Source organism: Pongo pygmaeus, chromosome 1 (assembly GCF_028885625.2).
Source record: "Pongo pygmaeus isolate AG05252 chromosome 1, NHGRI_mPonPyg2-v2.0_pri, whole genome shotgun sequence".
In the NCBI taxonomy this organism is placed as follows: Eukaryota; Metazoa; Chordata; class Mammalia; order Primates; family Hominidae; genus Pongo; species Pongo pygmaeus.
The window spans coordinates 119,460,803-119,743,930 of record NC_072373.2 but is presented as its reverse complement, the minus strand read 5'-3'; the positions used below and the strand labels follow the sequence as shown (position 1 = coordinate 119,743,930).

Sequence of the window (283,128 nt, the reverse complement as noted above, 5' to 3'; positions counted from 1 at the left end):
TTCAGAAATGTGTTCTTAAATTGTTTGCTGTGTGATGTAATCTCTCCCCTGTGACCCACAAACCTTTATTAAAAGTTTTACTACATGTTACAGCCTTATTTTGTAGTTGTTTAGCATGGGGTGGGGGTTGAAAGGAGAAGTGGCTGAATTGACCCCAGGAGCTACAGAAACAGTCACAAGACCAGAATAGTGAATAAAATGCCAGACAAGGCAAAAAAACTAGAGCCAGAGGTGACCATGAAAATCCAAGTCCTCCCAGTAATGGACTTTCCACAGGACATGGTAATTGGAGCCAATGTCATTTGAATCTCAAAGGACAAGCTACCTCAGCTGACATTAGGATACAGACAGGCTTTGCCTCTCCAGCTGAACTAAGCCTTGCAAAACATAAAATGCGTCACATGTCCTTTTGCCAGCAGGGCCTTAGCACAGACACTGCACATAGTAGGCCCAGTAAAAGGGTGTGAACAGTCCATAAATGTCCTGGATGCCCACTGAGAGCTGGAAGGGTCTAATGCTTTGGTGGAGCAAGTACTGGAAGGCCATTCTGGCTGGGGACTTCTCCATCAGCTCTCCTGGTATCCACCCTCATACCCATCAGCCCTATCCCAATGAGGGTTTTGTAAACAGGCAAGGCCCAGTCGGAGATGGTGGTGGAGGAAGTCACAAAGCGTTGTGCAGAAACCAGACTGCTCTGAGTCAGTTCTGCCCCCTATGAAGTCAAAGAGACAGGCACTGCCCCTTGGGAAGGAGCTTTAATCCAAAGGGCCTGGGGCTGGGCCAGTGAGTGAGTGGGCTGTCTCGAGCCCCGGACTTTTCCTAGGAATGGCTGTAGGATGTGTCGTGTGGGGCTCTGGGCTTTGCTCCCAAACACCCCTTTCATGCTCCTCTGAGGCCTTGCCAGGAACCCCGCAGCCCAAAGACCTTCCGTTCCGCAGCATCATTGCATGAACCTCGCGCTGCTCCTAGGGCTGATGGTGCCACCTGGTGGCACAAAGGGTCCTGCTCACCCTGGGAACTTCGCTCTCGAGCGGGAGAGGAGCGGCTTCTGTGGCCCAGCCCAGCGTGATGACGTCACGACAGAGCGCCGTTTCTCCCCGCCTCTTCCCCCTCCCGGGAGCTGCCAGTACTTGACGTGGCGTCACCGCCCTCTACCCTCGCTTTGCGTGCGTGTTTGCGTACAGCGGAGGTGGCGGCGCGGGCAGGTCGGAGCTCGGAGCTGCTGCTTCTGGTTCTCTTCTGGCCGCCGTCGCTGTCCGGCTGCCTTGGGCTGCCGAACAGCCAAGGCGTGGGCCCCAGCACCTCAGAAGCCGACGCAGCTCGACGCAGGGCCCGGCAGGAGGGTGGGCGATCGCGTGTCGGAGGGCGCCGCGCGGGCAGGCAGGCGGGCGCCAGAGGGGGAAAGAGGCGGGGGCGGCGGGTCAGCCGCTGGCCGGGCCGGCCGGGGGATGTCGATGCCTGACGCGATGCCGCTGCCCGGGGTCGGGGAGGAGCTGAAGCAGGCCAAGGAGATCGAGGACGCCGAGAAGTACTCCTTCATGGCCACCGTCACCAAGGCGCCCAAGAAGGTGCGGGGGCTCTGGGTGGCGGGGGCGGGGCTCGGGCTCCGGCCTCGCGGAAGGGACGCGAGCAAGCCCGGGCTCTGGCTAGTTTGGGACTTCTGGGGGTGAGTGGGGACGGCGGAGGTGATGTAGGGGGTGGCGGCTGTGCGGCCCCAGGCCTATCCCGGGCTGAAAGGCCGCCTCTGACCTCGCTTTCCTTTGTCCCTCGGCCCAAGTCCTCCGGGATCGTTTTGAAACCCGACAGGGCCAGGCCTTAAATTTGCGACTGACTTTTCCTGGATGAAGGGCCTCGAAGACGAGAGTGGGAGGGGGTGAACCAACTCAGCTGACCCTTGTGACCAGTCCGGGGGCATGGGGTGTACAGAAAATCTCCCTTCAGGTGAGTGGGTAAATCTGGCAGAACTTCCGTCAAATCTTTGGGAGCAGTGGCCCGTTTATCCAACAACTGCGTGATAGCTGGGAGGCAAGAGAAAAGAATGCGTGAAGCTAGCTCTGATACACAGGTGAAAGCAACGAGGGTAACATGAAATTGAAAATCTATGATTTTCACTTTCTACAGCCTTCCAATTACTTCGAAATATGTAAGAAATTGACATTTGGAGGTTGGTGACAGCAGACACTGTCATGGATACAGGTGGATCCTAGAGTCATGTGAATAGATCACTTAGGCATCCCTGGAGAAAGGAGCTTGGGTGGGTTGGAGTAGTGGGTGGTAAGGAAAGATTGCTCACTCTTGACTGTACTTTTGAGGCAGAACAAGTTTGATCTATTGTGCTGTAGGTTGAGCTCAAAGGACACCCTTCGAATTCTCTCATAAATGGCAACCTTTGGAGATTTTAGTCTGACTAGCTCTCTGAGTGGTGGAATTGGGATCCTTGTTGGTTTCTGATCATTTACTGCCAGCCACATCTTGATTTTCCATACACCTGGCACCCAGTTAGCAGTAGACCAGAGAACCTTTACAAAGAGGTGACCTTCCTGAAGCCAGTGAGAACCCAGATAAATGTCTCCCTTCTTTATAAAGACGGAGTCTTACAAAGCTGTCTCTGCCTGCATCCAGTGTTTAATCGGATGCAGGGCTGAACAAAGCAAGGGCTGCAGGAATAGTTAAGTCCTTGAGGCTTCAACTAGTTAAGCTGTCTTAAGTGGAAGAGATGGCTTTTTTTTTAAGTGAATTAACCTGCCACTCCAGAAATCAAATGCAAGATTAAAAAAGACAAGTCGCCATTGTGTGCTTTCGCTCTGTTTTCTCACAAAATTAAGAATTTAATTCCTTTAAAAGATTGTGGAAGATTCCTTGACTCTGAGGCATCTGATTAACTTTAGTGCTGTCAGTTCAGTTGACTGCTTTGTTGGGACAGTGACCCTTTGCAATCTGCACTATTCTTTGGAGAAACAGTCACAGTCCTTATAAGCAGAATGATTGAGAGTGGGACCTTAGATGAGTTAGAGGAAAGAATGGGAAAGCCCTAATACCTGAATTTCCCAGACTCTGGCATCTTTGCTGTTACTTGCCTTTATGTTAGTAAATCTGTATTCTTGAAAGTACAACTGTTGATAAGACAAAGTCTATATTGTAGATTGTAAAAACTCATTAAGGCAGGGATTCTTGTTCACCTTTGTATCCAGTGTGCCTAGCTTTGTACCCAGCATATAGTAGGTACTCAAATATTAATTGCCCACCTGGCTAACTAGTAACTGAGATGTCCATGTGGCTACCTACCATGAATAACTATCCCATTTCCTCTTTTCTTCCCAGGAGGAATATTACTAATGTGTATTATTGTCAGGCCAAGTGCTGATGATTTTAGACTTATATTGCATTAGCTAAAAGAAGCAGGCTCTGCCAGGAATGTGGGAAGACCCTGTTTTAAGTTTCCATTTGCCAGTAAATGTGCCCCACCGTGTTTCTTATTAATCTTTCTCTTCTAAGTTTTATTGTTTAGCATTTACGTAGTACTTTGTAATAAAGTGTTTTATGATGACTAATTACCCTTTCCCTAGTGATGATAAAAGACATTTATTTAGTTAATGGATCAGTTGAGGACTAGTCAAGGTCACATAGCAAGTCCTAGGCAATCTGTTTTTCAGAACTGCTGAATTGAACAGTATGACTTAAGTCACTTTTGTACCTCTGCCATGTGTTGATAATGTGAAAGCATGGGAAAAGTAAGAGGGGAAGAAGTAACTTGGCATGGTACTTAATGGTGTGAGAAAAAGCCCTCTTCAGATGGTGCAGTCCTTCACCTGTGAGAATTCTACCCTGGCTCTAGACCAGGGATCCTTGGATTATTCTGAAGCCCTGAGGCCCCTCAGGAATTGAGGATGTTCTTGATGCCAGAGGATGTAGGTTACTTCGGGGTGACCTTGATGGTCCTCATTTAGATCAGATCCCAGTGTCACTTTCTGGTCCGGTTTTATTCATTTTGTTTGTTTTGTTTGAGACAGAGTCAGCTTTTATTCATTTTGTTTGCTTCATTTGAGAGAGTGGATGTCCATCAGTTAAAAGCATAAATATCTAGATTCTTCAACTATAATCATGACGTACTCAGTTTTGTATGCCAAGGTCTATCACACTGCTATGAACAAAATAGGACTTGTTGGTTTGATTGAAGATTTGAGATGTCTGGGTGTCGAGAAGTCAACTAAAGCGGTATGACCTTGAGCAAATTAATTAGCTTTTGTACCTGCATCTCCTCATCTGCCAAATAAGTGCCTATTTTTTTGGAACAGGTGGAGATAGGGGCATGTTGGGGAGTTAAGATAGCAAGTGTAATTTTTTAAGTCTATTCGTATATTTATATTCTTTCTTCAATGGGCATTTGAAGTGGCTTATAACACAGAACATATATGTGATATAAAAGGAAGTAAAAACTATAGAAAGAATGAAAAAAATATTGTTAACCTCGAGGGCTAAGATAGTTGATGAGGTTGATCACATGCAACTTTAAACTTTTAGCAGCCAGAGAATAAAAAGAATCATAATTACATTCTCCTTAGCAGGCCTGGGAAATTATACATGTCAGTTCCTCAAGAGGACAACTTTTCCTGACACAGAGTTCTAAAATAATTTTTCATGGGACTGTCTTAATAGCTGTAGTATAATTCACATTGTAAGGCTTGTTCACGACTGTCACTGGTGATTTCAGATGGTATGGCTAGGAAAATTTGAGGTAAGAAAAGGAATCCTTGAGTTTTAAGAGTTAAGTGTACCACAACTGAAGAAGATCCTTGTTTAATGTTGGCAGTTATCCCTCAAACCAAGTAAGTAATCTAGTTCCCCATAACCACTGGTTATTTATCCCTCTTTTGCTGCTACTTTGTGTAACAGGAGTGGTAACTGTCCTTGGACCTTTGGAAATTGACACTGTGTCAAGTTGATTCTTTTTTCATAGTGTTAACCCAAATCTCCAGCTTGTTGGAGAGCTCTTAGAATAAGCATGTTTCTCTGGAAGGCCTTTCAGAACATTTGCTGTTCTCTGAACTTCTGAACATTAAAGGCACTCTCCAGAGTGATCCATTAAACATTTTGACCTAGGATCTGTGCAGTCAGACCTACCAGCAAAATGTGGGGAAGGAGAAGAGCACAGAAGAAACTACTTTTGTTTATAGGATATTCTTTATTTGAATGAAGCTGTGCACCACTAATTCATCAAAAGGGTCAGCTGAGACTTAGCAAGCACACCAAGTAGAGCCCCAATGGGTACAGCTTGGGTGTTAACCTGATAGGTAAAATCCAGGTTTCTCCTTTTGTCATCAGAGTTATCTTATGGATAATTTTTGGTGCAGTTGTATAGAACTTACACCAGGACTTGTCAGAATCACTGAAAGGATATTTCATAGGTTGGCATTTCCTATCTTCACATCATTAGTATCTCTTGATTCTCCTTAGAGTGGCTGCTGTTTTAGTAGCAGTCTTTAAAAGAGGAGTTGGGGTGTAAGAAGATCCTCTTTTTAAGATTTCTCCACAGGTATTGATTACATCTCTTTTTCTTGTTTGGTTTAGTTAGTTACACTCTAGTTTCCAAATTACTTTGTTCCAAGTTCCTTTAGACATTTAGCTTGTAACAGAAAGAAATCTGTTAGAAGATTTCTAGATCAGTAGTTGTCTAGATCTTTTGCTGCCAAGGTTACAAATGTATACCTTTTCTTTTATCAGGAGTGTGTCATTTGGATCCAGAGTGTTTTACCCAATATAATATTCTTTTTTAAAATTTATTTTTATTTTTTATAGAGATGGGGAAATCCCTGTGTTGCCCAGGCTTGTCTTGAACTCCTGGGCTCAAGCGATCTTCCCACCTCAGCCTCCTGAGGTGCTGGGATTACAGGCAAGAGCCACCACGCCCACCCCAATATAATATTCTTGGAAAGTTGTCTATAAAGGATATTTTGATACATGGAATCATGCAGGTCTTTAGTTGCCTGTGACTCCTAGCAAGTGTACTCTGCCACTCCAAGTAGTTAATGATCTGTAAATAAGCACTTTAATGCCCTCTTGGGGTTGTTTTAAAGGAACTGGTGAATAAAGGAGAATCATTTATACCTGCCTGTTTCTCATTTGGGAATGTGAGTATTGCATTTTTATAAAGAATGTCAACCCTGATTATACTGGACACATTTTACTATAATTTAGAACTGAATAGTAATTCAGAACACATGCTAATGAGGTGCGTCAGAATGTCATGTGTGAAGGACAACCTATGTGCACAGACCAGAGTTTTTTCTAGCCTGAAATCTGAGAATCCCCAGTTGAAGACAAATTCTTACCACAAATTTTCCTTTTGATTATTGTCAATACTATCAGTGCCTATTGTGTAGTAAGCAGTTAATAAAAATTCACATAGAATTGCAGTTGCCTTTCCTTTTCTGATTCCATATTTTCCTTTGACTCACTCAAGTAGTTCTTTTGTCCCACTGTTGCTTGGCTGTTACATAAGATGCCTTTAACTTCCCGTTTCTGTTCCTAAAACTGTGAGTAGTAGTACAACATAAGGTAAGCACTGATTTTTGGAGTCAGTTTTACCTTTAGTCTCTACCATCTAATAGTTGTGGGACATTCAACAAGTGACGTCCTTTTCTCATCTATAAAATGGGGAACAATGATAGTGCTACCTATATAGATGATTGAGAGGGTTAGCATTTAGTAAATAGTAATTAGTGGGGTTTTTTTTGTACCTAGAGTGACCATATATCCTGGTTTGCCCAGCGCAATTCTGGTTTATACCTGTTATCCTAGCATGCAGTCCAATGACTGTCTCCGTAGCTCTGAAAGTTACCCTGGTTTATGTGGCCACCCTATTTATAACTCTGTGGATGATGCAACATGATAGTGCAAATGAGAGCCTAATTTTGAAATGTTAAAGAGCCAAAACAAAGAAGTTTCTATTGGAATGTCTTTTCAATAAGAAACTTTTTTTCTGACAAAAATGTTATTTTATATAGAGCTTACAGCTACTGAACCTCAAAACATTTTGTTAACTACAGGGGTGGGGTGCGTAGACAGAGATCTTAGAGCTTTTGATGGAGTTGAGATATCCTCTACCTTACCATTCCCCATTCATCCCCTGTAATACATAATGCACTCATAGAATGTGGGTATTTGTCAGACACTGGGCCAGTCTCAGTCCAGGAGTTTATTTCCTTAAACTGCAGGTGTTTGGGGTTTTCCCAAACTAGAATCCTTGAATTACATGAAATAATTCCAAAGACTTCTGAACTGTGACTTTATCATTTTAGGTATGTACTCCAGCACCCCCGCCCCCATCCCTGCAGGTACTGTTTTCTCATTGCTCTTAACAGCCTGCTTCTAATTATGTATAACTGATTTTCTCCTGTAGAAATGTGTGGCCTTTGCTGTATGCCACTCATAGAACTAGAGTGGAGCACCCATGCCTTTGTTGAGAGACTCAGACTGCTTTCATTTTTGTTTCTATCTCTGTTTAATTTTTCTAAAGGATTTAGCCTGGTGCCTTAATCTCAGAACGTAGATAATGATTGATACTGCTTATCAGTATACATTGGGGGGCTTAATCATTCACTACCCAAATGGGACACAAAGTAAAAGTTTAATGAACCATTGGTAAAAGGTAGTATTTGGAAATCTGGGGTAGAGATTGGAAAAGTACTTTTGAGAACCACAGGTGCAAGACTCTCCAAGGATGCTCCTGCTGCTTATCATAAAAGCCCCAACGCCTCCGCTAATGTGCCTGTGTACTTAACCTGTGGGGCTTAATGGGCTTAACATGTTCTTCTCTACCAGCCCAAGCCAGTTCACTTGTTTTAAAGTGGACAGCCTGTACTCAGTTGTGTGATGGAAATGGGGCATATTAAACAGGAGGGGTCTGGGACTGCTCTCTGTTCCATGCTGTTCATCTTGGACCTGCCTCAGGCTTACTTCTTCACAATTTGAGGAACTGCTCAGCAAGAGCACACCCTATTGTTGACATGTTTTTCTTTTCTCTCTGGAACCTGCGAGTGTACGATGGCATTAGTGGAATCCCTCTGAGCCTGTGTGCCAAGGAAAATGCTAATGTGCTGATCCACAATGATGCGTGGCTCAGTGTGAACTACATGGTAAATTTGTGAGTGGCAGAGTAAAGGGGCAAGAGGCTGGAGGAGATGAGTATAACCCATCTTTCATTCACTTAGACTTCCTGAATGAAGCCGTTCATACTGAGTTTTGAGCAATGAGAGGATTTTGGAAGTTCTGTTTTTAATAAATGGCTCCAACTCTTCTAGTACTTACTAATTGTATTAAGGTGAACCTTTGGGACATAGGTTTCCATGTGCATAATGGGAAGTACTTTGTCCCTTTTCCCTCAGGACTGGCTTGACCTCACGTCAAGACCTCACGTCAAAGCTTTTGGGCCATGACCTGTTGCCTTTGTGGTTCCAGAAATCTTGGGGGGGAAAAAAAGAGAGAGAGAGACCTATCATAAAAGTTAATAGGACAGGCCGGGCACAGTGGCTCACGCCTGTAATCCCAGCACTTTGGGAGGCCGAGGCAGGCGGATCACAAGGTCAGGAGATTGAGACCATCATGGCCAACATGGTGAAACCCCATCTCTACTAAAAACACAAAAAAAATTAGCTGGGTGTGGCAGCACACACCTGTAGTCGCAGCTACCTGGGAGGCTGAGGCAGGAGAATCGCTTGAACCCAGGAGGTGGAGGTTGCAGTAAGCCAAGATCGCACCACTGTACTCCAGCCTGGCGACAGAGCGAGACTCCGTCTCAAAAAAAAAAAAAGTTAATAGGACAGAGATTCTGATCTGCCCTCTTTGACCAGACCCACCCCTTCTCCTTTCTCAAAGACTTTAAGGAAAAGACTTCAGGTTCTCATGACGTTAGCTTTATTTTGGGGATGTAGAGAATAGAGATTTACTTTGAATTTTCAAAATGCACATCCCCATCTTTGTTTCTAATTTTAGAAGAGAGGTCAGTAAGTAGACAGATTTGTGTAGAAGACAGAGAATTGGAATATGCTTCTCTTTTGCCTATTTGAGGGAATGCTCTTGAGAATCACTGGATTAGAGACTGTAGAACAATGGCTCTTACTCTTTGAGTCAGAGGTCCTTTTAAGAGTTTAATGAAAATCCTGGTTCTTTCCTCAGGAAAATTCAGGAGCACAAAAATTTGCATATTCTGTTAGAGGATTTATGGGACTTCTGAAACTCATGGATCCTGGGTTTTAAAGCCCTGATGTAGAAGGCCAGGCCTCCAAGCCACAGCATCTCTTTTCATTACAAGTCCACAAACTGCTAAGAGATTAAGTTTCCAGCCTGCAGTTTGTCCTTATGGCTTGGAACAAAGCTGAGGTTGTTGGCATTGTCAGCTGCCTCTTTGAGATGCTCCTCAGCTTCCCAAAAGACTCATTATAAGTGCCTTGAGAGTTCAGCTCAGGAACTTAACACACATTTGAACCGGCATTTCGGCCACTTTGGGGATTTTTTGGTATTATCTCAACTCTACTGCTCTTCATATGAAATGCGGAAGCCCGTGAAGCTCCAGAGCCGATTCCATAGGAGTGTTTGAAATAGTAGCTCACATAGTAGATTATCAAAACTAAATAAAATAATTTGCTTCTGTATATCTCTCAAAAATAGGTTTGATTTCAATGTAGTACTTCTTGAACTATTATATTTTAAGGACTGACCTGATATTTGAATTTTACTCATTTGACTTTTCTAGATGGAACATGTTGAGGGCAAAGACTGTATCTCACGCATGTTTATATAGTACCTGGCACATAATACTGTCAATAAATGTTTATTGAATAAAATAATGTGAGATAATCATTCCTAGGAGAAAGTAAGTTGGACTTCTGTGGTGGCTTTGACTCACTTTCCCTTTCAGTTGGCTGGGGTGATTTTTCTAACTTAGAGCCCTCTCACATAGGTATAAGGAAGTACCGAGAACTGCAGGTGAGAAATTGATGAGAATTTCCAACTTAATAGATCCCTTTATAATGCCAGAAATAGGAGGTCAGGGAGAAGACATCTGAATATATGCCTCCAGCTTCTTAGCCCAGTGGCAGTGGGCATAGGGATATCCTTAGAAAATAATGGGGAAGGTAACTTGAATTTCTCACCATTGAAACAACTTTTAAACCCTTAGCATTAGGGACACTCTGCCCAAAGTTGAAACTGGTATCCTGGTTTATACATGCTCTTGATTTAAAGAACAGGGAGGCTTTCACATAGGGTGTTTGAGGTTTGGGGATTAGTGATGAGTTGAATAGTTTGATTTTGGAAAGTACATTGGAACTCTGAAAGTAATAAACAACAGCTCCGCCCGGCAGTGATGAGCAAACTTCTGGTTCCTACTCTGCAACCCTGGCTGCCCCTTCTGAGCCAAAGGCTGAGTTTGATGCTCAAAAGCTATACATGCCCTTCTCTCTTTGAAACACACCTTCTTTAGAATTACAGTCTTCTGGGAACTGGGCCAATGCTTATCCTAGCCAGAAGCTCAGGCTCTAGTTGGCACTACATTTTGTGTGTTCTGTTTCACTTCAAGTGTATAACTTAGGCAAGATTCAGGGGAAAGGGAGACCTTCAGAATTTTGCTATTTTGTGTCGTTTATTTGTTTGAGATGGATTTTTGCTCTTGTCGCCCAGGCTGGAGTGTGATGGCACGATCTCGGCTCACTGCAATCTCCACCTCCTGGGTTCAAGCGATTCTCCTGCCCCAGCTTCCCAAGTAGCTGGGATTACAGGCATGTGCCACCACACCTGGCAAATTTTTTTGGTGTTTTTTTTTTTTTTTTTAGAGAGATGGGATTTCATCATGTTGGTTAGGGTGGTCTCGAACTCCTGACCTCAGGTGATCCACCCGCCTTGGCCTCCCAAAGTGTTGAGATTACAGGCGTGAGCCACTGCACCCGGCGAATTTTGCTATTTTGGAAGTTGAAATAGGTGCTTCCTAGAGATCGCAGATGTATCCAGTTGCTTTGGTAACTAATTCAGTTTCCTATGGGTGGCCAGGTGGTATCCCACTTATTATTCAATACTTGAGGGTTCAGTGCCCAGCTTCTGAGCACCAGCTTTCTTAGCAAGCAAGACATGAAGATTCCCAGTGTTCATTTATGAGAAGTAGCCCAGCTGGCTTGTCATGCTGGACTAGATGAATTGTGAATGTTAATTATATTGATAATACAGTGGCCTTGGTAACAGACTTGTAGCTGCTGTAGAATCTGTTTACTTCAGGTTTGTAACAGAAAAGAGACCAAGCTAGTTGGGAACATGGTGTTCTCAGTGTAATAAGATGTATTGTAAGACCAAGGAAAATGCATCTTGGTGGGGCTGACCTTATTGCACCCCTTCCCCAAGATTTTCCGGAGAGAAACGTTATTCTGGGGATAGTTTCTGTTCTTGTTTGCCAATCAATAATGAATTGAGGTTGGCAAAGGCTGGGTTTTTAGTGGAAGTGGGATAAAGCATGTTTAGAAATCATAAAGTTTAGAAGGAGAACACCTGTGTTAAGCACCTTATTTCTCTACCTAGTTTATAATTAGGAGGGGATGGTTGATGAGATTAGTTTCGGCCCTTGCATTCAGGAGGTGGAGCCCCTCCTATTTGGGGAACAGGGGGTTCATAATTCTGTACATTCTTTTCTTACTCTGCAGTGAGGGGATTAGCTGAGCACTGGGCATGTCTGGAATGAGAGCACTTTGCCAATTTTTACTGAATTTGGACTAAACTAATAAAAATACAGTCTTGGTCTTCCTCAGACAGTCTCTTTGTCGTGTTTTCCTAACCCCTAGGATCCATCTGATGGATTATCTGTTCCTAACAGATGGAGTTGGTATTAAAGGTAGATTCTCTACTTCCTTTGCCTTATTGTTTTATTTCTGAACAAGGCATATCTAATGCATTTGTTCCCTGTATTGGAAGTTGCTTCAAGAGCCTGGTAAACTCAGTGTACTTGTGTTTCCTTTTCAGATCCTGCTTAGATTATTTCTTAGATCAGCACTTCTTATTCTGTGGAAGGAGAAGAAGGTATCAGTCACATAGAGAGCTTTTTCGCAATAACTCATTACCTGGCTCTAAACTAGAGCTGTGTAATCAGAATGGGGGAGGAGCTGAGAGTAAGAGAACAGATGGAGAATGGGTTGGCATTTTGAAACAGCTTCACCAAATAAACTTGAAAGCTCCCAGATTTAGAACCATTATTTTAGATTATCTAGCAAGACTGGCCAACATTGTTAGGAAATCTGATATTGAGATGGTAATGGTCCAGGCACGGTGGCTCACGCCTGTAATCCCAACACTTTGGGAGGCCAAGGCAGGCAGATCACCTCAGGTCAGGAGTTTGAGACCAGCCTGGCCAACATCTCTACTAAAAATACAAAAATTAGCCAGGTGTGGTAGCAGGGGCCTGTAGTCCCAGCTACGCAGGAGGCTGAGGCAGGAAAATCGCTTGAACCCATGGGGCAGAGCAGGTTGCAGTGAGCCGAGATGGCATGACTACACTCCAGCCTGGGCAACAGAGCAAGACTATGTCTCAAAAAAGAAAAAAAGATGGTAATGCAGCTACCAACTCTCCTGGATGATTTTGATCATGAGGAGAAATCTTGGTCCTCCCTCATGTGAAAGGTCCTGAAAATAATCTACCGTTGCTCTTTTGCTCCATGTATTCAGAGTAAACCATGACCAGAAATCATGTAGCCCCGTCTGCTCAGGATGCAGTGTCCCAGGACCTGTGCTAGGCACTTAGGGTGCATCAGTGAACAAAACAAAGATTCATACTCTATAGAGTTGACATTCTTGTGAGGTTATTATTTGGATCATTTAAGTCCAGTGAAGTGGTTCTTAACCATTTGGGGTTTGGAAACCTCTGAGAGATGTGTACATATTCCAGCAAAATGCACACAGTCATGTGTCACTTAGCAAGGGGGATACATTCTGTAAACTGTGCCCTTAGGCGATTTTGTTGTGCAAACATCAGAGAGACTTTAAATGACTGGCAACGCAGTAGGTTTGTTATACCAGCATCACCACAAACGTGAGTAATGCACTGCACTACGGTGTCACCAGGCGATAGGAATTTTTCAGCTCTATCATATTCTTATGGAACCACCACTGTATATGTGGTCCATCGTTGACCAACCTTCATTACACAGCACAGGACCTTATAAGGGGGAATTGGCAGCCTGAAACCCATCCATGGACCCAGGGCTAGGAACCTAGAAGACTTGTCTAGATTTGAGGATGTGGTGATTGGGATAAAGCCAGGCCCTGAATTGGGTGTTTGGAACCATTTATCTCCTCGCCAGACTGAGTTGTAGTTTCTTGATCTGTACAGCCAAACCAGTATGTAAACAACTCAAGGGTATCACTAGAAAAAGAGGGAATGGCTAAGCCTTCTCTAAGCTAAAGAGTCTATGTTTTATGTGAAATGCTAAGAATGATTCTGATTCTGTTCTCACTCTTACCCTAGTTTCTAGTTGGCTGGGCTTCTGGTGCTCAATAGATTAAAAGTCAGGTCAGAATAAGAATTTCCCTAAGGTGCTAATTTATGTTATGAATTCCTAGACTGAGAATGATAGTAAAGTTATAAAGATCATGAGGACATTTTAGTGAAATTCTGGCTTCAAAAACACAGAAAGTGACAGGAGTTGAGGGGCTGATGAAATAGCCAGAGTAAAGATTAGAGAAAGATGACAGGAAGAAAAGGAGGGCAGAACTGAGACAGTCGACTAAGCTGGTGAGCCAGTAGCCAGGAGAGCAGCTTTCTCCTTAAGCCAAAGTGAGCAGATCTGAGACTCATGCAGAAAAATACTCCTTTTTGGTCTTGAAGGGGTCTGTCACTGTTGCTTTGTTACCAAATAGTACCCGGGATAAAAAGCGGGAGGGCAGATAAGGGTTTGCCTTAACATTTATACCAATGTTAATGTATCTCTGTTGCTGGAAAAGTTGGTGTTAAACTTGAAAGAATGGCCAAACCCTGCCTGAGGGTTAGTGCAGTGTATAACGTGTACTGCAGAAAGATGAATGAAATGGGACACTGGGAGAGAGAATTATGTAGAAAGACACAGCCGGATTTAGAGGTTGGAGCACACAGAGTCCTGTGCCAGTTCCACCTTTACCTCCCTGAAATCTGATCTTTAGTATAACCACAGGCCAAGACCTCTTTACTTTAGGTTGATCTTTACAGGGATATCTAAGGGAGACTTTCCGTATGCACACTGGAAGATAGCTGAATAAGGGCTGTGTTCAGGCTAAACTTGTATAAACTCATCTCATTAGAGAACAGAGCCCATAGTCCTCCCCAGAGGAGTGAGGAGGCTCTAGATGGTTCCAGTTATAACTGCTCTCCAGCATATGGTAAAACTGTTCTGCTATGAAACCTTCCAACCAGCTACTTACATAAAGACATCTCATTGTTTGCTCAGTGATGCATTAAAGCTGAGGCTGCCTAAGCTAGAGAATATAATCACATACCAATTATCTTTATTTTTTATTTTTAAAGAAGCCCTTTAAAATAACCAAAAGAATTTCACACCTCACTTCCTGGGACTGGGACTGTTTTGCAGTTGTATTCAGCTTGTGAAGTTATGTAGTTAAAACTTGCTACTAAGTTTTTGGAAAAATTATTCTTAAAAAGTATAATTAAAAATTCTTATTCTTGGGCCTGGTATGGTAGCTTATGCCTGTAATGCTAGCACTTTGGGAGGCCAAAGCAGGAGGATCCCCTGAGCCCAGGAGTTTGAGGTCAGTCTGGGCAACACAAGGAGACCCTGTCTCTAAAAAATAAAAATAAAATAAAAATTATTATTTTTTTGAGACGGAGTTTCACTCATTCGCCCAGGCTGGAGTGCAGTGGTGTGATCTCACCTCACTGCAACCTCCGTCCCCTGGGTTCAAGCAATCCTCTTGCCTCAGCCTCCTGAGTAGCTGGGATTATAGGTGCCCACCACCACACCTGGCTAATTTTTGTATTTTTAGTACAGATGAGGTTTTGCCATGTTGGCCAGGCTGGTCTCGAACTTCTGACCTCAGGTGATCCACCCACCTTGGCCTCCCAAAGTGCTAGGATTACAGGTGTGGGCCACTGAGCCTGGCCATAAAAATTCTTAAGTGGAAAATTTTCTCCGTTCGTTAATTGAGTATTTGATATTTTTTTCAGCTTTATTAAGGTATAACTGACAAGTGAAAACTGTATGTATTTGGACCTGGAGTGGTGGCTCATGCCTTTGGGAGGCTGAGGTGGGAAGATTGCTCAAGGCGAGGAGTTCAAGATCAGCCAGGGCAACATAGTGAAATCCCCATCTTTTACAAAAAAGAAAAAAAAGATTAGCTGGGCACGGTGGCACATGACTGTTATCCTAGTCACTCAGGATGCTGAGGCTGGAGGATTGCTTGAGCCCAGAAGTTGGGGTTGCAGTGAGCTGTGATCCTGCCACTTTACTTTAGTCTAGGTGACAGTGAGACTCTGTCTCTTTAAAAAAAAAAAAAAAAAGTATTCAAGGTGTACAGTGTGATATTTTGATGTATACATTGTGAAATTATTACCACAGTCAAGCTAGTTAATATATCCATCACCTCATAGTTACTTTGTGTGTATGTGTGTGTATTGTATGTGATGAGAATACTTAGGATCTACTCTTAGCAAATTTCTAGTATACAATATGTTATTGTTAACTGTAGTCACTGTGCTATTCATTAACTCTCCAGAACTTATTTATCTTATAACTCCAAACTGTACCCTTTAATCAACATTTCCTCATTTCTTCCACCTTCCTGACTCCTGGTAAGAACCTTCTGCTTTTTGCTTCCATGAGTTTGGCTTTTTTAGATTGCACATAAAAGTGAGATTATTTAATTGATTACTTTAAATAAATATCTACCATAACTATGAAACCAAGATTCAGTAATCACATATCATGTTACTTAAATCCAAAATACTTCAATAAAAATAATAGCCTTATAAGAACTTTTGTTAGTCGTAGTAGTCAGGTGGTACCAGAAAGTAGAAGTATATCAATGGTAAAATTTTTTTTTTTTTTTTTTGTAGACAGGTTCTTGCTCTGTTGCCCTGGAGTACACTGGCACAGTCACAGCTCACTGCAGCCTCGACCTCCCAGGCTCAAGTGATCCTTCCACCTCAGCCTCCCGAGTAACTGGGACTACAAGTGTGCACCACCATTCCCCACTAATTTTTTTTTTTTATTTTTTGTAGAGACAAGGGCTCACAATGTTGCCAGGGCTGGTCTCAAATTTCTGGGCTCAAGGGATCCTCCCTCCTTGACCTCCCAAAGTGCTTGGTTTATAAATGTGAGCCACTGCACCTGGCCAAATATAACTCTTTTTCTGTTGGTAGAATTCAGCTGTGCTAGATCTTTTAGACATAAGACTTGGAAAGGGTGCTTTTTGAGTGGCACACCACAGATGAGAAAGGAACCTAATGGAATGTTTTTAGTTTAAAAGAAATTCTCTGATTGTGCTAAGTGTTCATGTGTGAAATATTCCTCCAGCACCATTCAGCACAGGATAAACCTCTTCAAAAAGCACATTTAAAGTATATTCTCAGTTGCATGTTTTAGAATATGGTAACTTCTCATGAAATAACGAGTGAATTTCCCCAGTGACCAAAAGAGGAAAAAGAAAAAAATCAATGGTTAATTTGACCATACTAAACTAAAAATTTTGCTTAAACACAGGTGGAAATGATACAAATAGGGAATTCTGAATTAATTTCTTTTGTCCTAGTAAAGTAGTCTAGATTAGATTGCCCATGCATTCTCCTCCTTACTCCATCCCCAAAAGACAATGGAAGTGTATTCTAGAATGGAACATTTTGTTACCACAGTGTTTGGGGTCTGCTATTACTGGGCTCTCCTCACCCTTTCCAGATCTACGGAGCAGTACTTCTCAATGGCAATTCGTTGGCAACTTAAAAACATTACATTTCTTTGCATCATTTTACTTTTCTGAAAATTAATAAAGATTTTTGGAACTGAAAGAATTATTTTCCTTTACCAGTGCTTACAAATCTTTATCTGGTATTATAAGCTCAGAAAGCTTATAGTGCAACAGTAGACCACTCCAAGGTAAACTGACCCCTTGGAAATAAAGGGGAAAGCTGCTGTTTTCCCAGCCTATTCCAAAAGAAGGAAAATAGAACTGGGCTTGTGGGTGTTTTTTGTTTTTGTTTTTGTTTTTTTGCTTTTTGCTTTTTAAATCTCAGTGTTGGTAGCAAATTGCCTTAAGCAAGTCACTTAGCCCCAACCCCTGTTCTGTTTTCTCATTTGTGAAGCATAGATGCAACATTGAAAGGATTCTAGAATGTTTTGAAAATACAAACCCTCTGTAAACTGTAAGCCACAGGTGTTGAGGCAAAGCACTTAAAGTCATATAAATCTAGGCATTCAGGATCTTGGTGTCCACCCTACTAGTAAGTGTGGATTTCAAACTTCCTGTACAATCAACTTGAAGTAAAAGTCTCCATCTAGCGCTATCAGGTGGTGTTACCAGTGATGCTTGTTCTTTGTATGCCAAGAGTTCAACAAAAATGGTTTGTAAAATATTTAGATCAGTGATATTCTAGCAGTGATATATATTGACAAAATTTGCCAATATTTTCCTATACAAAATTTAATTTTTTTGTTTTTGTTTTTTGAGACGGAGTCTCGCTCTGTCGCCCAGGCTGGAGTGCAGTGGCATGATCTCAGCTCACTGCAACCTCCGCCTCCCAGGTTCAAGCGATTCTCCTGCCTCAGCCTCCTGAGTAGCTGGGACTACAGGCACACGCCACCACGCCTGGCTAATTTTTGTAATTTTAGTAGAGACGGGTTTCACCATATTGGTCAGGCTGGTCTCAAACTCCTGACCTTAGGTGATCCACCCTGCTCGACCTCCCAAAGTGCTGGGATTACAGGCGTGAGCCACCATGCCCTGCCTTGACAGCTTTTTATTTCCCTGAGCCTATACTAGTTGGTTCTTATACCCTATGAACCAATACAAAATGATTCCCAAGTGAAAAAAACAAGGTGCAGACTATATTATCATGCTACCTTTTGAGTAAGGGAGGGAAAATAATATGTATTTGCTTCCCACACTCCTAAAAAGAAACATAAAAAGGATAAACCCGAAACCAATGAAAATGGGGAGGGACACGTAGAGTATCAGGGCTAGGAATAGCAGTGAAACTTCTCTGAGTATACCTTTTAAAGTTTTGAGACATGTAAATGTTTTATATGTCAAAATCAGAGAAAAAAGGAAAGCTTTAAGTTTTTACAAACACAAAGGAATGAACCCAACCAAAATATAAAATCTTAACCTAATATATCAAATTGATTACTCAGTCACGCAGAAAATAGTACGTTGATTATATATCTTTATGAAATATATTCTGAGGACGAGAAGAACTTCAATGAAACCTTGACACGTCACTCAGTAAATTTTGGTGCATAATAACATTAGTCTTGTCATTTTGAAACTTTTATATGCATTATAGAATAAATAAACATTAGAGACAAGACATACAATAGGAAAATTAAACTTTTTAAAAAAAAAGGTAATACTAAATCTGAAGTAGAAATATCAATATGAACTCATAAGTAAAAGGATTGATTTCTCTCTCTACCAAAAGAACCTAGGAGTAGTGGCATCTCTAATAGCAATTATCACACCTCTTACACCAGATATTAGCTTCTAAGTACTACTCCCTCCTAAAAGAAAGGCTCCTGAGAGAAATGGTTGATTCCAGGTTTGGAGAAGAGGAAGAACAAGGTGAGCCTGGTATATCTTCTTTCGTCAAAAAGAGTGGAAGGACTGTAATGGAATCATGTCAAAGGACAGCAGAGCCAGCTTGAAGGAGGCTCCCACTGGCCCAGTTTGAGACAATATGAGTATTCAGTGCAATTAGTGTATAATTAAGTGTAATCTGTTAAATACATAAAAATCTGAATGACAAAGGGAGAAGATTTTTCTTTACAAAAGAATGCCAGCTAATGTGGAAGGATTGATAGAAAAATAGAAGTTGCGATTCTATAACCTTCCCAATATAATTGGTTCAGGCAAGGATTATTAACAGATGGTAAAGTCATTAGGGAATAGGATATTAACATGATGAAAAAAGTATCGCCCTACAAATTAACTTTTACTTGCAGAAGAGAAAATGTACCTTTCAAAGAAGAGATCTGATGTTCTCACTTTAACCAGGACTCAATCTTAGCATTGCTGATAGTGGAACAACCCGACATGTGCCTCCTGATAATAATGCAAGGTGAAATATACTACATAATCCAGGAAATATTCTTGCCAGAATTTTAACGTTTTTCAAGTAAAACCTCAGAACTGAATTTTAACGTTTTTCAAATAAAACCTCAGAACAGAACCTCAGTTTATAGGAAGGAAACCCTCTGAAAAATTCAAAACATGAGTGATTTTATGAGACAATTAGTCTGGATTCCTCAAAGAAAAGTCAGTATCACAAGGGGGTGAGAGACATTGGAGAGACTGTTCTAGATTAGCAGAGGCTAAAGGAACCTAACAACCAACTGCATTTAATGAACCTTGAATCCATGCTGGGTTGGTAGGGTTGAGGAGACTGTTGGGATATAAATAAATATTCTTGAGAAAATTGGGGAAATTTGAATATAATCTGGACAGTCTGGATATATGAATATATAGAATAATTGTTAATATTAAGTGTGATATGTCATCATGGTTCTGTAGGAGAATATTCTTATTCTTAGAAGATAAATTCTGAACAATTATTGGTAATGTTCATGTTTGCAACCTTTATTTTTACAGGACCATGTGAAAGTATGCATGTGTATGTGTATATATATAGAGAGAGAGAAAACTATTATGGAAAATGGAAAGATTCATTCTAGGTGGAGAGTACAGGTGTTTATTATACTATGCTTTTAAATTTTTTATATGCTGAAAATGATTATAATAAAGTTGGAAAAGTAAAGTACAACAATGGTGCTAGCGAGTGGTGATGGAGGGTAGGGGGTGGGAGAGGAGACTTTAGTGTTGTCACTAAAGTAGTGGGTATGTTCCAGGAACCAGGATTTCTTCAGTCACCTGTACTGATTCTTTTTTTAAAACCTAGAATTGATGATAAATCAATATCGGGAGAAACAGATGACTGGCATGTGTTTATATAATATTGGTGGTGGGACTGAGAAAAGAGAAGTATGGACAGGTCAGGCAACTAGGTAGGTAGTAGATAGCTAAATAGGCATTGAAACAATCTGGGTGTGTGTTACATTCTGTTGCAAATTGTGGTGTTCAAAAGATTGAGAAGCCCTTTTCTGTCCTACTTATTGCCTTTTTTCTAACCTCTTATTTTCACTTCTAGTTGGCAGTTGCAGGCCTCGATTACTCATTGACTGGAGCACTTTAGGAGATAATAGTGAAGTGAAGTCAGTGAAGTGTTTAGTCTTACAGGAAGAGAGGGGAGTAACTCACAAGGATCAAACTACTCTTTGGCAGAGTTTTTCAAGCTGTGTGTTCCTTACCTTTGAAGTGACTCAGCAGTTTGGGGCCTGGTATTGCCTCACCTCTTCTCGCCGCGAGCATTGACAGAAGATCTAGTTGAGTCCTACTTTGAAAGGAGTATTGCTTCTGACTGTGGAATTGGATTCTAGCTGTGTGTGTGTTATATCCTGTTACTGTTGAGACACAGAGGCGGGGAGTCAGGGGGAAGATATGTGCTGAGATTAGTCAGCCTGCCCTCCCTCTCCCCCCATAAATTCAGGCCCCATCTGGGGAGACTGAGAACTTAAGAAACTTGAGACAGGGAAGGAGAACAGGGAGCAGCCAAAACTTGCTGAGTCTCAGAAGACTGGTTTCTGCACAAGGGAATGGAAGAAGTGACTGGAGGTGGCTGTGGATTCAACTCTGGCCTGAGATTGATTCCCTTGAGATAAGTTGTTTTCCGGTGGGTGTGTCTGGGAGCATTGTGTTGGGAAGGGAATTCCTTTCTTTGGGAAACACTTTTTTTTTTTACTTGAAGTGAAAGGTATTCAGACTTGTGTATTTCTTGTACCAAGGAGTGGGTGTTTATTGATAACTGTTTCTTTGGGTTCATCTGAAGTGGGAATCAGACTGGTAAATATCAAGAAAAACTGGGCATAGTGGTGTGGGCCTATAGTCCTAGCTACTCAGGAGGTGGGAAGATTGTTTGAGCCCAGCAGTTTGCAGCCAGCCTGGCAAACATAGTGAGAACCTGTCTCTTTAAAAAGAGAGAGAATGTAAGGAAGTAAAGGTGTTACACCTGTTTTGGCTGTCTGCCATATTCTCTTCCTTTCCTCTGAAAAAGGAGTGGGTGAGGGTAGAATCTGTAGAAGAAAAAATAATTTAACCAGAAAATATGTGTGAAAGAGGGATTAGAAAAGATGTAGGAATCTTGAAAAGTGTTCTGACACACTATGCTTAGTAATGATGATCTTGTTAAAATATCTAGTTTTTTATTGTTACTTTTTTTTTGCTCAGTTGCTAAGAAATATGCTGACCATAATTTCTAAACAGAAAAATCTCTACACACAATATGCTAGGACAGACAATGGGACAGAATATATAAATTTAGGAATGTCCCAGAGAATCAGTAGTGTACCAAAAGAGGGATCCTAGCCCTTCAAGTAATTCTCTGCAGTAAGAAAGACTGCTCTGCTCACTTCTACATTACACTTTCTTAATGATTTGTTTTCCTAGTAATTTGCTGTTTATCTTTGAATCTAGTTCTTGACACTTAGGAAGAAACCTTTTTGAGGAAATTAAAAGCTGTTAGATTGGTATTTGAAATAACGAATTTGACAAGATGTCTAAGTTAAACCTAAGTTAAACAATATCCAGATAAGGCTATGAAGACTATAATACCTGGCATTTTCCTCATGGAACAGTGAAATTCCATGCCAAAGCCACTTACATTACTATACTGTGGGTCAAAACATGTCTACAGATTTTAAGGGACCGTGTTTCCTTGCATAGAACTTTCCTGGAGTAGCACTGGATACTTAGTTGGTGCCTAGCAAATGTGATGACTAAAGAATATAATGCATCACAGATATTATCCTGATCACCATTTCTTGGCTAAAATGTTGTTGTGGAATTCTGGTAGCTGTTAATTCTTTCTCATTCAGGAGATAGCAGGCAAAATTGGGTGGGCCCTGGGAAGGAGTGTAGCTGGGCTATTTAACATCTGAGAATATAGGATGTGTGTTTATGAAAGTAAACTCAGCTTCTAATGGTAAAAAAAAAAAATCAATTAGGATCAACTAAATGAATAGCATACAATTTTTCTTCTCTTGAGGTGTGTAACTTTTTTGGATTGTCTCTGATCCACTTCTCTTGGTAAGGTCTGCACAATTCTTTTAGCTCACTTTGTCAGCAGACTTCCCACTAGGTAGTGGATATACCCCAAATTATTCGTTTGGTAGAGCTTTTCTTTACCATTCTCAGTATCACATGGAAGAAAGTCACCCATTGTACCTGCTAAGCTATTTGAAGAGGTGCTTTAAATAGCATATTAAACTGGCCTGATATTTAATTGGGTTTTTAAGACACAGCAAGTAGACGTCTGTATTTGGGTGTGCTATTTGAAGAATGGGTCAATCTGACCTTCTAGCCTTTCATAAATATGCTCTTAGTGTAAGAATGGAACACTGGAGGCCAGGCGCAGTGGCTCACGCTTGTAATCCCAGCACTTTGGGAGGCTGAGGCGGGTGGATCACGAGGTCAGGAGATTGAGACCATCCTAACACGGTGAAACCCCGTCTCTACTAAAAATACAAAAAAATAGCCGGGCGTCGTGGCGGGCGCCTGTAGTCCCAGCTACTCAGGAGGCTGAGGCAGGAGAATGGCGTGAACCTGGGAGGCGGAGCTTGCAGTGAGCCGAGATCGCATCACTGCACTCCAGCTTGGGCAACAGAGCGAGATCCGTCTCAAAAAAAAAAAAAAAAGAAAGAATGGAACACTGGTATGCTTGTTCAGTTGTGGGTAAGGCTGTTTATGGGGTGGTGAGTACTCAAGCATAACATCGTTCTTTAACGTAAGACTTTTTACTTAAAGATACTTTCTGCATTTCAGCCACTTTATTTCCTTTCCATTCCTTCTCTTCCCAATCCTACTTTTTATTTAGGTGTAGTATTCCTTGTAGATGTAGATTTGAAGAAAGATGAAAGCACAGTAATTAAGACTTAATGTTTGGAAGAAATTATGATAGGAATTAATAGAAACAGAACAACTTTGTAGTCTTCATTTTCGTCTTACCCAGATTATCATATTTGCCTTAAATGAGTGAGTCCAACCCAATCAGAAGGCTGTTGTTGAGATCTGGAGAGAAAACTTGTGATATCCAAAAGTTGCTTTTGGCAGCAGTGTTTATATTTACAATGTGAGGGTGAACAATGCTCCAGGAGATACTTCACCAAGAGAAAACAGAGCTACTAGCTGTGAAGATAACCAGTGGAGCTAGCAGGTCTGGAGGAAACTGGCAGAGCAGATGTATTCCACAGCATCAGTTGTAACACAGATTCTCTTCAGCCTGTAATTTGGGGTGGAAGAAAAGACCAGGTTTTCATGCATCTTTGTATTGCTGGGACACCTTATAAGTGGTGAGAATGTTAAACAGCTGCAAGAATACACAGTCCATTCATCCTTGCCATGGCTTGGGTTAACTGCATTCTACCCACTTCAAATATGGACCATATTCATTATTTGAGAGATGGGGAGGTAGGGGCACTGCACTGGTTAGTAAGCTGCTAAGCTGCTTGCAACACAGTCCAGTATTTTTAGATGGGAAAGATTTTGCTTAGCTTTAGGCTACTGATGAGCTTTATTAATATAAGGGGAAATTATGACTATTCAGTTTTTAAGTTGCTGAAGAAACACATTTCTCTCTTGCCACAGCCACCTTTCCATATAAAAAACTGCAAGTGTTATTGCAGTTCCCTCCCCCACCCTCACCCTCCATGTACCTGGTATCTGGGAACATGCCCAGAATCCTTTGAAAAAAGGCAAACGGGAAGGAATCATAGCAGAGGGGAGAGTAGCTTCCAAATAGAATAGGCTGCATATGCCGGCAGCAGGGAGGCCGGTGGAGGAAGGGCTGCCTCTGGAGAGTGTTAAGAGGGGTTGATGGTCTCTTGACTGTGTATTTTTTTCCATCATCAAAATAACAGCATATTGAGTTGGAAGTCATTACCTTGGTCCTGGATTAATTTCTTCAGTGAAACTAGCTTTACTGACTGTAGAAATCAGTTTCCAATTTGTTTATATTAGCTGCTTATGCCTAGGCTGCCCGCTTAAACCTGATTCCTACACTGCAATCTGGCGCTCCCCTAGCTGAAGGGTACATGTGAAAGTGGAGGGGAAGCTTTTGCAGCTGTAACTAATGGGTAGTTTACTGTTCCTGGCTTTAAAGTGGCTGTAACCATGTTGCCAGTATTATACAGAGAAGATTTTAATCTGTAGTCATTTACATTTCCAGAGTATTTGCTAAAGACTTAGCTTAATGGATTCTCTATGGGAACCTTTTCAGATTTAGTCGGATTGTGAACAGAATCTCAGTTCACATACTCAAACCATCCTGCTTATTTCAGGGTGGTGAAGTTTATTTTATTTTTAAGAAAGGGTTTATCAGAGTTTAAACAGGAGTTCGGGAGGAAGGTTTAAACCATGTAATAAAAGTGTTACACACTTTATAAATCTATAAATAATATCAATTGCAAGCTATTTGCTATTGATTAGAGCCAGTTTTATTCTTCAAAGAATTATCTAGTTCTGGCTTATTTCATTTAAGGAAGTTTGTTTTTTGGGGGGTTTTTTTGTTTTTTGTTTTTTTTTTGAGACAGAGTCTCACTCAGTCACCCAGGCTGGAGTGCAGTGGCACGATCTCGGCTCACTGCAACCACCACCTCCCGGGTTCAAGCAGTTCCCTGCCTCAGACTCCCAAGTAGCTGGGACTACAGGCACCCGCCACCAAGCCCAGCTAATTTTTGTATTTTTAGTAGAGACGGGGCTTCACCGTCTTGGCCAGGCTGGTCTCCATCTCCTGACCTCGTGATCTACCCACCTTGGCCTCCCAAAGTGTTGGGATTACAGGCGTGAGCCACCATACCTGGCCCATTTAAGGAAGTTTTTAATACAAAGTTTACCAAGTCATTATTTTCTCCTTCCTTCAAATTAGTCCTAATGAGTTAGAATTTACTATAGTGTATGTGGGTTTTTAAATTTCTTTTTATCATTATATTCTGGTATTTTAAATTTGTACTAGGGTAGGAGGTTCTGGAGATACTACATTGGCTTTGTGAAGTATAGACATATGGTTGGGCTCTGAGTATTGGCACCCTAATGCCCATCACCATTTCTAGGCATCTCTTCATAATTCTTTCAGAAAGCAAGACCATTGCCAACTTCAGGAGTGCGCTACAAGGGAATATTCTGAAACAAAAACCAAAAACCCCAGTAGCACTATGAGATTCTGTTTTCTGAAAGATTTGGGAAGAAGCATAAAGAGTTTAATCTGTCAGGGTTATAAGAGGGGAAAAAAACTTGGTGGAATGTGAGAAAGATTTGTAAAATTCAACATATACTAAAAGAAATTGATTCTTAACCTTAGCCCCTCCTCCCAAATCCTGCAGAAACAATTGGGAGGAGACAGTGATTGACGTGTTGGGAGAAGTCAGAGGTAGCCTCGGCCTTCCCCCATTTCTGGTGGGAAAGTTGCTGGCTTAGTAGGAGCCATGTGATTACATGGCTTTTAGGGAAAGACAATGTATAACCTTAAAAAAAATAAAACATTTCATGGATTTTCCTTATAAGTTTTCAACTTTTTGTCTTCCTTTTGTATAGCAAATCCAGTTTGCTGATGACATGCAGGAGTTCACCAAATTCCCCACCAAAACTGGCCGAAGATCTTTGTCTCGCTCGATCTCACAATCCTCCACTGACAGCTACAGTTCAGGTAGGTGTGAATGAACTCCATGTCCTCTCTAATCTCTCTTCCCTGTTTGCTACCAGTGCTCTTCACTTAGCAATCTGAAAATACCTCATGTTATGACTGCCCACCTTTGTGCTGAAAACTGTTAGTGGCTGGGCAGTGGGAATGTTCTGCAGCCAAGCTAGTAGCTGGGGAAGCTTTTGTCGACTTGAGACTTTCTTCCCCCTGTCTGTCTATGTGTGTGGTCTGTGGCCAGTGCCCAGTTGGTAGGACTGGGCTAGTTCCCATTCCCACATTGATCCACCCATTTCAAAAGGAAGAAATCAGTGCTATTTTGGCTGAGAGAATTGGCCTTAAAAAAGAAGTGCATTTTGAAGCACGATTTCTTTGTATAAAATATACCCTGCCACCTATCTCTTTCTTTCTTGTCTCCAAGACTGCTTAGATTGTAACAATAAAATTAGTATTTTGGCTTCTCTTATTTATTAGGTTATTCTTTCTGTTGGAATATCCTCCCCTGTTAGCCTCTGGAGTAGGAAAGATTCAGACTACTGTAATGTGACTCCAGCTCCGTTTTTTTTTAGTTCTCTCCTCCTGTCTTAACTCTCTGTAAATAAAGTCTTTTTCTCTTTTGTATTGTGTTTTTCCCAACTATAGAGCATGTATTAGAAAATTAGCATGGAAAAGAATGTAGAATCTTGGCAGATGAATACAGGAGAAAACATTAGGGACATCTAATGGGGCATCCAATACAACCTTGTCATTGTTTAACTGAAGACTCATTGTTAAAAGATTAAGAGGTTACAGATTGCTATCAATGTCAGCAGAGATATTTGTACCAAAAGCCATTCATTGTCCTTTGCCAGAATACCTTTTGCATTGTATTATCAACATTAAGGATTAACATAAATGAAAAGCCATTACATATGATCCTGGAGTGACAGATAAAAAGTGGTGTGTGACAAGCAGGCTAATCGTAGCCAAGAAAGAAGAAAAATTAATTGTGAAAAATTGAGTTATGAGAGGAAGAACGATAAAACGACTGAAGAAGGCTTTTAAAAAGTCTTCAAAGATCTTGACGGCCATGTTACAGAAATGTATTAGAGCCTTTTAAAAAGCTTAGTGATATGGTTAAAATGTCATAGTGGGGATGATAATCTTTGGTAGTATTTGTGTTAGCTGGACAGGAGGAGGACCTGTACATAGAAGTCAGTCAGTGAGAGAGTCCAGGTATACTAGCAGAAACTGTGATGAGGAAAGTACTCAATTCAGAGAGGAAAGAAGTGATTTGAGAGGTAAGGAATGATTGTTGTATATCCTCTTGCATATCTGTCAGATAAGTGGTATTTTTCGCTTTTATGTGAAGCCACTTTTTAAAGTTGATCATTTTGACATACTTTCCCAGGGCTATCAATAGACCCAGAGCTATTTGCCTTTTGTGCCATTTCTTTCTCTATTCCTTGAGCACAACTTAGTGTAAAATCCCTTGTAAGACTATCTTATCACTTTTGTCTATATCCATGGTTCTCAAAGTGTGGTCCTCTGACTAGCAGCATCAGCAACACCTGGTAACTTGTTGGAAATACTAATTCTTAGGTGCCACTCCATACCTGCCAAATGGCCATGGGGTTTAGCAATATATGTTTTAACAAACCTTCCATGTGATCCTGATAGATGCTTGAATTTGAGAACCAGTGATCTATAGAAATAGCATTCCTTATCTGCCCTAAATTATTATTCTTTTTTTTTGCCAGGTCTGGTTCCAATCCAGATGGGACCAAGTACCTCTGTTATCTGGGATTACTATAGCTGGTACAGGTTTAGAATCAGTGGTCCCTTGTCACAGGCACTAATGGCACAGTATTGTTAGGGTGGGTGAAAGAGCTGCAACATGGAAGCATCCACAACAGTTTCATTCATACCACCTATTAGAACCTAGAGGAGCAGAACTGAGAGCGTTGTAAAATGTAGCTCCAATTAAGGGTGTTCCCTTAACTTAAATGAAAGTCCCTTGGGAACTACACTCTGTAGAGTTGGGGACCACTGAGGTTTTTCTATCCTTATTTTTTTTCTTTCCTGGCTCTAGCTGCATCCTACACAGATAGCTCTGATGATGAAGTTTCTCCCCGAGAGAAGCAGCAAACCAACTCCAAGGGCAGCAGCAATTTCTGTGTGAAGAACATCAAGCAGGCAGAATTTGGACGCCGGGAGATTGAGATTGCAGAGCAAGGTAAAGAAAGGGAGTGGGTTAGGGGACCAGAAACAACCCTCTTGTTGGCCATCAGAATCCACAAACAACTTAAGACTTGAAAGTATACTGGGAAGAAAGACAGTATTATGGACTTTCGGATAAACACTTCTCTCTCTATGGAACTTAAGTCTCAGGATTTTGTTCTCTCTTCCTTCTGTTCTCAGCATGTGGTAATTACACACAGAGTAGTTTCTGTTTTCCTCCTTGCCTCACCCCACCACTGTATTCAAAGATTTACATGGCAGAATTGGCGAGTCCTAGATCACTATGTGGTAGTTGGTTATATGGGATCTTACTATAGCTGCCAATGGCAGAGACCCAGATTGCCCAGAAGCAGCTGATGAGGAAGGGTTTTAAGGTAAAGATGTGGTGACCTAGAGTCTTGTTTGGTCCTGAGCACCCTCTGCTGGAGCAGAGTAAAAGTGACTGACAGTTAAATCTTGGTTTCTCTACCCCAGCCACTCCCAGTAAGCTCCTCTTTACTCTTGTGTTGTTTATACATTGAAGGCATGTTCTATACTGAGAGAGAGTAAGAGAAACCAAACAGACTGACAGGACATGGTAAGACAGCATAGAAAAACAGAAGTTAGTGGTTTCGGCTGAGGGTACAGTCTTTCTGGTCTGATGATTATATATAGGAATCTATTAGCCAATGCCTTGACTATTTTCCTGTCTTTCCAAATGAATGATGAGACTCACCCTTCATTTTGATCAGTTTTAAGGATTTACTTCATTCTCTGTTCAGTCCTCTGTGTATAAAGCTGAAGCAGTAGAGGAAGAGAGAAACTCCAAGTGGTTGCATGACTGCTCTCTACTATTACTGTGCTGTTGAAGCTGCCAGTCGTCATGGAAATAGGCTTAAAAGTTTTTCTGCCTCATCTCACCATATCTCAACAGATCCAGACCAGCCCTGGGGCAGGAACTGATGATACTGCTAGTGCAGACCTAGCTCAAATCCTCTGTTCTTTCACAGACATGTCTGCTCTGATTTCACTCAGGAAACGTGCTCAGGGGGAGAAGCCCTTGGCTGGTGCTAAAATAGTGGGCTGTACACACATCACAGCCCAGACAGCGGTGAGTTTGTTGGAAGAAAAGAGGGACTTCTGATACGGGGAAGAAAGAAATCAATTTTTTGTTTGTTTCACTTTTCCTTTCCTAACTCGCCAACCTCCAAATGCTAACTATTAGTAGGATCTCCCTGTTACACAATAATGGGGTTTTCTGGGTTTTTTTTTAATATGTAAACCCACTTTCAGCAAACTTGACCTAGGAAAATCTAGATTTGCAAACATATGATTGTTATAAAATGTTATAAAGACTTTTAGAAACCTATGTTTTATGCAAAGTTAAATACCAGTGCACCACCTCGCTGGAGTACACCCCTTTGTAACTTTCCAGTGTAGTGCCTGTTGGTGCAGAGTTGATAGGTATTGTTATCTATCAGGTAATCTATCTATGAGGCTTGCTCTCCATTCCTGGGTGGCTCTTCTCTTCCTCACCCTGTCTTCCTACACCTCTACACAGGTGTTGATTGAGACACTCTGTGCCCTGGGGGCTCAGTGCCGCTGGTCTGCTTGTAACATCTACTCAACTCAGAATGAAGTAGCTGCAGCACTGGCTGAGGCTGGTAAGTTCGGTTTTTTCCCACCAACTTTGCCCCAGAATAGTTATCCAAACATATAACTTTTATGTATCAAAATTGTCGTTACAATATCGTATATGTCTAGAGGCTGTAAAATTGCGGATGATAAAAACCTCAACAGGAAGAAAGTGGATAATAAAATTAAGATGAATATCCATGATGGAATATTATGTAGTCATTAAAAATGGCCTTTGAAAATAATCTAATGGCATGGGGACATGCCCAGTTCTAGTGTTAGTTGAACAAGGAAGAATGTTAAACTATATAAGTGCCATCAATTTTGTGAGAGAGCACAAGTAAGAAGTACCTTTTATATTGATAGTGCATTAAATAATTTGGTATTCAGTATGGCATTGAAAATATATGAGCTATTTGTGAGTTTAATTAAACGTAAAATAATTTTTTATTATTCAGGCCAGGCCTGGTGGCCCACGCCTATAATCCCAGCACTTTGGGAGGCCGAGGCGGGCAGATCACTTGAGGCCAAGAGTTCAAGACCAGTCTGGCCAACATGGTGAAACCCCACCTCTACTAAAAATACAAAAGTTAGCCGGGAGTGGTGGTGTGCGCCTGTAATCTCAGCTACTCAGGAGGCTGAGGTAGGAGAATCACTTGAACCTGGGAGGCAGAGGCTGCAGTGATCCGAGATCATGCCACTGCACTGCAGCCTGGGTGACAGAGTGAAACTCCATCTCAAAAATTAAAAACAATAATAATAATTTTTATTATTCAAATATTCAGAAGAAAATCACCGTGAAGTTTCTTTGAGGACCTGTCATCTTTCTTTTTTTTTTTTCTTAAGATGCAGTCTTACTCTGTTGCCCAGGCTGGAGTGCAATGGTGCAGTCTTGGCTCACTGCAACCCCTGCCTCCTGGGTTCAAGTGATTCTCGTGCCTCAGCCTCATGAGTAGCTGGGATTGCAGTTGCATGCCACCACAACCAGCTAATTTTTGTATTTTTAGTAGAGATGCGGTTTCACCATGTTGGCCAGGCTGGTCTCGAACTCCTGACCTCAAGTGACCTCAAGCACCTTGGCCTCCCAAAGTGCTGGGATTACAGGCGTGAGACACCGCACCCAGCCGGACCTCTCATCTTTCTAAGATACTCAGAAAGCAACTTTATAATACTTTTGGGTTTTTTTGTTTATTCTTTTCTGATAAGTGTTTACTGCAAAAAATTTAGGAAGTTCCCCAAAACTCTACAATCCCACTACATAGAGTATTTGATTAATGTTTTTCCTTTTCCTTTTTTCTACTTTACATGGATGAAATAAATTCTGATATATATACAGTTTTATAACCTAAATACATATTTTCAGACGTAGTTTTCCATGTCACTGAAAACTTTGACAGCATCATTTGTAATACTCATTCATATGGCTATGTGATTTTACCTCACTGTTTTCCTAATGGAGAACATTTAAGGTTGTTTCAAGATGTTTACTAATATCAATAATGCTCCAGTTAACAACTTTTATTAATTCCCACTTCATTTTATCTCCTTCTAAGTATAAAATTAGCCCAAAGAAAGGAACACTTTAAGGTTCCAAACTACTTTTAAAGCAAAAATTCCTTAATTTCTTAACCTAATTAATTTCTGAACCAAAAGTGATTCTTTGACTTTTGGCTCTAAATTTTTTCCTTTCTGAAATTGTTTCTTTTGCCTTTTTCTCTTCACATGGATCTCAGAAAGTGATTTGGTACAGGACACTCCTCAAAGGAGGAATCAGCTGATTCATTTCTGTCTCTACAGGAGTTGCAGTGTTCGCTTGGAAGGGCGAGTCAGAAGATGACTTCTGGTGGTGTATTGACCGCTGTGTGAACATGGATGGGTGGCAGGCCAACATGGTAATAATGCGTATACATTCTACACTTTGACAATAGATTTATTTCCTTTTTTTCCCTCAAAGCATGGTTCCCTAAATATATTTTGGATGTTTGGTCTTATGCACTGACTTTGTTGCTAAAGTGTTTAGCTTGATACCTATTCAGAATGGGTCTGAGTACTGAATGGAAAGGTGGGGGAAGGGTAAGACTAGCTGAACACATGGCTCAAACACACCAGAACAAAATAGTGGTGCTTCTTTGGAGTAGGATTCTGCTTTCTTTCCTTCCTGCCCCAGTTCTCCTTTTGCATTCAAAGGGGCTATATATTTCAAGACTCTAGACTAAAAATGAGTCTGTGATTAGCTTAATACTCATCACTGTAGCCTAAAACAAACCTAGGAATCCTTTTAACCATTTTACACCTACAAATTTGACTATATTTCCACTCTCTAAGCCTGCTCTAAGGAGCTCTGAGGACTACTCTTCCAAAACATACAGGGCTCTCTTACTAGTACAGAAAGTGGGTTCAAAGATCCCCCCAGCCCTAGCAGCCTGAATGCCCATAGAAGTCTTCTGGCTGTTCTATAGATCCTGGATGATGGGGGAGACTTAACCCACTGGGTTTATAAGAAGTATCCAAACGTGTTTAAGAAGATCCGAGGCATTGTGGAAGAGAGCGTGACTGGTGTTCACAGGTAACAGATTCTGGAGTAGCTGCCCCTTGTGTCCTTGCCTCAGCAAACTCTTCTGGTCTCTGTTAGGCTTTAGGACTGTGTTTCAGACTTATAACTAAATGGGAATATCTTCATTAGATAAAACTTGAGTTTTTACTTTTGAAAAATCAAGTTGATCCTAGAAGGAAGTTATTTCAGGTTCTAGTTCATACATTTTTCTCTCCCATTTACTCCATTGAGCGATTCTCAACTAGTGTTGAGGGGCGGTTAGGGAATAAGTGTATCTTGAAAAACTGTATTCAATATTGTATTATCATTTTATATTTGAAATATGAAAAACAATCCTATTGTAAAACTACATGTTATACACACTACAAAAAGTAAAATTGGGCAAAATATTCTTGGCTTGTTGGAATACTGAAAAGATATCTGAAAGAGTGTTTCTTGGGGGCACATTGCGCATGCTTACTCTCACACACATGGAACCATATCAGAATCATTGATAGTCTTTGTTTATCAGAAGTAGGCATGGGTTTCTATTGAAAAATGCTGATCAAAGGAAATAACACTCCCTATAAAGGGAAGAGAAGTACATTTCTTCAATTGAAAGGCTTTTTTTTTTTTCTTCCAAAAAAGGGGTAAAGGGAGAAGAAAATGAAAAGAAGTGTGGAGGGATGACAAGGAAATAATCATGTTTTCTAATATCCTTGGGCAATAAATGAGACAGGGAAGGGCAGCATGGAACTTGAAGAGAATTAGGCAGATTTTGCCGCAAATTATGTTGTGCCAGCTAACTTGGTTTTTGTTTGTTTTTGTGACCTCTTCTCCCTTTAGGCTATATCAGCTCTCCAAAGCTGGGAAGCTCTGTGTTCCGGCCATGAACGTCAATGATTCTGTTACCAAACAGAAGTTTGATAACTTGTACTGCTGCCGAGAATCCATTTTGGATGGGTAGGTTGAATGTATATATATTCAAACTTCTAGGGGCTCTGGTCTTCCTTTGGCTTTAAAAGTTTATTAGAGGGACCATTTCATACTGAGCTCAACCAGCTTCCAATTGATATTCTCATGGGCATTGGCCCACACTTTTAACTTTGTGAAGAGGGACTGAGTTTGAGCTATTAACGTTTGAGTTGAGCCCTTGTCTGTTTCCACAGCCTGAAGAGGACCACAGATGTGATGTTTGGTGGGAAACAAGTGGTGGTGTGTGGCTATGGTGAGGTAAATAGCTGGGTCTCAGTGTCTCTTTCTTTTTGTGTACTTATTAGAAATATTGGGTAAAGGAGGCTTGTGCTGTCAATCTAGAGTCACTGGTACAAGGTTTAAATTTTTTTAGATAATGTATCTCAAACAATAGCAAAAGTCTTTTATTCAGATTTATGAATAGAAACTTACAGAATGAATTGAGTTTTCAGATTTTACCGTTTTGCCTTGTGGAATAGATATCAGTATCATTTTCCCCAATTATAACCATAACCTTTAATGAGACTTAATTCAAGTGAATATATAGCATTTTAGCCCCACAAGTAACTTGCAGTAGAATTAAGGGTGGAATCTGAAATGGCATATAGTTGAATATCTCCAAACTGGAATAGGTCACAGATTTTGTTGTCTTCAGCAATGACCCAAAGAAGTTCCTGAGCTACGAGGGTATCCTTGAGTAGATTCTTCTCAAGTAAGAGAATAAGAAATTAGAGGTTGCTTAGAGTAAGTTGCTTTTGCTTAGACTTGTTTCCCTGATGAAAACTGCTATGCAAAGCCCCAGTCCTTCCTATGACATGTCTGCTAAATTACCTCTCTAACTGAGGTTCACAACGTAATCTGGGTCTGTTTCTGTTCTGCTTGGGATTGGAGCATCTGTGCAGCTGCTCACCAGATGACAGGCTATTTCATGAAGGTTAATTCCTGTCTCACAAATAACCTACCTACCCTAAATATCCATGACTTAACCTAACGACTTGACCTTTCTTTTGTTCTGCAGGTAGGCAAGGGCTGCTGTGCTGCTCTCAAAGCTCTTGGAGCAATTGTCTACATTACCGAAATCGACCCCATCTGTGCTCTGCAGGCCTGGTAAGAACAGAGTGATAATACTATTAGATTCACTCTAGGTACTTTATGTTACTGAGAGTTCATAATTGAGTATATTAATCATTTTTGCAGAAATCACCTAGGGGAAGAGAAGGCTAGGACTGCTCTGTTCTTCTCACTCTAACCCTAGGGCTCTCTTAGAGCCTCTTGGCATTTTTCCTTCCTGGAGGGAGTCTTGGGGACTCTGAAGAGGCCCGTGTATATAGTTTAGCACAGCTTATCACTCACCATTCCTGTGAGGTGGCACTGGATCCAACTTTAGAAGGGGATCTCGTCTCATTTCATGACCATCTTCCCTCCCACTGCCTTCTTGCTTTACTCATAGTGTTCCTTTCTTTTCTTCCAGCATGGATGGGTTCAGGGTGGTAAAGCTAAATGAAGTCATCCGGCAAGTCGATGTCGTAATAACTTGCACAGGTAAATAACTTGCATAGAGAAGTATTTATTCAGAGGCTAAATCTTGAAAGTAGTCTGAGTGACTTTCATACAAAGGAGGTGAGACCTCTGTTCAGTATAAAGATCTCAGAACTAGAATAAGCTATCAGAACCTTAACATGTTTTCCAGAGTAAAAAACTTTTTTCCCTGGTGACTTTTTATACTGCTTGATCTGAAGACCAGGTAGCCTAAGGAGCGGTTATACATGTCTTCTCTCAGAATGTCTACATGTTCTTTAATGCCAGCAAGCCTCTTGTCTCCTATGTTCTACCTGAAAGCCAGCCAGTACCTTTGTTGCCCGGCATCTCTTTCCTTAGCCACCCATCTTTTCTTTTAGGAAATAAGAATGTAGTGACACGGGAGCACTTGGATCGCATGAAAAACAGTTGTATCATATGCAATATGGGCCACTCCAACACAGAAATCGATGTGGTAAGGCTTCTGTCATTTGTTGCTAGGCATTTCTCTACTACCTTTCATTAATAACCATAGTCAACTGTGCTTTCTTCCTTTCAGACCAGCCTCCGCACTCCGGAGCTGACGTGGGAGCGAGTACGTTCTCAGGTGGACCATGTCATCTGGCCAGATGGCAAACGAGTTGTCCTCCTGGCAGAGGTACACACAGAGAAGGATTCTGGCAGAGCAGCACAAGCAGAGTAGTTAGATCCATGAGGGGAGAGGGGAGGGAAACAAATATTGGGCCTATGTTTCCCTGAATTTTATCTTTGGAGAGAGAGATATTTCACAAATTGGTCCCCAAAATAAAACCACTTAAAAAAAAAAATCTACATTTTAGTAAGTAACACTATTTCCTAACCACAGCTGATTCTTTAACCTTTCAGACTCAGATGGATTTGCAGAAAATAGGAAAAAGCCTAGAGTCCTGATCTGGAACTGTAATTCTTCCTCTTCCAACTGAGTCTAGAGGGGTGTAAAGTCCTCTCCCGCTTTGGCTTGACTTGTATGCCATTGGAATCTGAGACAGAGCTCATCCCAGGGCTCTCTCTTACCTTTCCAGGGTCGTCTACTCAATTTGAGCTGCTCCACAGTTCCCACCTTTGTTCTGTCCATCACAGCCACAACACAGGTATGTGGCAAAATGCCTGCTTACACTGCACTGCAATTTGTGGAACTGGGCGTAGATCAGTTCCAGTGAGGGTGTACTGTACTATGTTCTCATCATCCTATTCTTTTTTTCTGTAATAAATTGTGGAGACAGGTATTCTTAAGTATACAAAAGAGTCACTAAGTCAGTGTTTGTTGAATTGGCTGTTTTAGTTGAGAATATAATGTTCAGCTTAGTTTTATTTGATTTGTTCTTTTGTCAGGAACTAAACAAAAACAACAAATCCTCTTAGGATGTGTGCTGCCCTTTAGTATAGGCAAAGTCCTAGGTGCTGTGACTGTAGTAGATCACTGTAGTACTTACCCAAATGCTGTTAAACCTGGTTTTATTTTTATGTGCCTGTCTAAGAAATATTTTTGTGCTTTCTGGCCTTCTTTTCCCACCTTAGGCTTTGGCACTGATAGAACTCTATAATGCACCCGAGGGACGATACAAGCAGGATGTGTACTTGCTTCCTAAGAAAATGGGTGAGTGAAAAACAGTGGAAACCTATGCAGACAGCTGCATAATTTGGTGAAATGACTGCCATGAAAGGCATTGGATTTACAGTCAGAGTTCCAATTCCTGTTCCTGTGCTTACTGGTTGTTTGACCTCAGGATAAGTTCTAATCTCCATGATCCTCAGTTTCTTGATTGGTAAAATGAGAATAATACTACATACCTTGTAGAATTGTGTGAGAATCACAGCTAATGAGTAACAGTGCTTAACACAATGGTTTAGGGAGATGTTCTTACTCTAAGTAGCCTTATGAAGTTCAGTAAACTTCCCAGTGCAGCTGAGTACATACAGCCTTGGAACAAAATGAGAGAAACAAACACAGGTTTTATTGTCCATTTTCTGTGAGGATATGCAAACCATCCAATCTCTTGTAAGCAACCCATGCTGTGTTCATGTGACATAATACATCATCTCTAGTCCTTTACCTTTCTGCACGGTGTACCCATCTCCCATATCTCCTTGGCTAGCCCAAATCCCTGACTTCTTAATGCTAAAATACTTCTTGCTCTCCTCTCTTCCAATAGCTTACTTCAGACTCTTTTTTTTCAGTGTATAATTATAAAAGGGAAGCTTATCTATGGAAAAGTAAAAATTCTGTGCCGACTACCTTAGAAATTCATGATCCTAAGATCCATGGATCTTATCCTAAATGAGTGTTATTGACACAGGGTCTTTCTAGCTTACTGGTGTCCACTTTGATTGCTAATTTGACTATAATTTAATCTAGTTAAGGAGGTTGCTGCAGGAAGGTAGGAGTAGCATGTGACATGTTGGGCCACCGCAGGGAAGCCCCCTGCTTTGCCAGAGAAGGATAGAGAGGTAAAAGCCCACCCCCTTTTGTTACCCTGGTAAGTGGCTTTTCTGAACGCACTGGAGATGTGCTGAGAGAAGCACCCTGCCCAGAAAGGCAGCTTTGTGGGTTTTTTTTTTATTAAGCAAATATTTCAAGTTGTGGATTCTTTCAGAGTTATTCCATCCCTTGTCTGCTTTCTTAAAAAAGCTTCAAATGAAAATGGGAAGTTATAACTTGAGAGACATTTTGAAAAGGAGTCTGCTCTCCTGCCACTTTGCTCTTCCTAGATGAATACGTTGCCAGCTTGCACCTGCCATCATTTGATGCCCACCTTACAGAGCTGACAGATGACCAAGCAAAATATCTGGGACTCAACAAAAATGGGCCATTCAAACCTAATTATTACAGGTAACCTGGGGAGAGGCAAGTGAAAAGCTCTTTTTCCCAGTATTAAACCAAGCAAGCTAGGCTGTTTCTGACATAAAGATCAAATGTTGTACCTGATTTTGAAGAGTACAAGAAATCTGTTCCAGGCCAGGCACGGTGGCTCACGCCTGTAATCCCAGCACTTTGAGAGGCCTAGGCGGATGGATCACTTGAGGTCAGGAGTTCAAGACCAGCCTGGCCAACATGGCGAAACCCTATCTCTTAGCCGGGTGTGGTGGCGGGCATCTGTAATCCCAGTTATTCAGGTGGCTGAGGCACGAGAATCACTTGAACCTGGGAGGTGGAGGTTGCAGTGAGCCGGGATCACGCCACTGCACTCCAGCCTGGGTGATGGAATGAGACTCTGTCTTAAAAACAAACAAACAAACAAACTGTTCCAGTTAACAAGGTAGATAGAGAAATTGTGGGAGATGTCAGGGAGTTAGAGTTTTTTTTGAAATTTTGGAGCCTGGGCCTCACCCCAAGAGATTCTGATATATTTGGTCTGCGATGGGACCAAATTTACAAAACATTATTTTGTAAAACCTCCCCAGATTATTGTAATGTTTAGTCAGGGTTGAAAAACACTGACTCATTCCTGGGAACAGGCAGTAACACCAGAAATGGCATTGTCAGAGACCCTGTGGAAGAACAAGGGAGACTGGTGCCCTGGGGAATGACTGCAGGGATCCCACCCAGGCTGGGGAGGGGCCCTGGAGAAGGTGCTCTGTTTCCGATTGTTTTTTGGAACTCTCATATGGAAGACATAAGTGTTAACCAATCACTCTCTCTCTTTACAGATACTAATGGACCATACTACCAAGGACCAGTCCACCTGAACCACACACTCTAAAGAAATATTTTTTAAGATAACTTTTATTTTCTTCTTATTCCTTTCCTCTTGATTTTTTTCCTATAATTTCATTCTTGTTTTTTCATCTCATTATCCAAGTTCTGCAGACCACACAGGAACTTGCTTCATGGCTCTTTAGATGAAATAGAAGTTCAGGGTTCCTCACCCTAGTCACTAAAGAAGGATTTTACTCTCCCAGCCCAGAAAGGTGATTCTTTCTTTACCATTTCTGGGGACTTTAGTCTTAATTAGGTACCTTATTAACAGGAAATGCTAAGGTACCTTCTCTGTGGAACAATCTGCAATGTCTAAATCGCCTTAAAAGAGCCCGTTTCTTAGCTGCTGAAATCAGTGCTCTTTCACTTCTTCAGAGAAGCAGGAATGGTACCTACCCGGCAGGTAGGTTAGATGTAGGTGGTGCATGTTAATTTCCCTTAGAAGTTCCAAGCCCTGTTTCCTGTGTAAAGGTGGTATGTCCAGTTAAGAGATGTGTATCATGAGCATTGCTTGTTAAGATCAGGAGGCCCACTTGGATTTATAGTATAGCCCTTCCTCCACTCCCACCAGACTTGCTTATTTTTCTAGTTTTTAACTAGACTATACTCTATTGAGTTTAATTTTGTCCTCTAGGATTTATTTCTGTTGTCCAAAAAAAAAAAAAAAAGAAAAGGAGAATTTTTAGTGTTAATGCTGAGGAATTGCTTGAGTGGTTAGTTGTTACCAATTTCTCTTTTGAACCTTTGGAGCTAAGGGTGCTGAGTCTAGAGAAATGCTAGTCTCAAGCCTTGTTAAGTCCTTCTGTTTCTAGCCCGTAGTTCATAGCATCAGTGAACTGGAGCCATAACAGCAAATTCTATCAGCTCTGTCCCATACAGCTTGTGCTGAAGGTGAATTTTTTGAGCCATTACTCAGTATAAAGCACTGAGTTCTATCTTTAGGATTTATCTTTAAGAGCAAATTTCTGGTCAGCTGTGCTTCTGCAACCTAAAATATTTAAAGGGAGGTAGGTGTGGGCAGGAGGAGGAATGATAAATTGGGTCAGGGCAAGAAAAATCTAGCTTCATATAATTTGTCTGGGACTATACACCCTATATAATGTTAGTTTTACAGAAGTAATACGACTTTTGATTGCTACATACCACAAAGAGTTTATGAACTGAGATCATAAAGGGCAATTGATGTGTAAAGAAAGTAGTCAGTACATCCTGGCTCATGCTCTGAAAGAATATCCAGAGAGGCTCTCTCAAAGATCAGGGAGATGTATTCCCATGCCATGCACCCTGCTTCCCAGCATTTCTGCATGGTCAAGTGAGCTTTATGCTCATGAGCTTTAAGTATATAATTATCCAGGATTTTAAATCCTCAACTTGTTCTAGCTTGTGATCCTTCAAAGTTGGGTCATACGTTAGTGCTAGATACTAGAAATTTTCACTTTTCCACTGATCAGAGAGACAGACATTAAAAACAAAAATAGAAGAAAGGAAAGCTTTCACCCTGCAGCTTCTTAGCAGGGGACAATTGTCTTGCCAAAACTTTTTTCCCTTTTCTCTCCCATTTTCTTTCACCCAATCCCTTCTTACTCCTTGCCAGTGTGACCATGCTTTCTTCTCTGTAGATGTTAACAGTTAAGGCCTATTTTCCTCAGGCACTTAACCAGCCAATCAGAACACCACATCTGTTAGGGGAGGTAACCTGGCCAACAGTGTATCCATCACGTTAGCCTGCTGGAGGGAAGGGACCCACATTCACCTGCCCTCTGGCCTGCCCCTTGATCCCATATCTATTACCATGTCCATAGGAATAATAGGTAAGGGCTCTGTCTCTGTCAAGCCATGTAACAAAGGACACTGTAAAAAAAAAAAAAAAAAGTCTGGCATCAGAGGGAGCATGTGGAGAGCAACTTGGGAAGAACAAGTTCATTTTGTATTGAATGATTTTTAATGAATGCAATATTAATCCTTGCAGATGAGCAATAATCATTAAAATCGATTAAAATGATAAGACCTTATTGGCAGTCTGTATGTGTCATTGTTGAACAGCAAAACTTCATTAGAACCTGTTTTCTAGGGTGAGACAAGTTATAGGTCAGTAGCATTTAATAGAGATTTGTTGAGGGCCTAATATGCAGAGGCTGGATACAGGATTCTTCAGTAATACCTGAAGTTTTGTATGCCTGCTCTGTGCCAAGCACCGGGCCTGGGTACTTTCACTCCTAACTTCCTTCAGGAAGCAGACTTGCTGCTTAAGCCTCAGGGTTCCTCATTTGCATAGTCCTTCTAAGACCTAATTTCCAAAGAATGCCCCCAAAGTTATGTAAGCTTCAGCCTCCTCCCACACCTGTATCCATTTCTGAAGTGGTCTCAGTGTCTTTTTTTTTTTCTTTATTTTTTTGAGACAAGGTCTCACTCTGTCACCCAGGTTGGTGTGCAGTGGCTTGATCTCAGCTCACTGCAACTTCTGCCTCCCGGGCTCAAGTGATCCTCCCACCTCAACCTCCCAAGTAGCTGGGACCACAGTGTCAGCTAATTGTTTGTATTTTTGGTAGAGATGGGGTTTCGCCATGAAATCTAGGCTGATTTCAAACTCCTGGGCTTAAGTGATCCTCCTGCCTCTGCCTCCCAAAGCGCTGGGATTATTGGCCAGTGTCTTCTGATGTAAGAAAGTATTTATCTTGGTCAGTTTCTGCTGCTCCAGCAAAATCCTGAGACTGAGTAATTTATAAAGAACAGAAATTGATATTCTCACAGTTGGAGGCTGGGAAGTCCAAGGTCAAGTCGTTGGCAGATTTGGTGTCTGAAGAGGGCTGCTCCCTGCTTCCAAAATGGTGCCTCTTATGCATCCTCATATAGCAGAAGGTAGAAGGGCAAAAAGGACCTAACTATTACTTCATATATGCCAAAGTCTGTTTTAGATACTGGGGATACATCAGTTTAAATCAGATGATCTCTTCCTTTGTGGTGTTCACGTAAAATTCCAGCAAGATCCAAATTCCTTCCCTTTTTCCTTTACCCACAATTTGGCCATTAGGTAAGACAGAGCAAGCTAGGGATTCATGTGGATTTGCAGCCTGTGAGTGTGGGTGGTATCCTTGTGGGAACTGGGGATGTAGCTTGGTACAAGGAGTCAGATCCCAAGTGGCGTTGGGAATGCATCCATGCAGGGGATGAATGGCAATGGCAGATTAGTTAGGGATAAGCGATTTGATCACTGTAAGTGAAAATATTAAGGGTAGTGGAAGCCAGCTGTCTCATTTTGGAGGAAGGTGTTACACACTGGAAAGGGAAAACACTAGAATGAACTCTGCTGTTGGGTTTGAATAGTGATGATGGTGTGAAGTCATAAATATCAACCTAGATAAAGAAATACAGATGTCAGTGTAAGTGTGTGTGTGTACAAACACTCCCTAGCTCTCTCTGCTAAGCAAGCCTTGGGGCAGCGGTTCCCCTGTTCCCCCAGTGCACACACCTGACCTCCAGGTCTAGGCACTACATTCTCCACTGAAAGAAGCCAGGACTCTGGAGAAATGACTGATTCCATGGCAGAGCAAAAAAAAGTACAAGATAAGCCAGAAAGCAAGGAAGGGCTTAAAAAAGTATACACAAGCCAGCTTTAAGGGGTTTACATGGGGTAAATCTGAGACAACCTGAGCATCAGCATAGTAATGATTTGTAACCCATTGAACAAAATAGAAAACTATGACTCTGCTAATAGAAATGAATGAGTAAGTAAACAGAAGTTTAATGAGGAATTGTATATGTATATATTTTTTTCTATTTTATTTATTTATTTATTTATTTTTGAGATGGAGCTTCACTCTGTCACCCAGGCTGGAATGCAATGGCATGATCTTGGCTCACTGCAACCTCTGCCTCCCAGGCTCAAGCGATTCTTGTGCGTCAGCCTCCCCAGTAGCTGGGATTACAGGTTCCCGCCACCACACCTGGCTAATTTTTGTATTTTTAGTAGAGATGGGCCTTCACCATGTTGGCCAGGCTGGTCTTGAGCTCCTGACCTCGGGTGATCCACCCGCCTCAGCCTCCCAAAGTGGTGGGATTACAGGCGTGAGCCACTGCCTGGCCTATGTATACTTTCAAAGTAGCCTTCCATAAAGTATTTCTTAAATACAATAATGGGGAAAAGAGTAGCTTCACAGTAGTGAAGTCTGGCTGGCAGACCACCTTAATCAATGGAAAGAAACGAACTTCAGTAATGGGACAAATCTAGATCTTCACAAGATCTAGACAAATCTAGATAAGTTCCATTGAGAAGAACACAGCATCCCTTCTATGACAAATCCACTTTGAAGGACATTTTACAAAAGGACTGGCCTATAATATTCTAAAGTATCAAAGTCAAAGAATGACTAAAGAACTGCAGGAGACTAATACAACAACTAAATGCTATCCTGAACTTGTTCATTTTGCTATATAAAGATACAAAAGACCTTATTGGGACAACTGGTAAAACTTGAAAGGGCATAGAGGATTAGACGATAGTAATATCTGTTAATTTCCAAATGTTAATGGCTGAACTGTGGTTATAGAGAATGCTTGTTTGTAGGAAATCAACAATAAAGTATTAGAAGTGATGGGTTATCAAGTCAACAATTCACTTTCAGATGGGTCCGGAAAAAAAATTATTTGTAATATACTTGCTACTTTTTTGTTAGTTTGATTATTTCAAAGTTAAAATTTTGTTCAATGAGAATTTGAAGATAAAAAAGTCAGACCATCTTGATTGAGAAAATTTTAAAAATCAATTGTGCTCTATTTAGGGACATCTTAGACCAAAAATAAAGGTGAAGGCTTTTGGATTAGTAAAGGAAAATAAAACAAAATCAACAGAAAAACAGTATTTCACATGTCTATACAAAAAAAGTATTTCATTGACAATACATCACAACTAAAGTAATACACAGACCAGGGGGTTCGACAAGAAAGTGGAGGCCGGTACAGTGGCTTTCTCCTGTAATCCCAGCATGTTGCGAGGCCAGGGTGGGAGGACTGCTTGAGCTCAGGAGTTTGAGACCAGCCTACGCAACATTAGTGAGACTCATTTAAAAAATTAGCTGGGTGTGGTGCTGCACGCCTGTAGTCCCAAGTACTTTGAGGGCTGATGTGGGAAGACTGCTTGAGCCCAGGAAGTCAAGGCTGCAGTGTAACCCTGATCATGCCACTGCATTCCAGCCTGGGTGGAAGAGTGAGACCCTGTCTCAAAAAAAAAAAAAAAAAAAAGTGACAAGTGGGGTTGCAAGAAACTACTCCAGAGTGTTCCTTGGTTATGGATACTGAACAAAGTCTTCCCCACCAAATAACTTCTGAATTCAGGACATTTCTAGAGAAATTTGTAAATTTTGAAAGAACGTAAAAGAAGAATTAAGGTCGGTACTTCTCTGCTAACTGGGTATGAAACACTGGGTTAGAGCAATAGTTGGCAAAATTATAGCTCTCCCACCAGCCAGACCAGCCTACTGCTTGTGTTTGTGTAGTTCACAAGCTAAGAATGGTTTTTACATTTTTAAACAGTTGGAAAAAAATCACTAATATTGTGTGACGTGAAAATTATATAAAATTCAAATTTTAGTGTCCATAAATGGAACTTTTATACATAGCCCCACTCATTGATTTATGAAATGTCTATGGCTACTTTCATGCCACAGTGGTAGAGTTGAATAGGTGCAAACAAATGGCCTAAAAAACCTAAAATGCTTACTATTTGGCCCTTTACAGAAAGTTTGCTGATCCCAGGTATAAAGGTTGTGTCAGGTATAAAGGGAAAGATGTATCAGAATGCGTCTGATGTGCAATCTGTTAGGTAAGAAGAGGGATCTCTGTGTGAGAGCAGAAACAGAGAATGAACATATTAGAAAGAAAAGGATATCAAAGAGTTTTCCAGTCTAGGTTGCAGATGCTAAATTCACCTGCATCCTGGCCAGGATTCACTTTAGGATTAGGAAATCTCAGCAAACTGATAAAGCAACTCAGACAGTGCTTGGGAAGGTAATTGTTATTGCAATTTAGAATATGCACTTGAGTAATCAATTTAAACTTGCAATTTTAAGTTGCAACCAATTTTACATACAGTATTGTAAATTTATATTATGTATTGGAAACATATAAGTACACAGTATCAGAACTTTTAAGAATAGTATTTTGGCCAGGCATGGTTGCTCATGCCTGCAACCCCAGCACTTTAGGAGACCGAGGCGGGCGGATCACCTGAGGTCAGGAGTTCGAGACCAGTCTGGCTAACATGGTGAAACCCCAGTTCTACTAAAAATACAAAAAATTAGTCGAGTGTGGCGGCATGTGCCTGTAATCCCAGCTGCTTGGGAGGCTGAGTCAGGAAAATCGCTTGAACCCGGGAGGTGGAGGTTGCAGTGAGCCGAGATTGCACCATTGCACTCCAGCTTGGGCAACAAGAGCAAAATTCTGTTTCAAATAGAAAAAAAAGAAAAAGAAAAAAGAACAGTATTTTGTTTGCTTTTATTTTGTTTGTATTTTGTGCCAGACAATTGAAGTAATCCCAAAAGGTAACTTAATATATTAAATGTATAAACATATTTGAAAAGGTTTAAAGGAGTTTAAGTTTTTAAGTGGGATATTCAAAACCCCCTAGAAGTCATTAATATTTGCTAGGTTTTTACAATAAGATTTATAAGCTGAACTTTTTTTTTTTTTTCTATTGAGACGGAGTCTCTCTCTGTCATCCAGGCTGGAGTGCAGTGGCGTGATCTCGGCTCACTGCAACCTCTGCCTCCCGGGTTCAAGTGATGCTCCCATCTCAGCCTCCTGAGTAGTTGGAACTACAGGCATGCACCACCACTCCTGGCTAAGATTTTGTATGTTTAGTAGAGATGGGGTTTCAACATCTTGGCTAGGCTGGTCTTGAACTCCTGACCTCAAGTGATCTACCCGCCTTGGCTTCCCAAAGTGCTGGGATTACAGGTGCAAGCCACCGTGCCTGGCCTATAAGCTGAACTTTGAAAAGCTTAGGTAATGTTTTTGTTACTTTAATATATTGAATATTAATTTATTAAGCTGAAGTAGCATCTCATCTGTCCACACAGGCAGCCCTTGAAGACATTTTATTTTATGATTATTATTATTTTTTTGAGAAGTCTCACTCTGTTGCCCAAGCTGGAGTGCAGTGGTACAATCTCAGCTCACTGCAACCTCCACCTCCCAGGTTTAAGCGATTCTCCTGCCTCAGCCTCCCAAGTAGCTGGGACCACAGGCGCATGCCACCATGCCTGGCTATTTTTTTTTTTTTTTTGGTATTTTTAGTAGAGACGGGGTTTCACTGCGTTAGCCAGGATGGTCTCGATCTCCTGACCTCGTGATCGGCCCGCCTCGGCCTCCCAAAGTGCTGGGATTACAGGTGTTAGTCACCCCGCCCGGCCCTTGAAGACATTTTAAAATGTCCTCCAGAAGGAATTGTCCTGGGTTGTGGCCCTGATGGTACTTTTCTTTGATCCAGGCCTTTCTTCCTCATCTGGCTGTCTTGTGGCGTGGCTCTCCACTACAACCACCAGATGGCGCGTTTTCTCATGTGATCTGGTTGTCAGGGTCTCTTGCCAACAAAGGATAATAAAATACAGGTCTGGAATTATTTCCCTGAATCTCCTATGTTTTGAAATTGAGAATTTCCCAGGTGTTTAGGAAATAGTTAAAGACACAGTATATTACATAATACTTTGACTTAATCTTTAAAAAAAATTTTCTGTTTAGAGACAGGGTCTTGCTCTTTCTCCCAGGCTGGAGTGCAACGGCAGGATCATAGCTCACTGCAGCCCAGAACTCCTGGGCTCAAGCGATTCTCTCACCTCAGACTCCTGAGTAGTTGGGATGACAAGCGTGCCACAATGCCTAATTTTATAATTTTTTTCTAGAGATCAGGTCTCACTATGTTGCCCAGGCTGGTCTTAAACTCCTGATCTCAAGTGATCCCTCCACTTTGGCCTACCAAAGCGCTATGATTACAAGAATGAGCTACCATGACCAGCTTTGACTTAGTCTTTTGACTAATTCCTGTTGTATATAAGAAAGCTGAGATTTTATAAATTAATCTTACCTGAGACAGAGTGAAGCTGGCTGGTCCCTTTGGAAGACAGCATTAACTATTAGTTATCTGCCCTATTAGTTAATTAACCAAAACATTATTAATATTATCCTCTTCTCATAGCCATTAATGGAGAGAACTCCATGTGACACAGTAACTAGAGGGTAAGACTGGACCCATAGATGTTTTATATGCTATATAGATTAATACTGAGCATTTCAGTGACCAGCAATGTATTTACAGTCCAGGGCTACGATGGAAATTGCTAGAAACAGGCTCACTCTGCATCCCAGCATATACTTAGGTATCAATGAATGTGAAACATCTTACCCAGTACCTGACACCCTGTAGGCACAGAATACATGCCAGTTTCCTTCTACAGAGCCCAACTGGAGCAGCCACTATGTTCTTGCAGCTCCTGCAATACCAGAATGGCTCAAATATGAAATTTCTTCCTCCAGTCTCTTGAACAATGACTGCTCGTGGTGAAGGAAGTGCTTCTCACCTTGGGTATCACCTCTTGGTAATAATTCTCCTTTTTTTAAAACAAACAAACAAAACAAACAATGCTTTATAGTTTTCTCTTTTCTCTTTCTTTCTTTTTTTTTTTTTTGGAGACAGAGTCTTCCTCTGTCACCCAGGTTGGAGTGCAATGGTGCAGTCTTGGCTCACTGCAGCCTCTGCCTCCCAGGTTCAAGCAATTTTCCTGCCTCAGCCTCCTGAGTAGCTGGGATTACAGGCATGTCCCACCGCGGCTCAAAATGTTACAGGAAAGGGTCTCAATCCAGACCCCAAGAGAGGGCTCTTAGATCTCTCACAAGAAAGAATTCAGAGCAAGTCCATAGGGTAAAGTGAAAGTAAGTTTATTATGAAAGTGAAGGTATAAAAGAATGGCTGTTCCCCAGGCAGAGCAGCTCCGAGGGCTGCTGGTTGCCCATTTTTATGCTTATTTCTTGATTATATGCTAAATGAGGGGTGGATTATTCATGCCTCCCCCTTTTAGACCATCTGGGATAACATTCTGGTGTTGCCATGGCATTTGTAAACTGTCCTGGTGCTGGTGGGAGTGTAAAAGTGAGGAGCACCAGAGGTCACTCTCATCACCATATTGATTTTGGTGGGTTTGGGCTGGCTTCTTTACTACAAACTGTTTTATCAGCAGGTTCTTTATGACCTGTATCTTGTGCTGACCTCGTATCTCATCCTGTGACTAAGAATGCCCTAATATCCTGGGAATGCAGCCCAGTAGGTCTCAGCCTCATTTTACCCAGCCCCTGTTCAAGATGGAGTTGCTGTGGTTTACACACCTCTGACAAAAAGACAGGCGGGATTATTCTCATTTTACAGATGGGGAAGGAAAAAAAAAAGAGAAGTGCATGAAGACACCTACAGCTTCTACTCACTACTGGATTGTGCTTTTCTCACAGTTTCCTAGCAAGTTAGAGTAGTGAGCTCTCCAGCTGTGCTTCTGCTCCTTCACATTTGGGATTCTTTTTCCTTCTAGATCTGTATATTCTGTCTTATGCATGCCCCATTCCATTAGTTAGCCATTTTTCTTTTTCAAAAATTTTTTTAATTTTTTTTTTTTTTTTTTTTTTTTTTAGAGATAGGGTCTCGCTCTGTTGCCCAGGCTGGTCTCAAATTCCTGGGCTCAAATGATCCTCCCACCTCAACTTCCCAAAGTGCTGAGATTACAGGCATGAGCCATGGTGCCTGGCCCCTCAAAGTTAGCCATTATCTTATTGGCTATTTTTCAAATTAGGTTGATCCCAACTTTACACTATTGAAAACACCATTGCCTGGAATATTATTGTACACCTATCTTTATCTAAATCTGATTATTTCCTTAGAATCTATTACTAGAAGTGGAATTATGGAACCAAAACCTTCCCTGTTCTAAATTTAGCTGAAAAATGTTTTTCCCAGGTGATAGAGCTTATGATAGGCACAGGAAGATAGGTAGGAGGAAATAGCAGTGTGGTGGTTTTGGATTAATTTATTAATTTACAACAAAGACTTTTTAAGCACCTACTAGGTTGGACCTCAGGGGAAATCACTGGAGAGTTGTATCACAGGGACTTTCTGGACTTGAGCCTGGGGTGTAAAGCAGGCAATGTGTAAAGCTGGAGAGACAAAGATGGATAAAATGCCTTTAAGGATTTCACAGTATAACAACAGATAATAGTAAGAGTTATTATTACACAACACTTCTAAGATGTCTGATGAGTATCTCGAACTTGATGTGTCCAAAACTGAAGTCTTGATCTTTCCTCTAAACCTGTTTTTCTTACTCTCAGGCTTACTTATTTATTAAAGTGATACAGCCATCCACTCAGTTGCCCAAACCTAGATCAAGGGGGTTATTATTTATTCCCCCTACCCAGCTGATAAGATTCCAGCAAATCCTGTCCCCCTACCTACACAATATAGAAATATCAACCCAATGCTCCACTCTGGTACAGGCACCATCATCTCCATCTACATGGCCCCCTAACATGTCTTGCCTTATCCACTCTTGCAACTCTCCAATCCCTTCTCCAAAAGCAGCCAGATTGAACTTGTAAACATCACACCATAACATCTCCCTGGTTAACACCCTCGAATGGTTTTCCATTTCACTTAGAATAAAACTCAAACTCCTTCCCACTACCTTCAAGGCCCTGCATTCTTCTGGTCCCTGCATTATCATTATATGGCTCTATCAATTCCTATCCCTCCCTTGGCTCACTCAATTCCAGACACTCTAACATCAGGGCTTTTGCATTTAGCTGTTTCCTCTGTCTGTGTGCCCTTCCTGGAACTTTGCAGGGCTTCTCCTCTCTTCTTTCAGAACTCATCTAAAATCACACCCTCAGGCCTGCCTTCCCTGGGCAGCATGCTTGTATTATAGCCACATTCTCTGCCTCCACCAACCCCCGCCCCCCGCCCCACTGCCACCTTTTAACCTCTTAATTTTTGTTACTTCTGGCAAAGATTCACTTCTTTGGCCAAAACTCTAATCAGGCTCCTGTGAGTCCTCTGCCTACTAGGACTAACCCTTTGGGCTTCCCTTTCTGTCCTTGTTGAATCCAGTTTGTGCAAGAACTCTCCACTCTTGGCATCTTAATCCATTTTTTGTTGCTATAACAGAATACCAAACACTGGGTAATTTATAAAGGAAAGAAAGTTATTTTTTGCAGTTCTGGAGTCTGGGAAGCCCAAAGTCGAGGGGTTGCATCTGGTGAGGGCTTTCTTAAACTGCATGGTAGAGAGCCTCTCACGATGAGAAAGCAAGAGCATGTGTGCCAGCTCAGATCACTCTTCCTTTTCTTATAAAGCCACCAGTCCCATCACAGGGTCCCTACCCTGACGATTTTATCTAATCCTAATCGCCCCCTCAAGGCTCCACCTCCAAATACCATCAACATATGAACTTCAGGATTGAGTTGCCAACGTATGGAACTTCGGGGACACAGTCAAACCATAGCACTCGGTATCTGACCACCCTCAACATCTTAGCACCCTGTCCTGCTTTCAGCAATAATCCTGTTAGGTCAGTTTAGCAAGAAACTTCTTATCCTTGATGTTTCTCTTAGTAGTTTTCCGTCCACTGACCCTCATCCTGCTCTTTGGTTATAAATTCCCACTGTTTCTTGTTGGAGTCAGAGTTGAGTCTAATTCCTCTTCTTCACTGCAAGATCTGGTTGTAGTGGTCCCTGTAACTATCACCATGGGCTCTCTTACATAAAGTCTGCCTTACCATCTTTAATTACTACCATGAACAAATTTTCCTTTAACACTTTTCAGCATTTATTTCTCTATATTTGTCTATTGTTTGTCTGACCCACCAAGCACTGTTATGTACCATGACTGCAGACACTTGTTTCTCATTTTATCCCACTGCTTGGTGCACAGGAGACATTTATTAAATGTTTGTTGAATGAATGAATGACAAGCACTTGTCACAACGGTAACTCTCTGAAGACTAGGATCCTATCCATTTTGTTCATTATAAAATTCCGCCTAAGCCTTGAACAAGGCTATGAGTTATAAGTGCAAAGCGATTTAGAGGAAGGAGGGGTAACTAAACTGACTGAAGAAGCTAAGGGAAGCCTCACAGATAAAATTACATCTAAACTGAAACTGAAAGGAAGGAAGAAAATTAAAAAGATCAACAAGGGAAGGACTACAGACAGAACATCGCGAGGTATTGGTCAGCTAAGATGGCTTCTAACACTGGCTGCCACACTTAATATGGCGGCCAGGGAAATTTCCTGGAGAAAATCACGCGAGAGTTGCATCACGGCGGCTGTCCGCGAGTTAAGCTGGGGGTGTGGAGCAGCCAAGATGGAGCCGGCAGCCGGCGGTCCGGGCCCACTGATCGTGAACAACAAACAGCCCCAGCCTCCGCCACCTCCGCCGCCCGCAACCGCACAGCCACCACCCGGGGCACCGCGGGCCGCCGCGGGCCTCCTGCCTGGGGGCAAAGCCCGCGAGTTCAACCGCAACCAGCGCAAAGACTCAGAGGTCAGGAGCTTCGGGGGGCGAGGCTCGCACTGGGTCGGGCGGCGCCGGGGGTCCCGGGCCCGGGGCCACTCTAGGGGCCAGGTTGGGCTTCCCGGAGGGCTCGGTAGAGCCCGTCCGACAACTGTCACTATACAGCGAAAGGAGCAGGAAGCGACGCTGGCAGCTCCTGGGGTCGGGGGCATGAAGCTGGAGTCCTTGCTTTAGGTCCGCCGCTCGGGAGAGCTTCCCGGAGCCGGCGACTGCTGGTTTGCTCCCCTGGGCCCCGGCTGTGGGCGTGGCCTCGAGGCCCTAGCCCCTGGGGAAGCCGCCCTCGCCCCAGCTCGGGGGTGAGGAGTCGGGGGTCTTGGTGCACTCCAGGGCGCTGGGCGGCCGCGTCCCCAACCTAATCATCTCGGGCGTCTGTCCCTGGCACGCGGGCGCCAGCTCCTGGGTCCTGCCGCTCGCAGAGGAAGGCGCGTGTGGGCAGGGAAGGCGCCGGCGAGGATGTGGAAGGCACTTAGAGCCGGACCGAGCTAATTATCACTGAGACTAGAGTAGGAGGGGGAAACATGCCCTGTTCTTCTGACCTGAGCCAGATCAGGCCATGGGTTGACAGTACCTGTGGTGGGTATTGTGCCCAGTGCGCCTGATACTGAACTGTTAAAGATGAGGAATAGACATTTTAAGCATGCGTTAGGACCCAGCATTCCTTCCTCTCTCGCTGGTGAGCCGTTCCTGCCGTTCTGGAGATGGATGGCATAGTCTGGAGCTGACTAGTAACCTCACCCCAGATTGAAGAATTCCTCCCACTGCCTCCTTTTGCAGAATTCATGAATGAAGATACTCATGTCGCAGCGTTTTAGGGCTTCTTAATCAGCAGGTTCCCAGAGCACTTACTATGCCATCTCCTAGACTGATCAGCAGCCAAACTGATCAGCCAAGTTAATGAGAGGGAATTCCTAGTTGTCCAAGCATAATGTACCAATTCATACCAAAGAGCAATGATACTACCTTTAGACCTGTGGAATCAGTTCCTCAGAAGCTTTTATTTTTTGTTAGCAAGCCTAAACCCCTGAGAAAACATGTCAATAATTGGCAAGCCCGAAGTGGATGTAATTTGAGCTTGGAGTGAATTATTTGAAAAAACAAAAACACTGACCTTTTAGGAGCCCTGGCATGGTGGGATGATGGACATCAGTGTCAACTACTCAGTTTTTCAAGTGTGGAAGATTACGAAAGTGGAGGGGGGTGAACCTACCTTCATCATGAGAGGAGTTATCATTTTGAAAAATGGTTTAAAATTTTCCAGAGTAGCTATGAATGGTCAAATAAATACCCTTTGACGAATTTTAATTTCTCTTTGTACCCTTTAATTTCCACATAGAGGCCGGGTGCAGTGGCTCACGCCTGTAATCCCAGCACTTGGGGAGACCGAGGCGGGTGGATCACCTGAGGTCAGGAGTTCCAGTCCAGCCTGGCCAATGTGGTGAAACCCTGTCTCTACTAAAAATACAAAAATAAGCCGGGCATGGTGGCTGGTGCCTGTAATCCCAGCTACTCAGGAGCCTGAGACAGGAGAATTGCTTGAACCTGGGAGGTGGAGATTTGCAGTGAGCCGAGATTGCACCATTGCACTCCAGCCTGGGTGACAAGAGCGAAACTCTCCCCATCTCAAAAAAAAAAATTTCCACATAGACTCATTACATGAAAGACCAGTCAAATGGACACATTTAAGCAGAGACCTGTCTAAATCCATTTCTTTATAGAGAGGCTGATGCCATGATCTTTCTTTAGTCATAGCTGAAATTGGTAGTTTGGGAGCCTGATCAGTGAATGCCTGGAGGACAGGGAGGCTGACATTTGATGAGAGCCCACTATGTACTACATAATTTTGATTAGTCCTTAAAAATCTTCAAAGTAGATTTTCATCATTGCCATTCAATGAATGAAGAAACCGAAGCTCAGTAACTTGTGGAAGTGTACACTGTGTTATCTCTGAACACAACGTGGAGCTCTTGTTTGTGGGTATGTTTTTTGTTTTGTTTTGTTTTTTGTTCTGAGACAGAGTCTCCGTCTGTCTCCCAAGCTGGAGTGTAGTGGTGCGATCTTGGCTCACTGCAACCTCCACCTCCGGGGCTCAAGTGATTCTCCTGCCTTAGCCTCGTGAGTAGCTGGGACTACAGGCACGCCCCACCATGTAAAAATATATTTTAAAAAATTTTATATTTTTATTAGAGACGGGGTTTTACCATGTTGTCCAGGCTGGTTTCGAACTCCTGACCTCAAATGACCCGCCCACCTCGGCCTCCCAAAGTGCTGGGATTATAGGCATGAGCCACCTCGCCTGGCCATTGTGGGTATGTTATGTCATTTTGTGGCTGGTCTTTGTCTTCCCAGGTAGATTGTAATTAAACCTAAGGACTTTACCTATTTGTTTCTCACTTCTCTCTTCTCAGTACAAGGCTTCCAAGATGGTGTGTTCTCAGTAATCACCTATTTCCAGCAGGAAAAAGATTGTCTTTGTCACATTTTCTCTTATGTGTGGGAGGGAAGTTGATCTGTTTGGCGGCTGCCTTTGTCAGTTCTCACTGAAATTTGAGACAAAGGTGGGAAAGCTGAGAGTTTCAATACTCATTTTTGTCCTGAGGTGTTGACAGCCCACTAGCCAGAAAGAAGTTAAGACTTCTGGAATCTTAGCATCTTATGGAATGGTCATTTACTGCACAAAATACATAGAAACCTTGTATTTATTCATTTAACAAATATGTGAGTATAAACCATTCATTCATTCACTTATTCATGCCAAGTACCATGCTGGACCTTGTGAAATCATTGGTAAGTTAAATGGATGATGTTCTTGTTCTCAGGGAACTTGCAGTCTTGTGGAAAGGCAGACACTAAACACATCCTATAATGATAAGTTATGATAAGTGCTCTGAAGGAAAAGTATAGGATTCTCTGAGAGGTTTTAGGGAACAAAATGTGAAAAAACATAAAAAAAATGGAGGCAGTGGTGTCCTGTAACACAACAGCATCTCGAAGCATGTGTTTCTTTGATAAATAGAATGATCCTTTTTCCTAAAGCTCTCTCCTCTTGTCAGCAGGGCTATTCGGAGTCACCAGACCTGGAGTTTGAGTATGCTGACACGGACAAGTGGGCTGCAGAGCTCTCGGGTAACACACAGACCTTTGTGTTATTTGGGGGAGGTTTTTTCCTTATTGGTCTTTAATAAAATTAAGAATGAATATCATTTATTCATTCTTCATTGCTTTCCCTAGTTAGTTCTATCAAATATATATATATATGTATGTATGTATGTATGTATGTATAAAACATGTTATTTGATTCAAGCCTTGTGTATCTTATAACTTTGTGTTGTCCTTTACTTTTATGAAGCTGGCTAGAGCCCAGTCCCCTTGTGAGACAGTGATGTTCCTTGGCTATCCACTGTGACCCTGACAGTGGTCTCTCCTCCAGCAGTGGGTCGTGAGGGATGCCTGCATCTGTGCCCATCTGCTGCTGCCACTGCCACTCTCATGTAATGCGAGGTCGGTGTGAGCTGCTTCTCCAGCCTCTATAATACACATCCTGCTCAAGAGGTAGCAGCCATTTGAGAGACACATCCCAGGTGGCCGTCAGCCCTGGCATGGCATGGTGGGATGGATGCACATCGGACTGGAAGTGTCCAGATGGCATTCTGGCACTCTGGTTCTCTCTATTGTGCACATCAGAGCACTAAGATCCCCTTCATAATTAGAGAGCTTATTCCAGGAGTCACTATGACTCAGGGGCAGAGTTGAGAGTGGAAGCAAATGCCTTGCCTTCTCTGCACTTGTGAGACCTGGTGTGCAATGCAGACATGGAACCCATGGTGATGAGACTTTGTTCTGACAGAGCTTTACAGCTACACGGAAGGGCCAGAATTCCTGATGAATCGAAAATGCTTTGAGGAGGACTTCCGGATCCATGGTGAGATGATTTCCTGCACTTCTTGCTTCCTTTGCCCTGCATAATGAGAGCTGCAGGTTTCTTTTAGGCATCTGAATGACCTGAGTCATCCTGGAACGGCCTGAGAAGCCTGCTGAACCCTGATGGTTCAAAGCCAGATACATGTAGAGTGGGCTTGTGGCACATCGGTGGGGGCTTTTCAGAATGTGCATATTGGGGGAGAAAAAAAAATCGTGATTAAAATTGCACCCAAAATACCAGCGTTTCAGTTTGGAAATCAAATTCATAGAGCAGCAGTATGATCTTACCACTTACATAGGGCGTAACTTGTCTTTCTGGTCCTATGGCAGTCCTGAATTTGGTGAGTTAACATGGGTCCATGCCATTGTGAGGATTTTTCTAGGCTCAGGTGTAACTGGTTTCTTGCCCTGCAGTGACAGACAAGAAGTGGACTGAGCTGGATACCAACCAGCACCGGACCCATGCCATGAGGCTCCTGGATGGCTTGGAAGTCACTGCCAGGGAGAAGAGACTCAAGGTGGCTCGAGCAATTCTCTATGTTGCTCAAGGTATTGAGTGGACCTCCCCAGGGTTCCCTGGCACCTCTGCCCACTCAGATGCAGGGAGGGGCTCAGTGAGTTGAACCCTGTATTGCAGGCACGTTTGGGGAGTGCAGCTCGGAGGCAGAGGTGCAGTCCTGGATGCGCTACAACATCTTTCTCCTCCTGGAGGTGGGCACGTTCAATGCTTTGGTGGAGCTTCTGAACATGGAAATAGAGTGAGCATTTTTGAGAGGCTGAGTAGGGAAGGGGAGGCTGGGGTGGGAAGGGGGACAGAGCTTGCAGAACTAACTGGCTTTGAGAGGGTTAAATGGGGCAGAAGGTCTGGTCCCAGGCTGTGTTCTGACCACCAGGGTTGAATAACAGAGTTGGTCATTTACATCTTGAAGACTAATGGAGACTAATGACAGGTCCCTGCAGCTCCCTGATGCCAGAGTTTTTACACCAGATAGTGCAGGCCCTGCCCAGGCCTGGGGTGCTCCTCAGAAGGAGACTCTTCACTTTGAGCTCTCTTTTGAACCTGCAGACACTGCTGTGTTCACCCTGCAGTTTCCACCTTGGCAGGAGGCCAGGCAGAAAACTGACATATGGGCTCAACCAGTGCCTGGCCTTGCCTGTGTCACCTTTGTCCAGTGGACAGGTCAGCTGCTGCTCATCTAAGGATAACACCATCAATGATAATAGCTAAGACTGCTCATTGAGTGCCTGTGTGTCCCGGGCATTGTTCTAGAATATTACATGTGCTAATTCATGTTAAGGATGTAGGTACTACTATCATCCCCATTTTACAGATGAGGCAACAAAGGCGCAGTTAGAGCCAGGATTCAAACCGTGGCAGTCTAATGCATGGCTGGGTTTGTTGTTTTTGTTTTTGTGTTTTTTTTTTTTTTTTTTTTGAGAGAGTCTTGTTCTGTTGCCCAGGCTGGAGTGATATGGCACGAACTTGGCTCATTGCAACCTCTACCTCACGGCTTCAAGCGATTCTCCTGCCTCAGCCTTCTGAGTAGCTGGGTTTACAGGTGCCTGCCACCACACCCGGCTAATTTTTGTATTTTTAGTAGAGATGAGGTTTCGCCATGTTGGCCAGGCTGGTCTCAAACTCTTGACCTCAGGTGATCCACCCGCCTCAGCCTCCCAAAGTGCTGGGATTACAGGCATGAGCCACCATGCCCAGCTGTGGCCTGGTTTCTTAACCACCGTGTCCTGTGACCTCTTGTGCAGTCCAAGCACGTATCACAGCATTTTGTTTCCCCACTGGTCAGTACTTGTCAGGGACATCACTTATCTTCCTTCTTGGAGGAAGATGCTGACTCTCAAAATCTCTTGCAGCAACAGTGCCGCCTGCAGCAGTGCTGTGAGGAAGCCTGCCATCTCCCTGGCTGACAGCACAGACCTCAGGTGAGGCGAGCAGCAAGCCTGGGCTCCCGAGCATTAGTCAGAGATGAGATCAGAGCAGGGTGTGGGAGGCTGTCTATGGGTGTCATTGCTGTGTGTGCTTCTGTACACGTCATCTGCACGTGTGATGGGCTCAGTGTGAATGATTAGTAGGAACTGCTGAGGGCTCGTCCTAGGTGGGACTCTGGGTTGAGACTCCCAAAGGCAATCCAGGGTCAAGTGACTTATTAGAGCCACAGCTAAGTGTGGGCCTCCTACTCACACTGTTCCTCAGGACCTGGTCGTGGGGTGTTTTGTATTTGGATGAAACACTTGATGATGTTCCCTGGACTCCCGCCTTCTTGTGTACACAGCTTGATGCTCATCTTTATTGGGTTAGACCTGACAGCTTCCTAATGTTTCATGGCTGCCCAGGAGCTCACAGCAACTGCTGACCACCAAGATCACCCCTCCGTTTTTGAGGGTTGAAATCTGGCTCTTTTTATGAATTTGGAAGTTTTTAGACTAGGTGATTGTAGCGTTCCCTCCTAGGTGTTAGGATCCCTGGGTGTCACCTCTCAGCTCCTGCTTTCCATTTCCTCATCATAAACCCTGTTTTTGTTGTCACTGTGACCCTGTTCTGCTTTGGCCCTACAGCTCACTACCGCCTCTGTGGTTTTTTTCTTTTCAGGAAGCTTAGGGTGGTAAATCCTTTTGGCCATTCTTGTTCATACTCATTTATTCAGCTACCATTTATTAATAGTAAGCCCCTGCTTTGTGTAAGCACTTTGTTAGACACTAGGGTGCTCCTTTGACACCCCCATCCCACTCCATTGTGAGCTGGCTCTTGTCCTCAGGGTCCTGCTCAACATCATGTACCTGATAGTGGAGACCGTTCATCAGGAGTGTGAGGGTGACAAGGCTGAGTGGAGTACCATGCGGCAGACCTTCAGAGCCGAGCTGGGTAGGACCCTGGGGATCCTCTCTAGAGGCCCTGCCTGGAAGCTGAGGCGGAAGGCTTTGGGAGGGTCCTGATACCTTTGTGTCACCTCCAGGCTCCCCGCTGTACAACAATGAGCCATTTGCCATCATGCTGTTTGGGATGGTGACCAAATTTTGCAGTGGTCATGCCCCTCACTTTCCCATGAAGAAAGTTCTCTTGCTGCTCTGGAAGACAGTATTGGTGAGCACCTCCTTGGAGGAGAACTCAGGTGCTAGGGGATGGGCAGTAGGGAGACTGTTCCTTGAATATCCTTTTGAATATTGAATTATGTGACTGTAAAACTGCTTTGGTAAAAAAGTTATTTAAAAAGCTGCCAAAAGGAGATGACAAAAGAAGTGCCACTATTGTTCCATTGTAGCCAACGAGGATGTAGGCCTTGAGTCAGAGTAGGCTATTGGCTCTCTGACCCCTGGAAGCTGTTTTCTGTCATAGAACAGCTCTCCCCCAGACAAGTTGCCTCTCAGCAAGCAGCTCTGGACCTGGAGTTTGTAAAGGGATTTGAGGCAAAGTTACAGCTGGTGTAATTGGGGCGCTGGTGGGATATGACTTGAAGGGGCAAAAGTGAGCCCTGAGCCAGCCTCCATTTTCTTCAGGGTATGGTGTCAACCCGACTCTGTGTCTGGGTAGGGAGGGACTGGGTGCCAGTGCGGGCCGTCCAGCACACTGGGCTTGGAGTGTTGTTAGCAGCCAGGCCATGCCAGGAAGCCTTCCCAGGAGGAGTGGCATGGGGAGGCGGTGGAGGTGAGTTGGGCCTCTGCTACACTGGGGCTCATCCTTCTTTTCAGAATGGGTCAACTCTGGAGCCAGGGCTCAGTAAGTTTAGGATTTCTTAAGAGTCATTGACACATTTTATCTTGGCCACACATCCTGTTCTTCATAAAGCCTTGCTAAGGCCAGAGAGGAAAGCCGAATTGCTCAGAAACAGTAAAACTAAGCAGTCTAAAGCTGGATGTTGCTGGGGTTTCTGCTTCTTGGGAGATGTTTAGATGAAGCTTTTTTTTCTTTTAAATTTGAGCAACCAATGGTATTTCTAATTTGACTTTGAAAGACTTGCATGTACAACTTGTGAAACATGAGTCTCACCAACTTTTCTAGGAACTTGCAGTGTTAGGCTCTTTGCTTCTTTTTAAATTGAAGAGTATGTCATAGGTGCAGAGTTAGTGTTATCTGTACTCAGGTCAGTCAGCCTGCGTCTCTACTCTTTCCTTGTTCCTTTTTCTCCTTTCCCTCGCGGATGTCGCGGAATTCTCCTTGGGAGTGGCTTCAGTCCGTTGTTCAGGGGTTGCCTGGGTCTCTATAAAGACATGGGTCATGATGTCATGGGTGCTTCTGAGCCTGACACAATGGTCAGGGACCAGCCTGTGGACACATTGACCCTGGCTCTGCTTCCCTGTCTGTGATGCAGTGCACACTAGGCGGCTTTGAGGAGCTGCAGAGCATGAAGGCTGAGAAGCGCAGCATCCTGGGCCTCCCCCCGCTTCCTGAGGACAGCATCAAAGTGATTCGCAACATGAGGGCAGCCTCTCCACCAGCCTCTGCTTCAGACTTGATTGAGCAGCAGCAGAAACGGGGCCGCCGAGAGCACAAGGTGAGGACGACAGAGGTCCCTGTGACTCCTGAGGGCCCTCAAGGTGCATGCTTGCAGCAGCACAGTCCTTGGAGGAGCAGGGCTGCTGGAAATGATCTCTGATCAGCCAGTCAGAATCATGCCTCCACGGCAAGGACACTTTGTCCCCAGCTCTGGTCCAGTTTATGGTGAGTGCTCAGCACGTGGTGCTTTTGAGGGACTGGAGCAAGAAGTAGTTGATGGTTTGGCCCCCGTCTTGACTCCCTCTCTGGTTTTTCCACTGTTCTTGCCTCTACCGGACACCCCTATGTGCTGTGTCTCCTCTGGCCGCACTTCCCTGGTCTGCGTCCTCAGTTAGCTCCTGTCTCATCTCCCTTCCCTGGTTTCAGGCTCTGATAAAGCAGGACAACCTAGATGCCTTCAACGAGCGGGATCCCTACAAGGCTGATGACTCTCGAGAAGAGGAAGAGGAGAATGATGATGACAACAGTCTGGAGGGGGAGACGTTTCCCCTGGAACGGGATGAAGTGATGCCTCCCCCGCTACAGCACCCACAGACTGACAGGCTGACTTGCCCCAAAGGGCTCCCGTGGGCTCCCAAGGTCAGGTGAGTCTCAGACCTCCAGAGCACTCATAGCTGTCACACCCGCAGGCCTGCCACCTGGCGTGTGCCACCATGTGTGGTCCTCTGCAGGACAGGCTGACCGTGGCTCTGGGATGAGGCTCTCTTAAAGCACCCTGTGCTGTCCTGAGCGTCTCAGGGAGGCTGGCCTTGCTGGTCTCACACAACATGGCCCTCATGTGGCTACTGAGTCAGTAATTGGAGTTAGCTCTTGGTTAGATGTGCTAGTGAAGGGGGGTAGGAAACAAATAAAAACAAAAGCATTTAAGCAAACATGTCTCCACCCATCCTGGGGTTGTATATGATTTTTAACAGAAAAATGATAGATTAAGGAAGAGTTTCTTTAGAGCCATAATGAAAATGTTTGAGATATATGTGGGTAAATTGATGGATGGGACGGTACCTGGAGATATATAAATGGTGTCTGTTTGATAGGCAGCAACTTAAGAAATAGATGAACATGTGAGAGGATATAGAAGTCACTTTCTTGATCCAGGTAAAGCCTCAGTTTTCAGTGATCTGTGAAGGGAATGCAAAACAGATCATCAGAAAATGCAAGGTATGCTGATTGTTCGGGATAGGAAAAGTGACCTATATGAAACATCAGTAGCCTATAGCTTTAATTGTTTAAAAGTTTTAATATTTAACAAAGTCTGTTGACAAACTTGTTCATACTATCTGAATAAAGTATGTTTTTAAGTTTGATGTATCCCTTTAATTTTATGAATAAACTAGTTAACATGTATTTCCAGGTTACTGATCCAGCAAAATTATAAGAAACATTAAAATACTCTGAAAATTTCAGTTTTTTCTCTTTTTTCAAAGAGAAAAACAATTGTGGGAGACTTCTCCTGGCTTCACAGTTTCTGGATGCTGTGTTTTTGTTAACTGTAACACTTTGAAATAGCATTTGCTAAAAACCTTTTTTCTTTCTCTCTTTTTGGTGATGTGGCAGAGAGAAAGACATTGAGATGTTCCTTGAGTCCAGCCGCAGCAAATTTATAGGTTACACTCTAGGCAGGTGAGTAAAAGCCAAGTTCATTTTGCTGTTAGCTCTCCCGGCCTTTGGTGTTTGGGATCCCAGGTGATTTGATGTCGAGGCTCAACACAGGGCCTTCTTTATTCTCCAGTGACACGAACACAGTGGTGGGGCTGCCCAGGCCAATCCACGAAAGCATCAAGACTCTGAAACAGGTGAGTGGCTTTGGGTGAGCTTTTGGCTTGTTTGGTCCTAAGTGAGTAGAGTGAAACCAGCCTGTAGAGAGAAGCCTTTTAAGACTGTTGTCTGCCTGGAAGAACCTGGGGTGGAGGCCGGGGTAGACTTTGCAATAACCTTGCAAACAGTCTTTCGTAAGTTTTGCTTGTTTTATTGTAAGTTTTACTTGTTTTAGCTGAGCTTTTGTTTGGGACTGACTGGAAAGTCTTTAAAGATTATATTACCTGACCACCAGGCACCAAGGCATGCGCCTGTAGTTCCAGCTACTCAAGAGGCTGATGCAGGAGGATTGTAGCTTGATCACAGCAGATCAAGGCTACAGTGAGCTATGATCATGGCCCTGCACTCTAGCCTGGGCCACAGAGTAAGACCCGGATTCTTTAAAAAAAAAAAAAAAAAAAAAAAAAAAGGATTATATTACTTGACAGTTGTTGAAATTCGAAAGAGCTCAATAAATAGCCTTCCTTTTCCTTGCCCACGTTCTCAGGCGGTTGAAATAGAGGAGTAGGCAGATAGAGATTGTAATGCCAACTTTATAGCTCGTAGAGCCATGGAGAATGAGGCTTAAGAACACAGCAGTAGTGTCCTAATACATTGTTCCAGAATTAGGCAGAGTTACCTACCAGTTCCAGGCAGTGTGGGGAGGCTCTGCTAAGCTTGGTGGCGGGGAGGAGAAGAGAGCACAGACTCTCAGCAGGCAGACAGGTTCTAAAGGGAAAAGAGAAAGGTGAGGACAAGGCTGCCCTGTGTCCCCTCCCATACTCTCCGATCAGAGAAGGGAGGAGTGAGTGTGTGGACGGGGCAGAGAGAGATGAGGGGTGTTTGGCAAAACCCTGTCCCTCCACATGGGAGAGAACATTAAGAGTGGGGAAGAGGCAGCTCCCCTAACAGCTGTCTGGAGTGAAACTATTTATATGTTTTTGAAATATATTTTTGGAATTTGTAGTACTAAGTGGTCTCTCTGCAGCTAGGCTTTTTGAGTACTTGATTTTGCTTTCAGTTTTTCTCCTGTCACTGTAGCTACCTGAAAGGCCGTTTCCCTCCTTTAATTTACTTTTTTCTTATCTACCGTGGGCTTCTTACCCTAGTTGCAAGAGGAAGGGGCCCTTTTAGAAAAATATTTTGGGGCCAGGCATGGTGGCTCACGCCTGTAATCCCAGCACTTTGAGAGGCCGAGGTGGGTGGATCACCTAAGGTCAGGAGTTCAAGACCAGCCTCACCAACATGGCAGAATCCCATCTCTACTAAAAATACAAAAATTAGCCAGGCGTGGTGGTGCACACCTGTAGTCCCAGCTACTTGGGAGGCTGGAGCAGGAGAATTGCTTGAACCTGGGAGGCGGAGGTTGCAGTGAGCCAAGATCATGCCACTGCAGTCCAGTCTGGGCAACAGATGAAGACTCCATCTCAAAAAAAAAAAAGAAAAATATCTGGGTTTGGGATTTTAGTGAGGGATTTTTGTGGTGACTTAATCCTCTTTCAGAAGACTGTTTGAAGACAAATGTGTGGGGTTTTTGCTAGAGTGCAGGGAGTTTGGCCAGAGAATGTTTTCCCCAGCCCTTCTTTTCCCATCTCTCCCTCCAGCACAAGTACACGTCGATTGCAGAGGTCCAGGCGCAGATGGAGGAGGAATACCTCCGCTCCCCTCTCTCAGGGGTAAGTTGGAGGTCCTCAGGCTGGGCGTGGTGGCTCACGCCTGTAATCCCAGCACTTTAGGGGACCGGGGATGGTGGATCATGAGGTCAGGAGATTGAGACCATCCTGGCTAACACGGTGAAACCCCGTCTCTACTAAAAAAAAAAAAAGTTAGCCAGCCGTGGTGGTGGGTGCCTGTAGTCCCAGCTACTCAGGAGGCTGAGGCAGGAGAATGGCGTGAACCCGGGAGGCAGAGCTTGCAGTGAGCCGAGATGGCGCCACTGCACTCCAGCCTGGGCGACAGAGCGAGACTTCATCTCAAAAAAAAAAAAGTTGGAGGTCCTCTTCAACCTCCGGGATCCCCAGCTCTTCCCAGGCATTGTGCTGGGATTAGACCACAAGGTTGCCCCAGGCCCTGCCCTCAAAGAGCTCCCAGTCCACCTCCCAGTGCACAGGCTGAGACACGTCTAGTGCAGGGTTAAGAATACAGACTGAGTCAGGAACCTGCCTCTGATGCTTGGGTCCACCACTTTATGGATGGCAACTTAGGCAAGTTACTGGGTCTCTCTATGCTTTATTTCCTTGTCTGTGAAATAGGAATAATAATACCTTTATAGGGTTATAATAAGGATGAACTGAGTTATTACAAGTAAAATGCTTGGCACGTTGTTTGTGTTCAGGGTTTGCTATTATCATCATTCACATCATTATGTACATCACTGTTCACAGGTTTTCCTCCAGCCAGCTAGCAAGCTGGCTCAGGAGATTGTATTCTGGGCTGGGGTTTTATGCTTGTACCCATTATGTTAAAAGGGAGAAGAAGAAGTTGAGCAAGTCCCTGCAGAAACCCTCTACCAAGGCTTGCTCCCCAGCCTGCCTCAGTATATGGTGAGTGGCACCTGCAGTGGGACCCTCCCACTACACTGGCCTTAGAGCAGGCCCTGCCATCCTCCTGCCACCTGTGGACCAACAGGAGGACTGCTCAGAGCTTAATTTTGACCCTGGGCTCTCAGAGCTGTGTCTGAATGGTCTGCTCTTCCCAGATTGCCCTCCTGAAGATCCTGTTGGCTGCAGCACCCACCTCAAAAGCCAAAACAGACTCAATCAATATCCTAGCGGACGTCTTGCCTGAGGAGATGCCGTGAGTATCGTTCTGTGAATGAAGAAGGTGGGGCAGAAGATAGATGGAGAAGGGCAAACGTTTTCCTCTTGTCAGGTTGGTTGTTGTTGGCCCAGCTTCTCTACAGGTTAAATGTAGGTATTTTTGACCCCCAAAAAAAGGAAACTACGAGATTAAAGAGTTTCACTGGTTGGGGAGATGGCTAGGTCCTGTTGGCCTGGATTCTAGTGTAGACTTTACCACTGAGCGAACTCCTGAGTGAATTGGGGAAAGTCATTTCCTCCTCTGTAAAATGAATGGGGCCACCCTGGATATTTCTCCAAAGCCCCCCTCTCCAGCTGTGATCGGGACACCCAGGATGAGGAGGGTTAGTTTGTAGACAGCTTGCCAGCAACAGCTGAACCTGTCTGTGCCAGGTATAGAGACGTCCCTTTTCGCCAGTGATTGGGCACGCAGAATGCTGGCAAATGTCTCAGGGCGATAGAGTGAGATTCTTCAGAGCTCTTCTGCCGTGTGCCCTGTACTTGTCTTTCATGTGAGAGTCCCGTTTGAGATCATGTTCTACTTTGAGAAGGACCTGGACCTTGACTTGATTTTCTGCCTGCCTGGGCCACCAGCCCTGAGCCCAGCTCCTGGGTGGCTGTGGCCCTGGAGTATGGCAGTGATGGCCAGGTGAGGGAGGAGGCAGGGGTTGGCTAATACCAGAGAGAGGATCACAGAACACTAGGCCATCATGTGATGGTCCTTGGAAAAAAGGTTCTAGAGTCAAATACTATATATTTGATTCGTGGATTTCTCTTATAAGGAGGAATTCCTCTTACAAAGATGTACAATGAGAAGTCCTGAATTAAGAAACCAATATAACTCAGTGCTTCCTAAATTTATCTTACTCCAAAACCCTTTTTTTCCATGACATGAAACTTGCCAATATCCTGGTATTCCACGGAACACATTTTGGAGAACTCAGGTTAATATGGCAGCAGAAGCTTAGGGGAGATCTTGGAAAGGAGAAGAAGTTCATTTTTGGAGGAAAGGCAGAGAAACAGACTGAGAATGTATTTGAGGGCATCATGGGGAAGAAATAAATTGTGCCAGGCTACGTTGCTTAGGAGGTGGATGGGGGAGCCCTCGGCTGACTTCTGAGGTGTCCTTGGGGTGAGTAGGGAGGTGGGAGTATTTGCCCAGGGAGGCTCAGGAGTCCATCTTTTCTGTGGGCACCTAGAAAGGAGGTACTGCACATGCTGGTGGCTTACCCAGGCAATTATGTTTCCAGCACTACAGTGTTGCAGAGCATGAAGCTGGGGGTGGACGTAAACCGCCACAAAGAGGTCATTGTTAAGGCCATTTCTGCTGTCCTGCTGCTGCTGCTCAAGCACTTTAAGTTGAACCATGTCTACCAGGTACCCGCAGGGCTTTCCCTCCTGTTCTGTGGGCTGGGGCCTCGGGCACTGCTGCTCCTCCAGCCCACAAGAACGGGGGCCTTGGCCATTGACCCGCTTGAACTCTGCATGAATGTTCTAAGACATGGCCCTCCAGCCAAGGCCTTTCATCCCTGGAGGAAAGAGGGCAAGGTCCCAAGGGCCACGCCTTTTTTTTTTTTTTTTCCTGTTGGCTTCAGTTTGAATACATGGCCCAGCACCTGGTGTTTGCCAACTGCATTCCTTTGATCCTAAAGTTCTTCAATCAAAACATCATGTCCTACATCACTGCCAAGAACAGGTGATGAGGGCCAGGGACCACGAAGGGGTGGGTATGGTCAGACGGCAGACTTCCCAGCTGGTATTTCCCACTGTGTCCATTTTTCCAGCACCTACGGGCCAGCACTGCTAGGCATCAGGACACGAAGATAAATGAGACATGGCCCCTGCCTTTGGAGAGCCCAGTGTGTCAAATCTGAGTCTAGCTAGTCCTGCCCCAGGTGACTTGGTCTGTGCCTGGGCAGGAGGGTTTTCATCCCAGGATCAGTACTTTCCTCCCTGTCCCTTCTGTACAGTTTTTTTTTTGTTTTGTTTTTTGTTTTTGTTTTTTTTTTGAGGAGACCATGGGCTGCTTGCTATCTCTAAGGGGCTCAGCCATGTGCCTTGTAATGCCCTATCTGCTGACTCTTAGCCTCTGCTGTTGGCCTGGTGCCAGCTGTACTTGACATTACTTGCGCGTCAGTGTGATATACCACAGGGCGCCGGCCAGACTCTGTCTCCAGAAAGGTTTGGCATAAATTAGTTGCCCTGAGCGATCTCCTCCCCCGCCCCGCATTGATTGCTGTGGGGGAAGCTGTGAGGGTCTCTGCCCCTTACAAGATCAACAAGCTGGCCTCTGGCTACAGGGGTGCCTTACAAGTTCTCTTGTAACAGATATTTTCTCATCTTATAGCTGGGGAAACTGGGGTGGGACAGACCAGGTAGATTCCTACTTCTGCTCCAACAAGTGAGGGAGGAAAGCTGGGAACTGGCTCAGGCACGGCTGCTTCACCAGGCCCTGAGCCTTTGCTCATGGTGGGCACCTGGGTCCTCTCCCCTCTGCAGCATTTCTGTTCTGGATTACCCTCACTGCGTGGTGCATGAGCTGCCAGAGCTGACTGCGGAGAGTCTGGTGAGTGGCTGGGATCTCCTCAGCTGTCCCTTTGGCACCAGGGTCAGTGGGAGAGAGCCTGCCTACCCCAACACTGCAGGAATAGAGGTGTCTCCCACAGGTGAAATCACTGTGGAGTGCCCGGCTTTTAAAGCACTGTAAGTATACAAAAGGGCCAGGAGGAGGGCTCTTGCAGAGCAGAGAGATTTGGATTTAGGGATTAGTCAGGGAGTGTGGTCTTCAGGGGCTGCTGATCCAGAGCTCACCTAGTAGAGGGCTTCTCTCCCTCAACACTGGACTCGGCAGTAGGAGCTCTGGGGCAGCCCAAGGCCACAGCTCCCAGTATCATGGTTCACGTTTCCTGCAGGAAAAGTCTAGGGAGCCTCCCTCTTCCCCTAGTCCCCTGCCAGCTTCTGGGATGGAGTCCTGGGGCTGCTCTGAGAACAGGGGGTTCCTGGTAGAGGCCTGGAGACCCGGCTGTCCTGAGATCATGTGTGAGGGACTTTTGGAAACTGCTGCACACACTGCAGCCATGAGGGCTGATTGTTCCTGGGTTTACCCTGCAGGAAGCAGGTGACAGTAACCAGTTTTGCTGGAGGAACCTCTTTTCTTGTATCAATCTGCTTCGGATCTTGAACAAGCTGACGAAGTGGAAGCATTCAAGGACAATGGTAAGTGAGTCAGTGCAGTCAGCAGGCTTGGAACTTGGAGCTCAAAGAAGAGTGCTGGGAGCAAGGAGTCCCCAGGGTGAGGCTCACTGTGCCTTCTCACTTAACTTTGCTGTAGCCGTATCCTTGCATTTTAAGGGCCAATTCCCAGTTCCTTGATGAATTGAACTGGAAGCTGGAAGAGGCCCAGTCATGCACTGAAACAAATCTACATCTATAGAAGAGCTTTTTCCATGTCGTCTTAATCTTGATTGGTAACATAACCAGGGTTCTGAGAATCTTCCTTAACTCTGGGTCTGTGGATGCCTTTGGGGTGGGGAGGTCCTTGAATCCTCTGATAACTGTGTGTACATGTACACAGGAATGTTTCTGGAAAGAATCCATAGCTTTCTTCACATTCCAAAGTGACACATAGTTAGGGTGACCAACCATCCTGGTTTGCCTGGAACTCTACTGGTTTTAGCATTTAAAGTCCTATGTATCAGGAAACGCTTCAGTCCAAGGGAAACTGGGATGGTTTGTCACCCTGACCGTAACTTCCAAAGGGTTAAGCAGCAGTGTGACCCGGGGTGTATGCATTTATTTCTGTCTTCAACTTGGGCTGCTTGCTTGTTTCCCTTCCCAGATGCTGGTGGTGTTCAAGTCAGCCCCCATCTTGAAGCGGGCCCTAAAGGTGAAACAAGCCATGATGCAGCTCTATGTGCTGAAGTTGCTCAAGGTACAGACCAAATACTTGGGGCGGCAGTGGCGAAAGAGCAACATGAAGACCATGTCTGCCATCTACCAGAAGGTGCGGCATCGGCTGAACGACGACTGGGCATATGGCAATGGTGAGGCTCTGCACTTAGCCAGATTTGGGTGGGAGTGTGTCGGGAAAGGTGACATCTTTCACTCCTTGCCCATGGTACTCAGGTGCTTCTCTGGCCTGAGCTTCCCCCCAAGGAACAGGAAGGGGCCCAGCTCCTGCTTTTGTAGCATCAGGATGGGCACTCTAGGAAGGACTTTGAGAAACTACCCAGGCTTGGCATCTGCGATCATCCCCATCTCTCCTTGTACCTCCAAGTCATTCCTTTTCTAGAAATTGTCATAAGACTGTGTCCCCTCTTTTCATCCCCATTTTGGCCACCTAAACTCTTACAGCTCTTGACTGGCTTCCCTGCCTCTAATTCCTTCCCCTCCATTAGTGTCTCAGATTTCCCTAGTGATCCTTTTTTACTTTAATGTTTTTTAAAGATAGGGTCTCGCTCTGTTGCCCAGGCTAGAGTGCGATCTCAGCTCACCACAACATCTGCCTCCTGGGCTCAAACTGTCCTCGGAGTGCCTTAGCCTCCTGAGTAGCTGGAACCACAGGCATATGCCACTGTGCCCATCTAATTGTATCTTTTTTGTAGAGACAGGGTTTCACCATGTTTCCCAGGGTGGTCTTTTTTTTTTTGAGACAGAGATTCTGTCGCCCAGGCTGGATTGCAGTGGCACGGTCTCAGCTCACTGCAACCTCTGCCCTCCAGGTTTAAGCGATTCTACCCCCTCAGCCTCCCAAGTAGCTGGGACTACAGCTGCACGCCACCACGTCCAGCTAATTTTTGTATTTTTTGTAGAGACGGGGTTTCACTATGTTAGCCAGGCTGGTCTCGAGTTCCTGGCCTCAAGTGATCCACCCGCCTCGGCCTCCCAAAGTGTTGGGATTACAGGCATGAGCCACTGTGCCCAGCCTTCTCAGGGGGTTCTTGAACTCCTGGGTTCAAGCGATCCACCAGCCTCAGCCTCCCAGAGTGTTGGGATTATAAGCGTGAGCCACTGTGCCCAGCCCCCTAGTGAATCTTTTCAACATGCAGATCCTGTGCTGTTACCTCCCTGAGTAAAATCCTTCATTAGCTTCCTATTTCCCTTAGAATTAGATTCAGACTCTTAGGCAGGGCATGTGAGGCTCGCTCGTCCTTTTTCGTTCTGCTCCTCTGTAATCTGACCCAGCTTCCTTTTCAACCTTGTTACGGGCTGTCAGTCCAGCCTCCATCATACCCAGAGCTCCAGGCACAGGGAGTGCTTAGTCCCTGAACATAGCCGTGTGGTTCCCACTGCTAGGCCTCTGCAGACACTCTTCCTTCGCCCGCAGTGTGTCTCCCCTGCCCACCTGGGCTGCTCTGTGTGTGCATGTTGCTGCGTTGTTGCGTTTCTGGAATATACCACCATGGCTGAATGACTGTGTCTGTACTCTCAATGCCCTGTGAATGTGTGCAGGCCCACAGTGGCACACGGTACCTGGTTGGGGAGTTGAGAGAGAATGAGCAAATGAGAGGATCTCCAGGTTCCTCCCTCTGACCCCAGAGAGCCAGGGAGAATGCCACTTTGAGAGAAATGTATTGTACACATGGTTCTCCCTCTCTGGGTCCACATAATCCCTACAGTATAAGCCTCTTTCTCAGTACCTCTGGCTTTTCTGCTTGTACTTGACTCTCCTTTGGATCTAGGAAGGAATTCCTGGCATCTTTCTGAGGATGAGCTCGGAGGTATCCTGCTCTTAGTTGACACTCAATATTCCTGGCCAGGTACCTGAGCTGCAGTGAATCCATGGGGAGCTGCCTACAGGGCGTGGCTCCTAACTGTGTTTCTTCCTGCTTTGTCTCAGATCTTGATGCCCGGCCTTGGGACTTCCAGGCAGAGGAGTGTGCCCTTCGTGCCAACATTGAACGCTTCAACGCCCGGCGCTATGACCGGGCCCACAGCAACCCTGACTTCCTGCCAGTGGACAACTGCCTGCAGAGTGTCCTGGGCCAACGGGTGGACCTCCCTGAGGACTTTCAGATGAACTATGACCTCTGGTTAGAAAGGGAGGTCTTCTCCAAGCCCATTTCCTGGGAAGAGCTGCTGCAGTGAGGCTGTTGGTTAGGGGACTGAAATGGAGAGAAAAGATGATCTCAACGTACCTGCAGGACTGTCCTAGTTCATTGCTGCAGTGCTCCCATTCCCCACCAGGTGGCAGCACAGCCCCACTGTGTCTTCTGCAGTCTGTCCTGGGCTTGGGTGAGCCCAGCTTGACCTCCCATTGGTTCCCAGGGTCCTGCTCCGAAGCAGTCATCTCTGCCTGAGATCCATTTTTCCTTTACTTCCCCCACCCTCCTCTCTTGGATATGGTTGGTTTTGGCTCATTTCACAATCAGCCCAAGGCTGGGAAAGCTGGAATGGGATGGGAACCCCTCCGCCATGCATCTGAATTTCAGGGGTCATGCTGACGCCTCCCGAGACACACAAATCCTTGCTTTGTCAGCATGCGAAGGAGGAGAGTTTAGGATTAGGGCCAGGGCCAGAAAGTCGGTATCTTGGTTGTGCTCTGGGGTGGGGGTGGGGTGTTTCTGATGTCATTCCAGCCTCTTGCTACGTTATATCCAGAAGTAATTGCGGAGGCTCCTTCAGCTGCCTCAGCACTTTGATTTTGGACAGGGACAAGGTGGGAAGAGAAGCTTCCCTTAACCAGAGGGGCCATTTTTCCTTTTGGCTTTCGAGGGCCTGTAAATATCTATATATAATTCTGTGTGTATTCTGTGTCATGTTGGGGTTTTTAATGTGTTTGTGTATTCTGTTTACATTAAAAAGAAGCAAAAATAATTCCCGTTGGCTTGTCTACAGGAAATATGGCCTCTACATATCTCCTCCAGGTCTAGAAAGTGTTTTTTTCCACTAGCATTGCTGGTCAGCACTTGTCCTTGCCAAGCTGCCTGCCTTTCCCATCCTGGGGGAAGAGGAGAGGGAGTTGGCATTTATCCAGTGTAAGTTAACCCCACAGTAATCTGGGATTGCTCTTGCCCAACTCCAGGGCACTAGGTTACTTTACTGACACCTTGTCCTGCACCCCTGGGTTTGCTGTAATTTCAATAGGAGCCCCAGGTTTCTCTGGATCACATCACTGAGCTGGCCTCAACCAAACCAGTGTCAGTGCTAGGGAGGGAGGGGCTAGGTCAAAGCAAGGGGGTCGGCTGCTCTAGGTCCTCCCTGGGGCAGGTGGTTGGGACTGAGCGGAAACTTCAGTACTCGGAGCCTAGGAAGCAGACCATCAGGAGTCAGGTTCGTGGTGGGAAACAGTGTTGGAGGGCCCAGGAGCCCCCTGTGGCTGAGAGAAAAGCAAGGAAAATCTTTGTAGTAGGTGTCAGTGGACACCTGGTGCCTACACTTTGGCCTCCAGATCCCTGGTTTCATCTGCCTGAGAAGACATTACTGTTTTGATGCTGGTGAAAGGAGTGTTCCCTTTTTAGAATTCCTGGAAGCTCTTATTTTACCTGTAGGCAGTTTTGTAGGTTGTTAAATCTCCAAGGGGTCTTGACTTGTAAAGGAAACATGTTCTGGGGAGCATCTCCCCTTCGTTGGGTCTTGTGTTCATGCCTGCCTGGCCTGGGACCTGCTGAGCCTCAGGACAGGCCTTTTGATGTGCCAGCATGGTTAGAGACAGCAGGGGTGGAAGGCAGCAGTGTACTCCTGGTGGTCACACAGTCTATGTGAGATGGGAAGTCCCATCTGTGACTGATAGGCCCTTTGCCCCAAAGTAACTTGTACAGGACAAGGGAATTGACACAGTTTATGTGTGGATGATGGGTTTTCTGCTATTTCTTTCCAGGACTGACAGGAAATATGTATCTTGAGATTTCAATTAGGGAGAGATGGATTTTTCACATTCTTACTCTCCTATGAAGTCTGAGTCACTGAACCTGCGTGGTCAAGGCCTGTCTCTCCTCTGACCTGCAAAAGAAAATGCAGGACTATCAAAGCTGCAAGGGCCATAAAGCTTGGGCAGGCAAATCCCTTCACCTGTAGGCCCAGGAGCCAGCCTGGGGAGAGGAAGGGGCTTCTCACAGCCACAGAGTGTGTTAGTGGCAGGTTGGCCATTTGAACTCAGGTCTTTGTACAGAAATGTCTTCTGGAGCCACCAAGTTTTTCTGGCTTTTTAAATCTCATATGGGTCATGAAACGGGCAGAGTACATGAAAACCCTTTGTAAGTGATTGAGTTACATAAGATGTTGTTTATTACTAAGCAGGCTCAGGGTCCACTGCTCCTTCAATCCACCGAGGGACAGATTACCCTGAGGCAGTATCACTCTAAGGATGGGAGCTGTCCCTTGTTAATCGTAAGAGTTACCACTTACGGGTTGCCAAGTAGGTACCAGGCACAATATTAGATGCCTCTCAAAGCCTTATTTTCAACAAAGCCAGCAAATGCTGAGTACTTACTATGTGCCAGCCAGCGTTCTAACCACTTGATGTATAACATCTTACATATTCCTTGTAATATCCTGAAAGATACATGCCATTTTAATCCCTGTTTTGCACAGGAGTAAACTGTGGCACAGAAAGGATAAAGAACTTGCCCAAGGTCATATAAAGGCAAGAGCCAGGATTCAAATCCAGGCCTCTGTCTCAGCGCACGCATTTTTTTCACTCCCTCACACCCTTTGCTATTAGTCATTGTCATACTCCAGCACTTACCACCAGTGCCTTCATTTGCTCATTTATTCACCACAGCCAATACTTAACATTTGCTCTAGCATCGTCCCCGGCATGAAAGATTCATGGTAAATGTCCATTGCTTTAGGTCCTAACTGGACCACCTAAGCTTAGCCTTGGCCTATCCTCTGGTGTTCCCTGAATGTGCCCTCCTCAGGGTAACTTGGCTGTTGCTGCCGTCTTTTTTTCTTTTCAGCCTGAGCCTAAATTTCTTTCTCTTCTGGGTCCCAGAGGACTCTTGTGTTGGCTGCCCCTTCTGTACCTGTTAGGCTCATTTCCCAGGAGGCTGGCTTCCGTCTGTCCTCAAAAGAGCTGACTTCTGAGAGGAGAATAGTTGTTACATTCATTTGGCACTTGGCACAGTCAGCCTCAGGCTGCTGGCTATAAAACAAGGGAGGAGCACCCTTTGGGAGTGAGACAGCCCTGACTTTCAATTTGGGCTCTGACATTTACTCACTGAGGGACCTTGAGCTAGTCAATTTCCAAGCCTCAGTTGGCTCATCTGTAAAAATTGGTTTAATAACAGCCGTATTGCGTGGGCTGAGTAAGATTGTGGAAATGAACCTACATGTCTGGCTGACAAGGGATGACAATAAATGGTAGCAGTTCTTAGTCTTGGCAATGGCCCCTCAAACTCTAATGTTCTATGAATCTGCACCCATTTCCTGTGTCCCCTAGAAGACAGAAATCCCCTTCAAGGACCAGAACCATGTCTTAGGCCTCCTTAAAACCCCTGGACCTAGCTGGCTGCTGTGAATCCAGAGGCATCTCAGAAGAGTCAGCTACTCGTCCAGCAACCTGCCATCACACTTTGAAGGCCTGTTGGGGCCAGACCCTGTGGTAGATGCCCTGGATATCCAGGTTACTAGGATACCACACTCTCTCACTTCTCTCAAGCTCACAGTTGATGGAGACACAACCATAAGAGCAAGTAAAAGCAATAGCATGATAGGTAACAGACGTCTGAAGGGCTTACCAGAGGTCCAACTGGTCCCAGCCTCTTACTATTGGAGGAGAGATTGCTGGGGGAGCCAGCAGTCGCTGAGTGGGAAGGAAGGGGGCTCTAGCATCAGAATCAAAGGCTCTGACAGCTGACACTTGATGCTCACCACCTTCCAGGTGAAATGGCTGGGATGAGCCTGTGGAGGAGGCTGGGTCAGGGGCAGTCTTTCCTCTGCTGGATAAAGGAAATGTTAGGGTCTTCCCAGTTCCTGGCCATGCTAGACTCTTTCTGTCTGGAGCTGCAGAGGGTCTGCACTTTGGGGTTGTAATTCAGGTTGAAGTGTAAATGGGAGAGGTGGGGAAGGAGGATTGAATGCCTTGCATGAGAAGCATTTCCAGCTGCTGACTGAGGTGGGCAGACTGGACTGATGGGCCCCCTAGCTGTGGCCCTCCAGTCCTGACCTGGTGTCCGTGTTTCTGCCAGGACCAAGATTTAGGGCTCTGGCATCTTCTCTGGGGGAGACAGGAGCCTCAGCAAAAGGAGCTGGGATTTCAGAAGGGGCCACTTCCCCTTTCCCTTCCCAGGAGTGGCCAGAGCACAGGCCTGGCCTTGAGGAACCACTGGCCTGGGCGGAGGTCTGAGGTTACCTCTGGAGTGAGGCTGGGGGCAGGGGTATCTGGAGACGGGGCTGTGTCTTAGGGGTGTGTGGGAGGAGGAGGGACACAGCTAATGAGAAGCAGGTGGAAGGGCTGCTCATGCCCCAGCCAGGGGACAGGCTGGCTGGGATGGCCCAGTGAGTAGGAGGACCTGTCACCTCACAGACAATCCCACAGAACAGGCTCCAGGATGCCCATTCATATTCATTATATGTGAAGTGGGCGGTTGTAAAGTTAGCTTTCTCTTCATTTAGCTGTCACTGGACAGAAAAATATGAGCTGTGGGCAGATGCCCCTGGATGAGAGCCAGTAGCCAGTCTCTGGCCTCCCTGTGCCCTCCCCTAGGAGCCCCCCACCCCGCCATGGGTCCCCTCCTGGCCTCTGCCAGCCTCTGCCAGCCTCTCCCACTCTTGCTTCATTGACCTCTGGCTCACCTTTATTTTTTCTCCTGTCTCTTCCCACTTCTGGTTTCTTTGTTTGGGTTTATCACAGATCCTTTCCTCTTCCCTCCTTTCATCTTTCTAAGCCCTCTCAAGAGAGAAGAATCATATTTTTCCTCAACCATCGCTCTATCTCTGGCACCCAGCACATTGCCAGGCTGAGTTGGCACTCAAAAATGTTTGTAGGACAAACTACTCTCTCTCTACATCTTTCTGACTTGGTGGGGAAGAAGGTCCAAAACTTTGCTGATCACTCCTTGGATGAAGAAACTTCTCATACAGTGGTGTGAGTCCTGGAACCAGAATGGTTGGCTTGAGCCCCAATTTCATTACTGCCTGGCCAGGTGAAGGAGATTCTCTTCAACAGTGGCAGCCAAGGATGTCTCTCCTTCATACCCTGACTCTCCTCTGCTGGGTCCCCTCCCGGATACAGGGCTCACACCTGTGGACCTCAGAGCCAGCGTCAAGACCGAGAGGAAAGAAATCACCAAAAGCCAGACCCTTGTGTAGAGGGAAGGGGAAGGAAGGGAGGGAAGACAGACTCCTCTGGGGATACATGCGACTATCTTGGCTGGGAAATCTGATCTGGTGGGGGACTCACCCCCTCCTCTGGAATCAGCTCAGCCCTGATGTGTCTTTGTGGGCTTGGGTTTCTCTGTGCCTGAAAGATGAGGCGTGGGGTGGGGGTGGCTGGGCTGTTGGTTGAGGCTGAATTCTTCTGAGCAATGTGGTTGTGTTTACTGGGAGGGTGGGAGGGCCAGACCTTTTTCCTGCCTTCCAGGCTTCGGAGATAAGGCAGAAAGTGAGGATGAAGGATAGAATGGGTAATATTCTGAAACCACAAGAAAGAGTTCTGGCTTTTATCTCTGCCCCACAGCTCAGAGATGTTCCTGGGGCATCTGGAAGGAAGCCACCCCACTCCCACCACCCTGGGGTCCCAGCCCATGGGGAGCGCAGAACCTCAGTAGGTACCCCTTTCTTCCATTCTACCTCCCGTCCATTGTCAGTTTAGCCACAAAGTTATTTTAGCTTTTTTACTGCTCTTCCCACCCTCAGTTTTCCCTGCCACATGAGCCCAGCCCTAGAGCTGAGCTTTTCTCCCTGCCTCCCAGCACAGCCAAAGCCACAGAGACCCTAGGCAGGTGACAGAGCCCAGCCTGGCATGCATCGGCCTTGAGGGCTCTGCTGCAAGACCACCTTCCCCTTCCTCGCTGGCCCCTCAGGGGTCGTGGCCAGCCTGCATCCTGGACACAGACCAGCCCCAAAGCAACCAGTGCCAAGCCCTGGGGATAGACAGTCACCTGGTATAAAAAACACCACCACCTGGGCAGCTTTTTTTTTTTTTTCTCTCCCTCCATTTTTTTTTTTTTTTTTTTTAAAACAAAAGTGTCTGTACAAAAATGGGGATCAGGATCTCAGTCTGTGGAAATCTGTTTTATTCTGACCAACATCCAATATCATTTCCATGGCATAGCTCTGGGCTGGTCCCATGGAAGAGATTCCAAATATGTAGTGATTTTTGGTGGAATTTCTGCCCCCTTGGAGGGGAAGATGACTGCATGGCATGCTGGGAGTGCAGGCACAGGGCAGGATTGAGGGTGGCTGGAGCTGAGGAGCCAGTGTGTGCCTTCGTCTATGCTGACCTTGGCCTTTACACCCTCCTTAGTGTCAGACACCAGCGCGCCCCCTGCTGGTGGGGAGGGGAAGCAGGGCTGACTCCACCCCATCATGGGAGACTCCCTTTTGGCTTCTGTCTCATCATGGAGAGCTTCAGTCCACTCGGCGTTCTCCTCCTCCCATTTTCCTGGGTTCCCTGAACGATGAGCCAAGTAAGCTGTCTTAGCTGGAGAGATGACAATGGACTTGGACAAAGTCTGGAGGAAGCAGGGCAGTGTCTCCCTGCCTTCAGCCCAGAGTTTAGGTGAGGGGACTCAGTTTGTGGTAGGAAGAGTCCTGGCTGCTTTGAAGCCCATTCTCCTAGGCAGCCCCACCTTATTCTAAGAGAAAATACCCTGTAAAGTGTTCCCTGCTGGGGAATGACAGTGCCAGCTGCTCTTCCAGGCCTCCAGAACCATCTGGGGCTTGGAGGCAGAGGTGCTTCCTCCCTGGTGTCCAGGCAGGGATGGGCTAGGAGCGGCTGGGAATGGAAAAGGAGGTGGGCCGCTCATTTTGCAGGTCCATATGACTGATCACGTGGTCCAGTTCAGAAGGCCGGGTGGCTCCTTGGGCTTTACCCTGAGCGAGACGAGGCTTGGAGACTTATAGTCACCATCTGAGGAGGGCTCAAAGCTGTGGCCCCCCAGGGTGGGGGGAAAGCCATGGATGGAGTAGATGCCAGGGTGAGCCACAGAGGGGGCTGGCACCCCCATGAAGCCAGCCACACTCCCATGGGAGTGGGAATATGGAGACATGCATGGGGAGGGGATGCCCTCTGGAGACACAAGGCAGGGGCCCCCAGGGCTCCCGGATCCTGGACTGGCCCACAGGGAGTTCTGCAGCTGAAAAGAGAGAGGAAAGAAGGTCCATGAGCCGGTAGCTTCAGGAGCTGACTTCCCTACCCAGGGGCTTTCTCTTTGTCCTTGGGGCCCCAGAAACTTTCCAGGAAACCTCCACTTGGCTCAGATCTACCCCCTCCCACCCCCAACACTGGCAGTGGCATCTCAGGAGGCTCCTGCCACTGTTCTCAAAACGAAATTTTCTTCTGTGATTCCTTTGTGTTCCGCATGCGTCATTCATGAGACAGGCAAGAGCCCCAGTTTGCAGAGGAAGAAGTGAAGTGGTGTACCCACTATCACACAGAACGCTGACGCTCTCCAGGTCTCTTCAGACCAGACCTCATATTCTTTTTGGTGACCCTGCCACGTCCTGGCTCAGGTAGGGCTGGGGTCTTACCTGAGGGTGGCTGTCAGTGCGGGGCAGCACAGAGATGTCATAGGCAGCCGTGAAGGGATTCCGCCCCTCCTGGATCTTCCCATAACGCTCACGCTTCCGCCACTTGGCTCTGCGGTTCTGGAACCAGACCTAGGGGCAGGTTGTGGGGGTTTGAGGGGGTGATAGGGCAGCCCTGAGGAGATAGGGCAGCCTGCTAGGGAGAGTTGATGGTTGTGTCCTCTCGTGGGAGGGGGAGCAGGCTCCAGGACGGAGGATTTCAACTGTTAATCCACACTGTTCTCCAGGCCAGGGAAGCCTGGGAGGAAGCCTGGGAGAGGCCCAAGCCCAAAGTGGGTTAATTGGCCCCATGGGCCTCCAGCTGTCACTCCCCAGGTTGAATCACTGTGGTCCTCCAGCTTGGCTGTGTCTACTAAGGGTGTTGTGGGGGCATCTGTGGGCCTCAGGGGCCCTAGGTACTTCCTAGGTATACTGTGCACATGTGTTGGGTTTCTAGTCTCCCCGCCTCATCTCCTTTTCCAAGCTACCCACCTCATAGCATCCGAGGAATCTTAGACATTTCTGTTCAGGTCATGGTCCTGTTTAAACCCTCAGTGACTCCCTGGAGACCTTGGTCCAGAGCATAGCTTCTTAACAAGGCCCCTGCCTCTCTGCACAGCCTCATATCCTGCCAGGCAAACACATTTGATTCTTCCTGGTTGCCTCCCAAGCTCCCACCCAGCTCTTCTGAAATACTGCTATCTTGCTCCTTCCATCTTTTGCTTAGGTTTTCTCTTCCTGGGCTCCTCATCCCCTCAACACATACATCCATGATGGGCATCCTCCACAGGACTTCCAAAATACCCTGGACCTCTCTTTGTACTCACCCCATTCCATTACCATGATCTGTTTTTGGAATCTGTTTCTCCCATTCATTTGTGAGCCCTTGGCAGATAGGGGTGGCACATCTGTGCGTTGTGCACATCTGTGTACATATCTGTGATGAATTTGTTGTTTGGTATATGTGCTGTGACTGTTACATTTAACTGTATTGGTATATATGTTTTGTATTTCTATCATTTAGTCAACATTTATGTGTCAGCCTCTAAGCTAAATTTAACAATGTCAAAATAAAACCAACCAAACAAAACAACCCCTGCTTTCCAGGGATATCTAGCTGGGAGTAACAACAGAAGAACGCTGTGTGTGTGTGTGTGTGTGTGTGTGTGTAACAACAGAAGAATGCTGTGTGTGTGTGTGTGTGTGTGTGTGTGTGTGTGTGTGTGTGTGTAATCCGTCTACCCCAGCTGGGATGAGAAATCCCACTCCAGCCCCTCAGGCTTCCTGCCCCCATGGTCATTCCTACACATGCAGGCAGGTAAGGCACCAACAGTGAAGGGGCTGTGCATACCCCATCCCCCTAGCTCCCAGGTTGCCAAGATAAGAAAGCAGGCCTGCAGCAAGGTCAGCAAAAGGCCACCCCCACCTGCCCAGCTGCCTGGATTTCCTTTCTCTGCTTTCCCTCCCCTGACAGAGGATGAGGGAGCTTAGAGCCAGTGAATCTGGCTATTGGAACTCACTTTTCTGTCACCATCCATTCTCCCTTGGGGATCCCACTGTAGGCCTACCCTGGGCTCTGGACCTGCCCTCTGCATTATCTGGTGTGTAGCCTCATTCTTCCTCTCCATAGGGCAGGGTGTATGGGTGGGTTTCATGCTCCTGCCAGAGAAAACATTCCTACTCCAGGGTCTCTGTCCTTCAGGAAGCTTCTAGACTAGGGCTGAGGGCCTCATGGCTACTCCTGCACCCTCTCAGGTTGAAAAGGCCTAGGAGAGGAGCAGAGGAAGTGCTCTCCACCTCCCACAAACACTTGGTTCGGGAAGAGCTGGTTAGACCACACCCTGGAGGCCTGCTGAGGTGACTCCATGGTCCTGATTCCCATGGCTTATATCATCTGGGGTTGCCTTGAATGCTGGGCCTCTTGCCCTGATGACCTCAGCCCCCGGAGGCCTTGGGGGACAGTCTTGGAAGTCTGTTTTGGCTGCCACCTGGGAGGAGCAGGGAGGCAGGAGAACTCAGCAGAGAAGGGGAAACAGCCCAAGCCTCTCTCATCCTGTTGGATGCAGCCGTAGGGCCTTCTCTGTTAGATGACAGCTGGCCTCTTTATAGACTGGCCTGTCAGTCCCCATATCCTGCCAGGACTGTCTCCTGCCCTAGTGCCTTCACAAAGGGTCTCTGGAAGGGCCCCATGCAGGGTGGGATAGCAAGAGCTTTGTTCCTGCTAAGTCTCCTCCATGGTGGGAGAGAGACTCCTCTGCCTAAGAGGTCACCTCCTCACCTTTCCCCAGAACTCCAACTCACCCCTCCTGCTTGGTATCGGAAAGCCTGCTTTGATCGAGCCGGTTCAGTGCAAGCCAGTGAATGGCCATCTTCCTCTTGGGCCAGACTCTTACTGAAACTCCTTCCCCATCCCCAGCCTGCTTGCCACCTTCATGTGCTTGACACTTCCAACATGCTTGGACATGGGCTTCCCTTGCCTTCCTCCCTTCTCAGCATTTATCTACCTACAGGCTGGACTCCACCCACGTAAAACTGGCCACGGCCCCTCTGGGAAGCCCTGGGACCTGATCTCCATGGGGGAGTTTGTTAGGATGGGGAAGGGCTCCCAGCCAGCCTTTCCCAGCCGGGGTCTGAGCGCTGGCAAGGACCCAAGGTCGGTGGCTCCTCACGACTTTGAGAATCACTGACCCTGAGACCTCCTGGCAGGGACCTTCCCATTCTAGGCAGCCACCTCAGGAGCAGCCCTGATGTGTGTTCAGCACCTCACCGCTTCCAAAATGCGGCCATCCCTGTGATCCTCAAGATAGTCCCTACGCAGCCAGTCCCATCATTCCCTTTTCCTGAACTGGGAAACTGAGACTGAGAGATTCATTAACATACCCCAAATCACCTCCAGTAAGTGGCGGAGTTAGGACTCCCACACAGGTGATGGCTTCCAGAGGCCACCGCCCTTACACCCAGGCATACGCTTCAATTTGGGCCAGAAGAGCCTGTGGCTGCAGCAGAGCTGGGCATGAGGGTGAGCCCAGGAGGGGAAGGCTGGGGCAGACCCCTGGGAAAGGTGGTTCTGGGAGGCACCAGTGCCCACCTCTCCCAGCCCTTCCAGATCACTTTCTGGTCACTGTGTGGTAGAGGCAGCCAGAGAGCCCCATCCCTGCAGTGCCCTCACCTGTACCCGGGCCTCGGTCAGGTCTGTGCGCAGGGCCAGCTGCTCCCGGGCGTACACATCAGGATAGTGGGTTTTCTGGAAGACCTTCTCCAGCTCCTCCAGCTGGAATGTGCTGAAGGTCGTGCGGTTACGACGCTTCTTGCTCTTGTTCTTGGCCAACTCCATGGAGTCAGGGAGTCCCGGGGAAAGAGGAAGATGTAGGCTGGCCAGGCAGGGGCCTGGGGAGCCTTGCAAGTTAGAGGGCCCGTCTCTGGGGCCCCCTCGGCAGTCCAAGGGCAGCTGGGGGAAGCTGGCAGCTTTGGAGGTCTTCTCCTCAGCTGCAATGGAGAACACAAAAAGGAGGATGGCAAATGAACCAGGGGCTTTTGTGGGTTGGAATGGAGGGAGGGGGAAGAACATTGACGCCTCAGTCTCCGCCTCCCCCTTCTTTTCCCTTCCCTTCCTCCATGGGAGTCTGGCATTTAGAGGCCTGCCTGCTGAGCCTCCAGCTGGGGAGGGGGCCCTGGGGAACTATGTGCTCTGTGGTCTGGGCGGATCTGCTGGGGCCAGAGTGGGGTTCATTTCGGGGAAGTGCTCTGTGGTGGTGCGTTCCACAGGGACGTGAGAGGACTGGCGCCACAGCAGGACCACCACCCTGGCAAGGCCAAGAATGGGGGCAGAGGGCGGGGTGAGGATGGGGTGGTTGACATCTCCTGCTCCTGCCAGAAAGTGCTTCCTTGTTCCTAACTCTGCAGGCCTTGGTTCCCAGGCCCTTATGCCCACGCCTCTGCTCCCAGGGCCAGGCAGGCAGTGGACGTGGGTGCTCAGACCACCTTTGGCTGGTCTGGCTGAGCTTCATTCTCTGAACCCCAGGTCTCAGGTCAATATCAAATTCCCCAGCTCTGGTGTAAGAAGGGCAAGATGGGACAAAGAAGCTTCCAGAGGGATTGCCTCTCTCCATTCCTCCTAAAATTGTGGTGTCTGGGCAAGGACTTAAGCTCCAGCAATAGAGAAGCAGAGCTGAGATAGGCTGTGCTCAAAGAAGGAGAGTTGGGGACCAGTGTCATAACAGGGCATAGCCCCTGTCCCCATCATTCCCATCATTGACCACCCCCTCCTTCCTCAGGAGTTTCTGACTGCTCCCCCATTGCCTATGTTTAACAGGCAGGGAAGGACTTGATTGCAGACTGGAACAGTTTCCAGCAGCCCCACTCGGACATGCTAACCCCTACTCCAGAAGCTTGGCGGAGCCTCACCATGGCGGATCGACCGACAGAGCATGGTGAAAAAAATAGGTCACCCTGATTGCCCACGCCCTCTCCCTCTGGCAAGGACCCCCAGCAGTGTCCCCATGAAATCCCTCCTCAACAGTCCACTGGGATGGCAGCTGAGACGCCACAAAGACGCCCCACTGACTCACACAGCCTCTTGCCTGGCTCTGGGCCCATCTCCGGTGGAGGCCCGGCCCTGAGGAGGCCCAGCTAGCTGGCACAAGAGGCAGTTTCTTCCCAGGACTTGGTGTCGGGATCACAGCTGTGGTTGGGGGAGAATGGGACTGGAGAAGTGGGCCTCTCAGGATCTGGGTCTGATGAGTCCCTGTCTGCACTGTGAAGGACAAATCGGGCAGGGTCCTCCTCAGCTGGAAGGTAGTCAGTTACTTTCCAGGACTACCCAGGCCATGAAATAAGCTCCTGGTGTGTGTCCTGGAGGACTGGGAGAGTCGGGCAGGGCTACCTAGCCTTGGACCATGCCCAGCCTGTACACAGGCCTGTACACAGGTAGCCCACAGCTACCGCCCAGGGACCAGGGCTCCTTCACAACTCAGGTGGAGCACAGGGAAGAAAGTGTTCCAGTCCCTGACTTCCATTCTTGGGCCAGCACATTTCAGGTTTAGGGGCAGTTCCATTTGATAGAAGCTTAGGAAGGAAGACTCACAGATGTTGAACCAAGTAATTGAAAATGATCAGGAAGACTAGGGACACTGGAATGGGACATCCCCCCCACCCCACCCCCACCACATGCATACACACAGCAGGCCATGGAAATGTTCAGCCTGAGAAGGAAGAGTCTTGGTGTCTTGGGTTTGTAGGGAGGCTGTGCTGGACTCCAGGCAGAAAAGGGGTGAGGGTAGCTCAGGCCTGAGGGTCAGGGCTGGGGTTCAAGAGTACTGACATCCCGGCAGAGGCCCTCCAAAGCTCTGGGGCTTGCTCATCTGCCTCTTGGGTCTCAATAGGACCTGCCCAGAGGAAGTGACCAGATCTGGGGCCCTGAGACTTGCGTTCCTGACCTGGAGCCACCAAGCTGCCAGGGACAAGGTATGAAAGTGCAGTACGACTTCTAAGAACAGCTTCCCCAAAGAAGAGGCCAGGCCTGCTGACCTCTGCCCAACTCCCATGCCTGCCCAGTCTACAGCCCTCTCAAGGGACCACAGAACTGCTCTCCTCCTCATTGTCATTGCCCTGAAACCTCCTTGATCTACCTGGAGGACACCAGAGAGAGGGTGGCATCCCCCCACTTTGGGAGAGAGGGGCACTCCTCAGAGAACACAGAGCAGCCTCCTGAGGAGCAAGGCCCAGAAGAGGAAAGGGATAGAACTGGGATAAATGGAAGGCAGAAGCCGGGAAACACAGGCCAGGAATAGCAGCCAGCAGCTTGAACCTAAGCTTGTAAAAGAGAGAGGGCTGCTCTGCTGAGCACGGGGCACATCTGAGGTGTGTATGGATTGTGCAGAGGAGTCACTGCACCTGATCCAGACACTAGGTGGTTAAGGCGGGGTACTCATGTTGGAGACAGCCTGAGACAGCGCTGGGGTGTCTTCTGCTTGCATAACCGAAGGGCCACAGCAGCAGCTGTTGGGCGTGAAAGCCAGGAGCCTTTTAAAATAGTAAAGGAGCTCTCTGTCCCTGACCCAGCTCTCAGGCCTGCGGTACCCTGAGCACCCCTCACCCGGAGGAGTGCCAGAGCCCCTACCAGCGGCTGCTTCTAAGCCACTGTGCAGCCAGGAGGCAGCGCCGCAGCAGGCCCGAGTGCTCCACTGTCCCCACAGAAGGCATCCATTGAGACCGCGGGACCAGCCTCGGCTTTCACATTTCGCTGCAGCCTTGTCCGGCGCCGCACTGTTTCTTCCGGCCACTGTGGGGTCGCTAAGCGACCTGCAGAACTCGCTGAGGCCCAGGCTCCTGCAGCTCCCGCCGAAGACTCAAAGCCAGAGTGGACATAAACGCCGTGGGCAGGACCCCGGTGAGGCCTCGGTGCCCTTCTTGGGGGTTCTCAGCCTTGGCCCAGAAGCCTCAGCCCGGGTCTAAGAACTTGGGACTCTCCTCGACGTCGGCGGTCGGCCGGGTCATCCGGCTCAGGGCCTCAGCGGCAGCGGGCAAAACTCTAGTAGCAGTCTCTTGCCGAGGGCGTGTTTCGACGTCAGAGCCAAACTCGGGGACAGACTAGCCAAGCGCGGAGGGCGCGAGAGCCGCTGGCAGCGCCAGCACGCAGCCTGGGTTCAGAGCAGGGCTGGGCGCTCTCAGCAAAGGGCGGCCTGGGGCTGCGCGGGCGGCGGACGGCAGGCGGGAGACTAGCGAGGTGCGCCAGGCTCTGGGGCTCGCAACTGCCCAGCCTCGTGAAAGATCGCGCCGCAGATGGGGCGCAGCTGCGCGCTCACTCGTGTGGACTGGAAACGCTCCAAGCCGGTTATTTTAAAAACCGGGAAATAAGGCGGGTTCCCTCTTCGCCCGCCACTTCCCACCAAGTAGGCTGTGCGGCCCTGGGGACTGATTGTCCTCAAGCAGCCAGGCTCCACGGCGCGCCGCGCTGCGCCGAGGTCCGCTCGGCGGCAGGGACGCTGGCCGCCCGTTGAACACCGGCCAGAGCGCCAGAGGCTAGCGGCCGCCAGGATCTCTACCAGACTCTGCTCGCACCCGCCTGCCTCCCTTTCGTTTGGCCTGTCCTCCGTTCAACTGAAATCGTTAATTTTCTTATCCCCCTTGTTCTCATTTTGATATATTCCACGCTTTAAACATGCTCCGTTTTCTTTTGTTTAGTCTGCTCCCTCCCTCTTTGTCCTTTCCCCCTTCTCTAGTTATCCATTTCGTTCGATCTTGCTCCTGCTTTTTTTATTCGTTCGTTCCTCATTTATTCATTTTAGTTCATCCCAGCTCACCGACTGCCATTTACCCTTTCGTTCTCACCGCGCTCTCCGTTGTTTTGTTCAATTTCCCTTCCCCTTTTCTTGGTTGTCGTTCGCTTTCTTTGGTTTTCTTTCTCGGTATTTCGTTGTCAAGGACACCCTTGCCGTCGGATCCCGGGGTGCTGGGTTCCTCCCGGCCGCTCGTTCCGCACCAGCGCTCTCTGCAGTTCGCGCGGCACCGGTGTGGTCCGGGCGCCCGAGCTGTCGGTGCCGGATGCGGCGCGCCTAGCAGAGACGCGGGCCCGGGGGGGTTGGCTCCTGCCCGACGCGGAGCGCTGAGCCAGGCCAGGTACCTGTCTCTGGCGGTACTCACCGCGCTGCGCGGCCTCTGCCGTCTGGCTGGGATCAGAGGAGCCAGGCCAACTGCTTCTCATTAAGTCCCAACTGTGGTTTTTATCAGGAAAGCCTCTTTCAAAGGGCACAGACACGAAGCTCCGCGGACTGGTTCATTTCCTCCGTTGACCCACACACACCTCCCCGCCCTCCCCTACACATTCCCACCGCCCCGGCTGGGCGAAAGCCGGAGATGCCCGGCCACTCCGTGGAGGCCCGCAAGGCGCCAGCCGGGCGGCGGCAGGGGGTTGAGGCGGATCTTGGAGGATCCAGTTCTGGGCCTAGGCTGCGGGATATGGCAGCGCAGATAAGGTGGGTGCGGTGCGGAAGCCGAGACGCCTTACAGGTCATAGGGTGCGGCGGACGGCGGCAGAGCTGCCGATCAGCCTGCCAGGCCCCTGCCTTCAGGCGCATTCTCGGATGCCGGCGCGGTCCAGCCGGCCTTAGCACAGGGCACCGGCCCGGGAGCCCGCGGCGCCTGGGGGTTAGGCTGCCCAGGGCTGCTTCTGACTGCCCAGCGGTGATGATTCAGTGCGGGGAAGCCAAGACTGCCAGAAGGGCGGCTATCATAGTGCATAACGGCAGGCAGGCCAGCTTAGTATGAGAAATAAGAATACAGTTATTCCGTCTTGAGGACAGCCCTGGCATTGCACGACCAGTCGCGGCCAGACTGTGCCAGTCTGCCGCACAGGCAGCACCCTTCCTGTGAAGGCTAGGCCCTGGGAGGAGAGGCGGGCCAAGGCCAGGCCGCAGTCCCCAGCCGACCCCAATTTGACCACTCTAGGTCGAGGCCCAGCCTCAGGGCCCTCAAAGGGCGCCAGACACAAAAGCCGCGCTTCTTCGTCAGGGCTCAGTGTGGATCCACAGCCCTCGGCCGGGTCTGGGCTTCAGGGTAGGTGGCAGTTCCAGTCCAACTTCGGCAGAGCATGCTCTCTCCTTCCCAGGTCCAACTGCTTTCGGGGCCCGACTGGACTCCGGGCCGTCGCCACTGCACCTTCCCTCGACCTCCCGCCTCCCATTCCCGCCGCCGAGGAACGGTGGTTCACCCTCCCGCCCCGCACTGGCCTTTGCCTGGCCCGGGCCAGCGCCAACCCGGCTTCCGTGGAAGCCGTGGCGAAAGGCGAGGGGGGCAAAAAGTTGAGAAATAGGCGAGCGGGAGAGATAAGCAGGAAGGCCCGGGTGGGCCCGGGTAAGGAAGAAGGAGAGAGGGTCGGGCTGCGCGCTACGCCCCGCGCCGCGCGTTACCTTCCGCGGGGCCCTCGTAGAAGTGGCAGCCGTTGAGGGCCGGGCCGGGCCCGAGGTCCCGCAGGTACTTGGCGGGCGGCTTGGCCGGCTCTGGGAGGTAGGGCTCCAGGGGCCCGCAGGCCGGAAAGCGGGTCAGCCGTGGGCCGCGGGGCGGCGCGGGGTGCAGTTGAGGCGCAGCGGCGGGGGTTCCCTGCGGGCCCGGAGGCTCGTCCCCCGAGGCCACATAGGGGCCGGGTGCAGGCCCCACGCGGAAAGGCGCGCAGTGCTCGGGGTCCATGCTGGCTCAGGGCGCACAGGCCTCGGGGCTCCGGGGCTCGCGCTGCCCGCGCCGCCTGTTAGCGCCCGCCAAGGGGGAGGGACCTGGGCGCGGGGGCGCGGAGCCCCCGGGAGCGGCGCGCGCCACGGGGGGCGGGGGGCGGGGGGCAGGGGAGGGGGCCGCGCCTCTGACTTAATGCTGGAACCATCCACGTCACGTGTGGCCCCGTGCGGGTTAACCCCTCGGAGCCCGGGAACCCCCTCCCCCCATTCACGCAGAGCCCAGTCCCAGGCAGCTCAGGAGAGGATGAAGCAGCTTCCTCTCTAGGGCAGGATCCCTTTGTCTACCCATCCAGGTAAGTCTCTTGCTCAGAGCAGCACCCGTGGTCCTGATATCCAGCCTAGAAGCACTTGCCCCTAGAGGGGTGAGGCCGTGTGGGCATCCCCCCCAAACACTTCTAGGCCTGGACTCTGGACATCAGCCTGGGATGAGGGCCTGGGCGGGCAGGCAGGCAGGCCTTAGGCTGCAGTTTTACTTAGGTCTCCGCTAGGAGCTGGACAAAATGTTGCCTCAGCAAAAAACACCTCCCTTAGAGATCTCTTGTTTCTCACAGTGAAAGGAGCTATTGGGAGTGTTGTGTGGAAGCAGATCTAAGCTGGGAATGGGGTGCTGGGGAGCTTGGGCCTGGACACTATCATTAATTAGCTATGGGTCCTTGCACCAATCATTAGTGTCCTCATCTGACTGTGGAGGTCGGGCCAAGCCAACCCTGGGTCTTTCTATGTATTTGAGGTGTGTTTCAGAAGTAGAGACAGGGCCAGAGCAGACAGGGAGACTCCCATGGGCAGCTCAGGACTAAACAGTGTCCTGCAGGGGCAGCCTTTGGAACAGGTGGAGGATGAGCAGAAGGGCTGGTGTTTCCTTTGGCAGCAGCTTGGAGTGAATGCGTTTCAGTGGGCAGATGACCCAAGTGTCTGGGGACCCACTGGAGAGACTGTCTGCAGCTCGGATCTCAGGGCTGTGCTCCCCCAGGCCTGACGATTCAGAAGGGATGAGGGTAGAACTGCATATTCTAAGAGTTGAGTCTCCCCAACCAAAAGGAGACAGGATTAGAGCAGTAGCTTAGAATTTCGGAAAAGAGAAATAACCACCACCCTACCTAAGATCTGGGGAGAAATACCCAAGGACCCGAGGAGGCTGCTCACTTCCCATGGATTGAGGAGCTCGTGGGGCTGGGTTAAACTGTTTTTATTTTCAATGCCCCCGGAGACTAGGAAGAGAGGTGGGGAGTCAAACATCATTTGTATTTCATCTGAATTCTCAATTTTTAAAGGAATCCAAGAGGCCTGGTGTGAACACCTCCCTCTTCCGCTGGGGGCTTAGAAGGGGTTTCTTGGCTCCTCAGCCAGAGTTGGGCTGTAAATCAAGACCAAACAGGAACCAGAAGCCTTGCATCTCACAAGGAGTCATTAAGCCGTTATTAAACATACCATAACTTCTCTGAAGCCTTATTGGTTTCAACACCACATTGGAGGCATTATGGCCATTAGGGCCCCTAATCACGGAATGCAGACTGGCCAGAGAGATGGGAGCACCTGGGGCTGGTATTTCTAGTCAAGAGGGAGGCTCGGCTTGAAATTAAGCTCCCCTTCTGGCCTCACCAGAGGTATCCTTTCTCCAGAATCTAGTGGATCCAGCTCTGGGCAACCAATTTGAACCGATCACCTTTGCCCACTAATAAGGTTTTTCAATAGTTGTTGATTGGATGTTGTTTTCTTTTCTCTCTTCCCCATACCTGTGAAATTGGATATTGTTGACTTTCTAGGAGGACATCAATTTAGGATACCTGTTCTATTCAACAGAGTTATCAAGAAGTTTACTGAGGAGGATGCAAATATCACCCATGAAAATGTCACCAACAATTTAAACAAGGCAGCCTGGATCAAAGGCTGAGTCTTCTGCCTCCCATGACAACCTTGCTGAGCCTCAGTTTCCTCATCAGAAAGGTGGGCCACACACGGAAGTAGGGTATTTGCAAAGCATTCGTGTTTTGATGCACCGTGTTAATTTAACAGATGGCGATGATGATGATGATGATTACCATCTCCAGTGGGTTCCATCACTGAATAGGTGAAAGGCTCCTCTGACTTCAGACTGAATGGGCCTAAGGCTGGAGCTGAGCAGAGAGACACAGGGACCTGCATCCACTTTCAAGCCCAGAAATTTCTCTTGACATTCTCCCACTCTCTGAACAGAGCCAATTTCCATGCTGGGATGGTGTTACCAATTAAACTGAGGAGAGAGAAGACCCTAGATTACATGAGAGTTTTGTGGGTAAGTGGAGTTGCCCCTCCTGGGAGAGTTTTCTTCCAGAACCACACAAATCAGCACACGGAGAGGAGACTTTTCCACTCGTCTTTTAAGCCATTTGTGTAAACTTTTATCTCTCTGTATGTGGTCTGGAAAGAGTTTGATGGAGCAGGTGCGTAGAAACCTCAAAAACAGCAATCTCAGAGTTAATAAATTTTCCTTCTTAGGGGGCTGGGAGATCATGGAGTGTCACAAAGGCCCTCATATTATAGGTAAAAAAAAAAAAACAGCTTACAATTACATATACCTACGGTGTGCTGGGTGCTAGCTCATGTATTCTACATACATTGATTTATTAATTTTTATTTTATTTTAGATGGCGTCTCACTCAGTTGCCTAGGCTGGAGCACAGTGGCCATGATCTCAGCTCACTGCAACCTCCGCCTCCCAGGTTCAAGTGATTTTCCTGCCTCAGCCTACCGAATAGCTGGGATTACAGGCATGTGCCACCATGCCTGTCTAAGATTGGTTTATTTAATCTTCACAGCTCCATTAAATAGGTACCCTGTTTTCTAGAGAAAAAGCCTGAGGCCAGGAGGGAGCCATTTGTTCAGGTAGACACAGCCAGTTAGTGCCAGAACCAGAATTTACACTCAGATCCGTGGTCCCCCACTCCACATGACTCCTCAGTCCTTCTTCAGTTAACAAAGCTGAAATCATTCACTGTGCACCCTCATTTTCCCAATGGGAAGGCTGGGACTCCTTCCGGAAAGGAAGGCTGAGGCCAGAGTGGCCTGGGGACACTGCACTGCTGCCTTCATGATCAGCAAATGGCATCTATTGAGACTCGCATGCCTAGCTGCGGCCGCTGATACAGTAGGTAGAGGGTGGTTTCTGCTAAGCTGAGACCAAATGAAACAGAGTGCTTAACACTTGAGAGGTTTATGACCAACACAGCCAGATGTGGGGCAGAATTTTAAGAGAATTTGTGAATTCACCATTTGTGCTGTTTAATAACCAATTGAATTATAACAGCATTTGTCACTGAAAAATTATCTGTGGAGTAAGAGATGAGTGGATGGCAAGATCCAGATAATTCCAGGCCCTGTAATGAAAAAACTAAACAAAATCCCTCTCCATCTGCTAAGAAGGGCTACCTTTTAAATGGAAATGATACTTACTAGCTGTTTTACACTGGCTGAATGTTTAATTCATTCATTTAATAGGAGAGCCTACCATGTGATCCCCATTTGCTGGTACCAGCAGATGGCACACACAACATGTGATCCCTGCCTTCACAGTGCTTACACTTTGCTGGAATGGAAGTGTCTCATCCACGTTGAAGAAAATCATCCTCATTTGGATGTGAATTAGAACAGAATCTGGTCTTGTGAGAAGAGTTCCTGGCTCTGGGCCTCAACTGTAAGGTCAGTTCTTCATTTAGGGAAACATCAGCCCCAGCACCACTTTCCTTTCATTCTCTACTTCCCTCAGCCTGCACCACAGGAAGGACATGTGCTCCTTTTTCCCCCAGTGGATTTCCAGAAGGGATAGGGACGATGAGAAAGAGGTAACCTCAGATCTGAGATTTGCTTGACATACACAAAATTTCCTTCCAACAGGGAAAACTCAGTTGCTTTTTTTTCCTTCAAAGGAAAAACAGTTGGTATTATCTTTGTCCTGTTTAGATACTGAAATCTGAAATTGATTCATATAAAAATTCTGGGTTTGGGAACCCAAAAAGATTGTTTCTCATTAGTGACATTCTTCCTGGAAGGTCAGGCTGAGGAATGGTAAATAAACCTGTAGATCTGGTGCTTCCTCCTCACTCATGATCTGAGAGAGAGAGAAAGACAGAGAGAGAGAGAGAGAGAGAGAGAGAGAGGAAGCAAAATGAAAGAAAAAGAAAAGAAAAAAACTTTGTGTTGTGGACACCCAGAATCCTTGGCTGTGATTCTAATAACCCAGGCTGAAGTCTGCTTTGGAGTAAGATTTGTGGGAAGTTTTTTCTCCTTCATTGATTTGATCTGTTTCATTGGGAAAGACACTTAACCTCTCTGTGCCACAGGTTCTTATGCAAAAATGGGAAGAAATGAGTCTGTACTCCAGCTTTATGGGAATGAATGTGATAGTAATTATACACATGTTTCTTGAGCCTGAATCCACCACTGAACCTATGGTTTTCTGCTCATTCTCTCTGTCCAGCTTACTGAGATTGGGTTGTAATGGAGGGAGGGGGCCAGAGAGGCGGAGCTGTGTCTCTTCTCTGGTAGGCCTCAGTTTGACCTATTGCCTTTGTGTGAAGGTAAATAGATTCTGTGGCAAGTGCTGGCATGAACCATAGATAAGTCATTTTGTAGAAGAGTTTTTTTTTTTTTTTTTTTGAGACGGAGTCTCACTCTGTCACCCAGGCTAGAGTGCAGTGGTGTGACCTTGGGTCACTGTAACCTCTGCCTCGTGGGTTTAAGCAATTCTTCTGCCTCAGCCTCCCGAGTAGCTGGGATTACAGGCATGCACTACCACACCCTGATAATTTTTTATTTTTAGTAAAGACAGGGTTTCACCGTGTTGGCCAGGCTGGTCACGAACTCCTGAACTCAGGTGATCCACCTGCCTCGGCCTTCCAAAGTGCTGGGATTACAGGTATGAGCCACCATGCCCAGTCTTGTAGAGGAGTTTTTGATGAACTAATTCTTGATATAAAACAGACCTTTCTGTTTTAGGTTAGACTTTTTGGCAATTTTAACAGTTTGATTAATTTTATGCATTCCTTTATTCACCAAGCATTTATTGACTGCCTGCCATGTGCCAGATAGTGGAGTCACACAGTGAGAATAGATCCTGAGAGAGTACCACTTACTCCCAGGGCTTTTCCAGATTAGCAGAAGAAAGACAGAGCAACAGGCATTTATGCCATGGAGTGTGACTGTGCTGAGGCTGGGAGAGCACAGGGGGCCTGGGAGCTAGGAGAAGGGCAGCTGTCCCAGCTTTGGGCTGGGGGAAGCTGGTAACGGAGTGCTTTAAGTTTGAATCTGGGAATCTGGAAAGTTGAGTAGGGGGTGCCTGGGTGAAGGAGTACTAAGGGGCAGAGAGAGAGGGCATTCCAAAGAGAATGGCCCAAGAGTGAAAGCGAGGAAGCCAAGCTCAGGGAACTCAATTTGTTGAATTTTCCTGGAGCCTGGAGAAGGAAGAGAGTTTGGGTTGGGGTGGGAAAAGAGAGACAAAGTCCACAGGAGTCTAGAGACTCTAAACTCTGGGGTAGGGAGAATGGCGCTATAGGCACTGGGTCTGCAGTGTCTGCCAAGCACAGCTTGAAGCACCAAGTCACTAGTGGGAGATACGGAAGAAGCCCCAGGCCCTGGGAGGCACCCCTACTCTAAAGGGGGGACCCAGGACCCACACCAGCAGGAGACATTAAGAAAACACAAAAACAAGAACACCTCCAGGAAGACGAACAGAAAGCACATTTGTTTGCTGGGGGTCATGAGGTGGAGAGTTGAGTGGATGGGGCAGAGACAAGTGACATGGGCTGGGCAGTGCAGTCTGTGAAGCCTTTTGTAGCCATATTTTGACTCTTACAGGGAATGCTGGCCAGGGCACCCCTTGAACTCATTTCACCAGGAAATCCATTGGTTCCAGAGTGCAGATTCCAGATTTGTTATTTTACAGGGCTAATAAGTATGTAATTATCACATTTGGAGCCTTTCAAAGGAAGTGCAAACACACACCACTGAACACCCTGAAAAATGTGAGTGAAACCCACTCCAGAGTTCTGGAAGGAGCTCCTCACCATGTCACACAGAAGCATCTACCCCAGCCCAGGGTCTGCTCCTGCACTGGAGGAAGAGAGAGGAGGGAGATTGGGCCTGAACTTTACAAGGAACTGGAATACAGACAAGAAAAGAGGGTGGAAGGGCCTCTGCCCAGCTTCCAGACTCCTCTGGAGTCTCCAGGGAAGGAGAGGTAGAGGGTAGGTAATAATAATAAAATCCACTATTTACAAAACACTTACCATGTGCCGGGAAAACACCATCTCATCTAATCTTTACAGTGTTATAAAGTTGGTGTTCATATTCCCATTTTACAGATGAAGAAACTGAGATTAGTCTGCATGTTAGTTGTCTACTTATGTCTATGCTGCATAAAACATCACCCCAAAACACAGTGACTAAAACAACAATAGGCAGTTACTGTGGGTCAGGGATTCAGGAGCAGCTTGGCTGAGTGGTTCTGGCTTGAGGTCTCTTAGGACAGCAAGTTAAATATTGGCTGGGCTACAGGATTCTGCAGGCTTGACTGGGCTTGGGGGCCCTCTTTCCAAGGTGGCTTGCTCACATGTTTGGCAAGTTGGTGTAGGCTGTTGACTGGAGGCCTCCATCCTTCTCCACGTGGGTCTCTCCCCAGGGCTGACTGAGTGTCCCCACCACCTGGTAGCTGGCTTCCCCGCAGCAAATGGCCCAAGAGAGCAAAGTGGAAGCTGCAGTGCTGTTTATGGCCTGGCCTTGACTTACTCACCAGTACTGCTGCGATAGTCTGCTGGTCACACCGGCCAGCCCTACTTTAGCACGAGAGAGAGGATTATATAAGGTGAGGCCCCTTGAAGGTCATCCTGGAGGCTGGCTACCGTGGACTCGTTCAGAAAACCCCCCATATCCCACCACAGCTAAGTGCTGCTGGGATTCAAAACCAAGTGGCCTGACTTCAAAGGCAAGTTTCTAATGCTAATTATTGGGTCAGGAGTGGCTATCTTGATGGGTTAAGAGGAGTCAAAGGTTAGCAACTGTCACAAATAATTACTGGGCAATGAGAGTCATGTTGCCTACCCTGAGAAAGACTGGGGAGACCCTGGAAAGGGACCAAGGTGTGCCCTGGCTTTCTCTATGCCCTGGCTGTTCGGCTGTCAGAGCAGGCAAACTCCTGGAGGGCTCCCTCAGTACTGAGAGCTGACCTCAGGGATCCTCCAGGTCTTTCGGTTCATCTGGGTGGAGGAAGGAAAACCTACTTACCTTTTCTCTGTTCTTTTCAGAGGAGAGGTATGAGAAGTGCATTAGGATTCTGTATTTGCTCTGCTGTTAGCTCACCCAAGGGAACCCTGGCCTTAGACCTTGAACTGAATGACAGGGAAGGGAGATGTTGAGAGTGCACCATTAAGTTAGGTCTGAACTGGTCACTCTATGTTTTAAAATTGCAATACTTATGTTAGGAGGTAGCTATTATTATTTCAACTTTACAGATGAGGGTACAGAACTCAGGAAATTAAGCAAACTGTCCAAGGTGTCATACTCTTTCTAAATGACTGAACCAGGAAGGACCTCAGGCAGGTGGCCTAGTAGACTTGCACCTTTGTCAGAGTCCCAGCTGCCTTGAGCCATCTCAGATGGACAAGGACTGTGCCTTCCTTTCCTCCTGCCATTCAGGAGATCTGAGCATTCAGTTGGGCAGAGACTGTGCTCAGCAGAATGAAGGGGCTAAAAAGGTGCCTCCCTTCCACAGCCTAGGTGGATCCTTCTTACCACATTTTTTTTCACCTGGGGAAGCAAGATTTGGACCTATGAACAATTACCCAAAAATACAAGACAAATTTAATAAGCATGAGACGGCCTGCCCTTGCTGAGGAGCAAATGTGAGCAGGAAGGGGCTGGAGTACTCCCAGGTCACTTCCAGGTGGAGAAGGAAACCATTGTGTGGTCATGAGCATGTTAGTACCGATCGCTGGAGTCCCAGCTGTATGACCTTTGGGACCAAGGGAAAGGGCCATACCCACCTCAGCGAATCCTAAGAGGTCTGTGAGCTGCAGCCTGAGAAAACATGAAGGGCCAGGACAATGCGGGCAGATGGAGAGGCAGGCAGGTGCTGACTCTGGGAAGTGGCCTGGGGCGTTGGCACAGGGAGCTTGGTGCCTTCAGCAGGGGGTTCTGTGAAGGAGTAGCAGAGATGACAGCAGCAGAGACAGACAGACAGGGTGGGATGAAAATGTGGCAGGTGCAGAAAATGCAGCCGACTTTCTTTTGGGCAATGAGGAGCCATTGAAGAGTGTTGAAAAGCACATGGGGCAGGGCCTGGCCCGTAGTAAGTGTTCGGTAAGTGTGGGTGTTATTACTGCTGCTGTTGTTATGTAGCAGGAGAATGAGAGCTATGCTTTGGGAAGATAATTTTGGTAGCTTAACCAGAATAATGAGAGTAAATGATAATACCTTATATTTATTGAACACTTACCATGGGCCAGGCTCTTTAAGTACATTATTTTATTTAATTTTAACCTCCTTAGGAGAGAGGTACCACTATCTCCATTTTACAGATGAGAAAACTGAGGCACAGAGAGGGTAAGTAACTTGCCCAAGGTGTCCAGGGGGCATAGGAGAAGAGGAAACACTCAGCAGGTAAGAGATTGGTCCATATGTGCGGTGACAAAGGCCTGCACTGGGATGTGGTCGAGAGAATGGAGAGGGATGCCTGGAGGGAAGAGGTATTAGAGGGAAGTAATGACCAGACTTATTGCCAGATCAGGGTGGGGTGGGGGTGTGTGTGTGGGTGACCAGCAGCCCAGAGAACAGGGGCCACAGAGGCCCCACATTGGCATCAGTGGGAGGGATAGCATGTCTCCAGTGGACATCAGGAACCTCTCAGCCAGATTTCTATGCAGGAAGGAGTTCTTCATCCAGTATTGTGAACTGCAAACTCAGGGCATCTGCAAAGCCCCAGGCTACTCTCTGGACTTTGGGGATCTCTTTAAGGGAGCAGAGGGTAGAGGGCTCAGAGTAGACTTTCCAGGCTCAGGAATCCTGTGATTGGGACAGCACTGGGCATACTAAGTACTGAGTGAGAGTAGGCCAGGCTGCTGGCTCTCCTGTCCCTCAGAGAGTGTGAGCCACCCCCAGCCTAGGCTGAGAGGCCCCAAATGGGGTTAGAGAGAGAGAGCCCAGCCCCTGGGATTGGGACGATTGCTGGGAAGCAAGCAGGATGTTGGGGGGGAGGGAAAGGGAGACGAGGAGTGAGGGAAAGACCAGGCCTGTGGCTGCTTGAGTCTTCCTGTGGAGGTTATGAAACACCTGGACCCTTCAACAGGGTGGAGTGGTGGCTCTCTCCACATAGGTCCCAAACTTTAGGATTGAGGCAGTGATGACTAGTAGTCTAGTCTAGTCTAGTCTAGTTGTCTAGTCTAGTCTAGTCTAGTTGTCTAGTCTAGTCTAGTCTAGTCTAGTCTAGTCCATTCTATTTCAAAACAGAGTCTTGCTCTGTTGCCCAGGCCGGAGTGCAGTGGTGCAATCTCTGCTCACTGCAACCTCCGCCTCTCAGGTTCAAGCAATTCTCAAGCCTCAGCCTTCCGAGTAGCTGTGATTACAGATGTGTGCCACCACACCTGGCTAATTTTTGTATTTTTAGTAGAGACGGGGTTTCACCATGTTGCCCAAACTGGTCTTGAACTCCTGACCTCCAGTGATCCACCACCCTCGGCCTCCCAAAGTGTTGGGATTACAGGTGTGAGCCACTGGCCCTGCCCAGTGATGATTTTAGAAGTGGCTCGTGTCTTTGGGACAGCCCTATGCCAGGCCAGTTGCTTGGAGGTGTAGAGGGAGGCGAGCCTGCTGTAGGAGAGGGGGGCTCTGTTAGTGGGGTGCAAACAGAGCATGTACATGCATGGAGTATCTGTGTCTGTGTCTCCCTATTTGGGAGATGCCTTGTAGCCCTACATCTGCTTTGGGGGCCCCTTGCAGCAAGAAGCAGGCAAGCTCTGGATCGTGCAGGGTCCTCACAGGGGAGGTTATTTATAACCACACATAGCCCCTGGGATATCTGGGGAAAAGCAGCTCTGTAGGCACATTCACACCAGATTTGTTGGACAAAGATGCCGGATATTTTGCTGTTTGATAAACTTCATAAAACAGTGGAGCTGAGTGGTTTTGCTGTTGTCTGAATGGAAGTATCCTAAGAAACCATGCCAAGAAGATAAATAAAACTGTGGCTGCAGGAGAGGAGCTGAAACAAAATGTTCAGCGAGAGGTACATCAAAGTAAAACTAGTTTTCTTGATGACTGAGGCTCTGTGTGGGGAAGTGTGTGTGCATGTGTGTGCATGTGAACATGTGTGTGTGTACACATGTGTTTATGTGTGTTGGGGCAAGTGTTTGGCAGATATTAGGCCACATCGTGGGGCCCGGAGATGTACCCTGGGCTGTTGCCAACCCTGCTGAAGGCAGCCCTCTACACACCAGGCCTGCCTGGGATTTAGCTAGGATTAGGCCCAGCTACGCTTAGCATAAAAGAAAACCAGCATTAGCCACTGTTGGAGGATTTGGGTGCTGTAGTCAGCCAGCTGAAGGAGGAGTTCAAATTGGAATATCAGCCCTGAGAGGTCAGGAATCCCTCAGTAGGCAGGGTGGCCAGTCTCTGTGGGCCAGCTGAAAGATTTATTCTGCATTGATGACAGGGGGTACAAGCTTGGGTGTAAAAACGTCGGCCTCTCATATTTGGCTGTAAACACTCTAGGGTGTGCAGGGGAGATATAGGAGCATGGGATAGAACAGAATGCTGGTTCTGGATGGGAGCTTAAACATCATCGAGTCCAAAGGTTCTTAAAGTATAGGCCTCAGGCCAGCAGCAGAAGCAACAGCTAGGAACTTGTTAGGAAGGCAAATTGTGGCTGGGTGGGGTGGCTCACACGTGTAATCTCAGCACTTTGGGGGGCCGAGGTGGGTGGATCACTTGAGGTCAGGAGTTCATAGACCAGCCTGGGCAACATGACAAAACCCCGTCTCTACTAAAAGTACAAAAATGAGCCAGGCACAGTGGCAGGCACCTGTAATCCCAACTACTCAGGAAGCTGAGGCAGGAGAATCGCTTGAACCTAGGAGGTGGAGGTTGCAGTGAGCAGAGATCTCGTCACTGCACTCCAGCCTGGGTGACAGAGCAAGGCTCCATCTCAAAAAAAAAAAAAGACAAATTGTTGGGCCCTACCCCAGAGCTACTAAATCAGGAACTCTTGGGGTGGGGCCCAACAATCCTTGTTTTCACAAGTTGCTTCTAGGGGATCTTAATGTACTCTAAAGTTTGAGAACCCCTGATCTAGTTTGCCATCTTCACTTAGAAATGAGGGAACAGAGGCCTAGAGAGGGAACTTTTGCTAAGAGCACACAGCTAGTTAGGATACAGCCACTCTCCCCCTCACCCATATGGTCTCAGCTGTTTATTTTGCAAATAACTTGGGGGGATTTTAATACATTTTTTCTTAGAGGCAATTGTTGTGTGGTTTATATATTTTCCATTTGTTAATAAGCTACTTAGATCAGTAATGTTGCTGGGACCCAAACTATGGAATTATTTTCCATTAAAGTTCAGGTTCTTGGAAGTGGACTTGGTAGCTACATGGTCCCTTTCCAGTCTGGCCCCAAGCTCAGGTGGACAAGTCATGCTCCCCTGGCTGCTCCCGAAGACACTGGCACCATCTTCCCCTGTCTGTCCCCAGATGCTCTCCCTGTAATGACACCATCAGCACCATAGTCTTGCTCTGTGCTGATGTTTTGGTCAATAATCCCTCCCTTAATTTACCAGGCCAAGTGAGGGTGGATGTGGCAAGAATAGTTTCTCCCACTGGCCTTTGCTGCCTTCCTGGGAAGATCTGCCTCTTCTTCCGGCTCTCACAGTGGGCCCAGCATGTTTCCAATATTGCATCAGTCTTTTCCCCAACAGAGTAACGCTTTAATGGGGCAGATTTGTTCTCTGCACGGGAAACATGTGGGCCCTTGTCAGGTGCTGCATCAGAGTGAGTTGCCCTCTACCAGCTTCCTAGATCTGGCCGTGTGAGGAGGCAGGAGGAGCCCTCTGAGACTTTGGGGTGAGTAACTCTTCTAAAAGAGCAGAACCATAATAGACTGTGTTTACCTCAGCTCTGATTCCTGGGAAATTCACACAAAAGTTGTGTTGTGGTCTGAATTTTCTAGCAAACAGGGAAGGAAGCAGTTTGCTTTGTCCAGTGTCACTAGACCTTACTGAAGGATTTTACATGCAGTGGGAAGGAAGAAACCCGCTCCCTTCGTCCTCCAAAAACCGGGATGGAGATGGTTAGCAAGGGGGTGTGGGAGGAAGCCCAGGGTAGGACAGAGTCTCCAGTCCCTCTTGTCAGTGAGAGCCTTCCTTGACCCCAAACCTTAATAAATCAAATCCCCACTCTCCTGGGAACTTGGTTTTCTTTTCCGGAGCCCAGATTCATTCCTGAGCCCCAAAATGCTCAAGCCAGCATTCCTCACCTCCAGGGAGCTGTGACATCCTGGGATTGTTTGTTTGATTCACCAACATCCTCTCTGCTTCCCCTGACCAATCAGGGGTCTATAACTTGCAGTTAAATAATTAAAGTCAATAAAAGTTTATTTAATTTTGAGCATTTCCCAAAGCCCTAGAGTAAACTGGAGTCTCCCTGGAGTATTGCAAAGCCGGATTTGGAAATCTCAGATGAAGAGAATGTTGGGCAATGGATGATGGAGAAAAAGGAGAAACAAAGAGAAAGAGGTGAGGGAAAGACAGAGCTTTCAGTTTCACTGGGTCTCCGCTTGGGGAGGATCTGGCTGGTTTAATGGTGATTCGATGCAAAAACGGTTGATTCCATTCTGATGTACTCAAGAACAGAGATGGCTGGAGACAGAGACAAGGAGAGTCAGAAAGCGACAGAAAGTAAGTCTCTCTGGGCCTCTCCACCCAGCCAATGACAGTATCACTTCAGGAAGAGACACTCCCTGTTCCCCACCTTCGGTTCCCCCTCCGCCAAAACCGTATGATATTTTGGGGAAGCCCCTCTTTATTCATTAGAAATCGGCTGCTTTGAGTTTGGCCCCTAAAAACTTGCCTCCTGCCCCGGAAGATTTGTTTTATTAAGTGGTCCACACCTGAAAGTAATTGAGTCTCGCCGTGGGTGCGGGGACTGCGGAGGGAGGGCCCAGGCGCGGCAGCGGCAGTGGCGGCGGCTCTCAGCTCCTCTCCAGCTTCGCGCCCTGTGCCTCCGGGCGCCCTAGTCTCCCTGCCACGCCGCGACCTTGCACCGGCCTCCCGCGCCCGCTTTGCGGAGAGGTCCGGGGCGCGTGTAGGGGAAGGAGAGGTATGTGGGGCGAGCGGGAGTTGAGTGTGGGTGTGGGGAAGGGGGCGTTCTGTGTCGCCCCCGCACCCTCGCGTGGCCGGGCGCAGATCCCCGTGCCTGGGTCCCTCCGCACACCCTTGTCAGCCCGCAGGGATTGTTCGCCGCGTAGGTGACTCCTTCCCAAAATGGGAATAAAAGATCGAAATAGCTAGTAAGCATGCAAAGTTTAATGTCAACCTCAAGTCTATAAAACCAGATCAAAGGGAACAGACGTTTGGTTTCTTCCCAGATCGCTGGGGGGCCTCGGGGCTCGGGGAGCCCTAGGAGTCCAGCCCGCGGCCGCTCACTGCTCTCTTCTCTCCAGCCGGGTCCAAGGGCTCGAGCACCGCAACCTGCGGCCTGAGTTGGCCCCGGGTGCACGCGAGGGAAATGGATGCAGTGCCCGTGAACTTGGGGCCTGGATAATTGATAGCAACCCGCTGGGTGCCCGTCGCGCGGCCAGGCCTGCGGTGAGCCGAGCCGGAGGGAGCAAGCAAAGGAAACGCACGAGCCGGGAGCGCGGGCGCGCGGGGCCTCAAAAGACGGATCGACTGTCCGACGGGCGGCGGGACAAGAGGACGGATGCCGTGGGGGCCCCCCGGAACCCGCCGCCACAACTCGCGGCCCACGCTGGTCGCAGCCGCCAGCCGTAGGGAGCCGCCGAGCAGCGACGTTCCGCATTCCATCCTGTTCCCGCGCCCTCCTGGGGCTTGTGCGGCGCAGGGCCTGCGTGTGCTTTCATTTTCTCAAGTCCATTCTGATAAAACATACGTGGTGGTTCCCTTTCTTTTCTCAAAATGATTCTTCAAGGCGAATGACTCGAAATGGAGATTTCTTCTAACCCCGCGTGATCACCGACAACTTTTGCAGGACGGAATGAAACTCCTCTGGGTTTCCAGTGAGATGTGCGAGTGGGCTCTCTTTAAATTATAAACCTGCAGTCTAACAGAGCCTTCAAGGTTATGGCCATGAGAAATGTGAGTGGAGATAAAACCTCACATCTTGAGGATTAACATGGATAATTTTTTAGTAGCAAAATTATATTCTCTTTCATCCCACATAAAAAAGAATTGTAAGTTGTGGACGTTTTCTGCATGTTATCAGTTTTACGTCCTGTAGAATTCCACCCCTCCTGACAAATTTCCATGCCTGCAAAGCCTGCTCATAGGTAAGATCACACGTCTATTTTCTGTGCCTGCATGTGCTGGCACAGTTATAACGAGGCAATGGACAGTTCTTGGTGATGGACCTTGGGAGAAGCGTCCCTAGATGGGTGGACATAGAGGGTCGTTCATGTTTGGACACTTGGGAAAAATACCCAGGACTCCTATTGGTAAATAAACCAGCTGAAGAGGACCTTCACCACTTCCACAGTCTGAAATTGCAGGAAATTCACAAGCAGAAAAAGGGCAGAAAAGTTAGAGGCCAAGGAAAAAAGATTATTGCTGAGAGAGAAAGAATACAAAATATAAAGACAGACACAATGCTGAAATACACAAAAAGGATGGAAATTCACAAAATAAAAGATTCTGAGAGGGAAACAGTACAGAGAAAAAGGATAGAAAGAGATGGAATACTGTTAGAAAAAGAAAGAAGACAGGAGAAGAGACAAATGGAAGGAGAAAGAGTAGGTACAAAAAGATGTGGGAAAAGAAATGCATCAAGAGAGATGAAGAGATAAAGAACCCCAGCCCAGACTAGGGGGAGGGAGAAAAGGATAGAAGCCTTGGAAACTGGGAGCCTCCCCAAGACCAGGCACCTCCTCAGGGCCTTGCTTCTCAGGTTTCCCCAGTGCAAGGAAAATCCAGGGAAGCCTTTGTGGGCGCCGTTTGTTTGCTCCAGACCTGGATCTGATGATGCTGTTGATTTGGTTTTTAAACAGTGGGTTTGCAGCCTTCTGGGCTGGGGCAGGGGTCTGCTAGCCATACTTAAACCTGAAGATTGGATTGAATTTCGGCCACTTTGATGGTCCTGTAATCGTCTCCCAGTTTTCTAATTTCCAGTCCCCTCCACTCGGCTGGGGGTTGGAAGGAGACTTTAAAAATGCCTTTGATAACGTCTCACAGTTACATATTTCTATAACAATTTTCTCTACCAGATCGTTATGTTTGATGCAGCCCCAGATGTTCTGGGGGAAAAAAAGGGAACCAGTTCCCTCCGTCCCAGCCTGCCAGGCACAGGAAACAGGCATGGGGAGGCAAACTCAAGTGCTGCAGGATGAGACCCTCCTCCAGTGTTTGTCTCTCCTGCCACCCCTACTGCCAGCTCTTCCTCAGCCACACTTTGACTCTTTCACAGGGCCAGAAACCCATCCTGTGCATGCAGCTGTGGTACCACTGGGGCCCTAGATGTCTCTTTTCACCAACTCTTCCTTTTCCTGGATCCCCTTCTATTCTCTCTGCTTGGTGACAGTTTGCCGTATATAAACTTCATGCTAATGTCATAGTAGGTCAAATTGGTTCCAGCTGCTCTCCTGGAGACACAGCGTCCTAAGGAGCACCAGAAGACCTTTCTTTCTTCCTCAAACATTTGTGGAACGTTACTGTGGGAAGGCACTGAGATGGACGCCAAAGTCAGTCAAACATCTCCCAACCTGGAGCCGTGCAGTGTCTACACCACGGGAGAAATGAGACATGTATGTCAGGAACTTAGGCAGAAGCCTGAGTGAGTGTGAAGGATGCAGGAGAGAGAGAGGTAAACAAGTGGCTACAACGTTCAAGGGCAATGAGATGACTTTGGCTGGAGACATCTGAGAAAGCTGTGTGGAGGAAGTAGTGTTTGCTCTGGGTCCTGAAGGACATGCAGGGTTAGGCTGCATGATGATGGGGAATGTTAGACACTGTGGTAGGCTGATGGGGAGGATATCCTGAGGCAGAGACACTTTCTAGTGCCCCCTCCCCAAACCTGACCTGAGTGGTGGTTGGAACAAGTTCGTCTCCTTCAGTACATTTCACCCAACATTTGTTGAAATGAGGAACCAAACTGGGCATGTGTTGGTCACTGGGCATAGGAATGGAGGAAACAGTTTCCTGCCCTCCTGGCCCCTGATGGTGTAGATTGCATTCCACAAATCTGCCAGGGGCTAGTCAGGGCTGCTGGGGCAGTGGACGGGGAGGCCAAGTAGGCAGCGGGCAGGCCCCACCTCCACTTCAGCCAGACCAGTTTCACTTTTTCATTTTTCATGTGCTGGGTTTCTATGAGGAGTTTCCTTTGGGAGAAAAGGGTGGTTTTGTGGCAGAGAGAGAGTGAAAGAAGGAAAAGCCCTGGTTCACAGGCGCCTGTGCAGTATGAAAACTAAGTGAATAATCCCTGGTTCACAGGCACCTGTGCAGTATGAAAACTAAGTGAATAAGCCCTGGTTCACAGGCACCTGTGCAATATGAAAACTAAGTGAATAAGCCCTGGTTCACAGGGGCCTGTGCATTATGAAAACTAAGTGAATAATCCCTGGTTCACGGGCACCTGTGCACTATGAAAACTACCTGAGTGAATAATCCCTGGTTCACGGGTGCCTGTGCATTATGAAAACTAAGTGAATAATTCCTGGTTCACAGGCGCCTGTGCACTATGAAAACTACGTAAGTGAATACTTAACGAAAGCTCGAGAGCCTGTCAGTAACCAAAGACTATGATTAAGCCATAATCCAGTTCTGGACACCTGAGTTTCCATTTACCCGCCCCCCCCACTCCCACCACGTCCCCCCTACCCTGTCCCAGGGTGTCTTCTGTGCCTTTCCCATGTGTCTGTGGCCTGTGGATAGAGAGTGTACCAGATTGCATGCTACCCTTTTCTCTGGCATGGGCTTCCCGAGTCCTGCTCTTTTCTCCCACGCCCCAGCTTGTTGGGAGTGGCTGGGTTCCAGCTATTCCCAGAACACTCAGGAATCCTATCCTAATGATATCTCAAAAGCCAGACCCCAAAGACGGGCATCCACTGGGCTGAGCTCACACTCCCTCTTCTTAATATCCCATGAGTTGCAATATGATAAAACGCCACCAGGGTGCAGGACAGAAACATGGGGCTCTGCTGTCTGAGGGCCAGGCTTATTTTCCACATAAAGGGTGGAGAGCTTACTGTAAGCACTGCCCTGTGGCCCCCACCTGCAAGAAGCTTATGGTCCCTCAGTGGCTTCAATGATACAATCCCCTACTCCTTAACTGGGGAGAGGAGTCTGTTGGAGTTGTAGCTGGAACCCCAAGTCTCTTCCAGCACTGCTCCACTTCCTTGCCCCCACAGCAAGTCTCTGTGTGTTTCACCTACTTAGCTTCTGCCCAGGGTCCCCACTGGCTTCTCCACTGGCAAGGACCGAGGCTGAAGGAGCCTAGGCTTGGCTCTGCCTCCGCAAGAAGCCCGCAGGCACACATGGGGCACATTGACTTTTGTGGCTTCTCTTCATGTGGGACCTCTGAGGGAACAGGATGCTGGAGCCCAAGGCCAAGGCCTCTCTGCTCAGGGAAGACAAACCAGCTCCTGTCCCACTCCTCCATCCTGGGGACCCCCACCCCCACGCTAGACTGGGGTCTGCCCACAGGCCTGCCTACTTTCCCCAGCTGAGGAGAGGACAGGTCAGCCCCACTGTGCTGGGGCAGGGAGAATGCTGCTTGACAATGAGGCGTGCCCCGCGCATATGGGTGGGTGCTGGCAGTGGTGGCGGGGGGCTGCGAGCATTGACAGGTGACCGAGGGACCCCCATCTCGAGCTGGCCCTCAACACCTTAGCTCCTCAACCAAAAGACATGTAGTAAGCACCTCCCTGCACAGGGTCCTATGCGAGGCACCATGGCAGGTGGGACAGTGATTTAGACACCGTCCCCACGTGTGTCTGTGGACCCCACACGGGTGCTCTCATCTGACTCTGGCAGGCAGTTTTGTGTGTGGACCACCTAAGACTGTTGAGGGAAGGCTCCCTAGAAACATGCCCCAGGGGGATGGGCTGGCGAGGCAGGCAGCAGGGGAGTAAGGGTCCCACGTGGCTTTGAAGGAAGCATAATCTCCAAGCTCTGGGATGGCAGAGAGCACGCCTGTCCTTTCACTGCTGAATTCCCAGAGCCTGGCAGCAGGCCTGACACACAGTAGGCATTTTGTTAATGTTTGCTGAATGAATAATTAAGGGGGAGAAGTAAGAAGGCATTGAGACAAGGTGGTGGGTGAGCCTGGGACTCTGGAGGGGGTGCAGGTGGCTGGGTTCTGACAGTCCCCTAGCCAGGGCTGCTTCCTGGGTGACCAACCATCCCAGTATTTAATGGAAACTTCCATGTCCTGGGAGGCTTCTCAGTCTGGGGCAAGCCTGGGTGGTTGGTCACCCTGCTGCTCCTCCCCTTGGGAATGGACCATACAGTCTGCTCCCTCCCTCCCTGGCCCTTCCTCCACGCCCCCTTTCTCTTTCTTCCCTGCCCAGCGGGGTCTCCTCTCAGGAGACCTAGCCTAGCCTTGCCCCAGCCACAACCCCCCAGCTTGACCTCCAGGGCTGCCACTTCCCTTTCACTCGGCTACTCCTGATAAGGAGACTGGAAACAGCTTTGCCCTTTCACCTCTGCATATCTCTCCTCCAGCCTGCGGGTCCTCACATCCTGGGTCATATCCTGCGGGGGCCTGTGCACCACTGCATCAACCCCTGCTCACTTGCAGGCTACCAGCCCGGGGCTTTAGGTGGGAGAGGAGTGCGGGATGAGGGGCAGCAAGGCCATAGCCCTTGGGAGATGGGCCTCTCCTGTCTTGGCTGAGGACAGTCCAAGGGCCTGCTCCCAGGGCACAAGAGCTGGCTTGATAGGAGGGCTGAGCTGACTGATCCCTCCCTGGGATTTTGACTGACATTCTTGATGGAATTGACCGGATGTTTCTCCTTCACAAGAGACACAGCCTCAGGCAGGACAGCTGTGCCTTCCTTAGCCCAGCTGCAGCTGGAGGTGCTGAGAACCCAGAACCCACACTTCCTACTTTTGGGATAACATTGCTGGGCCAAAAGGTCTCCTGAGAAGGGCTGTGGGGGCTTCCACGGGGTCCTGGAGAGGCCGCAGGAGTCGCATCTGATTATCTCCTGACCTCATTCCTCCGGAGCTTTGGGTTCTGCTTGTGTCTGTGGACCCCACACGGGTGCACTCATCTGACTCTGGCAGGCAATTCTGTGTGTGGACCACCTAAGACTCAGAGACCCCTCAGGGTCGGCCCTAGGCCAGGCACTGAAACGTGCCAAAACCCACTCATTTTTGCAGAGTGCACCATCTGGGAACACTGCTGTCCAGAACTTCTACTCCCGTCAGAAGTGTGATCAGTTGCAGCTTTAAAAGAATAATCAGTAATCTTTGCTGATTCAGAAGTCATTTCATGCATTTGCAGCATTTAGAGGGATACCATTGGTAACAACATCAATTTTGTGGCCTTGAGATAGTAAGAATTGTTTATCAGAGAACTTTTCCCTTTGGTGAAATCCCTGCACGGCAAATCCCAAAGTGGCCTGGAAGAGGGCAAGTTATCCACCTGCAGCCTGCAGGGAGCTGTGAAGGGAAGGGGGATGTTCCATCCCTGGTCTTAGGGTGGCTTGAGTGATTATGAGATTTGTATATGAATATGAGGCTCAGAGCTCATATATATATGTGTGTATATATATATGTGTGTATACATATATATACACACACACACATATATATATTCACACACACACACACACATATTTGAGACAAGGTCTCGCTCTGTTGCCCAGGCTGGAGTGCAGTGGCACAATCTTGGCTTACTGCAGCCTCCATCTCCCAGGCTCAAACAATCCTCCCACCTCAGCCTCCTGAGTGGCTGGGACTACAGGAACGCGCCACCATGCCTGGCTATGTTTTGTATTTTTTGTAGAGACGGGGTTCTCACTTTGTTTCACAGGCTGGTCTCGAACTCCTGGGCTCAAGCAGTCTGCCTGCTTCAGCCTCCCAGTGCTGGGATTACAGGCAGAGCTCATATTTTTGTTTTAGCATCTTTTAGAGCTGTGTTTTTCAGACTTTAGTGACTTGAGTAGAGCCTTCATGATTTTTGCCACATCTGAGTGCCACTTGTATCATTATTAACATTTTTCTTTAACTCATGCGCACACCACACACACACACACACACACACATATCTTTTTGAAGGAAAATTTACATCCTTACTGTAAATGGAACACCAGTAGCACTCGTTATTAACAGAGTAGCTATAAAAATACATGAAACGTAGCAATGTTATCATATTGTAGCTAGAGGTGCCTGTAGAAGGCTTTTAGTCTCAGGTTTGCTTTATTAAACAGGAATGTTACCGAGTGTTAGAGGGACGTTAACCTCCTTCTTACCTATCTGCCATGTCTTTGGTGACCAGATGTAGCTGTCATTTAAAGGGCACATTATAATCAGACAGGAAAGAGGACGGGAGAAGAATGACTTTCTCACTCTGTGTTTAGGGTGCCAGCTAAGGTTATCTCAAGTTCTGCCCAGGGTTACTGAGGGGTTCCCTGGGCCTCTCCAGTAGGAATTTTTCCCTGGCCACTGACCTAAAGTGTCCCTCTCAGCTCATTCCTGACTGTCCTTTCTCCAGAGCACCCTGCCATCAGACATCTGCTCCACTGCAGCCACATTCTGCAACCCATAAGGGGAAAATGAATGGAGTTGCTGGAGATAGGGGGTGCTGATGTTGCCCAGAATATTCCATCTTTAATGAGGCAACCCTAGAAGGATTGTTTCCACATTCCTCAGTGGAGCTACAGAGAATTTTCCCAAATGACTATGCGACAACCCCAAGCATGAGAACATGCAGGGAATTCAAGCAACGCTTCCTCTGTGGACAGCTGTTAAATGATTTTCTCACACTCTCCCCTGCCTTCTAGACTTGAGTGTCCAGCTGTCCATTGGTCCTGCCCATTTGCAGGCCTAGTGGGCATCTCAAACTTAACCTGTTCAGACAAAGCAGCAACCTTGATTTCCCCCATAAACCAGCTGCTCTCTCAGGTCCCTTCTCCGTTAAAGGCACTGCCAGTTTCCAGATGCTCAGGCCCAAAAGCTTACATGTCCCTTTTCTTGTCCCCACACTCCATATCCAATTCAATCATCTGTCCTGTTGGCTCCACCTTCCCAGAATATCCAGAATCCAGTGACCTCTGCTGCCCTCCTGGTCCAGTCCATGTCTCCACCATCTCCTGCCTGGACTACCCCAAATTCTTCCTAGCTGCTTTCCCTGCTCCTCGCCATTTGCCACACACCAAAGCCAGAGTGATCTTTTGAAGACTTAAATGTGATTGTATCACCACTTCGCTCAAAATCCCCCAGTGGCTTCTCATGACACTCAGAACAAAAACCAGTCTCCTTCCATGCTTTGACTCTTGCCTGCCTTTCCTTCCTTACCTCACAACCTCTGTCCTGGCTCAGCACATGCCAGTCAGGGTGAGCCAGCCAGGCTGGCTTCTTTCTGCAGCTCTGACACTCTGTCCCACCTCAGGGACTTTGTCCTGCTGTTCTCTCTGCCTGGACCACTCTCCTCTGATCCTCACATGGCCCCTGCCCATCAGCTACACTTGGTTGGAATATGAATAATAATGGTGAACCACTTACTGAGTAACTACTGCATGCCAAACATTATTTGATGGTTTTCACATGTGTTAACTCATTTGCTCCTCACAAGAACTCTTTGAAGTAAGTACAATTATTATCCTCATTTTGGAGATAAAGAAACTGAGGCTCAGAGAGGTTAAGTAACTTATTCAAAGTTGCACAAATACTAAGAGGTAGAGCTAGAATTTGCATCCATGACATATGGCTCCTGGGTCCATGAGCTTAATGTCTGACCTCTGCCTCTAGTTACTTTTTCATTGAGATGCATCTTACGCAAGCAAAGTGCACTGATCCCAACTGCGCAGCTCAGCAAATATCTGCATGTGTTACATCTGTGTATCCACCTCCCAGACTTGGAGCCAGAACTTGGCCAACGTGCCCCAGGCCGCCTCCTGTCACTTCAGTCAGTTCCCTTGAAAGTAACTCCTAGTCTAACCCCTGTCACTATTGACTGATATTGGGAAAGACTGTCTTTTATCTAATCCTGTTTGTTTTCTTAAAAAGTGCTGAAATACCTTAATTTTTTTGTTCTTTAATGCTCCTGCTTGATTCAATGAAAAGAAAATTAAAATATTTCATGGACTTGGCTGGGCGCAGTGGCTCATGCCTGTTATCCCAGCACTTTGGGAGGCTGAGGCAGGCAGGTCACTTGAGCTCAGGAGTTCAACACCAGCCTGGCCAACATAGTATTGCAACTGTCTCAACAATTTTTTTTTTAATGAGTATAGTGACACATACCTATAGTCCCAGCTACTTAGGAGGCTGAGATGGAAAGATGGCTTGAGCCCAGAAGCTTAAGGCTGCAGTGAGCTGTGATCATCACCGCACTCTAGCCTGGGTGACAGAGTAAAATCCTATCTCAAAAAAAGAAAAAAAAATCTGTTAATACCAAATTTGGGAAGCAGCAATTTAGAGCCCTCACCCCCACCCTGCCTACCTCAGCAGTACCTTCCTTAGTCTCCTAGATTGAGGGAGAGGTGGGCTGTTTGGGGACAATCCTGTTTGTTTGTCACAGCGCTGGGCCTGTGGCAGGTGTTTAGAACAGCTGCTGATGGGTTGACCACCAGTGGTAGACGGTGAATCACTGCCCTTGGAGTTTCTGGAGATTGGGCTTTTTTTGTCTAAGGAGGAGGCTCCAAGTTGCTGGATGTTGAGGTTAGATGCTCCAGGCTGCCAGCCTTGTACCAGGAACTGTCCTTCGCTTTCGGGGGGTCCCTGGGTGGACTCCCACTGTCACCAGCCCATTCTCACTCAGATGCTCATCACCCTCCCGCACTCCATCTTCATCTGGCGGCCCGTCCCCACATTCCTCTACCTCTGACCTTCCTCTACCTCTACCTCTGACCTTCCTCATCTTCCTGCTTGGGGCAGTCCAGGTTCAAAGCTATGGGGATGTCACAGCCTAGGAATGAGGGCTTTCATCTGGGGGGATGGGTGCAGTTCAGAAGGGAGAGAAATCCACAGATGGCTCTTTGCAAGCAGGTTGGGCTCAGCCTCTTATAAGTATTGCACTTGAAAGCCCCAGAGTGCTCTGTGTCCCTGGTCATTCCATCCATGTGCACACACACACTTCCTAGTGTAGAACAGGGAGTGGGTGGTAACAGTTGGGTGACCTGAATTCCCAGTCTGAGGATCCCTCCCCACCTTCTGCCATTTACCCCCAACCCCCTCTGTAGTTTCTCTCCAAATCTTTGAAATGCTCAGAGGTGCCTGGGAGCCAAGGCATGTTTTTATCGTGACAAATACAGCAGAGAAGAGAGACAGTGGGGAAGTGAGAGAGAAAGGGCTGGAGTACAGACCCAGGCTGAGGACATGAGGCAGGCTGCCAGGACGCAGAGCCAGGCCAGGGAAAGACACCATCCTCTGCAGGTTAAAGCTGCTGGGGTACCTTTGAGTGTGCACGTGGCCCAGCAAGCATGGGGTAGCCCTGGCTTTGCCCTAAAGGAGGCTGAGAAGCAAGTTTGTACAACTTTGGGGGTGGGGATGTGGAGGAGTCCTGGGGCCCTCAGATGATGCTGCCCCTTCCCCTCCATGCCCAACTCACCCCATGTGGCCAAGCTGGTCACAAGCTCCAAGGTTCTCCAGCCTCCTGGGGATATCCCAGGAGGGGCAGGACGAGGATGGAGAGACTCAGGGGCCCAGCCTGCATGGCAAGAATCCCTCTCAGACCTACAGCTGTCTCCCCTGCTCCAGCCTGACTTAGTGCTCACTCAGAACTTCACAGGCTCAGACTTCCCAATCCCTGGCCTCCCCACTCCTGGGGCCTTTCCCCAGGTGTCAGCAGCAATTTCCTGCCATGCCTGGTGACAGGAGCCTGAGCCAGCCCAGGGGAAACCCAATGCCATGGTGTCAGCAGTGAGTGTCCTTCGGTTTCTGGGGAATGGGGCTGAGAAAGTGCAGAGCTGCGCAGCTCGAGGGGGCAGGGAGGACTGCCACTACCCCCACCCCATGAACCCCTGCCCCTTCCATGCTCAGTGGAGACCACTATGCCCACTCCTCTTGCACCCAAGGACCCTGGCAGAGACACCTCTTTCCTGCCTTATAACCGGACCAAGGCTGGAAAGAATCACCCACATCTGGGAGACAGTGCCTGGATGGGCAGTGTCCTGCTCTGGGCAAGCTCATCCTTCCCTCCCCATACTGATGTAAGGATGCTGCTTTGGGGTGAAGTCAGAAGGGCCTCACCCCTTCCCCTCCCCTCCCCATTCTAATCTAGCACCAGCATTCGGGGAAATGTCTTCATCTCAGGCTCCATTGATGACCAGCAGTTCACATCTTCTGCCTTTAGTTTTGCATAGTTGCTAGATCTGTGCAGGGCACCCACCTTCTCCTGGGGAAGGCCTGGGTCTCCTCTCTCCTCTCTATCCCCCTTAAGGTCAGCAGGGCTACTTTCTAAGAACTGGTCCTCGAGCATAGAGGCTGGTCACACTCATGTGTGATCTCCACCCTGCTTCCTTTCCCTTTGCATCTGTGTGTTCTCTGTACCTGGAGTTGTGCTAAATACCAGACAGAATCTCTGTTCTTGGAGGACCCATAATGTAGTGGAGGAATCAGACTGGAAAACTTATATAATAGAGGAGAGAAAGGCTGTAATGAAGAAAATGCTGGCTTTAGGGCCAAACATTCACCCTATAATAATGTGAGCTTGGGAGATTTGTCAATGTACACATAACAGCATACCCCAAATGAGATATTTTATTTAGTCTAAATGCCTCTTAACAGGTTTGGATGCAGTAGATACATTGAATACATAGATTCAAAATGTAAATTTTGTATCCCTAACATATTCAGTCTTTTCCTAGATATTGCATGTGTCCCCCACCCTTGGCACAGAGCAGGGGCTAAGTCAAGGTTTGCTACATTGGATTGGATTGACTTACCTACAGTGGAAGTGGGAAGGTGAGATGACTCACGGTTGTAGGACACACTCTGAGAAATGAGACTGGTCTCAGCCAGGAGGGGCTGGGAGATGCATCTAGAGGCTTGGGACAGTGGGCAACGGGCCATTGTTTGGTCTGGTCCCAAGTCCTGGCTGATGTCAGATTAGCTCTTTTCTCTTTGTTGGCAGGCCCTTTGTTGTTGTTGCTATTAGAACTTCTCTTGCATAGGCTGGCTGAGTGTGTCCCCTGCCTCCCTTCATCAGAAGTCTTCTGCCTGGGGCATAGCTGTGTGCTCAGTGCTTGAGACTGGTCCAGTACCTGTTTTCCATGAGCTCAGCTATGGAATGCTGCTGCTGCTGGGATTCATCTCAGAGGTCACCTTATAGTCCTGTCTCTTCCTTTTGCAGAAGAGGAAACTGAGGCTAAACATAAAGTAATTTGCTCAGGCCTGCCCATCTGAGGTTCCAGATTCTAGAGCTCCCAATCCAAGGCTCCGCTGACTCCAGGTATGATGTTGCCCAAAAATGTCAGTCTTCTCCCAGCTTCTTGCCCCACCAGGCCTTTATTCCATCAGCCTGGTCCTGACATTTATTAAGTACTTATATCACGCAGCACTCTGGACTGTGCCTCATGCTAGGTGAGAATGTCTTCAGATAAAATAATGTAGTTGTGGAAGAATCACCTGAGCCCAGGAGATCGAGGCTGCAGTGAGCTGTGATTGTGCCACTGCACTCCAGCCTAGGTGGTGGGAACCTGTCTTGAGGCCACCCTGGCCAACACAGTGAAACCCCCTCTCTACTAAAAATACAAAAATTAGCAGGGTGTGGTGGCGGGCACCTGTAATCCCAGCAACTCGGAAGGCTGAGGCAGGAGAATCTCTTGAACCTGGGAGGCAGAGGTTGCAGTGAGCCGAGATCGCACCACTGCACTCTAGCCTGGGCGACAGAGCTAGACTCTGTCTCAAAAAATGAAAAAAAAAAAAACAAAAAAAAAAAAACAGAGAGAGAGAAGAAATGATATCATTTCAAATTTTTAAACTAAAACGTATAAAATGTAGCTGTACAGAGGATTTGCTACTTATTTTTCTGCTTCACCTCAGACTGGTACAAGCATTATCATGGACCAAAACACGTCTGTGGGCCTGAGTTAGACCCAGATCTGTCCCAAGGAGCCCATGCTCTGGTATAAGGTGGGGATCCCCAGCCATTGCACACAGTCCCCTCTGGGAAAGGGCTGCCCAGAGCATTGGAGTCAGGTTGGGGCATGGGTAGAGCCAACCCAGGCCCTTCTCCTGGTGCCTGGTAAGGGAATGGAGGGCTCTGGGAAGGGCCTCTAGGAGCTCTGCCCTCAACTGTATGACATCATTGTTTCTATCCAGATCCTTTGACCCTCACACTAACCCAAGGCCGTTCCACCCTGGGGGTTGGGGCACTGGCTGGATATTGGCATTTGTACCAGCTGCTTTTCACACTGGCTGTGTGACCTTGGACCAGTCCCTGAACCTCTCTGGGTCCCTTTCCTTGGCTCACTGAGCTAATGTTAGGATAGCCACGGATGTAGCAAATGTACAGATGTACGGCTTTGGGGCTCTTTAAGAAGTGACTAAATGTCCCAGTATCCCAGAGCACTTAGCTTACACCCCATTGCTCTGTCTTACGGGTGAAGAGACCAAGGCCTAGAGAGGAACAGTGACAGACCCACTGCTAGCAGCAGATACAGAGTCGATGCTGGGGCCCAGGTTCTTGGCTCCCACTTCAGAGCCCTCCTCCACACCCCACAGCCTCCAGGTCTTCATCCAGCTTGAGATCTGCCCAGGAATGTAGTTTTTCTGCAAGCCTCTTGCCCTACCATGCCTTTGTTCCCTCAACTTGGCCTTGACACCTTCCGCTTTCCACTGGATTCTGCATGTTCAGCTTACTCAGCTGTGTCCTCTCGGTGCCAGAACATCTAGGCACAGAGCTTGAGTCCAGATGCCAGCGGGCTGCCATTGGGTGGTGGATACCATCGTTGATGCCCCCCTTCACCTCCTTCCCATCATCCCTCATTCCAAAGGCTAGGAGGTATCTCCTCCTTTGGAAAATTACTCTCCACTGGCTCCTCTAGGCCCCTGGGGTATCCCATGGCTTCCCATTGTGACCTCCCCTCCTGCCTCACTCCAGGACAGGGATTGTGGGCAGCCCTGGTCCTTCTGACTCTCAGGAAAACCCGTGTCTTCCCTCCCTCCTCCCCATTCTTTTTATCCTCCCTCCGCCCTTGGCCCCAGGTCCTCTCCCCCAGCCTTATCTGCCCAGGATCTGACCTGCAGATGCACTCACTGCTCTGCGTGCTCCTGACCCCAGGATGGCATCACCGCCCAGCCTGCCTGCCCCGGGGCCAGCTCCGGCCTGTTCTCCTTTCCTCTAAAAGCCCCCATGTCTTGAAGCTGATTAAAACAAACACAGCTCATATTTTTGTTCTTAATCCAATTCTGTGCTGGGCTAGGGTCGGAGAGGGAGGATAGGATGACAGAAGCACATTCCTCACTATGCCAGAGGGGAGAGGCAGGGCCAGGTACCTGCCAGGAAGTACCCAGCATTGGGGAGGCCATGATCCAAGTGGGGTGCTGATGGGCAGAGGTGGATGGGCCCTTCTCTGGGCAGGACTCAGCTGCTGCTCCCCAGTGAGGGGAGCAGCAGGGTCAGAAGTTCTCCAGGGCTTTCCCAGAGGCGGGGGCAACAGGCCTTTCCGGGAACAGCCAGCAGGGTTGGGGGCTCCCAATAGAGGCCTTTATTCTCTCTTGTCTGGGAAAAAGACAGGATCTTCTTGTCTCAGTCGACCCCTTCCCATGACATCCCTCCTCAACACTATGCCTTGGGGTTCCTCAGGACACACAGACTCAGATATGCGCCATGGACACCTTCATATCCTGTAGGCAGGGCTCACAGGCCTCTGAGTTGGAGGAGAGGGTGTGTGATGGTGCGTACAGTCTGGAGGCTCAGCAAGTGACTGGGTTTTGAATCTTGTTCTACCACTTACTAGCTGTGTGACTGTGGGCAAATTCTTTAATATCTTTGCACCTCAGTTTCACCATCTGTAAAATGGGTGTGGCATTATTACCTACCTCATAGTATCATTGTGGAGAAGTATGGACCTACAGCATGGACACTAAGAACAGTATCTGCATCGTGTTGCAGACAATACTAAAAGTACTCTCTAAAAATATAATAACAAGCATGAGTGTGCCTAACACTGGGCATGGCACATGTTGATTGGATCTTAAAATTGTGTGATTTCATTGCTAACTGAAACCTTAAGAGACATTTTTGTCCAAGAGAGGAGGGAAGAGATAGTTAAAGCCAGTAAAAGGGAAAAGGAGAAAAAGAAAAGTTAAAAAAAAATAGAATGATTTGGAGGAGAAGAGGAATGAGATTAAAGAATATGAAAAGTGAAGAGTGAGGAGGGACAGGAAAAACTGCCAGGAAGGGAGGGAGGGAGGGAGGGGGCCGGCAGGGAGGGAGGGAAGGAGGAGAAGAAAGCAAGCTAGATAAGAGGATGAAGAGGGGAAGGGGTGGTGGGAGAAAGGTGGGAAGGGGCCCAAAGAGAGGGGACTGCTGATGAGGGGCCTCAGTGACTGCCTTGGGAATATGCAGGGCTAGGATTTCTTCCTGTCCACCACAACATAAGATTTCTTCTTCCCCATCCACTGGAACAGCCTCTTGCCCACCTCCAATCCTCCACCTCCACCCCTGCCTTGCACTTCGAGTCAGGATCCCTGCGAGAGGTTTCTGGACTAGCTAGGATCAGAGGACCAGCTGGGGAAAATCTCTCTTGGGCAGTAGGTTTATAGTAGGTTCATAGAACTGTAAATTCATAATCTTTCAAGGCTAAAAAAAATGCTGGCATTGATAGCTCACCTGCCTGGCCTCCTCCAGAATGGCCTGTGTACCTCTCAGGACAGGACCCTCACCACCCGTTCAGAGGTGTTTACTGGGCACCTTCCAAGACTGAGCTACAGCTACTGTGGCTGCAAATCAGTCGAATGATAAATAACAATTTTGTGGGTACTTATTTTTTGCCCCACGAGAAGGGTGGTTCAGAGCCAAGAGACCAAGAGCCCTGGACCCTAGCATATGCTGGGCCCACAATGGGTGGCTGTATCGTCAGCCTAACTGGTCATCCTTGCCTCCCAAGTTCCAGGGGTCTTTCGTCCTCCTTCCACACCCCAAGGCCACTTGGCTTGGGCTGTGATAGTTCCCCATACCACAGCTGGAAACCAAGATGTGTCAGCAGGTCAGAGGAAGGGGGACTAGAGATGGCGCATAAAAATCTTGGGCTCCCTGTAAACAGAGAGGGTCTTTGAAAGCCCAAAGCACTTTTATGTGCTAGTTAAAGGGCCTTCCTGTTGTGTCGCCAGGATTTATAGGGACGTGGGCTGGGGAATGGGGGAAGGTGAGGCCACGTGCAGCCTCTACCTGCCGATACACCTCACTCCCTGGGCTTTTTGGAGCTGCTACTCTCTGGGTTCCAGGGGAGAAGGGAGGAAGGGGATATCTTAGTAACTTCTTGGCTGTCACACTCCATTTACCAGGCAGGGACTGTGAGGCTCCTCCTTGATGCTTTAAGATCCTGAACCAGCCCCCTGGGGCCACGTTCATGACCAAGGCAGCAAGCACATATTCCAGGCCAGCAGTGTCTACAGCTAGGGGGAAAGAGGCGTCAAGACAGAGGCAGAACTCTCGAGGCAGAGGCCAGGCTACCGTATGCATTGTAAGCGTGCAGGACTAGGAGAATCCAGCTGTTCCATGGCAAGTCTTTCCCATGCCCTGTGCCTGATGCTAGCACCAAGGGATCACAGGGAGTGACCAGGTGTCAGTCCCATCTCGATTCTGTGAGTTAGGGTTGCCCATCCATCGACCTGCCTCCTCGTGACACCCTGTAAGAATGTGATATCCATTAATTTAAACTTTAAAAAAGCTGGGCACCGTGGCTCACACATGTAATCCCAGCACTTTGGGAGGCTGAGGCTGGTGGATCCCTTGAGCCCAGGAATTGGAGATAAGCTTGGACAACATAGTAAGACCCTGTCTCTATTACAAAAAAAGAAGAAAAAGCTCCACACAATGGGTTATTCCAGCCCACTCCCCCTCTTGGAGTTATGAGCTGCATATTTTACTTTCTTTCTGGGAGATGAGGACCCTCCCTGTTCGGTATCATGGGAGGAAGCTGCCCTTCCCTGCTGTTCCACAGCAGCCTGCACTTACACCCTACTGGGCCTGTCACAGTGTCACAGACCATGGGCTCTCCTAGACTGAGCTCAGTGCCAGTGTTCACTGCTGCCCCCGGAGCCAGGCATGATGCGGGGGGATTTCCGCACACGGCGCCCTTTCACCCTCCCTCTGCCCTGCCAGGGAGATGCTCGTATCCTCCCCATTTTAGAGTTCAGGATGGGGAGAGCTGGCACCTGCCAACCTCTTCTCCTTTATCAGCCCTCTTCAAGAAGCAGCACATACATTCTTTCCTTTAATCCTCCTGGCCTTCCCGCTGGGTCATATCCACCCCAATTTATACATGAGGAAATTGAGGCTCAAGGAAGTTGGGTAACTGGGGAAAGTTCTAGCCAGGTGGGGTCCAGCCCAGAGCTGTTTCCCTTCCTTTCATTTCATCTGAGCTGTAGGTTTCCTGATCTCCTCCTCCTGGGATGCCGGAACATGGAGAAAATCCCTGCTCCCAGCTGATGTCAGAGGCGCCCCAGTCTTTGTCACTCAGGCCTGCGTGTCTCTGTCTGTCCTGCAGCCCATGCCCTTGGTGGCCCGCTCTGGCTGCTCTTCCAGACTTTCTTCATCCTCATGGGGATCTCCCCTCCCTCCTGGGGAGCAGCAACCAGAGCCACACTTGGCCTCCTAAGTCTGGGGCCCCAGGGCTCTGTACCCAGGCAGGAGGACTGGCCTCACCGTGACCTCCGTCTCCAGCCTGCCGGCCAGGGGTGCCCATCATGGCCTCAGGCCTCTGGCATTCTTCCTTGATGCTGCAGTTCCCCTCTGCTCCTCTGTGACCCTATTGAGTTTCCCCAGGTCCGGCCAACCAAACACTGCCATATGGAGGAGAGTTACATTTCCTGTGTATGTGTCAAAATATCTGAGCGGATGTGAAATAGATCAGACATGTATAAAAATAAACTTTTACAGGGTGACTGACTACTCCCCTCCAGGGAGAACCAGCGATTCACTCTTCATCTGGGGCCCAGAAACTTAGCTGGGGCCTTGGGGACCACTCCGCATGCCTGGCTCCCCATGGCCATCCTGCTTCACTTCCTTGGGCTCCGGGCCAGCTCCTCTCCTGGAAAGCATTCTCCCCAGGGCTCCACTGGCGTGGAAACCCCTCCCCAATAGGCATGGAGTTAGCAAGTCACCTCTCTGGGCCCCAGTTTCTTGATGGGTGTGGTAGGGGGTTGCTTTTTCAGCTTGCCGTTGTCTCTGACAATCCACGACTCACAACCTGTGAGTCCCCAGTCTAGGCTACGGCAGGACCATCCAGTCACCTATTCTGGTTTGCAGGAAGCAACATCCCCAGGCTTATATCAGAAATTTCTCCCTAAATGTAATTCTCAATCATTCCAGACTCAGATGCCACCCCTTGCAGAGAAGTAGGGGAGGGGTCAGGTGTAAGTGGGAGCTTGAGGGGGTGCACTGTGGTTTTGGATAGCTCTGGAGATTCCTGCCTTGACCACTCTGAGACCCTGAAGCAGCCTGGACAGAAGACCCTATCTGTTAACCTGTGTGTTTCCTACCAGATCCCATTCTAGAGCCGTTGGTTCCTGTCTGGTAAAGAATCTGGTCTGGCCGTGACAACTGCCTTTGCTCAGCCAAGGGGCTGGAGGGTCCCAGTTCTGAAGACTCAATGCCTGGCACATAAGCTTAGTCAGGACCCAGAGGCAGAGTGCTCATTTCTGTTTCCCTGCAGCCCCATCCTGGTTGGAGGGTTCTTCTTCCTTCCCAACTGGGCTACCAGTAGGCAGGGAGGGAGGCCAGGGTCACCCCACATGACTCTCCCACCTTGCTTCCTGGCCTCCGGGACATCACTGCAGATGCACCACTCCCAACAGAGTCTGGCGTTGACGGGCAGCTGCCATCCTGCCGGGAACCTGGTGCCAAGAGCTTGGGCTGTGGGACTGGCCCTCAGCCTCAATTCAGCCAGGCCCACCCATCACCTGACCCCTGCCCACTGCCTCTCAGGCCTCCTTTGAGTACCTTGTGTTCAGGCCAATTGCAAATGCCAGAGATAGCTTCAGGCCAGCAGTTACTGAATCTGGGGTCCAGGCTTCTGCTGGGTGGGAGACAAAGGGAGGCAGTATTTTGTAGAGGCTAAAGGAGAGGCAGGGCTGACAGCTGGCTCTCTTGTCTTTCTCTAGTTCTCTCCAGGGCAAAGACCCCACATAACATTCTTGCCAGCCCCTACCACCCCGAATTCTGGTGCCAGATGCTCTATACTTCCCACATTACCATGAGTCCTGTCCCTTCCAAGACACTTACCTCTTAATCAGGTCCCTGTTAATGAAAATAATGGGGTGACTTGTCTGTGGGTCCTAGAAGCATTTATTAGGTAATATACTTAATGTACAAAAGGTAGTCAGTCCAGTGTGATATTCCTGCAGTGGAAGAGGCACTTCAGGGCAGAAGCTCATATTGGTGACCCCTGGGATGGCCATCAGCTAGGATATGAGGCTGCTGGTCCAACAGGTAGTCACTTGGGTTTTGATACCAGGAATGACTCCACTGAAGTAGTTCTGATGGTCTGCCATGGAGCTTGAGGCAGCCCCTGATCGGGCCCATTTTTCCATACAGTCCATGCTGCTCGTAGGATCATCCAATCAGCTGTTGGCTGGATTTAAATATTCTTCCTCTTGCTTTTGGCTCCAGCTTCTTCTGATGAGTGGCTGCATGTGGTTAGTGCTACCAGCTGGAGGAGCAGGAAGTCAAACAAAATAATAGGCCAACCATAACTGTAACCCTAACCCAACATCCCACCTGCCAACTGGACTTCCTTGGGGTTAATCAAGCCTAAGTCAAATCCAAGTTTACTAGCCCCTTGTTCAGCTGTAGTTTAGTCTCTCTTCCCCTAACAGAGATCTGTCTTACAGGTAGCTCAGTTCCCCCAAGCCCAGCTTCACTCTGTTCTCAGCTTTCTCACTCTTTTTCCCTTGTTCCTTCATTTTGGTCCCGGCTTCCTCTGGGGCAGATGTCATGCAGCTTGTTCCATGTCATCTTCTCTGGCAGACGCCTGCTTTCCTCAACTGACAGAAGGGGTCTTGTTAGCAAGAATCTCATCCAAGGACTGGCCTTAGCACCCTTAGGCCAAGAGTCAGGCTGAAAGGCTAGCACAAGCTGCCCTGGTGAAAGACCAGCCTTTGTATCTCTCCAGGAGCAACAAGGACTCTCTTTGGTCCTGCGTGATCCATGTGGCAGCATCTTTAGATTGGCCACTGGCTTATCCACCCAGACCTGGCTGTAGACTTGCAAGACCAGCAAGAGCAGGAGGTGTTCAGGGCAGGGCTTTGTGGGCCCCTTCTTGGTCCTGGTTTTTAATGCATCATGTTTGATCTTTGCCACGTGGTGGAGGGTTCCTGTCACTCTGGTTGATGACACAGATCTTCAAAGAAGCAGTCACCCCTGTAGGAAGGGGAACATTTATCAAAGCCATTCCCGGGGGGGTGCCTGCCAAGTCCAGGCCCTCAGCTGGACCTGTGTAGAATGTCCAGAATATAGCTACCATTCTGCCTGGCCCAGGAGGCCCTCTGCTTCTCCATCTAATCTGGCCTAGATGGGAAGAAGTCTTTTTTTTTTCCTTATTCTTGCCACCAAGATAAAATTGTAGATTTTTCAGGAAGCACTCTTAAGAGGAAACAAAAGGGAAAAAAGTACTCAAGGACAAGATGGAGGCCAGTGGCTCATGCCTATAATCCCAGCACTTTGGGAGGCTGAGGCAGGATGATAAAATTGTAGCGATCCTCCTGCCTCAGCCTCCTCAGTAGCTGGGACTGTAGACACACACTACCATGCTCTGCTAATTTTAGTATTTTTATACAGATGGGGTTTTGCCTTGTTGCCCAGGCTGGTCTTAAACTCCTGGGTTCAAGCCATCTGCCTCTTGGCCTCCCAAAGTCCTGGGATTAGAGGTGTGAGCCACTGCGCCCAGCCTGTTTGGTATGTTTAAATGCATGGGAGTCCCACAGCTACAGGTTGAAGCAGACTACTTTTTGTCAGCTGAAATCACACAGCCCAGAGTGCAGACGGGCACAGGAGATGCCCCTGTGTTGATCATGATTAAAGCACCCTTAACAGAGATGATGGGCCACCAGCCACACCATGGGCAGTGTCTCCTCCAGGGCACACCAGAGAAGGCACTGAGGGAGGGAGAAACTCACTCTTGGCACCATAACACTGGCTGGGGTCCTGGTGTTCTGAGAGCCCCAGTGGAGCTCAGAGACAGTGTGGGAAAGAAGGCCCCCTGCTGATCCCAGCTTAGGTTAGCAGGGCATGTGTGTGCATGCATTTGCGTGTGCATGTGCGTGTGTGTAAGAGAGAGTGAGCGATAGCTGTGGGCTGCTCCTTGGGGACTCCTGTGCTTGTGCACTGCAGGGATGCAGAAGTCTTGGCTCCAGGAAAGAGCTCTTCTGTGAAAGTGACAGCCCTGCCTGTTTCCTGACTGCCTTGCCTCTTGCTCCTTTGCTGCACTCCAGCTCACCGAGTCCCACACTTCCACATGGACTTGCGTGTGCTGGGCCCTCAGTCAGGGCATCCTTCTTCATCAGGGCAACTCCTGTTCCTCCTTCACACCCACCCAAGCTCCCTCCCAGGTGAAGCCTGTGATCAGGGCCCACCTCCTGCTGGAGTTAGAACTTCTTTGCCTCCATAGTAAAGTTTACTATCCTGTTCCTGCCTCAGTGCCAGGCGATGTCTGTGCTCAGACCATGACCCCTAAGAGGAGGGCAGGAGGATGGCTGGTGATCTGCAAGAGGAGGGGTCTGGTCTCCACATGAGACTTTGTGCCCAGGCCGCAGGCTGGCTTGGTTGGTGTCAGCCGCTGGAACTGGCTGGTGAGGTCACCAGTGACATCTAGTGGTCACAGCAGGCTACAGCCCGGTGAGGTTTTCCAGCAGTTGTGAGTTCCATGCGGGCTCTGGAGCCAGGTTTCTGAGCTGCTCCCAGCCAGTGTCTGACTTCTCCAGGGCACCAGGCCACCAGCACAGGGCAGGACTTAGGTTGTCTGGTGTGAGGACCGAGGCCTGTCAGATGTTGGACTACCCACTGTCAGCCAGAGAGGGCTGGGACTGTAAGTGATGTCCTCTGGGCTCCTGTGGCCCCATGAGATAGCTGCCTTCCTCCTGCTCCAGCTCCTTGGCCCTGCAGGCCCCAGGCTCCGGTTCACCTGGGCCTCAGCTCCCTGAGACCCGGGGAGGGAGGAGGCCTTAGGGCCCTCATGGGAGAAGCCACAGACCCATTTTGGTGCAGCTGCTGAGACAGCCAATGCCAGCCAGTGGATGAGGGGCAGGGAGTGGGCCACACCTACTGAGCACCTACTATGTGCCAGGCACTATGGAGGGCAGCCTGGGTCAGGGGCCACCTAAAGAGCTGCTGGTCCTGTCCTGTCCTAGGCCTGACAGGGCACAAAGCAGCCCTCTTCCTCAAAGGGGTAAGGGGTCCCTGATGACAGCAACAGGAGGTGGCACAGGCTGAGTGGGGTCTCCAGGAGCACAGTGGTGGGCCTGGGGCAGCCCTTGCCACAGGGCTGTGTCTGGGGACCTGCCAGTCTTCACCTCACCATTGCAGGTGCAGGCACATCATGGGCACTTGAGACACACTGTTGAGTGATGCGGCTACATGGGCTGGAGGCAGCAGGGTGTGCTGGGGACCACAGCTTTGTGCTCTCAGCTTCCCAGATTCCACTTTCTCTGCCAAAGTTGCCCCATGAACCATTTGCAGACTGTAAGGAGAGCAGGGAGAAGGACCGTGTTCTTAGAAGGGAGGCCTGCAGCGCTACTGACTGCACTTGGTTTGCATGAACTGTCCCTTCCTGCTCCTGCTTCTCCCACCCTGCGCCCAACCCGGTTCTTTGCTTTTCTACCTTCTTCCCTGGTGCAGCTCCCCTGCCTGCACTTTTTATCTCATCCCCTTTTCCTTGTGTCCCTTCTGCTGTTCTCCCCTTTCCAAGTACTTCCTGCACTCGGCTTTCTTATTCTCCATTCCCTCTCCGTTTCTTTGTCTTGCTTTTGCCCTCCTTCTCTGTCTCCCCAGGTTCTGCTCCATCCCAGGCACCTTCCTTGGAAGGCCATCCTGACATCATTAAAGTACAATAACTTGATCATTTTCCAGGGAGTGAGGTGGGCAGAGGCCATAGTTTATCTTCTATATGAGCCTTTCCCGTGGCCCCTGGGAGTGGTTGTGAACTTCCCACCTCCTGGGGCCCCCCTCAGCAGTCAGCAAAGTCCTCTGCTTGCTGACCTGTACAAGCAGTGGGGCCCACCCCGGCCTGTGGGGATTCACACCTTGGGCACAGTTCTAGGCACAGTGGGATCTTCCTTCACTGTTGAGGGGTGACAGTAAGAGCTGCCGTTTACATTTATAAATTAAATCTGTACGTCTGGATGTCTTCATGGGTTGGATGCTGTGTGACGTCCTGGGGGTATGGCCTACCTATTTTGGCCCTCACAGCAACCCTGCAAGGGAGGCTGGGCAGTGATCACACTCCCGTTAGACAGAGGAGGAAAATGGGACTCAAGGAACAGGATTGCTCAAGGCAGGCCCCAGGCCGGCAGCTGGACACTTGGCTTTTATCCTGAGGAGTTCACACCCTCAGCATTCAATGTCCAGTCCATCTGCTCAGGAGATTGCAAAGGGCTTCTGAGGAACCCAGATGTTCACAGACCTGTTCCAAAGCACCCTCCCATGCCATCCATCTTCCCCACCAGACATTATGCTTGTTTCCCAGTGACACAAATTGCATTTGCAGTTGTTTTCAAGATAGCCTAATACTATCCAGCACTGTCTGCACACATTGATTCCTTTCCCCAAGTCACCAGACCCACTCATTCCCAATAATCTTCCCCCCTAATTATGGCAATCATTGTCTGATTGCATGCTCCGATTACACAATTACATTTTCTAATGCTAATTGCATAATTATCACAAGCAATTACATGGGAAAACATAAAATTTCCAGGCTCCAAATGTGATTTGAGGGTCCAGCAAAGTGCCCCCACTGTCCCACTTAGGAAAGGCAATGGGGTCTCCTGGGCACAGACACAGGGGCTGGGTAGTGACCATCTCTCTCGGCTTCTCTGGGCACCACTAATTCTGAAGCTTTTATCTTCATGGCCCAACTAGGACTCTCTAGAATAGGTAGCCTGGTTCAGACAGTGTGGCCCAGCAGATATGACTCTCTAAGCCCCAGTCACAAGGGCCCCTGCCTGCACACAGCCACTGGTCTGGGAGAAACAAAGCCTGAGCTGTGGTGCTCATGTGCTTCTAGAAGCCCAGGCCCAATGTGTCTTCTTCAGTGGCTTCCAGTGTCCTGGGCAGTGTCTGGCTGGGTGGATGGGTCTGAGGAAGAGATGCTGGAGGCAGCCAGTTGATTTTCATCTTTCTGCTTTGCTCAGGACATCTCCCATGGTGTGGCCCCAGTCCTGTCCAACTGACGGTTTGTCCACCACAGAGTCCTCCCCTCTAGAGGCTGGGAGTGCCCACATGGCCAAGGAGAAACCTCCTCCATCCCCCTGCTCCCTCTGCAGAGAGGCCCTGCAGCCAGAGAGTCCACAGGTCTCCCCCACACTGTATGTACAGGTACATTTACAAATTCTATCTTATTTCAAATGCACCAGGGGAGCTGGCTATTTAAAGAAATGCTATAGAAGATCCTTTGGTAAAGACTGGCCTCACTTTCTGATTGATTTTTTATGTAATTTTGTATTTTCATCTCTCTAGGGCAGGAGGTGGGGGTGAGAGAGAGGCTGCAGGCGGGTTTATATCTTTCCACAGCCTGCTGCACTGGACCTGCCCTCATGCCCCTGGATGGCTCAATGTGTCTCAATTTTATCTTCTTCATTTGACAGGCGGGTATTCAAGGCATTCTGTGTACCAGGCTTGTGTTGGAAGCGTGGGACACAAAGGCAGAGAAGACCTAGTCCCAGTCTCTGAGGGCTAATGAGGGAGACACAGATGTGTGCTAGGTGCATTCACATAAGTACGTTCAAGGGGAGCAATGGTTGCATGGAGGGAGGTGGGATTTTCTCTTCCCAGGGCTGGGGAAAGCAGGGAAGCCTTCATGGAGGAGGTGATTTTCAACCTGAATTTTTTTCTTTCTTTTTCTTTCTTTTTTTTTCTTTTCTTCTTTTTTTTTTTTTTTTCTCAGAGGCAAGATCTTATGTTGTCCAGGCTGGTCTTGGACTGCTGAGCTCAAGCTATCTTTCTGCCTTGGTTTCCCAAGTAGCTGAGACTATAGGCATGCATTAACCTGAGTTTTGAAGGATGAGTTGGAAGAGTTCAAATGGGACAAGCAAGTAGAGGAAATACAGATTGGTGTGGCTACAGTGGAGGATGCCAAGTGGGGAGGCATGAGGCTGGGTGACAAGCAGGGCCCAGCCAAGGAGGTCGGTTTTGATTCCAAAAGCAGAGGAAACTAAACTGGATGGTGTTACTCAGAGGAGTACACAACCTTGCTTTTATTTTGGGAGGATCCCCTTGGCTGTGGTATGAATGGACCCAAGGTGGTGGGACTGGTGGAGGAGATGAACTATGGGCTGGAGGGAGTTGACAGCCTGAACCGGTGGGCGGTGGGGATGCAGAGGAGGAGTGGGTTTTGGAGACATTTTCAGGGAAGAAGGGAAATAACAAGGGGGCTCATTTAGTGGGGGAAAGGAGAGGAGGAAGGAAGTGAGGAAGGGATGGAAGGTCAGGGAATTCCTGACTTGTGAGCTCTAGTTTCCCTATGGACTAGAATATGAGTCACCCGGCAAGAGTGAACATGGGGCTGGGGTGAGGGGTGAGGGCTAGCTGAGTTTGTGGCATCTGTGGGTATTTTCTTTTCTTCTTCTTTTTTTTTTTCTGAGACAGAATCTCATTCTGTCGCCCAGGCTGGAGTGCAGTGGAGTGATCTCGGCTCACTGCAACCTCTGCCTCCCGGTTTCAAGCGATTCTCCTGCCTCAGCCTCCTGAGTAGCTGGGATATCAGGTGCGCGCCACCACGCCCGGCTAATTTTTGTATTTTTAGTAGAGACGGGGTTTCACCATGTTGGTCAGGCTGGTCTTGAACTCCTGACCTCATGATCTGCCCGCCTCGGCCTCCCAAAGTGCTAGGATTACAGGCATGAGCCACCGCACCTGGCCCTATGGGTATCTTCACCAGCTGCTCTTGGCTGCCAGGTTCCAAAGACAGGGACAGAGCTTGCAGCCACCTTTGGGTGGAGGTCATGGCTGGGTGCCGTGGAAGGGCAGTTCAGGAAAGTCCAAGGATGTTGACAACAGCATCATGCCACTGTAGCTTCCAGGCAGGTGGAAAAGGAAAGGAGGTTAGGTGGGAGGGAGGGAGAGGGTGAGTGAGAAGAAGGGCACAGTCGAGCACAGAGCTAGTGAGGGTTGAGGGGATCCCTGACAAAATCAGCCCACTGGCTGCGAGACGTTATTCTGGTCTTCTCCAAGGTTGCTCAGTTCTAAAATGAGACGATACTTTCCCCCAGGCTAAATTGTGACAACATATATAAAGGGCTTGATCCAGAAGGCCTTCAGCAATGTGTTGCACTGAAAACTGCCAAATGCAACAGAAGTTGCAGACACAGAGGAGGCCCAATCAGTGTCCTTTTTCATATTCACCTTTGAGCCGGGGGTGCCTGCTCAGGGCCTGGGCCACAAAAGGCACTGAGCAGAGATTTGTTTAGGAGGCAACATGAGGTAACAGTGAAGACACGAGCAATGCTGCCTGCTTGCTGTAGGATCAGCCAAGCCTCCACTTTCTCCTCTGGCAGATGAAGATCATGGAGGTGCCTGCCTCATAGGTTGAGAGGATTCAATTAGGCAAGCCTGTGATGCAGATGCTGTTGGCTGTCCTGCTCCATCCCCTCAGCATTCACATTCCTGAGGGCCCGATGGCTTCCTACTTTTCTGTGGTCACAGGAGCATGCTGCTTACACCTGTGGACCAGAAGTGCCAAGGAGGTAGCACTTCTATTAGCCAAAGACAGGAGTCAGAACATAAAGATGCAGCTTTGGCCAGGTGCGGTGGCTTATGCCTGTAACCTCAGCACTTTGGGAGGCCAAAGGAGGCAGATTGCTTGAGTCCGGGAGTTTGAGATCAGCCTGGGCAGCATGGAGAAACCCATCTCTACTGAAAATACAAAAATTAGCCAGGCATGGTGGTGTGCAGCTGTAGTCCCAGTTACTTGGGAGGCTGACACAGAATTACTTAAACCCAGGAAACGGAGGTTGCAGTGAGCTGAGATCATGCCACTGCACTCCAGCCCGTGCGACAGAGTGACACCCTGTCTCAAAAAACAAAAAAACCAAAAAACCATACCTGGTGCAACTCAGGTGTGTTCCATGCAACCTCCCAGAGCTCCAGCTGGATAACATACTAGTTGCCTACAATGGCAACCTGCTCATGAATGCACGTTTTGATTTCCCTCCGTTCCTCATCTCACTTCCTTACTCCCCTCCTGGTGCCTCCTGGGATCACCTCCTAATTGAGTACTTGTGCTCAAATCCCTGTCTCAGGGTCTGCTGCTGGAAAGCCCAATCCAAGAGAGCTTGTAAAGTGCTTGACAGAAAGAGGACACTTGACAAATGCTAGCCGGCTCACTAGTGTGAAAGTGTCATGAAGGCAGAAGGCATCCATTTGAATATGACTGTCTCCCCAGGTCCAGGTGCTGGCACAGAGATGACACCTAATACACATGTGTTGAAGAAATCAATAGACATGCTCCTCCCATCACCCTGTTCTTTCCCTCCCTCCCTTTCCCTAGTCTCTCTCCTTTCTCCCAGTCCCACATTTTCTCTCCTGGTGCTCTTTTTCTCCTCTCGTGGAGGAAGGATGCTCTGGGCCCAAATACCCCTTTGCTGTCCCAAAAGTTCCGCTCTGTAAATGAGCCCTCCTGCAGCATTGTGACATCACCGTGCACTAGCCAATGGCTGCCTGCCTAAGCTGGGTTCCTGGTCTCCTGGGACTACTAGCCCTCTGTTGATAGGGAGAAGCCAACATCTCCTGCAGGACCCTCTAATCTTCAGGGCAGCTCCCAGAGCATGGATCCCTCCTGATTCCACTGTTAGCCCGATGTTCCTCACAGTCAAGCTGCTCCTGGGCCAGAGATGCAGTCTGAAGGTGTCAGGGCAAGAGAGTGTAGCCACGCTGAAGAGACTGGTGTCCAGGCGGCTGAAGGTGCCTGAGGAGCAGCAGCACCTGCTTTTCCGCGGCCAGCTCCTGGAGGATGACAAGCGCCTCTCCGACTACTGCATTGGGCCCAATGCCTCTATCAATGTCATCATGCGGCCCTTGGAGAAGATGGAGCTAAAGGAGGCCCACCAGCCCCAGACCCAGCCCCTGTGGCACCAGCTGGGACCGGTCCTAGCTAAACACTTTGAACCACAGGATGCCAAGGCCGTGCTGCAGCTGCTGAGGCAGGAGCATGAGGAGCGCCTGCAGAAGATAAGCCTGGAGCACCTGGAGCAGCTGGCCCAGTACCTCCTGGCAGAGGAGCCGCACGTGGAGCCAGCTGGAGAGAGGGAGCTTGAGGCGAAGGCACGGCCTCAGAGCTCCTGCGACGTGGAGGAGAAGGAGGAGGCAGCAGCTGATCAGTAAACGGGCCATCCTACCCATTTGCATGCTAAAATTCTCCCGGCCTCATCCTTATGTGTTCCCTGGTGACTTTTCCTACTACTTCCTGCTGATGTGGATGCGTCCACACCCCTTTTTGAACCTTCCAAGCAGCTGGAGGGTTTTTGGATCCCTGTCCCCTCTTGGGCCTGAGGTCCTCCCTCTGAAATGCAGAGTGACCCGAACCTCATCATCATGCTTCTCCTAGAAGGGTTCTGATCACCGGAGGGCAGCGCCAAAGGCCGCAGTCCCCTCCTGTGCTGGCAGCTTTGCCCACACATACCCAGCAGCTCCCCAGGCTGAAAGCAGCCCTGGCCTAGGGTCTCCATGGTTCTATGCAGACCCCCTTTCTCCTTTGGAACAGAAAGACAATGTGAGTTCGTTTTCCTCCATCCTCAGACCATGACATCCCCCCTAGGCTCCCCAGCAGCCAAGAGGAGAGGAATGTCAGGTAGCTGCCCCTTGCCTTCTGGGTGAGGCTGCCCCTGCTGTTCTCCTGCTTGTGCTTCCAGCTTAAGGGACAGGCACAGCAGAGGTGGGAGTGGGACGAGGGCACGTACCAGGTGCCAGCCCTGGAGCCCTCAGGGAGACAGACACAGACCAAGAATAGCAGGAAACTGAGCCTCAGGCAGAAAAAAAGTTCAGCAAAGTCATACATTCCCTGTGGCCAGCATGAACAGAGCCATGCCCCACCCTCCCAGACTGATCAGTCAGTAGGTATCACAGCTCACATTACCTGCCCAGCGCTGCCCAAGGCTCCCTGGAAGGAAAAATGGTATCTGTCAATGAGGATCCTTGCCCTCACAGAGCACGCAGCCTAGATGCAGAGAACTGGTATACGTGTGAAAAGTAAAGCGGTGACATGAAACTAGAGTCTAGTGTGTGTAACTGAATGCACGGGGCCTCACGGGGCCCTGGGTTCAGCATAGAGGGACCAGTACCCTGCAGACTACAAGGAAAGCCAGGCCCTTTACTTTGTTCTTTGAGTGAGAGAGTGGCCCTTGCAGAGGCTGAGGAGTCCCCACACTCTGTGTGTGGGTGGGAGGGAGCGGGGAGCTGTGGTCCCCCATTCACTGCTGAAGCCTCTGAAATGCTGTTATTGCAAAAGTTTCAGTCCTGAGTGATGGGGATGGAGGGAAGGGGTGGAGGAGAATGTCTTGAACAAGCAGGGCCCCCTTCCCTAGGACGCATTCTGTCCTTGGCCTGCAGGGCCCTTCGTCCTCTCTTCCAGTCCTAGTCCAGCTGTGTGGCCATGGGTAACCTGCTTTTCCTGTCTGATGCTCAGGTTTCCCACCTGTTGCATGGGCATCCTTATAACAGCATCTACTTACCCCATGAGTGTTTGTGAGGGTTAGAGGCAAAGACTGTCCAACTGGGAGGGATGTCTTCTAGTGGTGGGCTCAGCGGCAGTGACAAGGATGGATGTGGAAAGCATTCTGTTTGTGGGAGCCTGCTTAGCAGTGGTCATTCCCTCACCTCCCAGAATAAGACAACTTCGTTCAGCTTATGACCCAGCTCCTTTCCCAGTGCCCCACACACTGTCCCAGCCAAGAGAGGAAACCAGGGGCTCTGAGGAGACTAATGACCTCTCCCTGGGGCACCAAGGACCCAGCACGCACTGGCTGCAGCCAGTACTCCCAGGCTGGGGTTTAGGGGGCCCAAGCCTGCTCCTTGGTTCCTGTCCTGGTCCTGCTCCTGGGCCCTGCATCATCAGCAGGGGAGCCCTCTTGACAGTTCTGTGAGTGTTTTTATGCTGGGGCTGTACCATTTGCCAAGGGAGATGAGCCTATTATCTTTACATTAGGGGAACTAATAGCCCATTTCCCAGGAAATCCGTGAGCGATAAAAATAAGTGGGCCGTTTTATTCCTTTTACTGAGAGAAGCTGGCATGAAGGACAGGGGAAGCCTTTGTTTTCTCTCTAGTTAGTGGAAGTATCAGGGCTGGCTGAGAGCAGGCCAGGGGAGGCAGCCACCTCCACTGTCTGTCCCCAGCACTGCAAGGGAAGATGTCTCCATTCCCAAACGGGGAAGAAGGAAAGTTGGTCTGCTCTTCCATGCGCCTCCCACTACCGACTTCCCCCATCCCAAGGGCCCTCCTGCCCCTGTTCCTCCCTTCAAAAGCAGGAGAGAATGCACTGTCACTTGGAACTTAGCAGGAACTTGCACCTGTTTGTCACCACTCCCAGGAATGGTCTTACTCAGTGCTGTGTTTCTCAATGGGTGTGTTTCTCAAAGGGGTGACAGGCATTATCCCCTAAAGGATGTTGTTATAGTCATCAGAGAACAGAAGTTAGGGGTGTACTGAAGGGCTAGGGGCAGGATCAACCCCTAATACTCCAGCGATGGGTTTGGATCCCATCTGTGTTGAGAACACTAGCTCTTGGGCTGCCTGCCATGGGACCCCTCACTGTGCCTAGTTTTGCCCTATTTCAAACTGAAGCCTGTACCAGTGCACCTGTTGAAGGCTCCCTATTTCCTCTCTGCTTCACTAGGGAGAAGGCACTTTTTCTAAACTTCAGCCTTGGGCAGAAACTCTTTCCCCTAACTCCCCACAACATCTCTCCCCTACCTACCTACAGGTAACAAAAAAATGCTGGGGGCATTTCAGGACAGCCACCACATCCAGTAGCCAGCTTCGTATTTCTATCCACAGAGAAATCTAGCTTCTCATCCCAGCTCCTTCCCGGGTCACCTGCAGGCCAACACCCCTCAGTCCACTGGTCCATGGCAAAATAGTCTTTCTGACGGAAATAGGCAGAGCATCCTGGTCCATCTGCTATTTAGTCAGTCCTTTGCTTTTGGATCAATGAACATATATGGGCCTCTGCCTCAGTCTGTTTGCGCTGCTATAACAAAATACCTTAGACTGGGTAATTTACAAACAACAGAAATTTATCATTTACAGTTCTGAAGGCTGGGGTTTCCAAGAGGAGGGTGCCAGCAGATGTGGTGTCTGCTGAGGACCTGTTCCTCACTGACAATGCCTGCTGTGTTTCCTCACATTGCAGAAGGACAAACAGGCTCCTTGCAGTCTTTTTTTTTTTTTTTTGATAGGGTCTACCTCTGTCACCCAGGCTGGGGTGCAGAGGCATGATCTCAGCTCACTGCAGCCTTGACTTCCCAGGCTTAGGTGATCCTCCCACCTCAGCCTCCCGAGTAGCTGGGACTACAGGTTCACACCACCACACCCAGCTAATTTTTGTATTTTTTGTAGAGACAGGGTTTCACCACATTGCCCAGCCTGGTCTCAGACTGCTGGGCTCAAGTGATCTGCCCACCTTGGCCTCCCAAAGTGCTGGGATTACAGGTATCAGCCACCACACCTGGCCTCAATCTCCTTTACAAAGGCACTAATCCCATTCATGAGGACAAGGCGTTGTGATTTAATCACTTCCCCAAAGTCCCTACCTCTTAATGCTACCACACTGGGGATTATGTTTCAACATGTGAATTTTGGGGGACATCAGCATTCAGACCACAGCATCCTGCCATGTGACAGGCTTTGTGCTGAGATTTAGGCTGGTAGACTAGGAGTCCTGTCTCCTGGACCGAGAGTAGTGCGCCCCCTGCTGTCCCTTGCAGCATGGTGCAGCAGAGGGGCTTCGGAAACCCCTGACCTCCAGTATCATCCCGTAATTAGGATGCGGTGATGTGTTGGTAGGTAGCTGTGGTGCTTTTACCACTAGTCCTGAAAGATGGGGCAGGCAGTGGTGTGTCAGGATGAAGTCTTGCAGATGTGGAAGAAGCTTTCAATGTTCCAGGGCTCCAGAAACCCCGGATGGCTGATTTTAGAAGCAAATCCAGTCCTCTCCCCTCCTTCCACTCCGACTTGCTCCCCTCCATCAACCTTTGTTCAGGATTAAGTGAGATTTCAGTTATCATATAAAGCTTCCAGCCATTTTAAACTGGGGAAGAGAGGCATGGGTAGAAGGAAGTGGAGGGCAGGGCTGCGCCTCCTCAGAGAAACAGCAGAGTCCAGTGGAGGTGCCTGAGGGAAGACATGGTGACATTGTGTTGAGATGTAAACAGACAGGATGGGCGGGCTCTGGGCATCTTCCTTCTGTGCTGGGAGAGGTGCTGTTATAATGGGCAAGGACCAGGGGTAGAATGTCAGCTTTTTTTTTTTTTTTTGAGACAGTGTCTTGTTCTGTTGCCCAGGCTGGAGTACAGTGGTGCAATCATGGCTCACTGCAGCAGCCTTGAACTCCCAGGCTCGAGCAATCCTCCCACCTCAGCTTCCTGAGTAGCTGGGGCTACAGGTGTGCACTACCATGCCCAGATATTTTTTTTTTAATTTTTCTTTTGTAGAGATGGTCTTACTATGTTGACCAGGCCGGTTTCAAACACCTGGCCTCAAGCAATCCTCTTTCTTGAGCTTCCAAAGTGCAAGATTACAGGCGTGAGCCACTGCACCCAGTTCAGTTTCTATTTCTATATCTGAGACTTAGCTTGAACACCACTTTGCTTTTGCTAAATGAAAAATATTGATGCCATAATAAATGCAGTAAGCTCTCTTGGATGCAGTTCTAAAACTGTTGAATTCTTCATACTGTGGGGTGGCCCCATTAGTGAGAGAGTCACTGCAAATGGAAGTCCAGAAGTACTGAGTCTAGGTCTTCACATCAGGACTAATTTGACAAAAGCACCAGCTGTGAAATGGAATGATCAGACTGTCCCCTGAGTAGGTGCACTCTGACAGCCAGAGATCCCAGTGTAGGAAGTCTCCTGCACTGGACATGGGCCTGGGACCCAGTCTTGGCTCTTCTATTTGCCTTGAGCCTTGGACAAGTCAAGTCACTTCATATCTCTGGACCAGAGACTCCCTCATTTGCAAAATAGAAGAAGCGATTGGACTTGACCCCTAAATTACCTTCTGACACTAAGGTTCTGTGATGGTGTGAAGTCATGAACCGGAGCTGCTGATGCCCCAGGCTGGGGAAAAGCAACAGGAGCTGGCTCTCACGGGGGCGCTGTGAGGCCTTGAACACACATCAGGGATGGCCATTTATTATGAAGATAGACAATGGCGGGATGGTCAGGATGACTTGCTACCAAATAGCATGGACAATATAAATACATTTTTGTAATGAAATATGAAGCTCAAAATCATACAAAACAACATTATAGATATTATTTAGGGACACATGCTTAAGAAAACATTAATAAATGTTTGGTAGGAAGGGAAATGCAACCAAGGAAACTTTTACAAGGGCTTCAATTATAAAGTGTATTGTATCAAGTGGTGGGTACACGGGTATTAGTTTTCTATTACTGTACAATGAACTACAGTCATCCCTTAGTATACACGGGGGATTGGTTCCAGAACCACACCCCCTCCCCTGCATTATACCCAAATCCACACAGACTTAAGTGGGCCCTGAGGAAGTCGGGTGTACAAAGAGCCAGCCCTCTGTATACATGGGTTTTGCATTTTGTGAATATTGTATTTTAAATTTGCATTTGGTTGAAAAAAATCCATGTATAAGCAGATCTACTCAGTTCAAACTCATGTTGTTCAAAGGTCAACTGTACTACAAATTTAGCAGTTTAAAACAACACGCATTATCTCACACTTCAGTGCCATATCTCACCTGGGTCCTCTGCTTAGGGTCTTAAGCTGCTGCCGTGAAGATATTGACTGGGTTGTGTTCTCCTCTGGAGGCTTGGCAGGGGAGGAATTGGCGTCCAAATTCCCGTGGTTGGCAGAATTGATTTTCTTGCAGTTGTGGGACTGAGGGCCTGGGCTTTTTGCTGGACGTTGGTGGGAGGTCACCCACAGTTCCCAGAGGCTGCCTGCAGTTCCTTGCCATGTGAACTTTTCTAGCATGACTGCTTGCTTTAGCAAAGAGAATTTCTAGAGTTAGCTGGCAAGGCCAAGTCTTCTACAACATAATGTAATCATGAGAGTGATGCCTCACGTTTGCCAGTTCTGTTAGTTAGAAGCGAGTCACAGGCCCTGCCCACATTCAGAGGGAGGGGATTACACAAAGGCTTGGACACCAGGAGGTGGAGATCACGGGGGCCCTCCTTATATTCTTTCCACTGCAGTAGGTGTTGATTATGTCATTGTATAATTTTGTATGTACAAAACCATGAATCATAAACCAATTAAAGTGGTCCACAGCCCAGGAGCTGTGGGAATATAGCATAGATGAGGAGGGACTGCTTTCAGATGTGGTCAGGTAGACTTCAAGGTAGCATCTGAGCTGGTGACTACCAAGTTGCTTTTTCTGACACCCAGGGGCCCACATTTACACCTGGGGAACTGTTACTTGGCTCAACATGCCGAGCATATGACCTTGCTGGATGCCTCATGACACCCAGAGACATATGGACACACCCAAGGCACGTATCCACAAACACACAGACAACCCCTCCCAACACCTCAAACCCGAAGCGTGAGGGTCTACAGTGGCAGAGCCGGGTTTGCCACAGTGAGCTTTACGCTCAGTGGCACTTATGGTGTCAGTGGTCCAGACCTTGCCTTTTGGGTTTTAGGCTGTTAGAGCCCCACTGACCCAGCCCAACCCAGGCAGTCCAGCCAGAAGATCTCACAGAGAAAATTCAAGGACAGAAAAGGGAGACTTTACAGAGCCAAGTTCAGGAACTGCTAGGGCTGCAGGAAGAGGTCACCTGGGCCGCCTTTGCTATCTTCAAGTGATGCATCATGTAGTCAGGACAGGAGTTTTCATAAGAGTATGCAGGGAGGTCTCCAAGCATATGGAGATGGATGCATGTGTGCACACATTCATGCATTGGTTTCCAGTAGGCTTTCAAGGGTACCTGCACATCCACATCAGCCCATGTATGTTTGAGGGCAGAGACCGCCTTCTCTGTGTGAACTCTCCAAGGTGGCATGTTTGCTTTCCTGATTCCTGCTCCAGCCTGGCTCACTCTCCCTGTGCTCTGGGCTGGACTTGGGTGCTGCTAGCCTGTGGCAGGGGAGTGGCCAGAGGGCAGGCTGCCCTGGTTCCTGCTGCCGTGCCAGCTGTAACTCATGGAGGCAGCTGAGGCACGAACAGCTGCAAAGCCCAGTGCCTGGTGCCCTCTGGAGCAGATGGTGCTCCCTGCCGGCTGCCTTACCCTACTCCCCTCTTGGGTCACCTTTCTCCTTTCTCTGCCTGTTTTGCTTTTCTTCTTGTACCTCTTCACTACCATTTATCTTCCGTCCTCCCTAGTCACATTTGGGGCTAATTTGGCTGCATTGTATGGCTATCTGGGTGCTTCCTTTCAGCTCTTTCTCTCTCTGTTCCTTATATCACTTTCTATCCACCCACTGCCCACCTTTCTTTCTCCCATTTCTTTCAGCTATTGGTAGTTGCCCTTCTGTTAAACACCATCACCACCATCACCACCACCACCATCACCACCACCAACACCATCACCACCACTGCCACCACCATCACCACCACTGCCACCACCATCACCACACACTACCACCATCACCACCACCACCATCACCACCATCACCACCACCACCATCACCACCATCACCACCACCACCATCACCACCATCACCACCACCACCAACACCATCACCACCACCACCACCATCACCACCACCACCACCATCACCACCACCACCATCACCACCACCACCACCATCACCACCATCACCACAACCACCAACATGACCACCACCACCACCACTATGACCACCACCACAACCATCACTACCACCACCACCATCACCACCATTGCCACCATCACCACCATCACCACCACCACCATCACCACCATCACCACCACCACCAACACCATCACCATCACCACCATCACCACCACCACCATCACCACCAACACCACCACCATCACCACCACCACCACCACCATCACCACCATCACCACCACCACCACCACCATCACCACCATCGCCACCATCACCACCATCACCACCACCACCATCACCACCATCACTACCACCACCAACACCATCACCATCACCACCATCACCACCATCACCACCATCACCACCACCACCATCACCACCACCACCACCACCACCACCAACAAAACCACCACCATCACCACCACCACCACCACCATCACCACCATCACCACCACCACCAACAACAACAAAACCACCACCATCACCACCAACACCATCACCATCACCACCATCACCACCACCACCAACACCATCACCATCACCACCATCACCACCACCACCAACACCACCACCACCAACAACAACAACAACACCATCACCATCACCACCATCACCACCACCACCAACACCACCACCACCACCACCACCAACAACAACACCATCACCACCACCACCAACACCATCATCATCACCACCAACACCATCACCATCACCACCATCACCACCACCATCACCACCATCACCACCACCACCACCACCAACACCATCACCATCACCAACACCATCACCATCACCACCATCACCACCACCATCACCATCACCACCAACACCACCACCACCAACACCATCACCATCACCACCAACACCACCACCACCAACACCACCACCACCACCACCAACACCATCACCACCACCAACACCATCACCATCACCACCAACACCACCACCAACACCACCAACACCACCACCACCAACACCACCACCACCAACACCACCACCACCATCACCACCACCACCAACACCATCACCACCACCACCAACACCATCACCACCACCACCACCACCAACACCATCACCATCACCACCAACACCATCACCACCACCACCACCAACACCATCACCATCACCACCAACACCACCACCACCATCACCACCACCACCAACACCATCACCATCACCACCAACACCACCAGCACCACCACCAACACCATCACCATCACCACCATCACCATCACCATCACCACCATCACCACCACCACCATCACCATCACCACCACCACCACCACCAACACCATCACCATCAACACCAACACCACCATCACCACCACCACCATCACCATCACCACCATCACCATCACCATCACCACCAACACCACCACCAACACCACCACCACCACCAACACCATCACCATCACCACCAACACCATCACCATCACCACCATCACCACCACCACCACCATCACCACCACCACCACCAACACTATCACCATCAACACCAACACCACCATCACCACCACCACCATCACCACCACCACCATCACCACCATCACCATCACCATCACCACCAACACCACCACCAACACCACCACCACCACCAACACCATCACCAACACCACCACCACCATCACCACCACCACCACCACCAACATGACCACCACCACCACCACTACGACCACCACCACAACCACTGCCACCACCATCACCACCACCACCATCACCATCACCACCACCACCACCAACACCATCACCACCACCACCACCAACACCACCACCACCACAACCATCACCACCAACACCATCACCATCCACACCAACACCACCATCACCACCACCATCACCACCAACACCATCACCATCACCATCACCACCATCACCACCACCATCACCATCACCACCACCACCACCACGAACACCATCACCATCACCACCAACACCACCACCACCACCACCATCACCACCACCACCACCATCACCACCACCATCACCACCACCACCAACACCATCACCACCACCACCAACACCATCACCAACACCACCACCATCACCACCATCACCATCACCACCACCACCAACACCATCACCACCACCACCAACACCACCACCAACACCACCACCACCACCACCACCAACACCATCACCATCACCACCAACACCATCACCATCACCACCATCACCACCACCACCACCATCACCATCACCACCACCACCAACACCATCACCACCACCACCATCACCACCACCACCACCACCACCAACACCAACACCATCACCACCACCACCACCACCACCATCACCATCACCACCAACACCATCACCGTCACCACCATCACCACCATCACCACCATCACCACCACCACCACCACCAACACCATCACCATCACCACCATCACCACCACCACCATCACCACCACCACCACCAACACCAACACCATCACCACCAACACCATCACCATCACCACCACAACCATCACCACCACCACCATCACCACCACCACCACCATCACCACCACACCATCACCACCAACACCATCACCATCAACACCACCAGCATCACCACCACCACCACCACCACCACCACCATCACCACCACCACCACAACCATCACTACCACCACCACAACCATCACTACCACTACCACCATCACCACCACCACCACCAGCACCACCACCACCACCACCACCACCACCACCATCACCGTCACCATCAACACCACCACCATTACCATCAGCATCATCATCATCAGCAGCTGCAGCAGCAACAGCTGCAGCAGCAACAGCAGCTCTTCTCCTTGTCCTCCTGTGTGTCCTCTTTCTTTTATTTTCCCAGACTCACACAGTGAGCAGGCATGTGCAGGGACTCAAAACCCACTACCTTTGAGTATGTGCCTGACCCCTCAACCCCTGCTCACTTACAGTACTAGTTCATAAGTACCCATAGCCAGCCCAGTGCTCCAATATAATAAGAAATGGTCTTATTGTATGCATGCACCTATTTGCTGATGTATACCCCTGAACAGACATGACACATACCCAGAGAAGGGGCACAGACACCTGCACACTCAGGGCCACACCTGCACTAGGGGCATCTGACCAGGCAATCTTCCCACAGCCACAGCGGCCAGCAGGGTGGGTGCTGGGTTCCTGCACTTCCTCCCATGGCTCTGCCCCTGCCAGCCCAGCCGTCATTCTCCTGCAGTTCCTCCTGGCTCCTCCCCAGGGGTGCTGTGTGGCCCCGCTGGGCTCCAGGGCTGTAAATCCCCTCTGGAAGGGACTGTAACCTGAGGAGCCAGCAGGAAGCCTGAGCCCCCCGGATGGCTCCTACCTACCCCTCTGCTCCCTCCGACAGCATTTCCCATCACTGTGATTTAAGGGCTCCTTGGCAGCCTTTAGCAGTTCCCACTGCCCTTGTAGAAGGGTGATAAATCTGAGGTAACTACTGTCGGTGGCTGGTCATAAACCCGTCACGGCCTGCTGCAGTGGGGCCAGGCCTGCCTGCTGCGGCCCGGGGGAGTCTGTCTTGTCAGCCAGCCGCCCTTGGATGAGTCCCAGGGCACCCGTGCCTGGGACATTATTTATGAGCCTCAGACCCCAGGATCAAAGCTACTGTCCATCAGAAAGGACAGGGCAGAGGCCCTTGGAGCCGCCCTGCTGGTCCCTCCTCTCACCCAGACAACCTCAGGCTGCTGCTGCTACTTAACCTTGAACAGTAACACGTTAGACAAAGCCTCAGTACTCCTGGCTTCCCCTGAACCCCCTTCCCAACCATCTCCAAATGCACCCCACCTTCTGCACCCATCAGGACAGGGAGTCTGGGGAACTTTGGTGACAGAGTTGGGGCCAGGGCTTCAGCTGGAGAGGGGCCTTTCCTGAGCCACTGCTGCCCCTCCCTGCAGCCCAGCCTGGCTAGAAGGAGGGAAGCATCGGGCCTCCAAGCCCCAGGATTTTGTCTAAGCAGCCCTGTGGCTGACCTCACTGGGCAGGGAAGTTTGAGGAGGAGGCATTCATCCTAAACAAAGAGAGGGGTGTTTCTCCAGATTCTAACTCTCTGGGCCACCTGATTTCCTGGGGCCGTTGTAGCTCCAGACCCTCCCTCATTTGTGCTGGGAAGATGGCAGTCCACGAGGAGACGGGGGCAAGGCGGTGACGGAGAACAGTGTTAGACCTGGAATCTGAAGACTTAGGAGTCAGTCTCGAGATACTTCCTAACTGTGCAACTTTGGGTGGGTCACTTGGTCTCTCTAACCCTCAGGGGCCTCATCTGTACAGTGGGGATAATAGGGCCCTCCTTGTGGGGTAGTTAAGAGCACCCAGTGATGAGGGATGGGAAAGTGTTTTGTAAACCCTACAGAGCTATGCAGAATTTAGCCTTATTTGTATTCCCCTCTTTCTCTACAGAAATCTCTACTGCAATCAACAGAATACCAGTTTATACATAGAATAATTTATTGCAGAGGTTGGTGGTTTACTGGGAGGGCCAAGGAACCAGACTTGGACACTTTGCCAGAGCACTGCAACCAAGAGGAATGCCTGACACACCGTGACCACCTCGCCTGCTGCTTGGCCCTGTGGTTCCAGAGGTGAGAGCCCAAAGCCCCCAGCATGGGTTCTTAGGGGACCCCAGTGCCCCCACCAGCATGCTGAAGAGCTGTCTCTCGCTTGACTTTCTTCCACCCAGAGGTCACATACAGCAGCGTCTGACTGGGAGCAGCCAGATTGCAATGAACCCTAGCTGAAAGGGAGTCCTGGAAATGTAACTTCTAACTTTCCAACAAGCTGGAAAGGGGGCTGGGCTGTGGGAAAGCCTGTGGAACAAACGACCCAGCTTCTTCATCAAATCAATTGCTATAGGAAGAAAAAGAGAGAGAGAGAGAGACAGAGAGACAGAGAGGGAGAGGATTCTATAGACTAAGCAAAATTGAACAGACATAACAACTAATTGCAATGTGTGGAGTTATCTTCATTCTGATTTGAACAACCTGTTTAAAAAAAAGCAAGACAATCAGGGAAATCTGAACATCGATTTGATATTTGATGCTAGTAAATGTTAGTATGCATTTTTTAAATGTGTGATGATAGTATTGTCATTATGCTTTTTAAAAGTCATCTTTTAGAAAGGCACAGTGAAATATTTTTGGATGAAATGGTACATAAGATTTGCTTCAGAATAATCTGGTGAAGTGGGACAGAGGCAGTTTCTGGAGCCATGGAGTGACCTTAGAAGCTGGGTACAAGGTGCATAGGATTGTTCATACTACTCTATTTTTGTGTGTGTTTGAAATGTTTGATAACACAAGATTTTGACAAGCTTTTCCTCAGTGCTGCTCAGTTTGCTGAAGCCTTGCCTCTGACAGGTGCCATGCTGCACAGCCTCGGGCCCGTCAGTAACTGTTTCATCACAGTGAGCCACCCACCACCAGCAGCCTGTCCTCTGATGCTGACCACCTCCCTGTTGCCTCAAAATGCAACGTGTTCAGAAAACCAGCCCCAGATTCTCATTTCCTTGAGGGTTTCTTGCTTAGAATCTCTTCTGGTATGAGTTACTGTTCTAAATTGGGGACAACAGATTTCACTCTGGCTTATTTAAGCAGAAAGGAATGTATTAGAGGATATTACATAAAATCTTGGAGAGGGCCGGGACACTACATGGCCCAGAAGAGCAAGAGCACAGTCAGGAGATATACCCGAGCATCTCACAGGACAGATCTGGTGGAAATACCGCTCTGCTGCCCACACCTCAGGGGAGACATGCTAGAAACCCCCACAGCTGGCCCAGGGGACTTAATCCCCTTGGCCTACCACTGCTTTCCTTTTTTTTTTTTTTTTTAACTCTATAGCTCCTCTCTCCATCCCCTCCCCGGGTTCATGTGGGGATTCTCTTGGTGGAACTGGGTCTCACATGAACCCTAGCTGCAAAGGAGTCTGGCAAATGTGGTTTCACACTTTCCAGTCTCTTTAGCACAGGAAACAAACTCTGTCTTTGTCTGTAAGAGAGCTTTTTCCTTGGTTCTCCAGCTCCCAGCAGAGGGACCTGCCCTCACCACTGGGCATTCTTTTGTTGTTGACTGCCAAAGTGGAGGTTATTAAACCCAGGCATTGTTGAGGCAGACGTTCTGCTCAATGTCCTTAACGTGTAACATCTTCACAGGTGTAGAGCGTACGAAGAGCTCTCACGTACTTTTTCTCTTTTAGTCCTCTCAATAAGCTTGAAAAGTTGTCATTATCATCCCCATTTTATATTTGAGGAGATTGAAACTCAGGTTAAGTGAGTTCCCAAGGTCATAGAGCTGGTACATAGCAGATCTGGTATCCAAATCCTTTACTTCCATTCCCTACTCCCTACCCACATAGGTGGAACAATTTACTGCAACTTTAGTTTGTGGCTTGATCTCACTTTCATAACTAATCATCTGTCCCCCACCTCAGGGCTACAGCCAGTCCTTTGTGCAGCCTTGCCTTATACCAGATTTTGGTGAGAGATGGCACAGAGTAGCAGTTAGGGCATAGGTCCTTGAGTTAGAATGCTGGGAGCCACTTGTGAGCTGGACTGACATTGGGCATGTTACCTTAACCAAAGTAGCAAATCATAGTGGTGCTATGGTCTGGATATTTGACCCCACCAAACCTCACGTTGAAATTTGATCCCCAGTGTTGGAGGGGGTGCCTAATGGGAGGTTTGGGTCATTGGGATGGATCCTGCACGAATGGCTTGATGCCATCCTCATGGTAATCAGTGAGTTCTTGCTCTATTAGTTCCATGAGAGCTGGTTGTTTAAAAGAGCCTGGCACCTTCCTCATTTTTTTTGTGATTTTGCTGTCTTGCTGTGTGATCCCTGCATGCTCCAGGCAGGTATCCCAACATGAGTGGAAGTAGCTTGAGGCCCACACCAGATGTAAATGCCAGCACCATGCTTCTTGTACAGCTTGCAGAACCATGAACCAAATAAACTCTATTTTCTTTATAAATTACCCAGCCTCAGGCACTCCTTGTATAGCAACACAGACTGAGACAACTCATGATACCCTATCTTGTTATCATCCAGACTGAGATAAGTAGCATCTATTACCTTAGTGACTTATAGACAGGATTAAATGAATGATCACAAATGAAGAGCTTAGAACATAGTAAAAGTACAGTAAATTTTACTGTTGCTACTGTTTGGGGTGGTAGAGCCAAAAGCATCAATTGTTAATCACTCAGAAGACTATTCTCACACATTGCTGGCTTTTGTTTTGTCAAATTCTAGGTTCATTGATGAGATTGTGCTGGATTATCTTGGAGAAGGGGGCAGTGGGAGGAAAGTTGGAAGGAAAGCAGACTAAAGAGACGTGTTGGGGTGGGGGGGTCCACGATAGATGAGACTGGAGCCATCCTTCCCTATGGTATCCCAGGGAGGTGACAGGGCCTTAGGACAATGGCTGCAGTGTACCCTGAGAAGGTTGACTCTAAGCAGAGACCCTTCCCCAAATTGGCCTAGAAGCAGGGACCCATCACCCTTCCTGAATCGTGAGAATTGGTCAATGAGCACACCTGTGTAGACAGAATGTGTGACGACCAGCAGACTCTCCTCTAAATGTTCTGCAATGTGGGAGACCCCAGAGTCTTTGCTTGCCTCTGATGGTGCATGGGCAAGGAAGCTTTAATATGGCAAATTGAATTTCCCTCTGGGCTGGTAGGATGGAGGCTTGGAACAGATTACATTTAATCTGGACAAAGAAACGAGACCTTTTAAACACCATATGTTGGAGAGCAAAATCTCTTACTCGTGATACCCTATCTTGTTATCACCCAGAATGAAGTCCCAGCAAAACCAAAATTTAGGCCTTGGAAACCTAGGTCTCTATTCCTCTGGCCTTTTCTGGAGTACAGCCAGAAACCAAAGCTCTTTTCTCTTCCCTCTCATTATCAGACTCACACCCCAGTGAGGACCTGAATGAGTCAGGTAAACACAGATTCAGATCCCAGCTCTGCCACTTAGCAGCTGTGTGTGAGGTTAAGTCACCAGTAAAATGAAATAATTAAATTCCCTTCAAAGATCTGTCATGAGGATGGTGCAAGACAATGGAACTCAAATGCTTTTTGTAAGCTATGCCTGTAGGTCGATGTGCAGTGTGGCTACTGTGCTCTTGTGCAGATTTAAGCCAGTGAAGTATGTGAAGGCTTCGCAGCGTGTTAGCTTGGCCGGGCAAAATTACATTATCCAGAATTCATTCTCCAGTGTGCTTCCAGATAGGGTGGGCCACAGGCGATAGTCTCTCATGAAAGTTGGAGGACAGAAGGAGGCAGGGCCATTTTGTCACATATACTCCCCTTCTTTCTCTTATTCAGTCAAACACTAATCTAGGTGCTGCTGTAAAGGGATTTTGCACATGTAATTACAGTCCCTAATCAGTTGACTTTAAATTAGGGAGATTATCCTGGGTGGGCCTGACTCAATCAGTTGGAAGCCCTTTAAGGCTTAGCCCTTCCCTGAGAGGGACTCATGCCTGTGGGATTCAGCCTGCCATGACTTTCCCTTCCTGACCACCTGTATAGCCAGCTCCTCACTTGCATAAGCCAATTTCCTGCAACAAATCCATATACATCTCCTACTGGCTCTGCTTCTCTGTGGACCTCTGACAGATACAGGGTGCCTCTCGTGGGACACAGAGTGGTAGGAAGCATTGGGGAACAAGGATCAGGTGTGCCTGGTGGAGGAACCCCTGTGGAAGCCCCTGCAGTGGTGCCAGAGAGATGCACAGGCTGTGGCAGGGCAAGCCCTGCCTCTGCCCACATGTCTACAGTGTTTGTGGAGCCCTTGCTGTCTGTCTGCTGGCCTGGCACAAACAAAGGGCCACATTATGGCATTTAAACACTGAGTGAGACAGGCATCATTATCTCTGCTTTTCAGATAAAGAATCAGAGACTCAGAACTGAGTGACTGGCCTGAAATCACTTGGCTAATAGGTGGTGGAAGTGAGTCCTGGCTTACCCAGGGGGCCCTCACAGCCACCCAGCAGCACTACTTGTCTTGCTAGCTGCTTTATAACTGCTCTGCCCCTGAGTGTCAAGTGTCTCTCATGCATGGGCCAGGCCTGAGCTGGAGATGGAGCCTTAATAATGTCGGCCAGACCCTTTCCCTGCCCTCCTGGGGCATCTAGTCCAGGGATGCCTCTCTGGGGGTTGTGTGGCTGCATCAGGGCTAACACTGGACCTGCAGGAGGCTGCTTAGCTGGCCTTCCTAGCTGGTCCTGGTTGCCCTGAGCAATACTCAGGCTCACTCCCTTCAGGTGAAGCCTCTGCGGAGGTAGGTGCTCTGGGCCTGCAGGAAGAATGGAGCCTCCTGGCACCAGCAGGAAGCTGGTGGCTGTCCCCCAGAGTCCCCTGGGCCTTGTTAGAAGCACTGATAATGACTCTGGAAAGTTCCCTCGAGAGGGAGGCCTTGAGGAAGAGGCGTGCAGGACCCAAGGGATTACCTTCCACCTTTCCCTGCACGCTGCATCCAGCTAAGCCCCCCTGCCCATCCAGCCCTGAGGGGGCCCTCCACAGATGTGGGGAAACTGAGGCAGGTAGATCTTCAGCATCGGCCAGAGTGATGTGTCTCAACACACATCACAGCAAAACTGACAGGAGAGTATTTCCGGATCTGGGTGGTAAATTGCTTATTTTTAAAACATTAAAGGTCAGTTTATCTATTCTGGCTATCTGTATAGATCAAAGACTAGCTCCTGGCTTCCCCCTACTTACTATGATATGTGTAGACCAGCTTCTTCCTCACTGACTCAGTAAATATTGTTTGAGGGTCCATCATGTGCATGCACCCCCAACCCAGGCAAGGCCCTCGACCAGCTGAGGTGCTTGCTGAGGGCAAAGGAAGCATGAACTGGCCAGTGGAATAGGTGGTCATAAGCCCCTGCTAGGGCCACATGGCCGGTTGTAGAAACAAGAACTGTATTTCCTTATGAATATGTTTTTACATGCATTTCCAGTAAGCACTTTTGTTTTCTTTCCCTCCCTCATTTCCTACCGTTTAACATAAGATGCCTTGATAGTAGTTAACTTTTTATCTCAGAACTTAAGTTACAGGATATTAAAGGGGGGAGTGTGAATTAATCAGGAGAAGAATAAATGTCAAACAGTTAAAAGTTCCTACTTTGATTCAGCTTACATTCTAGTCAGGAAAAGAAATAAAGAAACAAATAAATAAAATATATAGGTATCAGTTAGTGATAAACGATAAAAAAATAAAGCAGGGAAGAGGGACAAGGAGCATGTGTGTGCACATGTGCATGCTTGTGTGTGTGCAAGTGCAGGTGTGTGCATGTACGTGTGTGTGTGTAATTTTGAACAGGGTGGGTGGGGAGAGAAGACCTTTCTAGAGGTGAGATTTGAGCAATGGGAGAGAGCAGGTGCCAAGGTCCTGGGGGAGTGGCATTAGAGGAGGCCTGCTGTGGCTAGAACAGGAAGAAGGAGGCAGAGCACAGCTTGGCATCAGTTGAGGGGTCATGGGGGCTGGATCACACAGGGCTCACGCTGAGGACTTTGGTTTTTACCCCAGGTGAGATGAGGAGCAGGACAAAACTTTGAGCTGAGGAGTGGCATGCTCTGACCAACTTAGGTTTTCATTCAATGTCTTAGCTGCCCTGAAGCCTGACCCTGCACGTGGCCATCTAGATAAGGAGGACTGTCCCCCTGGACAGTCACATGGTACTGGCTACCTCCTGCTTCCCACCCAGATCTATTGTAGGAGTGTCAGAAGCCTGAGGTCCATGGCTTTGTGGACAGGTGGCCAGAGAAGGGGAGTGTGGTGGTTCTTCTGCCTCCTAGCCCAGGGCTCCAGCCCTTTGTTGGCTTTGTAAGGTTTTTGAAAGGCTGATGTGCAAATGAACCTTGTTTGATCTGATTCCATGAACATGAGCCAGGGCCTTCTTCTGGGCAGGGCTGAGCTGAACCCTGAGGTTGCAGAGATGCCCAAGGTGCCTCTCTACAAATAGGAACCTTGTAGAAGGAGACAGACCTGTCTGTGACACATTCACATGTAGTGTGAAGGGGCCCTTCACATCAGAGGAGGGAGCAACCATGGTGCTGGGGGTGGGGAGTGAGTGGGGGATTTAGAGAGTGGACCACACTGGAGCTGGAGTGTTAAAGGCTGACCAGAAGGAGGGAACACCACGAACAAGACCCAGATATGAACATGTGTGGAAGAGTCTCAACCTCAAAATAGTTGGGAAGTCAATCAAATGTTCTTTATTTTCTAAAACAGCTTAAATTCTTTCTGTCTCTCCCTCTTTCTCTCTCTCTCTCTCTCTTTTTTTTTTTTTTTTTTTTTGAGACAGAGTCTCAGTCTGTCACCCAGGCTGGAGTGCAGTGGTGCAATCTCAGCTCACCACAACCTCCACCTCCCAGGTTCAAGCGATTCTCTTCCTTCAGGCTCTGGAGTAGCTGAGATTCCAGGCATCTGCCAGCACACCCAGCTAATTTTTGTATTTTAGTAGGGACGAGGTTTCCATGTTGGCCAGGCTGGTCTGTAGCTCCTGGCCTCAAGTAATCCTCCCACCTTGGCCTCCCAAAGTGCTGGGATTACAGGTGTGCGCCACCACACCCAGCCTAAATTCTTTTGACTTTGTTGCTGCAGGGGAGTGAAAAGTTAACCTTGGTAATTTTGGGTGGGGACATTTGCCTTTGCCATTGTCTGGTCCTGAAGGTCTGTTCCGGTTGTCTCGGAAAGCCCTAATCTGTGACTAGCCCTTGCAGCCTGTGGCTCCTCTGCTCCTTTGATCCCAGTCAGAGGGGGATGCTGGGGCATCTGAGAGCAAGCTGGAGGGAAGTCTGGTCTCTGAGAACCACATGCTGCAGAGGATTCAGGGGCCCTCCGTGACATCCACCACCCGTGACTCTTTGGGCCTTTGGGGTATGGTTTGGGAAATCCTGTCCCCAGCACACTGTGTCCTAGCCAGGTGCCCTGGGCAGGGGTGGGAGTGGGGAAGGGAGCACTGGACCAGCTGTGAGAAATTTCCCCACGTCCCTTCTTGGTGTCCCTTCCTTCTCTAGGTGCTGGCCGCTCTCAGGAGTGTGTGTATGGTGGGAGCATATGGGGAAGGTGGCGGAGGGCGGTGTTTGCAGATGTTCTGGCCAAGGGAGCCTCTGAATGGGGCATTGGGGACCCCGAGACCTCTCAGCAGGCATTCTAGAGGCTCCTCGGCTGTCCTGCTGTTTGGATACTCTACAGAGACGGGATTTATGTCCCTTCCCGGCTCCCACGCCTCTTGCTGGGGAGGGTGGCTCATTTTTCACGGGTGCCGCGTGACTTTCCAGACTGTATTTTCAGCCTCGGTTTGACGTCAGGCTCTCACGGTCCCAAAGGATGGGCTTTGTACATTTCCAGGACGCAGACCGGAGCCTCCCATCCCTTTGGGCCTCTTGGGCGGTCCCTACGGCCACCTACCGCAGCTCCCTGGGGGCGGGGGGCCGCTGGATGAGGGAGGAAGGGAGGTAATGGGGGGAAGGGGCGGTTGCCGGGAAGGAAATCCAGGTGAGACAGGCCCGCGTTGGGACGAGCGTGCGCGATATGTCGGCCGGCAGGTGGGGCTGGTCCGGGCGCAGGAGGCGGCAGAGCAGGAGCAGCAGGGGGAGCCAGGCTGGCCGAGCTGGGGGTGATCACGTTTGTCTCAGGCAGCTCATCGCCTGACATCCCCGGGAACGGGCTCTGCCCCGAGGCCTAAAATGAGGGAAGATGAGGAAATGGGGGTGGGGACGATGGAGAGGATGGAAGGGGCGGGGGGGTGCGGTGGTCTGCGCGGTACAGCAGCGTCCCTGTGGGTTCCCCTCGTTTAGTCCTCAGAACAACCTTGCCGCGGGTTGTGGTTGTCTCTTCACAGACGGAGAAAAATTGCTGCAGGGAGACTGCTCTTGGCCTCCCCTCAGCTTTTGTTCAGCATCGAAGTGGCAACATCTGTTCTCAGAGTTGGACGCCCAGGTGTGCCTGAATTTCATCACAGCGGCCCCAAAGTGCTGACCATGGCTGTGTCTGGGTGTCTCCATCCTCATCCCGTCTGTGAACTAGGGCTCCACCTGGGTCAGGTACCCTAAATACTGTCAGGAGACTTCAGTTCCAGTTTCTGCCCTAACACTTTCTGTGTGACTCCAGGACAGTCATTTAACTCTCTGGGCCTCAACAGCCCCATTGCTTTGTGCTTGATTAGGTAAGCACGTCCTGGGCTGAGGAAATTTTCTCTGCAGCCTAAGCCCCATGCTGCTCCTCATCCCACACCTGCTCTCTGGTTAATGTCATCCTTGGCCCTTGGCAGTCCCCGAGCAGGACCTCTGGAGTGGTCCTTCAGCCATCCCTTGCCCTTACCCAATCCAGGCAGCTGGCAGGTGCTGCTGAGTGTGCCCCTTAAATACCCTGCATTCAGGGTCCTGAATGCTGCCCTCAGCTCTGGCACTCATGGCAGCCATCTGACTGGCCTCTCGCTTCACCCCCCTGCCCCCCAACCACCACCCACAGCTCATCCTCTGGCTTAAAAAAATCTCCTATTCACTCATGGAGTAAATTCATTACCTACCTCAGCAGGCAGTGGAGGGGATTAGGGGGGATGATGGACAGAAAGTACTGCACACCAGGCCCGGTGTTTGGTAGATGCCTTTCTTCAAGGCTAGTTTTTTTTTCTTACCAGTTCCTCTTTCTGCTATGAAAAGGATCAAGTGATCTGAAAATGTGAGTGTCAGCCAGGCGCAGTGGCTCCACGCCTTTAATCCCAGCACTTTGGGAGGCCAAGGCGGGTGGATCACCTGAGGTCAGGAGTTTGAGACCAGCCTGACCAGTATGGTGAAACCTCATCTCTACTAAAAATACAAAAATTAGCCAGGTGGGGTGGTGTGAGCCTGTAATCCCAACTACTCAGGAGGCTGAGACAGGAGAATTGCTTGAACCAGGGAGGCGGAGGTTGCAGTGAGCAGAGATGGCGCCACTGTACTCCAGCCTGGGTGACAGAGTGAGACTCAGTCTAAATAAAAAAAAAAAAAGAAAATGTGAGTGTCACTGTGACACAGCCGGATTCCTGAGCCTCCCTTCTCACCTGTCTACCTGTCATGGTACCCCAATCCCCACCCCAGAGGCTGAGGCTTTAAAACAGTCTATCACCCAGTTCCCATCACATGACCTGGGGCCAGGCTCTCGTGGCCCCCTGGGTGGTAGTATGCCAAAGTGGTTAAGCACAGAGGCTTTGGACTCCAACCCCAGTTCTGCCACTAACTAGCTGTGTGACCTGGGCCAAGTTGCTTAATCTCTGTGTGTGCTTCAGCCTCTATATATGTAAAGTAGTTAGAACAGTGCCTGGCAAAAAAAAAAAAAAAAAAAAAAAAAGCAACCCACAAAGAAGCATTCAACAAATATTAGTTAGCTTTTGTAATTACTGCCTAGAGTATAATAATAACCTTCCAAATGGTGTCTTCCTGCTTCCAGTTTTGTTCCCTCCAATACATTCTCCACTCAGTGCCCAGAGAACTTTCTCTGTTGGTCCCATGCAGGATTGCCAGATAAAAGACAGGATGGTCAGTTCACATTCAAATTTAACTGGATGTCTGGTATTCTTATTTGCTAAATTTGGTAATTCTACACCCATGCTTAAAATTTTCCCTTGGTTCTCCATTACCTTTAAAATAAAATCTAAGCTTTGTAGCATAACATTCAAGCTCTCCATGCTTCAAGCCCCTGCCTTCACCATTTAATCTCATCTCTTTATTTCTTATCACCCACAGCCCCCTCATCTTCTGCTCCAGCCACTTCCAACTGCCTTCCTGGAATCCCAGCGACTGAATCAGAGCATTTTGGAGCTAGGCAGACCACTTGCCACATTTTCAGCTGAGGCAGTTGGGGCCCAGAGAGGTTAAGGGCCTGCCCAATGCCACACAGCCAGTGGGTAAGGCCTACAGTGCTCTTACCAGGACCTCAAACCTTCATTCTGAAACACCAAAAGCCGCCGTCAGGCCAGAGAAGGACCCTTTTGAAATAAACATATTAGCTTTGAAATCCCTGGCCTCAGGAGGACCAGCCATGTGCTTCTCATTTGCAGAGTAGAGGGGAGGCTGGATTTGCTGGCCTGGAGCAGTTCCTAGGGACTGGCCTGGCAGGCTGGAATGCCCAAGAGGTTTTGAGGGGGCAGGAGAGATGACCTGGAAGTGTTTGGGACACCTAGTGTATAGAAGAGTGCTTCTGGGACTTGAGGCTGGAAAAGCAAGGCCCTACTTGCAGACCTGTACTTGGGGGTTCAGCCTTGAATGGAAACTTATTTCCTTGACTCCAGGCAGCTGACAGTGAGGACATGTTAGGCTGGGCATTCTGAAATGGGCAGAATCATTCTCGGGGGCAAACACTGAGTGGAAGTCATCTTGATGGGAGGGGATGCCTTTCCCACTGGGCATCTGGGCAGGTCTCACCATTCTGCAGTCACTCCCAGCATAAAATATGAAGTGGAACAGCTTCCCTGCCAGATCCCTGGGAGGCTCTGGCTCCGTTACAGCAACTCGATGAAAATATCTCTGCTCAGTGCTGAGAACTTGGTCTTAGTAATTGACTTGTATAATGTCCAAAGACTGTACATATAACTGGCCCAAAGTGATACATCATCTTTCTCAAAAAGATTTATCATGGAATCTGCAGCAGCCTCCTGTTTGTCTGGAGCAGAAATAGGAACAACTGCCCTTGCCAGGAGTCATCCTTTGTCTTCAAAGCAAATTCCTCCATGGTTGGAAGCTTCCTGGGCCCAGGCTGAGGCCTATGGCCAACTTCCTGGCCGAGGTCCCAGAGCCCCAGCACGTCTATCTCAAGAACCTCAGCCACAGGCAGCAGCTCCACAGAACGTGGAGCACTGGGTTTAGGAGTCCTGAGTTCTAGGACTGACTCTGCCATCAGCTGGCTTGTGACCTTGGACAAGTCACTGAATACCCCCGGGCTTTTCCTTCTCCATCTGTAAGATGGAATTTGTGATTTCTGCTTGAACTATCTCACAGGAGAAATGGATGAGGAGTTACCCATCACCCACTGTGTAGAGGGGCCCCATAGTATCATGGTTTAGAGCATGGGCTTTGGGATCCGAAGGATCTAGGGTCAAATCCCAGCTCTGTTGTTTGGTTATTTCACATTGGACGAGTTTCTTAACCTGTTGAGAAAGTGAGGATACTAACAGTATCTACTTTGTAACGTTGTAAGGAATAAAATGAACGGATGCACAAGGAGCGCTTAGATTATGCACTCAGGTATTAGCTGGAGCTTTCATTGAGTGTACCCAGCTGCCTGGGAGCAAACAGGAAGCGTGAGTGCAAATGTTTGTTGTTATAAAACAGCTCCATCACTACATGTCATATCATTTAAACGAACCCTTCAGTAACTCAAGATGAGGAAACTGATATTGGAGAAGGTAACAACTCACACAAGGTCACCCACCCAGTCAGTGGCAAAGGCAAGCTTTCAACCCATTTCGAACTGACTCCAGGGCTTGTGTTTTTCCTGACATACACTGGCTTATACTGTAGTTGAAGTAGTTGGAGAGAGTCAAGATTTCAAGTGAGTAACAGTAAGGATGCAGAGCAGCAATGTGCAGCATGTGTAAGCATGGGATTGTAGGGGCTTGGGCTTATTTTCCACTTTTGCCACCTTTTGGCTGTGTGATCATGGACAAGTCAGTTACCCTCTCCAAGTCTCATATATGTCAGATTCTTGGCACAGTAAATGGTGTTCCATGAGATACTTCTCACTGTTGCTGTTACAGGCAGGGTGTGCTATGTGCTGAAGGATGGTGCTGTGGCCACGCATAAGTGCTGGAAGAGTTGGCCTGTGGAACATCACTCTGGGTTGGAGGTGATCAGGCAAGACAGGTAGGAATGACATTTAAATGGGACTTTGAAGGACAGAGAGGCTTTGGATGAGTGGAGCCAAGTGGGAGGACCTTCTGGGCAGAAGGGATGATGCACAGAAAGGAGCTAGGTATGAAGTCTCAGGAGAATTCGAGTTGAGGTGGAAGCTGGAAACCCATGAGGAAATGCTCCCATTCATCCGCCTACTGTAATAGAAGTGACTACCTTCAAAATCACTTTCTATGTGCCACTTTGTAATCATCGCGTCTACTGTTCACAGCCATTCATCAGGGCAGGTGACATTATCCCCTTTTGCAAGATAAGCAGTTGAGGCTCAGATAGACTAAAGAAGGTCCCCAAGGCCATGAAAGTAAGTGACACAGCCAGGACTGAGATTCAGGTCTGTCTCCAAGGTGTGCCCTGTCTGCACCGGCATGCTAAATACCAACCCCTCCCAGGCCCACCCAGATGACTTTGTGCTTCCATTCAATGCACCTCGTTACAAGCCAGGGGAGGGGTTTATAGAATTAGGTTGGGCATTGTCTCAGGACTCCAGCAGCTTGCAGTTCTGGTAAACACACACAGCATGGGCGCTCAGCTGGTTGAGAAGCACAGAGGAAGTGTGGCATTCACACGGGCTGTCACAGCCTCCCTTATCAGACTACATGCTCTCACCCTTCCAGGTGGGAGGAGGCTGTGATGGTCAGTCTACTCTGCCGGCAAACAGATGGTGGGGTGGGGACAGGTGAGGTGCTCTGCCTTCTGCTTCACCCCTGCCTTCTGCCCTTACCCCTAAGATCCACCAGGATGGCATCAGTGAAGAAGGAGAGAGGCAAAGCCTCAGGCTGGGACACTCTGGCTGCTACCAGGCTCCAGCATGGGGAATTTTAACCTCTGTGAAGCCTGCTGGACTGCTGTCTCAAGACCAGGTGGTGACAGAGCTCACAACGGCTGCTGACGGTCTTCCGGCCCCGTGATGATGTCTGCTTTGTTCTTGGTCTCTTTCAGGAATATTTCAATGCAAGTATTTTTTTGTCTTCTCTGAATCCATCTCCTCCTGGACCCTCACTGCCAGCTGCTTGCGCCCACGTGATTGAACCATATGAATCAGCTATGCGATTGGCAGCCGACCTATCTGAAGGCTTGGCCACCTCAGTCAAATATACTCTCCCCTACCCCGCCCACTTAATTCCTGCTCCACTATCTGATGCCCCTGAGAATGTGCCTTCTCATCTGCCTGCCAGGCCACTTCCTTATCCTCACCTCCTGCTGGAAGCCTTCCCCAACTCCAGTGGCCTGTCCTATTTCTAGACCTGAGAACTCCCTAGAGCATAGCTTCTTGGGTAACAAGATTCTCTTCTACTTACTTATCCATATGTACGTAAGCATGGGAGGTCTGTGAAGGCAGGATGCATTCTTTTCCTGCCTCTTCATCTTATCCCCAATACCCAGCAAGGAAGGGTACAGGACTTGGTGATGTTTGAGGGATTCAGCAGTGGAGGCAGATCTGAGACATTCTGATCAAAAAGAGATTTCCATAGATTACCAAGGATTACATCTAGCTTTGCTCAATAATGCAAGACCTCTCATGATTTATTAGCCACTGTCTCCCACATTTATTAGCCAAGGGGCCAGGACTGAGCCTTGGCACAGATGAAATGATCTGTTTTTACCTCCTTTGGAGGACCTATGACTCCAGCTGTGTTGAATTACCTGGGTGCAAAGGTACCTAAAGTCCCACTCATCAGAGTCACACTTAAATCTGTGGCCCACCACAAACCCCAGCCCAGAGGCCCCAGTTAGATGGAGAGGAATCTGACAATGACAAATAGCCTGGTTCTTGCCCCAGTTTTGCAACTGGCTTGCTGTGTGACCTTGGAAGAGTTAGTCCACCTTTCTGAGTCTTGTTTTCATCTGTATAATCAAGGGTAGTGGCCTAGAGGATTGTTACGATGCTTTCCAGCTGTAAACCTTTGATTCTCTGACTCAAAGGCAAGGCTTCTTGAATAAATATATTCCTCTCCTGACAGCCAGCCTGGGGAAATCGATAATTCTGTCAGAGCATCCTTGCAGTAAACCTAGAGCTCTGCAGTCTCCCCCAAGGCTGGAAACTTTATCTTTATTCATTGTTCAACCTCATTCTCCCTCTCCTCGGCCCTCCCTCCAGCCGTGTTTCGCTACCCCACTCCCAATCCAGGACGCTGCAACCTGTCATGAATGAAGAGTGGCTGGTCACATGGCCCGGTCACCATGGCGACGGATCCCCGCAGACAAAGTAGGCATCAAAGTCACATGAGAACCCCGGAAAACTGGCTGAGGTATTTATAGAAGCAGCGGCTGGTGCCTTTATGGAAATGGGTCTATATTTGACTCTGGTACTGAAACCTCCATGCTGTCCCTGGGGCAAGGCAGGTTTTGCATCTGATTCTCTCTCCTCATGCCTGGTGGGGCAAATATTCCCCTCCCCTTCTTGTTGTCTCCTGGCACAACCCCCCACCCCTACTCCCAGCTGATGCCGGTCCTGCCAGAGCTGACTCCCCTATTCTATTTACATTGAACGATGCTTCCTTCCAGGCTGGAGTTTGGGGCCCCAGGATGCTGGGTGTGTTGGGAATTTGAGACACCCTTCTTTACCCTTTTCCCCATGTACAAACTGGAGGAATGTCCTTGCTGCTCTCTAAATACTAGAGGGATACTGCTTTTCTCAAAGCCTTTGCCACTTGTTTCTTCCTTAAGAGTTTGGAGGTTGCTGGTAAAGGGAGGGAGGATATTTCTGTGTCCAAGCCACAGAAAGGTTCAGCCACCTCTGCCCTTCATGGGTATGATAGTCGTGTTGCAGAAAAGCGAGCCAGCAGGAACTGTTGTTTTTGAGCACTCACTTTATAAGTTATCTCATGTAATTCGCACCACACCCTATAACATACTGCTTTTATCCCCATTTTACAGATGAGGACGAGGACGCTCAGAGTCAGTGTGAGAACCTGGATCATCCAATTCTAAAGTCCATGCTCTTCCCACGGTGCCCTCCCATGGAGTGTGGCAGATAGTGTGCTCAAAAGGAGGAGGCAGGAGGAAGGCTGGCGCTGAGGACAGATACACAGAAAGGGCAGTCTAGAGGAGCAGGGAGAAATGCATTTTGTTATTTTAATGAACAGGTAACACAGGCACATAGTCAAGAAAAAGAAATCAAACAAAATTAAAATAAGTCCAATACTAAGTTTCCCTTCTCAGGGTCCTCTAGAGGAAGTCACTGTGGCTGGTTTCAGATATTCTCCTTCCAGAGATCTCATGTGCATATAGGAGCAGATATGGATGTACTGAATATATATGGTACAGACATATGGCACGAAATTCAAAAGGCGGATGATGAAAAGTAAATCTTTCTCCCATGCCTGCCCCCACTCATGCACTTCTTCACCCTAGAGGCAAGCATTATTATGTTTCTTATGTACCATTCCAGAAGTATTCAATGCCTCTGAAAGTACCTGTATCATATACAAATGGCCATACCCGCTGTACACTATTCTGCATTTTTTTTTTTCACTTAACAATGTGTCTTGGAGATGTTTCCAGATCAGAACCTATAGGGCAGACCTGTTCACTTTAATGGTTGCAAAGAATTTCATTGCTGGAGGTACCATAAATTATTTAAATGGTTTCTTGTTGATAGACATCTAATTGTTTCCTTTTTTTTTAAATTACAAACACTGCTACAAGGGGTATCTTTAAATGAATGTCTTTAAACAAACACGTGCAAAATGAGTATGTGACTTCATAATTTTGATAGATATGGCCAAATGGTCAATGCGTATGTGCCTTTATAATTTTAATAAATATGGCCTAATTATCTTCCACAGAGATTGTATAATTTAACTCTTCTCTCATTAGGAACATGTGTGTTATTAACTTTTGGTCATTTGTTTTAATTATTTGCCAACATAATAGGTAAAATGGAATCTCATTATTTTTCAATTTGCATTTCTCTGATTATGAATGAAATTGAACATCTTTCTACATGTGTAAGGGCCTTTATATTTCATTTTCTATGAGATTTCTATTCATACCCTTTTCTATCTTTTTCTTACTGATTTTCAGAAGGTTTTTGCTCATTAAAGAAATCTGTCCACCTTCTTTAACAATCACTCAATGAATATTTCTGAACACCTACTATGTGTCAGGACTGTTCTAGGCGCTGGTGATACAGCTTTCATCTAGTTTGCTTTCATCTTCAAACAAATGAACAGGAAAGTGAGTGGAATGCCAGATGGTGATACGTGATTTCAAGAGCAATAAAGCAGAATGAGGCAAAGGGAAAACCGGTGATCATGTCATATTTAGAGAGGTCTCACCACCCATTTCACCCAACATAACAATTTTTTCTGTGTTTTCTTTTTCCATAGTATTTTTATGATTTTTAAAAAAATAATTGGACTTTGCAAAAACAAACTTTTTTGATACAATTGTACATATTATGAGGTACATAGTGATGTTGTAATACATATAATGTATAGTGATCAGATCAGAGTAATTAGCATATCCATGATCTCAAACACTTATTATTTCTTTGTATTGGGAACATTCAATATCTTTCTTCTAGCTATTTGAAATCATATAATATATTATTGTTAACTGTAGCTGTAACTGTAGTGCTATAGACACTAGAGCTTATTTCTCCTATCTAGCTCCTATCCCTCCCTTCTCTCTACCCTTCCCAGCCTCTGGTATCCCCTTTTGCAAAGAACAAACTTCTGACTTTGGTAATCCTTTCTATTGTATGTTTGCTTTCCTATTTGATTAATTTCTACATTCCCTCCTTCTATTTCCTTTGGGTCTATTTTGTAGTTCTTTCCCTGCATTTTTGAGATGGTTGCTTGGTTCATTTATTTCAACATTCCTTCTTTTCTATCTATTTAAAGCTATAAATATCCCTCTATATACTGCTTTTGATGCATTCCTGTGGCTTTTTTTCATTTATCAATATTGATACATCTACAATTTATTTTGGTATGAAGAGTAAGGTAAGGAGTCAAACTTACTTTTTTCAAACGACCAAATCAGTATCATTGATTAAAAATCCATCTTTCTTCTGCTCATTTAAAATATAACCTTTATCATGTTCTAAATGACCGTATCTGAGTTTACTTCTGGACTGTGTGTTCTGCCTCATGTATTTCTCATAACTAAGTCCACACTAATTTATTTTTATTTACTTATTTATGTATTTTTGAGGCGGGGTCTCACTCTGTCACCCAGGTTGGAGTGCAGTGGTGCCATCTCTGAGTCCACACTAATTTAAACTTGTAGCTTGTAATGTGTTTCACCCTCTGGTAGGCTAATTCCTCACCTGACACCCACTAATTCTCCCTTTCCTAATTCCACTGCTTTTTCTTTGTTTCTTTTTCTATATGAGTGTTAGTTTAACTAGCTTGTTTAGTTAAAAAGAAGAAAAGCTTTTGTTATTTTCACTGGGGTCATTTTAGAATCATGGATTAATTCAGAGAGAATTAACATGCTTCTTCTGTTTTGTCTCCCACTCTGAGGACATATAATTTCTTTTCCTATGTTCACACCTTCTTTTGGATCTCTGAGTAGCATTCGGAAGCTTTCTTCACTTAGATTTTCTAGAAATCTTTTAAAGTTTATTCCTAAGTATTTTTCTTTTTTATTGTTGTTGCTATTGTAACTGAAGCATTTTTTATATCTTCTTACTACTGGCTGTTGTATATCTGAAGGTGTAGATATTTAATAAGTTAATTTTGTATCCAACCATGTTACTGAATTATCTTGTATAAGTTTTTTAGTTGTAAATTATTTTTTATTTTTATTTTAATTTTTTGAGACGGAGCCTTACTCTGTAGCCCAGGCTGGAGTGCAGTGGCATGATCTTGGCTCACTGCAGCTCTACCTCTTGGGTTCAAGCGATTCTCATGCCTCAGCCTCCCGAGTAGCTGGGATTACAGACCGCACCACCACACCTGGCTAATTTTTGTATTTTTAGTAGAAACGGGGATTCACCATGTTGGCCAGATTGATCTTGAACTCCTGACCTCAGGTGATCCGCCCACCTCAGCCTCCCAAAGTGCTGGGATTATAGGCGTTAGCCATCGCGCCCAGCCAGTTGTAAATTATTTTTTAAATGAGGCTTTCAGCCTTTAAGGGAAGAATGCACATTATATTTAAAACCCCCAGGGTAAATGGCTATTTAAGGATTCGATGAGCTAATAAATGTAAGTTGCTTAGAGTAGTGCCTGGCACATCTTCTGAGCTATCGCTAATAGCAACAGTGATAATATTGCCTTGACTTTACAGAGTTTCATCTCATTTAATCTTTACAATGACCCCCATGAGGTTAGAGGACAGATTTTACTTCCATTTTCCAAATAAAGATTCTGAAGGTCACATTCTTTTGACATAGTGATATGTCAAAAGTCACCTGTTAGGCCAGACATGGTGTGGCTTACGCCTGTAATCCCAGCACTTTAGGAGGCTGAGGTGGGCGGATTGCTTGAGTCCAGGTGTTTGAGACTAGCCTGGGCAACATAGCAAAACCCCATCTCTACAAAAAATACAAAAATATCAGCTGGGTGTGATGGTGTGCACCTGTGGTTCCAGCTTCTTGGGAGGCTGAGGTGGGAGGATTGTTTGAATGTGGGAAGTGGAGGTTGCAGTGAGCTGAGATTGCGCCCCTGCACTGCCTGGACGCAGAGTGAGACTCTGTCTCAAGAAAAAAAAACAAAGTCATCTGTCAAGGTAGTGCTTGGGTCAGAATCTGAGTTTTTCTGACTATATACATCACATTGTCTCGAAGAAAAGAAAGAGAGGTGAATCTTTTTGTAAAGTGAAGGGTCCTTCAGAATCACTCGTTCCAAAGGTCTGCTTTGATTTTCACTCTGGATGTTCACACACAGGTATGTTTAGCTGGGGGGCACGCCTGCCCTGCTCGATAAGGATTCTATAGAGTCAGATTCTCCAGGGGCAATATGCTGTGCCTCTGAGCTCCAACAAGCCAAAGAGGCACGGCTGCCTTGGGAGTTTGGGCAAGGGGGCCTGACCTCTATTTGCGTATGCCTCTTGCTCCTGTGAAGAGTTGTCCAGTTGTCTCCTTCATCACGGGGCATGGTGGTTCGGAGGCTCCTCTGAGTCATGACGGAGGAAGGTGAGGTGACAGGCATGGGAAAGGATTTGGAGGCACTTCCTCTTGGCCTCCAGGGCCTCTGACCCCTCTCTGCCCCTCTCTCTCCTCACATTCTGCCCCATTTCTCCTCCACCTCCCTCAACCCTGCTCGCCACTGGGGTTTGTTAGTGTCAGGAATCCTCCTCAGGCCCTGCAGGGAGGCTTCCATTTTATAGTCTGAATGAAGAACTTTCTAGAAGTTCCTGTGAGGTGGAACCTGGGAATAGAAATTGAAGTCTCCTCTCAGGGAGTAGGGATGCTTCAGAAGGGTTCTGAAGTTTCTACCTCCCATTTAAGCCTAGATAGAAAGTCATCCCCACAATGTCACTATCATGCTCTAAAACTTTCAATGGCTCCCTATTATCCTCTGACATAAGTAGAGGCTTTCCACCGTGACATGTCAGGCCTCCACATTAGAGAATCAAGATCACCTTCCAGCTTTAGTTTCCACTAGTTCCCTAAGCCCACAGCTTCTAAATGGCACACCTGGATCCAGACCCAGGTCTGTGAGATCGGGTACATGCTGATCTTCATGAGCTAATCCCTGCTTGTTCTCTGTTTCTTTACAGTGGTTTCCTAGCTCCGATAGGAAGCTAGATGGACTTGTTTAATCATTTTTTGTCTGAAAAATGTAATTCTGTTAATGCATCTCAAATTTAAGTTTACTGTTTTAGTGGCTGTTTCACATTGTTGCCTCATTTTTCTTTAGCTTGGAATAAACTAAAACTCTAGGTAGTTTTCATATAAACTCTGATGGAATTGAGAGATGTATATGGAGAGAGAGAAAGAGAGAGTATCAATTTTATTTCTTTCTTCAAAGCAACATAACAAAGTCCCCTTGTCACTGGTTTAGGAAACATCAGGAAACATCTCTTATATCTGAATGAAGTTTGTCACTGTCTCTCCTTTCCTCTGGAGCTGCTTTGGGGCTCTTACTAGGCCCTGGTCCCTACAGAGGAAAGTTGTTTAGCTCCTTGACATCTTCCAAGTTGTCCTTGGCTGACTGTAAAACCTTTCCTCTGGATTCTGCCAGGTGCTGGCTGAACTTAGCACAATACCTGACGGACAGTAGATTTCCCCCAAATATGACTTGCTGGACTTGAAACCCAGGCCACTGCCTGCAGACAGGAGCAGGTGGGCACGGAGATGTGGGAAGGGCTGCCACACCCAAGCTTGGCACCAGGTGGGCCAGGGGAGAAGGGGCAGCTGCCTACTCTCTCCTGAGTCTGCGCGAGGAAGTCCCTGTCCCCTTTCAGATTTTCACTGCTCCTTGCTCAACACATGGCTCATGTTGGGACAGGTGACCTTCTGGACAGCCTGGCTTGCAATGCAGAGCTCCCTCTGTGGGATCAAAGTTCTGTTCCATCCACACAGGATCCCTGGATGAAGAGCTCTGACCTGAAACATCCCTCCCCACCACCCCCCGCCTTCCAAACTCCTGATCCCGCCCCTCACAATGTTGTCATCTTCACCTTCATCATCATCATCATTATCACAGCGGCAGCAGTTTACATATATTGAGTCCTCGCAGTGTGCCAGGCTGCTGTTATAAACGTGTTGCTTGGAAAAAATCTCATTTATTACTCAACACCCTGTGAGGAAAGGAACTGTTATTATCTCCATTCCACAGGTGAGGATATGCAGGCCCTGAGACGTCCCAAGCTGGCAATGATGGGGTGAGACGATGAACCCTGGCACCTCCACTCCTGGGCCGAGTTTTTAACCACACCCTTAGTGTGCTGTCTTACTATGCTGCCCCCTCGTCCCTGCCTCTGAGAGCTGAAGCTTCATGTCTCCTCATTTTCCAACCCAGGGTGGCAAATGTGCTTCATTTCTTCTGCTGACTCCACCTGACTGGTGATGTAATGAGGCCAAGTAGGGTTTCAATGGGAAATCAACCCAAAATGTATTAGGGATGGTGGCCATGGGCAAGGAAAGGGAATGAAGGAAATTGGAGTGTCATGGATGTGGGTTAGCCCTGCAGAATCATGGAGCTCGTGTTCCAGGTCCCAGTTTCTACTTCCCCCAGGGAATGACACTGGCATTTGCCTCTTCCTTCATGTAGAATGCCACCTACCCACATGGATCAGCTTTTTCCTCAGAGGCCACAAGAGGATAACCATATCTCAAGGCATCACACAGCCTAGCATTCATTCTACAGGTACATTTATACAGTAACGATGGGTGGCTGGGGACTTTCTTGTCAGCTGTGTTTGAGATTTTGAATGCTAATTTGGTGAGGTTTACTCATCCTCTTTGCTGATCTAACACAATCTAGGAGGATGGGGTTCCTATGATGGCTATGAGAAGAGGCCCCACTTACTGCTTACTGGGTGAGGGAAATCTCAAAGGTGTGGAGGAGCAGGTGGATAAGTGGTCCCCGGTCATCTTGCTACTTCCACACTTATTCAATGATTACAGGGATGTTCTGGTTATTTATTGCTGCATAACAAATCATCCTATACTGTAGTGGCTTAAAACAACAGTCATTTTTTCTCCCTTGTGGTTTCTGTGGGTCAGGTGTTTGGGAAGGACTGAGGGGCAGTGGTTCTGCTTCATGCAGTGTCAGCTGTGAGGCTTGGCTGGAGGCTGGAGGAGCTGCTTCCAAGATAACTCACTCACATGGCTGGCAGGTTGGGGATGGTTGTAGGTCAGGAGCTCAGCCAGGGCTGTGGGCTGAGGGTCTCAGTTTCTCTCCCATGGGCCACTCCATAGGCTGCTTGGGCTTCCTCACAGAATGGTAGGTAGATTCCAAGAGCAAGCATACCAAGACAGAGATAATGGAAGCTACTGTGTTCTTATGGTCTGTGTCCAGAAATAAACATGATATTAATTATCTTGTTTACATAGTCTCAGAGCGCAGATTCAAAGGGAGGGAATATAGACTTCACTTCTTGAAGACAGCATTGTCAAAGAATTCTGAGGCCATGTTTTAAAACACACACAGTAAGGAAACTCTAATAATTGTGCCACCAAGAACAAAGGAGAGGGTGTATCTCAGCATCTGTATGTTTAAGACACTCAGAAACACAAACACGACTTAGGTGAATTGCAATTTGGGTTGTTTCCATGTCCTGGGAAAAGGCCAATATGTCCTCCTACATCTTCCTACTTAACATAGTTGGGAATAGTATCTTTGAGGCTTATGTAGAAGAAGATGAACATTAGGAACATCACTTCAATGCCTTTCTTTTCAGGAAAGCAGGCTTGAGTGGATGGGGGATAGCTGGGAAGGAAAGGTTAGCCAGTACATGTGTCTCCTCTTTCAAGGAGGACTAGTGCTGGGATGAGTGGATTAGGTCATCGTGTTGGATCCACCATGTTTGACACGGCTACCCAGTGTGTAAGCTTTGACTGAGCACCTACTGTATGTAAGTCACTGTGCTGGGGCTGTACGGCATGAAGCTATGAAGAAGAAAAGGTCCCTCCCCTGTAAGGAATCACACTCTAATTTGAGAGGAAGGCATAGACACGTGAACACAGACATATGTTATAAAGCCCTAAAGGTTGGGATTGAGAACAAGGACTTTAGACCCAGGATGCATCTCACTGTATGACTTGGACAGATTATCTAACCACACTAAGCCTTGATTTTCCCTTTAGTGAAATGGGAATTTGAATAATACTGACCTTATAATATTACACTGCATAAGTTTATATATTTCCATATGCCATAGAAAAGGAAGAATTTGTTTTCTAGATGCTCAGAGGAGAGTTGGCCACTGACAGCTGGAGTGTTCAGGAAGATTTCATGGTGGAGGCCTTTCTTCCCATTCCATGTCAGCCCCTTCCTGTGGCTTCAGGCCCACCTCCCCATGAGTGCTGTCATTGAGGACACCTCTCAGGCTTCATCTTTTTAACTTTGCTGCAGATTTCAACACTGTGAACTACCTTTCCTTCTTACAATTTTCTTTCTTTTGTGATACATGTCATCTTCTCAGCTCTTGACTCTTCTTCTCTGTCTTCTTTCCTGCCTCTCCTGATCCTCAGAAATAAGCACGTCCTGCCAAGCGTCTATCCTCATGACCATCTTCTGTGTGCTTCCTCCAGAGGGTCTCGCCTTCCCCCAAACCCTTTATGGTTATGACTTCCAAGTGTGTGTCTCCTGCCCTCTTTCCTGGACTTTCTACTCATATTTCTAACCACACCTTATGTATTCTTTCATCAACTATTTATGGACAGTCTACTGTGTGTTAAAGTTGGGCATGGCCTCTGTCCTGTGGAGCTTCCACATCAACCAAGGAGACTGTCCCTAAGCAACCAGTCATGCCCTCAGTACTTAATTACAATTGTGACAAGGGCTAAAAAGGAGGAGAAAAGTCCAGCTGGGAGGTTGACCCAGTTCTTCTCCATGGTCAGGAGAGGGTCCAGTTCATGGTGAACTCTGTTGGACGAGTGGGCAGGCAGTGAGGGAAGAGAACAAGGGGGACTGAGCAGATCCCTGTCAGAGAGGGCTTATGGGCTAAAGTCTGAGTCAGGCAGGAGTGGGAGGGTAGGAAGAGCTGAAAGAAGGGTGGTGTATTAGTGGGCTACAGGGAAGGCCATGGGGGGAGGGGTGTGAGATGAGGCTGGAGACAGGGAAGGTCCCTGAAAGACATGCTGAAGATGTGGTTGCAACTCTGCAAGCTTGAAAAGGGTGCGATTATATTTGTACTTCTAAAAGATCACTCTTGCTGCTATGTGGAGAGAAGGGAGTAAGACTGGAGTTGGTGTCAAGAGGGGACTGTGAGTCCAGGTGAGTGATTATTGTAGTTTGGAATAGGCAGTTGGGGCCGGGAGGTGATGGCAGCAGAATTAAAGAGAAACGACCAGATCCCAGAGGTGAGTAGCAAGTAAGATCTCCAGTATTTACTGATAGATTTTATGAAGGGGGAAGTCTCAAGGGTGATTATTGGGGTTTTGGCTGGCTCAACTATTCACAGAGCCAGGGAGCACAGGAGGAGAAGCAAGAAGCCAAATGCTGAATGTTCTGCAGGGTAGATCTTTGAATGCTGAGTTCATTTCTTCAACATGTGTAGCTCTGTGGAGCCAAGTGGAAAGGTGGAGTTGGAGGGTGAATATGTGGAGCTCAGAAGACTGTCTGGAATGGAGACAGACATGCAGAAGTCATCGGTGTAGGAGATGGTCTAGGAAGGGTAGAGAGTGAGAAGAGGGTTTGGCTGGGAGACATCCAACACTTAAAGATCAGCAACGGAAACTGACGGGTGAGCAGAAGGCTAGGAGGAAAACCTGGGAGTGCGGAGTTCCAGAAGGGGAGGGAACAGAGTGTCAGAAGGAAGGAGACGGCATCCACAATAAGCATTACAGAAAGGTCAGTAAGATGAGGACTGGAAGATGTCCTGTGGATTTAGTGACACAGAGGTCACTGGTGACCTTAGTGAGATCCTTCTTGGCAGCATGATGGGGCAGAAGTGTGTTAAGGAGTGTGTTGGGGTGAGGAAATGGAGGCAGAAAATGAAGAAGAAATGAGGGATGAGAGCCTAGTGACATTTTTTTTTTGAGATGGACTCTAGTGACATTTTAAAGGAAGATACTTGCATATGCTCACGAGCTGCTAAAAAGGATCCAGGAGAAAGGGAAAGTTGATGAGACAGACAGGAGAGACTGAATTAACTAATGGGTGGCTGAGGTTCTCAAGAAGGTGTGGGGCCATGGGACCCAGGGGACAGCTGGGGGCTGGTCTAGAGAGAAGGAGAGACTCTCCCTACTGTATCCAGGGAAGAGGGAGAAGAGGGTACGTGCAGATGGAAACAGTTTAATTCTCATTGGAAAACCGAGGGGGCTTCCAAATGAAGTAAGGCAGTTCCTGAGACAGCAGGGAAGTATGCCGTGGGGGGAAAGTAGCATGAGTGTTTGGGGAGAGTTCTGGTTGGAATGGCCTTGATCAGAGTGGGGAAGTAAGTTGACCAGAGAATCACAGGGAAGTCCTTAGGAAGCGTGAGGAGCCCACTTGAAGTTGGTGGCCATAAAGACAGACAGAGACTGGTCTGTGGTGTGTTTCTGTCTAGAGAACTTGGCACAAAGAAACCAGGTATTAAGTTCATTCAAGGTTGGGGTTTCACTGGGTAGATGTGATAAAAGGCAGTGAAGCAAGGGCATCTTCTAGTTGTCACCTTGATAACTCACAGACATGTCATTTTCAGTATGTCCCAAATCCATTATCTCTTTACCTTCTTCCCCAAATCTGCTCCTCTTTCTAAATTCCCCATCTTGATTAATAACAATACAATCATCTAGTAATACTCCCAATAACAGTTATTTATTAAGAACATGTTATCTGATATGATAACAGATATTTTACTATTTTTTTTTTTTAGAGAAGAGCACTTGCTATGTTGCCCACGCTGGGCTTAAGCAATCCTCCCAACTTGGCCTCCCAAAGTGCTGGGATTGCAGGTGTGAGCCACCGTGCCTGGCCAATACCAGATATTTTAGAACAATCATCTCATGATCATCATAACAACCTTATGGGGTATGTACCATTCATTTTACAGACATGGAAACAGAAGTTCAGAGAGGTTATGTCACTAGCTCAAGGTCTCTAGTAAATGGCAGTCAGGATGAAAACTTAGATCTATGAGGCTCCAAAGTCCTTCCCCTTTCCCATGACCACACCACCTGTAAGTTCTCTTGCCTTAACACTGCCTATCTCTGATAGGTTCCTTCCTCCCACCTCCCACACCACGTCAGTTGTCACATTCTATTTGTTCATCTCTGTCCTGTCTCTTGCTACTTCCTGCCATGCCACTCCACCCCATCTGCTTCCCTGGTTGCTTCCACCAGAATGTAAACCCTATAAGGGCAGAGATTATTATCTGTCTCATTTTCTGCTGTCTCCTCAGGGCCTGGAACAGCGTAAAGTAACCATTAGGCTCACTAAATAGTTGTTGAAAGAATTTTTCTATCAGGAGATAATTCTCTATGGGTTTTTTGTGTTCCCACAAGTCTTGTGGGCAGAGGCACTGATGACTTTTTTGTTCCCATTATCTTTTGGAGGATGGTTGCATAGCAAACAGCCTCCAACGATAGCGTCTCCCTCTAGCGGAGAGCAGCTCTGTTTGCTGTCCAGTATAATAAAGATATGTCTAAGGCAAATGTCGGGCAAGTTTGCTTGCAGCGCATTATAAAAGATTGGGGTTTCCTAAGCTTGGAGTTTCTCAGTGTGTGTGGTCCAGTCTCATGTCCCTCCCATAGGACTTCAGAGTTAAGGGAAGGTGATCTGAACATGAAGCTTTTGCAGCCTGCTGTGCCATGAGTAATTAAAGTCCTTTGTGTCTGGCCCAGAGTTTCCCGTCTTCCACTGGCATCCATGAAACTGGCAGGGTAACTTAGATTGTAAGTGTAAAATCTCAGACCCTTCAGAGTTCTTGACAACGGCCCTTACCACCTTTCACTAAGACAAGTGAGACAACCTCCATGTCCCATTCCTCCCAAACACCTCCCTTGGATGCCAAAGGCCCTCTTAGTGTTCCCTAGAGGAGAGAGAATTCATCCAGACTCCCGTAACAGCCCCCCAAGGCCCTGGCAGGATGGCTCCTGCCTCCCTGTCTAACTTCACCTCTCATCATCCCCACCCCTGCTCCAGCTGAGGCAACCACAACACCACCCCACGCATATATTTCTACTCTCTTGCATCTATGCCCTTGTCATGCTGTCCACTCCACAGGGGTCATCCTTCTCCCCTTCTGACTGTCCATCCTTTAGGCCAGGATCTTCCAAGAGGCCTACTCAGAGACCCGTCAGAATTTCCCTGTCACTGTCTCCCCACTTTACTCATCTTGTACGGTTCTCCAATCCTTTCGCTTTGTACTGTGAAGACCTGGGTCAACCCACACTGCCTCTCCGGGAGGTTCCATTCCCTCAAGTCTGTGATCCTTTCAGCCTCTGCAGCCCCTGGCATACAGTAGGTGCTCAACAGATGAGTGATGTCCTGAAGAGTTGACCTGCACAGGGAACGGCCTTGCAGAATGGTAGGATGGAAGGACGGAGGAGTGGAAGGACATCTCGAGGAAAGGGAACAGAAGCACGGAGGTGGAAATGTCTAGGGCAGGGGAAATAACCACATGAATTGAGATTGAGTTCATGAAAGAAGGCCAAAAGAGGTGAGTCTGAAAAGAAGAAAGTGAGGCCCAGGGTCCAGGAGGGCTTTAACCATTGGGGCCCCATTCTTCTCCGAGGGCAGAAGCCCTGGCGAGGGCTCCAAGGTCTACATCCCCTGACCAGGCGCCTCAAGAAGCTAAGCCCGCTTGCGACTCCCTCTCCCGCCCCACGCCCACCCTCTCCGCCTACGTCGGCCATCAGAGCCTCGCTTGCTGCCCGAGAGCCTCGCATTGACGCGGGCCCGCGCGTGAGTCAAGCCTGCGTCACGGCGCCCCGCCGCCAGGGTGGCCTTTCGGAAAGCGAGGGAACAGTGCGCGCAGCGCTCCGCCCAGCTCCGTTCCGCTCCGCAGAGCCGGCGCGGCCAGGGCGCAGGGAGGGCGGCACTCGGCCCCTGTCTTCGCAATCCCGCGCGCTGTCTCCGCCGTGGGACCTGGGTCCCCGCGCCGCTCCTCTGAGCCCCGAGCGCGCGGCGGGCGGGAGCCAGGTTGGGACTGGTGGTGAGGCAGGGAGTGAGGAGCGAGCGGTGTCGCGTGCGCCGGCGCGCAGCTCCGGGTAGCCCCAGCCCCAGCCGGGGGCCTGTGGCCCGGGGGAGGAGCTGTGCGTCCGCGACCCGTCGGGGACCGCAGCTGCTCGGCCGGAGTGCACGGGCCGAGTCTGCGCGACTACCCACGCGTGACAGGTGAGTCGCTGGCCGCGCCCCGCCTGGCTTTACCAGGCCGGCCACTGCAACTTTCCTTGTTCTGGCCCCGCCCCAGCCAGGGAGGGCTGAGGAGCAAGGTGCGAGGCGGCGCTGCCCCCGCATCCGCCCGACCCTGCGCTGGTCCCGGGCTCCTCTCGCCGCTCCAGCCGCCGTTGCCTGGCGACGGAGCCCCGGGGCCGGCTCTCCTTCGCGCATCGGGGTGCCCAGCGGCGTACGCACGGGTTGGACACCGGGCTTCAGCTTCTGGTGCTCAGAAGGGCCCAAGAACTCCGGAGGAAATTGGGCTGAGCTGCGGAGGCAAGCGCCCGCGGAGAACCGGAGGGGGCCTGCCCGGCCCATCCGCGGCTTGAAACTGCGCGCCCAGGGCGCAGTTCCACTGGGAGCCTCCTACGCAGCTGGAGACCCCAGCCCCAGCCGCTCGGCCTCAGGCCTGTGACCTTGACAGTAACATTGGCAAGCGAAGCAGAACTCTCACGCCCGAGATGAATATTTAATTCTCAGTCCTGGGGCTGGTCCTCGCTGGATTCGGAGCTAGCAGAGAGCCCTTCCTCCCTCGTGGGAAGCGCATCTGGGGAACGGAATGGCTGAGACAGGGGACGTGCGTGTGGTGCCCATCTGGAGGGGGCGCCGTCCTGGCCGGGCGAGAGGCCTCTGCTACATTTATGCCTGTGTGCGCCGTGCTCTGAAGCGATGCTGGATGCTCGCAGTACTATGGGGAGGGCCGCTCCCCTAGGGGCGCGGCCGCCTTGGAAAGAAGCGTGATGTTTCCTTTTAAAGCCCAGACAGCCCTGTCTGAAATCAAATTCAGAAATCCCAAGGCCATTCACCTTACAGGACCTAGGCCCTGTCAAGTTGGCTTTAGAAAATATGTTTTGATCCCATTCCTCTTTCCTTTTTTTTTTTTTTTTTTTTTTAAAGAAATACTTTAACAGGCCTTTTGGATTAGGAGATTTCTAACCAGAGCTACCTTTGGGGCAATTCAGCTGTGAACTTGAGGCAGGTGAGGGTGAGTTGGGGAGACAGGGAAGTGGTAATGAGGAGGAAGATTCTTTTCCGGGCATTGGCCTTGTTAACAGGAACTTCAGGAACAAAGACAATCCTGTAATGGCTCCAAAAAAATTCAGCCAAAACTTTAGTTAGCGCCTAACTGTTAAGGCCTTGCTGGACACGCTCACTGATGTCTGGAGAACAAGGTCAGAGTGTGTTGAGGTTAACAGTGGGAAGTTCTTGTGTCTTCTTCTGTGCTTACGTTATCCCATGGCTCTGTGAGGCGGACCCATCACCTGGGCAGGAAGAGCTTTGAAGTCACACCTGATTGTCCTTGGCCATGGCCCATCCACGGGGACCATCAGAGGCTTTAGCTCCACTGCCGGATTTTTCTCCAGTGGAACATCTGTGGCTAAGTAGGTGGTTGAGTTTCAGCGAATCCCTGCAGCTCAGCCTGGAGGGTGACTCAGTGCAGAAGGCAAATGGTGCCCACCAGCTCTGATTGGAGTGAGTTTGTTTGGCCTGAGTCACACACAGAGTCGTGTGTCAGCTGTTTGTGAGTTGATTGGAGTTCTTTACCAGGACTCGTGAGCAGGAATGGCCTGAGCCCAAGTGTTTTGGGCAGAGGTGGGCAAGTCCTCTGAGGGAGCTAAGCAGAGCTCTGGCTGCTGAGCAAGGGTCCTGGAGCTCTGACTCCTTGGGAAGGTGAGCAGGGCCAGGCTGGGCTAGGCAGGGAGATGGGGAGAGGTGAAGGGGAGGGTAAGGAAAGGCTCTGTGATTGTGGTCAGAACTGGGCCCAGTGTTCTGCCATGTGCCAGTGGGGTGACCCTGGGCAAGTCACTTCACCTCGGGAGTCTCAGTTTCCTCAGTTGTAAAACAGGGATGCCCATGATATTATTTCTGCAGGCTTATTTTGAGCCAGGTGCTAGACACAGCAGGTGCTCATTAGATGTTAGTTCCCCATCCCTTCCCTTATGGGCCTTAACCAGAGGCAATTCTTTCTCTCATTGCTTCTGCTCCATCATGAAAGGGGATGTGGGGACACATGAAGGTTCGGTGCTTCCCATGTGATTAAGAAGGACCTGTAACTCAGCTTCACATAGACCTGTTTCCAACCCTCAAGTCTCCCCATGAGACCCTAAATTGGGAAGCTTGATTAAGAGCAGGATTAGTGTTGGGGTAGGGGTGGGGTTCAGCTGTGCTGGGTCTGCTGGCTGCCCTTGGCCACCTGCAACAGCTCTGGGGTGACTCCAGCACCACAAACCTTGACTCTTTGGGGTTGTTTCTGACTGTGACCTGGTCCCAAGCTGCAGCACGTGCTGGGTGGACTTCAGGGGTCATTTCTCTTTGTTCAGGTCTTGCCATCCTCCTCCCCACCCATTCTATCCATAATAGAATTGAAAGTTACAGGAGAACTGTTCAGGAGAGCTGAGACTGGCCTCTCCTGGAGAGGAAAGTGAGGTGTGTGATTCCTGTTTTCCTGAAGGACCCTGGGCCCCTAGTTTTCTCCGTCTATAAAATGTCCAGATTTGGTGCTGAGCTAAGATGTGTGTGCCTTAAGAGTGAAGGAAATAAGGGGATCCCCAATGCAGCAAGAAAGAAGCCATGCTGCCTCAGGGGACTCTGATCTGCTACTGGAAATGGGTGTGTGTGTGTGTGTGTGTGTGTGTGTGCGTGTGTGTATGCATTGCATTCACCATTCATTCTGTAGCCAATGCCCTCCCCATTGGATCCAGGAGCAAATTCCAAGGATGACAGAAACAGAGATGAAAAGATTCCAGAGAAGCAGGTTCCTTCTGCTTGTGTACCCTCCCTTCCTTTATACTCCTTTTCTGTCCAGGTTTGCTGCAGCAGGACAATTCATCATTAATCCCTTTAAAGCTGCTAAGATAAGCAGCAGAATAGTTTAAAGGGAAGATGGATTTAAGCTTTTTTGCTAGAACTAGCTCTGAGTTATCACTCGCTCCCAGACTGAGCTACAAGAAGTCCTCACAGCCAAACATCTGGAGCACCAGGATGGGGGAAAAAAAACCTGTCACCTCAGCCCCTGTGCTTCCCTCCCCTGAATGATGTTGCCGGCCGCCAGAGGTCAGAAGCACAGTGCCATAGGTAGATCTGATTGCTAGAGCACTATCCCAAACTCAAGTGGGGCAGTGATCTGTGAGGAAATGCCTACTTTGCATGCTTTTAGGAGGGGTGAGTGCTGTTCTGGATTCCAGTGGCTCACACTGTGCTTGGCACAAATTGATAATATTCAGTTGCTTATTGAGGCTTCTGTGCTGTGCTAAGTGCTTTATTCCCAGGCCATCTCATTTAATCTTCACCACAATCCCAGGAGACAGATATTGCTATCTCCAGTTTACAGATTGTAAAATTTAAGGTTCAGAGAGGTTAAATAATTTGTTCAAGGTCACACAGGTAGTGAGTGGCAACTAGAGAAGTGGAACTCTATCAGTCCAAACTTCATGTTCCTAACCTCTATGTGATACTTTTCCGCAATACATTCTTAATAAATGCTGACAACCTAGGCATTTACCCAAACAAGATTGTCTAGAGCTGTGGGTCCAGTTTTTTTAAGTTAGTGCCCCGGGAAAGGGGGAAATGGGCCTGTACTAATTGGAAATTGGTGGAAAACAAACATAACCAAATGTCCAAGGTTTGGGGAATATGGTATTTGGCTCCAGGTGGGTTGAAATCCAGAAAAAGATCCTAGGCTCCATCTTGGTGCTTTCTTGTCCTTTCCCTGCCCTTCTCTTCCTGACCTCTACTGCCCTTGACCTCATTCCCTTAAAATCTGTGCAAGCTAGGGGTTCGTGTGTAGAGCAGTGAGAGGAGTCAGAGCCGGTGGATGTTGCCCTGAGAATTTCTGCATATGCAGAATCAAGGACGGCCACTTGCTGATGGGAGCTTGGTGGGTCAGGTTTCTCTGCTGAAGAGTGTATGCCAGGGATTTGTAGCAGTTTCTGGTGAGGCCCCAGACCCCAGAGAAAACTGCTAACGCTTCAAGGTTATTTACAGCAGCTGCTGGCAGGGCTGCTTGGGGAGATTCCACTTGCTTCTCCGTGGATCTTTTCCCACGGAGAGCCCACTTTCTTCTCACTCCAAAACTCTGCCACACGTGTCCGTGGCCGTTCTGGGAAACATGGCAACTGATTCCTCCAGCTTCTCTGTCTCTTCTCTTTCTCTCAAAAATCGCCATCCCCAGAACAGGCCCATGCTGTCCTAGCCTGCCCATCATCTTCAAACCACCTGAGATCTCAGTGGGGAAGTTCCTGAAGGTGAAGAACTGAATGTAAGTATTAATGCTCCTCACTAGCAGTGGACGAAGAGGACTTCCCAGAAACCCTTGCTCATAGGCAGCCATTTTGTGGAGATAAGTCCTTTGATAATTCTCTTTCTCTTCCTCCTCCTCCTCCCATGAGTGATTCTTAAAACATTGCTCATTTATGGGCAAATCCAGTTTTTTTTTTTAAATACATAGTTAGACATTCAATATGTACAGAAAATTCACATGTAAGAACATAAGCTCAGATGCAATATGAATTACTGTGTACGCTTATTCTCATGTTCAAAACCAGGTGTGTTTTGTTAGAGAATGATTCTGGGTCAGGTGAGTTCTAGGCTGCCTGAGTCCCCAACTAGGGAGTTGAGGCACAAAGCCCTGTCCAGTCTATGTCCTCTTGTGGAGTGGGAGTGAGGCACATATAGAGCAGAGGAGTGAGTACCCCAGCTCACAGGCCCTGGGGTCACCTCATTAGCTGCAGTTGTCCCACTGAGCTGCCACTCTGCCTTCCCGAGCCTACCTAGCAGTTTATTTGAAGATAACAAGTTGCCTGTCACTGTACGCCATCATTTCTAATTAGTGGTTTACTTAGAATTTCTGCTGGATTCTGCATAACACTAATTTACCACCTTCTATTTTGCTTGCAAATGGAATTCACTGGTCCACACCCCAAAATTCTGCCAGTTACATTTTTCTTTAATTATAAGACTCCTGGGTTCCTGAGGCTTTAAATCCCACACCAGCTCTAAATGGAGCAGAAGCAATGTTTGCTAAAACTACCTTGCAAGAGGAATGAATAGTCACTCGATATGGTGGTTCCAGAATGTACTGCCAAGTGAGTATTCATTGAGGACATGGGTCTCCCTTCCTTTGCCCAGGTCTAAAGGAAGGAGAGCAGATGTTCTGTACTGCGCAACCTGGGGCTGGCTCTCAGAATAACCCGGTGGGCGCTGTCCATGGTCCTGCCACACCACTGGAGCCATCTGCCTGCTAGTAATTTGGGACTCCACATAACAGCTGAAAGGAATCTCCTTGACCAGTTCCCCAAATTGCTTTATATTGTGAGTTTTAGAAGAGAACTTGGTCAAGTGAGGAAGATCCTGCTCTCTGGGAGAAATGGTGGTAGATGGGCTCAGTCCACTGTTGACTTCCTGAATGTATCATTTTGCAAGGCTGCATGGTGCACTGCAGAACTTCCCAACCAGTGCCACAGATGGGTAACATGTGGCCCAGAAATAATGATGCCCTCATCCCTTGGAATAGCCTGGGATGGCCTAGCATGGTGGCGCCTCCTCCATGTACCCCAGTGTGCCATGCTAGTGTTATTTTCTGTGTCATGACATGCAAAAGATTGGAACATACCAGTATGTCAAAAAGAATATAGCTACAGTTTAGTAGATGACAGTCTGAATCCCCGCTCTTCCATTTTATGGCTGGGTAATCTTGTACATGATAGAGGCTTCTTTGTCTTGAAGATAATAATTGTATTTTATCTTAAGTTGTTGGGAGGATAAATAACATATGTAAGCACAGTGGGTCACCTGTGGCTTGTCCCAATAGGATGTTTTTCTGCCCAGCCCTCTACAAAGCTGCACTGGAGGCTGGTGAGAAAAGAGACACAAACCCTTCTCATTTTCAGGAAAGAGACATCATGTTGGGACTGTAATTAAGAGTTTCTGATCACTATTCCTTCAAGAGCTCTTCAGCAGTCCTTTTGGTAACTCAGGTAATTGAACACCCTTGGTTCTCTCTGTCTCTTTCTAAGACAACAGAAAATAGTGGTTTTAAGAAAATCCAGGTCAGATTATTTTGGCAGATGCTGTGAGGACTCATCTGTCCCCATGCTGGTCCCCCCATGAATGAGGAAAGAAGGGAATGAGGCTTTCACTAGTTGTTCCTGGACTTTTATATGCACATCTGGTTTTAAAAATTTTTCTTTTTCCAAACTGGTATACTCTCACGGGTCCTTTATCTGTCTGAGACCTGGTGTGCCCTTCAGCACCTCAGGTCCTCAGTTTCCCTTTTTCTTCAAATCTTAAGTCTCATCCAACAGCCTGATCCATATCACCATCATCACTTACCTACCCTCCCTGTTTCTTCACTTGTCCTACCGGCAGCCATTGATCCCTATAAAAACAGTCAGGTCAGGCCGGGTGCAGTGGCTCACACCTGTAATCTCAGCACTTTGAGAGGCCGAGGCAGGTAAATCACGAGGTCAGGAGATTCAGACCATCCTTGCCAACATGGTGAAACCCCGTCTCTACTAAAAATACAAAAATTAGCCGGGTGTGCTGGCATGCGCCTGTAATCCCAGCTACTCAGGAGGCTGAGGCAGGAGAATCGCTTGAACCCAGGAGGTGGAGGTTGCAGTGAGCCAAGATCGCGCCACTGCACTGCAGCCTGGGCGACAAAGCAAGACTCCATCTCAAAAAAAATAAATAAATAAAAATAAAATAAAATAAAAATAAAAATAGTCAGGTCGCATTACTCCTCTGCTTGAAAACCTCCAACAGCTTCCCATTAGCCTTGAAAGAAAACCCTAACTCCTTTCCATGCTCCTTGAGTCCTGCCTGCTCTGGACACTCACTGTCTTCCTAGCCCAGCACCTCCCACTCTTCCATTGTTCAGGGTGCTCTAGGCACATGGCCGTCTGTCTGTTCCTTGTACTCACCGGGCATGCAGGTCCTGCCTCAGGACATTTGCACTTTCTGTTCCCTCTGCTCTGAATGCTTTCCCAGGACATCCACATGGCCCACTCTCTCACTCCGTTCAAGTCTTTATGTCACCTTATCGGAGCATACTTCCTTACCCCCATCTCTGTTGTAGCATCCCTGCTGTGCTCCACCCCCTCATACTCTATATTGTATATGTTTATTTGATATATATACTATCAGATATAGTGTATGTTTATATGTACATTATAAATTATATATTTGTCTGATTTCTATTTGTCCCTCTGCACTAGAATATAAATCCAATGGAGCAGGGACATTATTTGCTCTGTTCTCTGTTGTACTAGAACAGGGCCTAGAACATAATGTTCAGCAAATATTTGTTGAAAGAAGTAAAGGAAAAGAAGGAGGGAAAGAGATTTAAAAATATTTTAAATCCCATATTTTAAAATCCCATATTTCAGCAGTACCTCTAGTTCATAGGAGTTGCTGGGCTGTATTCTCCTTCCAGGCCAAAAAGGGAGTAGAAGTCGGAGAACTGAGCCCCAGCATCCCCTGTCAGCCCACTGTATCCTTGGGCTCGCACGTGCACGTCCCGCCCAGCTCCAGGGCATTGTGGGATGTGGGTGAGTACACCTTGATTCCTGGCTAAGCCCATTTCCCACATGTTCTCACATGAAGATGGTAGCTGGCACTGGTTGATGGCATGCCCCTGAGGGCCTGGCCTGAGCGGAGCACAACTCTTTTGTTACCTCATTTTATACTCATGACAACCCTATGAGGTGTAGCATCCTTCATCCCTATCTTTTCGGGTCCAGAAGGTAAAACCAAGACGGGTTATGTACTTTCCCAAAGACTAACATTTCATAAGTGGCAGAGCAGGACTTTAGGTTTTCCTGGCCCTAAAACCCATGATAGTATTGAGGTTGAGAGTCAGGTTCCAGGGTCAGTCTGTCAGTGCAGATCCAGGGGCTTTGGATGACTTGCCTTATTTCGTCAATTCCAAAATGCGTATTTTTGCACATTGCCACATCTTAAAATCAGGACATGACATGCAATCAATAGCTGTTTCAAAATGGCTGTGGGTCTATGGCAGCTCACCCTAGTTGGGTGGGAAACTTTGATGGACCCTTTCTGGTAAGTTCAAGAAAGTGCCAGCATCAGAGGATCCTAGATTCAATGAAATATAGGTAATTATCCCTCTCAGCTTCCATGTCTTCATTTGTAAAATGGGAGTAACAGTGGTGTATCTACCTGATATAATTACTGGCAGGATTAAAGGAGCTAATATCTGTTTGGTGCTCAGCATGGTGGCTGCCACAGAGATGGGACTCAAGAATTATGGCCTATGTGCTGTGTTGTCATTGTTATTATTACTACACCCCACTCTGCCTTCAGAAGTTCCCCCAGTGGATCCCTCAGCACCTGAATTCTAGTAAAGAGAGAATGCATGGGTTGGGGGGGTGCTTCCTGGGGCTGCCCTTGTTTACATGCACACAGAGCATGCGTTCTCCCACGTGAGATGGTAAAATGGAACCACAAGATCTGTTTGCACTGGCCACACCCACATTTTTCAGTGCCAGTTCCTCCCCCTCTGGACCATCTGTCCCCTTTCCTGCTTCCCTTCCTTCTTGACTAAGAAAACAAGATATTGACTCAAGAGAACAGACTCGGCAAATGCAACAGGAAAGTAAGAAAGGGCTGCAGAAGGTGCCACTGGCTCCTCAGCTAGATTTCTTGTTGGAATGGTCCCACAAGTCCCAAGCCATGCTGTGTGTCAGGACTGTGCCCACCCAAAGATGATTTCCCCGAGGTGAGGATGGATTCTGTCTACAAAGTAGGGAAGGTACAGCACAAATACTGGCTCTTTTGAAAGTGGCCAAAAGTCACAAAGGGATGGCCAGGCTTCTTAGTGTATCCTGGCTTTCAAACTGTCACTTGGGGCATCCTTGGGTCATGATATGGTCCTGGCATCAGAATATTGCATCAGAAAATGGAAAAAACTAGAAGCTGGAAAAACACATCAGACTCCAGGAACTTTGGGGTGTTCAAAAATGGATCAATTCATTTATGCACTCATTCAATTCCATCATATCATATTTATCATGCTCATATTATAATAAGATACCAGGATTTGGCCTTGCAGAAGCAAAGATGGTGTCAATTGAGGTATGAAATGGAAGACCAAAACACAAACCCGACAAATCTGTGAAATGGAGTAAAAAGAAATCACCACTCTGTTCATTTGATTTTTCAATAAGCTTCTGTTTCTCTTTCTCCTTCCATCCATGTGGTAACCAGATGCAGCTGGTAGGTAAGCAGGCAAGCACTGCTCCTCATTTTACAGATGAATAAGAAACAAACTGGCTTCCAAGTCTTGGGGCTCTCCCCATGTGTGCTGCAGGGCTGCACCGGATTACAGTCCCCCTGGCTGGGACATGCAGACTTCCGGTAGGTTCAAATGTCTCTCTAGTCACTGCTGTTCGTGTTTTACCCCGCCTCTTTGTTTCAAAGGTGAGGCAGTAGTAAGATTTCAACATGAGAAGCAGGTTGTTCTCAGAGGGTTGGGAGGCAGGGACCCTAGAACACCTGTAAATACCATGTTCTGCCCACAGATATGTGTAGGATAATCTGTGTGTGTGAAGCACTGGGTGGGTAGGAAGCAGTGAAGGGTGGGCACAAAGCTGAATGCACCTTCGCTCCTGCCTCAAGGAGCTTGCTGTTCAGAAAAGGGATCAGGCGTAACGACAACTAGTTGTACCAGACAGCCAAATAGTAAAATAGTGTAAAAGAGTGTTACGAGGAGTGTGCTGAGAAGGGCAGAGCGTTAATGCTCACTCACAGACTCGCAGGAGTTGTCATAGAGGCGAGGCAGGGGACCTAGAAGGCTTCAGCTGTCGGGATGGGAAGTGGTTAGTCTAGAGTGAGTGGTGAGTGGGCTGGGAGGAAGTGGAAGCCGAGGCCCGGGAGATAGAGGGGGCCCAAATGCCTCGGAAAGGGCCTTGGGCTCCCTTCAGTAGGCAGTGGGAGTGGGGCGGCGTGGCATTTCCAGAAGATGCCACTGAAGGCAACGTGTAGGATGCCGGCGGGGAAAGTGAGCTGGGAGCCTGCTGCAGGCATCTAGCCAGAGAGCAGGCTTGAACTAGAGCAGAGGGGTGGGAAGAGGACAGAGCTGAGCACACCTACAGGACTTGTGACACCTGGTGGGGGTGGAGGAAAGAGAGGTCAAGAAGGGTGCAGGGTCCCTGCCTGTGTCCTGGGCCAGCGGCATCCAGGGGCAGCAGCCTCCAAGTCAAGGCCAGGCCCTGTCAGGAACAGTTTGCCCCAGGTGACTGTCAGAGGTTTTAATAAAACAATTAAAAATAATTTGTGTCTCTGGTAACAGTCCGGCCTGTTTTGGGCTCAGTAAAAGCTCAGAGGCTCTTGAGGTTAAAATTAGAACAGTTTGGGCCACAACTGCCTGTCATGAAGAAATCAGGAAGCTGCCAAGCATCCTCTGACATGGTTCCTACTCACCACCAATTATACCTGAGTTAGATGTTGGCTTTGAGGTCCTGAGTGGGGACCACTTCCACTGATTTCCTCTTCTTGGGGGCTCTTCAGGGTGCCTGTTGGAACACCCTGAAGAGGTGCTTTTTAAGGATGTGCTTGGCCACAGCCACTCTTTCCAGAGCCATAAGACCCAAGGGTAGCAGGGTCAGGAGCATGGGGGGTGGGGGGGAGGCGGGGCAGGGTGGGTACTGTGGTGTCTGTGGTCGTTGTAATTAGGTGACTGCCTGCTTCCCCAAAGATGGTGGCTCCCCCACTCACCTCCCCTGGGGAGTCTGACTCGGAAAATAAATGATTCTTTTTGTCTCTTGAGTTACCTGAACCTTCCCCAGCAAGAAACACCCCAGGCCCAGGAGGTGGGTGCTCAGGGAACTGCCTTCATCATTACAAAAGGGCCCCTCTTCCCGTTTCCTCCTCTCTGGCTGCTGTGGGGTGCAGGGGCTCCAGGCTTTGTCCTGGTGCCAGGGTGAGAGCAGCCATCCCCCACCACCTTGAGCTAATTGCCGGATGCTGTGCTTGAAAAATTTTCATGGAGCCCTCACCCCTCTGGCAGGAGATATTTTTACCTGTCTGCCTCCCAGTCACACTATTTTTTCTCCTTTCAGAAGATTTGCAGTTCACTTGCTCCGACCTGCTTCTCTCACAGGAGCTATTCTGAGCTGCAAGCCACCTCTGTTGCTAAGTGACAAGCTGGCACCGAGGGCCTTCTCGGTGCTCGTGCCCCTCTGCGCTGTGCTTTCAGGGATGGAGGCACTCCTTTAAGAGAGTACCTTGCAGCTTTATCATCCGACGTGTTGCTCGTGAAAGCCACTTCACAACCCACCCTAGCTACTATGGGGGGGATAACTAGAATATGGCTGGGCTGGCTGTCACCACATCTCTACCATGCTCCAGTGGGCTCTCAGCTGATGGAGGGTGGCAGGGCAGACAGAACTTACCTTTCGCATCCATTGTTACAGGTGCCTGGGGCAGGTGGCTCCTTGCTCACACCCACAAGCAGGAGGGACTCTCAGTAGATATCTGCTAGAGCTGAAGGGGGTCTTGGAGGCCATCCATGCCAACCCATTTTACACACAGGAAAACTGAGATCCGAAGAAGTTAGGGCAATGGTACCAGTTTGCACAGTAGGTTGGTCAGGCCCAGCACCTAGCTGGCCTGCTGATACCTGGATTGTGGCTGGTTCCATGAGATACATGGGTATGGGAAGAGAGGAATCGCCCCTCTCAGGGTCCTTCTCTGATCCTGATGCTTCTCCCAGACAAGGCTTTGGGGTCATTGGCTGGGTACACTTTGGATTCCCAGGCCCTGCCTGCTCTAAAAGCTGGCCTTTCACCAGCACATGGCTTCAGGGAACTGGGGGTGGAGCAGGGAGGGTTGTTCCAAGTCACTGCTTCCACTGGGGTATGAATTGAATGAGAGCTGAAGAAGAGGTACCATTCGTGAGCACTTCTTGGGTGCCGGCATCGTTCTAAGACCAGTACAATGTATCCTCCTCACAGTATGGTGAGGTGGACACCACTGGCACCCTCCCTTGACACATGAAGCTCAGAGAGGCTAGAAAAGTTGCCCAGGCCAGGTGGCTGGCACACAGTGAGCTGGGGTTGGAACCCAGGCCATCTTACTCCTGAGCAGGATCACCAACCCATGTTGGTAAAAAACAAAAAAAGGTTTTAAGTGGTCTCAAGCTATTCCAAACATGAGGTACATTTTAATAACAATAATGCTAAACTTTTAATACAGGCCTTGTTTTTATTAATAATAATATTGCTGGTCTTTTGGATCCAAGCTGGGAGCTGCGGGACCTTTGCCTGGCTTCCTTTGACACTGGGGTGTGGTGCATGGTAGGACTTTCTAGGGCACACCCTAGGTGGACACCAGTTCTGGAGAAGAAAGTGGGCATTGCTGAGGTGGTGCAGGTTGCTTCTCTCCACCCACCTCCACTCCCATGGTCAGCTCTCTTTGGCCTTTCTTGAGAAGAAATGGGATTGATGGGACCAAATATCAATATGGGGACTTACATATTTTTTAAATGTATAAAGGTAAACAACGCAAGGCTTCCAGGCAGTGGCTGCTACCATTTGGGTCCTTTCTGTGTGCCAAGTTCTATGCCAGGCACTCTGTGTGCGGCCACTCATTGGACCCTCACAGCAGCCCTCCCTGGGAGACGGGAGCCATCATTAAATGCAACCTTTTCACCTATGAGGAGACAGACGCTCACATAATTAAAGTGCCTTGTCCAAGAGCACGCAGCTAGTGTGTGGCCAAGACCCCAGGGCTGCCCACCTCCCTCAGAGCACCTGCCCCAGTCCTCACACACAGCACAGCCGTGCTCCTCCCTCCCCAGCACACCTCTCCCTGTCTCCGCCTCATTCTGCCCCGGGGCTCTGGCCACCTTGCTCTTCCTGGAATTCCCAGGGTTGCTTCCTTTTTGGGAGCTTTGTGTCTGCTGTTCGCTCTGCCAATGCTCTTTCCTGTCATTCACGCCTCTGCTCAAATGTCACCTCCTCAGAGATGCCCTTCCTGACTGCCCCCCCAACCCCCGCATCCAGCATAAAAGAGCCGCCTGCCAGCTTGCTCCACCCCTCTGGTGTGATTCTCTTTACAGCATGTATCACCCCTGGCCATTACATTATCCATCGATTTCTTTAGTATCCGGCCCTTCCACATGAAATGCAAATTCCACAAGAGGAGACACTTCGCCTGTTTTGTTTGCTGCTGTATCCCTCACACCTAGAACAGAGGTTGGCATATAGGAGGCATTCAGGAAATGTATGTCAGGTGAGTGAGTGAGTCAATGAATGAAGTGAGAACTCTCAACTCCAGGCCTGTCTGGCTTCACAGCCCATGCCTCACACTCCCACACCCAGTGATCTTCTCCCTGTGTCCCCCACCTCTACTGAGTCTGACTCTGTCCCAGACAAGGCTCTGGTCAGGGTGTTAGGAGAACCTGACTAGCTTTGGGCAATTCAGTTCCTCTCTCTGGGCCTCAGTTTCCTCAGAGATAAAATGGGAACGTTGAGTTGGACAATTGCTAGGGTCCCTCAAGCTTTAATTTCTGAGTCTGACCCTGCTGTCACCTGGGCATATTCACTGGACACAGAGGGTTCCAGTCATGACTGCAGCCCAGCCCAGTGCCTCAGCCTGGAGGTTTGTACAAGCCCTTTGCATCCTGCAGACCTAATGGCACAGGAGTCCTTGGGCCCCCATCCCTCAGTGCGGCATGCGCATGGCGTCAGTGACATCTTGGGAAGAAGGAGGAAGCTCGTATTAGCTGATGCCCTGTGGTTGCTGGATGCTGCTGTAGGTATCCTTCTTCTGCTTTACCAGAATGTCCTTGAGTCCTCCTCGTTTAAAATGATGCTTTTTTCCTCCCAGCCCTTTCTCATCTTGGTGACCGAAGCTGCCACTCACTAGGCTATTTATGGAGAAACATGTGCTCCAATTGGTCAGCAGCAAGATAAATTCTGCAGACTTGCAGGAAACCCCCTTGGTTTTCTCTAGTTGTGGCTTGATGATCAGTACATCATACCTAATGCACTGCAGATTGCTCTGATCAAACCCTGCTGCAGGTAGAGTGGCCGGAGACAGGCTCTGAGCCAAGGAACTCTAGTGATTGCAGGCTCTAGAGGGACTCACACCCTTCTTCCCAGCTCTCGTCTTTAGTAACAGCTCTGGATGTAAGCTGTAGGGGAGGGGGGAGATGCCTTGACAGGAAGCCATTTCTCTGTTTGCACGCACTGCAGACAGGGACCTGCTGAGTGAGGAGAGGAGCTCATCCTGGCAGCCCAGGCAAGGACACAGGCCTCTCCATTGCGTAACTGCTAGGGCCGCACTTCACTTGTGTAGCACAGGCAACACGGCAGCCCTGGGGGGAGGCCCAGGGCTGAAAGTTCCACAGATGCACAAGTGCCACCCGTGGGACACCTTTCAGGACACAATGGGGTGTTCAACTGACCCACTGTGAAGTGAGTCCCAGCAGAGAGCTTCTTATAGGCTGGACCTGTCATAGTTACCCCCAAAGCCTAACCCTGTCTATTCTTGAGGTGTGAGGGGGCAGTCACTAAAGACTCACTGTCCCCTTGGAAGAGGAGGGCAGCAGGTATCACCTGCTAATGTGGTCCAAGACCTGGCCTAGGGAGGGCTAGCCAACCCCATAAACCTCCCAGTTTCATTACATGTGTAACAGGGCCTGGCTGGCAGGTCTCCTTGATGGTCGGGCCTTGGCTGGGGTCAGCCAGGAGGTCTGGGTCAAGGCTGGCAGGAAGGACGGGCCTGGCCCTTGTACTGCACAGCAACCTTGCCTGTGCCATTCAGGTGGCATGTACCTACGAGGAGAACAAACAGGGAGCCCGGCTTCCAGAGACAGCTCTTTCCCTTAATAAAGTAATTACAGAGCTGGGTAAGTTACATCCCTAGAAAGATGCAGGGCAACCGCAGGCTGGGGTGTGTGTGTTTAATTTTAAATCCTCCAACCTTCCCTTAATGAGGGGGTGCCTTGAAATATAACGGAATGGTGGAATTCTTCAAAGGCTTCATTTTCTTGGTGCTTTATTTCTTTAAGGGAAAGCATGAAAGACAAATGAGGACTGGCAGGAGCAGGGGAGGGTTTTGCCTCCCCCGCCAGTGTTGTGCAGACATTATCTGCTGTAAAACTGTCGCTGAAGGATGGAGAACCAGCTCTTGGCTGCAGAAGTCCTCAGATAATGTCAGTGCTGAGCAATGACCCAAGATTCGTTGGCACTGAGCAAACAGCTCTTGGCTTCTGGTGCCAGAATCTTTAGCTGAGCCTGGTCAACCAGTCCAGCCAGGGGAATGGAGATGCCATAGGCACTGGTGTCCAGGGGCCCCCTGGTGATGGCTCAAGAGCCTTTTTTTTTTTTTTTTAAATCACCTAGGGATCCTGTAAAAAGGCAGAGATTGATTCAGGAGGTCTGGTGCGAGCCTAAGATGCCCCTTTCTAACCAGTTCCTGGTATAATCCCTGCATTTTGAGTGAAAAGGCCCTAAGGAAGGAAGGTGCTGGCTTCCGTGACTCCCGCCAGGTGGGTTTGGCTAAGCAGAACACCTGGAAGGGGAAGGCTGTATGGGCCTCCAAAGGGGCTTGAGCACTCTAAGCGCTGCAGTATGGAAGAGAGAAATGTCTTCACGGATAACGCTCTACTTGGGTTTGGAGTATGGCTTTGCCTATTTTGCCCCTTTAGGTTTACTTTTCAAATACTGCTCGGGTCAGGCCTCTGGAGGAACTGAGTCTGTAGGCCTTGAGCTCCTCACCGGGCAGCCCCTGATGGGGAGGGAGGGCAAGCTGAATATATGAGGCCCTTGACCTGCCTCAGAGTGTGATGGGGAGTTAATTTGGGTTGTGTCCACGTTGGGCTCCTCACGTTCCTGGTGTGGTCAGATAATCCTCTACTGCTCACCTGGTTTCCTAGGTCCCTGGATGAGAAGGAGCTGACAGCAGCTGAATTCTATCTTCTCTGTGTGCTGGGGAGCAGGGCTACACGGCCCAGGTGGCATCAATGCCGAAGAACAGCAAAGTGACCCAGCGTGAGCACAGCAGTGAGCATGTCACTGAGTCGGTGGCCGACCTGCTGGCCCTCGAGGAGCCTGTGGACTATAAGCAGAGTGTACTGAATGTGGCTGGTGAGGCAGGCAGCAAGCAGAAGGCGGTGGAGGAGGAGCTGGACGCAGAGGACCGGCCGGCCTGGAACAGTAAGCTGCAGTACATCCTGGCCCAGATTGGCTTCTCTGTGGGCCTTGGCAACATCTGGAGGTTCCCCTACCTGTGCCAGAAAAATGGAGGAGGTAAGAGACAGCTCTGCCTGCATCAGGGGTCCCCTGCAAATAGGCCGGGCTGAGGGGTAAAAAAGAACACCCCTTTGCTGAGGCAGAACTGGAGCCCTTGTAGGTTGGAGCTCAGGATTCCAGAGTAAGACGCCCCAGGAATAGCTATAATGATGGTTAGTAGCTACCAAGAGACTACAGGACATGATAAGAAAGTGGGCTCTGGCCCCAGACTGCCTGGGTTCAGATTCCAGCCCTGCCAATCAACTTTGGGACCTACTACAAATTGCTTAACCTCTCTGTGCCTCATCTGCAAAATGAGAATAATAGTAGCTCCTGCCTCACAGGGTAGTTGGGAAGATTAAATGAGCTTTACATGCAGAATGGGCAACACACTACCCGACACGGTAAGGAGCACCTGTTGGCCATTATTACTAAATGCTTACGAGGTACTAGGCACTGTTCTAAGGGCTTAATGGATAATGGGGCTAAGTGCCTGAAACTGCTGATATTTGAGCATCTTAGAACAACCAAAGCACAAATTTTATGTGATTAAACCATCAAATCCTCCCAACAGCCTTATATGAAGGAGTTGTTATCATCCTTGTTTTACAGACTACAATACTGAGGCACAAATTGGTTAGGTAACTTGTTCAAGGTTGTGGGTGATCAAGGTTACAGCTAGTGATAAAGTCAGGATTCAAACCTGGATAGGCTTGCCCAGAGCCTGGGCACTTAGCCTCCACACCTACTGCCTCCACGTAGGAGGGGCCTTCACATTGCCCCCTAGGCTTGAATCCCTCTTGAGGATGTTGCCCCTGGTATCAAACCACTACCACCACTTCCAGCCCCCAGGAATTGGCCAAAGGCAGCTTTCCTTGAAACCAGGGATCAACTAACTAAAAATAAAGAAAACCCCAATAGGCTGGAAACAAAGAGGTTTGCTAGCCCAGACCTCTGGTCCTGGGAAAGTCAACTAGCAAGAGCTCTTGTGCGCCTGAGTCCCTGTGCCTGGCATGGCATGCTCCAGCCTGTTGGGTGGCCCCAGCTTGGCAGGCATTTTACCCCAGCTCCTTCCTTCCTTGCTTGTGGAACTCTTGCCATGTAACCTTTTCCAAAGACGCAGTCCCCTCCTCTCCAGGATGCATCTTTCCCTAGTTTAGAAGGCCACGTTTGGCTGGGAGGCTTCTCCTTTCCAGTTTCTTTTGAAGGGCAGGGAGTGAGAATGCCCACCTGAACTCTTGTGATTGAATTAGGCCAAAGGCGTCCATCTTTCCCCCATAGCATGTTATATTAGCTGCATGGTCTCCTTGCTTGAAAGATGTTTTTTACTTTTTAATAAGTAACTGTCAATCAGAGCTTGTGGCCTGCAGGGCATGGTAACTGAGTTGATGTAAGACTAGCCCAAAGCAAAGATATACAAGTATATGGTTACTTTATGCCCTGTGTGATGTTGAGAAGAGCTCCAAGGCAACTAAAATGACTTCAAAGGACATGTGGCATTGGAGGACTTAGCTGGGAACCTCTAACCGTGTTCTTTCTAGCTTAGATGATCAGTACTGCCTGGGCACTTGGTGATGAATTACAGAATCCCTTTCTATGCCACACACAAGCACTCACACCCAGGGCAGTGTTCTTGCCACAGTCTGACTGTTCACAGTGACATCAATCACCATGGCACCAGACATAAAGAACTACCCTAGGGGAAAAGCATTGTCAACTCTCAGAATTCTGAGCTTTCCATTCCACATTCCTGCCTTCCTTTTCCTATCTTCTCTGATTCCTGCAATCCCTTTTTATCTCTACCTTTAACTGTCTCGTATTTTTACAGGTTTTTCTTTGTTTGTTTTTTGAGACAGAGTCTATATCAAGTTGTCTTAAATATGTTTAAGGAGGAGGCAAATTATCACAGGAAGGAGACAGCTGTTTGGTCTGAGAGTTGAGTCTGTGCTTTTGAGCCATAGTCGATGTAATCAAACTTTGCATAGTTCTGGACAGAAACTCTGGAACACTCTCCTTAGCTCCACGAAATGTTGACAGCTTCCTAGTTTGCTTTTTCTTCTGTTTGTTTTTATGAGAAAAAGACAAATGTTCAACCAGTGCTTACTATGGGTAAGCCACTCATTCAATCTTTGCAACAGCCCTGTGTGATAGGTGTTGGGTCAAAGCTTATGAAATGGCCATTTTTGTAAGTCAAAAATGGTCAAATATCAGCAATTTTATACATAACGTTTTCATCCTCTTTACCCAGATGAGAAAACCAGCAGCACAGAGAGATCGAATAATTTTCCCAAAGTCACACAGCTAGTAAGTCATTAAAACCAGGAGGTCTGACTTCAGGACCTGGCTCTTACTGCCAAGATGGTCTTTTAAACCCCAGGAATAACCTCGGGGTTTGCCAGAAGTAAGGCTTAGAATACTGACTGAGGCATAGATGATTAGAGATCCAGAAGGCCTCAGAGATCCTGGATCCTGGCCCTGTCCTGATAAATCTCCTAACATCCTGAGCAGTGCTCCCTGCTATTCGGATGAACAACTTTAGGCTCCCGAAAGCTGTTGAAACATAAAAGGAAATCCAATTGTGTCCGCAAGTTGTATTTTCTAAGGCGGAAGAGGGTGCTGTTGCATTTTCAAGTGATTGCAACAAAGGTTGATATGAAAAAATACCTCTTATTAACCACAAATTCTGCCTATCTTGACCGCGGCCCCCTGAGCACTCTGGTTAGTTTAGGCCTTGGTGTGGTAGAGAGACCTGCAGTCAACTCGGCCTGGCGGCCTGCCTGAGGTGGACAGAGCCTGGATGGTGAGGGTCCAGTACCTTGTCTTTGCACTACCACCCCTGTCACTTTTTGGCGGCAGTTACCTGGAGGCTTTCCCTGATTCTTTGGGGAGAAAAAAGAGGCATCCATAGAAGGTGCCAACCCACTTTGCAGACACCCTGAAACTCACCTCCCTGCACATCTTGCCCCACCCAGAACACTGGGGCGAAATACAAAACCAGTGAGGCTGGCCAGGCGCAGTGGCTCACGCCTGTAATCCCAGCACTTTGGGAGGCCAAGGCGGGTGGATCACAAGGTCAGGAGATCGAGACCATCCTGGCTAACACGGTGAAACCCCGTCTCTACTAAAAATACAAAAAATTAGCCGGGTGTGGTCGTGGGCGCCTGTAGACCCAGCTACTCGAGAGGCTGAGGCAGGAGAATGGTGTGAACCCGGGAGGCAGAGCTTGCAGTGAGCCGAGATCGTGCCACTGCCCTCCAGCCTGGGCAACAGAGCGAGAGTCCGTCTCAAAAAAAAAAAACAAAAAACCAGTGAGGCTGTCTCCCTTTGACTTTCTGCAGCAGATCACTTAGCTCCTTTTCCATTTCCCCACACCCAAAACGAAGAGACCGGGTTAAAGACAGACCTAGGGGTCTAAGCATGTGGCCCTTTGGGCCCTCTCCCCTTTGAGCACCATGATGGGGCTGCTTGTTAGTGACGAGTTGAATGTATGTGTGCATGTGCGCATCTAGTGAGTTAGATGCTGTCATATAAAGCTCGGTGGGTTGCCTCCCCGGTAGGCTTTCCTGATTAGCTCCATTGGACCCTGGCCCCTTCCTCAGCATGTATGTGCTTGGTTGGCCTGTGTGACTAGTCTGTGGTGTGTGTGTGTGTGTGTGTATACACGTGCATGCTCATATTGCTCACGTGACTCTGCCTGCCTCCCCGGCAGATCGTGAACTGTTACATGATAGTGTCTGTGCCTTCTGTTACTCCACTGTCCCCCCGCTGCCTGTGCATGGCTCAGAGTGGACCTGCAGTAAATAGCTGATTGTTGCCAAGTGCCAGAATTTGTGCCTAGGAGATGGCTGATTGCCAGTGTTCATTGGCAGATTGGGCACACGTTGGTGAACATGTGGGATGTTATGTTATGGGGGCAGAGCAGTGTAGCTGGGGGCTTCTGGAGGCTCTCTACTGGCAAGGCTTAGTCAGAGGGTGCTGGGTGACCATCAGGGCCCTGGTGACTGGGGCTGGCCTGACAGTGTTTGACAGACAGGCAGGGCCTTGCTAACAGGACTAGATTGTTGGCACAGCTCTCAGCGGGGTGCACTCGTCTGTGTCCAGACATGGTTTTAATTCTCCTGCTAAATGCCCTGTCACTTGGAATTGAGATTGTTTCTGCAGTGAGACCCAGGACAGCGAGATTAATTTATCATCTGGACTCTTTAGCGAGACCCATTCTATCCTTTATGGTCCTCCTGGCTATGCTTTCCTGAACTGCTAATTTCTCTCCTGTTCCTCTCAATTAGCTGTAGATTAATGGCAAAGCTGGTCAGACCCCCCTCTCCCTGGAGAGCTTCCAAGCTCTGCTTCCCTGGAGCTGCCCAGTCTGCTGCATCAGCGTCTGGTTCAGACTCTGGGAAGGCTGCACCCGGTGTCTGTGCATCTGGGGGCGAGTGAGCCCCCATGCCATCTGGGGCTGCTTCTCTGTGGTCAGGAGGGGGTGTGAACAGGTGTCCACGGAGCGCCTCATGAGGTGAGTGTGTCTGCTGCGTGTGACTTGACATGTGGATTCTGGAGAGGCAGTGCAATGTCTGTCTGTTTCTGAACCTAGCCTTGTGAGTTGACATACATACGCTTCCTCCCTTAGTGTTTCGGGTCAGGGGAGTCAAGCGGGAGAAGGAGGGTCTGGGTGGGCTGCTGTGTGGTAGGCCACACGTATGGCCAGATCATTCATGGAGGAGCACGGGGACTGGTGACAATTTGCGGATGACCAGAGATGTGGCTGAGACTGGAGGACATGGCTGCGGCCCCTTCCCTCACTCTGCTGCTGTGCTCCAGAGCCCCTCTGCCATCCCTCTGCTCTCCCCACAGGTGCTTACCTGGTGCCCTACCTGGTGCTGCTGATCATCATCGGGATTCCCCTCTTCTTCCTGGAGCTGGCTGTGGGTCAGAGGATCCGCCGCGGCAGCATCGGTGTGTGGCACTATGTATGTCCCCGCCTGGGGGGCATCGGCTTCTCCAGCTGCATAGTGAGTCAAGGGCTGGGGCAGGCACTGAGTGGGAGGCAGGGGGCTGCTCCTGGGCATTGGAGACAAGGTCACCGAGTTTCCAGGCCAGAGTCCTATGTCAGGACAAGGGCAGGGAGGGTGATCCTCAACATGGGAATTACTCACAGCTGGGGTTCCAGGACCCCAGTCACCATGTTTCCTAAACTGAGAGTCGACCACATTGCCTGAAACAGCATGGAAGATTTGCCATTGGTGCTAAGGAGGAAAAGCCGGGACATATTCACATGGGGCTGCCTGGGACAGTGCAGCCAGAGTTCTCTGGGGACATATGGACTAGCCCAGATGCCCTTCTCTGCTTACCAGTCCCTCAGCTCCCCATGAGGGAGGTCCCTCCTCTTTCCTTGGTCAAAGAGTATTTTAAGCAGGCAAGCAGGGAGCTCAGGAAAAGGCAGGCCTGGGGCTCAGGGTCTCCTTGCCATTTTGCTGTGCCAAAGAGCAGAGTTGGAGAACTTACACAGGAAACTTAAGGTCAACCCAAGGGGGGTGAGGCTTTGGAACAGCGAGAGACAGGGAGACTCCAGTGGCCCTGGATGGAGAACTTTGTGAGGTCTCCAGGCTCATCCACAAGGCTACAGATGAGACCCTGCTCAGAGCTCTAGGTGAGGAAACAGCATCCCTTAAGGGCAAAGCCTACAGGGGCTCATGCTCACTGCTCACACCTGGGATAAAGACTGGAATGAACTTCTGGAAGGGACTAAGGATTCCGCCAGGCCTGGCATTAGGGCCAGCCCAAACTTGCCTCAGGCAGAGACTGGGAGAGGGCCTGTTGCACCCCACTGCTCTCACGTCAGCCATCAGCTTTGCACTGGCCAATGCCGTGTATTCTGCTGGGGCTGGCTGTGTGCTGATACACAAGAGCGTATGTATGGTCTCCCACTTGGACTGAAGTGGGAGTAAAGGAAGTGGGTGTCTCGCTCTGTCTATGCTCCCAGAAAGTTCTGCTGTATGAGCAGCTGCTCCTGCACACACGTGCTCAGGTGAGACTGATGAAGCAAGTGGCCCTCAGCTCTCACACTGACGCCAGTCTCACTGATGCAGGAGACAGCCAGACCTCTGGAAGGGACCACTCTGTGTCCAGAGTGGATGTAGCAAATCCCTGCCCATAGAAACATTGCTTTCAAAGAAGCCCCTTGGACCCTCAGGCAGAGTCCATGCACTCCTATTTTAAATAAAATTCTACCAACGTTAGTTATTGTGTTTCCAAGAAATGACAAGTGCCATCTTTCTAGAGGCAGGCTGCTAACATGCGCGAGAGAGTAGAAACACCCACAAAGTCTCTAAAAGCACAGCAATCTGGGTCTGTTTACCATAGGGGCCAAAGCTGTGCATGCCTTCACAGTCCTGGAGAGCATCTCTGTCATTACAATCCCCAGTCTTCAGGAAATGAGGAGGAGAAAGTACTTCAAGTATCTTAGAAGAATTTCAAACTGGAAAGGATTAACATTTTAAGAGTTTGTTGCTTAAAAGAGAGAACTTTAACATCTGAAAAATTCCTTTGTGGATTCCCTGAATACCAGATGAATGGAGCGTGAGGGGAGCTCCTCCACGGCCCGCACCCCATCCCTCCTTGCCTCCCTTGAGGCTGTGCTGCTGTGTTTATGGCGCTGCCCATGTGCTGGGCCTTGGGTGGAGCGTGGGGGCAGCGTGGAGTTGCCTGCAGCCTCAGTGACCCTGCGGTGGGCTTGTCCCCAGGTGTGTCTCTTTGTGGGGCTGTATTATAACGTGATCATCGGGTGGAGCATCTTCTATTTCTTCAAGTCCTTCCAGTATCCGCTGCCCTGGAGTGAATGTCCTGTCGTCAGGAATGGGAGCGTGGCAGGCAAGTATGGGGCCCAGCTGAGGATGCCAGCCAGCCCTGTCCCAGGAAGGGTTCTCAAGGCTTAGCGCACACATTTGGCATTTCAGACTTGTTGTGTCACCTCGGATAAGTCACTTAACATCTCTGATCCTCATTTCCCCTTCCCCAGTGGGAATGGTCTCTTTTCCAGCCTGTTTCTGACAGGATTGAATAAAACAGTGAGTGTAGGTAAAACTCTGGAAAGTGTGACTTTAATTGTCATTACTCACCCTGTTATTCCATTCCACAGATGAGGAAACCGAGGCCCAGAAGTGACTTTCCCATGTTCACACCACTCATCTAACCAATAATCTGGGATGAGAATCCAGGTCTCTAGCTCCCAGCTCAGGACTTTCCCCAAGGAACTTTAGGCCAATTCAGCCTCACGTTTCCTCCCTTCCATGGAGAGACATGGGCAGCAGGAGGCATGGGTGGGAATCAGCCAGGCCGGTGTGTCCTGAAGCCTCCCAGACCCCACTGGGAGCCTAGGATTCCTCAGGGTCTGCCAGATCCCGGCTAACCCAGGATGAGCACAGCCCCTCCCAGCTGTCCACCCTCAGCAGCTCCCTCACCCACTGCTGCCCTGAGTGGGGGTCCAGCAGAGGAAGTGACCCCATAGGCCCCGCCACTGAGGCCCTGTGACCTTTGCTGTTATTTCAGTGGTGGAGGCAGAGTGTGAAAAGAGCTCAGCCACTACCTACTTCTGGTACCGAGAGGCCTTGGACATCTCTGACTCCATCTCGGAGAGTGGGGGCCTCAACTGGAAGATGACCCTGTGCCTCCTCGTGGCCTGGAGCATCGTGGGGATGGCTGTTGTTAAGGGCATCCAGTCCTCGGGGAAGGTGAGTGCTGGGGGGGCACCCAGGACCCAAATGGGTAACAGCAGAAAGGCACAGAGGACACAGGGCTAAGAATTCCAGGCTGCCCCTTTCAGGGTCCTTCCAGTGGGCTTGGGCTCCAGATGGCTCTGGATGATAACACAGGCCCCCAGAGGAGGATGTGGAAGTATCATTCCTATAGTATTGCTCACCGTGGACAGCCCACCTGGAATGGAATAGCTGGAAAGTCATTGCCCTGGACCCCAGCTGCTTCCATGCTCAGATAACTCAGGCCTGCTCTAATGCAAACATTAGAGAGGAGGAAAACTAGAAGTATTACCCAGGGACATCTGTCTAGATTCTAGACCCTCAGGTTCCCAAGAGCAAAAGCTCTAGAAGAGCCTGCTTTGAGCAGTTTTTGGTGAAAACCAGCAGCTTGCCATGCCTACAGCTAAAGGGCCCTTTGAGCAGGTAGATGCTATGAGTGAAGGGGGCCTTGGAGGCCTCAGGGGGCAGCTCCATAGCAGTCTCTGAGGGGTAGACCAGCCAAGCCCTGCACCTCTTCCCAGCATTTCAGATCCCCTTTAAATAAGGGCCCTTTCTTACTTGTCACATATCAGTATTCATGTGCTGCCGGGGATGGGAAGGGTTGAATTAGAGATCCTGTATCCCAGACTACTCATTTACAGATGAGGAAAGTGAGGCCCAGAGAGGGGAAAGCACCTCAGCTAACATCACGCAGCCAGTCAGGTCTCAGAGCTGCAACTAGAACCCTGGCTGTTTGAGGCTTCAGGTTCTTTTCCAGATTTGATGAGCAAGGAAGCTAAGCTCTGGAAAGGTAGAGTGACCCCAGCCACTGACCTCTTCCCTTTCCAGAGGCTGAAATAGTAGCTGATGCTTCATGGCACTTCTCAGGTACTGCCACCTGTATGAACGCATTTGGTCCACAACAAGGTTATGAGTTAGAGATGATTACACCCATTTTAGAGATGAGGAGATGGAGGCTCATGGAGGTTAAATGAAATGCCTGAGGTCACATGTTCGTAAGTGGTAGAGCCAGGGTTAGAACTCAGGCAGCCTAACACCAGACTTGCATTCTCTGAGCCTTTACACCACCCTGCCCTCATTTGTTTCAGTGAAGCAAACATTTTGTGAGCATCTCTTGTGTGAGGCCATCTACCACGCATGCAGGGATATAGACATATGCGAGAAATGCTGTGGTAGAGAAGAGTACACGATTCATCCTCACAAGGGGCTGGGGACTTCTTCAGATGTCTTCTGTTTGGGAGCCGTGTCTATAACCTCCTGAGGGTCTTCCGTCAAAGGAGCTCTAAGGACAGAGGAGATCCTTAGGGGGCCCACTGGGGGAATGAGACATGGGAGAATGAGGAGGGGACAGCAAAGGACTTCCTCACCCCCTTGGCAGCCCTCTGGGGTGAGGAGGCTGTTAGCTCAGCCCCAGCAGCTCTGGAAGGGAGAAAACCAACCCCAGGCACAGCCATGCAGACTCCAGCTTGTCCTGTTCCTGCTTCTGCCTTGGCTGCGTGCCAGATGTGTGGCAGGTTTGGCCCTATGCCCAGGAGTTCCAGGGCTCTGCTTTCTGCTGCCATCGGGGCGGCTCATGTGCCCCAGATGTGAGCAGGGATGGGGGGTGCCAGCTGCAGGAAGGGCTCTGCCTGATGGGGGGGTCCCTGTCCTCTCTGCAGGTGATGTATTTCAGCTCCCTCTTCCCCTATGTGGTGCTGGCCTGCTTCCTGGTCCGAGGGCTGTTGCTGCGAGGGGCAGTTGATGGCATCCTACACATGTTCACTCCCAAGGTAAGGGTTTGGGGCTCCCATATGCCAGGGAACAGCAACAGGTCTACTGGGCCTGGTCAGCTTCCTGCAATTTCATGGAATTTAATGCACTCCGAACACCTGCTATGTGTTGGGTATTGTGCCAGGCCCTGGAGAGATGCACAGGGAAGGGGACATGGGCCCTGCCCTCCAGGTTCCAAGGAGAGGCATGTCACATCGATTTGGGTGAAATTAGAAAAAGCTTCAGAGAGGAGGTAACATCTGAAAGAGCGTTAGGGAGCAGGTAGGATTGCAGTGAGCTGCCATAGGACATTATAATCAAAGGGAACTGCATGACCAAGGGTGTGGGAAAACACTGGGCATGCTTGAGGCAACAGTGGGAAGTCAGGTTTGGCTAGGGCATGCGAGCAGGGAGCTTCATTCATTCATTCATTCATGGGGGCTTTCATTGTGTGGCAGCAGGAACCAAGAAGATGCGTAAGAGAAGAAAGCTCCTGGGAATCTCCCCTTGTACCCAAATCAGAGGAAAGGAGTTACTATTTTATTAAAGATAATAGACTACATGAGTAGTGACTTTAACCTTACCAAAGCCATTCACACTTCCTCTTAATTCTCTCAATAGCCCAGGGAGCAAGATGAGCAGGATCACTGTTCACATTTCACGAAGGGTGCAGTAGAGGCACGGGCATCCTGAAGATGTATACCCAGGTTCCCTAAAGATGGTCTGTCTCCACCCATGGCCTTGCCTCTCTATGACCCTTCAGACCACTGGGCACAACTGGCATGCCTCAGTCCATGGAGGAATAAAAGATTTTCAAATGCAGATTGGCAGTCCCTTCAAGTTGCCTCAAGGCATGTACATCAGAAACTCCAGCTGGTCAGGCTGAGAGTCCATCTCTAAATGCCAGCTGGTCAGTAGCAACCAGCAGGGACCTGGTGAGACTGTAGCCCATGGGCACAGGGTCAGAGCTCAGTCAGGCCTGCTTGAAGGCCTCAGTGTTCATTGGTGCCATCTTGCACATATGTGTACACACACACACACACACACACCCCTTTACACAGACAGTTCGTGCAGGATGACGCAATGACACAGGAAGAAGAACCCAGATCTGATAGGGTTGGAAATCCCCGTAGGCTCCTGATGTCTCAGCGGTAGCACTGGCTAGGGCACACGCCACTCCATAGTCACCAGACAGTGCCTAAATGGTCCCTCAGTGTTCTTGGATATAACATCTGAGGTTTACACATGACCAACTTCAAAGGTCCTCTTTATGAAGCACTTAATGAATCTCCTGAGGCATGAATGTGAATCCTGAGCCATGTGGCTGGCTGTAGGGTTGTTGTAAACACATGATATCTGACAAAGAAAAAATAAAAACCTGGTTTATTTGGGAGAAAATAGCCATGAAAAGAAAGCCAACTGTTTTTAACAAATTAGAACTGTGTCTCTAGAACCATGATCAGTCTAAAATGTTCACTTCAGTTTTCCAATTCTACTTTACTAAACTTTAGGAGGAAATTATATGCTCTGGTGTTGTTCCTAAGGGTGGACTTTCACAAAGGTCTCCAGATGGTCCCCTCAATGGTGTTAAGGGCCCCCTGTATGTAACTCTAGGAGCAAGAAGAACAGATTCACAGGAGCAGCTGCTGGTCTCAACACACACAATACTGCTCCCCACTGGATTCAGACACACTTTAAATTATCTCTTTAATTATGAAATATCTCAGGCATATAAACACATATCTAATAATATAATAAAAATTCTTAGGAAATAAAATATTACAGATGCCATTAAAGGGCCATTGTAGCCCTCCCTGATCCCATTCCCTTCCCTTCCCAAAGATAGCAACTGTCTTATTCCATTCCTGCTGCTACTACAAAAATTCCTTAGACTGGATAATTTGTAAACAATTGAAATTCATTGCTCACAGTTCTGGAGGCTGGGAAGTCCAAGATCAAGGCACTCAGCTTCAGTATCTAGTGAGGACTCTCTGCTTCAAAGATGGTGCTTTCTCACTGCATCCTCACATGGCAGAAGTTCAAGGGAGCTCACTTGAGCCTCTTTTTATAGGGGCACTAATCCCGTCAGGGCTCCACTGTCATGACCTAATCACCTCCCAAAGACCCCTACCTCTTAATACTATCACATTGAGTATTAGGTTCTGTCATGGGAATTTTGAAGGGATACTAACATTCAGATTGTAGCAACCACTATCCTGAATTGGGATTTGTCTTGATCATACATTCTTTGAAATTTGTTATACATATATCTGTATCCATAAACAATGTTTAGCATTTCTGCATACCTTTAACCTTTACATAAATGGCATCATATTATATGTATTCTACAACTTGCTTTTATTTTTGCTTAACATGATTTTTTAAGATTTACCAATTTTGGTGTATAGCTCTAGTGCGTCAGTTTTCATGGATGCATAGTATTTCGCTGTAGGACTAAACTGAAATGTATTTATTCGTTCTCTGGTTAATGATCATTTAAGTTGTTTCCAGTTTTCACCATTGCTAATAATGTTACAATAAACACTACGCAGGTCTTCATGCATACATGTTTCTCTAGGGTATCTATGTTTAGGAGTGGAATTGCTGTCTCACAGGATATGCATATCTTCAGTCTTATTCAGTGTTGACTAAATTGCACTCCCAAATGGTTGTATCTGCTAACACTCCCACAAGTTGTACATGAAAATCCCAGTTGTTCCACATTTGTCAGTCTTCAATTTTTGCCAATTGGATGGGTGCAAAATGGTTTATGTACGCTTTGAGCAGTAGGGGGTGCTTCTTTCCTTCCTTCTTCCTTCCCTTCCCCTCCTCTCCCTTCCCCTCTCCTTCCCTTTCTTTCTTTTTTGAGGCAGAGTGTAGCTCCTGTTGCCCAGTCTGGAGTGCAATGGCACAATCTCAACTCACCGCAACGTCCGCCTCCCGGGTTCAAGCTGTTCTCCTGCCTCAGCCTCCCGAGTAGCTGGGGTTACAGTCATGCGCCACCACACCTGAGTAATTTTGTGTTTTTAGTAGAGACAGAGTTTCTCCATCTTGGTCAGGCTGGTCTCGAACTCCCGACCTCAGGTGATCCACCCGCCTTGGCCTCCCAAAGTGTTGGGATTACAGGTGTGAGCCACTGCACCTGGCCTTGGGATGATTCTTTCTAAAACAGTTTCCTGGATGTTCAGGAAACCATGTGAATCCACTTTGGCATTTGCAGAGGCCAGGGTCTTCATGAGACTTTAAAAAATCAAATCCAGGAGCCAGGCGCAATGGCGTGTGCCTGTAATTTCAGCTACTTTGGAGGCCGGGTGGGAGGATCCCTCGAGTCTAAGAGTTAGATACCAGCCTGAGTAACAATAGTGAAACCCCATCTCCAAAAAATGATTAATTAATTAAAAATCAACATAAAAATAAAGTGACTCTCCTGAAGCTACACACCCGGCAAGAAGCAGAGGCAAACCTGAACTCATGTCCACAGACTCCACATCCCATGCTCTCCAGCTGATAAACTGGCTTCATGAAAATTGGTGGCTGAAGGCCAGGTGGCAAGAGTAGAAAGTTAAATAGAAATGTCCCCTACCTTACAATTTCATCTAAAATCATTCCTTCTTATATTCCTGGGAATGGCTAAAAACAAACCCACATTTTGGGGGTTGGGCAGGAGAGGTTTTTCAGGAACAAAAAGCCCAGCACGCTACTGCTAATCTGCCTTTCCGCATCTCACACCGCATAGTTGAGCTCAGCTGGCTGAGAAGGAAGCTCTGGGGGGCTCCATCCAAGCCCCCTCAGGGAGTCAGGCAAGTGAGGCCAATGGTGATGGCTGGGGTGAGGTTCCTATTTACAAATCCCTCTAAGTCATCTGCAGAAAGGATGGGCCGACTCTCAGAAACAACTGCCTGACAGTCTATATGTGGCAAACTACTGTTGCAGAGCTGTGACTGTTTCAGCACAGGATTGGGGAGATATGAGGGGTCCTAGGAACCATTTCAAGTTCTTGCCCTAGAATGATGCTGTAAAGTACCAGGTCACTGTTCTAGCTGCCCATGCTGTGCACTGCTCCATTCATATAGACTATAATGTAAAAGACATCCCCAGGGGTCATGCTGTTTGGTACCTCTGGCAGAGTCCAAGAGTTTTTGGCCAGGGCATCTCAGAACCCATGTGGGAGAAACATAGGCTCTCCATAGATTGTGCTAAATGACCTGGAAGGCCTTCCCTTCCGTAGAGCCTTCCAACATCAGAAATAACTCAGGCTATTGGGTCTGGACTTTGCAGTCCATGTCTTCAAGCAGACAGTTACCGGGTATGATGAATGCAATGTGGCCAAGCTGCCATGATGACCCACTAGCATCGTTGTTAGGACAGTAACTCATGTTGATGGCTAATGAACTTCTTGAATTCCTTGGGCAGCTTTTCTCCTGATTACTTTCTTTCCATGTAGGTAAAAACCCAGGTCAGCATGGGCTACCTGCAATTAATCATGTGATTTGCTCAATATAAAGTGGTAGATTATGGTAGGATTTTTAACCACCAAAATGTTCAGAGAATGTTTATCAAAATTACAACTGTTCATATCCTTCAGCCCAGCAATTTAACTTCTACATATTTGTCCTACAGATGTACTCATACATAAGCAAAATGATCAGTGTACAATGTTGTTCATTACAGCATTTGTTTTAGTGGAAAAAGATTGAAAACAACCCAAATAACCATCATTCACTTATTCATTCAACAAAAGTTTATTGAACGCCTGTTACATGCACTGTTCCGAGTCACGGGATCCAGCAGTGAACAAAGCAGACAGACTTCCTGGTCCTCATGGAGCTTACGTTCTGGTGGAGGGAGACAGATGTTGTCAGATAATATAAGATAAAGAATTGTCATTAACTGTTGATGCCAAGGGGAAAAAGAAAGCAGAGAAAGGAGATTTAGGGCATTCGGGGAGAAGAGTTGCAATTATGGACAGTACCGTCAAGGAACGCCTTGCTGAGAAGTGATGTATGAATGAAGACCTGAAGGAGGCCAGGGAGCAGACTGTGGATATTTAGAAGTAATGCATTCCATCCTGAACAGAGGGAACAATGAGTGAAAAGGGCTTGAGACTGGCTGTGGCTGGCATATTCAAAGAGGCCAGTGTGGCTCGAACAGGAGGGGAAAGAGGTAGGACATATGGTCGGTAGTAATGTACAGCCAGATCATGCGGGTCCCGTGGTTAAGGTAAGAAGTTTGACATTAACTGTGGTGAAAAGGGAGCCATTGAGTGTTCTCAGCAGAGGAGTAGCATGATCTGACTTCTTAGGATGATCATTCTAAGCCTCTTAAGTGGCTTCTATAGAAAATCTGAGGGAATAAGGACAGGACCGGGAGACCTGCCAGGAGGTCCTCCAGGTGAGAGATGACTGGGGTTTGAGCCCAGGTGATGGCGATGGGAGTGATGAGAGTTGGTTCGACGGAAGATACATTTCAGAAGCAGAGTCAGAAGGATTTGCTGTTGGATTGGTTGTGAGATATGAGAGGAAGAGAGGAGTCAAGGGTGACTGTGGCCCTTTACATGAGCAGTTGGAAGGATGGAATTGACATTCATGGAGATGGGGAAGACAGTGGAGGGAACAGATTTGGTGGGGAACATCAAGAGTACTCTTTTGGACATGGCAGGCTTAAAATATCTAATAGATCTCCACATGGAGATGCTGAGGGGGCAGTTGGATGTATGGATCTCGAGGTCAGGTGTGGAGGTCTACATTTGGGAGTCTGGGATAACAGAGAGAATTTAAAGCCATAGATTGGTTCACAATCACCTAGAGAATGAACAAAGACAGAGAAGAGAGCTGAGCACTGGGGCCCTGGTGTTTAGAGGCTGAGGGCGGAATAGCTGTGGGTGGGTGGTGGCGGGGAGGTTGAAGAATAGGAGCAGAGAGAGAGAGACAGGCAGGCTGACAGACAAACAGACATTCTAGACACAGAGTGAAGAAAATGTTTTAAGAAAGAGGGAACAATCAGCCATGTCCAAAGCTGCTGAGAGGTCAGGTGATGAGGTCTGAGAATTGACCGAGGCACTTGGCAACAGAGGGGTCACTGGTGACCTCAACAAGAGCTACTTTGGTGGAGTGCTGAGGACAAATCTAATAATTAATGGGTTGAAGGGAAAAGGGGAGTGAGGAATTGGAGACAAGTAATAGATACCGGTTATTCTCAGGAGTTTTGCTATAGAGGAGCAGAGAAATGAGAAATGGGATGGTAACTGGAGAGGGCCTTGGGGTCAAGGGTGTTATTTCACAATTTATATGATAAAAATAATCCATCATACACCACTGGTGGGAATGTGAAATGGTATAATGGCTTTGGAAAACAGCCTGGCAGTTCCTCAAAAGGTTAAACAGAGTTAGCATATGACCCAGCAATTCCACTCCTAGGCACATATCCAAGAGAACTGAAAGCATGTTGACACAAAAACTTATACACAAATGGTCATAGCAGCATTGTGCATTATAGCCAAAAAGTAGAAACAACACAATGTCCATCAACTGATGAATAAATTTTTTAAATGTGGTATATGCATACAGTGGGATATTATCCAGCCATAAAAAGGAATGAGGCAGTGATACACATTGCAACATGCAACTCCTGAAAACTTTAAGCTAAATGAAAGAAGCCAAACACAAAAGACCACACACGGTATGATTCCAATGATATGAAATGTCCAGAATAGGTGAATCCATAGAGAAAGAAGGTGGATTAGTGGTTAGTACTGGGCTTGTGGGGAGGTTGGGGGAGACATGGGGAATGACTCTATGTGTTTGGGTTTTCTTTTTGGGGTGATGAAGAGGTTTTAAAATTGAGTGTGGTAATAGTTACACAACAGTGTGATATGCTAAAAACGATTGAATTGTGCACTTAAAAAATTCAAAAAAGAGGAGGTAGTTTATGTTATAGGAGAGGAGAAATAAGCAGGAGGAAGAGACTGCAGTGCTCAGCTGAAAGATTTGGTCTCAGCTAGGACCACACACAGTCCCCATAGTAGCAGGAGGGAAAGGTTGGGCCATGGCGCATGGACGCTGGCAGGTGAGATGCTGTGGGGAGGAACTCTCTTCTGATTGTGTCATTTTTCACAGTGAAGTAGGAGACAAGGTGATCGTCTGAGAGCAGGAAGGGAGGAGGAGGACTTGGAGAGCTAAGGAGGAGTGAGTGTGAAGTAAATGTGTAAGAGATGGGAGAAATGTGTGGGCAGCACGAAGGGCCCCCTGGAGGCTAGGGGTCAGGAGTGTGCAGTGGACTCTCCAGCATGGAGATCGCCAACACTTCTGCAACTCCGAGATAGACAGTTTTTCACATTTGAACATCTCTGAAAGCACGCTGTTTCTAACAATCAGTGAGGCAATTATACAAGCCTGTTTTTTTGTTTTTGTTTGTTTTTTTTTGACGGAGTCTCGCGCTGTTGCCCAGGTCGGAGTGCAGTGGCGCGATCTCGGCTCACTGCAACCTCCTCCTCCTGGGTTCAAACGATTCTCCTGCCTCAGCCTCCCGAGTAGCTGGGACTACAGGCATGTGCCACAATGCCCGGCTAATTTTTTGTATTTTTAGTAGGGGTTTCACCATATTAGCTAGGATGGTCTCGATCTCCTGACCTTGTGATCTGCCCACCTCGGCCTCCCAAAGTGCTGGGATTACAGGTGTGAGCCACTGCGCGTGGCCCACAAGCCTGTGTTTTACAATGGATGGTGCTTACTCTGTGCCAGGCACTTTTGTGTGCACTTTGCATATATTAATCCATTTAAACCTCCTAACAACCCTGGAGAGGTCGGTACTCTCATTATCACCACTGTGCAGATGGGAAAACTGAAGCACAGAAAGGGTGGATAACTGTAGGGAGGAGGCTGTGAGTGGGCAAGAGCAGAGGGGGCAGTGTGCCAGGAGCTCTGGGACTCTGTGGGTTCCCAACTTAGCACATTGAGGAAGTGCCGAGGCTGGGAGCAAGGGCAGTGGCCCCAGAAGTGTGGAGAGTTCTGTGACCACTCTGGTGTGGACAGTAAGGAAAAAGAGGAACACACCCACACATATTCACGTGCGTGTATGTATATGTGTATGTAATGTATGTGTTTGTGTATACTGCTGGTATATGCATAAAATATCACGGGCGGGTACACAGGAAACTGACATCATGGGTACATCTGGAGAAGAAGAACCAGGTGTTACAGGATACAGGGATGAGGAAAAGGAGACCGAGGGATCAGGGGTGTGTATCAACTCCTAGAGAAGAGAAGTGGGATCTCTGCAAGTTCTGAAAGCCCAGGGGTGGAGGTTAGGGGTGGAGCTTCTTGACTCCCACAGTTAGAGAGAGGGCTTCTCAGCAGGATGATAAAGGTGGCCCAGCCTCATTACCAGAGCGTGGGCTCTGGAGCCAGACGATCTGGTTCAGACTCTAGCTCATCATTCAGCAGTTGTTGGGCAAGTTCCTTTGCCCTCAGGGCCTCAGTTTCTGCAATGGCAAGATGGGGTGGACAGTGGCATCTCCCCAACGGGGTTGTCGGGAAAGTGCTTAGGACTGCTCCTGGCAAGTGGAGAGCATGTGGTAAATGTTAGCTATTATTATCCTCGTCCCTTGTGAAGGTGACACTGTTCTTGGGCAGCAGGAGCCCAGTGCTCCAGTGCCATCTGGTGCCTCGTGGCCCCGGCTGGCTCCACACCAGCAGGTGCACAGCAGTGCTGAGAAGCAAGGTGTGTGCTCCTGTCACACATGCGCTCAGGCTAGGGCTCAGCAGCTGCTTGTGGACTCAAAAGCATCATCATGCCCATGAGTCAAATGCCTTGATACACTTTGTTTCCCTGAGTGAGGAAGTAGTTCAGCCATCATGCTGAAGAATTGGCAGGAAGCTGTTCCTCTGTTTTAGAGCAGACACCCCGAGGAGGGGGTGAGCCTTCTTTTCTGAGGGAAAAGCCCATTGCTCATCCTCCTCTTGCAGTCACATCCTGATGCCTGGAAGGGGTGTAGGGTTTTCTGAGTCTGGCCAGGGGTTCATCTTCTATTGCTGTTTGTTAGAATCATGCACCATCACCCCAGGAATCCTGGAAAGAGCCCCTTTAAATGCAAGGAACAATAAGCATTCTGTACTGAAGGTGCCAGGCTCAATTTACCCCCAGATTAGCGCCGGGCATCTGTGGTCATCTCCATCACCAAGAGTAAACCTCTGAGCTGCAGGCTGGAAGGGAGGGTGCCCAGGGACCACCTGCACCAGGCACTTTTCTCCTCAAAGGTCAAGTTCACCCTCAGATGCTTTCCTGGGCCCTATCAACATCAGATTTGGTTCCATCAATTTGCTGGGTGATACGTATGTGGGTGATGGCTATTCATTACACTATCTTCTCTACCTTTGTACATTTTATAATAAATATTCCATAATTTTTTAGTGGAAAAAGAGCAATCTTAACAAACAAATTTTTGTTCTATCCAAAGTTGTTGAATATTCCATTCTCCAAGAAATCTCCAAGCTATATAGGGCCAGCTCTGATCTGCAGTTTGGGATTGTGGTATCTTCCCAGGAGTGGCTGTCTCCATTTATGAAATTTGACCCTGAAGTGTGACTAGGCTGAGGAATTTATTCACACCTTCATTTATCCTAAACCTTTTAGGTTTAGGGTGTGATGGAAATCTTAATGATGATATGAATTTGGGTCTCACAGGTAGTCTGGACCTTTTTGTAAAAATGATTGACATAGATAAAAAAGGAAATAATTACCAAAAAAAAAAAAAAAGGAAAGAAAGAGAAGAGGAAAGGATAATAAAATGAGGACAGTGTTAAAATAGCCATGTTTTAGAAAGTAGAAGTTTGAAGTCCTAAGATCATCCTCTTATTCTAGAAGACAGCATCTTAGCCCAAAAGGCTGGTACAACTTTGTAGCCCCTTGTCTGGTTCCTCCTGCTCAGCTCACAACTCATAGAAAAGGGTTAGCTTTTGTCTAATCTCTCTCTCTCTTGCTCCCGACTCTTTCCTTCTCTCACACATGCCGGGCACTGTTCATACAAACAGGAGAGGAGATGGGCTCCACCCCTAAGCACAAAGTGTTGAAAGGAAGACGAGACACATAAACCTGTGACGCGGGTATTGACAAGAGCTGTGAGAGCTCAAGGACCAGAGGCAATTAGGAAAAACTTTAAAGAAGAAATGATATTCATGGTGGGTTTTGAGAAATTTGTAGAGTTTACCAGAAAGTGAGTAGGAGGAAGGGAATTTCAGGAAAAAATTACAGCTTAGGCAAAGGCCAGAGGTGTGAAAGACCGTCATGCTTTTGAAGAGGAGTAAGTTACCTGCATGTAGAATGTTCAGAACATAAAGGAATGGAAAAAGATTTTCTAGAAGACAGTGGGGAACCATCAAATATTTTTCAGCATGCAAGCGACGTGACCAGAGCTATGTTCATCTTGTTAAAAAAACAAAAACAAAAACAAAAACAAACACTTCAGCTAGATTAAATGTAAAAGTTTAATTGAGCAATGAACAATTCGCGAATCAGGCAGCCTTCCGAGCCAGAGTAGGTTCAGAGACTCCAGTGCAGTCATGTGATGGAAGATTTATGGACAGAAAAAGGAAAGTGACTTACGGAAGACGGAAGTGAGGTACAGAAACAGCTGGGTTGGTCACAGCTTGGCGTTTGCCTTATTTGAAGTCGGTTCGAACAGTTGGCCACATTTGATTGGCCAAAACTCAGTGATTGGCACAAGAGTAGGCTACGGTCTGTTTACACCTCCACTTCTTATAGTTCATGATGTACAGAGAAACCTTTAGGCCAAACTTAAAATATGTAAGGAGGCAGCTTTAGGCTAAACTTGATTTAATCATCTCAACATACCTTCTTTTAGAAAACTTCATAATTCTTCCTAGTTAGAACTCACCAAACTGCTCAGAGCCCTCCCATGAGGTGCTGGTTTCTAGCCTAGGAGAAGCGCCCAGGCTCCAGCAGATTGTGGTAGAGCTGTTGTGATTGATATTTGCGAATACCAGAGGAGGCCAGCCAGCATGCCTTCCAGGCATAAGTCACCCTTATGCCCATTTCTGGAGCATTCTTGAAAAATTATTTTTCAAAAACTCACCCAAGAGATGGGAATTAACACAAGTCCTTTCCCAGTGGAACTATAATTATTTTCTTCTCCTTTTCTATTCTCCAAATTTCTACTAGGCACAGTACAGGCCCCCATTTCCTTATCCACAATACCAAAATCCAAATAGCCATGAAAAACAAAAGTTGGTTTGGTTTGCTTTTGATCCTCCAGAACTCACTTGGAAGCAAAATGACCTGCACAGATGTGAGGCTATTTATAGTCTTTATTGATTCACTTGGTGTGAATATTCATATTTTGCTGCAGAAATACTAACGTGTTTGATTACAGGGTGCTGCCCCAGACCCCGCTGGGGGTGATATGTAATTAAGTAGCATATGCATCACATTACCTTTCTAAAATTAAATGCGAAACAAAAGTTTGTATTCCAAAACCAGTCGGCCCCCAGGGCTTTTAGATAAGGAACCGTGGGCCTGTATTACTTTTGTAAAGAAGGTAACATTTCATCTTACTTTAAAAACCAGACATCCGCCTATGCAAGGGGGTGGGCCCCCAGCAGTACAGGACAGCCCTGCCCTGTTTCTCTGGTCACTTGGCTTTCCCATGCTCCTCTGTGGCTATTTTAAACCCTTCCAATCCTTCACACCCTCTGACCTTCCTTCCGGCATACTCATCCCCAGCAGATGATTTTACCTCCTGCTTTACAGGGAAAACAGAAGCTGCCAAGAAACTCCCTCAGATGACAGAGACAGAAACCGACCATAAAACCTGCCTGCAGCTGCCCCATCCTGTCCTCCCTCCCTCCTTTCTCAAATGAGCAGCCCAAGGGTGGTCCTATGGAGGATAGCTTCCCACCACACCCCGATCCCTACCCTCCAGCTTTTCAAGACACTCCACTGAAAACAAAAACAAAAAAGAAGTCAAGACAACATATAAAAATGCAACCCTCTGTTGATTTCATAGCCTTCTCCTGATACTGCCCTTCTCCTCCTGATCCGAGTCTTGCTTCTCCGAGGACCTGCTTACCCACATTGCCTCCATTTCCTCCCCTCTGCCTCTCTCCTTTCTTCACTTCCCCTGGCTTCTTGCCAGGGAGCAACTCTGAGGAAGCCTCTGAAGCCCCCTGCGGCCTCCTGTGCGGACTCCCTCAGGGTCTTTCACTGGCAGCACTGACCCTTCCTCCTCCAGGCTCTGGGTTTTCCTCTTGCCTCTGCTGCTTCTCCTTCTCTGACTCCCTTTCAGGAGACTCTCCCTCTTCCCTGCATTCAGTGTTGGAGATAGGAGCAGGCTTTTGCTTCTTATCCCTCTGTAACTACCGCCACAGCCTCAGCTCCTGCCAGCACACCTGCTACTCAGAAAGTCTGTCTCCAGCTTGCCTCTCTCTGACTCCAGGCTCATCTGTCCAGCGGACCACTTGGCATTTCATTTTAGATGTCTTAAAGACACATTCAGCTCAACCTTTCTAGAACTAATGTCCTGATCCTCCCTGCCCAACACCATCGACCTGTTCCTCTCCCACTGTCCCCGTCTCCACCTGCTCAGGTATGCAGGCCAGAGACATGGCCCTCACCTCGGCCTCTCCCTCTCCAGCATCTCCCATCTCCAGTCCATCCTGAAGGTCTCCTTGGTTTGTCCTGTGAAGATCTCTCCATTGGCACCACCCAGCCCCTTAGCAAAGCCACTGTCTCCTCCAGCCTGGACCCCAGAAGCTGCTTCCTCAAAGGTCTGCTGCATCCACTTATTTCTTTTGGAAATGCACATGATTGTGTCCCCACTTCTTTAAACCCCTTGGTGGCTTCTTGGGTTAGGTGGTTTCTTAGGGTGAAGACAGGATCTGTACAGGCCTTTGATCTAACTTCTCTCCTGTCCCAGCCCTACCTGTGCCACCCCCACCTCGCCCTCACTGCTTCAGCCACCCTGGCACCTTCCATTCCCTTTTACACACCATCCTCTGTCCTATCTCAGGACCTCTGTCCACGCTTCTTCCCAAATGCTCTTCCCTCTCCGTGTGGCCTCGCTTTCATCAGCTTTCAAATGTCAGCTTGAGGACCCCTTCCTCTGGGAAGCCTTGCCTGGCCTCCCAACTTGTTCAAATCCCTTTCTTATGGGCTCTCCGAGCACCGGGTGCCCAGCCTTCACAGCCCTTGTCACATTTGCAATTTAACATTTGTTCGTGGGATCATTTGACCAATGTGTCTCTCTCCAACTAGAATGTAAACTCAGAGACCCTGATTGCCTCTGTTCCCCATGGCCTCTGCATCGCCTAGCACCAGGCCTGGCCCACAGCAGGTGCTCAGAGATTGATGGATGAGTGGCTACATGTCATTACCACAGGGAGGCCTTGACACCTTATACCTAATAAGTACACAGGGGTGGACTGGGGAGAGGGTCTCCTCATGGATGCCAAGGGGCCCTTAGATCCTTAAGGCCTGGGTTCTGGGCTTTCTTGGTGGACTAAAGATGGTTTTACTTATTTTGTGCTGGATGGGGGACCTTAATCTCCCCTGGAGTACACATGCTGTCTGATCAGACAGTCCTTTTGGGTCTCCATTTGTGCCCAGGCCCTGAAGCTCAAAGGCTCAACTACCGTCCCCCACCTCTTTCCTCTCAGCATGGGGGTGCTGCCCTCAGCCTCACTGCTCTGCCAGCCCTCTGAGCTTGCCAACATCTCAGCTGTTGGAGTGCTGCCAGGAGTTGAGACATGCCTAGGAAGCTGCTGAGATGGTGGCAGGTGGGCCCTGTGTCCTGGATGTTATTTAGGGCTGTGATATTAAAGATAACTAAAGTCCAGACGGACCCTAAAGTCCAACACCTCACTGTTCAGGTGAGGACTTACCACAGGTACTCAGAAGGGGCAGCCGGGCCAGGACCCACACAGGGCTTGTCACCACAGGGAAGTAAACTCTCTTAATTGGCTCCTTGCCTCCTTAGTCTGTCTGGAGTGAGGTCACTTAGGTTCACCTCAGCAGCAAAGGTCGCAGGGGAAAATGCTTTAGAGAGTATAGGTGATAGAAAAACTGAGTCAGGAGTTGGTGCTGGGGCCGGGGGCGGGGGCCTGGCCCAGAATATCTATATTTTAGTTATCACTCTGCCCCGACTAACCGGCTCCATTACCTTGAGCAAGTAATTTCATCTTTGGGGTCTCAGTTTACCCTTTAAAAATGTGAATAGTAATCCTTGCTTCCTGCACCCCTGCAAAACACAAAACACCCTGTCCTGACGAGGTCAGCGTCATTCTGTTGGGATTGAGTGCCGCTATGTACAGGCATTACTTGTTGCTTTACATTTGATCCTCACATTCACTCCGAGACTCTATTACTATTCTCTTTTTTCAGATGAGTAAACTGAAGCTCATAACACAGTCAGTGCCACTTACCGAAGGCTTCATAGCCATTTAAAGATGGGAGTCAGGATTTGGATCTGGATCTGTCTGAGACTCTAAAGCTCTGTGCTGGGTCCAAGGCTTGGTCCCTGCCCCAAGGAACAAACAGTAAAAGGAAAATAGGTTGGAAAGGGGCTTTGGAAATTGCTCCATGCCATCCAAATGCTGTTGCAGTTCAGGCTCCTGTCAGGTGTGAGGGCAGATGGAAGCTTAGGCGGAGGCCCTTTCTCCAGGAATTGTCTAGGTTCTGTGCTTCAGGTTGGGTGGTGGTGGGGAAAAGCAGGTGGTTTGGGTTTTTTTTCCTTTCATGAGGTAGAGGAGTTTGAGGTGGAGAAGGCGTCGTGGAGATTCTGGTATTCTCAGTTTTCTTGTGCTGCTGTGCAAGCTGTTCACTGCAGGACTCTAGGAGGCACCTGTCACACTGTAGTCCAAGTGAATGGCACTCTCTAGAGCTGTGTACTACATGACCATATGTGATGGCCTTGACGATGTTCCTTAGTATGATGTCTGAATGGGAAGCCATGGTGGCAGTTAAATTACTATGTAAGCATTCAGCATTGATGTTGTCTTACCAAGGCCTCACAGTCATCCTCTGAAGTTGATACTCTTGTGATCTGCGTATTGGGGAAACTGAGGCTCAGTTTCTTACCACTATGGGCTGCTGCCTCTGAACTCTGTTGAGGCTGAGAAAGGGGGTGTGCATGTGAGAAAGGGGGTGTGCACATGAATAAAACCATCCTCTCTGTGTCTCTTTTCTTCCTCGCCTTGGTCTTCTGCCATAGCTGGACAAGATGCTGGACCCCCAGGTGTGGCGGGAGGCAGCCACCCAGGTCTTCTTTGCCTTGGGCCTGGGCTTTGGTGGTGTCATTGCCTTCTCCAGCTACAACAAGCAGGACAACAACTGCCACTTCGATGCCGCCTTGGTGTCCTTCATCAACTTCTTCACGTCAGTGTTGGCCACCCTTGTGGTGTTTGCTGTGCTGGGCTTCAAGGCCAACATCATGAATGAGAAGTGTGTGGTCGAGTAGGTGGCATCTCTCCTCCCGTCCCTCCTTCTCTCTGTCTACCTTACCTGGGAGTGTGCGGGGGTGGGGGCGCAGGTGTGCATGGGGAGAGAGGTCCCCTCCACTCAGGCTGCGGAATGGAGATCAGAGGAGCACTCTCTGTCCCCAGCTCTGGGCCACAAGGACAAGCTCAGAGATGCCTCTGTCAGTGACCCATGAGGGTCCCACCTGGGTGCCTGGGAGGAGCCTCCAGGATCTCACCCATTGCCCACCCCTGCCTTCTTACCTGGCCCTCTCGGTTTTGTGCTGCAGGAATGCTGAGAAAATCCTAGGGTACCTTAACACCAACGTCCTGAGCCGGGACCTCATCCCACCCCACGTCAACTTCTCCCACCTGACCACAAAGGACTACATGGAGATGTACAATGTCATCATGACCGTGAAGGAGGACCAGTTCTCAGCCCTGGGCCTTGACCCCTGCCTTCTGGAGGACGAGCTGGACAAGGTGCGGGGACAGGCTGCCCTTCCCAGGACAGGCAGGAACCCAGAGAGCAGCTGTGGCCGGCAGGAGCTTGGGCTCAGGCCTTAGGATGCTGACAGGTAGTCATTAGTTTACTTGGTAAGCAAGGATCTGCTGTGTGTCCAGAGGGAGTGAAAGGGAAGAAAGGTATTGGCCAAAGTCCCTGACCAGAGGTAGGCTTGAGCCTAGACAAGAAGTAAGGCAGACACACACCTCTCAGAAGTCACAGTAAGTGTATGGGATGATGTTTCCATTTACTGAGTGGGCTTCTCGTGCATCAGTCACTGCCATAGGTAATGTACTCAGAACAGTGCCTAGACATGGTATGCATCAAAGAAGTGTTGAAGTTAGTGTTTGCCCATTGCTGTCTATCTCCTTTGACGCTCAAGACAGCTCTATGAGTTGAGTATTCATATCGTTCCCTACCTTACAGATGAGTAGCCTATGAGATGGGGGGCTTGATCAAGGTCTCACAACTAGTAAGTGAGAGAGGCAGTTAGTTGGGTCCAAATCCAGTTAGTTGGGTCCAGAGCCCATGCTCAGAATCACCTCTTGATGCTTCTGCCCCTCCCCAACCTGTTCCCATTCCAATCTCACCGCCGTGATGACACTTAGACTTTAGGGTGGTGCTGGGGGTGCTGACTCCTCCTCAATGCTCAGGCCCAAGTTAGGACACCTTGCTTCTATTTATACTTACATAGCTGGACACTTTCAGAATGACTGTTCTGTTAGAAGGGGTAACAGGAAAGGGACATACCCACAGCATCTTGGGAACCAGGCTGGAGCCAAGGCTCACATGGGGCAGAGCCAGCTCCCATCAGCCTGGGTCAAGCCTGTCCTTCATGGGACCGGGGAAGGAAGGGGGTGCTTTCCCTGGGCTCCATGTTAAAAGTCAGCTCCATTGGACGGTACCATCCTAATGCTGAGGGAGCAGCATCCTGCACCCCGACCCTTTCCCTGGGGATCAAGAGCAAAAGAGCCCAATCTCGGGCCCCCTGCCCTGGTTTCTTCCCCAGGTAACTGGCAGCATAAAGGACCTCCCCTTTTCACACTCTCTGAAGCATGGCCTGGTTCTCTCATGAGCATGGCCTGGTTCTCTGAATAAAACTAGGTTTATAGCAGTGTTTTCATACAACTCCGATAGCATTCAAATGACAAGAATTATACATTCACTTAGTGGGGAAGAAATGTTCCCTTACAATCACTGAACATTACAGGGCAACGTGTAAGTGACAGGGGGCAGTGTGTGGTCACCGGACCCACAAGCATGGCCCAAGCATTAAAGCAGTGATTCTCTACCTTGGCTACCCAATAGAGTTCCTGCATTTTTTTTGTTTGTTTTAAAAAAAACTCCGACACCCAGCTTCACCCCAGACCATCCAGTCATTGTCCCTGGGGTGAGACCCAGGTGTCGGTGTTTCTAAAGGCTCTAGTGTGCTTCCGTTGAGAGCCAAGGCTGAGACCACTGCATGAAGATCTGCAGTTCAGAAGTTCTGAGCTGGGAGCGGCCACAGTGTAGCTGGAGCAATCAGGAAAGACATCTTAGAGGAGCAGGGTCCTGAGCTGGGTGTATTTCTAAATGTGAGCATCTTCATTTGAATCACCTAAGCTCCTAGTACAACCTGTAGATTCCAGGTCCCACAGGTGAACTCCCAAGTTGGTGTTTTTGAGCTACCTCTAGGGGATTCCAATGCCTTCTAAAGTTCGAAATCAACAGGCCAAAACCAACAGGATTTAGGTGGAGGTGGGAACCCCTGTGAAAGAGGGAATAGTTATTCCAAAAGTTCGAAGGGCAGAGGGAAGGAAGCGGTGGGCTCCCCCGGGAGGGGTGACCTCACAGGCCCTGCTTTCCACCCCACCTTCAGTCCGTGCAGGGCACAGGCCTGGCCTTCATCGCCTTCACTGAGGCCATGACGCACTTCCCCGCCTCCCCGTTCTGGTCCGTCATGTTCTTCTTGATGCTTATCAACCTGGGCCTGGGCAGCATGATCGGGACCATGGCGGGTATCACCACGCCCATCATCGACACCTTCAAGGTGCCCAAGGAGATGTTCACAGGTAACTCCTCCCTGCCCCCATGCCCAGGCTCTGCAGGCTGCCCTTGTGGACAACAATTCCATTCTGGCTTCTGACTGGGTCCTTCATGACCCCACACCCAGAAGGCTCCACCCCACACTGGGACACAGCTGGAGCCTGGCTGTGCCACTCAGTGATTAGCACTCACAAGCCAGGAAGAGAAAGCTACTTGGAAATCTGGAGCAAACATGAGCCGGGAGGCCTGCATCTAGGCCCCTTTGTTAGTTCACTTGCCCCTCTCCCCAAGGGCCTGCTGAGTCGTCTTGGGCAGGGGTGCTGAGTTGTCTTGGGCAGGGGCGCTCACTGGCCTTGTGCCCTGTTCCATCTTTGTCACTCCGGTCCCGGGCTGTGTCCACAGTTCCCTTTGGGGTCTGCTGAGTTGATCTAGGGCCCATAGAGGGATACCTCTCATCTGCATCCCTAGAGCGGGGTATCTTTCTGTTCTCAAATGGGGAAACTGAGGTGGAGAAAAAGACTGGTAACAATCAGATGAATCATTTAAGTTAAATACAGCAATTAAGTAGAGCACCTGCCACGGGCCAGGCACTGTGCTGGGGCAGAGGCATGGGATGAAAGTTAGACACAATGCCTTCCTCAGGTGCTCCCCTACTAGTAGAGTGGGGCTCAGAACCTGAGCATCTGGATCCCTCGTTCAGGACTGGGCCTGCTAGCAGGAGGGCTGCAGGCATGCTTGGGGGAGGGATGTGATGGGAGGGGCCTGGGTGCCGCCGAGACCCCCAGGGCCCCACCCACCCTGCACCTTTGTCCCCAAACCGGCCTCCCGGCTCTCTGTAGTGGGCTGCTGTGTCTTTGCATTCCTCGTGGGGCTGTTGTTCGTCCAGCGCTCTGGAAACTACTTTGTCACCATGTTCGATGACTACTCGGCCACCCTGCCACTCACTCTCATCGTCATCCTTGAGAACATCGCTGTGGCCTGGATTTATGGAACCAAGAAGTAAGAGGAACATGGGGGAAAGGTGGGACGGGAGGAGGGGTCTGTCCTATCATGACTCCCTGGAGAGGCAGATCATAGAGTCACAATGGCAGAGCTGAAAGTGCCCTTACAGATCATTTAGGGAAACTGAGGCGTAGTGCAAGGACATGGCTGCCTAAGGCCACTTGTCCAGGGAGAAACAGAGCCAGTCTGAGGACTGGGTGTCCTGGGTACAGGTCCTGGCATCATCCTTAAATTACCACAGCACCTTTCCTGGGTACCAACTCTTCAGAATTCTGTTAAGTTTTTGTGAAGGGCTTAATGGGTCTACAAGAGGCCCTTGCCTTCAGAGAACATGTAGACTTCAGCAGCCTGGTTCACAATTGTAAGGGCCTAGATAAGGGTATGAGATGAGGTGTGATTTTGGCCCCAAGTTTGGGGTCGTGCAGGGTAAGAGGATTCAGCTCTAAGAAAGGATTGGGTCTCACAGCCTAAGCCTAGGGCAGTTGTACACTTACTGTAAACTCTTGGCCTCATCCCTCATGTTAGGGCAAATACGTATTCCCAGGAGTTCTAGAACTAGGTCTCTCTGACTCACTCAGCATCGACCATGATCACATTGTCCTTGTCCTTGTCCTTGGCAAGACCCACCTCCACTAACCCAGTTGGTCTGACCCTCCCTGATGCCTGGACCTGGTTTGGCAGTGGGGCTCTTTCACAGGGGCCGTCTGCTTCCTAGGAGAGCACAGGAGGGGACAGGGAGTTGGGGGAAGGACACTCCTCTGCTTCCACCCACTGTGGGCCAGGGCTGTAAGACACTGCCACAAAGGACTCTGGCTGATTTTTGTATCCCGGACTCCTTCGGCAGTCTGGTGATGTCCCTGTATGTTACTTTAAATGCATAAGATAAAATGTGTAGGGTTATATAAGAAACTTATTATATCGAAAAATAGCGAAATATTGTTTAAAATTTGTGATATAGTAATGTATGAGCACTTTATTTTTAATGCATTGTTACAAGATCTAGCTATAGATCTAATAACAGTGGTAACTTTGAAGTAGTGGTGAAAATCAACGATGACTCAATGTTTTCAATAACTGGGATGTAATATGAAAATATAATTTAATCTATTGGTGACAGTCACAGGTATTGTTAATGCTACTGTGTTTGCTTGCATTCATAATATAATAGAAAGTAATGCAAGATTTCAGTTAGGGGTTATTGAGGTAAAGATGATTCTTTTGTATGCCATTCAAGCACAAGCCTGCCTGCCCTCCGGAATTCTGCTCACCCCTTGGTGAGAAACCCCTGAGTCAGCGCAGCTCTCTACCTTTGGACTCTAGAGAAGTGCACTTCTACTGCTTTTCCAGCAGGGGGAGCCTTCAGCCAGGCCAGTGTGAAAGGGCTAGGCACTCCCTGAACACACAAGCTGTCTATACATAGAACAGACGTGCACCTGCCCAGGGTGTGTCTGGTGGGCCCTGTCATATCTCTGGGTGGGGTATGATGTGACGGAATCAGAGGAGGTTAGAGGAGGACAGTAGAGCCTTCCCAGAGGCCAGCCAGACCACACACAATGAGCACTGAATGTGAAGAATAGAAGAGCCCAGGAGGGAGGGACTGGGAAACAAAGACTTTCTGGAGGAGATGGTGATGAGGGAAGAGGGAGGTGTGACTGAGGGATGCCAACTGCTGGACCCTCTGCTATGCCTGGCAGGTTCATGCAGGAGCTGACGGAGATGCTGGGCTTCCGCCCCTACCGCTTCTATTTCTACATGTGGAAGTTCGTGTCTCCGCTATGCATGGCTGTGCTCACCACAGCCAGCATCATCCAGCTGGGGGTCACGCCCCCGGGCTACAGCGCCTGGATCAAGGAGGAGGTGAGGGGTGGGGACCCAAACCCCAGGGACATTTGCATCTTCTCAGGCCTTTAATGCAACCACTGATAGGGATACACCTTTCTAGGGCAGCTGCTATGTGCCAGGCCCTGCCGGGTGCCTCACACCTAAAGCTCAATCTTACAACAACCCAAAGACAGAAGTGGCATCATCCCTGTAGCACAAATGGGGACACCGAGGCTCAGAAAGATTAGTGCACTTATCCAGTCTTTCTAACCCATATTCTCTCTCCATGCCTGTGGAGTGGAATTAGTCCATTTTATAATAGGAGAAACCACCCTAGACCCTTTCACCAAGGTGACCAGGTACACCCCCATCCTTGGCTGTGCCTGGCCGGGATGGTGGGAGGGGAGAGGAGTGGAAGGCCATGGGTGAGGGCAGGAGAGCAGTCTTGGAGGGCCTGGGAGGGGAGGGCTGTCACAGTGCCGGCAGCAGCCCTTAAGGCAGCCCACCCGCAGGCTGCCGAGCGCTACCTGTATTTCCCCAACTGGGCCATGGCGCTCCTGATCACCCTCATCATCGTGGCGACGCTGCCAATCCCTGTGGTGTTTGTCCTGCGGCACTTCCACCTGCTCTCTGATGGCTCCAACACCCTCTCCGTGTCCTACAAGAAGGGCCGCATGATGAAGGACATCTCCAACCTGGAGGAGAACGATGAGACCCGCTTCATCCTCAGCAAGGTGCCCAGTGAGGCACCTTCCCCCATGCCCACTCACCGTTCCTATCTGGGGCCCGGCAGCACATCGCCCCTGGAGACCAGCGGTAACCCCAATGGACGCTATGGGAGCGGCTACCTCCTGGCCAGCACCCCTGAGTCGGAGCTGTGACCACTGCCCCAGCCCTGCCCGCCTCTCCCCCCAACGCTCAACCTGCCCATTTGTCCAGGCCTGGCCTCTTCCTTGAGGTGGCCACCAGGCCCAGGCCAGGCCCTTTGCCCAAGAAGAGAGGGTCTGCCCTGCCTCACTCCCCTCTTCAGTCCCAGTAGACTCTGCTCCCTAGCCCTGAGCAGGAGGCTGGAAGCAGCTCTGTTTCCCAATTTAGGACCCCACTCATCTAGCCCTCCAAGAGCCTCCGCCAATTGCAGCCATGTAATTGGAACAACCCATCAGTCCTGCTTCCCAGTCCATGGGAGATTCCAAGTGGCCACTGCAGTAGTTGCTCACCTCCCTCTCTCCCTGTAACTTGCCACCTGCAGTTCTTACGGCTCTGGGGTTCCCTGAACTGCCAGATGGTGGTGGTGAGAAGCCTTGGGGCCGGGGAAGGAGAGCGGACTTTGGCTCACTCTGCCATGAGAACAGGACACCATCCTGCCCAGCCCAGACGGGGTTGCTCCTGGTCCAAGAGGCTACCTGCTTGAAGGCGGAGGGTGGGAGCAGGTGTGCCAGGGCTCAGGGCTCAGACTTGGGAGGGCCTAGGCAGAAGCCCCAAGTTCTGTTTTCTGAAGTATGTGCTGCCCTCAGCTTCAGCATGAGCCTTGGTAGCAGAAGGTGAGGAACCTCCTCTGCCCTGGTCCCTGGGTGGAATCTTCCCATGTCCTTAGCCCTGCCTGGGGTGGGTGGTGTGTGCTCCTGCATCTTGTCTGGGAGTGCAGTGACCGGGACCAGAACCTTCCTCACCTCAATTAGGGCTTAGCCATCTCCCTGTCCCCAGCACCCCTCCCCAGCCCACAGTGGTGGCCTCTGCCTCTTTCCTGGAGAGAGAAGGATAGTGCAAGGAGAGGTTTCCAGAGCACAAATTGTTGGTTCCTAGCACAAATTAGATGGTTTGGAGCACAGTTGTGAAGCACACTCCCCTCCCTCCTCACCTGGGGTCCAATGTTCTGTCTAGTGGCAGCTTTTCCCCTGGAACAGGGGTCCCCAGAGTTCAGGGGCTTATCCCCAGGAACCCTCATTCCTGGGGAAAGACAGAGAATTTCACTGCCCCTTTGAGCCGCCACTCACTCTCCTTATTACACAAGCACAGCCACCCAGTGTGCACATCATGTGCAGACACCGTGGAAACCTTTCTCAAGCCTTCCTGGCCCATAGTAGCCAGTGCCACAGGCAGTGCTGTGGACAGTAGAGGCTGCCAAAGGCAAGGGCTGGTCTTCAGGATGGAGGCCAGCCTGTGCAGAAGGCTGCAGCTGACAACAGCGACCCCACCTGCCATTACCTTCAGGGCCTCCTCTGGAAGAGAACCCATTCTCAGAGTGCAGCCAGGGAGGAACCTGACCCAAGAGTAAATGTCTGCAGAGAGATGGATGGATGGATGGATGGATGGATGGATGGATGGATGGATGGATGGGGTGGGGGAGGGAAGGAAAGGAAGGAGAAAGGAGGGAATACTGGCTCCATCTTTGAGAGCTCTGGTGGGCAGGGCAGAAACGGGCCACAGTGCTCAACCCGGACACCCTCACGAAGGGTCGCAAGTCACTCTTGTGGCTCAGATTGCTCTTAGGACCTGGAGGGACAGACCAGAATCAGGGTCCCCTCCTTCACCCCCGAGTTCCTTACTGTTCCCCCAAGCCTGGGAGCGGTCTATCCCCCAACCCTGCCATCTCCCTTACTCATCCCTCTTCTACACCTTCCCCTTTCTAGCCCCCTCTGCCCTACCTGTCTTTCCTGAGTGAGGGGAGAGAGAGACCCACATCTCCCCAAAGAGATGAGCTTTTGGGGCACAACATCCCCCCATAGGCCCCCTCACCTGACAACACCTCCTACCTGGCCCCTTGCCAAATCCCAAGCAGAATTAGCAACAGGAAAAGCAAAGCCCCAGGAGAGACATTCTACTATATATACTCTTCTATATATTCTGTTTCTATTGTATATTCACTCTGTACATGTGGGTGTAAATGCTGTTAAATGACAAACCCAATATTATACTGTGGCTGGTGGACTATTTTCATCCTCAGTGCTGTACAGATCTATTTTCATTGTATATTTGATATATTTTTAATTTTGTAGCGTGTGGCTGGGCCAGGCCCCAGCGGGAGGGGCTGAGCTGGGGCTGTGTGCTTGCTAGGTGTGGGCGTGCTAGTGCTCGTTGTAGCCTTTTGCTGTGTCTTTGCTGTGTGTTAGACGTAGGGCCTAGAGCTCGGGGTGTGTGTGTGCGTGCTGTGTGTATGGTGTGCACATACGTGAGTGTGGGTGTGTGTAGCGTGCTGATCTGTGACTCCCAGTGTTCACCACCTTCCTGAAGACCACGCTTCCTCCCCCTGCCTCCTCCTCCTCCTCTTGGCTCTATCGGGAGCCTCAGGGCCGGCAGGGTGCCTCGGGAGCCCCCTGCTATGGGGAAAGGCATGTGTTTCTTGCTGGTGACTCATTGCCTTCACACCACTGGGTTTGCCAGAAACAGGGAAGGAGGGCGTTAAGGGGAAAAAAAAAAAAAAATCCTCAAATTTATTTACCAGTCAGCTTCTTGCTGTTCCCAGTAGAATCGCTAGCTCTTCTCCAGAGGAAAAGTACTAGGATTCTTAAGATGGCGAGACCCCAAGAGGGATCTCATAGCACTGCTGCATTTGCCGTTGACGCAGTCCTGACAGTGTTTGAAAAGGGCCGCCTGCCCCCTCCCCACTGTGCTTCTGACGCCTTTGGAGTCAAAGGCAGGTGGGGTCACCTGATGAGCTAAGATCCAGCCCCAGAATCCTGGAGGAGCAGGAGGTAGCAGGAGAGGACCAGGTCCCCAAGTCCCTTCACAGGGTCCCCACCCCCACTGGCTTTGGTGCTGTCCACACAGTGCCCACCAGAAGGCAGAGGGAACTCCAGGGCAGGGATGTGCCTGAAAGAGTCAACAGTCCCCTGATCCCCTACCTGTGCCTGCCCTCCAGCCCCATCACCAGCTTCTTGCTCAGGGAGCCTTCCGCCCTCCTCACTGAGGCAACATGAAGCCCAAGGCCCAGATGGTGGCTGAACAGGTAGGGCAAATCAGTTAATGCCAGTGAGGTCGGCTTCTGCCCTCCAGCAATACATGTGCAGGGGTTGCTGCTTTCCCAGTGCCAGGAGAACCCCCGCTCCGAGTCAGCCTGTGTGGGCATGCGGCTGGGGCCCAGGAGCCATGGTCCCAGGCACTGCACAGGCCTGCAGTATTACCAGGGAGAGGGGCTGCTTTTCTGCCCTTCCTCACCCCCACCCCCCACCCCACTCCCCCAGAGTACTCCCCACTGTGAAAAGAGCTGGAAACTAAACCAGTTAGAATGAACCTGGCTCCCTGAGCATCCCTGGATCCTTCAGATAGGCCCTGAAATGTGAGGTCTGCTGCTTCACTGGGGCCCGATGACTTTGGCTGGGGGAGGGGGCCTAGGGCCCCTTCTAATTGAAAGCTCTGCTTTGTACAGACCCAAGCATACACACCAGGCCGTCAGTTTGGGTTCTGGCATAAGTTCAGAACAATTCAAGTCCATGTGTCCCGTGGCTGGTCAGAGCCCTGGGTCAAAACCACTCAGCCCAGGGGAGGGGATGAGGCATTGTCACCGTAGACCCCTCTTCCTCTCTCCCCCACCATGGTGTGCAATAAAGTGTCTGTTCTTACCAAACCCTTCTTGCCTTTCTCACCTGCTCTTGCAAGGAGGGAGAGGGAAGGGTGGCCAAGGATCCTGCGGGAAGCTTTGGGGTGAAAAGCTTGAACTGGGATGGGTGGACAGGACTGCTGAGGGGGGGTTGTGGGTTCTGGCTGGCTGAGGAGCAGCGCGGGGAGTGTGCACAGGTTCATATCTGTATTTTCCTAGGAATTGTCCTAGGTATTAACAATGCACGCACTTGTAGAGGGCCCTGTTGAGGTCCAGCGATTCCACATGTCTAATTTCCTGTCATCTTTGCAACCGTTTCCTAAGGGAGATTCTTTGCTGTCTACATTTTTCCAGGTGAAACTGCATCTGAAAAGAGGATGGTATTTGGTGGTCTCTTAGAGGACCATGTAGGGGAAACTCCTGTCCCACCTGACTACCAGGAAAAGCTATACTTGTCAGTCTGGCAAGGGCAGGGTGTGTGGAGGCCCACCTCAGGGAAGGACAGGGGTGGGAAGGTGCCAGTGTTCAGAGGTCTGAGAGCGAGGACCAGGACTCTCTTGGGTGCTGGGGGGGTAGGCTCCCCTGGAACAGGCATATTCTAAAGTTCTGCCCCTCTCTTCAAGATAGCTATCCCTTTTGCAAACTTCAGTAGAAGGTAAAGATGAACTAGGGGATCTGACATCACCTCTGTTCTAACATTCCAGCCCCAAGTATTCATGTATTAAACACCCACTGAATACTCAGCACTGTGAAGAATGGAATGTGCTGGTGGCTGGGGAAGCTCTTCTTCCTGCCTCACCCTCTAGGAGCACCGACATTGAAAGAAACAAGAAGTCTGGCTCCTGGAGGAGGCCTCACCCCCACCCCACCCAGCTCCAGGCTGGAATGATGCTGCTTGCACTCAGACGCACACAGCGAAGGACCCTGAAGGAACCTGCCATTTTCTTCTCTTGCCATAGAAAGTGTTGTTCCAGGAATAGCCACCAGATGGCAGGAAAACTTTTCTCGCCAGATCACAGCCTGCTTGCCTTCCTCTCCTCTCTGTCATTTATTCCTTTGTGGGTCAGTTCATTTGTTGAAAAAACATTTATTACGTACCCACCCTGGACAGGCTCCATGCCAGCTATAGATTAATAAAGATAAAATCAGCCCCTGCTGTCCTGAGTTTGGCAGAGGGAGGGGCCCGGCCCTATGACTCCACATCTCCCCATGTATCTTTCAAACCGGGAAACGGCCTGGTGCTGGAAAAGTCACTCCTTGTAAAGTATTCAGTCTTTTGGTTGAAGGTAATGTTTTTGGTTGAGATGCAAGCCCTCCTGCCAGGAGGGGCACACAGATCCGCCAAGATGCAGCATAACAAGGGCTTTGGTTTGAAGGAGCTCTAGAGTCATACTTCTCAAGTTCAAGTTCAAATGCCACCCAGCTTCCTGCTTCCTGGGAGGCCTTGAGCAAGTCATTTAATCGCTCTGAGCTTCAATGTCCTAGTCTGTAAAACAGACATAATAAATAGATTCGATGAGATAACACATGTTGGTCCAGTTATCTATTGCTGTGTTCCAAGTTACTCCAAATCTGAGTGGCTTAAAACAACCATCCTATCTCGCAGTTTTGTGAGTAACGAATTCAGGCAGGACTTGTCTGAGCAACTCTTCTGGTGGCAACCAAGGTCACTCAGTGATATTCAACTAGCAGCGAACTAGTCTGGAGGGTCCAAGGCAGCTGCCCTCACATTCACTCAAATGCCTGGCACTCCAGTGAGAATGGCTGGAAGACTGAGTTCAGCTGAGCCTGCCGGCCAGAGTGAGCACCTACAGCTGCATCTCCAGCATGGCTACTCGGCCAGACTTCTGACTGAAGGGCTCAAGGTCCCCAGAGAGACCATTTCAAGAGACAGGAGGTGGAAGCTGCCAGGTTTTTAAGGCCTGGGGCTGGAAAATGGCACAGTACCTCTACCATCTTCTGTGGGTCACAGCATCTGCCCAAATAAAGGGGAGGGCACACAGAAGCCTCCCTTGTTGATGGGGAATGGGGAGAGTCTGGCTGCCCATGTAATGGGCTGATTCTAGAGTGTTAGGGATCTTTGTCATCAGTCACCAGCTCCTGCGTGGAAGCTTTCTCCTGAGGGGATATCAGCTTAGAGACACAGAACTGGGACACACAGCAGGTCATTTCTGGTGGGGAGATGAGTGGTTAAGTTTGGGCCCTGGGTGGAGGGAGCAGTCGGAGGAGGATGAGAAGGGCATGCAGGAGGACAGGCGAGGCCACTGCTTCTGCCTCAGGTTTGCCCCAGGGCGGGTGGCATGAGTGGTTTGAATCATGGGTCTGTCGCCAACCATACCACCCTGGGGAAGCCACTTAAACCCTGGAATCTCCATTTTCTGATCTGTAAAAGGAGGACGACAATAAAATCTCTTCCTTAGAGACGGTATGAGGGAAAAATGAACTTCATTTTCCCTCCATGAAAGGTGTCCACATTTTCAAGGTGTCCATGAGCTTCTGGTCCACTTAATACTGGAATACAGTATTGACTTCTTTCCATATGGGGATACAATAGGTGCTCATTAAGTATTTCCTTCCTTCCTTCTTGTGATCCTGGGCAAGGCCATGGGGCCTACTTCATTCTGGGGGCCCCATCACCCATGCAATGAGCCATCTCCTAAAGCTCTTCACAAAGGACAGTTTCAGCCTAAAATCCAGAGAAGCCAAGGAAGGAAGGCAGAAAAGGAACTCTCTCCAGGAAAGGGAGTACTAGAGTGTGGGGGTCTCACTGATCCTGTACATTATCGTGTTCACCCCACCAGTCACCACCAGACAGCTCCAGTCACAGGGACTTGGGCCAAGGCTAAAGTATTCCACAGACCACAAGGCTATTGTGGGGTTTTGTTTTTGTTTTCTTTGTTGTTGGTTGGCCCCAAATTCTTTTTAATACTTCTCCCATCAAAAGTGGAGTCTATGCTCCTCCTCTTGAATCTGGGTGAGCAAACGCTTCCTGTGACCAACAGGGTATAGTAGAAGTGATGCTATGTGACTTCCAAGGCTAGATTAGGAAAGGCTGTGCCACTTCCACCTGGTGTTCTAGGGATACTGGTTCTTGAGGCAGCCAGCTGCCATGTAAAACAGCCAACCACCCTGAGACTGCCATGCTAGGGAGGCGATATGTTTGCAGATGCTTAGGTTGACAGCTTCAGCTGAGCTTCCAGCCAACAGCCAGTGTCAACTGCCAGCCACATGAACACATCATACTGAACGTTTAGCCCAGCTGAGCTTCAGATGTTTGCAGCCCGCTGACATCTGATGGTAGCTACATAAGAGACCCTAAGCAAGAACTGTTCAACTGAGCCCTTCCTAATTTCCTGACCCATAAAATAATGAACAAAATAAAATGGCTGTTGGGTTTCTATCACTACATACTGGGGGTAATTTGTTTCATAACAATAGTAACCAGAATATGAACCTTAGTGATTATCTGGCCAAACCTCCTTGTACAACAATGGGGGAAACTGAGGCCCAAAGAGAAAAAGACCAGACTTCCCACAACCAAGCAAGGGAAAGATTGGGGCCAATGCCTGGGTTTCTTGACTCCCAGTCTAGTGCACTCTCTGCCACACACCAAGAAACTGACAGGGAGGACTCCTCCCCTGCCACTCCCCACCTCATTAATTCCATGCACCAAGCAAGCATGAATCAGGTATTCTGAGTGCCTGGGATTATGCTGAGCACTGGGAATATACAAAGGACCAGGCAAGAGTCCCTGGCTCGCAGAGGCAGTCACAATCTGACTTGGGCGTCTCCCCTCCTGGCACACTCATTGGTGCCAGGCATGCTGCTGCATTCTTTACTTACATCATCTTAGGTGGGAAGAAACCTGCGAGATGGGAGAAGACTATGCCTGTCATTCAACCACAAACCCTTACAAAGATTGATCCATGCCAGGCACAGTCCTGCCCGCAGAGCATAAAGACTCAATGGGGACCTGCTCTCTGTCCCTGGGTCCGAGCTGCCTGGGTTCTGGGTCCCTCCATTCTGCTCAGGGCTGACCCAAGCAGGGAAGAATCCCTGGACTTCAGGAGCACCCAAGAGGAACCTGAGTTTGGCCTGTCTCTCCAGACAGCTGCTTCCCCTTTCCCCAGGACATTGCTGGAGGGGACTGGGCCCATCAGGACTAATTAACTACTCTAATGGAATGAACCAGTTTTTCCTGGAACTTAGCCTAGGTGGGAGCAATCTGTACTTTTCTAGATGGAGAAATGCTAAGTGTCAAGAGGTCTTGCCAGCCGGACCCTGGGCTAGCGTGCATGTGGCAGGCGCGGCGCGGGGGTGTGCTGTCTGGATGCAGGCTGAGTTCCCAGCCCAGGAGCCTTAAACAAGAAGGCCTCTAGGGTCCACTCAGCTGGTGGCCCCCACATCGTTCTCTGTCCTTGGCCCAACCCCAGCCCTAGCTCCGTCTCTCAGAGTTTGCTGCTGCTGCTTAGGCCTGACATCCCTAAGTGGGGGGAAGGTGTCCATGAGCTAACATTCAGGTCCCCTCCAACCCTATGACTCCAGGTCCATAGTGTATGACGCCCTGAGCCCTGCCCAGGCCTGAGCTTCTGGTCTCTTCTGTTTAAGAGCTGGGCCCTCAAAGGCCGCCTTTGAGCCCCAGATACAGCTTCACTGGGATTATCACAGCAACCCAACCCTGCTTTCAGTCCTGAGGCAAAGCCATTCTACTGATCTTCACAAGACCTGAATCACTGGGGCTAGGTTCTCCCCAGAGCCCCTCCCCCACCAAGCCCCTCCCCCCCAAGAAGGCTCTCACATTTGATTTGGAGCCTGCAAGTCTCTGCAGGCTGCTTGGAGTTGGGGGAGGCAGGATGAAGTGAGCTGAGACACAGACAGGAGGCTGCCAGCCTGCTCTTGCCTTCCCTTCTCTTGTTCCCCCATGAGCGGGGAGGCCCTATCACCCTCTGATGAGTCTGATAAAGCAATTCAATTTTCCAGGCTGGGAGAGAGTGAGGCATGCTGGGAAAGGATGCTGGCTCCTTGGCCTGGACCTGAAAGAGGAAGGTCAGTCCCTGGCAGGAGCTAGAATATCAAAAAGGGAAAGTGTGAGCACCAATGGATAGGACCTCGCCTTGGCCTGGAGCCCCTCACCACAAACGGGTTTCAAAGAAGGAAGATGGAGAGGAGATTGGATGGCTCCAGTCATCCTAAAGAGCCTGAGCCCATACAAAGCTCCCAGTAGGGAAAGGGGAAGGGTAAATGGCTTTGATTTCAGGCTCTCAGCTTCCTACGGACAGGATCAGTGTCGGCATTAAGAGGGTGAGGACTTTATTATGTGGGGGGGTGGGGGGGAGGCCCTGGAAAGGGTGCAGGTGCTTGACAGCCTCCATTGGTGCCCCTTTAGAACCTCCCATGGCCCTCTCTTCCTATTCTTTCACCACACCCTCAGCCCTGATGAGGGAAACCCGCTGTGGCTGACACCTTCTGTGAACTGGCTTTCAGACAGGTGCTCTTCCCTGACAGCCTGAAGAAACCAAGGCACTCAGGAGAGGACAGAAGAGAAAAGGTGAAAATGAGGGAAAGAAGCTTGGGTAACTAGGAATTTCCAATAGTGGCTGCTTTGTGGTCTTGCTTAAGCCCATCAGGTATCAAGGTCTTGGAGGAATGAAGAAGGGAGGGAGTAGGCAGAGTCTCAATGGCAGAGTTAGGCTAGAAGATGTACCTGAGGTCCTGGAATCAACAGGAAGCCCAGAATCAGATGCCACCCCATCTGCCCACATCACAGCCCCCAGAGCTCAGGGCGAGGTCTGGAGCCAGGACATTCTAGCACCACCAGGGGGCAGCACCCTCACATCCATGGTAGGTTGTATCACAGTAGGCTGGGCAGGGGGCTCTCCTATCCTTCCCCGGCTCTGCGTTTTGAGGGAACACCAAGACCTCACACAAATAAATGATGGGGACAAGTCCCATAGTGCTAACTGCAGCATATCGACTCCCTCAGAGAGGTACAGGTAACAGGTGAGCCCAGAGTTCTAGAATAAACCTTCAACAAGGGTGAGGCATTCTCTGGAAGCCTCGGGACTGAGGCTGAGCTCCCCTCTCCCGAGCTGGTCAGTGTACAGAGCTGGGAGCCCTGGTCCCATGCACCTTTACCCAGCTGCCTCTCTCAGGCTGGGCCCTCTGTTTTTGTCAGCTCTTCCTAGGTTCCCATGCCCGCGTCCCAACTTTCTGATCTTCCTCCCTTCCCTCCCGGCCTCCTTTTTCCCTGGCAGCTTTCTCCCTCTACCCATCTCCCCAGGTGCTCATCACCATCCACAAGCACCGCAGAGTGGAAGCACCAGTTGGGCAGATTTACTAGGACGAGTGGCTGTTTTATTCACTGATGTATTTCCAGTGCCCGGAACTGCTTCTGGCATATCGTAGATATTCAGTAAGTATTCATTGAGTTAATAAGTCAATCAGGGGTGGGATACTATGGGTTTTGTCCCCTTGCCCACTACACTCCCTTTCTTAGAATTACTGAGCTCAGTCATCCTGATGAACGGAAAGCAGGGGAGAGACCCCAATGGACTTTGCCAGGACGTGGACCAGATAGGACTTGAAAGTTATTCATTACATTTTCTGTGGTTCTTTCTTCCTCACTCCAGCTTCTGGCCTGTCCCCGGTCTTCTCTTCCCAGTTACACTTGGGATATTTATTTTCCCTGCAGCAAACTCAAAGCCAGCTAAACTCTGAAATACAAACATCAGTTTCGAGGAGCAGGGACTGGGCACAAAGGGGGTGCCAGTAAATGTGTGTTTCTGATTAACTCACCTCTCCTGCTTATCAGTACAGATCATCAAAGATCATTGTCATTTTGGTTTTCTGGCCTCATTAATAATGAGACTTTTGCTTGTAAAAATCCTTTGCATTGGCACTGGGCTTTTAACCTTTCTGGAGACACACATAGGTCCTCGTCTTGTTTTTCCCAGTTGAGCTAGGTACTGCCTGATCTGGAAATGGGAAGGTGCACAGGTGTCACCTTTCATTTCTGCCTCAAGATCTCCTTACGTCAGACAGGCATGGAGGCTGCCTGAAGCTGTAAAAAAGAAAAAAAAAACCCAATGGGGATTAATATGAAGATGTAAAATAGGTTCTGGACTTAACAAAAACAAATGAATCTGGAAATTGCTCTTGGGATAGGGCCAGTAAAGTCCTGTTGGTGCCTATGTTTTGGGTATGGCAGCTTCTCAATCACTTAGCAAACAGGTTCTCAGAGGCAGGCACTGTGGGAGCCATCAAGATGAAAAAGCACAATGCCGCCTGCAGGAGCTCAGGGTTAGGGAGGGGAGAGGAGACATATACACAGGCAAAGTCAAATCGTAATGGGTAGAAGAGTAGAAGCAGGAGGGAGTCATGAGGCAGGACACAGGCACTTCCTATGTGGACCCCAGAGCAATGACGAGCAAAGGCTTTAACTAATGACTTTTCAGGGCCACCCACCCATCCCACATCCACAACACGTTTCGCGGTGAACACAGCCAGAGCTACGGTTTCCTTCCAATCCGGCACAAGAAGCGCTTCTCTGCCCAAGGCCACCCCGTCCCCCATTCCATCGCGGGGGCTTTGGTGGCTGGGACAGAGGCGGAGAGCATGGGTGTCCTGGGCTCCGTTGGGCCTCTGAGGCGCAGGATGCGGGGCGGGGTGCTCAGAAGGCCCCAACACGGTGCCTGGGAAAGGAGAGGGCAGCCTGATCCTCGCGACAGCGTCTCTACCCTCTTTCTTCCTTGGCCTTCCGTCAGCCGCAGTGAAACGGCAACAGTGCGACCAGCTTGGCGGGGAGGGGGCGACCGACGAAGCAAGAAGAGCCGGGCGGAGGTTAGAGGTCAGGGGTCGAGAGCGCTTCGGTGTCGGCAGGCTGCAGTGGGAGGAGCTGCGGGCCCGGGGGAGGTGCGGAGCAGGGCCGAGGGGGGCTGGAGGGGCTGCCGGCGGAGGCGCGCAGGGGCGGCGCGCTGGGCTGGGCACTGGCGGCGAGGAGGTGACGCGCTTGGTTGGGGCTCGGCTCCGGGAAGGAAGACTGCGCTCGGTCGCCGGGGCCTGCAGTGAGCCGGATGGGCCCCGCGCCGCGCCCCGCCCACCCCGCCCCGCGAAGGGCGCGTCTGGGCTAGGCGGGGCCCCGGAGGAAAAGGCGCCAGTGGAGCGTGGCGGCCGCTGCCAGCGCCGGAGGGAGACCAGGAGCCCCTAGGGCCCCAGCCCACCGGCGCCGAGGCGCCCCCTCCCCTATGCCACCTGGCGCCCGCCCCCTGCCGCGCGCGAGCCAAGGCCGGCGCCCCGCCCGGAGATGGGCAGACGCGTAGATGGCGTGGCTCCCAGCGCCGCCAGATCGCAGGAACCAGGCGCCGGGGCGTTGCGCTGAGGCTCCCTCTCCGCGCGGCCCGGGAAGCCTGCAGGTGTCCTTGGCCGCTCGGCCGCCGCCCCGGGTACTCCTTCGCCGGTGCCCAGAGCCCAGCTCCCCAGAGCGGCCCCGCCCCCCAGGCTCGGCGCCGCGCAGGACGCCCCGTCTGAGGCCCCCCCGCCCCAGCGCGGCCCCCGCAGCGCTACGCCCGGTCCAGCGCAGCTCCCAGCCGCGGACGCAGTACCCGAGGCTCGCTCCTGCGAGCGCGCTTGTTTTCCAGCTGCCGCCTCGCCCTGCGCAGCCCCCGCCCGCCCGGCCGCTGCGCTCTGCTCTGCCCCGCCTGCCTTCCTCGCCCGGCGCTGGATTTATGAATGGGGGGAAGAGGCCACATGCCGCCGCCGCCGCCTTGTGTTGACCGCAAGCAGCCCGGGCCCACGGAGCTCCGGCTGCCGTGAGAGTGTCGGCCCGGCCCCGGCAGCCGCTCGGAGGACTTGTTGCTGCTGCGCTGCCGCCGCTGCGGGGAAGCCGGCTGCTCCGGCGCTTGCTGCGGTCTGGGAGCCGGAGGGTGGCCCGTGTGAGTGTGAGCGCGAGCGCCCCGGACCTTCGCCGTGTGCGTGGACTGTGCGCTTCCTCGTCTTTGGTCGGGGTGAAGGCGGGGGCGTGTCCCCGGCCCAGAGCGTTTGTGTGTCCCGTCCTGGCGGGGGACCGCGTGTGTGCTTGCTTCTACTTCTCCGGGTCCTCCCTCTCTCCGCCTCCCTCTCTCCGGAGCTTCCTGCCCTAATCCCAACCACCTGTGTACCGGAGAAATCCAACTCCTCCCGCTCCGCGTCCTGGGGGGATAGGCAGGGGCAGGGCCAAGCCGCAGAGGGGGCCGCCACCGCCTCCTGCCTCCTCTTCCTCTCCTCCCCCTCCCCCGTCTGACGCTGCCTCCTCGGGAAGGGTGTTTGGAGGGCAGCGGCCGCCCCAAGCCGGAGCCCCGCAGCGCTTCTTATGATCAGCTCGGTGTGTGTCTCCTCCTACCGCGGGCGCAAGTCGGGGAACAAGCCTCCGTCCAAAACATGTCTGAAGGAGGAGATGGCCAAGGGCGAGGCGTCGGAGAAGATCATCATCAACGTGGGCGGCACGCGACATGAGACCTACCGCAGCACCCTGCGCACCCTACCGGGAACCCGCCTCGCCTGGCTGGCCGACCCCGACGGCGGGGGCCGGCCCGAGACCGATGGCGGCGGTGTGGGCAGCAGCGGCAGCAGCGGCGGCGGGGGCTGCGAGTTCTTCTTCGACAGGCACCCGGGCGTCTTCGCCTACGTGCTCAACTACTACCGCACCGGCAAGCTGCACTGCCCCGCCGACGTGTGCGGGCCACTCTTCGAGGAGGAGCTCACCTTCTGGGGCATCGACGAGACCGACGTGGAACCCTGCTGCTGGATGACCTACCGGCAGCACCGCGACGCCGAGGAGGCGCTCGACATCTTCGAGAGCCCGGACGGAGGCGGCAGCGGCCCGGGGCCCAGCGACGAGGCCGGCGACGATGAGCGGGAGCTGGCCCTGCAGCGACTGGGCCCCCACGAGGGAGGCGCGAGCCATGGCGCCGGGTCTGGGGGCTGCCGTGGCTGGCAGCCCCGCATGTGGGCGCTCTTCGAGGATCCCTACTCCTCCCGGGCCGCTAGGGTGAGTGACAGGAGCCCGTGTCTCCCCATCTTGGGTCTGCAAGGGGTCCGTGGTGGGTGGTGGGTAGGGGCCGGGAGGAGCAGGGACAGAGCCTGACTTACCTTACCACCGCAGATTGTTCCCGCCTTCCTCTCAACCCCCCTCCGTGGCCCGCAGGGGAATTACACACTCCCACCCTCTCCCCTGCACGTTCCATCAGGAGATTGCACACACTTGACTTACTACTTGGACCCAGTCCCAGCTGCCTGCTTTGCCGCATCCCCTCCAGTGAGTGGGGTGCCCAGCTCAGCTCTTCCACCGCCTTCTTTGGTCTGCACAGGCTGCCCTATCTTCAGCTGCCCTCCACTCCACACAGGACTACGGTCCTGGAAGAGCTGGAATTTGGCCTTCTGCTGGGGGCAGGCAGGGTTGAAAGGAAGGAAACTAGGGTGGGTTTTGTTGGATGCTTCCATGCCTTGCCACCTCATTTACATCCTCCCAGCAGCTCAGTGTGCTCACAACTATGCACTTCAGAGAGGAGGATATAGGCTTCAGCATCTTAAGCTCAGAAGAGGCAAAGCTGAGACCACAATCCGGCCTCCTTTCCAGATTTAGGAAAGGCATTCTTTCTCCCAGGGAGGATACCATGCCCCTGAGGCTTCCTGCACACCTGGGATGTCCTGGCCTCAGCTGGGGTGAGAGGAGAATTAAACACGAAGGGCCTAGTGTTCTAGGCCCTGCAGGCTCCCACGGCCAGTGGCCAGCCACAGGCTTCCTGGTGATGATACCAGATTTTTGTTGCCGCTTCTTTTCTTTCTGCTGCAGCACAAACTGTCTTTCCAGAAAGCCCTGGTTCAGGTTACTGCTTGAAATGGGTATATGAGGGAAGGGGGAAGCACAGGTTGATTTAGGCAAGACCTACCACCTCCTCCCCAAGTAAATCTAGTTTCCCTAACCTCTTTAGGTGAAAGGGGAGAGTGGGGGAGATGCTTGCCCCATTATGCTTGGACAGCTAAAAAAAAAAAAAAAAAAAAAAAATCCCTGAAGGATGGCTTTAGATTCTTTAAAGAAAGAGAAGTCTGGGGGCTGGTGTCGTATCTCATGGTCAGCAGCCTAAAGCCTGGCTGCGGTCTGTCTGGGAGACAGGAAAGAGCAATGTAACTTGTTGGGTCTGGGGACTGCTGCTTGCTGTGGAACCTGGTTGGGTCCTCCAGCATCCCAAATTGTCATGTTAATGAGTCTCAGAGCACCCTCCCTTTCCCAGTACCCCTGTGCTGGACTCCTTCCTAGTTATAGAATAAGGCAGCGTAGGGAATTGGGGAACAGGCCTGCAGGGAAAAGCCAGGCTGGCATAAATGCCAGGCCAGGGCAGATGCATCTTCTGCCTGGAAGAGAAGGGAGGAGCAGAGGTCTCAGGGGCCATGGCATACCAGGCTGGGGCTGCAGGCAGCCACGAGAAGGCAGGGATCTTTCTCAGGACTGAGTACAAAGCTAGAGGCAACTGCCTGGGTTTCTTTCCTTGCAGCCCTGAGACCGGCTAAGAAGGTGAGGGCATAGTGATGCCCCTGGCCTGGGTCTGCTGTGAGTTCTACGGGCTTCTCATGTAGGTCACTAACCTTGCTAGTGTTAGCACTTGGCTGTCTGCATTAGCGGAGAGAGGTCAGGCACAGATCATTCAGACTCTTTCAAAGTTGGGGGTCGGGGAGGAGAGATAGAGATGGGGAAAGGGGACAAACCAGGGAAGCAGGGATGAGATGAGGTGGTTAGGGGAGCTAGGACCTATTTCTGAGCATTCTGGGACTTCTGGGGGCTTTTCACCTGCTCTTCTTCTCCTCTGGAATTCCAAGTGGCACCCCACATATCATTGAGTTTATTTTCTTCCTAACTCACTGCCGAATGGTCAAGCCAGGGGGCCTCTTTGAGTAAGCTCAGAGCCTGGCCTGCCCCTGGAAGTCTTCCAGGAACCCAAGGTGCTTTGCCCTTTGACATGGAATCACATCGGCCCAGGCATTCCAGTTGAGGTATTGAAGTTTATGATGGGGCAAGGTTAATTCTTCCATTTAAACATTGAGAAAACCAGGATTCAGAGACATTAAGTTTCTTGCCAAAGACATTTAACTAATAGCAGAGCCAGGAAACCACCCCTAGTTTCCAGACTTCTGGTTGTTCATCCTGATGTGAATATCTGGATGGAGCTCTGGCCAACACATGCACTAAAAGAGGACTTGCCTCCTGCTCAGGAGCCCAGGCAAAGGCAACCCTCACCTGCTCCCGGGACACACAAGTGGGAATACATAATTTTTACAAATTAATGAATAACTGCTCATTATTGAGCACCCCAGACAGATACATTGCTGTATATACTTTACATTAATCTCTAATCCTCCCAATAAACTTAAAACTTGGTGATTATCCCCATTTAATAGATTGAGGCTGTGAGAAGGTAAACAACTTGACTGAGATCACACAGCCAGATAGTGGCCAGGCTTTGAATCAAAGCCAGAGTCCCTGACTCCCAAGCCCTTGCTCTTGTGATTACAACACCTTCTTTCCACTGAACTAGGCTGTTTTTGAGGCAGAGAGCTTGTTTCTTACTCTGGCCTGAGAAGTGTCCTTCTGAGGTTCTGTACCTCCTGTGGATGGCATCAGAAAACCCAGGGGCAGATGGAGACGTCAGAAGGAAGACTTACTGTATTACCCCTCCAGGCCTGAGGGTACTATGCCATGCGGGGAGTTCTGGGGCTGCACTTTCCCCCCTCCATTTGCCCCTGGCTTGTCACACTGTTGCATCCTTCCCAGCCCTGTTCCCCCGGGTATATGTGCTACCTTCCCTCGCTCACAGCTACCTCCTCCCTGGAAGGGCCCTGCAGCACTGTGGGGTGGTGGGTGAAGAGGGGAAGAGGAGCAGTGCTCTGCCCTGAGGCATCCTTTCGCACACAGCAACGTGGTCATTTGAGTAGTGCATTATGACAGAGGCAAAACGATACAAATGGAAAGTGAACTGAGCTGATTATGAGAGCCTGTTGCCTAGCTACAGGCCTGGCCCAAGGAGCTGTTCCGCTCAGGCAGGCTCCTGGACTGGGATGCTCACCCCTGCTCCACTGTGCTGGGCCCATGGGCAGCTGCTGCTGTGGTTCTGTTTCTGTGGCCTGAGCTGGGAACAGGCACGAGGGGCAGGGCAGAGTGAAGGCTCACCATGGAGCCTTCACAGCCTCAGGGGGCCCAGTGGAGGTTTGGCAGCATCCGAAACTTTAGAAACCTGCACCTTCTTTTCTGAGAGCAGACAAGAGGCCTGAAGAATGGGGCCAGGATGCCCTTCCCCTACCCTAGTCTCCAGGGGTCTCCAGGGCAGGCCTGGCTTTAGCTCAGCTATCAGCCTTGTTAAGGATTACAGTTCCTCTCCTTTGGCTAAATCAGCGCATTTTTTCCTGTGATGTTTCCCTTTTGAGTAGAGGAGGGGACCCACAGGAACTCCCTGCTCCAGGAAGGCAGCTCCAGCACGGTCCTCCCCTTTGTTAAGTGTCAGTTACTATGTGGGAAGCTTGGCCTGTGCTTTCTGCTACTACTCATCTGGCCTAGGTGAGGCAGGTATTGTTAACATCTGTGTATCAGTATACAGATAAGGAAACAGGCCTGGTGGGGCTTTCTCAAGGTCGCACCGCTTGTGGTAGAACTAGGATCCAAACCCAGGTTTCATGAATCTAAGTCCGTGCTCCCTCTATGGCCTCTGGCTTCTGCCCAGAGAGGATCTCTGGTTTCCAGAGGGTGGCCCCTCACTGGAGAGCTTCTTCCTCCATTCTGCTCTTATCTGTTCCTTTACTTCTCACTCCCTAGAATTGGTCAAGTCTAACCTCTCTTCTCACTGTGGGATTTCCATAGGAAAAATGAAGGGAGGCATGGTTAGGAGAAAAGACTAAGGGAAGCTCCCTGGCCCAGGCAGAGCATGAAACCAAGGCCTTCTAGGAAAGGAGCAGAGCTGCATTCCTGCCTGCCCGCTTCTGAAGTTCCCTGGCTTCTCTGGTCTGGGCATTGCCTGGGGGACAGGTCAGTGATCACGACAGGCTTTAAAGTGAGGGCCAGGACTCACTGATGCTGTGCCCTCTGAGCTAGGGTGAGCCAGCAACCTGATCCCAGGAGGGCAGTACCCTGGCTTTCTGAGCTCCCCAGGAGGGCAGTGCCAGCCTGTCCTGGGCAGCCCCTCCGCCTCCTTCCCGAGGAGCAGGCAGGCGCTGGGCTGAAGGCTGCAGGACTCCCTGCAGACCCTGCCCGCAGGGCAACCTCCCAGTTTCTTCTTGGGTTTGTTTTCTTCTCTTGTTCTGAACAGATCAACATTTGTCTCTGAACATCTTGTCTCTGAATGCTGAGGTGTTTCTGGTTGTCACATTAGGGGTGGGGTGTGGAGCAGGGGAAGGGGAGAAAATAAACAAGCTATTTTGGAGATTTGGGGGAAGAGCAGGCAGGCAGGAGCAGAGCCAGGCAGCTTGGCCTTGAGGGTAGGAGACCCTGGGCCCTTCACCCCCACCCATGGGCAGCGTCAGCCTGGGATGCTGGGCACCAGAGCTCTGTGCCACCCTTATTCCCTGTGCATAACGGACTTGTCATGATCTCTGGCCCTGCTCCCTGCTGGAATTCTCTTCAGGCTAAGGGGTGGTCACCTGGCCCCTAGCAAGGGTCCTTATCAGGAAGTGGACCTGGCTCACTCTGGAGGGCAGCAGAGGTCCTAGGGCCCCAGTACCTAGAGGTATTACTGGGCATATACCCTTGTCACTTTGTCCCAGTCAGTGGAGCTGATGACCTCTTCTTCTGACAGGCTCATCAGGACCAGGAGAGAGAGCAGGGGGTCACCTTGGCCCCAGTCATTCAGAAGACACTTACTGCGCACTTACCATACACATGGGGGGGTTCTAGAAATCCAAAGATGAGTCAGAGGGGGGCCCCTGCTCCTGACGAAAGCCAAGTCGGGTGGAGTAAGTGGCAGTCAAGGGAAATTAGGTGACAAGAAATGGCAACAGTAATACAAGATGGATCATGAGAGGTGCCACAGGAGTCATAAAAAAATAAAGTTCAATAGGAAGTGAGAGGAGGAATCAATAAATCCCACCTCTACGTGGGATGAGGTGTAGGAGGTGTTCAGAGAGGCTTCCACAAGGAAATAGAAGTTGAATTGGGTGGGCCTTGTAGGATACTGACTTAGTGCCTTAAATAATTTTTTCGAAGAGGCACATTGTAAATACATACATAAATAAATAAAATTTCCATGTGGGTAGAGCTAAACCATGCAGCGTTAGGGAAAGGGGGGATTTTCTGGTCAGGTGACCAGCTCAAGCAGAGCTTGGACAGCATGGGGCCTGGGTGGGCAATAACGAGGAATTCCGTTTGACTGAATAGTGGGTTCTTGGATAGTGATCCGGGCTAGACTGAATTCCTTCTGGGGTAGAGACTTATCTGTTCTGGGCAACCCAGAGGCCCTGAGAGGCCCCAAGTGCTGGCTCATCGGAGGGTGAGCATAGGTAGAGGTGAGTTCTGGACACTGGGACCAGAAGGTCCTGGCTCAGCATGGGGTGGGGGCAGGGCCAGGTCCTGTTCCTAGGGGCACCCATGGAGGGGAAAGGATGGGATGTTTCTCTACTGGGACCTAGGCCTTAGTGCGGGCCCTCAGCCAGGAGCCAGGGATAGCTCAGAGATGCTTTGTTTGGCAGACCCTCTCATTTCCTGCCTCTTACCCCCAGGACTGCCCCACTGTCTTCCAGCACAGCCTGGGCACGAGGATCTTGCTTCCCTGGAAGGCTCAGTCCCTCAGTCCCTCACCCCATCCCCACAGATCTTACTCTGCCAGTGTCTTTGGCTGTGTTCTCAATTTTCCCTTCTCCTACACTTCATCCTTAATATAGGTTTTTGGGCCTGAGTCTTCTTATGTTTATCTGTCCATCTGTCTCCCTGGCCCTTCTTCCCTGGGCTCTCCTCCCCTGCCCCCGCTGATTGTATTCAGTTCCCAATGATTGGTGTCTGTCACCTCTCCCCTCGACCCAGCCTGTGCCAGATTCCTGGAATGCTCTAGGCTTTGTGCTGAGTTTTACAAGTATCATTTCTTTGCATCCTCAAAACAACTGTACCAGGTAGATACTACCCTCATCCCCTCAAACATAGCAAGCAGATTGTAGCCTCAGGACCTTTGCACTACTCATCCCTTCTGCCTCGAACTCTCTGGTTCTTTGTATGACTCACTCCCTCACTGTTCAGGGCTGTTCAGGTGTCACCTTGTCATTAAGGCCTTACCTGACCTCTCTATTGGAAACAACTCCCCTATCCTCCCACCCCTTATCTCCTTTTTCTCTTTATTTTTTTTCATAACCCTTAGACCACCTGACATACTGTGTATTTTGCTTGTTTATTTGTTAACAGTCTGCCTCCACTAGAATGTAAGGTCCCAGGGGCAAGGGTGGTTGTCTGGTATTTTCCCAAACACAGTGTCTTGTACTTGGTAGGCGCTCCCTTTTCCATTTTATAAATGAAGACCTTAAGGCTTGGAGAGGTTAAGGAACTCATGCAGGTCTCATATGCAGTCAGTAGCAGAGCCCAACTTGAACCCAGAAGTGTGTGGCTTTACATTTCTAGGGACAGTCCAACGGTGGGGTTGGTGGAGGAGGCTGGTAATAGGGCTGAACGCCTGGGTCTTTGGAGATGGGTGAGTTTTCAACGGGACACAGGAGGCCAGGGGGCGCAGGGAGTTGGGAGGAGAGGCAGTCTCCTGCTTAGAGGATGGGAGCCTGCTGTCCAGGGTGCTGAGACCCTCCTGCATCCTCCCAGCAGGAGAGGAGCTGCCCCTGGTGGAGCCAGTTCACCGGCAGTTTTCTACTTGGGAAGTTTTGACTTCCAGCAGAATCCATGCCCTTTGTGGTGGAAAGAACTAGCAGCTTCAGCCATGAAAATCAGGACAAGCCACTCCTCCCTGGGCCTCAGTTTCTTCATCTGTAAAACAGCAGAAATGGAGTTGAACTGGATAACTTCCTCAGTTTCAGTTTTTCACTTCTAAAAAGCAAAGATTCTGTGATATTTTGGCTCCAGATTCGGCTCACCTTCAAAAGCTGCACGCAGAGGACCCTAACCCTCCTCAACTCTTATCTCCATTTTATGGAGCACCTATTGGGTGCCAGGCATTTACCATGTAGAAGCTCATTTAATCCTACTGTAACACTGTGAAGGGGGTACTAGTACTGTCCCCATTTTATATAGAGGAAACAGGTGCAGAAGTTACCATTCATTTACCTGGTTGAGTAGCAGGGCCAAGATGAGGAATCCCGGAAGTCTAAACCCGGCCCCAAGGCTTCTAGTGCAGGGTTCCTTAGCTGTTCTCTGCCCTTAGTCTGTCAGCACAGGGGCCCATGAGAGGGAGGCTCGGATCTCCACTGTCAGCTCTATAGGATGGCAGGATGGTCCAGTGGGGAATGAATAGAAGGCTCGAGGCTGAGGCTTTGGCCTCTAAGCAGGGTGGTGTTGCTGCAACCACCTCCTCTTCCCTTGGCCCCCTTTAGTGCTAGGAAGCCCTAGTCAAGGGAGCTGTGTATCCCTGCCCCCAGAGGGGAAGGCCTGGTGAAAAGCACCATTTGCAAGCAGGGTCAACCACTTATGAAATAATTCAGTTTGGGGAGCAACTTAGGGCAGAAAGGAATAATTTGGGCCTTGAAGGGGAACCTGTAACCTTGGGACCCACCTGGAGCAAGGTGCCATAGCTCAGGCCGCATCTCTGTCTCCTTGGGGAGTGAGGGCTTCTTGGGGCCTGCTGAGTGCCTGCTGCCCCAGCCCTGGAGAGGCCACAGTGGAGCTTGAGGCCCCAACAAGGTTTCAACAAAGGAGGAGGGGATTATACCTACCTGCTTGGTCAGAGGGGCCAATTGGAAAGAGCTTTGAGCTGAGAGTCAGGAGACTTGGCCTCAGTGTGATCCTGAGCAAATCATCTGCCCTTTCTTGTGCCTCTATTTTACTTAAAAAATGAGCACACATGACCACTCTTTAGCTCCCCTCCTCTTCTCGGGGTGGAGGTGAGGGGTAGCAGTTAATAGTAGATGGAAAAGTTCTGTGTTTTGAAAAAAAAGCAAAGGTGAGTGGACAGACAGGAATCCAGGGGGTTGTTCCCTAATCCAGGATGTGGCTGGTGCCCATGGGGCCTGAAGGACTCTCTTGCCTGCTGCAGAATGAGCCCATGGTGGTAGCAGTTGAGGAGGGTAGCAAGGCAGGCTCCCTGGCCCTGCTATGAGAGGATGGCCAGGGCCATGCTGTCCTCCCTTCCTCCCTCCCTCTGCTCACCCTCTTGGCAGCTCTTCCTGAACTTGTTTTTCCAAGTCACTAATTAACTTCACGCTCAGTCTCCCAGGTGGGCCTTACTCTCCTGGCTAACTTTTCCTCAGAGAACCAGCTTCTGCTTCCCATGGTTCCTGGCAGAATTGGGATATGCTGTCCCTGCCCCTTACCTCAACCACTCTGTTTTTCAGGAGAGAGGGTGGTGCCAGGACTGGATTCCCAGCATGGCCATGGCCACGGACAGGCACTTTTGCCAGCCCACCTAGGGATGGCCATGGAGAGCCCACAGGCTGGAGCCATTTATTTAATGCCCATATCAGCCTGTATTGACTTGGCAGCCCCTTTCTCAGAGGAGGAAGGATGAGGCTAGAAAAGGAACTTAAATTTACCTTCACTGGGGAGAAGCAAGCAGGAAAAACTCCAGCAGTGTTGTAAAATTGGTAAAGTGTGTCTGTGTAATTGTTATTACACGTGCATTTCATCTGCATTCACCCCCTGGACCCAGCCTTCTCCTTCCATGCTGTTTCTGATCAACCCATCCAAGTTAAAGTGCGAATGAGGTACAGTGAGTTGTGTGATGGGGGACCTGTCCTAAGCCCGAGGCACACTTTCCCACGGGTGAAATAACAGTCATCAGGGAGCTAACTGGGAACAGGATCAGTGATTCAGAGATGGCTTTCCCAGGCCTGTGAATTGACCCTGCCTGGGAGGTGGTGAAAACATTGTGGTATGACGAAAAGGTACAGCCTTTGAAGTTAAACAGTTCTGAGTTCAAATCTGGTTTTCATCCCTTCCAGGCTGTGTGACCTTAAGCAAGTATGTAACGTCTCTGATGTTCAGTTCATCCTGCATAAAATGGGATGATGAGGCGTGCCTCACAGGGTCATTGGGAGGATTGAAGGCGATTGAAGCATATACAGAGTGCTTAACAGTACCAGGCACAGAAGAGACAGCTGATAACTCTTCATTCCCAGATTTTCCCCCTCAAACTTCCTTCTGCTCCAGAAGCCCTGGAGGTGCTGCTTCTTGCTTCATTTTCCCAGGTCCCCTTGTATTCTTCATTGGTGTTTTGCAGTACTAAGAACAAGGTATGCCCTCCCCATCCCAGTGCAGACTCCCAGGGAGGAAAACCTCTCTGAGTCTTCACTGGACAGGGGACGGGTACATGCCAGTGCCTGCCCACACAGCCAGGTGGAAGTCAGGGTAGGTGAGACAGGTATGGGGATTACCAAATGGTACCGTGAGGCCACAGACCTCCCTTACCCACCTATTTAGGCTCAGCCGTCTGGTCAAGGAGGAAGTCCAGTCCAGCCATCATGCAGGACAGGCGGCAGCAGGAGGCATGAGACTGGACCCCATCAGTGGGCATCCTGACAGTGGTGGATGGCACGGCATGAATAACACATGAAGGCTCCATAATTGGTGTTATTACACATGCATTTCATCTCCATTCATAATGATTGGACACTTAAACCCAGCCGCCGTTCCTCTGCGGAGTGCTGCTGTCATCCTTCTAGCCGAGATCCCAGCAGCTGTCGAGATCAGCCCCTGCCACTCTGATGCTGATGGGTGTGGTTCCTTTTTCTTTGGCGCCCAGAATTCCAGGAAATGTTGGTTTGTGGAAAGGAGTGAGACTGGTTCTTCTGACCAGACCACCCTCTCAACTGCCATGGTGCATGTTGTCTGCCTTTAGGGGTTTCCTCACCATCTAGGCAGTCAGTGGGGACATCCTAAGGTGAGAGGCAGGAGAAGAGACTATGGCTAATAGGCTCAGCCAGCAGAAAGTGGTCCAGGGTCATTCCTTGCAGCAACCTGCCTCTGAGCATCCCTTCATACAGCGGACTTCAAACTAGTGTGCATTAGGATTGCTTAGAAGGTTTGTTAAAACATTGCTGGATCTTACCCTCAGCATTTCTCACTCAGTAGCTTTAGGTAAAGTTTGAAATTTGCGTTTCTAACCAAAGGACCAGAGACCTAATGCTTCTGGTCCAGGACCATACTTTGAGGACCGTTGCCTTAAAGCCCAGTTACTGCAACTGTGGTGCATGGACAAAGAGCCTCACCTGAGTGCTTATTACAAATGCAGAATCACAGGACCTGCCCCAAGCCTCTGGATCAGGAATGCATTGTAGCAAGATTCCCATTGCAGCTTGAGAAGCCTTAAAATGCAAATGGGTCAGAGGTGGGCAGAGCTATCAAAGGCAGGTCTAGCAGCTATAGATCCCTGACCAGTGCTTCCAGCCAAGAGCAGCTTCTATCTTCTGTGACAAAGATTGGGAAACATTGCCCGAGAGCCCCCAGGCATATGGATAAAGACCCTCTGAGGAGGGACTTCCAGCCCTGACTCCATACGTTAATCCCACCTCTCACTCTGGAATGCCCTTCCTGGTAACCTTCATGCAGAAGTCCATGTCCCCAGCTGGGCCCATCCATCCCTGTCTGACAGCTGCCCCCTGCTCTCCTCCCCTGCCCATAGGTAGTGGCCTTTGCCTCTCTCTTCTTCATCCTGGTCTCCATCACCACTTTCTGCCTGGAGACCCATGAGGCCTTTAATATCGACCGCAACGTGACAGAGATCCTCCGCGTAGGGAACATCACCAGCGTGCACTTCCGGCGGGAGGTAGAGACAGAGCCCATCCTGACCTACATCGAGGGCGTATGTGTGCTGTGGTTCACACTGGAGTTCCTGGTGCGCATCGTGTGCTGCCCCGACACGCTGGACTTCGTCAAGAACCTGCTCAACATCATCGACTTTGTGGCCATCCTGCCCTTCTACCTGGAGGTGGGGCTGAGCGGCCTGTCATCCAAGGCGGCCCGCGACGTGCTGGGCTTCCTGCGCGTGGTGCGCTTCGTGCGCATCCTGCGTATCTTCAAGCTTACACGCCACTTCGTGGGGCTGCGTGTGCTGGGCCACACCCTGAGGGCCAGCACCAATGAGTTCCTGCTGCTTATCATCTTCCTGGCCCTGGGTGTGCTCATCTTTGCCACCATGATCTACTACGCTGAGCGCATTGGGGCCAGGCCCTCCGACCCTCGGGGTAATGACCACACCGACTTCAAGAACATCCCCATTGGCTTCTGGTGGGCTGTGGTCACCATGACGACACTGGGCTATGGAGACATGTACCCCAAGACGTGGTCAGGCATGCTGGTAGGGGCACTGTGTGCGCTGGCTGGCGTGCTCACCATCGCCATGCCAGTGCCTGTCATCGTCAACAACTTCGGCATGTACTACTCCCTGGCCATGGCCAAGCAGAAGCTGCCCAAGAAACGGAAGAAGCACATGCCACGGCCGGCCCAGCTGGAGTCACCCAGGTACTGCAAGTCTGAGGAGACCTCCCCCCGGGACAGCACCTACAGTGATACCAGCCCCCCTGCCCGGGAAGAGGGTATGATCGAGAGGAAACGGGCAGGTGAGATTAGGGGTTGGGAAGGAAAATCTCTTTTCCCCCAGTGGCCTAGGGAGTTTCCAAATGGACCTCAGCCCTTCGGATTTGGCATGTGTTTTGTGTGGGGCTTCCCTAAGTATAAGATGTGCCTTTATGAGGGCAAAGTGTTGAGGCCGAATTTCTCTATCCTCTGGCTGGGTCTCCAATAGCTTCCCAAACATCAGATCTTTGGAGTGAGTATTCCACCCAGGGTAGGGTGTGATGGGCAGTACATGGGGCTGTGTATTAGATGCCCTGGTTTTAAATCCAATCTTGGCCACTGTGCTGTGTGCCCTGAGGCCAGTCACTCACCCTCTCTAGGCACCTGTAAAATGGGAATAATACCATATCCTACCCTCAAGACTTTGAGAGACCCAAATGAATGACAGATATGAAAGTACTTTGGGAAGTTAAAACCACTTTACAAATGTCAGGTACTGTCAATATTAGCCAATGAGCAGGGCAGCTGTTCTTCCAAGGTACATCAACACATGAATCACTTCTTTGCAAACGTTCGAGTCTGGTATCTTGGCCTAATAAATGTGATAACATAATAGCAGTGGGAGGCTGCCTTCTGTTCAGCACAAGCTAGATTGAGTCCTGGGCTCAGGGTTTGACATGGGATGGAAAGGAACTGAGGAAGGAGTGGCCCAGACAGTGTTGGGAAGGGGAGGAACATGGAAGAAACTGATATCTGTGCCCTGGAAGGGGAGAGCCTGGGCATCTGAATACTGTCCCTCAAGGATGGGAAAGGCCATCCCAAGAAAGCTCGTCTCCGCCCCTGAATCAGGAGTTGGGAAATGGAAAACAGCTTAATCCCCAGCAACGTGGACTTAGGTTGGAGAGTGGGAAAGGCATCCTGACTGTTATGTGTAGGCTGGGCTCCTGGGAAAGGTATGGAATTCCGGGTATGGGGAGCTGGACTGGAGCCAGGAGACTAAGGCTAAGCTCTGGGGCAAAGTGGGACTGACCCTGCAGGAGAGGCGCCTAGCTTGGGACACTTACCTATGGCCTTTGGCATGTGCCTATCATACATGCCCGGGTCCACTCATTCCCTGGGGTCATGTCAGGGGCCTGGGTCTTCCAAAGGCCTTGATAGAATAGCACCCATCAGGCTTCCCATTTCTCCCCCGCCAAAGTGGCACTGCTTCCTAATTTGTGACTATTAATCTCCCGGGGAATTTCAGCTGCACTCTGAGGCCCATTCAGGGTATAAAGAGAATCCCAGTATTAAAATGTAGAAGTCCTTAGGTCAGCTCCTCAAGGTACACTTAACTGTGGCCCTATCAGCCTTGCCCTTAGCCTGACCCTGACAGCAGACACAGTAAGGGCATGCCTGGTCAATGGCAGGGCCACTGTCTTCAGATAGAGTAGCACCCCCTTCTCCAGATCCAAGGGCTCAGCTTCACCTGTGCTACTGCCTGACAGAGGCAAGGGGTGGGGACTAAGCCCACAGCACTTGGGAGCTGCATCGGAGCTTTCCCCATGGTATCCTCCCCAGACAAAGGTCAGCCCTAATTGCAGAGGGCTCTAGGTCTTTTGGGCACAGGACTCTGGCCTAGATGCCTAGTGAACAAGAATTACTGTCATCCAGGGAGAAAGCATGGACACCACTTTATAGGTTTAACCCTTGCCGTGCCACCCCTCACCCCTAGCAAGCCAGGTATTCTCCACGGGAATGCAGACTCATCCAAGAGTCAGCCTGAGCCAGACCCAAGGAGGAAGTAGAGTCTGCGGCCTGCTTTGGGCTGATCTCCTGGGGCAGCCGTCAGCAGGCAGATTTGGGGAGTCACTGCTGTAGGGCATCTGCACTGTGGTTTCATCCCTGAGGAGAGACCCTAGGCTGAGGCTGGGAGGGAAGTCAGTCTTCACACCAAGTGCAGCATCCCTGCCTTTTGCCCTCTGCTCCCCGACTCTGGCAATGCTGCCTCCCAGGTAGATGCTAGGCCCCTCCTGAGGTTGAGGAAGTAACACTCTGGGTCTGGGAGACCCCAGATGACCCATGAGCAAGGCTTAGGCGGCCCCTCATGCAGCCTCCTTTCTGTGTGCCCCCTTCAGACTCTAAGCAGAATGGCGATGCCAACGCAGTGCTGTCCGATGAGGAGGGAGCTGGCCTCACCCAACCCCTGGCCTCCTCCCCCACCCCCGAGGAGCGCCGGGCCCTGCGACGCTCCACCACTCGAGACAGAAACAAGAAGGCAGCTGCCTGCTTCCTGCTCAGCACTGGGGACTATGCCTGCGCCGATGGTAGTGTCCGGAAAGGTATGGCTTCCCAAGCTGGACAGGTGGCGAGCCCCCACAGAGCTGAGTCTCCCGAGTCCCCCTCCAAGAGCTTGAGGTCCCCCCCTCCCCTGAGACCATGGCCGCCATCTCCTCTGCCTTGGATGCACCCCCACTTTTAGAATGGGTACCTGATCTCCCAGTCCCTGGATTAGAAAGGCCTTCTCCATCTCAGAAGGGCACACGGCTCCTGTCCAGCTGCCCGTGGGAAAGAGCAGCGCTAGAGGGTTGAGGGTGCACAAGGCCAGGGTCCCCGCCCCGTGCTTCCATTGCATCTCTTTCTCTACCTCTGGTTCCCGCTGCTGCCTTCAGGCCCCATTCCACAGGGTCACTGCCAACCTCTCCCTAGGCCTCCCTTAAACACAGCTAAGGCTTCCCAAGTAGCTCACCCCTCGAGGTGCCAGCAATGTTCCAAGAGTCAGGGAGCCCCACACAGGCCCTGCATCCTCCCATCCTGCGCCAGGGGTCCTGGAGCACAGGATGGGCAGACTTCCATCTGCAAGCACCTAGTGGGTGACTGTCCTCTTGAGGCAGTGCCAGAGATGACCAAGGGGTGGGATAGGTGGGCAGGAAGAGTGGGTCCCAGCTGAGGAATGTTCTGAGTATTTGGAGAGAGAGGGAACAGCCCATCCTCTGCTCGTTGGAAAAGGCTGAAATTCCATCCCCAGGCCCCAAGCCTGCGGCAAGGCAAGGGCAGAGGTTGGGCTGTGGAGCTGGGGATTCCTGGCTTCGGAAAGGGGGTGGGAATGATCAAGGATGGTGGAGGGCCCGTGGTGGCTGAGAACCAGGGGTCTTAGGACCAGGCCCTCCCACCCAGTTTTCGATCACTTATTCATCTCTCTCACCCTGTCCCTGTTACCTAACCTCCCTCAATGTTCTACCTATTTCTAGAATAAACCCTGACTCCCTCCAAAACAGAGCTCTTCCCCAGGTTCTCTGCCACTTCTTAACCAGCTGGATTTCCCATCCCCCACTTCCCTCTGTCCCCAAACCCCAGACCCAAACTAGGTTGAGTGAGGAAGGGGCAGTGGCAGCTACGGGAATAGCCTGTGATGCCTCTGTCCCTCTGAAGATATCCCGATGTCCCGTGGCGTGCCAGCCCATGCAGGCTCTGTGGGCACCTTCTAGTTTCTTTCCCAGACCTTTCAGTACCACTGTTCCCATGGAAGCCCCAGGCCGCCCTGAGTCTAACCAGCCCCTGAAAGGTGTGTGTCCAGCTTTGTTGGGCATGTATTCTGTGGACTGGCAGAAACAGGAATAGCGATCTGGTGCCTAGAAGGAAGTGGTCCAGCAACCCCAGCAAAAGGCAGCAGACGGAGGGTGCTCAGACCTCTACCCTCGCCTGTGTTCCTTTGTTCACCCCCGTGTCCTATCTTTGGGCCCTGGATTTGGCCTTCTGTCCTGCCTACCATCCCAAACAGGCAGTGGCTTCCACTGTGTCCTTGTTCAGACCCAAAGCCTTGCTCTGGCTGGACCATGCTAAGCAGACAGTCTAGAACGAGCAGTCCCTGTGTAGGACTCGAGCACACAGAGCTGAGTGCCATGCACACCTGCTTTCCTCCCTGGGCTGTGAGGGGCTCAGTGGAAATAGGTGTGGAAGAGGCCATGAGGGTACCAGTCAGGAGGGACCATGAGGTACTGGGAGTGGACTGCACCTGGGGAAGGAGTTTCATGGGCACGTGCACGGGGCAGGGGAGCCAGCATCCCACCATCCAATATCCCTGGGGTGCCTGTGGGGCCTGTCTGCTCCATTTTCAAGATGCCTCCACACTGCTTCTTGGCAACAGGCATGTAGCTCAGCCAATTAGAGTGACCTTCAATAGGGAACATGTGGGTTGCTGGGAAACAGGCCCTGCTAAGCAAGTGTGGCAGTTAACATCGCCAAACTCCCAATGCACACTCGGCAACTTTCCCCACACTGTACCGTGCCGCACTTCTCCACACTCAGGTTATGCTTAAGACCAGGAGTGAGTGGGTCTGGGCCTCCTCCACACAGGCCCATGTATCAGAGTGTCAGTTCCCTGGGAGGATGGTGGCAGGTGCTAATTAGGGCTTCTTAGAGTCAAGAAGGCTGATGCTGGAGGCTGTGGGGTCTTTGTCTAGCTGGGCTATCAAGGAGCTGGTGGGGAGCTTACCTGGGGGCAGGACAGGACAAAAGTCAGCTGGGTGTGGGGCCCTGGAGTCTGTCCTCAGGAGCCCAGGAGACCTAGAGGCCAGGGGGAGTCAAGGAGGGCCAGGCCCCTCCACACCAGCCCAGGGCCACCCACCCTGCAGTGTCTCCTGGAGCGTGGACCCTGAGGAGCTGCGCCCGCTGACCCATGTGCCTTTTCTTCACCAAGGCTGTGGAAAGTCCCGGAGTCTAAACAACATAGCTGGAGCAGCTGGAACCAGCCTGGGGCTGTCTCCATTGGCATCGCGATACAGCTCGCCCTACCCTCTGAGAAAGTTCCTGCTCACCCCCTCCCACCCCCTCACCGGCCCACCCCCTGGTCACTCTGCCCCTTAGCTGCACCTTCTCCTCTGGGCACACGCGCACAAACAGGCACCCTTCCATGCCCTCAGCGCTCACTCCCCAGGGCCCACGGGGGCAGCAGGAGGGAGCAGGGGGGAGCAGTCAGGACAGAAGAGAACTTAGGCCCCCGAGCCTCTCCTCCATAGCTCCCAGTTTCCCAGAAGGTTCAGCCCTGGAACCAGAGAGCAAAGGGGAAAGCGATCCCAGAGCTTCTCCCCATATTGGCCTCTTCCTGGGCTGTAGGTGCACACCCCGCACCTGTCTTTCGGCCTTGCCTCCCTCTCGGGGTCCCACCAGGGCCAGTCTCAGCCACCAGGCGTTTATGTGTGCACAGAGCGCCTGGGGCCAGTCAGCCTTGCTGGGGAGCCATGCCTATGTTAATATTTTTAATCACTGCGAATGTATTTCCATTCCTCATAGCCTTTAACTAGTAGCCGAACAGCCTGTCTGTCTGTCTGTCTGTCCACCCCACACCCAGACCAGCAAGGAACAAGGCTGTCATGTCGGGCATCTCTGCTGGTATAAAGGTGGTTTGACTCCTTGGAAGAGCAGTGCCTATGGGCAGTGCTGCCCTGGGAGAAGAGGCCTGATGTTTTCTATCCCTGGCTTGGGGCGCAGGTAGGGGTCCCTAGCGTTGTAGCCTCAGGCTTGGTGCAGGCCGTGGGCGGGCTGCCTAGGCGAGGGAGGCCCTTCCCTCAGGAAGCCTCTGCCCAGATTCAATGGTGACTCCCACTGGCGGCACCTGGTGTCCCTTCTGCGCCCCGAGCTGCAGCATCGCTCTCCACGCTGCTTCCTCTGCTTCTGCGACAGTTTTTCTTCCCTCTGCCTCTCCCTCAAACTCGCAGCCCTGCCTCTGAGTCACCTGCCTTTCCCACCCAGCCTCTGCGCTCTGTATTCCTGCCAGAACTGGAGACTCATCTAATTTCTATAATTAAGTGTATTCATTTACCTAACAAGCCCAGGAGCACAACAGGTTTGTGAGTCACTGGGTGAGCAGGGGTACACCTTGCGCAGGGGCAGCTGAGGGGAAGTGTGGGGACAGAAGCCATCTTGCCCCCACCTGCTCCTGCCACTCCCAGGAAGGGGACCCTCCACAGCCTGAGGAACAAGGTTGCCTCAGCCAAGACATTTCCTCTTTCACCTGATGGGAATTAGACCTGACAGCAGAGCCGTGCGCCTGGCAATTTTTAGAGTCAGATTATGCAATTTTGCGGAGAGAATGACTAAGTAAGGTCCAGATCTGCTCCTTCCATGGTCGGCAAAGATAGGATGGCAGGGCAGCATCAGGGCTGGGCAGAGGCTGGGAAATCTGAGGCTCCCGGAAAGGCAGACTGGGCAGAGCAGATTATTGCATGGGGTTGGGGGTATTGTGTAAAGCCTGTGCCCGGAGTGTCCCCATCTCGGCACCTCCCTCAGTCTTGGGCAGACACAGAAATGTCCTTCTGGAAAGGTCTGTTCAGAGTGGGCACTGGGATACCCCCACCCCGCAGTGGTTTGTGGGGCCTGCCTCCCATTTGCTCTCAGAATGAAGTGACCTGACCCATAAGAATTGAGAAGAGGGGATGTGGGGGCATCCATGCAACTGCCCTTCAGGAGGGAGCAGGCCCTTGAAGTGACAGGGATGGGGAAGCCTGTGGAACAGGATGGAGACGCGAGGGCCCCTCGCCCAACAGTGAGAGGGCTCCCTGGCACGGAGGGCCTGGGCTCTGACAGGGACACATTGAGCCGGGTGTGCAGGTTCACAGGGATGCCACCACTTTTTTCTCCTCTGACTTGCCTTTCTGGTTCAGGGAACCGGGGCCGCTATTTCTGTGGCAGCCCTCAAGTTGTCAGGAGCCCAAGTTTCCACGGCACCCACCGCCTCCTTCCCTCTCTTCCCTCCCACAGGGCTGGGCCTGCTTATGGCACCCCTACGGTGGGCACAGATGTCCCTGGGCGACAAGATGCAGCATTGCCAGGCTGGAGCCCTAATGCCTCGGGGAGCTGGCTCCCACACATCCCTCCTGGCTCTCTGGCTTCATCTGGGAGAGATAGAACCCAGATAGCAGGAGGGCTGGGTAGACTGTCTGCCCTTACAACCTCTCAGCACCTCTGGGCCTGCCCAGGGCCCTGGGAAAGGGCAGGGTGAGCCCAGGCATTTGCAGAACCTGTGCATACCAGGCACTGCCACAGGAAGTGGCTGCCTGTACAGGCATCAGGCTCACCCAGGCCTTGAGCCTCCCTCCTTGGGAGAAGGCTCTCTCCCACCCACCATCTGAGAGTAGAGTTTGTTTTCCTTGGGCTAGACTTGGACTTGCACCCACTACTTTGCTGTCAGACGCCTTTCCCCTGCAGCTGGAGCTCAGCCCCTTCCCACAGAACTGGGAGGCAGTCTGGGTAGGAGTTCACAACCTCACCTTCCAGTCTGTAGCAGGGTTACTGGCAACCTAGAGGCCAATTTTCAGGGCTTCTGAGAGGTAGAACCAGAGGGGAGGGCACTGCAACCTAGAAGCTGGCTGACAGGAGCCAGAGGGGAGTCCATAGACTGGCTGCAGGCCCAGGCTGCCCTTTCACAGAGCTTCCTGGGAGAGGAGGGCCTGCTCTGCTCTGGCCAGTGTCACCCTCTGAAATCCCTGCCCCACCCCTGGTGGGTCAAATAGGTAAGAATCCAGGACGAGATTCCTAGGAAGACCCCTCCCCAACTCTCAGAGGTCCCTGAGGATGGAGAGTCCATGGAAGCCAGTGGAAAAGCAATCTAAGGCCATTATCTCAGTATGGGCTGCTCTGCTCCCTGGCTTCTGGGACACTTGACAGCCTTGCTGTGGCTCCTTCTGTCTCATCCTAGACCCATCTTAGACCCCTCAGTAGCCCAGGCATTCTCACCAGTGCATCTTAGGGCCTAATTGCCTATAGGGAGCCCAGAGGCACTCCCCTGTCGCCTAATGAGTGGGGATCAGTGGCAGGTGTTGCTTAAGTTATGCAGACAGGAGTACAGGGCAAGACCACAGCTCTGTCTGCGTGTCCTCAGAAATGGGGCTCTGAAGAACCCTGACCTCCTCTGATTTCAAGGATAGTACTCAAAGGCCCAGAACACTTGTAGGCAAAGGGGCAGTGTTTAAGGAGGTGGCTGGGGCATACAGTCTTAAGAAGATGGAAACAGCATCACCCCAAGATGAGGACACCCCTTCCCTAGAAAGGTGATGGAGGTACCCTGAAGCCCAGGATGGAAGCTGTGAGGTCTGGATGCCACATCTGCACTCCACCTTGACAGGAGGCCTAGCCCTAGACCTCAGACCCGAGAGCTGCAGGGGTTGTCCCAGCGGGTCTGGAACTCCCACCTCCACTGTTGACCCAGATCTGCAGCTGGGACAGCAGTACTCCTACCTGCCCTACCTGTGCTCCCACTGTAAGGTAGGGGAAGGAAAGGCCCAGGTCGTAGACATCCCAGGCTGAAGATAGGATCCCAAAAGGGCTCTCTGAGGGGTCGGGTTTCTCAATGAGGTACTATTTCCTGACCTTCTCTCCTGAGACAGGCACATTCGTCCTCCGTGACCTTCCCCTTCAGCATTCACCTGAGGCTGCATGCCCTCCAACTGCTGGGACTCTGTTCCTGCCACATTGAGGAAGGGGGCTGGGCACGACATGGCATCATACTCAGGAGCCTTCTTCACCAGCTCCTTGGGACAATGGAATATCCCAGGGTGGTGACAGCAGATGGAGCTACTTGGGGGAGAGCTCAAGTTGGTCAGGCAACAGCTGGGGTGATGGCCTGTGAGCCACAAGCCACATCAGGAACTTTCCCCACTGCCTCCATGCAAGGCTGCAGAGCTATGGTCCCTTTCTCCACTGCACTGGAGCTTTGAAGACCTAAGAGGCTAGTGGTTCCTGGAGCTAGTGGTTACCTGAACAGGTATGGCAATGAACTACAACATCACCTGAGTCACCAGAGTTGGGTTGGCAGAGGGGTGAAGGGCTCACCCCATTCCCTGACCCATCCATGCTCTTCCTGGCCTTTTAGCCCTGGGTTCCTCATGCCTTCCAGCTCTGTTCCTGGCCTACTCCTCAGCCCACACCCTGTGGGTCAGCAGCTGGCTTCCTTCTAATATCTCATTCTTTGTTTCTCCCTTTCTTTTGCTGAACTCCCTGTCCCCCCAACCCTAGAAGGCAATGTTGAGCCGAAAGCGTGCGTCCCAGTGTCTCACACCTGTGCTCTTTAAACACAGAGACCTGCCAAGACGCCCTCTCGTCCAACTATGCCCAGGCTGAAGTCCTCACCCTCTCTTAAAGCGGCACCAACGTGAGAGAGACAGGCAGACAGACAAAAAGCCAGAGGCTTAGGCAAACTCTGGAACCCAGACAAGAATCTTTTCGCTGAGAAAGACTCAGATATCCTTGTTTGCACAGGACTGGTGGAAAATCTCTCATGCGACCCTCGGGGCCCAGAGCCATCTGGGTCTGATGTTCTGTTCCATTGTACATTGAAGAGATATATATGCACATATAGTATCTATATTCATACATACTATACTCTTGTGTGTAGTGCACGTGCTCTTGGTGGTTTGTCTTCTTTGTTAGGCTGTGTCTCCCTAAGCCCTTTTGCCCCACCCAGAGTTTCCCATCCCCTTCACTGATTTCTGTTGTTTCTGCTGACTGTGTGGGTGGAATGTCCCAAGAAAAGTGCATCTGGGAATTGCCAGTCCAGCTGGGTGGTCCCAGGCTCCTGTCTTGGGGATGTTTCCCCTGTCAGCAAGTAACCTGGTGAAGTCTATAGAAGGCCAGACTGCCCCCTAGGGTCACTGCTTCACTAGCCCCACCCCACCCTAGATTGGGGTTCTACCTCCCACCCCACATCCTCATTGTGGGGGGACTTCCAGGGGCTCCTCTGCAGCCTCCTCCACTCCTTCCTCCACCCCATCTATGTCCTTGATTTAGGGGGGCATTTTGTCTTTTTTATTTTTGATTTTGTTCTGTCTCCTTTGTCTGTTTGTTGTCAAAGATGCTGCTGGGCAGACGGGCAGGAAAAGGATCTGTCTGCCCATCTGGCCCAGGGGGTCTGAGAAGGGAAGCTTTGGGCAAGAGGAGACCAGTTGCAATACTGTACTTCCTGGCCAGTGGCCAGAGGATGCGTGCAATAGCGGAGGCCAGGTGACCCCTTCAGCCTTGGCCTCTGCCCCTCCCTTGGCCCTCCCTCCCTGCTCCTCCCTGGTGTTGGTCAGTCCTTTTCTAAAGCTGTCCCCTCGTGTGTGTCTGGGGCATGCCCAGGCTGGGCCCTATGCCCTGTCTGCATGTCTCCAACTGTCATGCTGTGCTTGAGCCCCAATAAAGACATCTGGAGCATCCTGCTGCTCCTGCTGTGTGAGCACCTGCCTCTGCCTCTCCTTTCTGGCTCTGTGTCTGTTGGGACCTCCTGGGGCTCTCACCCCTGATACCTGAGGAGTGCACACACTCAGCATAACCCCACTCCAGCAGGAATCATCAGTGTGGCCTGACCCCTGCATTTTCCAGGGAGAGACTAGTGCTCAGAGAGGACAAGTCATCTGCCCAAAGCCACACAAAGAGGACTAACCCAGGACCCCGAGTCCCAAACAGTGTTCTAATATCCACTGCTGTCCCCAAGCCCCTGCCATAACATGGAAGAAAAGACTGTTCTTTGTTTAAGGAATTCCACTGCATTCCGTTTGTGCAGGGGGCCTCCCCTCCTCCCTGCAATTGTACCAGTTCTAAATGGGCCAAGACCCTGGGGATGCCAAAGTTATTGGCTGGATGGCTGATGAACTGAGGCCAACTAGAGACTGGTGGCACAACTGGGAACCACTTAGGGATGGAGAGTGAACACATCCTGGGCCTAGATAGGACGGGGAGATGGCGAGTGATGGTCAGACGTGGCCCTTGGCTCTCACTGTTGTTATCCCTCTCACATTCACATAGGGGCACACGCAGGGCCAGCTTCATGGGTGGGCAACCTGTGCAGCCACTCAGAAGGGCCTCATGCTGGGTTTAATGCTTGGCTGTCACCATCATGAAATTAATAATGGTTGAACAGGGGCCCTGTGTTTCCATCTTGCACCAGGCTCTGGCGGGTCTGGTTGCCTGCTCGCCTCTCCTTATTCTTGTCTTACTCCTAACTCTTAGTCTGGGCGTCTGCGTAGGACCATAGGGGCCTCAATTCAAAGTCTTGCTTTGCTGCTTGCTAGCTGGGTGACTCACCGAACCTGTTTCCCTGTTTGTTAGGGGATAATGATGGCCCCTGTTTCAGAGACAGAGTGAAGAGCCTGGCCTGGTGTCACGTGTCTACCTGTGACATGACATATAGTAGCGGCACAGTGTCAGCTCCCTCCCTGCCCTGTTCCTGTCACTCTCAGGCTTTTCTCCACAGATTTCTGAGATCTCCATGTCCAGCTGCACCAAGAAAGGACAAGAACACACCCGGGAGCTGTCTTGGGCAGTGTAGAACAGCAGGGTGAGGACCGAATGGCCGAGGAGAGGGAAGAAGCCAGGGGAAGCCTGTTCCTGAAGTGTAAGGAAAGATCGGGCTTGGAGCCTGGGCCAGCCGAGGCAAGGGGGTGGCAGGCAGCCAGTGTCAATTATAGATAAAATCTCTCCTCTGGTAGTGGAGGGCAAACAGCGGCTGTGGCCCCCCTAGACAGGAGAAAGCCATTTGCAGCCAGGCTGGCCTTGGAAAAGCTTGGCCAGGCGATAATGGGACGGGATGCGCTGATGACTCCATAATGATATTACGCATCAGGGCCCACGGCCAAAGTGGCTGTTTTTTCTGTAGATCGATGTGGAACCATTTCATGGTCAGGGGCTGAGAACCCAGCCAGCAGCAGGGGTACCAGATGCCAGAGTGGTCCTGAGGGGACTGAAGGGGTGGCAACTGGGGTCCCCAGTGACCCTTTCAGGCTGCTGGAAGAGGAGGGGGCAGTGTGCAGGAGGGTGGAGGGGTGGATGAGAGAAGCAGCAGACTGCCCCTCCTCCCCACCTCACAGAAACAGCAGGCCGTGCTGTCAAGGAAGAAAGGGCTCTGGCTTCCTCCTGTCCCCCAAAGCTGGAGTCGAGCCCAAGGTAGGGAGCTGGTTAAAAGAACAGGACATTGTTTAAAAGAATAAGACAGACTTTTGAAGTCAGGCAGACTTGGGTTTGAGTCCTGACTCCATCACTTCCTTGTTGTGTGACCCTAGGCAAGTTACTCAACCTCTCTGAACCTCTATTTCCTCATCTTTTAAATGTAGTATCTGCCTGAGGTAGTGTCTCTCTCATTGAGCCATGAGGAGAAATGAGTCGGCGCCTGTAAAGCCTTGCGCACAGTGCCTAGCACATAACCGTTGCTAGAGGGAGGGGAGTATTTTGGGGCAACTCACTCCAGTAACAGATGACCAGTTTGGTTTGATGTCCTCACTTTTCAACGAATCAGCCTCATTTCAGTGAAGTCCTTAGTCCTTATCTCCTTGTGAAGGAGTAAGAGGGGATGATTATACCTAACAGCGAACACTTATTGAGTGCTGGGCAGTACATTTCATGCTTATAAAGATGCATTCCAAGATTAATGTTATCATCACCTTTGTTTTACGAGGAGGAAACCAACACAACAATGTCAGGTCATTTCTCCAAAGTCACACAGCCATTAAGTAGCAAAGCTGGGATTCAAACTCAGTCTGGCTCTGTGGGTCCAATGCTTAGCCACTCTCTGAACTGAGTGGGGCTTGTGAGTCATAACCTCCAGTGTAGGAGTTTATGCTTTTAGTGTTATTTCCTTAATTGCAATTGATTCTCATAGCAAAGGTATTGTTTTCCCCTTTTACAGATAAGAAACCAAGGCTTGGAGAAGTGAATCATTAAGCTCACTCTCCCTTTTACGTGTGTGTACCCCACCCCACACACACATAAAGTGAGGAGGAATGTCCTCTTGGGATTCATTCATTAATTAGCAGCAGGTAACGCCCAGCTCAGTGACTGCTTGCTTCCTTCCCTCTGTGACCCCACTGGAGTTTTATTCTCTGACACACAGAAGTGGGTAAGTGGGGTAGGACTGCTCTGGAACCCAAGTTACATGAGGAGTGGCTCAAGCTGGAGAAGTCTTGGAAACCTGATCCCAACTACCAGGTGTTTAAAGGGTACCTTTGGGGAAGTGGGTTTAGATTATTCTCTGATTGCAGAGAGCAGATCTGGAAATAATAAGTGGAAATGTTAGGAGGGCAGATTGGGTTTAAATTTTAAAAAATCTTTTTTTAATGAAATTTTTGATTTGTAATTTTTGTGGGTACACAGTAGGTATATAAAAGAACCTTATTTTCTGTTGTTTCCCTTGCTATTATAAATTTATTACTGCCAGGCATGGTGGCTCATGCCTGTAATCCTAACACTTTGGGAAGTTGAGGAGAGTGGATTGCTTGAGGCCAGAAGTTTGAGACCAGCCTGGATAACATAGTGAGACCCCATCTCTACACCAAAAAAAAAAAAAAGAAAAAGAAAAAATTAGCCAGGTGTGATGGCATGTGCCTGTAGCCCCAGCTTCTCGGGAGGATTGCTTGAGCCCAGGAGGTTGAGGCTGCAGTGAACTATGATCATACCACTGCACTCCAGCCTGGGCGACAGAACGAGACCCTGTCTCAAGCAAACATTTATTTAATACAAGGTACTGGAAACCATCCCCATACCAAATCAACAGGGAATCCCCTGTCACCATTCCTCAGTCCCACTTTCCTCCCCAGAGGTGACACGGTTAACATCTGGTGTGGGTCCTCCCAGGCTTTTTGAAAAAAAAAACTTTCTAACAAAATTACCAAATCAAAATGGGTTTCCCTGCGGGGTAGTGAAGTTCCCTTCCCTGAAAATGTTTGGAGACACAGTGGATGATCATGTGCTGCACCAGGGTTCGTGGGAAGTATTTCTGCTTGGCGTGGGAGGTGGAATTAGAAGACTGTTTCCAATCCTAAGACTTTCTGACTCACGTGGCACACACAGCTAGTTAGTGGTGGAGGCAGGTCCAGAACACAGGTATTCAGATGGGGTTCAGATGAACTCCTTTCCTAGCAAGATTTTCCTTAAATTCTTCTCTGCCTCTTCCCAGCCCATCAGGGATATAGGGCAAGGCAGAGAGACATCTGTGTCTCCTCTAGTCTGGAGCGAGGAGAGTGTCCTGGGCCTGGGTTGTGATGCCATCCAGTGCCCACCCTCTTGGGGCTCCTGTGGCATTATTGCAGTGAGCACTTTCCTTCCGTTCCTGGCTCCAAGCCCTGTGTGTGCATACACTGGTACCCACGCAAGAGGTAGCACATGAGCTGGCTCAGTCACTTGGGGCTGTGGTAACCACATTCAAAATGCAGCATCATGCTAAAGAGCCACCAGGGACTCTGGGGACAAGGCTGTCTCCTGGACAGCCTCAGCTGGGCCTGACCCAGCTTTAGGGGCTGAAGAGAGGGAGCCAAACGGCTACAGCTGCAAGTCAAAGGGGTCAGAGGCCTTCTGATGTTGGTGCTGGAAGCTTCTCCTTTCTTTCCCCACAGGGTTATGGGGGCTCTCCACTCCCCGCTCTTATTTGCCTGCTTCTCCAGGGATCCCTAGAAGAGCAGTGGTTAGCAAGCATATGCTAGAGTCATCAAATACAAGTCTACAGAAATGTAGGCTTCCACTTGGGGCTGAGTTAGGGTCTCTGCTTCTGAAATTAGCAACCTCTGGTTGCTGGTGGGGGCCAGGGCTTGCTCCCTTTCTCTCCTCACATACTCTTTCCTGGGTGACCTCATCCCCTCCCGCTGCCTTAAACATCTTCCAGGTACTGGTGTCATCCACTTGTATAGTTCCAGTTCAGAAATCCCCTATCAGCTCCATTCATTCATTTGTTCATTCATTCAGCAAACATATGTGGCATCTCTGTCCCAGGTACTGCTCTACAAGCTGGATGTACAATAGGGACCCAAACAGACACCCCCTCCCCCATGCTCTCCCTGCTCACAGACACACCTGCGTGGCCGTGCCTGGGTGTCTTCACAGCTCCCTGATGCTGAGCTGTGATCCCACCCTTCTGCCTCCCTGGTCCCCCTCAGTGTGCTGCCACCATCCACCTTGAGGCTGAGACAGATGTTGTCAAAACCACCCTCTCATTCCCTAATTCACTCACTCATTTTTCGTGCATTAAATCTTTATTAAACACCTGTGAACTCTGTCCTTGGGGAAACAATGGTGAACAAGACCAACAGGATCCCTGCCCTCATGGGACTTACATTCTAATCAGGGAGAGAGGCCAGAAGACCAATAGACAAAAAATATCTCCCACCCACATTCCAACCTATTACCGAGTTCTATATTTCTAGCTCTGAAATACATGTTAGGGATTTCCCATTTCCTGCTCTTCATCCCATTCCTGCAGCCGGACTCCTGCAGGAGCCTCCTCCCAGGTCTCCCTGGGTCCCATCTGCCCTTCTGCCACCAGTCTCCACCCAGCGACCAGAGAGAGAGCATCTTAAAATGGAAACTGGATCAGATCATGTCACCCCTGCTTAGAACCCTGTCAATGGCTGGGTTCCCACTTCATGTACAATCCAGATTCCTTAGGAGGGCCTATGACACCCTGCTGCTCCTCATGCCCTTCCTGCCTCCGCAGACCTATTCATGCCTCTGCTCTCAGCCCCTGAGACCAGCAGCTCACTTTCCTGTCAGTTTCCCACACATCCCCAGCTCTCACCTTCAGTGTTTTTGCACTTGCTTTTCCCTCACAGGGACCACTTTACCCCAGCCCAGCCCAGCCCCACCCCACCTCCTTCTCTTGGCTGAGAAGGCCTGGCCGTAAATTTCACTTTCTTGGTGAGGTGTTTTCCCCTCACATCCACGTCCCTCTGCCTCTGTCAGTTTCCATCACTGCAGCCAGTGCATTTTCTTCATGGTACTTATAGTCCTTTGTAACTATGAATTGTGTATTGCCTGCTTCCCTGTAAGTTGCTAGGGCCTATAGGGGCTCAGTAAATATTTTATGAACAAATGAATGAATGGGCTGGAGATAGGCCTGGCATGAGCAGCTGCTGAACTCCATCCTCTCTTATTCCTCGCAAGCCCTGTCTCCAGCTGGCTTTTGCACCTCACTTCTAGGGCATTCCTGGGAGTCCTTGGGGAATAACGTGAGCGCTCTTCTTTTTACATTATGCATTTCCTGCCTGAGAAACTGTCAGAATAGTGAGGAAGCCTTAGAGAGAGAGTTCCCATAGCCCTTCCTCCCTCTTCCTTTTAGAACCTACCATTTTCTACCTGGTACTTTTCGGTACTTGTCAAATTCCCCTTCCCGCAGCGGCGAGTTGCTCAGAGGTGCTGGTTCATCCAGCTCCCACTCGAGGGCCTAGCTTGGTGGTCCGTGCAGAGTAGATGCTCAGCAAAATGTTGAAGTGAATGAAGAAGATGGTGAGAAAGGAAGCAATGAGTAAGAAGGAAGAGTGAGAAAGAAGGAAAGAGGAAGAGGAGGGAGGGGCAAAGGGGTTGATGAAGAGTGAAGAAGCAGAGGGAGGGAAGTGAGGTCAGGGAGTGGGAAAGAGGGAAAGAGAACCCTGGCCCAGTGTCCACCTCAAGCCAGCACCCTACCCCACCCCTTCCAGTCTTCTTGGACTCGGAGCCTACTGGGCCTGCCCCAGCCTTAGGTGGGACAGCAGGATTCCTCCAGCCTGCCACTGACACCAAGGGCACCCTGAACTCTCAGCTTAGACCCCGGGCTGCCCAAAGCAGGAGAGACTGCTCCTGAAGAGACCTCTGCAGGGACCAGAGCCCAGGATTCCTTAACGTGAGGCCCAGCTCCATCCCTGAGATCCCTAGAGACTCCCCTCAGCTCCCCTCCCCTCAGCTTCTCATATTGAGCCCCTGATCCAAGGATGATTAACTCCAAATCCAGCATCAGTGATCAAATGTTCATAGCAAACGAAGGAAAACAAACACCACCTTTCCTCCATGCCTCAGCCCTGGGGCCCCAGAGGCTTGGCTCAGAGACAGGTACCCTGCCTCCTCCCCACGCCCGGCCCAGGCCTGCCAGCTGCCCCTCGAGAAGACCAGGGGCCAGCCTCAGAGGCCCGGAGGATCTGTTCCCGGAGTAGCTGTTGCCACGGTGACCCTCCCTGGGGTGGCGGCTCCTAAGCTGCCATGGGAGGCAGAGCTGTGCCACTACCACGGTCACCATCACCACCACCAGCGCTGCCACCACGGCAAAGCTGCCCCTGGGGCCTCCCTCCTAGTTAGGCTGCTGAGAGACCAGTCTGTGCTATCCTGTCACCACGCCAGGCAGCCACAGTACCAGGGAACAGGAGTCACAATCAGCCCCCTTCCAACACCCCGGCAGCATCCCACTGTGTGCCCCAGGACCCGCTCCTCCCCTGAGGGGACGACACTGCCCCCCTGGAAAATTGATTCGGGACCTCATTTCTGTCAGCATCCCACTAGAGATGGCAACCAGCTCCCAGGGCGCCTGGGGGCAGGATGTCGAGGGCAGCAGGGAGGTAAGAAGGCTCCAGTGATACCAGGCTCCCTCTGGGCCTCAGTGCTAGGTGGTGACAAGCTGGGTTTCCCTGGACAGGACTGGAGAGTTGCTCTCTAATACTCTCCATCTTTCTTCTTGGGTTCTTTCCCACCCCTGCCAGAGGCTCTTGCTAACTACTGTCCCCTTACATACTGGCCCCCAAACATACACACACATTTCCAGAGTCGTCCTGCTCTCTTCATTTTCTAACCTATGCACAAGAAAGTATCTTGTGTCAGTCATCAGCACTCTAGTATGAATTTAGGGTCCATGTATATTTTATTTCCCAGGAGATAGGACTGTTGACCTTCCCTCAACTTGTGGAGTGAGAGCCTTGTTCTCTGTGATAGGAAGTCCTAGCAGCAGAGAGCTCCAAGCAGGATAGATAATTTTTTTGATTAGGAGAGGAAGAAATCCAAAACTTCCTGTGTGGGTCAAATTAGGGGCTGGAGCTCTACAAGGAATCCTGGCCTGACTCCAATTAACAAAGAAGGACATGGAGCAGAAAAGAGAAATCCAAAGTGATATGCAATGGAAGCTGCCTCTGTCTGGAAGATCTTCCTGCTACTTGTGCTCCCCTCTTACATTCCGCTATTGTGTCCTCAGCCTGGCAAACTCTTACTCATCTCTCAAGACCCACTCAACTGTCACCTCTGAGAATCCTTCCTGGGCTCTCCCAGGTAGAATTCCTCTGTCCTTTATGCTCTCACAGAACCTTGTATATTCCTCCATTATAGCACTTACTGCAGTGATAACTTGTTGCTTGTTTACTCATTTATGGATGCTTTCCTTATTGTTTTTACCTCCAGCCCCTGCTCAGTGGTCAGGAGCTCAAAGGTGAACAAAGGAATGAGTGAATGAATAAGGAGTGAATGAATTAGCTGCCCTCTGCTGACTTCTGCCCTTCACCCCTGTCATTCTAGTCCATGGTTGGGTTGTAAGATTTGTCCAGAATAATTATCTGGGATGCTGGACCTCTCACTCTGCCATCCCACCACCATGTGCCAGCCAAGTCTCCTCTCACCCACGCCACCCTCACCATCAGTACTCCCTTCCAAAGTTCCCCATTTCCCCTCAACTATCCAGGCTTCAGCCATCTGGGCCTTTCTTTTCTGATGTTAGTAGCTGCAATTTACATCACAGTTAACTTGGAACAGCGGAGGGCCATATCCTGGGTCCTTTCTCCCTCCATCTGCTTCCTTCTCAGTCTTCATTAGTGGTGTTCTGTGAGCCTCCCACCCACCCCAACTCTCCGAGTGCTAGTTAGGTGCTCAGGTTTGTGCTCTTGGACGAAACTCCTGCTACATAAGTGGACATAGAAAAAGAGGCTGGCAAGGTTGTTTCCAGAGGGGTCTGAGCCAATCCCACGCTATTGCTGGGCTTGAGATTCCACATCTGTGAATGGGAGTTAAGCTTCCCCTGCCTTCATCCAAGGTGGGATGATAATTAAATGAGAGTGGATGGATGAGTCCTTTGGAACTCCTGAAGCACCACTGGAGGCAAGGGGTTATCATTCTTCTGGCTTTCTCTTGAGGACTTGGGTGTTCCTCCAGAGTCAGAGGGCAGGTGCCTCTGGAAGTCATAATAGCTAACGTGGATTGAGTGTTTACGACCAGCCCAAGCCCCCTACATGGCTTAATGGATCAGAGCAGCCCCAGGAGGTAAGGGCTCTTTTTATCACTCACATTTTACAGGTGAGGAAACCAGAGAGTAATTTGACGGAGATCTCACAGATAGATTTCACAGGCGATTTTGACCATGCTTCTACACTGGCTCTGTGGCCAGCCCCTTGGCACCAGCACCACCACTGCCATTGATTTCTGGTCCACGGCCAGATTGCTAATTCTGGCTCCACTGGCTTTGCCACTTGTGAGCTGCGTGACCTTGGGCAAATGACTTAACCTTTCTAAGCATGGTCTGTGAAATGGAGATAATGATACATCTCCAGATTTTGCCCAGAGGAGTAAATGGAGGTGGAATATGTGAAGTGGCTCTAGACCCAGGCAGTAAACAGTGCTCAGTGTGTGTCCTTCCCCATTGACACTGAGAGACCCTGCCTGGCAGGCCTGACTTGCACAACAGCAGCACTAGAAGTCCTTTTCCAGAAATTCCTTGCTAGGGCCTCTCACTGTGGACTGAGAGGATGGAGGCAGGTCAAACTCGAGGCAGGGCCTTGGGACACCAGTGCTCATGAGACAACTCACTGTCATGACCATTTCTGCCTTGGTGACCCAGAAGTGGTGACACCTGTGTGCTTGCTTCCCAAAGCAGTGAGAAGCCAGAGGGAGACCCATACAGCTGCTGGCTCCAAAGGCTGCTTCCTGTGCGTGGGCACCTCGGCCCCACCTTCCATTCCCCTCTCTCCCTGCTTCCCCAGGACCTGCTGGGGCCAGGAGCTGCCCCCAAGTCCTTTCTACACACACCTGTGAGCTCCTGGGAATGAGATTCAAGGAGGCAGGGAGGTGAGAGGAAGCACAGGGGAAGACTGAAAGCAGATCTCAGAAGCTGAGAAGAGGAAGATGAAGAGGAGGAGGAGGGGGAAGGGAGAGTGACAGAGAGAGGAGCAGGAGCTGGCGGAGCAGGGAGAGAAAAAGCAGGCAGGGAAGGGGGAGGGGCAGAGGAGGGGAAGGAGGAGGGACTGCGCCCGGCTGTGGGCAGAGGCTGCGGGGCCTAAAATGAACTGAACAGGCTGGAAATAGAACAGCTGGGCAAACCCCAAACGCTTTGTTTGGGTGTCTGCTGAGCAAGCACGTGAATGAGCAGAACAGGGGCAACAATGCAAGGAAGAAGTGGCTCATTTCACTCTGGAGGCAGGTCAGAACAAGAGGCATGTGTTCCAGTCCAGCACAGATTAGTCGGGATTCTTTTTCCAGGATGTTTTCTTTACGTAATCATTATTTTTAACAGGCTGGCTTGGTGGCGGGATTAGCCTGACGCCACCCCATCCTTGGCAGGTGGAAGGTTTGAGTTACTTTGAGACCAAGACCACTCTGGGTTCTTATTCTAACTGTAGATGCCACTGGCTTCGGGAGAAGAGATCTTAGTCCATTTTCTAAATGGAGGTTTAGGAATCTAAGCTGTGTAATGGAATACTATTTCCCTTATTAGAACAAACCCTAACTCGGGTGTGGTGGCACACGTCTGTAGTCCCAGCTACTCAGCAGGCCGAGATGGGAGGATGGCTTGAGCCCAGGAGTTTGAGGTTGCAGTGCACTATGATAGCACCTCTAAATTAGTCACGACACTGCAGCCTGGGCAACATAGCGAGACTCTGTCTAAAAATAATAATAATAAAAAATAACAAAACCCAGTTCCAGGAAGGGTCAGGACTAGCCTGAGGGGCCCTGCCTGTCTCAGCTCACAGAACGGCACCATGCCTCACACACACCAGCACACTTCGCCCTGGGAGGTGCCCAGGCCACCTGAGGTTCTGCCATGGGCTGGTTCCTTCCCTGATCACCAGCAGCGCCACCTCTGTGTTTTTCCTCTCCTCTCCCCACAACCCCCGACACACAATACGAAGAACCTTCAGTCCAGAAATTAGATACGGGACCAGCAGAGGCTGTGAAGATAACTGGAGCCAAGTGGCCCTAAGAGCTGCCATTTAGCCCGATCCAAGGCGTCTGCACTGTGGGGCATTTGCTTCATCACTGACTTCTCTAGAATTCAGGTCAGCTCTACTTGGGCCTGAATGTGGACAGGAATTAGGGGGTCCAAACTCCAGCCTCGCTTCCACCATGGGCCGTGCAGTCTTTGGCAACTTGCTTAACTTGGCTGAGTTTCAGTTCCCCGTTTGTAAAATTGGGGATAATACTGCCCACCTCAGCGGGTTCTCATAAATGAGATCCTGTGTCCCTCCTACTTAGCTCAATAACTTGACATTTTATAAGGTTTAATTTCCTTCCTTCCTCTCTCCTTTCTTTTCTGAATGAGCTCTAAGAACCTTTCCCAATTCGCTAGAGAACCTTTGAGGAAAGCTAAATTGAGGAGAAAAGGAACACAGCCCAGCCCACAGCCTCCCCATGAGGGGCTGGGGCTGGAGGAGCAGGTCTGGCAGAGGAAGGAAGGGGAGACATGGGTGATCAGAAGGTCTCAATCTAAGTGCTGATGGCTTCTGTGACAGAGAGGCAACTGAACCTGTATATGGTATTTGGATCACAGCTGGAAATCAGACTGGATTTTGGCTTTAATAAAATATTTGACATTTTGTGGAGCTCAGTTTTAAACATGGGGCTGGGAGCTGGCAGACCTAGGTCCATTCCTCAAGTTCTAACTCAGTTCCCCCTGCTGCTCTGGGCTTCAGTATTCTCTGCTCTCCCTGTCATCAGATGGCATTCACATGAAGACCCAGCTGGTGATCAATTCATGGCAAAAAGTGTCAGAAGCTAGAAGACTTATCTCGGGTCAGTGTTTTCGACGGGGTAGTTACCCTGCACGTGGTGATTGTACAACCCTAAATGGAAATAGGACCCTAAAGTCCATTCTCTTCTAATACTAGCCACTTAGAAACATATCAGCAACCATAAGGAAGCTGATTTAAGACCCCTTGGCCCCACTCCCATAATGCACGCCCAACAGAGTTGGCTTGACTATGGAACCATCCCAAAATCTCTCCTCCACACTGCCTCTTCTCTTCCTCTTCTCTTCTCTTGGCCTGAAGAAGCTTGCTCAGTGCACGTATCTTGTCTTCAGGTAGAACTAGAAGTTGAACAAGTCAGTTTCCTCTTTCTGACATTGAAAGGGTGGGGATCAAGGAGGATGTTTCAGAGAACGAAGAGGTTCTTGGCTCTTTGTACTATCTGTGCCTATTCCAGCTCTAGCTGCCCTTGTTTGACCTGCTTCTTGCAGGAGGTAGTGACCAGCATCGTAGGGAATGCCCATGAAGTACTCTGGGCTTCTCCGATGTAAAGGGCGAGAAAAATCAAAGCCAGCTCTTATCTCCATCCAGATGGTGGGGATAAAAACAGTCCAAGCCCGTTTCTTGCCTCACTTGTCCAGTGGCTAAGCTAATGCCAAACTGGGATTTCTCTGAACTCGTGTTAACCCGACCTCAAGGCTGCCAGATATCAGCTACTAAATCACCAATCTATAAAAGTCATCTTGCAGCCTTTTCCAGATCCCAAAAGGAGTCTTTAGTCCATCCTGACCTCAGAAGCCACCTTGCATCCTCTGCCAATGCTTTCTTCTTCCTGTATTTAGGAATCACATCTATCACCTGGGGTCCAGAAAATATTTTTAGCTACCAACCATGACTCAGACTTCATCCCCATTTACAACCGTGTGACTAGAGGGTAGGGAGTTGGAGAAGATTCCTCCAGCCACAGAACAGCTCCTTGAACAAGCTTTTGCTAAAAGACAAGTCTGGTCATGCCCTTCCTTTTCCGAAAAGTCCTCTCTGACTCCCTGCTGGATAAAGGTTAGAAGCCTGAGCGTGGCTTCCCCAGAACCTTCACCATCTGGTCCCAGCCTCTCTTTTGGACCTCAGTCAGTCCCTGCCCTCCCACACACTCGCACTCCAATCCCATGCACATAGAAGTGTTTGAATGTATGTACTTTCCTGCTTTGGGTCGCACACTTCCCTTTGCTTGGGGTGTCCCCTGGCCTTCCTCCACCTGTGAATCTGCTCATCCTTTGTGAAGTCTTTTCTTTCTTTTTCTTTTCTTTTTTTTTTTTTTTTTGGTACACATTTATTGGGTACAAGTGCAATTTTGTCGCATGCATAGTTGCACAGTAGTTATATCAGGGCTTTTAGAGTATCGGTCACTCAAATAACATACATTGTACCCATTAAGTAATTTCTCATTGTCCACCCCTCTCCCACCCTCTCTGCCTCTGAGTCTCCATTGTCTGTCATTCCACTCTCTACATCCATGTGTACACATTTTTAAGCTCCCACTTATGAGTGAGAACATATTTGTCTTTCTATGTCTAACTTATTTCACCTCTTGTTCCAGCTATGTTGGTGTAAAAGACACAATTTCATTCTTTTTGTGGCTGAATAGTATTCTGTGTGTATGTGTATCACATTTTCTTTATCTACTAATCATCTATTGGTGGGCAGGGCATTTAGGTTGATTCCATGTCTTTGCTATTGTGAATAATACTGCAGTAAACATACGAGTGCGGGTATCTTTTTTTTTTTTTTTTTTTCAGGCAAGATCTAGCTCTGTCACCAAGACTGGAGTGCAATGATACCATCACAGCTCACGGCAGCCTTGACCTCTCAGGCCCAAGTGATCTTCCTCTGAGTAGCTGGGACCACATGCCATCATGCCCGGCTAAGTTTTCATTTTTTGTAGAGATGGGGTCTTGCCATGTTACCCAGGCTGGTCTGGAACTTCTGGGCTTGGGCAATCCTCCCGCCTCAGCCTCCCAAAGTGTAGGGAATATAGGTGGGAGCCACTAGGCCTGGCTTTCTTTTAGATTTATTGATTTCTTTTATGAAGTCTTTTCTTTTTTCTTTTCTTTTTTTTAAACAGTCTTGCTCTGTCACCCAGGCTGGAGTGCAGTGGCACAATCTCAGCTCACTGCAACCTCTGCCTTCTGGGTTCAAGCGATTCTTCTGCCTCAGCCTCTCAAGTAGCTGGGACTACAGGTGCGTGCCACCACGCCCGGCTAATTTTTGTATTTTTAGTAAAGACGGGTTTTTTGGTCAGGCTGGTCTCAAACTCTGACCTTGTGATCCACCCACCTCAGCCTCCCAAAGTGCTGGGATTACAGGCGTGAGCCACCACACCCGGCCTTGTGAAGTCTTTTCTAATCCACCCTGTCCCACCGGCAGAATGTTTTGCCCCTCAGCCAGTGATATGCTTTACAAGAGCATTTGTTGCACTAGATGTTTGCTCGGCTGCTTTCCACAGGCCCTTTCAAAGGCCATAGATTAGACCCACCTTTCCTGTAGCCCTGGCCAACTAGATCACAGGGACCTATGTAGATATGGTAGGAAAAATGATCCAGAATGTAGCTGTGACCTAGAGGATGCCTGCATGTTCCTTCAATATCGTACTAAGGCTTTGTCTGTCATGAAGATTATTAATTTTCTAGAAGTGTGCTATCAACAGATGGCTATTGAACACTTGAAATGTGGCTAGTGCCTCATGTCAAAATGACAATATTTTGAATGTGTTAAATAAATTATTAAAATGAATTTCTCCTGTTTGTTTTTATTTTTTAATGTGGCTACTAGAAAAATTTAAATTATACACCTGGTTCACTTTATATATCCACTGGAAAGTGCTGCAGTAGAAGACAATAATTGTTTGACTTTGTCATTTGCTATTATTAATTAAGGGCTCAGAGTGTGAAGTTACATATTAACTTATAGGTTTTTTGTTTGTTTGTTTGTTTTTGCCTGATAGAGATTCAAATGATTTGTATCCAGCAGGAAAAATAACCCCAGTTTTATTTCCCTGTAGGACATTAACTAGATTTGTATTTTTTTAAAAATTATTTTGGTGTGCCTTTCTTTTAAATCCCAGTTCCTCAAATGCTCTTTGAATCAACTTTATTATCGTATTGTTTCCCTTGTCAGTTAATGAGTTCAGTAAAATCTTTGATACATATTCATACTTTAACTGTATGAGACTTGTGTTTCTAACTTTTTGGAAATTATACTTTGACATATCTCTGTCTCCTGTTCGGCTTGAGGGCAGAGACTCAATTATTAACTTACCTAGTATTAAGTGGGTCTCAGTAAATGTTGAATGAATAAAAAGCACTTGTTTAGAATTGAGGCCAAAAGTTTAAACTGCCAGCCAAACTTTGTGGTGGGATCCCTATCAGCCACATGTCTGGAGAGTGGCAGATGTAGGAAAGATGAGACATTCTTTTCAGGATCCTGAACTATTTGGGTGGTTTCCCAGTTTGGGGGGCCTGTGATCCCAAGGGGATGCTGGCCAAAGCAAGTCCCTTCTGTCAGCTCAAGGGTGAGGTCCTCTCAGGCTCCCCACCCTGTCCACCCACCTAGGGTGCTGCAGGAAGTATGGAGCCCAGATAGGACTCTTGTCCCTTCCTGCCCAATGGCCAACTACATCACTATGAAGATTCTGTCAGACAACCCTAACTGCTTCTCACCATCTGGACACAGAGGCACCTTTGTTGTTAGAGGTCAGTAGCAGAGCAGGCCACTTTTTTTCTGGGGGCCCTAGAAAAAATTCTTTCGGTCCTGCATCCTGGCAGACAATTGTAAGAATGTCTCTTCCCCTTTACCCTCCTGCCCATCTCCACAATAAGGGATGGCAGGCTGGTAACTGAGGGTGAAAGTTGCTTGCAAATTCCTTGAGGAGAGAAGCTGTTGATTTGTATGCCTGGCACCTGGTTAGCACGTTGCCTGGCATACAGCAGACACTCAGTGAATGCTAATCCACCTCCCCTCCCTCGGCCCGACTTCAGCACCAGAGCCAGCTTCCTTCCAATGAGCCTGATATATAGACTCCTTGGCCTGGACAGAACACTGATTAATCAATCCCCCCTCTGGGAGTCTTGAGCAGGATCAGCTGATAATTAGGCATCAAGCTTAGAGTTGGTGACCTTTTAGAAGTGTCACTGCTCTTGTCTGCTCTCCTTAAAAGAAAAGAGAAATTGGTAGAGGCTTTGCTTCTGGAGAAGGAGAATAAAAGCATTGCTTTAAAAAAATTGTTGCCAAATAGACATAACATAGATTTATTATTTTAACCATTTTTTTTCAGTGACATTAAGTACATTCACATGTTGTGCAACCTATACAGCCATCCATCTCCAGAACTCTTTTTATCTTTCCAAACTGAGACTCTGCACCCATTAAACAATGACTCCTCATTCTCTTCTCCCCCAGTCTCTAGCAACCAGCATTCTACTGTCTTTGTGAATTTGACTAAGTACTCCATATGAGTGGAATCATACGTTTTCAAGTCCCACCTTGAAGCTGTTATCAGCGAACACTTTCCTTAATTAACAATTAACACCTTAGCAAGAATTAGTTGCTGACAACAGGAATGGGTCATCACTCCTTTTCTCATGCCAAATGAAACACTCTCTTCCATATGGTTCCCAGACACAGCTCCCCTTTCCCGGGCTCCCCCACCTCCCTCCTCCTACATGACCAGGCCTCGCACACTCATCTGGCTGATGCCTACTCAGCTCAACCCTCATCTCCAGCCAGAAGTCCAGACAGACCCCTGGAAGGGGTCTCTCCTCCCTCCTCCATGTCCTCTAGGCTGCCATCTGGTAGGCCACCCCGTATCTTGCCCTACTGCCTTCTACACTCACTCCCTCTGGCCACAAGCTCCCTGAGGGCACAGTTCCCACCAGTCTCTTTGTATGGCTTGCACCTACCAAACCAGGCCTTTGAGTTGCTTAGAATAATTCATATGTCACATTTGGCACCACTGCACAAGCCTGAGCCATTTTGTGGTTGGAAACTCCCAGGAAAAGAGATGGAGTTATCCTCTTGGAGAAATATGCCTGCATGGTTGGTGTAAGGAAGGGCCAGGGGCACTGTCAGTGTGGATAGAGATTCCTGTCCTTAGGAAAAGCAAATTGCCAAGGGGATGAATTAGTTTTGAGACCTTCAGCACAGTTATTCCTTCCTTTATTCACTCAGTCATCCTACAAATATGCAGTGGCACTTGCTCTGAGTGAGGCACCCAGCAAGGCCCCCAAGGGAAAAGAGGAAAGGAAGACCCCCTCGGAGGTACTGTGTGCTCATACACAGCCAGTCTGCTGGGAAAGGACCAGTCTCCTAGGAGAGGCCCTGGGCTTCTCTGGGAGGAGGAGAGGAGCAACTAGGGTAGGGGAGGCTAGGCCAAGCCCATCAGGTGGAGAAGCAGGTGGCTGTTTCTGAAGCCTCAAGCCCATGGACTGCCTTGAAGCCCTGGCCTCACCTCCTGGAGGCTTAGCTATTCTCCAGCTTTTGAGGTCAGTTCTGGGGGATAGGACTAGGGCCATGTAGCAGGCAGAGAGGGGAGACAGGTCCTAGGCAAACAGGAACAACCAGGTATCCCTTGTGGCAGCTGCTTCTACCCAGAGGGTGGCAGGGGAGTGCCTGCAGGGTAGAGTGGTCTATTGGCAGGAGTCCCTGTAGGACCTCTATGTGAGGGGCCCCAACGTCACTGCATGCTAGTCTGGCTTGACTTAGAGAGTCCACTTAGAGGACTTCAAGCTCCACAGGCCAAGAACATTGTTATGGTTTGGCTGTGTCCCCACTCAAATCTCATCTTGAATTGTAGCACCCATAATTCCCATGTGTTGTGGGAGGGACCTGGTGGGAGGTAATTGAATCATGGGGCAGGTCTTTCCCATGCTGTTCTCATGATAGTGAATACATGTCATGAGAACTGATGGTTTTATAAAGGGGAGTTCCCCTGCACACTCTCTCTTGCCTGCCACCATGTAAGACGTGCCTTTGCTCCTCCTTCACCTTCCGCCATGATTGTGAGGCCTCCCCAGCCATGTGGAACTGTGAGTCCATTAAACCTCTTTCTTTTGTAAATTACTCAGTCTCAGGTATGTCTTCATTAGCAGCTTGGGAACAGACTAATAGAAACATGAAGTCTATAGTAGAAAGTGACATAATTTGAATCTGCTCAGAGGGCAAGCATTTGGGATTATTTACCCAAGAGAGAAGGAGGAATTTAAGTGACTTGGTTATCATGATTATTTTTAAGGTGTTAAGCTGACAACATTAACTCGAGTGGTCCTCACAGCAACCCTATGAGAGGAGCAGGGCAGAAACAGTGATCCCATTATGGAGGCAAAGACAACAAGGCACAAAAGGTTAAGGCCCTTGCTGGCCACTCACTTCATCAGTAGAAGAGTTGGGGTTTGACCCCAGTGTTTCTGTCCTTGGTGCAGGGTCCTTGCTCAACCAGCCTGCCTCTCCTTACTTCATGGGTCTAATGGGGGCCCCACATTAGGGGGACTTTGAGAGCAAGCCCATGATGGTGAGCGCTCCAGCTGCTCCAGGCAGCCCTTCTGAGGAGGGGCCAAAGGAGGGAGCAAGAGGTGGGGCAGGCTCTGAGTCACTCCAGGCCTGCACAGCCCACCAACCTCTCATCCCCACTCCTAATCAAGGTGCCCAGAACCCAGAAAGCCTGGAGCTTGAGTTCATTTATCTTACCAGGCATTGGCAGGGGCAGCTTGGGGAGCTCGGAGGCCTCCTGGCTAGGGGAGGATGTCCAGGTTCTGTGACTCTCAGTGTGCCCATAAGAAAATAAATCCATTAAAGTGATTTCTTTTTCCTTCCAACCAAAAAATGAGGTTCATAACCCATCCTTGGCTACCAGAGAACAGCCCTCTCCGAATTCCTTCCCTACCTTGGTTACAGCTATTAAATTGGTCATTTGGGTTTCACAGGATGAAAGTCTGCCCTGCAAAACCTGTGACTGGGCCTGGTTAATTTACTGGCTCAGGCCTGAGAGAAGGGTGGAGAGAGGCTTAGCTTTCCACTCCACTGGCTGTCTTGGGCACAGATGGAACTTGCCTGGATGGAGCACTCAGAAATGCTCTCCCTTGATCACTGGAGAGAGGTTGGATGGCTCAGCTGAAACCCTGCCCCTCTGCTCAAGAAACTTCCTGATGCCCTGCCTCCCGAGAATGGCTCTGGTACAATATCACATTCATTGAGCATCTACTGTGTGCCAAATATTTTACATATCTCACTCAATTCTAACACAATCCTTCAAAAGAGATATTATCTCCACTCTAAAAATGAGAAATCTGAGCATCAGGGAAGTTAAGTTAACTTGTCTGTGTCAGGCAGCTAGTGAGTTGCAGAACCATGGCGTGGATCTATTGTAATCTCACCACAGTCCCTTCAGGTATGTGTTGTTATCAACTTTTCTTAGGATAGGAGAAGAAATTAGGACTCAAATAGGCTAATTATAGGCTAATTATGTCTGCCCAAGGCAAGCAACTCCCCAATGTATGTTTGTGATCTTATCTCCCTGCTCTCCCAGGCAGGCCGATTCCCTCACCCCATATTTAGTGGGGCCTCCACGCCTTTGCTAGGTCTCCTCCACTCAACACTCTTCCCCAGCCCCATCCTCTCTGCCAGCTCTCTGAAGCCGGTATATCTTCCCAGTCCAATGCACAATGGCTCCCTCCACAAAGCCTTCCCCAGTACTTGGGGCCATGCTGACCCCATGCTGATCATCCTTTCCTCCCCTTTCCAATCTCCAACCACATTTACTGACCATGAGGGCACTTCATTGTTGTCTGTTTATGCGTCTTCTTCTTTTGCACATGTGTGCCTTGTTTCTGTCCGCTCTGGTCTTCCCTAAAGAATAACAACCAATCATGAGAGATGTCTCATTGCTTACAGCCCTGAGATGTCAACTCTAGATTCTACAAGTGTCTTCACAGTGGAGACCACATTCATGCATCTGCCACAGCATCTAGCATAGTGTCAACCACAAACAGAGTGTTGAATAAATTCCACACATCTGTATGTTATTGTTCAAAGCATTTGAATGTCCCCTGTCTTGATGCATTCTCCTGAGAACAGTGTGAGGTGGGGTCCAGGCTCTGAGGGGCTAGTGCTGTAGCTAAGGTCAGTGGAAGACCCGGACCAGGACCCAGATTTTCTGATCCTGAGTCTAGGGCTCTTTCCTCTGCTCAGGCCACAGATAATCAACTGTTTCTTGGAACATGTTCCAATCAGCTTATTTTCTCCACTGTTCCTTATTCCACAGAGCCATGAGAAGGGAGCCTTCCTTGTTGACAGTGTTATCAGACTGGCTCTGAGGGCAGCAGAAGTCAGAGGGCAGGGGTGGTGAAAGCATCTCAAATGAAGCTCTGAATGAGTCCAGCCACCTGGCTAGGCTGAAGTCCTGGTCAAGAGAGGCCCTTCCCAGTTCCCCTCAGGGGTTCTTGGGTCTATAGGGCCCCTACCCTACTTCACGGCTGTGCAGAGAGCCACCAATAGAGGCAGGTGATCAGTTGCAGACCAAGCTCCAGGTACCCTCAGGAGCCTTCCTCTAGCAGGAAGGGGAAGGAAAACCCTCAGAGGCCTGCTACTGCCTCATGAGAAGGAAGAAATAGGCAGAAGTGGGGGGGTGTTTCTGTTGTTGTTTTGCCTGCAGGGTTCCAGGAGGGAACCCCAAGCAGCTCTGCTGTGGATATCCCCCATCAGACATATCTGGAGATGCTTTGTCAGAAAGGAGGATTCGGTTGCATGCAACCATTCCCATTCTCAGCTAGACAGCCTGCGGGATTTGGGTGCATCCAGGAGCCCAGCCCCTTCTCTCTGCTCTAAGCCAACCAGCTAGCCACAGGATCTGACCCCTGAGGCTTGGGAGGATGGTCAGGGCCATTGTGGCATCTTCATGTGATCCAGTGCATCATTTGCACCTCATGTTCCTTCATAGCACCCACTGCACATCCAAGAACATCCCCAGAGAGTCATGGTCATTTTCCATTTCTCCATCTTGTGGCTTATCTGCCATGTGGAGGAGGCCAGGTTGGAGCTAAAGACTGGGGCTGAGCGTGTGACACCTGCTTTTTGAGAGCAGCCCTGGCACAGGCTGCCTGCTGTAAACTCTGTACAGCTTCCTGCCCTGGGAAATGCAGAATTAATTGAATGACATGTGCAGTGATTACAGGAACAAGGAGATGAGTTGGGGGGAGGACTGTCTGTAGATCCTGCCAAGGAGACTAGGAATAAATTCAAACCGTCACCTTATACTGAGCTCCCTTAGCAGGTGTCAGTGTAGCAGTCACCTCGTCTATCCCAAATACAGCACCTTACAGCCTGAGCACATACTTTGCAGAGCCAGCCAGAGCCTCTGGGAGGCCCACAAGAAGGCTGCAGCAGTGCTGTAGAACAGCCCACAGCAGTTGTAGCAATGCCATTCCAGTCCATCCCATTCCATTCAATTCTGTATTAGCTCACCACCTACTACGTTCTGGAAAAGGTGCCAACATTATAAGTAAAATAATCTTCAAGTTGATGAAGCTCACTGCATAGCAGAGGAGACATCCAAGTATATACAGATAGCATTTCTGGACTTGCAGAGATGATTCTGATTTAAGACGTTTGGTAAACTCTGGTGACAGCAGGGAACATACACTCTCTTTTTTTCACCCCTGTAATCCCAGTGCCTGGCACAGAGCCTGGAGCAGAGTAGGTGCTTAATAGATGGTTGGCAAATGAGCAAATGCCTAGATCGTCTGAGGTGGACAAACAAGTTCCCTAGAGCTCTGCAGGGAGTTAAGATTCAATGTGCTCTCTGCTGGTTGTGCCCCTGGAACCCCCTGGTTTCCTCTCAGGAGGTCCTCTTCACTTCAGCCTCTTCTCTCCAACCCACCCCTCAGACTTAGGCTCTGCAGTTTTGCATTCAACACCCTACTCCATGTCCCCAAGCACAAGTTGCCAAAGATAACTAATATTAGCAGGTTAGAGTCAGCACAGATATACTTTAAGATGCTTAGCAGGGCTGGAGAGCCCTAGACAGAGCCGGGTGTATTTTTAGCTCTTTGGGTATCTGGAAAGGTATTGAGATGCAGTCATTGCTACAGACACCCAGGCAAATCAGTATTCTGCTACTGGCCTCCCCATACCAGGCAGTTTCCATTCAGTGTCTCAAAAGCAAGGGTTGCCATGGAGATTGAGTGCCAGGACAACTGAACTTCCTCTCAGGAAACAACAGCACAGGTGGAGCTCTGGGCCAATGGGGATCAAGAAGCTCCTCAGATGGCCACAGCTTTCTCTCCTGAAGGCAAATGATGGCAAGAGGTCCCTGGCACCCTCAGAAGGGGTCAGCCAGAAGATGGAGGACACTGTCTCTGGAACTTCATTCAGGGAGGGGTTGATTCTATTTCTCACTCACACTTGCTGTGGACTGCTTTAGTTCTCTTCCTGGCCCTTCCTTCCACAAAGGGATTTGGCCACCCAAGAAGCAGTCTGGAAGCTGCTCAGGGAGGAAGGTGGCAGGGCCATTTTGTAGTAGAGGCCAGTTCTGGCAAACACCTAGAACACAAGCTCTGCATGAGGCTGGGGGAGGCCAGGTCAGTCCTGCAGCCATTAGAATTACAGTAGCCCACTCTTCTGGGTGGCACTGTACAGGACCATCTTATCCTATTCTTGCTATCATCTGGGGAAGCAGCCAAGACAGGTGGCATGATCTCCACTTTCCTCCTGCATTCAACAAACATTTCCTGTGTACCTGACATGTTAGACAACCGACATGAAAACCCAAGGCTCCAAGAGGCTATGAAACCCACCTACAGTTACAAAGCTATTAAGGGTGGAACCAGAAGAGCTCCCAGATCTCTCCAATCCATAGATTCAGAGGGATATGAGCCCAAAGAATCTTTTAGAGAATATTTAGTGTGACCCTCACACTTCAGAGAAAATAAACTGAGGCCCCGAAAGAGCACATAACTTGGTCACTCAAAACTTGTAGTGGAGCAAGGCCAAGATTCTTATGCCCAGTCTTCTCATCACCCGTAGCTCTTCCCAGATGTTCCAGCTTTTACTGGACATCACGCTGTGTCAGGCAGTGGATCAGCTAAGAATTACATTTAGTTGTGATTAATGAAGACCTGACCACAGTGACTTAAACAGGGGCTTACGTCTCACTCATAAAAGTCCAGAGGCGATGGAGGCCTTGCTCACTCCCGGCCCGGTCGCAGTGGTTGCAGCGGAAGAAAGACGAGTCCGCAGTGGACGGGAAGCGCCGTCACGCCCCAGTATTACAAGGACAAGCTAGAGGGCTGCGTGTGCGCGGGTGTGAAGGAGGACCTGGGCGTGTGTCTGTTGCAGTCCAACTGTGTGGTCCAGGAAGGAAAATCCCCTCTGCAGTGTTTGAAGGAAGGATACTGCAAAGCTTTGAAATACTCATTTTTTGAGTATAAAAGATCAGTGTTGGATACTAGGTCAAGAATCAGAGGAAGAAAGGGATATTGATACATTATCTTGAAGCCAAGATGAAAACAACAAAGGATTTTCTCTGGTTATCAACACAAAGAAGGCAAAACAGGAAACATACTTTTTACTACATCTGTTTGGTTGGACCAGTTTTCCCCTCCATGGAACACTAAAGAAAATGAATGAGTTCTGTTTTTGAATATGTATAAAGTAAATGATTCTCTTGATCCAAGTTATTTTTAGAAGAAAAACCTAATTAAACAGTTATGAGTTGGGAGCATAATAAATGTGTTTTGAGAATTGTTCTAAAGCACAGAGAATGGAAAGATTGTTATTTGCAAACTTGACTCTTCAATCGAATTACACAATTTGTACAGGCCACTGATGTGACTGACACAGTTGATAACATGGAGCCTGTCCAGAAGATGTCAGTTGGGAAAGTTTAGGGTAAAACTTTTTCTTTAGTTCAGTCTTTCCTGTCTAGTTCTAAAATAAATTGTGTTTGATTCCCTCCCCTGCCGCAAAAAAAAAAGTCCCTGGGCCGGGTGCGTTGGCTCACGCCTGTAATCCCAGCACTTCGGAAGGCCAAGGCGGGTGGATCACGAGGTCAGGAGATCGAGACCATCCTGGCTAACACGGTGAAACCCCGTCTCTACTAAAAATACAAATAAATAAATAAATAAATAAATTAGCCAGGCAAGATGGCGGGCGCCTGTAGTCCCAGCTACTCGGGAGGCTGAGGCAGGAGAATGGCGTAAACCCAGAAGGCGGAGCTTGCAGTGAGCCGAGATCGCGCTACTGCACTCCAGCCTGGGCGACAGAGCGAGACTCCATCTCAAAAAAAAAAAAAAAAAAAAAGTCCAGAGGCAGGTGTTCCAGGGCTGGTATGGCAGCTCTAACCAAGTCATCAGGGATGCAGCTTTCTTCTAGCTTTCCGCATCACTGTCTTTTGCACACAGCTTTAATCCTAAAATGTCCAAGACTACTGCTGGTGTTTTAGCCATCACATCCACATTTCAGGCAGGAAAAGTGAGAACAGAAAGGAACAAAAGGACATGACATGCATGCCTGACCTGTCTGCCCCGTTAGGAGTCTTTCTGCAATCCCATCCAAGTTCTACTTATAATCCTTTCGCACTTGCCAGTAAGGGAGGTTAAGAAATGTTGTCTTTTACCTGGGCACATTGCTATGCTAAATGGGTTTGAGCTTGTGGTAGGAATGAAGAATGATATTGGGAGCAACCAGAAATTTCTGCCATAGACACTTTCCTAGGCACTATATGGAGATACTATTCATATATCTAGAATCTGTATCTAGATTTGTATTTCTCCTAAGATTTATGAAGGGTTTTTGTTTCCTGCTTCTCTTTTTTTGAGACAGAGTCTTGCTCTGTTGACAGGCTGGAGTACAGTGGCACGATCTCGGCTCACTACAACCTCTGCCTCCTGGGTTCAAGCGATTCTCCTGCCTCAGCCTCCTGAGTAGCTGAGACTACAGGCACACGCCACCATGCCCAGCTAGTCTTTGTACTTTTAGTTGAGACAAGGTTTCACCACATTGGCCAGGATGGTCTCGATCTCTTGACCTCATGATCCACCCGCCTCAGCCTCCCAAAGTGCTGGGATTACAGGGGTAAGCCACAGTGCCTGGCCGTTTCCTGCTTCTTAAAATTGTTCTGTATTTTCTAAATTTTCTTCAGCGTATATGTGTTGATTTCACAACGAGAGAAAAAAACCCATCCATCCTCCTTCAAATCATTCACACAGATGACTATTAACCCTGCCCAGAGTCACCTAGGCTATGCTGCTTTCACGAGGATGGCACAAAAATTCTTAAAACAGGATTTGAGCAAAATATCAATTCTATTCAGCTTGAATGAAATCTACCATATCACCCTTTGAGGAGGCATGGAGCAGAAGTGGTGAATCCTCCAAGGCGCTGATGAGAATCCCAGCTTCATGCACAGCCAGCTCCCCAGCCCTCAGCCTCCCCTCCTCCTGCTCCCATCTCCTCTTGTCTGGGAGTACCTCCCACACAAGGTCTTCTCCACGCTGAAATCCAATGCCCTCAGGGGCTGCTGGGCTGCATGCCCATCTGGACTCAGAGCTGAATAGCAGGGGTGGATGCTGTGGCTCTGCGGGTGAGGCTCAGCCTTTGCATAGCCTGTCACAGATGGCTCTGTTTATTTGTGAATCGGAGGTATCCTCCTCAAGCACCCAGAAGGTAGGTCAAGGACCTGGAGGAGTCTCCTTTTCCTCACAGTAAACCAAAGGCTGGGCCCAGGCATCCTGACCCCTACTGTCCCCAAGGAAATTGTTCAGGAATGAATCGTAGGCCAGCTCAGCATGTGACTAGGGCACACGGGGAACCCACCGGAACACTTTCTCTCAGTGTGCTGCTTGTCTAAGGCATGATGAACAGGTGTTTGAGAGGGGACAGTGGACAAGCAAGGATTAGTCTATTCCATATGGAATTGAAGCATAGGTGCTTAATTCATGAGAAGAGCCCAGACATTCCTACTTAGTCCAGAATCTTTCCTCCCCTCATCTTACTAAATGGACATCAATTTTATTTGGGGCTGTAATGTGTTCAGTTGATACCTGATCTCTCAGACTCTCTTGCAGATGTTCACAGTGCTGGACCTTGAAATGTAGGTTCAGGGCTCTGGGAAGGGTATGTGTGCCTGCAGAGAAAGGCCCAAGAGGCTGCATTTGGCCTCACCCTTCCCATTCTTCCCGCCTGGAGGAGGAGATGCCTGGGAATGATGCAGCTGCCTCACACTCCTGAAAAGGAAAGCTCCATGCTAGGATGGTGGGGCAGGAAGCTAGAAGGATCTGAGGTTCTTCTTGACTTTCTTGACAATATCTCTGGACTATCTACTTCCTGATTTCTTGACACAAATAAAAGCCTCATTTGGGTAAGCCAGCATGGTTGGCTTTCTAGTACAGGGAGCCAAATACAATTTTAAGTGATGCCTAAAGATTGTCAAAGAGGGTGCCTTTTTGTGTGATTGCAGACTCGCCAACCAATGTGCATTTCCTGTCCAGGTTCTGTCCTCAGGCTCACTTCCTCTTAGGTTAGACCTGGCCAGGCTGCATTGTCCCAGCAGAATGCCCAGCAGACCTGGGCATACATCTCAGATGAGGCTGAGCTCTTCTACTGTTCATCTGTATTTATCACTATGGGGGAAAGTGAAGAATAAAATACCATGGATTGTTTTTACTCCTCTCAAGAGACAATGTGGCATACAAGAAAATACAACTTGGCTGAGAAGTCCCTGAGAATTAAAAATTTGATCCTCCTGAACTAGGAACAGGGGGGATTTTCCCTCTCTTTATCAAACCATTTAGGGCATAAGGGTGCTTCCCACTGGTAGCCCCATGGATTGCAGATCTTGAAAATCCTTTGGGATCTGTAAGATCTTAGGACTTTGTAAAGAGAAATTGATGATCTTAGACTAGATAGCATGAGAAAAAAAAAGGAAATGATGAATATATCATCTATCAGGTTTCAGGTATTTCTCAATCGACCAACATCTTTTCGAATGCCTACCATGTGTCTATGTAACTTTCACAAAATGAACAAATGTCTTTAAAAGATTCCTGCAAAGAAATTCGGGTTGGAGATAATATCAATAGTAAAAGCATAAAAAACAAAAAGAATATTTCTGGGGTGACCCTTTTCTTTCTTTATAAGTTCTTTGTTAGCCACTTTATAAGGCAAAAGCAATGAGAATCCAATCAGATCTGAAAAGAAGTTGACAGAAAAATGCAACATTTAAAAAACAATTCTCTCTCTGGGAGGTCGAGGTGGGTGAATCACGAGGTCGAGAGATCGAGACCATCCTGGCTAACACGGTGAAACTCCATCTCTACTAAAAATACAAAAAATTAGCTGGGTGTGGAGATGTGCGCCTGTAGTCCCAGCTACTCGGGAGGCTGAGGCAGGAGAATGGTGTGAACCTGGGAGGCGGAGCTTGCAGTGAGCTGAGATCACGCCACTGCACTCCAGCCTGGGCTACAGAGCAAGAGTCCATCTCAAAAAAAAAAAAAAAAAAAAAAAAAAAAAAAAGCAAAAGCAATTCTCTGAAACTTGGTTGCCATTTATTATTGTTAATGAAGGATATTGTCCTAAGAGTTTTTGTCTTGAGATATTAGCTAATGATAGCAGAAAATTTCCCAATTAGTAAGATATTTAAAAATTAAGCATCTAGACCATGAAGAAAAACTTTCTCAATTTTTTCATTGATGCTTAAAGTCATTACAATGCTTAATCCGGTATTTAACAACATTTCATTAAGTCTAATGATAAACATATGCATGAATCCTTTAGTGTTCTTAGTAATTGCAAAACACAAAAAGCCATATGCCCTTAGGGAAACACTTGCTTTTTCTACCATGAAAAATGGCTGAAATAAGACATGAAAAACAATATGGCAATAAAAAATGCAATCTTTTGTCAGCAGTCATTATTGAAAGATGCATAAAAAACATTGCTGAAAAAATTTTAAATGAATATTAGGACAAAGTATGACTGATAGGAAATCTGCTATATATTTGATTTAAAGTATAGAGATTTCTACCATCTCAGTTAATGGGATTTGCTACATTTTGTTGAAATACGAGAATTATATGAGAAACTATTTTTGAGCCACTAAAGGGAAGATGAGTGGGAAAAGAGTAAATGACTTCCTTAATAAAAATGCTTTATAGAAAAAGTATTGACTGGAATAAAAAGAGGGATCTGGTGTGGTTACAAAGATAGAACCACACTTAATATTCCTTTACTGGGCAGCAAAGAAGTTAAAGCCATATGTGCACAAAATGCTGTGTTGTCATTGATGATGTTAATTTTATAAAAAGAAGGTCTGTAAAATATAACAGAATTCTTATAACACTTTGTAATGGCATATGGAGTGACCAGGGAGGTCTTTTGATTCCCATAAAGGTTTACCAATTTTCTCATGGCAAGTACTTAAGATTTATCAAAATTAAAAAGTTACTTGTTTTTCTTATACAAAACAACAAGCATTCCATTTTAAAGGTGATGCTTTATCATCTTTTAAAAATTGACGACATGCTAAGGAAAAAACATTTGAAAACAGATGTTTAGATGTTTCCATCATTACACAATTTTGCCCAAAGCACTGTTTTGTAATACCTTTAAATCTCTCATACCTGTACACTTAAAAAAGGATTGGAAACAAAATGTTCTACCTTATTTTAAAATCTTGTGAATGAGGCCATAGGTTTTGATTCCATTTTATTAGAACTATGAAGATATAATTATATAATAAATGCTTACAAAATATAAAGTTATAAAAATATTTCTGTTTGCTTAAAAGAACAGACTCTGGGTGCTATAGCAATTATGTGATGCTTATTGTATACTGCCTTAGACCTCTGGCTTCTTATCTTGAACGCCTGACCTCAAGCCATCCTTGAGTGCTGGGATTACAGGCATGAGCCATTGCACCCAGCCAACCTCTGGCTTCTTATAGAGTACTTTGTCTTTTGACGCAACTGGGAACTCAGTGACTGCTTCTTCTTCTTTCTGTGCCTTTCCTCTTCCCTAACTTCCCCAACCCTACCCTGCCCCAGTGCCTACCTCTTTGATCTGCAGCTACTGCATTTATGAAAGTGAATTTAAAGTTCAGGCCAATAGGGAGTTTCCAGTTCTTGTATCATACATTTTAAGGTCCATTTACTTGACCTACTCTGGCTCCCAGAAGCCCATAGGATAAGCTCTAATTTCTTAGCAATACAGCTGTCCTTCTGCCTCACTGTCTCTATCAACCTTCTCAAACCCATCTTTCCCCTATACTTCTCCAGAAGCCCTTCCTCTCCCCTACTAAGTGGAGGTCTAGATTTGTGACAAGGTACTTCTTAGGTCCCATTTCTTCGGCGCTGACCCCCTCCTTTTGGTCTTTTCCTCCTCTGAGGGCTTTCCTATAGTGCTTACCTGCACAGTCAGGACTGATAATATGCATTGGTCATGATGAGGATGTCCTGTCTTTCCCGCCTGTCAAGCCTTGAGCACCTGTGGTGAGACTCCGTGTAACCCCATCAACTAGGATAGCCCTGTGAACAACAGAGGATGCTGTGCACAGGCCCTGTCAGGAAATGCTCATTGGTGACAGCATGACCTCTGGTGTCTGTTTCATGACCTGTTTGCATCTGTCACTTGCACATTTTTCTATGGTGGAGGGAATTGCTGTGTGCTGTGGTTCTAGAATGGCTGCCTGCCTGGCGGCAAAAGGGACATGTGGGGTCAGCAGTGGTGGGGCTTTTCAACCTGTTTTGGGGACAGCCAGCTATCCTGAGCCCAGGAAACTGAGGGCTGGATGCTGGCTCATCCCCTGGGTAAGAGATACGGTAATAACAGCTGTTCTGGGCCAAAATACATTTAGTGACATCCTGGGAGATTTTGGTGCATGAGGCATGCTTTAAAAATACATGAGACTTTAAGGGGTTTTTTTTCCACACCTGCTGGGGAAACATGTCCACACATCTAGGCTAATATTAGGGCTGTTTATTTCCTAGGGTTGACATTTCTTTGGCTGTCTAAGATTGCTGCTGGAGATAGAATGACCGATATTCACTTTGGCATCCTTCAGCCAGAAAGGATGATCAAGGTTAAATAGGAGCACGTCTGGGCAACACAGACAGACAGACACCCAGAAATATGTAGGCCAGTCCAAACAGGGTCATCATCTGACCCACAGTGTTGCTGGGGCTCAAAGTGGCCCTTACATAAAGGACTCCAGTTTAGAGGGTACATTTCATATGGGAGACTGATAGATAGGTTCAAAAATCCAGTTTTATACATAGAATAAGAAACAGCTCTTCCCGTGGGAAAGACTACTTTGGGGAACAAATTGAGGCCCGGAAGGCAACCAGCCTTCCTATCTAAAAAAAACCAAGCTCTAGCAAGCTTTCAGTGAGTGGGGGAGCTGAATGGGGGTCTCCATTTGGGGAGAGTGCTTCTCAAGCATCTCTACCTCTGGGCTTTTTCTCTACTCTGGGTACAAAACTCTCCCTTCTCCCTGGTCAAATGGATGGAGTAGGGGAGTCTCTTTCCCATGTTATTCTTGGTACAACTGAAGAATTCCAAAAGGGACTTTGCATACAAAAAAAAAAAAGGGGTGTTTTTTTAACTGAACAGGTGTCTTCTGGCCCCGGGCGGTAAAGCCCAACACTGACATTGGGACTGCAGTGAAAGAAACCGAGGCATTTATTGTAGGGCACCAAGCAAGGAGAATTGGGCCACTAATGCTTAAGCCCTGAAGTCCTCAGTGGCTTACAGGTAAGAGTTGTTAAAGGCAAGGAGACAGAGGTTACAGGCAAAGTCATAAATCAATACATAGAGTCTGTGCATTGGTTTGACCTAAAAAGGCAAGACATCTCAAAGTGGGGGAGAGAGGAACAGGTCATAGGTGGATTCAAAGATTTTTTTGATTTGTGATTGGTTAAGGAGGCTTTGTCTAAAAATTTGGGAGCAGCAGAAAAGAATATTAGCTCTGGCTCATGGGCATGACCTCCTCCAAGCCCTTC

At 49.2% G+C, this 283,128-nt stretch overlaps 8 protein-coding genes and 2 pseudogenes across 18 annotated transcripts; 8 read left to right on the top strand and 2 right to left on the bottom strand.

Moving 5' to 3' along the window:
- The first annotated feature begins 1,158 nt into the window (after positions 1-1,158).
- Positions 1,159-40,580, top strand: AHCYL1 (adenosylhomocysteinase like 1). 3 transcript variants are annotated; one of them, XM_054492584.2, is made up of 17 exons: positions 1,159-1,568; positions 25,870-25,981; positions 28,044-28,187; positions 29,182-29,282; positions 29,733-29,835; positions 31,604-31,698; positions 32,266-32,372; positions 33,186-33,302; positions 33,509-33,572; positions 34,333-34,421; positions 34,786-34,856; positions 35,213-35,307; positions 35,392-35,490; positions 35,894-35,962; positions 36,390-36,468; positions 37,581-37,701; positions 38,520-40,580. In XM_054492584.2, the coding sequence occupies exons 1-17, from the start codon at positions 1,449-1,451 to the stop codon at positions 38,524-38,526; spliced, it is 1,593 nt and encodes a 530-aa protein (XP_054348559.1). In that variant the 5' UTR covers positions 1,159-1,448; the 3' UTR covers positions 38,527-40,580. The 3 variants fall into 3 exon arrangements, with proteins under 3 accessions (XP_054348559.1, XP_054348552.1, XP_054348556.1); XM_054492577.2 differs by lacking the exon at positions 1,159-1,568 and adding an exon at positions 1,914-1,941; XM_054492581.2 differs by lacking the exon at positions 1,159-1,568 and adding an exon at positions 20,720-20,956.
- Positions 40,581-49,641: 9,061 nt separating this feature from the next.
- STRIP1 (striatin interacting protein 1) lies at positions 49,642-71,002 on the top strand. Of its 3 annotated transcripts, none has more exons than XM_054485856.2 (21): positions 49,642-51,139; positions 54,223-54,292; positions 55,014-55,088; positions 55,502-55,636; positions 55,725-55,845; positions 56,957-57,025; positions 57,859-57,965; positions 58,057-58,184; positions 59,410-59,592; positions 59,961-60,178; positions 61,149-61,214; positions 61,324-61,387; positions 62,993-63,064; positions 63,857-63,931; positions 64,087-64,184; positions 65,437-65,563; positions 65,782-65,882; positions 66,686-66,752; positions 67,298-67,402; positions 68,025-68,229; positions 70,026-71,002. In XM_054485856.2, the coding sequence occupies exons 1-21, from the start codon at positions 50,867-50,869 to the stop codon at positions 70,271-70,273; spliced, it is 2,607 nt and encodes an 868-aa protein (XP_054341831.1). In that variant the 5' UTR covers positions 49,642-50,866; the 3' UTR covers positions 70,274-71,002. The 3 variants fall into 3 exon arrangements, with proteins under 3 accessions (XP_054341831.1, XP_063508276.1, XP_063508278.1); XM_063652206.1 differs by lacking the exon at positions 49,642-51,139 and adding an exon at positions 53,359-53,475 and having other exon boundaries at positions 54,220-54,292; XM_063652208.1 differs by lacking the exons at positions 49,642-51,139; positions 54,223-54,292 and adding an exon at positions 54,379-54,667.
- A 5,304-nt stretch (positions 71,003-76,306) lies between these two features.
- On the bottom strand, positions 76,307-87,166 carry ALX3 (ALX homeobox 3). The gene is made up of 4 exons (XM_054448329.1): positions 86,764-87,166; positions 81,027-81,343; positions 77,822-77,950; positions 76,307-77,427 (listed from the first exon to the last, which is right to left on the bottom strand). Exons 1-4 carry the CDS (start codon positions 87,038-87,040, stop codon positions 77,119-77,121), a joined length of 1,032 nt encoding a protein of 343 aa, XP_054304304.1. The 5' UTR covers positions 87,041-87,166; the 3' UTR covers positions 76,307-77,118.
- A 41,336-nt stretch (positions 87,167-128,502) lies between these two features.
- Positions 128,503-129,218, top strand: UBL4B (ubiquitin like 4B). The gene has a single exon (XM_054448315.1). The coding sequence runs from the start codon at positions 128,663-128,665 to the stop codon at positions 129,185-129,187; it is 525 nt and encodes a 174-aa protein (XP_054304290.1). The 5' UTR covers positions 128,503-128,662; the 3' UTR covers positions 129,188-129,218.
- A 7,433-nt stretch (positions 129,219-136,651) lies between these two features.
- Positions 136,652-148,979, top strand: LOC129041981 (basic proline-rich protein-like; annotated as a pseudogene).
- A 20,238-nt stretch (positions 148,980-169,217) lies between these two features.
- Positions 169,218-222,253, top strand: SLC6A17 (solute carrier family 6 member 17). 2 transcript variants are annotated; one of them, XM_054446733.2, is made up of 12 exons: positions 169,218-169,595; positions 185,536-185,908; positions 190,742-190,899; positions 192,631-192,757; positions 193,436-193,617; positions 195,300-195,410; positions 210,611-210,852; positions 211,145-211,337; positions 213,218-213,410; positions 214,224-214,383; positions 216,081-216,243; positions 221,449-222,253. In XM_054446733.2, exons 2-12 carry the CDS (start codon positions 185,623-185,625, stop codon positions 221,467-221,469), a joined length of 1,836 nt encoding a protein of 611 aa, XP_054302708.1. In that variant the 5' UTR covers positions 169,218-169,595; positions 185,536-185,622; the 3' UTR covers positions 221,470-222,253. The 2 variants fall into 2 exon arrangements, with proteins under 2 accessions (XP_054302708.1, XP_054302700.1); XM_054446725.2 differs by lacking the exon at positions 221,449-222,253 and adding an exon at positions 216,720-220,771 and having other exon boundaries at positions 169,219-169,595.
- Positions 218,483-220,771, top strand: LOC129011611 (uncharacterized; annotated as a pseudogene).
- A 4,823-nt stretch (positions 222,254-227,076) lies between the features above and the next one.
- LOC129041934 (serine/arginine repetitive matrix protein 1-like) lies at positions 227,077-229,491 on the bottom strand. The gene is made up of 3 exons (XM_054497401.1): positions 229,345-229,491; positions 228,209-228,946; positions 227,077-227,804 (listed from the first exon to the last, which is right to left on the bottom strand). Exons 1-3 carry the CDS (start codon positions 229,489-229,491, stop codon positions 227,778-227,780), a joined length of 912 nt encoding a protein of 303 aa, XP_054353376.1. The 3' UTR covers positions 227,077-227,777.
- A 597-nt stretch (positions 229,492-230,088) lies between these two features.
- Positions 230,089-266,835, top strand: KCNC4 (potassium voltage-gated channel subfamily C member 4). 6 transcript variants are annotated; one of them, XM_054442352.1, is made up of 4 exons: positions 230,089-230,768; positions 241,522-242,458; positions 244,532-244,735; positions 265,885-266,835. In XM_054442352.1, the coding sequence occupies exons 1-4, from the start codon at positions 230,091-230,093 to the stop codon at positions 265,893-265,895; spliced, it is 1,830 nt and encodes a 609-aa protein (XP_054298327.1). In that variant the 5' UTR covers positions 230,089-230,090; the 3' UTR covers positions 265,896-266,835. The 6 variants fall into 6 exon arrangements, with proteins under 6 accessions (XP_054298327.1, XP_054298319.1, XP_054298337.1 ...); XM_054442344.1 differs by lacking the exon at positions 265,885-266,835 and adding an exon at positions 251,468-252,603; XM_054442362.2 differs by lacking the exon at positions 265,885-266,835 and adding an exon at positions 251,406-252,603.
- A 6,275-nt stretch (positions 266,836-273,110) lies between these two features.
- LOC129041791 (cytochrome c oxidase assembly factor 5-like) lies at positions 273,111-275,614 on the top strand. Its single transcript, XM_054497333.1, has 2 exons — positions 273,111-273,166; positions 275,341-275,614. Exons 1-2 carry the CDS (start codon positions 273,111-273,113, stop codon positions 275,612-275,614), a joined length of 330 nt encoding a protein of 109 aa, XP_054353308.1.
- Positions 275,615-283,128: the final 7,514 nt, after the last annotated feature.

Coding starts and splice junctions, on each gene's coding strand:
- AHCYL1 (XM_054492584.2), top strand. CDS start 1,449: ATGTCGATGCCTGACGCGATGCCGCTGCCCGGGGTCGGGGAGGAGCTG. Junction 25,982..28,043: donor CACTGACAGCTACAGTTCAG/GTAGGTGTGAAT, acceptor TCCTGGCTCTAG/CTGCATCCTACACAGATAGC. Junction 34,422..34,785: donor ATCTGTGCTCTGCAGGCCTG/GTAAGAACAGAG, acceptor CTTTTCTTCCAG/CATGGATGGGTTCAGGGTGG.
- STRIP1 (XM_054485856.2), top strand. CDS start 50,867: ATGGCGGCCAGGGAAATTTCCTGGAGAAAATCACGCGAGAGTTGCATC. Junction 57,026..57,858: donor GCTGACAGCACAGACCTCAG/GTGAGGCGAGCA, acceptor TCTTGTCCTCAG/GGTCCTGCTCAACATCATGT. Junction 61,388..62,992: donor GCATCAAGACTCTGAAACAG/GTGAGTGGCTTT, acceptor CTCTCCCTCCAG/CACAAGTACACGTCGATTGC.
- ALX3 (XM_054448329.1), bottom strand. CDS start 87,040: ATGGACCCCGAGCACTGCGCGCCTTTCCGCGTGGGGCCTGCACCCGGC. Junction 81,344..86,763: donor CTACGAGGGCCCCGCGGAAG/GTAACGCGCGGC, acceptor TCTCCATTGCAG/CTGAGGAGAAGACCTCCAAA. Junction 77,428..77,821: donor GCACTGACAGCCACCCTCAG/GTAAGACCCCAG, acceptor CTCTCTTTTCAG/CTGCAGAACTCCCTGTGGGC.
- UBL4B (XM_054448315.1), top strand. CDS start 128,663: ATGTTCCTCACAGTCAAGCTGCTCCTGGGCCAGAGATGCAGTCTGAAG.
- SLC6A17 (XM_054446725.2), top strand. CDS start 185,623: ATGCCGAAGAACAGCAAAGTGACCCAGCGTGAGCACAGCAGTGAGCAT. Junction 185,909..190,741: donor GTGCCAGAAAAATGGAGGAG/GTAAGAGACAGC, acceptor CTCTCCCCACAG/GTGCTTACCTGGTGCCCTAC. Junction 195,411..210,610: donor TACACATGTTCACTCCCAAG/GTAAGGGTTTGG, acceptor CTTCTGCCATAG/CTGGACAAGATGCTGGACCC.
- LOC129041934 (XM_054497401.1), bottom strand. CDS start 229,491: ATGTGGCCTCTTCCCCCCATTCATAAATCCAGCGCCGGGCGAGGAAGG. Junction 228,947..229,344: donor CTCGCAGGAGCGAGCCTCGG/GTACTGCGTCCG, acceptor CTGGGGCCCTAG/GGGCTCCTGGTCTCCCTCCG. Junction 227,805..228,208: donor GTGTTGTGGATGTGGGATGG/GTGGGTGGCCCT, acceptor TCTTTTTTACAG/CTTCAGGCAGCCTCCATGCC.
- KCNC4 (XM_054442328.1), top strand. CDS start 230,091: ATGATCAGCTCGGTGTGTGTCTCCTCCTACCGCGGGCGCAAGTCGGGG. Junction 242,459..244,531: donor GATCGAGAGGAAACGGGCAG/GTGAGATTAGGG, acceptor TGCCCCCTTCAG/ACTCTAAGCAGAATGGCGAT. Junction 244,736..247,092: donor CGATGGTAGTGTCCGGAAAG/GTATGGCTTCCC, acceptor TTCTTCACCAAG/GCTGTGGAAAGTCCCGGAGT.
- LOC129041791 (XM_054497333.1), top strand. CDS start 273,111: ATGGTCATTTTCCATTTCTCCATCTTGTGGCTTATCTGCCATGTGGAG. Junction 273,167..275,340: donor TGCCATGTGGAGGAGGCCAG/GTTGGAGCTAAA, acceptor GCCCGGTCGCAG/TGGTTGCAGCGGAAGAAAGA.